The sequence below is a fragment of the Rutilus rutilus genome (genome assembly GCF_951802725.1).
Source record: "Rutilus rutilus genome assembly, chromosome: 21".
In the NCBI taxonomy this organism is placed as follows: domain Eukaryota; kingdom Metazoa; phylum Chordata; class Actinopteri; order Cypriniformes; family Leuciscidae; genus Rutilus; species Rutilus rutilus.
Window position 1 is genome coordinate 18,663,143 of NC_140226.1, and position 288,358 is coordinate 18,951,500.

Genomic DNA, 288,358 nt, shown 5'->3' on the forward strand with positions numbered 1-288,358 from the left:
AATTTATCTGCTCCGAGTCTGTAAACCATCTTGCAAAAATCAGTGAACCATCTGGAAAATGTCTGTACAACATTAGGAGAATGTGTGTGAAGTGTCAGGGTTTGCCTTGTGTATGTCTTACATTCCTAAACCCCTCTCTCTTCCTCACTGCTCAGATGGTCTCTAGCCTTTCAGGGGTTTAATACTAATCTTTAAATAATATTATTTCCTCCCTTCCCCCTCTCATTCTCTCTCTCCTCTAACTCTCCAATCCAAGGCCTCACTTACTTCTTGCATTAATGTGTCCAGTGAAATTCTGTAGGCTGTATGTTGTAAACAATGGCAGTCTATGTGTAAAGATGTTCCTGGTATTCCTGAACAATGAGTATATGTGTGTAAATGTCTACATTTCACTTATTTATAATGTATAAATGTATAGCATGTATAAAGGTTTGCAAAACCACTTATACAGCAAAGAATATTGTTCTTAACTAGTCGTTTTGTCTTGTTTTCCAGTAGAAATATCTAAAAATCCATAAAACAAGATACATTTGCATGTGTAATATAAGAGAATATCTATATCTTAAATTATTTGTTGTTGTTTCAAGCATAAATCTAACACAATTTAAAGAGGTTTAGGTTTCAGAAGAAGAGAAAATAACAATTGAATATTTAACATGTTAAATAGTGTTGAGGATATTTTTACAGGAAACCAAGACAAAACACAGATTTTTTTTTTTTTTTTTTTTTTGCAGTGTAAACAACATGGCAGAAAGCTCTCATGCCAAAGCAGGACTGAATGTATTGTATGTAACGTAATAGCTGATCTAAATGAAGGCTGTGAGTTTTAATATCTTATCTGTCTTGTACAGATTGAGGGGCTCAAATCATTGTGTGTGTACAAGCTACCGCTGAGAGTCATGTTAATGCAAGTGTGTGTGGCCTTGTGGCATAGTGTGTCTTACACAGTCCTCTTGTCATGGGCTTATTAAAGCTGACTCTATTTTCCTCCTCACGCTCTCTCTCTTCTCTCTTCTTTCTCACTTTTCGCTTTATTTCACGCTGTTTTGTTTCGATCGTTAGGTTGTTTTAATTTCGATCTGAATAATTAAATATGATCTTTTTTTTGGTTTTGATTTATTTTCGTGTTGCACTCAATCTAATAAGATGGACGTCCACTAACTGTGATTGCTCCCCTAGTACACCTCTACACAGGAAATAAAGTTTGGGATATCCTGTTTAGAGCTAAGTGGCTGCAGTGTGTCTCTTTTTATGATTGTTTCTGAATACACACACACACTCAAAAGGTGTCATCAGTAATGGTGTTGTGGACACTAATTTGAAATTAGCAACTGTAGTTTGCCAAGATACTCATAATTAAAAGTAGTATTAGAGTACTTTTTTAAAAAGAAAAAGTCATTGGCAACACTACAAAATTAACTACACTGATATTTAAAGCAAGCTAGCTTTGAAATCATAAGATCCATCATCCCACCCTCCCTTCAGAGTGTCTCCAAAGCCAAGGCTCCTTCAAAACACATGAACGCTCACAGCCAGAGCCTGAGTCTGCAAAGCGTCTCGAGAGATGGCGTTAAAATACCTCATGTCTCAAAGAACATAACATTGCAATATTAGTGAATTTAAACAACTTAAAGAGCACTGACTTTGACAGTGTTGCAATAGAAATGCATAAATCCGAGTCTGAGGACGTGAACAGCTCCGAGTAAAACGTCACGGCTTGCCATCTCGTAATTATGGTTACAACACTGCGTGAACGCAGAAAAAGTTCGCTCGGCGACCGGCATCCTGAGGTGGAAATGGAAAATAATTAGCGTAGCTGCTGTTCATAACCCTTAAAGCAGTGCATAGTCATGCTTTTGATCTGACATAAATAGAGTACAAGGTTATGAATGCTTGGCAGAGACGTGTCGTTAATCTAGATTTAAACTTGGAGACTGAGTCTGAGCCCCGAACATTATCAGGAAGGCTATTCCAGAGTTTAGGAGCCAAATGTGAAAACACTCCTGGACTTAGATATCCTAGGTACTACCAAAAGTCCAGAGTTTTGTGACCTTAAAGTGCATTTGTATGGATTGTAGGGTGATAAAAGACCAGTTAAATGCACAGCAGCTGAACAATTTAGGGCCTTATAGGTAAGTAGCAATGCTTTGTAATCGATACGGGACTTAATAGGTAACCAATGTAGGGATGATAGAATTAGGGTTATATGATCATATTTTTTGGACCTGGTAGGACCTCTACCCAGCAAACACATTTGCGTTGTGGCAACGTCTGTGGCACGTTGCATTTCTGCTATAGCAACATCGCTGTCTACGTGCTCGCAACATTGTAACAACGTAGAATTGTAAGACGCGCCAGGGCTGTAGCAACGTTGTTGCGTGACATTCAGCAAATGAGAGACGACGTTCTGGCCATTTTTTTTTTAATGCTAGATATAGATATTCCCCATTTAGCATGTTTTGTGGTTAATTTTTAATTAGTCATATGTTTATATACTTTTATATACACAACCTTAAGCAATGGCCCTGAACGGTGGTTCAATGTCAACATTGTGACAACGCTGTAACAACCTTCACCACACAACGTAGTTATAGCAACCTTTTGGCCATGTTGTTAAAACGTTGTTAGAAGGTTGGGTACGTTGTGCCAACGTTCCGTGTTTGCTGGGTAGCCTACCAGTTCTTAACCATTTCAAACAGTTTCACGAGTTCACACTTACAAATAAGTCAGATAGAATAAATGCGTATTTGGCGTCCTATCCGAGGAGAGGGCTCCGGGCTCGGTATTCGGCCCGAACCCAGAGTACTCCCCCCGTATTCCTGGCTGTGAAAGAACAAGCCAAGAGTGAGGAGTCGGGGTGGTGGAGGGATGCTGAAACTGTCAAGGAAGTTAGGTGAGTTGACAGAGTGAATATATGCTTCCTCTCATGCTGATAGGGTAGACATGGTAATTGTTTGATGAGTTGATTGATTATTTGAACGTGCTCCTCCCGAACTTTGTTAATAAAACATCATATAAAAAAAAGTGTTTATGAAAAACATTTCCTACCCTACCTCAGTATGGTGCTCTCAGTATGTTTCATATTTACCATTGCTCAGCGAAACGTAGTCATTTTAATAGGAATGCGCGCCATCAGGAGTTTAGCGTTTGAGCGAAAAAGTTCCTCGCTCAGATTAAGCTCATGTTCAAGTAACGTTGGTTTGAAAGTAACTTTGATTTGTGTACCTTATGCATCGCTACTGACAATGGACCTTTTACCATGCAATTTTTTATTAATGTGACAGCATCTTTACACTGACAACTATAACTGTCACCACACCTCATGTAAGTAGACTTAACATATTTGTAATTTTTTTGTGTACATTTTTCAAAGGTATTAGGCCCTATACGGCTATTTGTTTCTTTATGAGTAAATCTTTTAAATTTGATTTAAAAAATAACAGTACGCATATAAGGGGACAATACAAATTTATAACCGACAAGATCATGCAACATCAAGAGGGTATTTACCTGGCACAGAAACACATTTTGGGGATGATCAAATTAATCAGAAAATCATTTGATTAGTGAAGTTTTATTTGCAAAAAAACCTGAATGAACCGATTCTCTAAAAGAAAGAGAAAGAGGACGGAGCTATTTGATAATTAATGGAGATCCTTTTGTTAATTAGCTGGATGCTAATAATTATAGAAATACAGTATATACCTTCAATGCACTGACGTTTTTTTAGCGTATACCAAATTAATAAATGACATTTATTCATCCTGGACAGTAGGTGCAGGTGTTTGCATAAGCTGTATTTGCCTGTCTAATAAAATAACAGAGATTTCATAATGCACATCCAGAACTTTTTTCTGTTATTCTCTATTTATTGGGTGACCATGGGCCAGTCCATGAATTTCATCTTAAAAGTTCTTTGTGCTCTTTGTGAACACAAATCACTCCATAACTCAGATTCCATTTGTAGTCCAGGTAATGAGTTCTGGCTAGACTGAACTTGGACTCACCTTCTCTGTTGGAAAATGGCCTTCAGAAAAATTTCATTTGTCAATTCTTTCATGCCACTAATAAAGGAGATATTCACGTTGAACAGAACCTCAGATAAAGAACCAAGAAATGAAAGCTTTAACGTATAAGTTCTGCTGGGAAGACTCAATTGTTAGGTCACTTATTACCTTCTCATCTATCCAATCGCGTTCTAATACTTGTAGTATAAAAGATCGATACTTACACATGTTCGCAGATGCTGACGCTTTCATTCACCTCCATCCTCCCCACCACCACCACCACCAGGATGGTCCCTTCCCATACCTCACAGGGGGTCGGCTGCACCCCTGCCTTCGTCTTCAGGCAGGAAATGCAGATTCCGTACCCTCGGTTTATGAGCTATGCCAAATAACTTTATATCATAATATTTGCTTGCTGGGCTGTTAATAAATGTGTACTTGTTACGGTATTTTGCCTCCTGAGTCTTTCTGGTAGAACTAACTGACCCAGTGTAACTGTAATTGGGCACACAGACTCCTTAAGTTCCATGTGAACTGATAACTGATACTGATACTGATACTTATATGCCTTTTATGGAAGTAGTCTTCTGTACTGTTATCGAGGCTCTTGATGACGTGCTAGCCGAGGTTTGCAGCCTTTCGCTTGAGAAGAACCCCTAGTTGAAACCCACAGCCCCTGAGGCTGTGCCCAGGATTCCCATCAGCTTTAGCCAGTGTGAAATGCACTGCAGTTTAACGTATGTGACAGGACAGATTAAAGACTGCGGAACACAGATTCATCAATCATCCAACAAACATTTGCATCAGCTGTGTTTCTGCTCTAATGCCTCGTGTGTTTCAAAAACCTACAGTCTTTTAGTCATTTAGGCCAAGCGCTGTTGTGTGAGAGGCAGAATATTCAAAATATTCATAAACGCGCACATCCACACAGTCTGCCTAAATGCTTTTCATTAAAGTTTAAAATGGTTTGATGGGAAGCAATTATGTCAGAATCAGACATAATCAGCTGTTTTCAGACCAAACTGCTCTTCATGAGACAGAGCATCTGCTAGCGAGCAGACACATTTTATTATAGTCATTTTTCTCTGTCATTTACTATTATCTTGTTGCTTTGAAAAGCTTTTCTACTATTGTTTGGCATTCGAATGAATCAGCAGAGATGATGTTCAATAATGATGTGCTTGAATGTGTGCATTTCTAAACAGTCATCATTCAGACTGGAGCGACTTAGATCGCATGAAGAGTTTTTAAATGTCACATAAATGGCAGGGCAGTGGTCTCTGAGCCCTGTAGAGAGTGTTATTTTAGAGGGCCTGCCACAGTGACTTGTGCTCAACCATATCACATACAATCTTACAAAACACTCTTTACTCATTCTGAATAGATTAAAGCATTCTTTGAAACACAGCAGTAATGCTTCCTCGTTTTATACTGTGTTGTTGTATATTCTTAAGCAAAAAAAAAAAAACTGCTATGTGTTCTGTGCTAGACTAATTTAGGAGAGAAGTGTTGATAGTGTTTTAAGAAATATTAGACAAGGTTTTCCTCTTTCTACAGTAGACAATTATTTAGCTTGTTGCTTACTGAGACATGTTTACGGAGGCTGTGGAGGCACCTCAAAGGAATTTTAATTGCACATTGAAGTAAATCTACTTATGCTGTAATAAAATAACAAGTTTTTATTTCATTCCAGGGGATATCTCAGCTCTGAGCGTGTCTTAGGCCTTGTCAACACTGATACGGTTTCGGTTGAAAACGCATCCTTTTCTCTCCGTTTTGGCCTTCTGTCTACACTGAGACAGCGTTTTTGTCAACAACTTTGTTGTTGCTTGAACAGGGGGACCTTGCGTGCGCTGCAGGATTTCAATCCACGACGGCGTAGTGTGTTACTAATGGTCCTCTTTGAGACTGTGGTCCCAGCTCTCTTCAGGTCATTGACCAGGTCCTGCCGTGTAGTTCTGGGCTGATCCCTCACCTTCCTCATGATCATTGATGCCCCACGAGGTGAGATCTTGCATGGTGCCCCAGACCGAGGGAGATTGACTGTCATCTTGAACTTCTTCTATTTTCTAATAATTGCGCCAACAGTTGTTGCCTTCTCATCAAGCTGCTTGCCTATTGTCCTGTAGCCCATCCCAGCCTTGTGCAGGTCTACAATTTGTGTGTGTGTGTGTGTGTGTGTGTATGCGGGTGTGTGCATGCATGCATGTTCATGTACATGCATCTCCCTATTTATTCATGATAATTTGATTGTCAGTAGAAGTATTTCATTAATCAGTGCTTCATTGTGTTGCAGGCAACGTGATCAGGGGCGTTTAAGGACAAAGAAGGAGAGAGTTTTTTATACTTTTTTATTGTGGCCTTTAGTAAGTGATCGTTAGTGGTTTTTGCTTATTCTGTTAAGGCCAAACATGTTCAATTGGTTGATGTTTTAATAAAACAATTGGTTTACATTTCCATCCGCAGAATCATCATCATTTTTCATAATTTTTATGCTAAAATATCTCAATAGAGCTGTCTCCAAAATATGCTGATTAGTCATGTTGAATTAAAGGTTTATGAATGTCCAATTAAGACTCCATTACACCCATAACTGTAACTCAAACAAGCAGTATAACCAATACGGTAACTGTTGTCAACCCTGTTACTGATGTGTCAACCCTGTTACTTGTATAATATTCTATTTAAAAAATGAAAATAAAAATGTAATCAACTAATTGTAAATGTTTAGTAAGAGAGGCTAATAATCCACTCAAAATTGAATTGAGGTGTTTTATTTTTGTCTCCATACATTTTTCTTAAAACAGAAGATGCTGGGAGAGTGTAATTTGGAATGAACGTATTCATCCAAAAAAAAAAAAAAACTTTAAATATTCTCAATTCACAAACACTCTTAATGTAAAGGGGGGGTATCTTTCACAGTATGTCAGATTTGTTCTATATATCTATTTAAAACCTTTTCAAAAAGTAATTAATATGTCAGTAACAGGGTTGACCAAACACACACATTTACGTTGGTTATATGAAAAACATTTTTTTAAAATAAGATAGCCTGAGATGGCACGACACATTTTCCTGAGAGGTAAGGATCTACTTCATCCAAAAAGGGGCTTAAAGATTTTCAAAACAGTATTTTGAAAATCAAACATTAAAAGTGGGAAATGGCATGTTTTCGTATAATGACCCAAAGACGTGACTTTTTGAAAGTGCTCTCCAAAGTGGATAAATTTGAAAACTACATTTTCGCGTTGTAGTCTGGACTGTGAAAATGGAGGTATTCTAAACCGATGACGCAGTTTTAGTCATGTGACACATACTGAACCGATAGATACCGATATTGTGCCTGTTATGTGCTATCTGTTGCTAAATATGTTTCTTTGTACACTCTTCATATCACAGTTCTGCAGAGATGACAGAAAATTCACTCGTATTTGCTGTCCTGTGTCAAAACATGAAAGCATTTGCGTTTTAGACCAAATTATATTGGTGACTTATAAGACTGGACGTAGGCCTATCAGTGAATGGTGAGATATTTTTCTAAATAAAATGATCCTGACAGAAGAATGGCATGAAAGCCTTGTTATGTCTGTTCCATCTGTATCATCTCAATGAGCGTTTATGAGGTTTTACCCATGCACAATAAGGTGAATTTGGCGTTTTCGACATTTCAGTCATGGATGTGAAACTTTTGGAAAACGCTTGAAATCGCCAGTGGTGGACTGAGAGCGTTTTGAAACGAAAACGGCGATTTCAAATGTATCCGGCTTAATGTAGACGTATCGGTAACACTTTAGAATACTGTTCCTTCATTAATGAATAACTACACAGGAACAAATGAGTAATGCACTATTAACATTGTAGTAACTACTATTAACTAACAAGAAACTCTGATTAACGAATTAGTAAGTCATAGCGTTCAATCGAATGTGGTAGTTCACTATTAGCTAATCAGTAACTATTTTTCATACCTCACTGAAGACTACTAAGAACTACTATATACAGGTTCATAATTAATATTAATAATGCATAATATATAATAAGGTAATGGTATAACTCATTAGTAATTAATCAAGTGTTACTACATCATGCTAAAGGAACTACTAATTATTTGGATCAGTATTCTAAAGTGAAAAACATGATAACTACCTAATATTGACTGAAGTCATTGTAAGTTTTAAGGTTTTTGTAACGTTTTTGATAGTAATGACTCAAGTGTTAACATCTTTCTAAAGGAACTACTAATTATTTGGATCAGTATTCTAAAGTGAAGATCATAAGAACACACAAGTAATGACTAAAGTGTTACCAAATCCATTGGAAGGAATTACTATTCAAAATCTTACAAAAATCTCAAAAGCTTACAATGACTTCAGTCAATATTAGGTAGTTATCATGTTTTTCACTTTAGATACTGATCCAAATAATTAGTAGTTCCTTTAGAATGATGTAGTAATACTTGAGTCATTACTAGTGGGTTACCATTACCTTTTATTTTAAATTATGCATTATTCATGTTAATTATGAACCTGTAGATAGTAGTTATCTGGGAGGTATGAAAAAAATAGTAGTTATTGATTAGCTAATAATGAACTACTACATTCATCTGAGCACTATTACTTACTAATTTGTTAATCAGAGTTTCTTGTTAGTTAATAGTAGTTACTAGAATGTTAATAATGCGTTACTCGTTTGTTCCTGTGTAATTATTCATTAATGAAGGAACAGTATTCTAAAGTGTTACCGACGTATCCTTAAACTAGTTGAAAATGCAACAGCTTATTATGATGACACTAGTCAGCACTATCCCTAAATATAATTCTTTTTGTAAATGTCTGATTGTCTAATATTTTTCTTGCATTCCACACAAGGGCATCAAGCAATTAGAACTCAATATTTACTTTTTTGGGGGAGTCACCAATCACAATTTCCCTTGTTATAAGGCAAAACAAAAAAAAATTAACATTAAGCAAAAAAAAACATGTTGGAGGAACACATTAAGTTTGATAATAATTTGTGTTTGGGGGAATTTTTCTATAACCATGAGACAATTGTTTTTTTGCTTTTGTTTTTTACCTACAACTTCATTATGGTAAACACTTTGTTTATTTTATTTATTTATTTATTTGTTTGTTTGTTTGTTTTTCAAAATCCACTTCAAAACCATGAGAGAAACTGAAACTCTTACAGTAGTTCTGAGTCATGTCTTTTTAGTTTTGTCATAGTTACAAAAGCTGAACTGAATCTGATTACATACTTATCTCCCAGTTAAGATAAGTCACTCGATTTAGAAATAGATCACATCATCTCACAGCACTGAAGATGTAAGACCGGAGACTTATTTTGTGCTTTCAAAACCAGACACTGAAAAAACAAGAAGGCCAGACACTTTTTCTTTTTTCTGTTAGTGTCACTGTAATATTTTGGGCAGTCGTGGCCTATTGGTTAGAGAGTCAGACTTTTAACCCAAAGTTTGCGGGTTCGATTCTCAATACCGGCAGGAAAATGACTATGGGTTACCATACGTGGCTATCACGTCACAGTCTAATATAGATACTCTGTAGTAGCTCTTCCTCATTATTCAAAGAATGAAAAATGACTAAGAAAATACACATGAATAAGAAATGATTGGAGATATGTTCATTTTTCAGTAATTAGCCCTGCAGATGAAGTGCTAAATTTGATTAGCACATAATTAACAGTAGCCTAGCCACTTGCTTTTCATTTAGGTCGTCCCTCTTCTCAAACCCACTGCTGTTTAACGGACCATTTCAAGAATGAAAACAGGCCATTGCATGGCTGTACATCACACAATGGCCTGCCATTTTTAAACAATGGAGCATTTAGTAGGCTACATCGCGAGCAGCTAATTATTCTGGTTGATGCTTTCCAAGAAGTGTATTAATGTCCTCTTTCTACATGGATACATCTAATACTTCACCTCAATGAAGTGAAGCCAACATTAACATTTATAGAGGATGAGGGGAGGAAAGAGATGGAATAACCAAACTGTGTCATAAATGAGCTTGGAGAATCAGGGAACTATTGTTTACTCATTATTGCGGAGATGCTCTTTAAGCACAAATTATGATCTTGCTTTGTCACTATTCTGTATATAGAACACTAGTGTGCTCTATTCTAAATCATTATTCTATAATATTTTGCTCTGCTATTCTATAAGTTGAATGCTGTTAGGCTTTGCGTTATTCTACATGTAAGAACACGTCTGTGATCTGTCACTATCTGTAAATGGAACACTATTGCGCTCTGTCACTATTCTTCATGTGAAGAACACTATTCCTTTCTGTCACTATTCTGTAAATAGAACACTATTCTCCTGCCACACGTTTTCATTTGAATTGAGCACCAAATGTGAATGTAAATACAAACTGAAAAATAACATGCGACATGGGTGACCTTAGCATGTGCACTTCTCTAAAACCCTACGTTTAATTTTATTTAGTTGAAATAAATCACTCTGATTGATTAATCAAAGCTTATCAAACCTGTTTGTTCTCTGGGTACTCTGTTAAAATGTTATCCTTGCAGATAATACCATAATCAACCAAGAGCTCGGCAAAACAATTCCCTCTGTCATTCTTAGCAGAAATTATTATTATTATGAGGCAAATAATGTGTTTTTTGTTTTTTTATTTACCATGGCCTTATAGCGACCCACAGTGGTGACATTCTGAAATACACAGACGCGCGCGCGCGCACACACACATACAGACACGTTGGGTTTTCATGTTTTATGGAGACATTCCCTCAGGCATAATGATTTTTTTTTATACTGTACAAACTGTATATTCTAACCCTACCCCTAAACCTACCAATCACAGAAAACTTTCTGCATTTTTACATTTTATACCTACTTTCGTATGATTTAATAGGCCTAAGCTCATGGGGACCAAAAAAGATTTAGGTTTACCTGAACCACACACACACACACACACACACACACACAGAGATGTTTTTTTCACTATATTAGTGAAGATATTGCATAGATGTCCATTACATATTTAACTATATAAGTGAGGACATTTTGTCCCTCACAAGTATAATTGAAAAAGTACACACACAAACTGAAACTATAGCCTATTTTTGAGGCAGTTTTTTCCAACCACTGTATTACACATAGGCTACTGGGCCAGGGGTTATTTTTGGCAATAGCCTACGCCCAGCAAGTTAGCAATAGTCCTATAGACCACGCAACGAGTTTAAATTGACACAGACAAATGTAAGTAGTAATAAAATGTAAATAGTAGGCTTAACTGTCATAACTGAGAGAAGCTGCGTTTTGTTTAGGTAAGTGTGCTCGCTTTAAGATGTAGCTTATAGCCTCCTATTGCTATTTTTATTTTTTATTTTTTCTTCCTAAATCAAGTTAAAAAATAAAGTTTATTCACAAATTAGCCCAGTTAACTAAATTAATTTAGAAAGTTTGGCCGATATGTTTGAGAAGTCACTTCGAAAAGAAAATATTTAATTTTTAGCCTACTTGATGGTGCATTCCATTGTTCATCCAGATCTTTTCTTTTTTTTATCCTCATGAATACAATTGAGAATATTCATTAACAATATTGTTAAGCAAGTAGCCTACATTGTGTTCCCTGTGAATCATTAAACTTATGACCTTATCTATTTTTTACGTTGGCCAGATACTTTTATACGAAGCAAGAACATTTTGTTCCCTGGGAATCATTAAACTTATGACCTTATCTATGGGACATTTCACGTTTGTAGTCAGAGGCAGAGGTGAGAAATTATGGCGTTATCTATGGCGTAAATTCTCGCGCATCTACTACGCAATTTCCTAGAGTGGGAGAGAGATTCTTGAGCGCTCCGCTCTCCCATAGCTCGCGTCATTATGTCTGTTATGCTGTGCAAGAAAAGGTGGCTCAGGTAGTTTGAAGGTTTTTGTGTAGACTCTATCTGCCAGGACAGCACGCGCAACTCGCTCACCTCGCTCACAGGTGAAGGAAACACCGGAGTTGTCCCGAAACATTTTCATCCAGTTATCGTGTAAAGGTCATCAGCGAACTTTTCCTATGTTTGAAACAATCGCAGTGAACATGACGAGCTTGAAGGCGTTTAGCGAGCCATTTGGTAAGTAAATCTGCGTGATCTTTACTAAACTGTCTTTGTTCCTGGAGAAAATGTGCTTTATACCTGAGTGGCAAAGTTTTTTCTCGGTCTTTAAGTAGGCTACTTGGTTTCAGTTTTTCTAATTAATGCAGTGTATGAATGAATACTATAAGAACTTAGGTCTTTAGTTGCTTTGTAAACATAAGTAGACTATATATATATATATATATATATATATATATATATATATATATATATATGTATGTTTGTATGTATGTAGCCTATGTATGTATGTATATGTATGTATGCATGCATGTATGTATGTATGTATATATATGTATATATGTATGTATGTATGTGTATGTGTGTATATATTATGTATTTATGTATGTATGTATATATATATATATATGTATGTATGTATGTATATATATATATGTATGTATGTATATATATGTATACATATATATATATATATATATGTGTGTGTGTGTGTGTGTGTGTGTGTGTGTGTGTGTGTGTGTGTGTGTGTGTGTATGTATATATATATATATATGCGTATGTATATGTGTATGTGTGTATATATATATATATATATGTATGTATATGTATGTGTGTATGTATGTATATATATATGTATACGTATATGTATGTATATATATATATGTGTGTGTGTGTGTGTGTGTGTGTATGTATACGTATATATATATATATATATATATATATATATATATATATATATATATGTATATATGTATGTATATGTATATGTATGTATATATATGTATATGTATGTTAGGACGCATCAAGTGCAACTCAGGTTGACTTTATCTTGCTACAGCTGTAGTCTATGGTGTGACTTAAGCTATAGGCTACGAATGCCGTGTTTAATTTGAAGAGTTACTAAAACTTGCTGTTTTGATTTTTAAAGGCTTTTCTTCTTTGTATGTAGAGGTGGTCGGGTTTATACTGCAGGATTTGTTTGTGTTGCTTCTGCTAGTGTATGGGTGGCCATGCAGAAGAAGATCTGTGCAGAGGGTTTTGCCCTGCAGGATTATATTATGATGTGGTTTACATTTTATCTGTTCAAGTGCATCCCGAGCAAGCAGCTACACGCTCTCTGCATTCCCTGGCTGAGCAGAAACACTCATGAATAGATGCAGGCTGCACAGGTTTGGATTCGTCTGTAGTACTGACTGGGGCTAAATGTGGCACCTGTAGATGGATCTGTCCATGAGTTTTAGTTTATCTCTCTACAGCTGTGAAGAATGAAACACACTGGATTGTGAATGAGTAAAACATTTGTAGCTGACATCAAATCATTTTGCATAAGCTTTTTTTTTTCATTAGTGTTGGGTTTTTTTGTTAGTGGGGCAGAAGTGAAAATATCTTTCCAGAGATAACATCAGTTCAAGGTGCTAGGCACTTTCCGGTTTGATGCTTACATCAGAGTTTGTTTCTTGTTTTTTCCCTGCATGTACTTTCAGCAGTCACCATCATTGCATTAAAAGTGCGTTTCACTTCAGACAGCCAACATCCTGTTTCAGCTGATGGGATTTCTTAGAAAATACCCTTTAGATTTCATATTCAAGTTTTCAAGGACCGTTTTTAGGAACCACTTTATTCCTCTGAATTGTGTTTGTCTGTCTTTCGTGTGAAGCAGCGGCAGTGGTCATGAACGCACGTTGTGTGGTACAACTGTGGTTAAGCTGTCTGGTGTAGGCGAGACTGGGGTTATAACCATTCAACATGATCAACCTTTTCCCTCACCGGCCTTAGGAAACAGACAGGCAGATTTTTCTGTCTGATGTCTGAAGTTGTGACTTTACTGTCCCTTAGCATAACTCTGTATAAAGGAAGTTAAAATTTAATATGTTTTATCTTGAAAAAGAGACGAATGATAAAAGTTAAAAAAATGCTTTCTATACTTGTTTTGCAGTAACTTGGACTATTCCAAGTGCCTATTATTGACCCAGTGCTGTCATCACTTCAGGGCTAGCATCATACTGGGGCAGTGTCGAAGGAAGTTACTTTTAAAAGTAATGCACCTTTCACGTCAAAAGTGAAATGAATAAGCCTCAGGCTGAAGGAAATGCAAAAGCACGCCTGTACAGTAGAGGGCGCAGCTCAAACAAACCTTTCATTCTAGATCGCAGAAGAATAGGATGCATGAGAAGAAAATTCAAAACTTAATTCAGCCAGGGGGGCAGCGTTTCATATTATGTTGAAGCTTCCCCGGGCGCCGCCATTGGCTATCAGACCATCACCTGCTGTTAGCATTCCATTGACTCCCATTCATTTTGGCGTCACTTTGACAGCGAATAACTTTACATCTGAGGCGTTTAAAGACTCCATTTGTCCATTATTTATTTCTAAAGAAACACGAAAATGTATAAAAGGCTCCATTACCTTGTATCTTACGTTATGGCCCCGTAGAAGCAGTTTTTGTAAAAATAGGCTAACGATTGCGTCATACCAACGCGACTCTCTGTCGCACAGTAGAGAGATTACCGTATGGACAGGAGGAGAAGCTCGCGCGCAATCGGGGGGACGTGGAGGCAAAATGGCAAAGTACTTAATCAGAATACTTAGCAAAAGTTTCTCCTGCTCCAGTTCATGGACACCTCCTACTCACACTCTCCGTCTCTGCAAGTTTCGGAAGGGAATGATTCAGATTTCGCTTGGCACAGCTACTAGAAGACAGACGGGTTGCTCACGTCACATCTACGTCGTCAAGCTCAGTGTGAGTCTGCGCAGTACGCTCGACCATCAGGAAGTTAGTGCTTCTAATTGACTTCACTTGCCTCCGTTGAATCCAATGGGGTCGCTGTGTCCAGTTTATATACTGTCTATGAATTCAGCAATAAAAACAAAAAAATGAAACCCAAATGTTATTCTAAAGTAAGTTTTGCTGATTATTATGGTTGAATTGGATCGTCAAAGGTCAGCAGCAAATACACTGCTTAATAAAGTGAGATTAAATACATAAAGTATATTTATGTTATTTAACATTTAATTATTGCAGGTTTGCGTAAAATTATGGTTTGCATTTCACTGTTTTTCTTTATTTTAAGGAATACTGAATCTGTTCAAACTGCAAGTCTGAGGCCCTTCTTAATAATTGCTCAATTGCAAGCAATTGTTGCCACGTCACATTATTGGAAATATTTCCATTTTAAACCATGAAAGTGCAAGTTATTAATAAGTCTCAACCCCAGCCAATTATTCACTTTATGAATTATTCACTTTATAGAAAGTGAAACATAAAATCTACTTCAAAATGTTCTGATAACGGTATATAACAGTCTTAATTTATTTTCTTAATATTTCCCTTGTGGCCCTTACGTAGTAAAAAAAAATGAGAAGAGAAGTATTTTGTGTAAAAAAAATATATATATATATATGTGTATGACTATTTTAGCACAAATTATGAGCTTATTGCCGATTTTTTATAATTCTTGACAAAATTAGAATATATAAAAAAAAAATGTTTTTTTTTATTTTTAAGAAAAGTTTTGGGTGGGCCTGTTGAAAAGTGGGTGGGCATAGGCCCGTCAGGCCCACCCATAACGCCGTGCCTGGTGTAAACTAAGTAATCTAACATCTTTTATTATGATGCGCTATGAAATTATTGCAGGGCAAATTAATTGTAATATTAATTTAATAATAAAAGTAGCCTAATAATAATCCTTCAGATCAAGATCATCGCAGCGGGGGCTAAGCCGGGCCTCAAGAAAGGGGAGGGGCTTATCCAGACCAAATGATTAGGGAATTCCTGCATGTCACCAGAGGAAACTGTCATTGCACAGGTTAAAAAAAGAGTAAAAATAGAACGCCTGCATGGATAAATCGTTCACAATAAGATCAATAAAATACTTTTATATAATATGTAGGTTGGATTTTATTTCATGACGACTTTAACTCTTTACTTTGATTCTAGCATTAAAGCTCAACGTTGTTTTGGCGATAACATTGAATGGCATGAAAGCAGAGATCTGTATTTGAATCTGCCACAGGGCAGCGTTGCCACTGAATTGCAAACGCACAGAGGCTTTCACAAACTCACACGCGTCTCTCACACTTCCTTCCTCTCACAGTCACTTAGTAATTTTTACTAGCAATCCTCTCTGTTTCTTGGTTCCGTAATTGTCATACAGCTTCTGAGGAGTGTTTGTGATCTGCTGCTGCTCGACTTTTTGGAATCCGGCAAGTAACTTGTATAGCGAAGGAGCCTTTTTTTGCGTCTTTGAAAATGAGATATTTAACTGATGATTTTGGAACTCAATGTGTGGATTTGTTTCTCTTTAAATAGAAAAGAATCAAATGCTATCGCACTGGTCACATTTTGTTCTTGCATATCCTCAACGTTTGTCTCAACCTGTACCTTTTCTTTTGTGCCAAATATTGATATATATTAGCACAAATTCTGTATATTTATATTCACGAATGGAAAATATGTTGTTGTTCAGTGTGATGTAGTCTGTCTAACATGCAACATTGATGCACCAATGTTGATGTGATGTGGTGTTTGACCTTTGGGATTTTTGCAGGGAGAGTGGCTTCTGAACCGGTGGAGGACACTGACCCCAGCACCTTCATTACAGAGATGGTATGTTTTTATTGTTTTATTTTTCAAAAACAAACCGTTGATTTGTTCGTGTAAAGTAAAGGTCTTACTTAGAAAATTTGGGTGGAATGTTATGGATTGATGACGTTGGGTAAAACCCACTGCACTGACACATCAGTTGAATCATATGTGGTGTTTAGTTTTGGTTTGTTATGACAGACTACATGAGTTGTAAACATTGTCGTCTTTCATATTGTGATCAAATGCCACTGATTATGTAGGTTAGACATGATTTTCATACATGATATCAAAGTAGCATTGGATGGGAGGAGCAGGTTTGAAACCCACACTCTTACCTTGTTGTGTGACGCTCTCAGAGGTTTGTTCTAGCATGTTCTCTGCTCATTTATCCACACATCTGAAAGTTTAATTCCCCTCCCCTTCACTGTACACACCTCCTCTTTTCAAATGTGTCCCAACATGTAGAAAGTGAAACAAAGGTGTATTGTTTACCTCTAAGGTCTTTGCTGATGTTTTTTTTTTTCTTTTCTTTTCTTTTTTCTGTGTTTCAGTCTCTAAGGTCAAATTACCCTGTTCAGGTCACTGATCCACAAGGTATCAGAGGTATTTATTGTTTATTTATATTGTTGCTGCTTCTGTTTATTTCATGTCTGCTCATTGAATCAATTCTGCTGATCTCAGTTATTGAGAATGGTGACCTTTTAATGAGCCTCCACACTTTCCATAGAATCAAATGGAACTTTTAATTGTTAATAAAAGATCAGCAGATTTATTCATAGAAATGTGACTTCTCTACAGATCCTGTAACCCTACAGCTCAGCTCTCTTCCTCCTGGTTATCTGACGTCAGCGGTGGGCCGAATACGACAGGTGAGTCATGTGATCTTTTAGTTGCCTGAGGTCATTTATTTGCATATAGTTGGGTCTGATCACTTTCTATCATTATCTGTGGAAGTCACGTACTAATTTCTGACAACATCTTTATTTATAGATGCAAACTACACATTGTGTGGTGTACTGATTCTCGAGCAGTTGTATGATGTGGGCTGTGTTAGAAATGTGGTTTTTGTGTAAATGCCAAAGGCTACATTTTATTCCACTTCTCGGGGCTGTGCGGTTGTTCCCCCTACTACTTGTTTCATATGTTTCAGTTGAATCTTCTTTAGGGGTGTGGGTTCACTTGTTCTGTACCCCTTATTTTAATGTATTTGTGCTAAGTGTGATCTATTCTTTATCACCCAGCCTGTGGAAAATGACGGTACAGAATTGATTCCATCAGCTTCTGTTTCATCAGGTATGTATCGATGGTAGAATATTAGTTTTATATGCTACAAGTGATCACAACTTATACAGTGTAAAAAATTGGTAAAATTAAGTATTTAAGAAATTATTATTTAAAAGTACAGTATGCACCTTTTTTGTTGTTGTTCAAAATGTACCTAATGAGCAAGTACAACATGAATCTATATTCCAAACCATGTTTTTATCTTATCCTGAATCACTACGGTACACCTAGCATGCCGGCTACCATGTTCTTCCGCAAAATTTACATAGTGTACCTTTTAAAGTCCCCCTTGTGGTGAAAATCAAGCTTTTAATGTTGTTTATATTTCTATGTAATGTTTTAATATGCTTTAAGACCAATCATGTAAGTCAGCACCATTGCTGAGTATTTTCTCCTTAAAACTGCAGTGAAACAAAGACAGTTTGAATTCTGATGTCACAAACTACATTTTAACCAATCACTTTAACATGTGATCATCAACGAGTGGATCTCTGAGCTGGTGTGAGTGAGTGAAGGTGGGGCTAATTTGCATATTCATAGAACCGCATATACTTAATGAGGCAAGCGTGTAGAGTTAAATCAAGTTATTTTAAGGCATGAAGATTTTTTTTTTTCAAGAAAAAGAAACCGTTTAAATATGTAATTTTGGTGATCAAAGATGAGTTTTAAGGGATCAAATTATTGACTACAGGGGGACTTTATAGATTAGCTTTTAATGAGCATTAGATGATGGCAAAGGTAAATCTAAATTGATTCAAGCAAATGAGCATGAACAATTAGCCGATTAATTAATCTCTAAAATCTGCTGATATGGTATTGTTACAATGTATGTTGCTTTCCTGTGTAGTTTGTGTATCACATTCACACTTAAGTTTCAACAATGAATTTAGAATTCTGTAGAAATACTTTACTGAACTGAAATCGTGCATCAAAAATATTTAAAGATTATTTAAGATGATATATATAATGGTAACACTTCTCAATAGATCTCATTTGGTAACACTAGTAAATGCATTGGTTAACATGAACTAACAGTGAGAAATATAAAAAATTGTGTTACTGTATGTAAATATATAGTTGTTCATTATATGTTCATGTTAGTTCACAGTGCATTAATTAATGTTAATAAATTTTAAAAAATACATTAGTAAATGTTGAAATTAGCATTCTCTCATTTTAATAAATGCAGTAGAAATATTGTTCATAGTAGTTCATGTTAACTAATGTAGGTATAAGTATTGTTACTGTTGAATTACAATTTTGGATATATCCCATAATGTCTGCTTTTGTTTCCCCTCTCTCTAGACTTTAGTAAAGAACATAAGTCCTATAAGGAGTGTTTGTGTTCTGCCCCTCCACCCAAAATCAGTGACCTGATGAACGACGAAGACCTTCTGTACACCCTAAGGCTGAAGCTGGATCCAACTCACTGCACTGTCAAAAACTGGAAGAACTTTGCAAGCCGCTGGGGGATGAGCTACGACGAGCTCACGCTTCTAGAGCAGCGCACACACGGCGCCACCTACCAGAGTCCCACTCAAGAGTTCCTCCTGCGCTACAACCAGAAACCTGTCACGGAGCTCACCGAACTTTGCCAGCTTTACCAGCGCATCGATGTGCTACGATTGCTCCAGAGGTGGTTGGAGAACGACTGGCCCTCGCGCTGGCAGAAGGCCCATTAGCTGGGACTTAATAATAACTGGACCTTAATGAATGAAACGTGTTCGTAGAATCTGAAATTCATGGACAGCAGGTCAGAACACACACTACTGAACAGTGGTGGTACAAAGACAGTGTTTACAAGGTTGTACACTGGACTTAGTTTATTTTGAACTTTTTGGCTGATTTCATCTCTCCAAGTTGCACAGATTGGTTCACATCTTTGAAATACAGATATTAGCTATGCGATTGAAGGGTGATCAACAATATAAGCAGTGGCGCCTCAGCACTTAAGGAGGAAATGGAAAGACCACTCAGGTGTGACAACATGTCTGGAAATTATCTGTCAGTCTAGTCATACACTGTTTAATTTATTTTTAATACAAACAGCCATCTGTGTGTTGTGCCACTGTTGGTGGTTTTATGAAGTGTCCATAGTAACATTTGTGATGGTTTCTCACCTTTAGTCTTGCCTGCATTCTCGTAATGGCCTATGAATCAATCACAAATGAGTGGCTGGTCAGGACACAAAAACTGAATCTCCTTCATTTCAGCTGTAGTTCAGCTTCCTATAAGTTCCTATTGCAATAAGGCATTTATATCCCAGGAAAATATGAGGTTAGAGGTAGATCATCATTTTGATTGATGCCAAATCACATATAGATTACAGCTATTTTGCAGTTGATTCAAGTCTGTAAAAAGTAAAACAACATAAAAAAATGTTTAACCTTGGGATTTATTTAATTAAATATAGTCCTAGCTACAGGTATATGGTACAGGATGGTGTGCTTTGATTATTGGCCTTTGTCTGTAAACCATTTCTTGAATTAAATGCAAGACGTAAGAAAAGTTTTACTGACTATTTACGGTACACTAAAATTCGTTCTGCTCGTGTTCTATGAATGAGACTCATTCTGTAGGGAGGGTTTGTGAAGTAGCCAGTTAAAGATTCAAAATTTAGATTTAAGTATCATAAAACATTTTGATATATATTCAAATTCCCATTGCACTGCTTACTAAGCACTTGAATTTAGTATCACGGTTGGTGTGAATGGCACTTAAATTATTTTTCGCCCTATTATTAGGAGTCTTTAAGAAAGATTTAGTATGTCTCTGAGAAAGGAGCAGTAAAATAGCAGTATAACTGCAGAGAACCGTGGATCTGGAAGTTGATGGAACTTCAAACTGTCTGAGCTGTTTTAAATTTGATTATCGAAAATATTTGATAGTTTAAAAAAATGCAGCTGGTTGCGGTTTCAGAACTCATGGTCAAATATCAATCACAATGCAGGTAATAGGGTAGGTTTTGACAACATTACCTCTTCTAAACAAGATTATCTTTGTCCTCTTTAAAAAGTGTTTGGTTTTGTGCTCTGTACTCTACCTAGCTTTTAATTTCCTGTGTATGAATTGTAAAGCCACATCTGTTTGTGTGCATCAGAGGTTCTCTGTAAAAAAAATAAAACATTTATATGCACAGTATCTAAATATTTGTTAAAATTGTTTGTCGATAGGTACAAAATGTTTTTTTCATCAACAATACATTATGAACTATTGGCATAGTTGATGTCAGAAGTGGTGAAAAACTAAACAAATAATTGTAGATGTTTTACTGCTGTACTGCATCCATTTTTTTCAAGTTTATATTTAAGGCATCCCGCATAACAGTGTGACATAATCAGATCTGAAGTAAGCATTAAAATAAATTAGCCATGTGTTGTTCATGATAAACTTTATTAAAGTATTTTAAGAGAATTGTGCCTTTGTAAATATGGTAGGCACATGGTAAATAAAAAAAATGCCACATTCTTTTTCTTTTCTTTTTTTTCAATACTTTGTAAAATTATAAAACTGTAATGGAAAGAGGTGTACACAAAAAAATATATATAAGATAATAATACATGCATACATACTACAAAAACAGTGGCAAAATAGACAAATTATAGATTCAGTGTATTTTTTCTTTCATTTTCTTTTTAATATTTTGAGACGATACAATCGTTAAACATTTAAAGAGATTATTATACAATTATGTATTTAACTGAATATAAAAATAATTACATCTCTGTCAAATTATATAATGCTTCTCCATTAATACTCTTCCCATTTTTAACGTAAACAGTTGGTGTATATATATTTTTTTACATATTATTTTACACATCCATTATCTTTATGCAGTGGATATGGAACCACACTTACAAGGTTTTACTTGAAGTTTAATCTGATGTCAAACCAAGCATGTTGTTCAAGCTGAGGGTCAACTTGGCATCATCTTCCTTGCTAGTAGTATCAACTACTGGATAGTCCTTATCAGCATCAGGCTTTGTGACTTTAAATGTTCCTCTATTCACTTTTGTAGGGCTGCTTGGTTCTGGAGATATGCTGAAATCTAGGCTTGTGGTACGTGCATTAGACAACCTCAGCCTTTCCATGATATCTACAGCGACTGTCTGTTCATTGACCCCAACAGATGGAGATGAAGCTTTCAGATTTGTCTTGATTGATGAGACCGAGTCAGCCTCGTCAGTAATGGTTTTCGCAGGGTCTGTATTTTGGTCAACTGGTCTACCGAGTTCTTTCAAGATATTGTCAATGTTGCTGACTGGCAAGCTGTGAGTCCTGAAGATAGGTATATCTTGGGTGAGTTTTATTTCTGAAGTGGTACCATCTACTTCTTGTGATTTAAAATTTGTATCCTCATTCTTTGATTTGTTCCATTTGAAGGGCCATTTTATCCCACGTTTGGAGCCCTCAGCTTCAGCATTGATGCCTGGAACATCTACATCAACCCCAGCATTTGGTAGACTCAAGTCAACATCAGGACTGCAAACCTCAGGTGCAGATAGATTTAGATCTGGTCCACTTACATCAGCAGCAATGTCAACATCAGGAGATTTGACTTTTGGGCTAGACAGGTTAAACTTTTTTAATGTTGGGAATTTCAGCTTTCCTTTTGGAGCAGTGAAGTCAACGTCTGCTGTGGGAACATCTACATCAACCCCAACATTGGGTAGGCTCATGTCAACATCAGGAGTACCAATCCCAGGTGCAGATAGGTTTAGATCTGGCCCACTTAGGTCAGCAGCAATGTCAACATCGGGGGACTTAACTTTTGGACCAGACAAGGTCAACTTTTTGAATTTTGGGAGCTTCAGTTTTCCTTTGGGATTATTGATGTCAACATCTGCAGAGGGAAGCTTTATATCAGCATCTGGGACTTTGACACCCGTATCAACTGTTGGAGATGAGAGGCTGAGATCAGGAGCTTCTGCATTAAAGTCAATCCCAGGACTCTTCACTTTAGGACCAGAAAGGTCAACTTTTGGTTTCTTAATTGAAATCAGTTTCAGCTTTCCAGATGGAGCATTTAAGTCTGGGGAATTGACATCTACACTGGGAACACTGACTTCAGCTTTTGGTAAAGTTGCATTTACATCAGGCACACTGATCTCAGCTTTGGAAAGATTTAGGTCAGCACCAAGTGTATTTAAGTGTCCTTCAAGTTTGGGAACCGAGAGATCTAGATCTGTGTTAGCATCCAGCTCAGGCCCTTTTACTTTTGGCTCAGACAGATTCAGTTTTGGCAAATTGAAATGTGGCATCTTAAATGTTCCAGATGTGGCATTAATGTCCACGTCTGGGACTTTTAGGTTCGCATCGGGTCCTTCAAGCTCTGCTTTTGGCAAGTTTATGTCTACATGTGGAGTGGGAAGATTTGGTGACTTTAGATTTCCCCCAATGTTCGTAGTTGGAGCTTTTAAGTTGGCTTTTGGCAAACCAAAGTCTAAAGAGGGAGCAGAAATGTCACCTTCAACTTTAGGTGTGGAAAGACTAAGATCAGGTGTTTTAACATCTACATTAGGCCCCTTGAGTTCTGCTGTAGGGATGTTGACATCTACATCAGGTGCATCTAATTTTGGTGTTTTAACCCGAGGTCCAGAAAGACCAAACTTGGGAAACTTCAAGTGAGGTAGCTTGATTTTGCCAGAGGGGGCATCAATGTCTATTTTAGGAGCATTTAAGTCAATGTCCGGGGCTTTGAGATCTACATTTGGACTTTTGATATTAGCATCTGGCAAGTTCAGATCCACATCTGGAGCACTTAATTTGCCCTCCACTTTGGGTGCTGAAAGACTGAGATCTGGAGCTTTCAGGTCTAGGTCCGGTGCTTGGAGATCTGCCTGTGCATTGAGGTCTACATCTGGACCTTTTACTTTTGGCTCAGACAGATTCAGTTTTGGCAAATTGAAATGTGGCATCTTAAATGTTCCAGATGTGGCATTAAAGTCAACATCTGGGACTTTTAGGTTCGCATCAGGTCCTTCAAGCTCTGCTTTTGGCAAGTTTATGTCTACATGTGGAGTGGGAAGATTTGGTGACTTTAGATTTCCCCCAATGTTCACAGTTGGAGCTTTTAAGTTGGCTTTTGGCAAACCAAAGTCTAAAGAGGGAGCAGAAATGTCACCTTCAACTTTAGGTGCGGAAAGACTAAGATCAGGTGTTTTAACATCTACATTAGACCCTTTGAGTTCTGCAGTAGGGATGTTGACATCTACATCAGGTGCATCTAATTTTGGTGTTTTAACCCGAGGTCCAGAAAGACCAAACTTGGGAAACTTCAAGTGAGGTAGCTTGATTTTGCCAGAGGGGGCATCAATGTCTATTTTAGGAGCATTTAAGTCAATGTCCGGGGCTTTGAGATCTACATTTGGACTTTTGATATTAGCATCTGGCAAGTTCAGATCCACATCTGGAGCACTTAATTTGCCCTCCACTTTGGGTGCTGAAAGACTGAGATCTGGAGCTTTCAGGTCTAGGTCCGGTGCTTGGAGATCTGCCTGTGCATTGAGGTCTATATCTGGACCTTTTACTTTTGGTCCAGATAGATTTATTTTAGGCATTTTAAAATGCGGCTTCTTTAGCTTTCCAGATGGAGCTTCAATATCAATATCTGGTGCCTGCACATCAACAGCTGGAGTTTTAATGTCTAGATCCGGTGCAGAAAGGTTGAGGTTTGGTGCTTGGAGATCTCCCTGTGCATTGAGGTCTACATCTGGACCTTTAATTTTTGGCCCAGATAGATTTATTTTAGGCAGTTTAACATCCGGCTTCTTTAGCTTTCCAGATGGAGCTTCAATGTCAATATCTGGTGCCTGCACATCAACAGCTGGAGTTTTAATGTCTAGATCCGGTGCAGATAGGTTGAGGTTTGGTGCTCGGAGATCTCCCTGTGCATTGAGGTCTACATCTGGACCTTTAATTTTTGGCCCAGATAGATTTATTTTAGGCAGTTTAACATCTGGCGTCTTTAGCTTTCCAGATGGAGCTTCAATGTCAATATCTGGTGCCTGCACATCAACAGCTGGAGTTTTAATGTCTAGATCCGGTGCAGATAGGTTGAGGTTTGGTGCTCGGAGATCTCCCTGTGCATTGAGGTCTACATCTGGACCTTTCATTTTTGGTCCAGATAGATTTATTTTAGGCATTTTAAAATGCGGCTTCTTTAGCTTTCCAGATGGAGCTTCAATGTCAATATCTGGTGCCTGCACATCAACAGCTGGAGTTTTAATGTCTAGATCCGGTGCAGAGAGGTTGAGGTTTGGTGCTCGGATATCTCCCTGTGCATTGAGGTCTACATCTGGACCTTTAATTTTTGACCCAGATAGATTTATTTTAGGCATTTTAAAATGCGGCTTCTTTAGCTTTCCAGATGGAGCTTCAATGTCAATATCTGGTGCCTGCACATCAACAGCTGGAGTTTTAATGTCTAGATCCGGTGCAGAGAGGTTGAGGTTTGGTGCCTTGACATCTAGATTCGGTCCTTCCAGTTCAGCTTTTGGCAGATTCATATCTACCCTAGGAGCCGACATGTTCAAGTCTGATGCTTGTATCCCTGCATTTAGATCTGGAGTTTTCAACTTTGATTTATGTAAGTTTAGCTTTGGCATTTTAAAAGTTGAGAACTTGTGCTTTGCAGATGGAGGATGAACATCTATATCAGGTGCTTTTACATTAACATCTGTGTTTGTATCTATCTTTGGTGCTGAGAGACTCAAATCCGGCGTTGATACATTGGCATCTAAGCCAAACTGTGGTGCTTTAACCTTTTGCCCAAATGTGGGTTTCTTAAATGTTGGAAACTTTATTTTGCCAGAGGGAGCACCTATATCGACATCAGGAGTTTGAATATCTAAGTCTGGAGCTTCAAGATTGGCTCTTGGTAGATCAAAGTCCACATTAGGTGCACTAACATCTGCATTTAATTTTGGGGCAGAAAGCGCAAGATTTGGTGTATTTAGATTTGCATCAACACTCGCCTCTGGTACTTTTGTAGTTTTTGCTTTCTTTAATTTGGAAAATTTAAACTTGCCAGAGGGAGGTTCAATATTTACTTTTGGTGTTTCGATGTCAAGGTTTGGACCACTGAGCTCAGTTTTTGCCAAGGTCATGTCTACTTCAGGGGTGTTCATTTCTCCATTAATCTTTGGGGCTGACAGATTTAGCTTAGGGGTTTTTAGGTCAGCATTTATGTCAGGGGTGGTTAAATTCACATCACCATCAACCTTTGGTTTTTTAGCATGTAAACTGAAGTTGGGCATTTTGAACTTCTTCGTTTTGGTCTTCAATTCAGGTTTATCCACATTAACAGAAACACCTGGAGTGTTTAGACTAGGGGTGGAGACACTGACATCAGGTGCTTCTAAAGTGCCATCCAGACCTGCTCCTTCGAGATTTGGTGCAGACATGCCAAAAGTTGGCCTTTTGAACCCTGGGCGGCTGAAGTTTGGTGTGGCATTCTTTAGCTCAATCTGTGGCATTTCTGCATTTACTGTTGGGGTTGAGATGCCACCCTTGAGGCTAGGGGCATTTATCTGTCCATTCAGTCCATTAACATGAACACCTGGTGCTTGAAGTCCTGCCTCACTGTTCAATCGGAGATCACCAAGGGACTAAGAGAGGAAGAAGAGATGAAGAGATGAAGACATGATGAGACCTGTTAGCTTCTATTTTTTTTTTTTTTTTTTTATTCACAAGATTGCTTACCACTCCTGCTTTTAGGTCTTTTGTTGTCTTAAGTTCAAGGTTGTTGTCATAGGGCTCAATGATTTTGATCAGTTTTAGCACATCATCTTCACTAAGGTGGTCCAGATGTATTGTTGCAGAAACAAGCTGATGTCCTGGAAGAAACAAAAAGAGAGGATAAGGTATGTTACAGAATCTATTAAGTTTGCTTGTATGATTGAGGCAACATATCGGATACATGCTCACTTTATGTGAGTTATTTACCTTTCTGCTGGTTAATTGCTGGATTTGTGATTCCTGTGACGACGGCCCCTCCTTTCTCTGTGCCCTCCAGAGTTACACTCTTTGTTTCTCCATTCTGCACATGAACAAGGTTACTTACTACCACATATTGAAGTGTTTTGTTTATAATCTCATATATACACTTAATATTATATGCTTCAGAAAAAAAATATTTTACTCTGCCATGGCAAGGATGTAATCAGAGGTAAAATGAATGTGTGAAATTTAATTAAAGGTGCTGTAAACGATTGTTAGCCACGTTGAAACTTCCAGCAGACTTAACCATTGAATCAGACACGCCCTGTCTTCTGAATGGCGTAACAAATCTGACTACATCTGTCAGGTAATAGGGATAATATTGCACCTTTAAATTGCTATTTTGGAGACAGGGTACTTACCATCATGTCTTAAATCCTTTAAATACAACTGGACATGTCATGAAAATCAGTTTTCAGGAGATCTGTCAAAACAAAAACAACAAGACAATGTAATCATTTGGGAATGGTGTTATGTGAGTGAGCATTCAATTGAAAATATTTTTTAAAACGTACGTTTAAAATTTGCAAGTGAAATGACTGACCTAAAGTCATTCAACCAAGCATTTTATTTTAGTATTTTTAGGAACATACAAAGGAAGTACAGTGACTAATCGGAATTTGAATTTGAGGCTAGTTTCAGACCTCAGAGCAAGAGAACCCCCTGCTGATTCAGACCAAAGCATCTATTACACAATCGTCATGGCATCGTTACTCTATAAATGGGCATAAGTGTGCAGTTACTTCCTTGCTGCCTTTGTAAGCCCTTCCCACACTCCTTTAGACACTTGTTACATCTATATTGCATCATTTTCAGTAGCCTTGCACATTGACTGGGAATGAAGATAATATGAAGCACCACTGTTACAGGTTTTTAAAAGATGAATTGGTTGATAGTTGCATTTTTTTTAGCAATATAAATTCTTTGAATATTTACTAAAAACATTGCGCTTTGAAGAAGGGAAAGAGGAAGTAGCAGTGAAAAGTTAGGAACCACCTCCAGTTTTTCCAAGACAGAGATGTAATCGGCTGTAATGCAGTTCTAGTTGATTCAACAAGTCTAGACCTCACCTCATAGTGAGAATGTGTTTGTTAAAAGGTTGTTTGCAAACCACATTTCTTAAAAACAAGTTATAAAAAAAAGTGTTGCTCCCTTTGCCTTGTAAAGTCAAAGGTCTGCAACCTGGCAGCCAATCACATGGGCTGTGACTTTTTGACATCAAGACATCTTCAATCTCACACTAAGGTTTGAGCTAACATCGTATAGGCTTGCGAGGTCTTTTTTTTTTTTATAAAGAAGAATTGTCATAACCTTACATATGTGCAAAATACATATGTGCTTTTTAAACTGGTATTCTGTCTCTTTAACAGATTTTGTATGTTTTTGTGTGCGTGTGGTTGAATGCTTTAGGAATGGATGGACTGTGGAGAATGAGGAGAACCAGTTTGTTCAGATGAAAGAAAGATGAGGAGATAAATACCAGGGGCCTGATGTAAAATTTTTACATATGCACAAAAAAAGGCATTAGAATGTGCGTACGCAATTTTCTACATACAGTACATATCAAGATATATAAAAAAATAATAATTAACAATGTAATTTGACTGCACAAATGGCATTTATAGTCTGTATCTCATATTTTCCTAATGTCTCGTACGAACATGGTATCACGTTGATGGGAATATGAATATGGAAATTATATGCATCGTACACTGTAAAAAATGTTACTGCTATTTACTTAAAAAAATTATGGTAACAATATTACACATAATATTTTTGAGTAGTTAAAGCTTAATTTCATTCATGGAATCTACCTGAATAAATCATGTAAAACGCCCTAATTTATTTAGTCTATGACACACAATTTTTTAGTGAAAATGTGCTTTTTTATTTGAAGTATTTTTTCTTCTCAAAATTGTGTGAAGTTAAGTGAATGGATGTGACCTGTTTATATTTAACTTTGAGATATATTGTTTTATAAAGAGACCGTATACTGCTAGAACAGCACAGAATCAAACTTGTTACTGCACTATCATTAGCAGAATTATTGCTACATGTATATAACAATATGCTTCAAAATATTAAAAAAATGCAGTTATTCACAACCTAACCATAAGCCCTACTCTTCTGCACAATGGTAACGATCAAAACTTTAACATAATAGAAACTCTTTCAAATGTCAAACATACCTGAACATTAAACATTAACAGATGTTTCCCTTTACTCAAAAACACATGAAATAACACTTAATTTCAAGATTTACTCTCCATTTCCAGCCATGTGCAAAGCATGCTGGGAACAAACAATGGTGTCTCTAAATAAAACCGCATAAATGAGCTAATTCTCTTAAAATAAATAGGTAGCCCCTTTTCCTTAATTTTATGAGGTTTATCAGTTCCTCAGTTCAAGCCTTAAAATTGTGTATGTTTCCTTAAAAAAAATAGGAAAATGCATCTCTTGGTGTTATTAGTGAAATTTTCTCAATATTTTCAATAAAACCCTAACCACAATTTTCTTAATAAAATATACATAATATTTTTAATGATCACCTCAATTTTTTTAATGAAAATTACAAGACTCATGATTCATTTTTTACAAAACTAAGTTTCAAGTTTGGTTTATTTATATAGCACCATTAAAACAGCAGCAGCTGACCAATGCGCTTTACAACATAGATACAAGCAAAAGCAGTAGAAAACTAATTTCACAAATAAAATCAGAGACAATTTTCAAACTAAATAGCAAAAGAAAATCAAAATACTACCTGAAGTCAAACACAAAAATAAGGAACATTAAAAGCAATGGGTATATCAAATAATGAGTTTTGAGCAAAGATTTAAAGGCACGTTCTCCTCTTTGTTTTAATCTGGCTCTGGGAACAGTGAGCAATCTATGACTACCGGAGCGAAGAGCTTGAGAAGGGTTATAGAAGTTCAGATAGATATGAGGGGGCTAAGTTGGTTTGGGACTTAAAAACAAAGACTAAGGTTTTAAACTCCACTCTAAACCGCACAGGCAGCCAATGCAATGATGCTAACACAGGAGTAATGTGAGTGAATTTACGGAGTAAAAGTTTTGCTGACGCATTTTGGACCAACTGGAGACGAGCCAAGGAAGTGTTCATTCCACAATACAGTGAGTTACAGTAGTCTAAACGTGATGATATTAAAACTAGGCATTGTAAGCTCCATATATGGTTAAATGGTTATAGACGGGCTGGAGATGCATGTATACATTTTCCACTGACTGGGTTTTATAAAGGAATTTTGCGCAGGTTCTGGCATACGCGTGGCTTTATAAATCTCAAAACATTTGTGCATATGCACACTTTTAAGATGAAATCTACGCAGTTTTATACTTAAGGCCCCAGCAGGCCTTCTCTTTTGCCTTTTTTTCCCTGAATGTCTGTTTTCCAATTTTATCTGATTTGTCTAAAGCACATTGTTCCGACTGTGATTGGAAGGGCTATATGGTCTTGACAATATAGTAAAGATTTTTAGTGTCAAAATCAGAATGATATAATTACTCAAAATCAGCAACAGGAATCAGCTAATGTGTCACCTTGCTTCTAAAAAAACCTGATGCTAAAAAGTCATCTTTGTTATCATAATATTATAATTATAGCCTGCACGTGATGCATGATGAATCAGTGCTAAACGTTTCAGCTTAGCAAAATAACAATGTTTCTCCTGTTCACATTTTTGTGAATGTTTTCAGTTTCTAAGCTAGTATTAATCGCTAAAACCTCAATAGACTCACATTTATAACAACATTAGCAAAGGCTACAGCAAACACATATTAAAGGAGCTGCTTCAATATCAGAACAGTTTTAATATTTTTTCCATACTTGTGCCTCTACATCTTGCAAGTAAGTGAATTTATCAGTTTCCATTAGAGGCAAAGATGCCTAAACACAAAAACATGACGCAGGATGATAAATTACACTATGATGTTCTCTCTGATTCTGTATGTTTTATATGAGCAGCAATGAACCGAACAGTAGAGAATGAGCCACTTACCCAAAGTCGTTCATGTATCTGTAGCTGCTCGTGTTGACACCTCTACACTCCAGGTGAATATGACTGTCATCCTCTCTGTCGTGGGGTTTCCATCAGATAAATGCCTTTGGAGCTGCCAAACAGGTTCTACAATCAGCATGACAACCGCACACACCGAAACTACAGATACAGAGAGTACGTTTGAAAGTGATGCCTAGGATTGTGAGTTTAGATATAATTTTGTGGCATGATGCACTGAAATGTTCTTGCATGTTTTGAATCAGTTGTGATGTTTTTTGGGGGTGTTCTGCGTCATGGAGGACTTTAGTTCAGACGGACTTGCCAAAGCAACAGTGATTTGATCAGATAGCCAAAAAAATGATAATAATCCAGAAAGGAAAAACCTGCATTTGTTAATGTCATATAATAGAAAATCTCATAATTGAACTGTATATGCTGAGCTAAACTATGTTTTAGTTGAGGATGTGATCAAATATTTAATATTTGTGGGAACCAAATGTCAAATCGTGGGAGCGTCTATGGTAGCTACAGTCAGATCATTAGAAACTTAACATAAACATTGCTTGAGAATAAATGTGTTTTGTCAACAGTGAAATATTGCAAGCAAACTGTTGTGTTTGCAAGGGTTTGGCCTTACAGTCTTGAGCCACACACCCTTCTCCCTTCACGCAGTTCTTTCTAAAATGCATTTGAAAGGTTTCGGGTGGATGTTTTGAAAGTTTCAGTTAAGGGATTGTTTGCCCAGAAATAAAAAATCTTTCTTTCTTTTTTCTGTGTGACATTAAGACCTGATTGACTTTCGTTGACGTTCTTCAAAATATCTTTCTTTGTGAGGGTGAATAAATGATGACAGAATTTTAGAATGAACTATTCCTTGAACATGCCACACCCACAAACCCGGATTGAAAAGTATTTCGGAAGTGATTGTTCACATTTCTCAGCACTACTGAGGCATATTCAGGTAAATTAACCCACAAACGTCCAACAGGAAACTGTTGTCTTGTTGAATAGTACTGAAAGTTTGGAAAAGATGTCTAATGAAACAAACATAATGAAATGTTAATGCAATGCGTTTGTTGTTCTGACATGATTTGTCATTCTGGCATACGATGAAGACTTTATTGTAAGAGTTCTTTTTTGTTTCATTTCATGAACTGTAGTACATCCACATTTCTAAGTGATAAGTAATATGTTTTAGCATGCTTTGAAAAGTATTACTATTAGTCAGTCACCCACCCTGCAACCACAAGCTCTTGACAGCACAAATGGATTCCTTTATCCTAACCACTATTCATAACAGAAAACAGCTTCTAAGTATTACAAGACGAGACTATGTCTATGCAGATATGTAACAGTGTTTAACTACATGGACACTAAACTGTTCAGCAATTGTGAATGTTGAATGAAGTTTTATACATTCACTCTATAAACAGACTTGACTTTATTTCTCTAAAAACAGTGAAGGCCTTCATTGATTGAGCATCTGCCTTTTATTATAATACCTTTAAACATTACTATGGCATTATTTACTATTTTACATATACAGTTTTTAGACTTTTTGACAATGCGGTTATAAAAAAAAGTTTGTTTATGCTTTTTTTAAACTTGTTTTACAGTAAATTTGCAATTTTTACTATTTGTAATACTTTTTTATAACTTAGATTTGCTGTCCCTAATATAAAATCACACCAAACTAGGGTTTCATTTTTTTTTTTTTTTTTTTTTTTATGATAGAAATGAAAAGGGACATGGAAGAACGTCTCTGCTGGAGCGAGTGATAGTATGAAAATCAGAAATGTCATTCCTTTAAAAAAAATCTTACATCATGATCAGAGAGTAGATTATTAGTGTCATTTCCAAACTGATTTAATACAGAAACAAATTCTACGAATAAAGTTCATGGACTTTCTAACAAGTGAGTCAAAGGCTTCCACAATTCAAAAATTCCACACATAGTGAAACATTTGCAGAAGTTTCATTTTTCAAGATTTCAAGAATAGCCAAAAGTGCATCTAACTGAAGATTCACCCATGTATGACCTGTTTTCTCTGTGTACTCAGCAAAGCTCCTATTGACTGCACTGCATGAACAGCCACAGATGTATTACCGAACCTCAAAAGAAGTGTTTGAGAGAGGAAAGCACCTTGTGTGCTTAGCGTAGGCTAATGCATGAAGCTTGACTGTGGCATTGAGGAGCTTGTGCACATGTTGTGGCAAGAGCAGTACTTTCGCCTTAAGGGATGACTTTGGAGTTGAGTCTTTGACTTTTATTTATTCGAGTTACATCCAAGTCTTAGCGTCTGGGCATCAGGTATGAACTTGCCTCTCTCATTGTATCTCTGTAATGAAATACATTCACCAGAAAGCGGGAAACAAAAGCCCTCCTCGAGCTGTAAACGTGTTAAGGCCTCACCATTAATTAAGGAAGAACCTCATAGTGATGGAAGCAAAAACACAATAATGAATGTTTCTTCACGCTTCATACAGGTGTCTGAATCAGTACGGCAATGCCAGCCAATGGCAATTTAGAGGAGCACAAAAAGAGCATTTTACTCAGTATGGTCCTAGTTGAGAGGTGAATGTTTTAGTTTATTTGTTGTGGTACTATGTTGTGCTACGAAATGTGGTAGGGCAACTGTTAGTTTGATTGGTGAAAAACACATTTTTGTCATTGCACATACCACCATCAGCACAGTACTGAATGCTTCAGATACCACTGATCCGGTTGTGACATAGTCGCATTGTTTAAAGAAACATTAAACAAATTAAGATGCCACACAAGCTTTTGTTTATTCTATTTACAAAAAGTTCTGACCCTCAGACCATAATTTAATCTCGTCTTAAATCAAATCAAACTTAATATTTAATATAGATAAAAAAATTTTTAACTAACCTAAAAATAAACACGTTTTTAAATAAACATTACTATTTCTTGAAATATGGTTAATTTTATGTGGTTTATAATTTTATGTGGTTTATAATTTTATGTGGTTTATAATTTTATGTGGTTTAACTGTTTCTTGAAACACGGATAGCACTTTATTTGGTTGCACAGTATGTGTACTTTCAATGTAATTACAGTGAAAGTACTGAGTAATACAAGGTAACATGGGTTACGATTAGATTTAGGAGTAGGTTCAGGACTAGTACCTAGTTATTACCCAGTTATTGTAATTACTACAAGAAGTATATAGTACATGTGAAACAGGACTGTAAAATAATGTGCTTCCCTTTATTTTACAATCCTGTTCCCCATGTACTTATTACAACTGGGTAATAACTAGGAACCTAGACCTAAACCTAACCTTAACCCCCATAGTCACCTATAAAATAAAATCAGGCAATGGCAAAGACAGTCTTCATGCTGAAGGTCCTCTTTCTACATTTTACCTGTTATGAGCTCAACAACATAACAGGCTCTGGTGAGTTTATTTTTTTATTTTTTGTAAATATGGTTATATTTGATGTCACATTAATGAAATGTCAAATAATTGAAAAGAAAATGCTTGGGATTTTTACATAATTTTCCCGATTTTAAGTAGGTTGTTTAGTAGCTACCAATGCCAGAAAAACAAAATGGCTGCTGCATTTAGGCCACTTGCATGATCTGCAAAATATGCTTATTTTGTCAACAAGTAGAAAAGTAGGCTTAAAGGAACACTCCACCGTTTTTTTAAATAGGGCTTATTCACTTTCTTTCCTACATTTAGATAGGTGGGCAAATGCATTTTTGTCTCAGTGCATGCATTGTTTTAGTTTGACAGGGTCGGCTCTAGCTTAGCTTAGCATAATGAATGGAATCCTTTGTTGCCAGCTAGCATGTCCTGAGTAAAAGTGATAAAAAAAAACAAAACAAAAAAAAAACCTAATTACTTCTTGTGGCCTGCGTATTCACAACAAGTACAAATAGTGATGCAGATTAACACTAGGCGATTTCCAGGCAGATATTGACTTATATATTAAGGACTATATTAGGGGGAAGCACAGGCGAAGCACTGCTACTTGGGCGTGATATCTCTGCGCCCAAGTAGCAGTGCTTCGCCTGTGCTTCCCCCTAATATAGTCCCAAGTCAGTATCTGCCTAGGAAATCGCCTAGTAATCTGCATCACTATTTGTACTTGTTGTGAATACGCAGGCCACAAGAAGTAATTAGGTGTTTTTTTTATATCACTTTTACTCAGGACAGGCTAGCTGGCAACAAAGGATTTCATTCATTATGCTAAGCTAAGCTAGAGCCGACCCTGTCAAACTAAAACAATGCATGCACTGAGACAAAAATGCATTTGCCCACCTATCTAAATGTAGGAAAGAAGGTGAATAAGCCCTATTTAAAAAAGCGGTGGAGTGTTCCTTTAAATGTCTCCCAGAAACACAAATTTCATATAATCCTCAAGAGGGATAAAGGTAAACACTTTTAGCTTACCACCCTTTAAATATCCTTCTAGGTTATAGCAAAGAATATAGATTATTTAATATTAGAGTAGTAGCAGAAGTGAATAAAAATAGATCTGGTCTGGGGGAGGGGGAGGTGGAGGAATGCTGGAAGAATTGTCATGGAAGTGACATAAATATTTAAGCAGTTTATTTTAAAGGCCCTATAATTATAGTTACTGTCTAAACCAATTTATGACTCACTGTGAAAATAATACAAAGTCTGTAGGACATCCATATACAAACTGAGGGTCTATACAGTTTAGGGTAATTCAGACATGTCTGACATTCCTGTTGGTTCCGAGTAGTTCCTGTAACATGCATGGCCATTGAGTCAGTGTTGTTGGCACCGTTTAGTCTCCTTGTACACTAGGTGCGGCAGAGATTGAGCGTTGTGAACACACTTCAGCGGAATGCCACCACTCCACATTCTCATGCAGGTATTTGAAACCCAATGCAACTGCACAACTAAGGCCAAAGAGAGCCATGAAAAGATCATCGTTTGAACAGATATCCAGTGATCAGGACGTGCGAATGGTGGAGTGGTAGCAGTGTCTCTTAGGGCTTTAAGGTCACTTGTAGAACTAGAGAGCAAGGCAAAGTTTCTCCAGCTGGACTGTAACTGTGTTTCTTCAACTAAGAGCTCAGTGGACTTCAAAAAGTTTAACTTATTTTAATTGTATTTCAGAGGAGAATTCTGTTGTTTTAGTATGTTTTATTTATTATTTATTTAAGTAATAAAAATGACCATATTGTCATTTCTACTACGGTTCAAATTATGTATTGTGTTTAGCAATAGCAGCATTATAAATGACATTTTAAACATTTTGGAATAAAATGGATGATTTTGTCTCTCTAATAGCTAGCATTTTTATTAATTTCCTAAATGCACACAATGAAATAATATTTTCACAATTTTTTGCACAATTGATACCACACCACAACTGTTGGAAAGACATATACAGACACACCCACACCCACACCCACATATATATAGAACTTTAATTGATTTAAATCTTGACTCAAGATCATTTTAATGTGACCATCATTTAACTAAATTAAAAGGTTAATTTAAAAACATTTTAAAAGTTTCTTATATGCTTGTTCATTGACTGAATGTTTTATGCAGTGAGTTTGCTATCTGTACATTAATGGGTTTCCTCTGAAACTGAATTAATGTTATACTCATTTAAATGCGCATGAAGTATAAGCATGAAAAACAATTCTACACTTATTTCTGATGTGGAAGCTTAGTGTATGAGGCCAGCGCTTGGATGAGGCCAACAAGGATCCGTTAGTATCAGTATTGTGCCACTTAAACTGGTTTGCTCTTTGTTTGAGGAATGTGAGTGCCAGATTATGGATGCAACTATTTGTACTCAAAAGCACCAAGATTCTTCTGATAAGTCTCTAAGACAAGCATTTTTTAATGAGCACATGCATTTTTTTGTGAAACAGACTTGATAATGTGAAGTGTCCTCTAGGCGTGAGGCCTAGCATTGCACTGGAGGCACGTATTCACTTCTGCACAACATTCCTGAATCAGCCTAATAATGTTCAACCCACGCACATTACAAATACACTAAATTATTCATTTAGTTGGAATTCAAGTGAAACTCCAATTCCAAAACCGTAACATATTTCACATTGGACATATACGCATTGCTGCGTATGATTATAAATATTTCCTTTAATTCACAAGTTCACCCTTACATATAATTGGATATAGAAAAGGTATGCAGGTGATGCAGGCCCGAACCCATAGTACCCCACCACTCCTGGTTGGGATAGGAAATATTTAAGAGTGAGGAGTTGTGGGTGGTGGAGGAATGCTGGAAAACTGTCATGTGATAGGTCAGCTATATACATATATATATATATATACTTCCTCTCCTGCTAATTAAGTTGAATATCTGAACATGCTCCTTCCGAACTTTGTAAATAAAAACATAATTAAAGGCTATAAATTATAACAAGTTGGTTATCCAGTGAGATCTTAGGGAGGGGAAAAAAAACAGCCTAAATTTGGCTTGCAATACATAACAAGGGGACATATTTACATATAAATGGTAATTAATTTACATACATTGGAATCCAAATCCCAAATGAGCTGAAAAAAATACTTATTTTGCCAACGCGTTAATTATTTTTTCAGCGCATAGGCCTTCATCAGGGCTAAAAAGTACAATATACACTGTGGAGTATAGTGTACAGTGAAATTGTCATGTTCAAAAAAACAGTTTGAGATGATTTGAGCTTTGTGAGTGTTTATTTGAGTTACTGTTGCTTTTCTATCAGCTTGAACCAGTCTAGCCATTCTCTTCTGGGTGAAAAATGCCTCGTTGATGTTGATTTCAGAGGTCAGAGAACTGGCTCACTGGATATTTTCTCTTTTTTGGACCATTCTCTGTAAACCCTAGAGATGATTGTACGTGAAAATTCCAGGAGATCAGCAGTTTCTGAAATACTTACAACCATGCCATGTTCAAAGTCACTTAAATCACCTTCATTCTCAAGATCAAAATCCACTGAATTAACACATAATCAGAAAGCAAACATGACCACGGTAGAGAATCATGTTTTTTTATTACTTGAAATAAAACAAAATTCAGAATTATAATAAAAATTTTATTTATTTATGATAAAAAAAGCATGAACATACACAGTATGTTTGAAAGACTGGCTGTTACTCTTAAGATAAACAATTATTTGATTGATAAGATGACATCATTCTGCGATGATGAGAATCTCTTTATCTGCTTCAGTAGTTTCCTTCAGTCGTTTCCATCACATTCTCCCTGACTGGTGACATCGGCTCTCCTTTCTTGGATGCGCTTAACTTTGGATTGTCCCTTAAATAAACATGCACAGACATTTAATTACATTCACATCAAAGCATGCAGCCACAGACAACTTAATGTGCTATATTCAGTCTGTTCCTATGTAAAGCTAAAGCTATCATGAAACTTTAAAATAAATCACATAAGTCTTAACTACTTTTCAAATGCCAAAAAGTGGCAGCAATCAGATATTTCTCCAGTTTCTCTTCAGCCCTTAAATTGACCATGTTTATTTCGTATGTTGATTAGCCCCTCCCCCTTCAAGCCTACCTCAGGCCCTTAATATTCATCTCAGGTCTCAGCGTTGCATAATGGGAATATATTTCCTTTCAGAGTGAAAAAACACCACCCTTCTCTAAACTACTACAATGACTCTCACTTTACCCAAACAATCAGTAACACCTCTGTTGTTCACATAGATCTAATGGGAGTGGTGCAGTAACCCAGTTGATGTCTCTTTGTGTTAACATGTTTATCCTGCTGCCTCTGCTGTTCGCAGCTGGTACTAACAGCCATGAATAAACAGTAAAAGATGAATTGGAAAGTGTGAGGGCTTGTCTTCAACCATATTGAAGCATTTAGTTACATAAACACATACTTACAAACAGGCTAACTTACTTCTTGAAGCTGAAGGCCCCCCAGAGGCCGCTGATGGTGGCCTGCAGGCCTGGACTGTTCTCATTGTTGACAGTATTTTTTTTCCCACTCTGTTTCTTCCTCAGACCACTGGGCCTGGCGGGAGCGGAGGTCTCAATTTTACCACTTTTACCCTGCCCACTAGGACGTTTCCGGGACAACCCTGAGACCTAGAACAAAGGTGTAGGAAGTCAGACTGAGGGTGGAGGTGGGGAAAATTGCATCAATGTTTAATTTTTTTCCCCTCCACTCTACTGTATGCAAGGTGTCAGGAAATGGAAATGCAAACTGTGGTTTTGGGTCATGATTAGACGGACGTGCCTTTGTTCTGTTCAGAGCAGGCTTCAGCTTGTCTGTGGGAGAACTGCTAGCGCTGTTGGAGACATCTGAATCGCTATCCTTTTCCTTCAAAGAGAATTAATAAGAAAAGAGATAATCAGATTTTTATCTGTGGAAAACCTCTATGATGTTGTGGGTGGTTGCAAAGGCGTTGCTGATAAACTTTATTATCACGCTATATAAACTATATTATTTACACGCTATGGCTGATAATTGATAAATGGCAGATAATACAATTCTATACTATTATGTCTAAATATATTACAAATAATACACAAACTAAAAATCAATAATTTTAATGATCTGTGAATTCTAAGTGGATTTAGGCATCACAACATTATAATGTACAGAATAAAAATGAATATTCATTATGAGATGTGCTAAAGACACATTTAACAGTGTTATTAAATTTGTTTTTTGAAGATGAACTTTTTAAGTTAGCATCTGATGACAGCAAAGGTAATCTAAATGTAAACGAACAAATGAGCATGCACAATTAAATATCCAATCAACTTAAAGAGATAGAATAAATATATCATACATCCCTAATATTAGAGAAGAGCAAAAGTAAAAAATAAATACAAATAATCATAATAATAATAATAATAATTATTATTATTATAATTATAATTATTCACTATTGAATTGCCCATGACTTTTTATGATTTCACTCATTTCTATGAAGTTTCCAGGCCTGCACAATACTAATTAATACACATTTTAGCAAGCACATTAAAGGGATAGTTCACCTAAAATGAAAAATCTGCAATCATTTACATTTACAATATTTCTTATGTGGAGTATAAAAGACATTTCAAAGAATGCTGGAAACCAAACAGCTTTTCAGCTTTTTGACTTCCATTGTATGGGAAAAACAAACAAAAAAATCCTTCATGTGCCACAGAGGAAAGTCATACACGTTTGAATAAATGATAACATAATTTACATTTGTGGGTAAAATATATCTTTTAAATAATAATAAAAAATAAAAAACAAGGACATTTGCTCACCTTATCAGACTTGTCCTCTGTGACTAGGGAGTCCTCCACACCAGCAGAGATGCTACTGGACTGAGAGAAATATGCACTGTCCTGAGATGGAGGAGACCCAGGAGATTTCTCTGCATCATCTGTGCCCTCTACAGGAGAGGACGAGAGAGAAAGCCTAGATCCTGCACAGGAGAAGCTGCCCTTCTTTCTGTGGAACTGCTGCAGGGTGGACAACCCTGAAGGTGTGGAGGATGACCGGTGTCTGTCTGTGGTGACGGAGGGTGGATGTGAAGCAGATTTACTGAGTTCTCTGGTGCTTCCTGACCAGCTAAAGGCTCCAAGACCCAAACTAGCAGGCCTGGCAGAGTGAGACGGAGATGCAGGTGGGCTGGACAACTCATCTTTGGCCTGATCTCTCTCTGAGTCAGGGTCCTGACACAATGCTGGTGTGTCTTCTCCAGATTGTGAGGCACACATCTCTAGAGACTCCACAGGCTGAGGTGAATCTTGTTTTGGCGAGTCTTCCTGTGCCTCTGTCTCACTGGATTCACCATGACAGAAGAACCTGATGGAGATGTCAATCATATCATTATTGTCAGCAGAGGTTAAACTGGGATTTTGGAGGTGAAGGAACAACCAACAGGTCTCCCAATACATGTAGTACTACATAATTAATGCCATTGTGCCACGTGACAGTCAGGCCCAATTTAACCCTTGATTGTGTGTGTAATGAAAAAATTAAGGTCTAGCAGTAGTTATTTGTGATAGCAACAGTATACATTCCTTTGGTAAGTTTCCCATCATGCTCTTGTACCTGCTGCGCGTGCCCTGCTCTCCAGTGCCCTCTTCTGATCGGTTCCTCCACTGCAACAATGTTGCAAAGCGATTTCGAGGGCGAGACTCTCCAGCAGTGCTGTCACACCCCTTCTCCTTAGAGACACTTGTAGAGACACTTGTGTGGATGGTCAGAGGCTCAGTAGTGGGTGGAATTTCAGGACAGCGTCTCTTTACACCTGCTGAGTACTGCCCTAACAGGTCATCCACAGACAGACTTGTGTCTTTCCGGAGGGAAAAAAAGGACAATTTTACATATAAACATGTCCCGTCTGGTGTCTTATTAAATTAATCAGTCCCATTCTTAAGACTCATATTCATGGCACTGAGGTCTGCTTACCTTCATGGGGTCTTTTCACCTGTGATGCTCTCTGGGGTAATTTTAGACTCTGCACGCTGATGATCCTCTCTTTGCCCCTGGTGGGAGGGGGTCTTTTGGGGAAGGAAGGACTCTGTGGCTGGGAGCTACCTGGTTCATAGTTCTTGCTCCAAATACTCATCTGCAATGAGCCACTTTTGTCACATCTGTCATTCCAAGTACTACTGCGAGCAGCTTTAGAGGGCTGGAAAGGAGGAGAGGTAAACCTCAGGTATTGTGCTACAGTGTTGTTATTGTTAATAAAAACTTTTCCAAATTGTTTGAAAAGTGAAATCAGAAATAAAATATGGAAATAAAAACTACGAAAATTAAAAATGTTACATAACTGAAATAAGTTAAAGTACTAAAATTGCTAAAACTACAACAATAAATGCTAGGTAACACTTTATTTTACAGTGTCTTTGTTACATGTACTTACTGTACTAGAAATAAATACATAATATATATATATATATATATAAAAAAAATTATATTCTAATATATATATATAAAAATATATATATACGCACACACACATATATATATATATGTGTGTGTGTGTGTGCATATATATATATATATATATATATATATATTAGGGCTGTTGGAACGAATTCCGAAATTCGAATATAATTCGAATATTAAAAAAATCAATACTATTCGAATGCTGAAGTTCCTATTCGAATATTGCTTTTTTAATGTATATTTTTACTTTTTTTGCAATCTTGCCTTTCTCGCAGCCTTGGCTTACACGCATGTGAAAATTAAATGCTTTTGTTTCTTGTGATGAATAAAGTTTTTGAATCGTAACACAATTGTGCACGTTATCCACGCTGTATCATCATAACATTAGCCTACTGTAAAAAATCGCCGAGAGCATTGGCATTGGCGATCCATAAGACTGTGTAATGTCGTAAATATTAATAATAGGATGAATCTGAGCATTTAATATTCGAATATTAATCGAATATTAAATAAAATAAGGAATGGAATTCGAATAGTATTATAGAGGAAGATTGACAGCCCTAATATATATATATATATATATATTCACAGTGTTATTTTAGCTTAATATATTTTTATAAAGCTAAAATAACACTGTTTCACTATGAAATGAACCAAAAGTTCAAGCAAAAACACATTTAAGATGACCACGTTACCCGAGTGTGAGGTGCGTCAGGGTTGAAGTCATCAATCCTTTGCATTGTGTTAATGTCTAGATTCCCAAGAGCCATTTCCAGCCCACTCTTATCTCCTACATTACTGTATTTACTTGGTTAAGTTAGAAACAGAGCTTTGTAACACAAACAAAAACATTTGCAAAAGTTTAGAAACAGCTCCAGCATCTGTAATGCAAAAGCGATTAAGTGAAAATGTATATATTTTTTTCAATTCATGACGGCATAAAAGATACGTTCCTGCATAGCTGAGAGAAGCAGGGTCAATGTGATCCGGATAAGGGTTCAAAGGAACCACCTTCCTCTTCAAGGGGTCAAAGACCAGTTGATACAGAAATGTGTTGTCGGCTTTTGTGAAACCCTCAATGTACTCGTTTGGCACAGAGATGTCCATCTTCAGGTACTGGCCCATCTTTTTTATCACCTGCATGACAGATTTAGTTTGTTTAGTTACACTGAATCGCGCTCAAATGCTCTCATAATACTGCATTTGTTTCCATAATTAAAAGGATGTTCAGGTTCTCCACTAAAATTTGTTTTAAGAGCTGGTAAAATAATTAAGTGCATTTGTGTGTGATAGGGATGCATCTATCATGAATTTTTTTATTGCCGATTCCGATTTTTTTTACAAGCAAATTGGCAGATTCCGATGTCGGTTGCCAGTCATAGTCTGAATATGAAATAAGCTTCAAACTATAAGGTGGTTAATTGAGCATAAATTAAGGATGTCCTGAGCTGATCTTAAAGATTGGTATTGGGGCCGATTAAGCATTTTTTTTACAGCTATCCTAAGCCTGATCCTTTATTTTACATCAGCTGTCATGCCGGTGTAATGCAGTAGGTGGCGGTATGCACTTTCAAGTGGGTTTGCCAACCAGAGACCGCCATTACAAGGAAAAGAAGCTCAAATGTGCCTGTGATGCACAAGAACCAATGAGGTCTGTTCTAGCGCGTCACAAACAAACATTCAAGCTTCCGTGTTTAGCATACTCGATGCACACTTTTGTAAGAAATACAATTTATATCAGTCGTCCCATATGCATAACAGTCTGTTTACAATATCTACCATTGTAACATGTTTACATATCCCAATGTCTTTTTACAGTGTGTGGATCTGGATACTCCCCTGAGAAACTTTCTGCACGGCCCTGTATACACTGGATTGATTTTAATAACTTTAAATGTATTTGAAGTGTGCACCAAGCACTAAGAAAATACAAGTATCAGATTGGGCCTCGGTATCGGCAGACACTCAATATTCAATGACTTGGATCAGGGGCACAAAAAACCTGATGGGACATCCCAAGCATGAACGCAGAGTGTCACTTTGAAATCTTGCCAGAGCAAGAGGGACGTGATAAAACATACCGTTTCAGTAATATGATCAGTAGAGCAGAAATACATGTGCACATATGTAACTATTTGTTGTGGCAGCATATAAATGTTTCTAACCTATTTTTTTTCTCTCACCTTCAGAATATCTGGGTTATTTGCCATCCTGAGAAGCTTGCATGCCTTTCCGAGACCGATGCCGTACAAAGACGGCAGATAGTCGCAGCCAGAGAGGATGCACATGTAACGGAACTTCTCCTCTGTGAAGATGTTGCCAAGCGACTTGCAACGGCCCAGGTGACACTGGTCAATCTCCAATCCATTACCCTGTTTATCCATCTTTAAAATCACCTGCAGACAATGCATAACAAATAAAACACTGAAAACTAAATTACGTCACTGTCCCAAATGTCCTCCAGCATGTCAGTCAGCATCCCCCAGTGATTCAAAGGTTTATAATTCAAGTTAATTCTTCTAAAACATACCAAATCTTTTTGTTGTTGTTTTTTGTTTGTTTTAAGTTCTCCTTAAATATTTGTAGATGCTTAAAGTATGGTAACCCTTTAAAATAAGGTTTCATTAGTACACATGTACTATGAAAAATAATTATAAAGCATTTTTATAATCTTAGCTTGTGTTCATTTCATAAATCAAAAGCTGTATTATTTTGTTAACATTAATGGATCTGAGCTCACACAAACTAACAATAAACATTTATTTTTTAATAACTAGCCTAAAGCTCAACAGATACAATAAATCAAACAAAGATAAATAAATACAGTAACAAATGATTTAATATTATTATAAATTAATTTGATTTAATGCACTAACCAAAATTAAATAAATAGGACCTTATTGTAAAGTGTTACCAAAAGTATATATTATATTTACACATATACACACAGTACCTTTTAAATGTTTGGGGTCGTTAAATTTTTTTTATGTTTTGGAAAGAAGTCTCAGGAATACAATAATACAGCAAAATTGTAAAATACAGTAAAACAGCAATATTGTTAAATATTATTACAATTTAAATAACTGTCTTCTATTTTAATATGTTTTAAAATGGAATTTATTCTTGTGATGGCAAAGCAGAATTTACAGTAGCCACTTACTCCAGTCTTCAGTGTCACATGTTATTATCTTAAGGCTGAAATACACTACACAACTTTTATGGCTCGTTTCCACCGAGCGGGACAGTACAGTACGATTTGGGACGGCAAACCCTGATCCGGCTTGCGTTTCCACCGCCAACAGTACCCTTACTTGCTAGGCGTGGTTTATGCAGGAAAGTAGCGATCGACATCATTGTCACAAGACAAAAAACATTGTGTTGCAATGGTATTGTGTTTCAACTGTAAAATAAAAAAATTGTCATTCCCCTTGTAGCATGTGCAAGTGACTATTCTCTATCAACCAGTCAACGTTCTGCAGTGAGTCTAGCTCCACCCTTTAGGTACCGGACTACTGTGCTAGGTACCTCAACGGAAGGGTCCAAAAAAATTGGTACGGTACGGTTCTGTATTTTGGTACGATTCACAACTTCTGACAATCGAAACGGAAATAATTGCGTACCGTGGTCTACTGTACCGTACTGCTAGGTGGAAACGAAAATCTGAACAGTTTTTTCAAACACTAGGCAATGTAGGCATCATACACTTGACGACTTTGTAAATGGTTTCAGAGAAAAACTAGTCATCATACAGAACGACCGAGGATCATACACTACCAGACTTTCAAACTGCACATGGAAACACTCGCCTTGTTGCTAGGAGACGCATGTAAATTAGCAGGAAATGACCATAGTAGTTGAAAAAAACGAGCCAAGCGCATTTGGATTTGGCCTTGGGTGGGTAGACGCGGTCAGTATGGACTCTACAGATTACAACAGAGGTTTGAGGTGAATGGCGCAGTCAGTTGTTTTGTTTATGTTGTTACCATCAATATATGAATCACTGTTTACATTTAATGTAATCATTAATAATCAATAATTCGCAACTATTGACATTCAGGCTAATTTTCCACTTATCCAGGACAAGTGTCAATTTCGAGCCCTGGATAATGAAGAATATGAACATAAAAATGAATGACTCAAGATTTACATCAGAATGTGGTCTGCTAACTATCTCAAGACCAAGCTAACAGTATACATGGTTGGTTTAGCACTAATGCGATTGCCGCCTGTCTCCATTTCTTCTCAAGCTTTGTGACTTCGTGTCTTTGATTTCTATTGGCTAGTCAGTGTATGTGACTGTACTGTAATGTACTGTATTCAGTAATGCGTCATACACATTATGCGTTCTAAAATCGGCTCAAAATATCAAACATGTTTTGATATCCGCCGACTGGATGGAATCATAGTCTGAAGCTAAAAAATTTTTTTTTTTAAATCAAGAATTGATCATACACTACACTATTTTCTATTAATTCTGTCAACTCCAACTGTCCAAAATTTGCAGGCTGGCGCAGACTTTAGGCAACTAATGTCGACTTGTTCAGACAGCAAATCGGGGCAAAAATCTGAGCAAAAGTCGTGTAGTGTGTTCCAGCCTTTAGACAAATGTATCTTGTTGTAAGGACGTTTAGATACTTTGACTGAAAAAAATAAAATAAAAAATAAGACAAATTAGTTTTTGCTATGCAGACTTGCATGACACCAGCCGGTGGTCACTAGTCATTGCAAGTGTATTCTTTATCCTCAATCAAGAGCCTCTGCACTGATACCTTTTTGCAGCCAAAGGCCAGCAGATCTGAGTCCTCTGTGATCACTGCCTGAGCGATATCAGATTTGTTCAGGAAAGCTAACTGGGCGTCTGCTTCATATGGAGCAACAACACAGTCCACCCCACGAGTCCTGGCGGCCTGAAAAACAGCATCAACATCAACAACATCAAAATATGTAAATGGAAAGATGCCAACAAATAGAACAAGAGAGGAAAATCTTCATTGATCAGTTTCTAACATTGTGTTATTAATTACAACATTCACTATTAAAAAATTACTTCAATAAATATGTTATTTGACTGATTCAAAACAAATATTGTTAAAAAATATCAGGTGCAATGGTCTCACCTTAATGACATCATGTGCCATGGATGGGGTGATATTAATACTGCGGGTAAAACATTCTCTGGCTTCTGATAGCTTACCCTCCCGCAGCAGCTGTTTGCCTTTCTGCAGATTTGCCTGTCGACGCCTGTTAGTAAAATATATATTAAGTAATCTTAATTGCCAACTAACTTAATTAACTTTTCGCCCTGAGTTCTTACTCGCGCCGGGACTTCTCCACATCCTGTTTGGAGGGCAAGTTGCGTCCGTCAAACACCAAGATGGGCTTCACACCAAAAGAAAGCAGCATGTCCACAAACTTCATACAGTAGGAAACATACCTGATGGACACACAGAATGTTAAAATGAAAAATGCACATTTTAACCTGCAAAATTATGTTAGGCATCGCCGAACAACTTAATTACTTCTATTGCATGCAAATAATTGAAACAACTCACTGATCTGTAGGTTCCCCTTTAGCAAGTTTCTCTGCACATGAAAAAGCTCCTTTATGCAGCCAGCAGTATGTGTCCACCGCCACTGTCTGTCCCCGATACTTCTTCACACTTATGGGCTCCGAAGCGTCTTTGATGAACTGCAACAGGCCTTGAATTCCCATGTTGTCTGTCTGGAAGGACAGGTGTCTGAAGATGTTGGTTTATCAGAGCCCAGTCTGAGCCACTCTAGAAAAAAAAAAAAAATTCCTTATCATTGATGTAACGTTATACAGATATGGTCTGAAATACATGGTCCACTGTAGAACATAAACATCCTTAAAAGTCAACAGAAAACATTCCCCACCTGTCCAACTGGGACGACGATTGAAAAAAGAGAACCATTTACATACAAAAACTTTTTATACATTTAATATGTTTAATTCATCTGTCCGAAAGAAACTAACCGCCAAATCCCTCCAAAACAAAACACACTAAAAATTCTCGCGAAACTAAACCGATAAAACTCCACGAGGAAGAATCAGGGCGCTGTAGCTAACACCTTATTCATTTATAAATGAAACTATTGAAAGTTTTAGTTTTTAATGTATAATAAACACTTACCGAGAGCTTTTACTCGCGCTTTAGTGTCTGACTGCCGTTCCTGCAGAGCTTCGACTTTAGCGGCAAAGCGTGACATCACTGCACAGGAGCCCTATTGGTCAGCCTAGCACAGACAGCCAATCACAGACCAGAAATGTGGGAGAGGCGGGACAAGGAATTTCACAACATCGGAACTCTCGAAATTGTCGTGTAAATGAATTTATATATTTTATTTGGCAATATTATCAATAGGTCATTAAAATCGTATTCCATTAAAATGATTGCAAAATAAGTCAGCTTGGAATTTGATGAAAAAATGGTATTTTTTTTTTGTTTCTTTTATACTATATTTTATAATGTACTTATATATTATGTGTAAATATTATTATATATTAAAGTATCTAAATGACGTTACAGGGGTTCGATTTTAGCGGTACAAACGTGACATCATTGCACAGGAACCCTATATTTTTATATTTTACTTATATTTTTGCATCGCCAATTTGCTATTACACTCTCACAACTTTATAAGTTAAGTCCATTTAAATACTACAGAAAGATGTGACACGGTCAGGCAGGCATATGTCTCAAGCATAGACTGGTCTCAAGGTGAACTGTGTGTCATATGTAATTCTAATTTTGCAAAAGGGTCACGTGGTGGTGCTGACCGTCTCTGTGCTTTATGTGTTTGTTGTTGGTGTCGGTGCTCATTTCTGGCGCTGGGTGGAGCGCGTGACTCCCCGTTCCGCTCTGCTCCAGGATTTGACGTGTCGCTTGTGTTTTTTCGGAACTTCCTGCTTCCTCCATGACTGTTTTGAGCCAGCAGTAGTCCGAGAGCTGATCGGTAGGAATCGTTAAACGTGGCAATGGTGTGAAGGTGCGCGATCGGCGGCGGTGTGTGATTGTGAGTAAAGCTCGTGCTGTAATCGCTGTCAGCCATGCAGTTCTCTCCCACCAACGGAGATTTTACCTTCGTCTCCTCGACGGACGCTGAAGGTACAGTAGTTAAAGGCCCCAAAGCATCCATACATCTCTGCTCTGATATGTAAATCGGATTCATGTTGAAATGCTGTTGGTTGTATTTGTGTGTTGTGTGTATGATGTACACATACATTAATGCAAAAATCCCCCAGTATGTGTATGATCAAGCTTCTTAATGCATCATGACATGGGTGTTGTTTTGTTGTTCTCAATATGGATGCAATAGTCAGCTTTTTTAACCTAAAACAAACTCTTATCCACCAGAGCTCAGCGGGACCATCGATGCACCAGATATCACACTAAATATGGGCCCTGAGGCCAGCAGGGACACCTATGCCACCACTTTTCTGAGGCAGAGGGGTTATGGATGGTTGCTGGAAGTGGAGGAAGAAGATTCAGAGGACACTAAACCGCTCCTGTGAGTTTTTAGGACTCGATTTCAGATGCTTGCTTGATCTCACAATTGCTTTTAGAGTTGCTGGTTGAATTTGTTGGTTTTCTCTGTTTGTGCAGGGAAGAGTTGGACATTGACTTAAAGGACATCTACTATAAGATCAGGTGTGTGTTGATGCCCATGCCATCACTGGGTTTTAACAGACAGGTGGTGAGGGACAATCCTGACTTCTGGGGCCCGCTGGCCGTCGTCCTGCTGTTCTCCATGATCTCCATCTATGGACAGTTCAGGGTGAGTCAAGGGTGTAGATTTAGTTTGAAAATGTATTTTATTTTTTGCTAAATGTTTGTTTTTGTAGTAGCTTATAACGCATACATGCTAAGAGATGATTACTGCAATTAATTGATTTAGATCATTCCTTTTTTTGCATGGGATTTGCATTCCGTTTAACAGAATTTTCTACTTCAAAGTGCCATGGGACGTCTAACTTCACTTTACATTCTGTTCTATTGAAAGTGCTTATTTCCTATACTCTTAACATAAATCGTTTTCATCTCATCAGGCTCTTAATGAAATATACAGTCTTTTTGGATTTCAGAAAGCCAGGTTTTTCCTAATATCAATCATCTTTAGAACAAAACTTATTTTACACAGAGAAAACTAGCATGGTCTATAATTCATGAAGGTCTTGACTTTAAGCTCTTGATACTACTTTGTACTTATATATATATATATATATATATTGGGGGGTTAACCCTGGTCCCACCCTGTAAACTTTGCTCCTTAGTTGGGACAGTCTTTGTATCTTGACCATGGGTGTGATATGTATGTGTATTCATGATGCTTGTGTACATTCTGCCATCATAAAGCATAAAGCAGTAAATATAATAGTTTACTATGCAAATAACTTTGTACTAAAGTCATTTTCAAGAAGGTATGAAGATCAGAGTGTAATTGTTTTTCACTTCAACATTACTTTGTCACTTACATTATTTAATTAGTCAACAGAAGCAGAAATGCCCCAAATTTGGATTATTATTTTATGTCATATACCCTCTTTTGACCAATCAGGTTGTTTCCTGGATTGTTACAATCTGGATATTTGGATCACTGACGATTTTCCTTCTTGCAAGAGTGCTGGGTGGAGAGGTATTTATAACTTGTAAAGCGTCAGATAGCATATTATTTTTATGAATGGAAAGTTATATCCACTCATGGTTTTAAATGTTTTTTTAATAGGTGTCTTATGGGCAAGTTCTTGGAGTTATTGGCTATTCTTTGCTCCCACTCATTGTAATAGCTCCACTTCTTTTGGTCATTGGGGGCTTTGAAGTCGTCTCTACACTCATAAAGGTGAGAATTAAATGTGTAACAGTATGAAAATAGTTTCTCTTAAATGCAAAAATATGGATGGATGATTTTTTTTGTTTTCTTTTCTTTTCTAGCTTTTTGGAGTATTCTGGGCTGCATACAGTGCTGCCTCTTTACTCGTCGGTGATGAATTCAAAACGAAGAAACCCCTTCTCATATATCCCATCTTCCTTTTGTACATTTACTTCTTGTCTCTGTATACTGGAGTCTGAATTGACCACAGGATTTGATTGGCTCGTTGCTTGGACATTTACAAAGAGCACTGTGGAGAGGTGTGAAGAGATATTCCATGAAGACTGAGAAGGAGTTGGCCGTTTCTCTCTTTTTTATTTTCTTTTACTCTGTTTATAATCCTATATGCTTTGGGGGATTGAGGTGTACAGACATTAGTATATTTAACTGCTTCCATTAATTTTGCACACAATAAAAAGCTGCATCTTTTACTGTGGAAGCCCTGTTTGCAGAGATCCCTCTGCCACTGAAATCTGGAGCCCTGGTTTTACATATTTACAAACCTCAAAAGGAAAATAAAAATGAGAACTTTATATTGTAAAAGACTATGTTAAGCATGATAGTCACATAACAGAATTTATGTGTCACCACACGTAATGGTGAAAACTTGGATTTTGTTGTTGTTGTTGTAGGCTGTCCCAGTACATTCACACTCATCAGTTTTTATTTTTAATTTATGAACTCCACATGGGAAAAGAGAGTATGCAGGCAATTTAGATTGGATTAAATGTGTCTGCTAAGTATGGGTGCCTTGAATTGGTTGTTTTATATGGCTGTGGTGTATATTATTTATGTAAATGTAGCCAAAAAGGAAAGACTTGTAGAACACTCAATTAAAAGCAACTTTCTACCTGGTAATGTGTACACTGCAGACATATGTTACCATATTAGTTTAGCTGAAACAATTGAGTCTGGAAATTGTTATAAAATTCATACACCATGAATCAAATTAAAAATTATTGACACTGTAATTACACTCTTTGTCATGAATCTCCTTAATGTCTGGGAATAATATTACTTAATCGCATGATTTATTGGTTAATTTAATATTCATTAAAATGCTTGGTTATTAGATGTAACAGTAAGTGCTTTAACCAAAAGTGATTATGTATAGTGATTATTTCAAGGACACAAGAGTGTTGTCTTTATAATCTACTGTTAAAAAAACAACAACAGTGCAGCAGTTGGAGCTTTGCTGACCATACTTTCTTGTTCAAACTAAGCTCGCTCTATCTATCTATCTATCTATCTATCTATCTATCTATCTATCTATCTATCTATCTATCTATCTATCTATCTATCTATCTATCTATCTATCTATCTATCTATCTATCTATCTAGTCACAGCGCCCCTTGAGGTTCGGCGGGCGATCACACAGTGACTACGCCAGTTCCGTTTCCCTGCTGAGAGTGTGAGCAGAAGCAGCCGCTGGTTTCCGCTCCGCTGATGGTGAATCGCTGCTCCTGCGGTATCGGGAGGAGGTTTACAGCCCGCAGTGGAAGCGCAGCGGTACTTCGGGTTTCAGCTTTAACGTTTTCTCGTCGAGTCGTGTCCACGGAGGTGCTACTGAAAGAGGAGGGAAGGCAGGAAGGGAAGCTAGTAGGAAGATGGCGGCGGCGGCGGCGGCCTCGCCAGGCTCGCCGGACTGGGTCGTGCTGAGGGACGGCTGCCTGCGCTGCGATGAAGAGGGCCTGCGGAGTCTGTCCTACCACCCGGCCCTTAACGCCATTCTGGCCGTCACCAGCCGGGGCAGCATCAAAGTCATCGACGGCACCTCCGGGGCTATTTTACAGGCCTCCGCACTGCACGGTGAGTTTCGGTTCGTACGGGTTCTGAGTGATTTATCCCGGCCGACCTGGATCTTATCACAACGGAATCCTGGGCTGGTTCTCCTCATAGAGGAGGCTTATGGGAGATCCTTTCCTCGCATAGCTCGTGATGGAGGTGGAGAGTGTCAAAATGTGTGTTTGATCTTTTGATGCTGCAGTGTTGCGGGAATGACTCCTCTGTTTGGATCCCCGATGGAGGACTGTGTCCAAATGTTCTGTACCTTTTGGGGCTTGTTGATGGAAAGGCTTGTGCGATGAAGGACTGTTTGATAATGATCCTTCACTCAAGGGCCTCCTGATGGAGCAGTGTTTTAATATCAACTCCTTACTATTCAGGCCCCCAATGGATGGTCCCTCGCTCTTGATGGGTCTATGTGATAATATAGAGACTTTTATGAGAATAATCGTTCGCTCTTGATGCAGTTGTTGTTCTGTCAGTGATCCCTCAGTCTTTGGGCCTCCTGATGATCCTAACTGTTTAGGGCCTCCTGGATCTCTTGTGCTGGCGGATCACTGTAAACATTGCCACGTTATTCACCAACACACAGTTTATGTACATATCAGTAGTGTTTATTTACATAACACTTATTGTCTTTAATAGTCGAATAAAACTAAATCAAGACATGATCTAAAATCTGATATGATATTGGGGGTAAAGCGGTACTAAAGCTAATCTAAACATTAGCAAATATCAGCTCGTAAAGGTGTGTGTCTTTGTCGAACTTGGTGTTAGTGAAATCCAACCAATGTCTTAATACATGTCAGTGGTTTAATGTGCATATTATCATAGGTTTCGACTGTTCAAGAAAACAATTTATTGATTTTGGCTCTAAATTAGCTGACAGAGGTTTAGCTAATCATGCTAACCGTAGCCTAGCGGTAGCCTAGCCTGCTACGGATCAGTAACACTGCTCATGTTTATGTCAATCCTGACAGGTGACAGCTGACTGTAAAATTGCTTACTACACGGATATTTATACTTATTGATTAGTTTTATAATCGTATGTGTGGTTTGAGAAGGTTCGAGTGCTTTCTGTGCCGGTTTGTAAGCATCATTTTGAATGTGAGATTGACTGCTTGTGTAACGTTAGTTGATATTCGTGTAATATACACTTGTCAGACTAAGTGGTTTTATATATATAGTGTGTGTTAAATGCTAAAATTGCGTAATGATATACATAGATAATTACACTGGAGTTATGTATTGTTGCCCGAAGCATTATTATTCAAATGGGTTAAACAGCCTCTCTTTCAGACTAATTTAGTCTCCCTACAATGTTTATTTAATCAATATAATTTTGTTTGTTTCATTACTCTTATGAAATATCCGGCTCATTAAATGTATAAGATTGCAAGGTGAAATATATATATATATATAAAAAAAAGGACAACTGGAAACTAAATGATGTATACAATGTCTTTGCAGTGACAAGTCTTTGAAGGTCTTCTGTCAAATGTTTGTGTAAATTTATGTGAATGTACCTTTAAGGTGCTTTTCAGATAAAACGTTAGGGTCATATTTAAAGTGTTAAACTAGAAGTTATGAATGTGACATTGTCATTTAGTGTAGGACTAATCTGAAAAAGACAACTCGCCATCAGAGTTTAATTGAATTTATGTTCCCAGAAAGCGATGACAGGAATGAAAGAAGTGGAGATGTGACTCTCATCTTTCTTTAGTGTACTCATATTTCTCGAGTTAAAACACCCATTTATTCTTGGATGTTTATGAAATGCAAAGAATGATCGGTAACATCGTAGGACATTGTGATTCTTTGCTGAAAATCCCCTGTGCGCAAGAACAAGAAGGCTGTATCTTTAGGCAGAAAGTAGGGGCAGACACTAGTGATTTGACTACATTTATAGACTTGTATGGTTGAATATTGCTGATTTGCAGATATCATGCTAAACTAACATGTTTGTTTGGAATTGCAATCAAGTTATTTATTTGGGAGTCTCGGCACAGAGAGTTGCTAGTTCAGAACAGTTGACTCATGCTTGTATATGGATAATATAGATTGGAGAGGTTTTCCCTTTTTTCTCCCCTGAGTGTGTAACAGCCACTTGGGAGCAGATTTAGAGGATGGCTCTTTTTTCCTCTTTCCTCTTGTTAAGAAGTGATGTAAAATCCAATAAAGTAGACTAAATGTTTGTAGAGATTTCTTGTGAATACAGTATTTAGGCTATGTGATAACCCGCCATCAACTCTTTCTACTCATCAGAATTCAGTCATATTTTGCATACAGCGTCCTGTCATTCATGCATGGTAAAGGATGCTGGAAACAGAACATTTTAGAATGTGATGCCAGCGTGACACGCTGATGCCAGTGACATTTCTCACTTTTTCTGTGTCTCAGTTCAGATTAGTCAAAAACGAGGTTGTAGCCCAGAACAAGTTTAGTATTTCCTTATTTGCATTCTGCATCTGCTTCTATTCATTCATATATTTTTTTTCATGAGTATTTCAAATATACCCTACCATTCAAAAGATTTTTTTTCTTAATTTTAAGAAATGTTTCTTGAGCATCAAATTAGCATATTAGAATGATTTCTGAAGGATAATGTGACACTGAAGACTGAAGTAATGATGCTGAAAATTCAACTTTGCATCACTCAAATAAATTAAATTTTAATTTATATTAAAATTAAAAAAATTTAATTACATTGTAATGATATTTCATAATATTGCTGTTTTTGTTGTATTTTTGTTAAATGTATGCAGCCTTGGTTACTACAACTTTCAAAAACATTAGAAAAATCTTTCCAACCCCATACTGTTGAATGTAATGTAGGCTACATTGTAAATGTGGTTGCCTTTTAAAAATGAGGTATGAGACATTGTGCTATATTGTGCAATATACCCTGCAACTCCTTTAGTCACTGCCTTTAGTGTCTTATTCCCTTTATAAAATAGTTTTTTTTAATTAAATAATTAAAATAAAATATAGGATGCATTTTTCATTTAATCACTATTTTATTAAGCCGTGGCATCTTTTGTCAGATATATCATCTGACACGACAATAGCTACGTTTGCAAGGACACCTCTTGAATGAAATCATTCCGTTTGATGAGCCCGGACATAGTGTTTACATGAACGCTAATTAAAGTGATGTGCATGTTCATGTCACAATCTTCAAATCGGATTTGATCTTTGGTCAAGCACAGACTGGACGAATATACAGTGTTTCCTGCTGTTGGCGCGTACTACTAACTAGGGCTGCCACTAACCATTATTTTGGTAATCATCTAGTAATCAGTAAATTATTTGGACAATTAATCGAGTAATCAATTAATAAATATAGACCATTAAAATGACTTATAATTTGTTCAAATAAAGCATCAAAAGCAATTAGTAACCAGGTTTTATTGAACAACACTGTTAAAATACATAATGTAGTACACATAATATAAACATAATCAACTGTATATAACATATTATAACAAATGCTTGCAGAGGGTGTATGTGATTGTTGTTGTTACACATACAGCATGATCAAATCTTTGTTTAACTCTTTTCCCACCATTGACAAAATTTTCCGTCATTTATGAGACAACGCTTCCCCGCCATTGACAGAATTTCTTCCGCGGCTTTCTGTATTTTCAATGTTATATGGTAGGGGGGTCTATTATGCATTTTCTGAAAGAGTAGAAAATCTCTGGATCAAAACACTGACAAAAAAGGAGCAGAAACAAGCGATAAAAGCATTGCTTATGCACATTGTAATCTTTGAGGGGAAAAAAACGTGATTTTCTCAGCTTTATTTTCAAGATGTTGCATTTTTAATGAAACTTTCCCATATTTAGGCTAAGTGTTGATAAAAAAACCGGTGACCGGCCGGTTAGTCTCACGTACTGATTCCAACCCGGTCTGTTTTTTTGCCAGTGGCACATGCGATAACGTCAGCTTCGCGTTCTTGCTCTCTTTTTTCCGACGGCTAAGTTACACACACCCGCCTCATCTCACTCACTCGTCTCATTCGATCTGGTTCAATAGTGCTTGTATTGCACATAACTTGACTAATTTCCACAGGTTTCGTGCTCACACCAAAAGCGCTTTTCCACTGCATGGCTTGGCACGGCACAGCACTGCACGGCATAGCTCGGTTTGCTTTTCCACTGCAGTTTAGTACCGCTTCAAAGTGGTGGAATTATAGACTGACATACCACTTCACAGACGATGAGTGGAGTAGATTTTTATATTGACACAACTATATTCAACAACAACAACAACAGCTCGTTCTGTGAGTCATACCATACATCATTACACCATTTCTCTGTCGAAACTTTCCAGTTTCGGTTCTCAATCTGGTCAAGCTTTGTTTACATGTCCTATCGAATGTATTAGAAAAGGTGTAAACCACCCGTTACAAAAAAGTCACATGTAACCACATCGATCGGAATGAATTGGCCAAATCCGACTGAAACTTCATTCGGATTTGGCCAATTCATTACGATTGATGTGGTTACATGTGACTTTTTTGCCCGACTGTGCTACTTTTCCGATTACACACGGATTATCAGGGTCCATTTAAAAGCAGCTATTGTATTACTTGTTTAATTTTTTGACATGCGTGTTATAATAGGTATAATGTAGCAAAGCATCATGATCTAAAGATTGGCACTGAGCGCTAATGATCATCCTCTCTCCTTCTCTGTGTGTTTTTTTGACAGCGAAACCTGGGGGCCGAGTGAGGTGTCAGTACTTCCCAGCTGTGGATAAGGTGCTGTTTGTGGACGATTACGCTGTCGGCTGCAGGAAAGACTTGAATGGGATTCTTCTTTTGGACACAGCTCTCCAGGCCCCTGTGTCCAAGCCAGAAGATCTGGTGCAGCTGGAGCTGCCCGTTACTGAGGTAAGAAACCCAGCAAATTGACTGATTGTATATAACATATTCTTTACGTTAAATAATGGGATTTGTCTTCATAAATGAGTGAGCTGTTATGCATTGCCTGACCCCTATCAGTAAATAGTGACCATCTTAGTTCAAGCCTAAACAATGAGGCAATCTGCGTTTTTAACTGCATGGAATCAGTTTATTCAGGGTCCAAATTGTGTTTGATACAAAATCAATGGTGCCGATGTTCACCGGGCTATGGTAAAATAATGCCGCAGTTACAAGGTGTGTATCATTTAAACTACTTAGTCAACACTAACAGTAGCTGCTGTTCGGTTTTCATACTGCTGCTCTCCTTCTAGTCACTTCTGAACTTGATGAACTTGACACTTCTGAACTTCTCTTGATTTAAGCTGCAGGTCGATATTGATATATGAACTGTTGTTGTCAAGTAAGCTTCATGCTTTCCCCTTTGCGATGCGAACGTGTACTCCTCTAAACTGTAGCCTACTGGTGCTGTACTGCTCTAGGTGACTGCTACGCCTTTTCCCCCTTAAAATATCACGTTAACAACAACCCTTTAGAAAACGTAATTCCTTTGTGGATCCTCTTGATCAGCTTTCTCCATGTTTCTTTGTCAAATCTCAGTGTCTCAGTCTGCACGTGAGTTAACCACGCCCACTTATTTACGCGGTAACAATATACACCGTCATACCTTCCAGCCCTATCATACGATGTGACTATTGCAGATGCACTATAGCTGATTAACACTTTTGACTGACACATCACTGCTTGACAGCACACAATGTTTAAGTCATAAAATCTTAATATTTTTCATGACTGTCTTTGAAGAACATATAAGTACAGGTCATCTGTCAGTCTTGTGCTAAGGTCAGTGTCAGTATAGCGTATAACACAAGTTTTTGTCCCTCATCCATCACTGCACAACATAAATGAGCATGCACTTCCTTAGTATGTGGTGTACAAAATTGTAGTTGTTTGAGTGCACTTGTTGATTTAGCGATCGCATAACCAGTCTGACAAAGAATGCTATGCAGACAGACTGGTCTATTGTGTCCTTGGACACTTTGAAAACAAAACTCCCAGCACTCACCACTCCCTGGCCACATACGCTAATGTGTGAGAACCAATGGATCTTGTACACTAATGGGCACACTTACCTGAGATGGTCTGAGACTCAAATATAATGTTGTTTTTACAGTTAAAATGAAATGAATTGCTTAAAAATTTCATCCGGGGGTTGTCATTTCAAGAGTATGCACCATATGACGTAGTGGAAACAAGGGTCATGTCAAGCATACTTGATTTGTCCTTTGATTTGTTAAATTGGATACATTTGTGGATGTTGAGGCTTGGTCTTGGCTTTATGGGTGATTTACCATGCGTTTTAAGATCTGGTTTGAGTTCGAAATATCATAAGGCAGTCTTTGACTTTGATATGCTGAAGTATTCTTCCCTACAAATTGCATCATAAATGTTTGTGTTTACCACTTCTGTCCAACATATTTGTTTAGCCTTATACTAGATAATATCACATGTCCACACGTTAGTTCTGTACCATTTAATTAGTATTAGACCACATCAGCATTGTTTGTTGAGATTACCTGCCTGATCAAACGATATAATTAGATAATTAGATAAAGTATTTTTATTGAATATTGTGCAAAATAAAGATAAAAAGATATACACTACTGTCCAAAAGTTTTAAAGAAATTAATACTTTTATTTTCTAAGAATCCATGCATTAAATTGATCAATGCTGCTTTTTGATCAGTGACATTAAAGACAGAATTATAATTTTATAAAATATTTCTATTTCAAATAATTGTTCTTTTAAACTTTGAATCCTGAAAAAAATGTTAATCAGCACAACTGTTTTCAACATTTTTAGTAATACCGGTAAGTAATGTTATTTGAGCACTAAATCAACATATTAGAATGATTTCTGAAGGATCATGTGACACTGAAGACTGGATGCTGAAAATTTGACTTTGCCATCACAGGAATAAATTATATTTTAAAATAAAGAAATGGTAATAATATTTTACAATATTTAAGGTTTTACTATATTTCAATCATATAAATGCAGCCTTAGTGAGCATTAAAGACTTCTTTCAAAAACATAAAAAAAAAAAAAAACCTTGCAGACCCCCAACCTTTAAACAGTATGGTTATCTACATTGTCGTCTGCAGTTGAAAAACCTGCTTAGGTCGGCTATTAATTCATTATAATAAATCCATTGTCTCTGTTTCTTTGAGTGACTGCTTTTTAAAGAGACTAGAAATAAACATGTGGCAGTGACATAAGTATCATTCATCTAATGCTTGAAATCCAGTTTTGATCTATGTGCGTATTTGTCTGATGATATTTTTGCATACACAGAGGCTATTGATGTCAAAACAGACTTCTGCAGGCCGCAAGCTGTTCCTCTAAGCAGCCAGATCTGTTCTGCTAGGTCACATGAGTTAACTTAGGAGTTCCTATAGTCTCAGTCATGTGACTCAAGTTATTGCTGTTCAGAAAGGCCATTCATAAACGTGTACAGTGAAATGTGAGAACTGAAGTGTAAACATGAGTCGTCACCAAAGCACTGAAAGCAAATCTGTTTGTATAGTTTTTTTTTTTTTTTTTATATAAATACCATAATGTTGATTGTGATTAGCTTATTGCTTATGTTATTGGTTTTGGTATTGACATGGTAAAATGGATAAGAGAGAACATCTTATCATACGAGACTGATACATGAGGCCTGCCTTTATGTTCAGTCTTTCTAAGCTCTGGGGCGGTGTTTTACTTCTGCAGTTGTCTAAAATTACATTGCCGTCATGCCATTTTTACGAGTTGTTTTTTTCAACTCGTAAATTTTTCAAGTGTTTCGACACACACACATAACCTTAATAGTTGGAAACTGCTAGGTGGAACCAACAGATACAGTATTGTTTGATATGTCAGCCGTACATCTCTGTGATGTGCTTAATTTTGAGTAATGTAAGCTGTGAACTTCCATCTGAGCTCTCAGTAAAAGATGCACAGCGTATTAAGGCGATTTGTGACAACGTTGCCCAAGTGCTTTGAACTCAGTGGAGTGAAGGATACAGTGATAGCCATGGTGTCAAGATGTGCGTAACATTTACCCATTTGACATTTACTTGACAAGTTACCCATTTAGACTTTGCATAGACTCTAAAAAGTACATTACCATTCAAAAGCTGGGGGTCGGTAAGAATTTTTAAAAATGTTTTTGAAAGAAGTCCTTGGTTCATTTTATTTGATCAAAAATACATTTATTCCTGTAATGGCAAAGCTGAATTCACTCCAGCATCATTACTCCAGTCTTCAGCGTCACATGATCCTTCTGAAATCGTTCTAATATGCTGATTTCCAGCTCAAGACAAATTTCTTAGCTTAAAAAATGTGTGCAGCTTAATATGTGGAAACATGAAGTTCTTTTCAGGTTAATTCTTTGAATTAAACATTCAATAAACAGCATTTATTCAAAATGGAAATCTTTTTATCGTTATAAAAGTCTTAACTGTCACTTTTGATCAATTTAATGAATTCCTGCTGAATAGAAGTCATTTCTCTAAAAAACAATTGGTTCTGTAGCATCTAATGTTTCCTGCAGTAAAAAGCAGCATCATTCCTGTGCTATCGGTCCATTGAGATCAATATCCCTTAATAATTTGAAGGAGTCTAATGGTCATTTGATATCATCATGAGGAAATACAGACACGAGAAGGCCATTCACAGTGCAGTTGCTTTGAGTGTGACGGATTGTCATGTTTTACTCCTTTCCTATGAGTTCTCTGCTCTCCATTTAGATGAATCAAATGACTTGATGGTTATATTCTGTGCCTCTGAGGTTTGAATGGGTGGTAAGCATGAAATGAAATGTTCCTCTTGTTCCCCTGCAGGCCCAGCAGATGTTGTATGCTTGTATGGAGAAGGTGGATGTTTCCAACACAGAGGGCTACGATCTCTTTCTCACCCAGCTTAAAGAAGGCCTGGAGAATACCTCACATGAGACGGCGGCCAATCACAAAGTGGCAAAGGTGAGTCCAACAGGAAGGAGGATGCACCATTCATAAGTCATCTCACTCTTCTAAGTGAGGAGTTGTAAAAAAGTTCAGTGTAGAAGTATAATTAGCCTAATGATTTATCAACCCAGCCTACTATAGGTTGCACAATCACTATTTTGATCTTTCTGTGAGAATCAGTCAAGCCCATTTCTGCCAAATTGTGAAGTCATTTATATCTCATAATTGCCTAATTTATATATTAGAATTGACTTTGTGGTTCACAATATTAACTTTACTTCTCATAGTTATGACTATATATCTAACAATTCCGATCCTATCGCAACAATTGCAACTTTATTCCTCATCATTTACTTTATATAATCTGACAATTGTGACTTTATTTCTCCTAAATATGACTTTATAGCTACAATTGCAAATTTATTTCTCTGAAATGATTCAAAGTCCCCACAGGACTCACATATTTCATAATTTTTATTTTTTTTCTCTCGTAATTTATTATCTCACTATTACAAATTTCTGTCTGACAATTTTTGCTTAATTTCTCGCAATTGTGACTTTAATCCATATTTAAAACTTTATTGCACACTTAATTTTAATTTACATTTTTCTAAAGCAGAAAACATGTTTCCATTTAAAACATATTTTGTCCTATCAAGAATTGTTTTTATTTAATTCATAGCCATATCTGATTTGTCAGTGATGTGATTGTAGGATACATTCTTAAAGTGTTCTTCAATCACAGTGCTGGTCTCTCCTTCTCTTCCTCACACACGTTGTAATATTGCTTGTCTATTCATTATTGCGCAGTGCTGGGATTTGGCTTCATGTTTCAGGCCTGCAGAGCTTCTTGCAATCTACTTTTTCTTAAAGTTGTGTACCCCAGAAAGTTGGATTAAAATCTCCTGACACAGTCTGTGTTGTGACATGTTTGCTGATGTAATGCAGTCTGACTGTGTTGTGTGTTTGTGTGTGTGTTTGTTAATATGCAAGAATAGTTGAGTCATGTAGCATTACAGCATATAGATTATTCATGAGACGCATCCTCACAGTGACTGATCTGTGCAGACACACACACACACACACTGTATTGAACAGCGGTGCTGCAGAGCTTGGTGGTGTAACAGGAGGATGATCAAAGACTCCCGCTGATACACCTGTGCCACTGAAGTTTGACGGAGCTGAGGTCCATCTTAAGACTCTCTCTGTGTTCGTGCATACTGTTCCATGTGCTGCTGTAAGAATGCAAAGAGAAGAGCACAAAGGAACACTCAGTTCACAGAGTAACGCATGATTGGGTGTGACTTTAGTTTGTGTTCGAACTCTCTGCAGCAAAACTTCACTAAAGGCCGCTTTCTTCCTTTTGTTCTCTTCATTTTCAGTTTTAATGTACTCTTTTGGGATTATATATAATAAAACAAATAAACAAATTAAATAATAATAATAAAAAATAATATTAATGTGCCAGCAGTAATAACAATACCATTAAGTGATATCCAACGAAATGAAAAAAATGTCAAAATAACAAATAAACAACAAAATAAAATAAAATACAATTAATCAATTCAATAAAAATAGTTATAAAAATGTGCCAGTAATAATAAAATGATACAAATAAACAACAAATAAAAAATATATAAAGTAACAACAAAATAAAGCATAACAAGAAAACTAATATACTGTTAAATAACTAGGAATGTAACGATACATTGTTATATCGAGATGAACATGCGACGATATGTATCATTGATGTAAACGATATGATTTGTGATACAGAGTTAGTTTTATCCAAGGCTTGGCTTACTATATTTATAAGGTAGGCTATAATTCACCCAAAAATGTAAATTCTGTCATCACGTTCTCACCCGCATGTTGTTTCAAACCTATACGATTTTCGTGCAACTTCCAAACACAAATGAAGATTTTTTTTTTATGAAACCTGAGAGATTTCTGTCCCTCCATTTAAAATATCCATTTAGACATTCCTCTAAAACTTAAAAGATCCAAAAAATGTCATAAAGGCATCATAAAATTAACTATGAAAACAGGTGAGTGGTCTAATCCAAATCCAAGTATTCTGAAGAGACACGATAGCTTAATATGATGAACAGGTTTACAACAACGAGCATACTGTAGTAAACACGGACATTAAAATGCTTGCGTGACACGTGAAAACATGACAGTGAGTAAATGCAGAATACATTTTTAGAACTGTGGAACTGTGATTGATTGCATTGCTGGAACGGCACCCCTCAAAGTGAAAGTGCAAACATTTCAATCACCATATCATATTTAGTTTTAGTAGTATGATTATTCAAAGCGTTTTAGATAGTTTATTCTTATATGTAAAGTGCATTAATAGCGAGAGAGGCGGGACATTAGTGAGCACGGGATAGTCACAGCAACCTCTCTTTATTTTGGCTTAAAATATTGCGATAGTGTCGTGATTTCAGTATCACGATTTGTTTCGAATAATGACGAGTGTATTGTTACACCCCTAAAATAACATACATAAACTTATATTGTTTATAAAAATAAAATGAAATATTTAAAAACAAATAATTGGCCAGTAATAATAAAATAACAGTAACAATAAATGATTAAAAAAAAAAAATTTTTACATCAAAATAAAGCATAAGTTAACTAAAATAAATAGTTTTTATAAAAATAAGATTAAATAAAAACTTTAAATGCAAACCATCTCTTTCTTTCTTTCTTTCTTTCTTTCTTTCTTTCTTTCTTTCTTTCTTTCTTTCTTTCTTTCTTTCTTTCTTTCTTTCTTCTTAATGTGTACAGAGAGCAGCGATTTCTTTAGTCTTTTGTGGACAGTGTCTACAGATCACATCTGTGTAATGAGAAAACAAGATAATCGGTTATCGCACTATCGGCTCCTTTATTTACAATCTGTGTTTATTAGAACACTTTATAAATGCTGATCTAGGTATTTTTACATGAGTCATATTTATCTAAGAGGGACGAAACTGATCCTAGATCAGCATTCTTAAAATAAATTGACCCGTGACAAGTTAATAATGGCGGCATGTTTCTCCCTGCGTCCTCCAAACCATCAGTATATTACTGCAGTCCTATCAGTTTTGCAGTGCACCATGGCATCAGCCTCATGAGCTAAAATGAAAGTAAGTGCAGCATTCCCTCGTGTAGTCATCCAAGCACCCTTTTTTTCCCCTGTAATTTGGCTGACATCCAGATCGCACTGCTGTAACAATGAGCATCAGCTACGGTGATGGATTTCTCACTCACTGTCAAATGACCCCTGTCAGACCTCTACACTGGGTTCTGGAACTTTCCTGGCTCTTGGAAAGTTATTTCACATTTTGTTTGAACATGGGAGGTTTAAATGAGAGTGAAGTTCAAATAAGCCAGGATTTCTATGAACAAGCTTGTTTAGACTTGTTCAGACTTTTCAGATTAGAAATGTTTAGATGCTTTGGCCTGAAATTAGGCAGCCAAGCTTGAAAAATATTTGCAGGTGTTATAGACTCCTAAAAAAGACGTACACCATCTAGTATTTCCATTTTCCATCTTGCATGCCTATCTGCTGTGAATGCTGTTGAAATTGAATGTCTCTCTCCGTCTTTTTTCTCTTCTCTCCAGTGGGCGACCGTGACCTTCCATCTCCCTCATCACGTGCTGAGAGTGGTAACAAGTGCCATCGTGAACGAGCTCAAAAAGCTGAATCAGAATGTGGCGGCCCTATCGGTCGCCTCTTCGGTCATGGACAGACTCTCCTACCTCTTACCGAGTGGAAGGCCAGAGCTAGGTGTTGGACCCGGACGCTCTGTAGACAGGTAACTGCATGAAACAGGGCCATTTCCATTTTTGTGTGTGTGTGTGTGAGATTATTTGTAATGGCATAACAGCATTCTGAATTGTAAATGTTACCTTAAATAGTGCTTGAGAGGTGTGCTATTACTTTTACAAACAATCAGACTTTCCATTATCACTTGATGGGTGATGGGACTTATGTTGATGGATGGACCAAAGCCACATCTATAAACCTGTAAATCGTTGAGATTTGGTGTCTTTCAGCTGGTTGCAATAAGGAAAAACCTCTAAAAACACCCAGAACACCTGAAGTAACCACACTAAAACACATTGAAAACCACCCAGAACACCCCATATTCATGGTTGCAGGTTTAGCCTGGGCAAGCACATCTCATGTTTTCTAAATAAAGTGTAAAAAGCTACTTTTAACTATATTGAATTTGAGGATGTAGACTCAGTTGTAGGTCTGTTTGAGGTTTGTGTGCTCTTCACCAAAGATCTTGTTTCATTTAATATTGTGTGTGTTTGTGTGATATGTATAGGTCTCTGATGTACAGTGAAGCTAACAGGAGAGAGACGTTCACATCCTGGCCTCATTCTGGCTACAGATGGGCTCAGCCTGATCCAATGGCCCAAGCGGGCTTTTATCACCAGGTTTGTGTCATCACCATGGCAATGATTTTTTAAAATTGACTCCCCTTTAAATTTTGCACTAACTTTCTCTTCTCAGGTCCGCTTTGCTTTTTGCGTGGTATGTTTTGTTTTTGGTTTCTTTTTTCGCTGTTTGAATGATTCCTCATAAGCTGGGCTCATAAGACTACAGGAGTTTCAGGTGGAAACTCTAGGTATTTACACCTGAAAAATGTGGAAATGTGGTAACAACAGGACTGCCTTTATAATGTGTTCTTGTATAATGTCTACAGCAAGTCGCCACAACACAGTATCCATTATGTTTACATCCACTTCCCCATGAGGTGCTAAATCTGGCATGATAATCTTAAAAATATCTTGTAGTGTGTGATGTGCCACAATTTTCAAATCTTGTAGTGTGTGCAGGTTTGAGATTTGAAAGAAGAAATTCTGTGAAGATTCTCCTTATGTGTGTAATGCACTCAGATTTCACTATCGGTTAGATTTAAAATCTCCTGTAGTCTGATCCCGGCTTTAATGGCCGCTGACTGATTGTGAAAGCCGGATTGTATCACTATTTGGAAGTGAAATAATTTTGAGCCCAGACTAGGTCAACAAGAATGAAAGGAAACAAATATGAATTATTCAGACAGTAAAAAAAGAATAAATAAATCCGGGACACCACCGTCAATTAATGTTTGAAAAAGCTATTATGAGATCAAAGATCATTTCACGAATGTTTTGATTTCAGTTTTGTTTTGATATCTGGGAATTCCCGATGCTGCTATGGTACCTGATGTATTGTCTCTACTCGTGTCACCATGCATGCCAAGAAGGGTTGAGCTGCGCTGTAACCAAGGAGACCACACTACTCCTCTCACCCATGTTCCCTGTTGTCATGCCAACCGAACAGAGTGAGGGGAGAACAGTGGCTCTGTGTTGTGGATGAAAGGGTGATGCCACAGCAAAGGGACATTCTGTTAGTTCAAGACATAAAAAACGAAACTGGAAAATGTGATGAATTATGAACTGAAGTTACCTTAAAGAACTGTCCTGAGTTAATAAAGGAGTTGGACAAAAAAAGAGAAAGTAAAAAAAAAAAATCAAAGCACTCATTTGCGTCATGTGACACTCGACTATTGCATTTATAGTGTGCAATGATTTGTCGTCTTTATTCACTGCACAACATCGGTTTATTTACCTGTTGTCTTTTGACTGGTCTATTTTTATCTGTTTAGTGAGGTCTCTGAATGTCTCTTTGCACTGTAGATGGCGCTAACAGCTCGCTATTCTTCCTTCTAGCCTGCATCTACAGGTGATGACCGGGCCATGTGCTTCACCTGCAGTGTGTGTTTGGTGTGCTGGGAACCTACAGATGAGCCCTGGTGAGAAGCATCCCACTAAAATCAGCCCACAATGTTACACTCACTCACACAGCAGAAAAAACACTGCTATGAAAATAAATGCACCTTAACGAAGGCCAAGAGCTGCAATCACTCCAATTGCTATTAACCATTCCATCACTACACTTAATGCTTCTTTAGGTCTGAGCATGAGCGCCATTCTCCGAATTGTCCGTTTGTGAAAGGAGAGCACACCCAAAACGTTCCACTATCCGTCACCTTGGCCACCAGCCCTGCTCAGTGTCCCAGTGCAGATGGTTCGGATAAAATCGTGTGTTATGGGTTCGGTAGCTGCCCTCATTTCCTTGCTACGGCAACCAAAAGGGGGAAGATTTGCATCTGGGATGTTTCAAAGCTTATGAAGGTATGTTGATCATCTCTAAAGTGTGTGTGAAAGATGCAATATGCCTGTATCTCAGTGCACTACAATGTTTTTCTCTCCTGTGCAGGTGCATTTAAAGTTTGAGGTGAACCCATATGACCCAGCCATCCTGAGGCAGCTGATCCTGTCTGGCAGCGAGCAGCAGAGTCTCACGGGCACAGAATCACGCAGACCCACGCTCTCCTGGCTAGAGGAGGCCACTTGCTGCTCTGACTTACCCAAACTAGAGGGGGACAGGTGCTAAATCCACATTTACACACTTTTTGCAAATTATTTTAAAACATCATATCCTATTATTGTGTTTATTGAACATTTCCTGTGTTTTTGTATTTAGCGATGACCAGATAGAGGACTCGGACAGCGAAGAGCATTCCAGATCAGAGTCAGTCACAGGTAAAACATTGATTTTCATGAATTAACAACATTTATTCATCACTTGTTTTTTTTATTTCTACGCCCAGTTTTGTCAATAAGCATCCTACTTATTGTTCTTCCTCTGTATGTTTTTGTAGGCCCACTGGGTCAGAAGGAGACGATGGAGGTGAGTTTGGGAGTCACAGCTCTCAGTGTCCTACAGCAGCCTGAGAAGTTGCAGTGGGAGGTGGTGGCCAGTGTGCTGGAGGACACAGTTAAAGACCTGGAGGAGTTGGGAGCCAACCCGCAGCACTCACTGGGCCCCCCTAAACCTGACAAGGCAAAGGATAGGCTGACTGAGCACCACAACATTCCCTTCCCCTGCCTACTGGCCGGCGGACTGCTAAGCTACCGGTCAGCGGCTAGTTCTCCACTAGGTCCCCCTCCATCTCGTCGCTCCATGGATAGCCCAGTAAGGACTGCTGCCCCTGAGGGGCTTGCAACAGACCAGGGTCCCATGGAAATCGAGTCCTGTAATCCCCCCACAGACCTGGGCTCCCCGAAGCTTCCACCAGCCGCCCCTGTGCATAGGACTATGCCTGTACTTCTCCTGTACAGCATCAAGGAAGCAGACGAGAAGTCTTCAGGGAAGGTGTTCACCCAAATGAACAACCTGATGAGCAAAGGACTTCATGAGGAGGGCTTCACCGTCCCGCAGATTATCGAGATGGAGTTTGACTCACATGAGCAGCTGCTGCTGCAGGACCCTCCCATCACATACATCCAGCAGTTTGCGGATGCGGCGGCTGGGCTCGGACCTCTGGATGGGGAAAAGTGGAGCTCGCTGGCTCCACGACCGGGCTCTCTGGTGCAGTGCTTGCGGTTGCCGAAAGCATTAGAAGAAGAGAACCTGTATGTGGACTCCATCACGCCCTGCAGCGATGGCTTACACTTGTTAGTCGGTCTTCAACCATGCTCCGTAGAGTCCCTTAGTGCTATCAATCAGGTGGAGGTGTTAAACACCCTAAACCGTCTGCACTCGGCCCTCTGTGCCCATCGCAAAGGACAGACATTGGCCAATGGGCATGACACCCACTCGGGCATATCTCCTCCACAGACCCCTCTCATCCTGCCCCCTCATGACCAGCAGCAGGCCCATACTTCCAGGCCTCTGGGGGGCAGTGGTGGTGGCGGATACTTAGCACTCTACAAGTTAAATTACTCCACCCGCATCGTGACCCTGGAGGAGGAACCAGTGAAGGTGCAGCAGATTCGTGACCCACGGGATGCCGTCACGTCTCTCCTCCTCTTGCCGCCAGATGTTCTAGATGGCAGAGAGGACGATTCAGAGGAAACGTCTGAGGAGTCGACACCCTCTGGGCTCAAAAATGGCACGGGGACAGTGGCGTCCGCAGTGACAGCTGGCCCAAGTGCAGGATCAGCCGCTGGGAAGGAGAAGAGAGGAGAGGTGGCCGGACTCGGACACCTGGTGGTGACTACACAGGCTGGTTACATCATGATTCTGGACTTGTCCACCCTAGAGGTGTTGGCAAAAGTGGAGCCACCCAAGAAAGAGGGGACAGAGGAGGTGGACCCCTTCGTCTCTGTTACCTACTGCTCAGGCACCGACCGGCTGTGTGCCTGCACAAAAGGTGAGCAAGTGTGCAGTTAGTGACCTTAGGGATGCACCGATACCACTTTTTTCCAGACCAAGTACTTACATTTGGGTACTTGCCGATACCAAGTACCGATGTGTGTACTTAATAATACCATTACAGTTCTTCTAACAATGTTTTATTTTCATCAGATGTTTTTCACTTTCTGACTGTAACAAACTTAATACAACTTGTATAATCAAATAGCTTGTGTTAAAGGAGATATTTCTCACCCTTCCTCTTGACAGTTTAGCAGAGCATAGTTTGCCGTCTGCTCTACTTTTATCATCATCGCTTATCTTAAAATATCTCCAAATGGCTGACATTACTCCTCCGACTATCTGCTCAACTGACGAGAGGTTAGGCTAATGTCACGTTGCCTTAAAGGGGCCGTTCACATATCGCGAGATATGACCTTGGGAAGTCAAGGATTGAGTGCAGTGTGTTTGTGCAGTGTACTGGTTTTATCTTGTTGTTTTGATTGGCTGAATTAAAGACCTCCTGTGGTGAAAATCAAGTTTTTAATGTTTATATGTTTATGTGATTTAAAAAAAAAAAAAAAGTATGTGCTTTAAGACAAACCATGTACAAATTCATCAGTCAACACCAATGCTGAGTAGCCTAGAAATCTAGACGCACCCTAGCGGCAGCAAAATTTTGCAGCCAGGGTAGTCTAGCAACTCTCCGTTGACTTTCGAGCTGGAAAAACCAAACTCTGGTCAGGCCAATCACATCGTGTATAGAGTCGGTGGGCGGGCTTAACATAATGACGACAGAGTTGTGACGGTTCCGCATGAATTCCCTGCTACTTGAAGAAGAGCTGCTGCTGCTGGCGAACAGCAGTCTTTCGAATCGGCTTTGTCTTTTGGACTTGGAGTTAATCTTTTCTTTGAGAAAAGAACAAAGAACGGCACTTAAGTCATTCTTAAAAAAGGAAAATGTGTTTGAAATTTTGCTGACCAGATATGGCAAAAGTTTAATCTATCAACTAGCTCCGCTGGTGGGAAAACGCTCTGGTTGGTTGTAGCGCTATCCTATTGCGTGCAGAGGGAATTTGAAAGACAGCCGTTATTTATATCGCCCCTCGGATTGAGCCGTGCCAATGGTGAGTTGCCAGACCTAACATCTTGATGTAGGTCTGGCTTGCCAGGCTAAATACTGAGTATTTTGTCTTTAAAACTGCTGTATATTAAAGACAGTCTCAAAAACGTGTTTTGGAAAACCCCTGTTTTTGAAGTCACAAGAATGTAATCAATCCCGTCAACGTGGGCGGGCTTTAGCATATCATTAATATCTCAAGAGTCTCACGAAGATTAATATCTTCTCTTGAGTCTCAAGAGAAGCCAGGTGTAGTGTTTACTACAGTAAAGTTTACTGTGTGGATCAGGTGGTCTGAGCTTGTTGTCAGTGAGTGGAGGCGGGGACCAATTTGCAATTTGCATATTCATGTATGCAAAGGGTGTAGAATTGCATTCAATCTATTTTAAGGCATGAAGAAATTATTTACACAGGAAAAAAATTTTTTACGTAATTTTGGTGATCAAAGATGTGTTTTAAGGGATAAAATTATTGACAACAGGGGGACAACATTGAGTACAATAGTACAGAGTCTGTATCTGTTGCTTTGGTCTATTACACGTGTGAATGAGTTAGTGGGAGAATAGGGGAATTCCACCTCTGCCTTTTTTACTTTCTTTTTTATGCTGTCTGTCACTGTATTTATTAATCATTAGTTTTTATCAAGACAAGCATTACTATTCAACATACTTGCAGTTATAAATTTGTACAAGCCCTTAACCCTTAGTATGAACTGTGTACAATTTGTGCTATGCATATGAAGGATCAAATTGTGTGGTTTGTTGAAGAGGTGTGGCTGTACTTTTTGAAGGTATCTGACTTTTCACCTAATGGGCGATAATACGTGAAAAAATCTCAAACATTGAAGGATGTATGGAACAAAGTCATATTACCCAGAATATCATAGAAACTCTTGACTTGGCTTCTTATGGCGCTTTTCCACTACACAGTACCAGCTCGCCTCGACTCGCCTCACCTTTGTTTGGTTTTCAACTGTGTAAAAGTTGTACCTGTACCTGCTTCTAGGTACTTTTTTTCGAATCACCTCCGGCGAGGTTCTGAGCGAGCTGAGGCGATACTAAAATGTGACGTGAAAACACGGCAGACTGCTGATTGGTCAGAGAATCAGCGTAGTGACACGTAGAAGATTACGTCATGGCAGTTTCCTGCGGCGTCGCTATGACGACCAGGTACTATTGTGGAGGTACTATCTACAATGGAAAACGGAGCGAAAAGCGAGTCTAATCGAGTCGAGTTGAGCTGGTACTCGTTATGGAAAAGCGCCATAAGTGACCAGAACATACTAGCGTTGTCATGGCAAGAGCCATTTGCTCCAGAAAATATAAAATTCTTGTTTTTGTAGTTCAGAGGGATATTTTCATTGCAGTATACATGCTATATGTTTAGTAAATGTAAACCCTTTTATTGAAGTGTCAGCACAATAAGTTTTTATTTTTCTTTCTGAAGGTGGAGAGCTTCATTTCCTTCAAATTGGAGGTGTGTGTGATGATATTGATGACGCCGACATTTTTGTCGACGGCCCCCTGTCTAATAGGGCGGAGCAATTACTGGACGGCGCAAAACCCACATCGAATCCTTCGAGTCCAGGTATCACAGGTGAGAGACACATGCAAGGCATTGAACTAAAGTGTTTCTGTAGGGATCAAACAGATGGTTCAATTTACCCCTTCAGCTACCTCACATTAAAGCCTTGAGAAATCCATTGGTCCTGCTTAATTGAATTTTATCTATTTAAAACTGATGATGCACAGTGTGCTTTCTGGGAATTTTTTCACTGTTCTTTGTTCATTTTGTCATCTGATGTAGAGTCTTTCTGTGTAAATCATAGCAGCAGTAAAATGGTGGTTGGCCTTATACCCATGGGAATGAACAGTACAGTAAGCCATGTGTCTGTTTGCAGGAGTTGACCTCCTGGTGGACCAGCCATTGACCGCAGAGACACTTTCTTCTCTGGTGGAACTAACGCATTTTGAAACGCTGACGCCGCGCTTCTCCGCAACAGTGCCCCCTTGCTGGGTGGAGGTGCAGCAGGAACAGCAGCAAAGGCGGCATCCGCAACACCTTCACCAGCAGCACCACGGCGACGCAGCGCAACACACACGCACCTGGAAACTACAGAGCGACAGGTATACATTCACATACAACATTCACCCCCCCCCCCCCCCCCCCCCCCCAACAAAAGAAGAGTTTTAACCATTTAAAATCAACATTTGAATCAGTGAAAACAATTGACAAATGACATTATATATTTTTTATAATATATTTAAGGACCATAATATCAGAAATCTATGCTAATGTTGATAAATATTTTATGTAAAAATAGCTAAATATTGACTCATCAGTAATGTTTTCCCCCCTTTTCACATGTAATGTGTAATATCTCTCTCTCTCTCAGCTCCAGCTGGGATGAGCATGTGTTTGAGCTGGTCCTGCCCAAAGCCTGCATGGTGGGACATGTGGACTTCAAGTTTTTGCTAAACAGCAGTATTACTAACATCCCACAACTCCAGGTCACATTGCTGAAGAACAAAGCACCAGGCCTGGGCAAAGTTAACGGTGAGTCCCAGGACAGAATATCACTCTTTCAGCAGAAATTGAAAGTGATGATGTTGTTTTTATTCCCCAAGTTAATCTCTTGTTATGTAAAACTTTGTACTGCAGAGACGGCAGTGGACAGGCAGATTGTCTTCCCCTTGTCTCATGTCCTGCATTCAAATGGAGAGAAGAATGGACAGCCACTCCTGCACGACTTCTCAGAGGACATTCAGTTCATGGACATCGAGGAGTCACCAGGTAAATGTGCAGAGGAAAAAAAGCCATCTTGACCACCTGAAAATGTTATGTTCATGTCTGTCAGCATTCTTTAAGAAATACATCTCTCTCTGTCTCAGGCTCCAGGCTGTGTCCATTCCTGCAGGAACACAAAGATGATATCTTGTGTGGGCCGGTATGGCTGTCCAGTGGACTAGATCTGTCCGGACACGCAGGGATGCTAAGCCTTACAAGTCCCAAACTCCTCAAAGGTTCGCCTGAGCATCACAAGCCATTTATAGCAACCACTTCCACCTATCCAGCAGTGTGCCAGTAGACTTACAGTAAAACAACAGTGCAGAGCTGCATGCAGTATTTTACTGGCATGAATATGCAACATAAAAAAAAGTGTTTATATGCTCATTAAAACAGATGTCACAGTCTTGGTCACCAATGTAAATATCTCTTGTTGTACTTCAAACAAATGAAATCTTCCTGTAAATGTGTCCTTCTCTTTTTCATTCCACTTTCTAGGCATGGCAGGGGGAAAATATCGTTCATTCCTAGTGCACATTAAGGCAGTGAGTGATAAGGGTCTGGATGAGAGTTTGAGGCCTGTTGTGCGGATGCCCTCAGCCAAACCCCAAAGTAGTAAAGCTCACTCACTCTCGTCCCTGCTGCAGAGGGCTCAAGCCACCAAGGTACAGCAGAAAAACACTTGAATTGTAATTGACTTTTGCGCAATCTTAAGCTGAATTGTGTAAGCCTTTAATCATTCATGCTGTTTTAAAACACTATTTCCTGAAAACAATGACGTCATATATTTGTGTGCTAGTTGATGGGTTGTCTGACTGCTTTATAGACCCCTAGTGGCTGTGTAGCTACATTACTTCATTAAAGAAATGGCACTTTACTTGATCTGCTCTTTTGTAATGGAGTAAGAGTTAAAAGCCATATGGTGACCACCACTACAGTACTCATTTTAATAACATCTCTCTCCTTTTCAGGAAAAAGCCTCTACGTCCAAAGCAGATCCTCAATCTGCCCCTAAAAAGCCTGATAACTTGCGTGGCTGTGACTTGCTCCAGGAAGTGTCTGTCACAATCAGGAGATTTAAGAAAACGTCTGTACCCAAAGAACGGTAAGAGATACTGTACAAGTATACATTATATACTCCACCGTTCAAAAGTTTGGGGTTGGTAAAATTTTTAATGCTTTTTTGGAAAGAAGCCTTTTACACTGCATTCATTTGATCCAACTACAGTAAAAACAGTAATGTTGTGAAATATTATTAAAATTTAAAACTATTATTTTTATTTGAATATATTTTAAAATGTAATTTATTCCTGATGCACAGCTGAATTTTCAGAAGCAATTAATCCAGTCTTCAGTGTCGCATTATCCTAATATGCTGATTTGGTGCTCAATAAACGTTTATTTTATTATCAATGTTGAAAACAGTTGTGCTGCTTAATATTTTTGTGGAGACATCTATTCTTTGATGAATAGAAAATTCAAAAGAACAGCATTTATCATTATAAATATGAATATTTATAAATTATTAACACAGCAACCAGACCATAGTCTAACTGTGTTGTCTATGTCTGCTTATATTTCCTAGAGTGCAACGCTGTGCAATGCTTCAGTTTCCTGAGCTCCATGAAAAGCTGCTAAGAGGTTTGTGTAAGCATGCAGAAGACGGTCAGAGCTCAGAACACTGTCAGAGTCTCATCTTGGACATCCTCTGCTGGCTGGCAGGGGTCTACTCCAACGGACCCTGCAGGTGAGAGACCACCTTGAGCCTGTATTATTAAACTCTGTTTTATCTTGTGTGTCTTTTTAATGAATTTTATAATATTCCTTTAGTTTGAGAGAGGGGAAAGAGGGGCTTCTGACCAAAACCAGGAGACGGCTGACAGATATAATCAGGGCGTGCTTCTTCGAGGCCGGCCGCAGTATAGCTCATAAATGCTCTCGCTTTCTTGCACTTTGTATTAGGTAAGTTTGCAACCTTTCTGTATTTTTCTGATCTTCAGTCTTATCATATAGTCTTGTTGCAGAACTAATGATCTACTGTCCAATATACATTTGTAGATGCAATGATTTTATGTTCATTAAACTTAATGGTTGAGTGTCTGATGTTTCAGTACCGGTAAAGGAGACCCCGGTCAGCAGGGTTTTGGCCAGGCTCTATTTAAAGCTCTTCTGGATAATATGCCTTATCTGCCTGCTGCTGCTACAGGAGGTAATTTTTTAAAAGTAGTAAATGTATAGTGCCTTTTGTAGTGATAAGACCATTTTGTTTAAAAAATGTAAACTTTAATTTATTAGTCTACAGCAGTGTTTCCAACCCTGTTCCTGGAGGCACACCGACACTACACATTTTCCAACTGTTCCTAATCAATCACAACTGAATCAACTCATCAGCTCATTTGCAGAGACTCCAAGACCAGAAATATATGGGGCCGATAAGGGAGACTGTTGCTGCCAAAATGCGCACTGTTGGTGTGCCTCCAGGAGCAGGGTTGGGAAACACTGCTGTGGACTAATAAATTATTAGTCTAATAAATAAATAGACTAATAAATTATTAGTCTAATAAATAAATACCGTTTAAAAGATTGGGATCAGTAACATTTCCTATTATTATCATCGTTAAAAACAGTTGTCCTGCTTAATTTTTGTGGAAACTGATGCATTTTTCCCCCAGTGTTGTTTGATGAATGGAAAGTTAAAAAAAACAGCATTTATTTGATCAATTTAATGCATCATTGCTGAATTAAACTATTAATTTCTTTAATAAACATAAATAAAATAAAAATACTGACCCTAAACAGTATACTTAAGTAATTTATCTTGTTAAAACGCTTATATTGCTGTCTGCCTTTGTCTCTCAGGGTCTGTCTTCTGGTACTTTGTCCTGTTAAATTATGTGAAAGATGAGGACCTGGCCGGCTGCAGTACCGCTTGCGCCTCTCTGCTCACTGCTGTCTCTCGGCAGCTGCAGGACCGATTGACTCCACTTGAGGCGTTGTTGCAGACCAGGTCAGCTGATCTGCTGCATTCTGAACCATACACAAACTGACTTTTGTTTAATGTACTTGAACAAAAAAGCTTTTTATGAGCATGTTAGATGTGATCATTTTAAGGAAATTAAATGGTTTTGTCATGGTTTTTTCTATTCAGATATGGTCTATACGGGTCTCCATTTGACCCAGTACTGTTTGACCTGGAGGTGAGCGGGTCTTCTTGTAAGAATGCCTTCAGCAGCAGCATCGGGGTCCAGTCGGACGAGATCGATCTGTCCGATATTCTCTCAGGTGTGGCAATGCATTCTCCTTCTTTGACACACTTACATTCATCAATAAATATTAAAACAAAAAAGACAAACGTTTAAGGGTTTTTTTCTTCTTTTTTTCTCATCTAATGTCAGGTAATGGGAAGGTAAACAGCAGCGGGGTGGCAGAGGGCAGTTTCACTGCTCTGACCGGCCTGCTGGAGGTCGAACCCCTGCACTTTACTTGCGTCTCCACCAGTGATGGCACCAGGGTGGAGAGGGATGATGCAAGTATGTTCACTGGTACATATCCCACTTTTCTTTTCCTCTCTATCACATCTTGTTTCTTTCACAACCAACCGTGTCATCGTGGACCTCATCTTTAAGGTGCGGTCACATTAGCTGGCAAAAAAAGGTCCATTGTCAATAGTGTAGCATGACGCACAGCTTCTTTCAAGAAACTGAATTTGCATAACCAACTTGAACCTGTTGCGAAATCTGTTTCCCTATACGTTCTTTTGTAGTGAGCACCTTTGGTGTGACGCCCACAGTGACAGGGCTATCTGCTGGGACCGTTGGCGAGGCGTCCACAGCCCTGAGCTCAGCTGCACAGGTGGCCCTGCAGTCACTGTCTCATGCCATGGTGTCTGCTGAACAGCAGCTTCAAGTTCTTCAGGAGAAGCAGCAACAGCTTCTAAAACTCCAACAGCAGGTCATATATGGAGACACTCTTCATTCATTTCAATCTTGATGCCTTGATTGATTCAGTACTTTGTGACTTTATGTAATTGATTGTCTTATGAAATAGAAGGCTAAGCTGGAGGCCAAACTTCACCAGACCACCTCAGCAGCAGCCACCGCAGCATCAGGCGTTGTCAACTCAGTGCCATCCAACCCGTCCGCCCCAGGCTTCTTCATCCACCCTTCTGACGTCATCCCACCCACCCCTAAAACGACCCCGCTGTTCATGACACCTCCTCTCACCCCACCAAATGAGGCAGTGTCTGCGGCCATTAGCGTGGAACTAGCTCAACTCTTCCCGGGATCTGTCATTGATCCTCCACCTGTGAACCTTTCAGCACAGAATAAAAATGCACAGAAAGCCAAAGCAGTAAGTTCTGAAAAACTCCTCTTCCTTATATATTCATATTGTTTAAATGTTATCATTTAGTAATGTTCAGTTCTACTTGTGCACATTATCAGATAGCAATAGTGTAAATTATGCATATGCTATTTCCCTGTAAGGGGCCATGTGTTTGTTAACTTTAATGTCTGTAGTTGAACATGTGGAATGTGTTCAGCTAATGTATATGTGTGTGTTGTCATTGCAGAACCACATAGGAAGTGGCCTGGCATTGGCAATCTCACAGGCCTCTCATTTTCTACAGCCTCCACCACACCAGTCCATAATTATTGAGCGAATGCATTCAGGTACTTTGCATACAGTCCCAGAGGAAGACTTAAAATTATTTAATTATATAAAAAATTTGCTTAATTAAAATGCTAAAAACACAAAAAATCTAAATGTACACTGAGATCATATCTTTTTTCCTTCCTGTTCATAACTATTGGTTTTATTGAAGAACATCAGAAGCTTTGAACATCTCAACACTCCCAGTTTCTTTTAACAAAAAAGTTGTTACAGCAGAAATACCAGAGGAAATATCTTAGCCATTATGGGAGGAAGGGGGGCTTTAGATAATGTGTTGGACAGTGGCCTCCAAAATGTCTGCAACAATTCAAACCGCAGCAGAGACCTGTCAATGTTCCATCTCAAAAGAAGAAAAACAAAAATATGTGAACGAAATGCAAGTTTTGGGTACTTGTGATCCATATTCTGTACAGTACCTGCTGCAGTGTTTCAATCACTAAAAATAGCAGGGCATTCTAAAATGCTTAATGTGAAAAACAATTAATAAAGTGCTGTAATGTACTAAAATGGGATATTAAATGATCAAATTCAGTATACACCTTAATTATGATGCATAAAATCAGAACACTTTTTACTCAATTTAGAACAATTTCTACCCCATAAAATATTTTAGAGCCTGGCATAAATGCTTGTTGTTTTAATGCAAGTTGTCTTATCTTAAAACTTTTGAAGTCATACTGAGGCCCCCTTTAGAATTTTACTGAGGCCTCCTAGTGAGCCTCAGCCTTCTGGTTGATAATCACTGCTCTAGAACACTCTCTTTAGTCCTCATTCTTTTGCTTTTGCTATATGCTTTGGTGCACCAACATCTTTTGATCATGTGATCTGAATTAAAAAATGTCCCTTCTCTGTAGGTGCAAGACGGTTTGTGACTCTAGATTTTGGCCGGCCTGTGTTGCTGACGGATGCGCTGATCCCCACATGCGCTGACTTGGCCTCCCTTTCCATCGATATTTGGACTCTTGGGGAGGAGGTGGATGGGAGGCGACTCGTGGTCGCCACAGATATCAGCACACACTCTCTAATTCTACATGACTTGTTGCCCCCTCCCGTCTGCAGATTCATGAAGGTTTATACAAGTTTATGATAATCAAATGTGTACAGGTCAAATAGTAGTCTGCTTTGTATAAGCTGTAGCACAGAGAAAATAATTTTTAAAAGACAAATCACTGATATTCACTCTATGCCCTTCCCCCAGATCACTGTGATTGGTCGATACGGCAGCACTAATGCCCGGGCTAAAATCCCTCTGGGCTTCTATTATGGACACACCTACATCCTGCCATGGGAAAGTGAACTTAAGCTGATGCATGATCCTCTGAGAGGGGATAGTGAAGCTGCCTGTCAGCCAGATCTGGATCAACATTTGTCAATGATGGTGGCCCTACAGGAAGACATTCAGTGCAGGTTGGTGAGGCTGCAAAGCACAATTAACTATAAGCTGCCATTGGCATTGACTGAAGTACGCTACCATTTAAAAGTTTGGGCTCAGTAAGAAGTTTTTTGTTTTGTTTTGAAAGAAACAATACTTTTATTCTGCATGGACACATTAAATTGACAAAGACATTTGTAATGTTACAAAAGATTTTTATTTCTTTTCTTTAAAGAAAATACTTTCTATTCATTAAATAATCCTGAAAAAATATATCACGGTTCACCAAATACAGTTTTAACACTGAAAATATTTAGAAATGTTTCTTGAGTGCCACAGCATATTATAATTGTTTCTGAAGGATCATGTGACACTGAAGACTAGACAGTGCTGAAAATTCAGCTTTGCCAACACAGGAATAAGCTACATTTTTTTAATATTTTAGTATAGAAAAAAGTTTTAATTATTTTAATTTGTAATAATATTTCACAATATTACAGTTTTGACTGTATATTGATCAAATGCAGCCTTGGTGAGCAGAAGTGGCTTTTTCAAAAAAACATTAAAACATCTTTCCAACCCCAAACTTTTGAATGGTAGTGTATTTATAATTACACTTAAGTGCTAATAATTAAAAGCTTTTGTCAAATAATGAACATTTGCAGTTTTAAGGGCCTGAGTGCACTTTATATTTCACAAATGGTATAGGCGGAATTTATGCTGTATTAAATATGCTAATCTCTCGTGTAGGTATAATCTGGCCTGTCATCGACTTGAGACGCTTCTTCAGAACATCGACCTGCCGCCTCTTAACAGCGCTAATAACGCACAGTACTTCCTGCGCAAGCCCGATAAAGCTGTTGAGGAGGATTCCCGTGTTTTCTCTGCCTACCAAGACTGCATTCAGCTCCAGCTCCAGCTCAATCTGGCCCACCATGCTGTCCAGAGGTTGCGTGTGTCTCTGGGAGCCACCAGGAAACACCTACCCGAGAACTACGACCCCAGAGAGCTGGTCCAGAACTCTTCTACCGAGCAGCTTCGAACCATCATCAGATACCTACTGGACACACTGCTCAGCCTGCTGCACTGCTGTAATGGTGAGGGAGGCAGCCTGTGTCAATACCACCTCACTGTTTTAAAATGACATGAAATCTAAATTGACCTTACTTTGTCAAATTGAACGCTTTTCCCTCTTTCTTGCTCAGGTCACTCAGTGCCCACAGTGTTGCAAAACACATTTCACGCCCAGGCATGTGAGGAGCTCTTTAAGCAGCTGTGTATCAGTGGGACCCCTAAGATCCGTCTGCACGCGGGTCTGCTGTTGGTGCAGCTGTGTGGAGGAGAGAGGTGGTGGGGCCAGTTCCTGTCCAATGTCCTGCAGGAGCTTTACAACTCAGAACAGCTGCTCATCTTCCCCCAGGACAGGTAACACAAAAAACACGCTCTTTCAGATGTTGTATAAAGGCTGGTACACACCAAACTGACTGTCGGGCCAGTTTTGAGTGTTTGAGTTATGCACCGTTGGCTCTAGGGCAGGGCGGTATGACGAATATATTTAGTGACGACATATAAAGTGTCTATTTTTAGAGATTTCATAGATCGTTTAAATTGTGGTATGTAAATATATCCATGTTGCACAGTACTACTTAAAGTTATTGACACTTTAGAGTGATAAAGAAACATGCAGGTATGAGAAAATAAAGGGCAGGATGTGCTTGATGGTAAAAATAGTGAAGAGCAACTAGCCATTAAAGAAGATCTCTGTTCTATCATTGTTCTATTGTGTTTGTTCTATTGTTTGCAGTTTGCTGTTTCAACCCTCTACGATACGAGTAAATAACTCACATATGCCAATACATTTTACGTGAGATAACTAAATAATCTTTAATTAGCCAATTGCTAGTATATTATACAATTACAGTCACCTGTAATTGAGTTAGAGACAAAAAGTTTAGCGCAGATATAATTTCACAAAAAAATGTCAAAATGTTCATCTTGGCGATCCTAGTAAACATAGTCGGTTATGTCTTAAGTGAATGTAAACAGTCGAGAAAGAAAACGCATGTGTAGAGTATCAGTTTATTGGATCTGTGCATTGTGTTTTAAAGTGACAACAGTCTAAAATTCCTGTTGCTGTCTGTTTTTAATGTTAATCAAACAGACTCACTGGGAAATAAGTCACTCAATGCTCTTGCATGAATAACTTTTGTAACTTTAATAAGAATTAGTCTATATTTAATTTATACAGTGAAGACTTGCAGTTATTTTACATTTGATTAATTTATTCAATTTCTGTACTGTTAGATCTACCTGTAAAACCTGAAAAGCACTGTTTATTTGTGCTATTGCTTTGTTCTTATTTTATTACAGACTGTTCATTTGACTTTAATAGTGTTTGAAATTGATATTTGATGTTATATTTATGTAAAAAAAATATATATAATTTGCATTGTTCTTGCATTCCATGTAAAAAATCTGGCAAGTAAAATAAACGTACTAGCCAATGGCGACTCAAGCTTCAATGTACGTAGAGGACTGCTACTTTTTTCTTTATTTTTAATAAGATAATAAAAAACAATAAAAACATCTATATTGTGATCTAATGTGGTAAAATAAGATTCTGGTCATATCGGCCACCTTTAATCGGAACTATTCCTTAATAAACTCAGACCTCTTATGTTAATCCATCTTTTCCTTCCCTCAGGGTATTTATGCTGCTGTCCTGTATTGGCCAAAGATCTTTGAGTAACAGTGGGGTTTTGGAGGGTTTGTTGAACCTTCTGGACACACTGCTATCTCCTCTGCAGCAGACTACTGCAGCACAGTCCCGCAGGACAGAAGGTGCGTGTTTGAGCGTGAGATTTTTATGTAATATGCGCCTGTGTGTTTATGGTAATGTTACAGTTTTGTGTGTGTTTATAGGTGTGTTGGATATCCCCATGATCAGCTGGGTGGTCATGCTGGTCTCTCGACTGCTTGACTATGTGGCCAGTGTGGAAGATGAAGCCACTGCAGCTAAGAAACCTCTGGGGGCAAAAGACAGAGAAAGATCCTTTTCAGGTGAGACTCTTAGGCCTGGGCAAGCGTAAGAACTGAAAATTCAGTGCGTTTTTGTAAACTACTGTTCACCAGTTTGAGGTCAGCCAGATGTTTTTGAAAGAAGTCTCAGAAATCAGAAAATGTATTTTCATTTGTTTTTGAAAGAAGTCTTTTATGCACACCAAGCCGCATTTATTTGATTAAGAATAAAGTTAAAACGTAATATTATGCAATATTGTTACAATTTGAAACACCTTTCTATTTTAACATATTTTAAAATGTTATAAAGCTGAATTTTAAGCATCATTAAGAAATCATTATAATATTCTGATTTGCTGCTCAAGAAACATTTCTTATTATCAATGTTGAAAACAGTTGTTGTTGTGGTGGTTTTTAATTAATAGAAAGCATTTTAAATAGGAATATTACATTATGAATGTCTCTGCAATGGATCAATGGGTCACTGATCCCAAACTTTTGAAATGTAGAGTACATACTGCATACAGATGTTTCTTCATTGGTAATGTGTCTTTGTTTTCCTCTTTCCAATCTCACCAGGGAACCAGTGGAGTTTCATAAATAACAGTCTGCAGTCTCAGAACCCTAGCAGATCCGCCAAAGGCAGCAACAGCAGTTTAGATCGTCTATATTCACGCAAGATCCGCAAACAGCTTGTCCACCACAAACAGGTACATGTGTCTCGCACAAACTTCCTGTGCCATTTATAGGCTACTTTCATACCATAACATGGCAGATGATTATAAAATCTGCACTTGAAGTCTTTTCCTTTTATAGGTATAGTGAGGATGTTAATCAATTCTCCTTTCATTGCAGCAGTTGAATTTATTGAAAGCCAAACAGAAAGCTTTAGTGGAGCAAATCGAGAAAGAGAAAATTCAGAGCAACAAAGGTTCCTCCTACAAGCTGCTGGTGGAACAGGCCAAACTCAAACAAGCCACGTCCAAGGTGAGAATAGATACTTTTGAAAACTAATTTTGTCAAATGTCTCTAAGGGGTGGTTGTTGGACAAATTAGGAGTAGCAACAGAATTCAAAGTACACATTAGCAGTGATAAACATAGCCTTCGAACAGATTGTAAAGTGAACCATGTGGTTCTGTTTCTTTGGCAGCACTTTAAAGATCTGATCCGTTTGAGGCGGACCGCTGAATGGCCACGCTCCACCTTGGACTCCGAGGCGTCAGTGGCAAAAGAGACCCCTGAGGTGGAGCTCCTGCCCTTTACATTATCTCATGAGCGCTGCATCTGCGTCGTCCAGAAGCTCGCTCTTTTCCTCCTCTCCATGGACTTCACCTGTCACGCAGACCTGCTCCTGTTTGTCTGCAAGGTGCAACTTGTTTTAATCCTTACCTTTCTTAATTCAGTTCTCAATTAGCTAATATCCCTGGGGTTTCATAACTTGGACATACATAAAATGTAAGTTTGGTTTGTGCTGTTGAATTTAGATACAGATCTCAAACTTTTGAATGGTAGTGTATTTTGAATGAAGTCTCATATGTTCAACAATGCTGTATTTATTTGATTAAAAAAGATCCAGTAAATCCAGTAATATTGTGAAACATTGATACATTTTAAAAAGTAATGATCAATTACTACAATGATCCTTCTGAAATCAGGTGATGCTAAACAGCATTAATTTGAAATAGAACTCTTTTGTAACATTATAAATGTCTTTACTGCAAGACATGTCCTTGTTGAATAAAATAATTAAACTTTTGAACAGTAGTGTATATTTTGTATACCATGCCTATGTTCTAAATCTCATCCACTGCTTAGGTATTGGCCAGAATAGCAAATGCAACACGACCCACAATCCACCTGTGTGAGGTGGTTACAGAGCAGCAGCTGGAGAGGTTACTACTGTTACTGGTGGGGACGGACTTTAATCGTGGGGACATCTCATGGGGCGGAGCCTGGGCCCAGTACTCTCTCACCTGCATGCTGCAGGACATCCTTGCAGGTTTGTGTTTTAGGTTTTAAAAGATGGTCTCAGCTGCAGAGTTCGAAGTGACCCACGGACAGTCATACGCGTTTTATATGTCACCGTTTTATATTTAGATGTTGTAATCTGTTTTCAGGAGAGCTGTTGTCTCCGGTGTGTGGGGATGGGATGGAGGGGGCGGGGGCTGATGAGGCCGGGGCCGCCTCTTCCTCTGTGGTGGTGGATTCCGATGACTCTCTCCCCCAGCCGACCCCCATCCCACTCGTTGAGACCATCGATGAGCCTCTGGGACCAGATATCATCGCAGGTACACCCGGGACATCCTCTGTGTTCCAAAGTGCGTTGGTAACCCCGCCCGAATAGCACGTCACCTCACACGGACCCTCACCTTTCTTTTATTTCTGATGTTTATTTGTTCTTTTTTCTCTCTTGAATGAGCTGCATGTGTGTTTTTTGTGTTTGCTTTTGTATATAATATGTAATAGTGGTACAATGCAGTGGACAGGGGGTTCGAACAGTGCAGATGATTTTGACTTGGTCTATAGTCATTTAAAACCTACAGTTGTTAGTCATTTTATCATTTATTATGGGTAAGATTTTATGTCAACATCAACATTAATTTAAAATGGGTCAACGATCCACTGTTCGGACGCCCTGTCGGTCTAAGAGGAGTGTGACAGCCTGACAGTGGGCTGTCTGTATAGTTGCTTCTCTTGGTGCGCTGCTCTTGCAATATTAAACGTCTTTTCGTTGCCCAAAGGTGCTCCTCCACTATCATCTTTGGAAAAAGATAAAGACATTGACTTTGACTTGCTACAAGACTTGATGGATGTTGATATTGATCCTTTAGATATTGATTTGGAAAAAGATCCACTCGCCGCCAAGGTTTTTAAGGTATGGACCTTTCTCTTTCTCTCTCTGTTCTGTAGGCATTAGGGGTGTAATTGTTAAAATTTCTCACGGTTCTGTCCTCACTGTTTTAGTTTGGCTTTGCAATTACTTTGTACATTGCTAGCCCAATACCCATATATATTTGATGTCCATCAGATTGCTGATATTTTCTTTTCAGAGTTGCCCAAAATGTCTGTAAAATACAGCACACAGTAAAATTACTGATATTTATATTGAGAAATGTCTGAAAGTACGGCGATTCAGTGACGTGTAAAATTCTTTAATTCTATAATTATTGAAAATAGCCACATTACAATTCACACACTTATTCTTGTCATTAGATGCTATAAATGTTCATACTGAACCGTGGGAAGTGAACTGTACGTTTCACCCCTATACTGCATGTATTATGTAATTGGAGATCAGTAGTTGATGTTTGGTTGTAATATTTAGAGCTGATTTACACAAACTCAATGTATTAACCCCTTTCCAGTAGAGTATCTTTAATTTTTTTTCTCAGAGATGAGTGTCTGAGATTTTTTTTGTTGTTGTTTTTTCTTTTTCTTTCATGTTCTCTCTTGCAGCCGATCAGCAGTACCTGGTACGATTACTGGGGTGCTGACTACGGCTCATACAGTTATAACCCCTACACGGGGGGTGTGGGCATTCCCGTGTCCAAACCTCCTGTGGCCGCCACGGCAGAGAAGCCTGGATCTCAGAACCTCTCAGTGTCTGTGTCTCAAGGTGAGAGGTGTCAAAAATACATTAATGACATAAAACATATAATAAATCTGAGTGCTACAAAACCTTTATTTTTTGTTCCAGCACTGGATGCTCGACTGGAGGTGGGATTAGAACAGCAGGCAGAACTTATGCTGAAAATGATGTCAACATTGGAGGCAGATGCAATATTGCAGGCGCTGACATCCACATCTCCTTCTGGTACAAATACAAAAGGAAACACCAACAGACATTTGTGTCCATTGTGTTCAGGGTCCTACAGTCATGTAAAATCTGGCGATATCATGGAATATTTATTTTATTTTTTGTAGTTATGTCTAGTCCTGGAAAAGTTGTAAATTTATTACATTAATAAAATCTTAGTCTATAGTGAGTATAATTTTTCAAAAGTCAGTTCTAAAACATTTCTTCAGGCAGAAATTGATAATTGTAACCTTTACATAATGATTTCTGATAATTCCAAATCAATTTTAAAGTACATTTCCAAAAGTGTGGGGAACCCTTTTGTTTTTGCTTGTTTTTTTATAAAATTATTTGACTTAATTTAACTAGCATCACCTCTTCATAATCTTTTTTTCCTCTCTTTTTTTAGTGGCCCAGTCTGCAAACGGGACAGATGACTCTCTTCTGCGTGGGGGGTTCCACAGCTCTCCCTCTGCCAGCAGTCTGATGGCACAACCTTCTTCCATCCCCATGTTGAGCACCTGCTTCAACAAGCTCTTCTCTTTACTCCAAGTGCATCATGTTCAGGTACGGGCACAGTCTGTTTTTGTTGCTTGAATTTACCACTGCTCTTTCCCTATTTCCCTAAAATCTAACTTACAGAATCACACCATCTTACTCAAAGACCATATTTATCTCTCTCTCTCTCTCTCTCTAGTTGGAGTCTTTACTGCAGCTGTGGTTGACTTTGAGTTTGAGTTCCTGCTCCGGAGGATCGGAGGAGAGCGGCTCAGACATCTTCCTCTTCAACTCCAGCAGAGTGCCCACAATCCCTCTTAACCAAGGTGTGATATTCACCGACTGATTGAACGCTTTGATCTGAAGATATTCTCATATTTTTTGAGTAGCTTGGATAATTGTTGATTGAAATAAACTGTTGGTTTTATGGGGTATTACTACTAAGGATACAAATTAAAACCCTACCTGTTGTAAGTTTCTAAAACTTTAAAAAGCTTCAATATCACTAGTTACATTTTTATACTCTCAAATAATCCATTAATAAACATGTAAACACCTCAATTGATCCGATTGAGCTCAATCTGAATGAAATTGATTGGATTGAAGGAGGTGGTGTAGACCTGAAAAAATTTGATTTGCAGGAAAAAAATGTGCATGGAAACGCCTGAACTTTACAAATTTTACAAAAAGGAGACTGAATATTTGCGAAAATATCTCTAAAACATATTGCAGCCTTCTTTTATATATGTCATCAAGGGGAAAAAACGTCAGGTGGCGTATCATGGTGGCTTTCTCCGGTTCTGAACTAAAAATGTTTAGAAATTATGAACAAGAAAGAGAAAGAAAATAATCGAGAGCAATGCTAATGAGCTAAAGAAACACAGAAGTGAGTTAGATCACTCACCGTTCCTTATGTAGTTCAATAAGTAGATTTTGTAATGACTATAATTGACTGTAACTCTTGTCTCTCTCAGCCTCCATCAGCAGTTTCCTGTCAGTGCTGGCCTGGTACCCCAACACTTCTCTGAGAACATGGTGTCTTGTCCTGCACAGTCTCACCCTCATGACCAATATGCCTACTAGTGGTGAGTATCTGATTGGCTGAGCCTGTCTTTGTACCTCCTGATGTGTTTCTGGACACACTCAAATGTGTGGGTGTTCCCAGGGGAGACCTGCAATTCTATATGTGGGTTTTCTCTGGGGGAATCCTGCCAGCTCAGCAGATCTGTGTTGTGTTGCCCTGCTGCAGCCTGATTATAAAAGCAAACAGTCTTGTAACCCACTTTCAGATTAACTGCTCTTATAACTTCTGTGTGACATCTGCAGCCTCCAGCAGTGGGATGGGTGTGCAGGAGAGCACAGCCCAGCAGATGGTGTCTGACCCCACACTTGTGCACGTGCTTGTGCGCTTCCTGTCTGGAGGAAACCCTCACGGCACTAGCCAGCACAGCTCACAGGTATTGAGCTTTTAATGAACATGCACACACATGACTGATTTCATAGAAGTATATTTGGCAAGTGCCTCTCAGACTCCTCTTCCTCTCTCTTCCCAGGTCGGCCCCACTGCAACACAAGCCTTGCAGGAGTTTTTAACCAGGTTGCAGGTGCATCTGTCCTCCACATGTCCACAGATGTTCAGCGAATTTCTGCTTAAATTGTTGCACATTCTGTCTACAGAGAGGTAAATGATTGATCCAACATTTATGTAATTGAACTGGTGCTTGTTCAAAATTTGTGATTTTTGTTTTAAATAATTTATTTATTTTTTTATCTTTTTTTATAGGGGTCCATTCCAGTCTGGTCAGGGTCCATTAGATGCACAGGTTAAGCTTTTAGAGTTCACCCTGGAACAAAACTTTGAGGTCGTTTCTGTGACCACCATCTTGGCCGTCATCGAATCAGTCACCTTCCTGGTTCATCACTACATAACTTGTTCAGAAAAGGTGGTCTCACGCAGCGGTTCGGACAGCTCTGTGGGCGCCCGTGCTTGTTTCGGGGGCCTGTTCGCTAATATCATTCGCCCCGGCGATGCCAAGGCTGTGTGTGGTGAGACCACACGAGACCAGCTAATGTTTGACCTCTTGAAGCTGGTCAATGCTTTGGTGATGCTGCCGCTTTCGGGTGATCGGGAGTTCAGTGGGAGGCTGCCCCCAGCGGGCGGAGCCACTGACAGCGTATCAGATGAAGAAAAAGTGTGTGGAAGCAAAGAGTGTGGGGCGGCAGGCACAGCTCAGAACCAGGGACCAGCAGCGGGTGTCGCAGACCTGGTTTTGGCCAATCAGCAGATCATGAGTCAGATCTTGTCAGCTCTGGGACAGTGCAACAGCAGTGCCATGGCCATGATAATTGGTACAGAAGTTTATTTAAAATTAACAAAATAAATATTTTATATTAATAATTCTGCTAAAATTTTTGGGTCAGGAAAATTCTTTAAGAAATGAATTACTTTTATTCAGCAAGGATATATTAAATTGACAAAAAGTGACTGTAAGGACAGTTATGTTACAGAATTTCTATTTCAAATAAATGTTCTTTTCATCCTCATCTATTCGTCAATGAATCCTGAGGAGAAAATATTATCACAGCTGCTTTCAACATTAATAAGAAGAAATGTTTCTTCAGCACTAAATCAGCATATTAGAAGGATATTATACATTAGGATGTTTCAAATATTTGAGTAGTAGTTTATATTGAATATAATGCATTCATTCTTTTGCTAATGTGTTTTCTCTCTCTGTCTAGGTGCTAGTGGGCTTCACCTAACTAAACATGAGAACTTTCATGGTGGGTTGGATGCCATCTCGGTGGGTGATGGCCTCTTCACCATCCTGACTACTCTAAGTAAAAGAGCCACATCCGTCCAGGTCATGCTGCAGCCCATTCTCACCTACATGGCCTGTGGTTATATGGGCCGACAGGTACGACTCGGCACAGAGGAAGTGAGAGACCACAGAGTTTACTCTGTGACGATTTTAAGAGCCAGGACTTTTTCACACATTTTATTATGCAAAATTAACTAAACACCACAAAACATGATCTATGCTTGTATGTTGTAGTCTAAAAAACATTAACACATATTCAAACAACTTTTCAAATTTTGGATTTCAGTATTTAAAAAAAGTAACACTAAAACACTAAAAAACAAAAACACTAAAAAAGCCCTCAATATACTGCCACTGCATTTTGTGAATGCTGAGTGCTTTTGTTATTTTTTTTACAGGGATCTCTATCAACATGTCAGCTCTCTGAGCCTTTACTGTGGTTTATTTTGAGAGTGCTTGACACCAGCGAGGCTTTGAAAGCCTTCCATGACATGGGTATGCCAGCACTAACACTTTCAGAAGAGATCATTTTTGAACTGGTGTGTATGTTCTGACTCTGTGTGCGCACATTTAGGTGGTGTTCAGCTCATCTGTAACAACATGGTCACCAGCACGCGAGCCATCGTGAACACTGCACGCAGTATGGTGTCCACTATCATGAAGTTCCTGGACTCCGGACCTGGAAAAGCAGCAGATGGCAGCCTGAAAGCACGAGTGCTCACCTCAGAACCAGACAACGCAGAAGGACTGCACAACTTCGCCCCTCTTGGTACAGCAAGCACTCTTTATTTTAAGCCATAAGCTCCGCCTTTTCATATAAACGTCAGTTTCTTAAGCATTAAAATGATTTCAGTTCATAGTTTCTGCTGTTCCCTTGCAGGCACCATCAACTCCAGCAGTCCCACAGCACAGCCAGCGGAAGTGCTTCTGCAGGCCACGCCCCCACATCGACGAGCCCGTTCTGCTGCTTGGTCCTACATCTTCCTTCCTGAAGAGGCCTGGTGCGACCTCACCATCCACCTGCCCGCTGCCGTTTTGCTGAAGGAGATTCACATACAGCCGCACCTGGCATCCCTTGCCAGTGAGTGTAGCCGTGTAGCCCTGCCCACGATGCAATATCTTTGGTCCAAAACCCCACTTGACACAGCTGTATATTATATTTGGCCCATATATGAAGCTTTCCATACTATTGAGGACTATTCTAAAGTCTTTTAGGATACTAAATGCTTCTCTTTCTCTCTCTCTGTCCTTCCCAGCATGCCCATCCTCAGTGTCTGTGGAAATCAGCGCAGATGGTGTGAACATGCTTCCCCTGTCAACCCCAGTCATCACTAGCGGTCTCACCTACATTAAGTTCCAGCTGGTAAAGGCAGAGGTGGCGTCTGCTGTGTGTCTGAGGTTGCACCGGCCGCGGGACGCCAGCACTCTGGGCCTCTCGCAGATTAAGCTTCTGGGCCTGACTGCTTTTGGAAACACTTCCTCTGCCACTGTAAACAATCCTTTTCTTCCCTCTGAGGACCAGGTCTCCAAAACCAGGTATTGAAAATATTTTTTTTCACCAAGTAACATCTAAAATAATCTAAACTAAATAAAGTTTAGTAAGTTGTTCGATTTCCTATTTTAAGTCTCCATCTATTGTAATATCCCATTTTCTCTCTCTCTCTCTCTCAGTATTGGCTGGTTACGGTTGCTGCATCATTGTTTGACTCACGTTTCTGATTTGGAGGCCATGATGGCCAGTGCTGCTGCTCCTACGGCAAACCTCCTGCAGACCTGCGCCGCCCTCCTCATGTCCCCGTACTGTGGCATGCACTCGCCCAACATCGAGGCGGTGCTGGTGAAGATCGGCCTCCAGTCCACACGCATAGGCCTCAAACTCATTGACATCTTGCTGCGTAACTGTGCTGCTTCTGGCACTGATTTGGCCAGTAAGACCCGCCCACTCGTTTCCATTAAGATTGTTTCTCCTCAGTGCTTGACTGCTTTATCCCAATTGTAAACACTATCATGCTGATTATGTTTAGGCTAGTTTTGAGTACAGAAAAAAGTATGTTATGTCTTTTATATGATTTGACATCATGATTTAGTTCGGCTTTCCTTTTTATCTGATTGGTGGTTATGTTTTTTATTGTAGATCTGAACAGTCCGCTGCTCTTCGGGAGGTTAAATGGCCTGTCGTCTGACTCAACCATAGATATCCTCTACCAGCTTGGCACTACTCAGGACCCCGGTACCAAAGACAGGTCTGTAATGGAGTTCATTACAGAGTCCAGAGTCATTTCTGCATGTTTATTCTCTATATCAGTGGGTCTGAAAAGCCCTATATATATATATATATATATATATATATATATATATATATATATATATATATATATGGTCTTGAAGAATGGAGTACCATTTTAGAAGTCATGAGATGTTAAAATGTAAATAATAGTGGAAATATAAGATATTTGTTTAATATATATCTTTTTAAAATATATGACTTTTGTAATTGATGTTTTGTCATAATGACAACTTAGTATCTCATTTTGAATGGTTTCATAATTGACCTTTATCTCATGATTTCCATTTAAGTCATGATTTCATTTTCACATTTTATGTCATCATGATTTACTTTTTTGGCAATGGGCATCCATATATACATTCCACATTTCTGTATATTGACTTTTAAAATCTTCTAAAAGCTACTCTGTGTTATACTGTTACATCGGTACATGAGTTCATACACACTTTTTTGTGGTTTCTGAAGTCTTCTGATGGCTATGTTGTGAATGTGTTGTAGGATCCAGGCTCTGCTACAGTGGGTGTATGACTCCTCCCGGGTTGCGGCCCTGAAACAGAGTTCTCCGTCAGGCTACGTGGGTCCGAATGCTGCGCCCTCACGGGAATACGGGTTGCTCATGCCGTCCCCGTCACACCTGCACTGTGTGGCGTCGGTCTTATGGCACAGTTATGAGCTGCCAGTGGACTACGACTTGCCCGGACTGCTCAACAGAGAGCTTTTCGAGTGAGTCCACACAGATAAACACACTTTCTTTTTGCGGTCTCGCAGTGCAAATTGTTCAAGTAAAAGTTTTGGATGAATTTATGATCATGCCTAAGGTGTGTTTTGGCACTCTGCATTGGGAGAGGCTGAGAGTAGATATTCCGCTCTTACTTTCCTGCACTCTTCTATATTTCATCCTCACTTCAGGTATGAATACTTTATGCGTACCAAGTAGAGCAAAGTGAAACAACCTTTGCTGTGTACGGGGAGCAAATACAACTCTGACGGCCTTTAATACAAACAGTTGTGCATTAATAAATCATGAGGTTGTTTTTGAACTATTAATTCAAGAGCTTCTTCTTTTTCTCCATCTCTCGCAGGTTGTTGTACAACTGGTCCATGTCTTTGCCCTCTAACTTGGTTTTAAAGAAGGCTGTGGATAGCTTGCTTTGTTCCATGTGCCACATCCACCCTAGTTACTTCTCTCTGCTCATGTCCTGGATGGGTATTGTGGCGCCCCCTGCTGCCCAGACAAATGCACAGTGCCGTATGGCCATGACGGACGATGGCAAGAAGCAACATGACTTAAACAGTGCCGCCTCCCTCACAGATGACTCCAAACATGCTCGTACACCGGTAATCGTGCCCATCTCCCTCTCAGAGTGCCAGCTTGTGACCCTGGCAGCTGCATCCCAGTCTCCTGGTGCCATCCAGCAGCTGTTGGATTCCGGTCTGCCTTCCTTGCTGGTTCGCAGCTTAGCCGATCTTTGTTGCAACCTGTTGGTCAGCGCGGACCTTCCCTTGCCTGCAGGATTCTCCACACAGGCTGAAAGACGCCCATACGCACACAACCAACCCTCTTCATCCTCAGCAAACAGGCCGCCATTGTCTCCTGAGCTGGCAGCACCCGTATTGCGGTTTTTAACAGAAGTAGGAAACAGTCACACCATGAAGGACTGGCTGGGTGGGCCAGAAGTGAACCCGCTCTGGACAGCACTGTTGTTTCTCCTCTGCCACTCTAGTGCCAGTGGGGTCGCTAATGCCAATGCAAACACCAGCAGCAGCAGTAGCAGTATTTCTGGGCACGGTGCATCAGCCAGCACCTCACACGCCAGCGCCGCACCTCACATCTCAGGGGCGTCATACTCACTGGCGTCAACGAGCCGAAGCAGTGGACTCACCACCCAGCAGAGGACAGCCATTGAGAACGCCACAGTGGCTTTCTTCCTGCAATGCATCTCCTGCCATCCAAACAACCAAAGGCTCATGGCACAGGTGTGTTTAGGATGCTTTTTCGTTTTACATTTTTTATAAACGATGAATAAAAAAAAGGATTTTTTTCACATATTAAATGAATATCTACACACTATAAATTATATCTACTACTACACGTTGAATATATAAAAATGTTTTCTTCCCCAAAATAATTTGTTGTTAATTTAATTAATTTTCAACCCAGAACTAATGCCTCCAAGATTATCTTCAGAAATATATACTTATATAATGTGTATTAAATAATAATGCATTTCACCTGGCTCAACTTTTTCACACTTGCTGTCTGCCATCCTTATATTTGAGCCCTGTTTGTACGAAATAGCCAAAGCTGTTATACTTGGCTACTAGATATTTCTTGCATCATACACTTCATACAATCAACTGAATGCTTTTAGAAAGAGATTAGTGCACATTACATTGAACTGTTTTTTTTTTTCTTTGTTTGTAAAGGTTCTGTGTGAGCTGTTCCAGTCAGCTCCTCAGCGAGGGAACGTTCCGGTCTCAGGGAACATCTCTGGATTTATACGTCGGCTTTTCCTACAACTCATGCTCGAAGACGAGAAAGTTACTGTCTTTCTTCAGTCCCCCTGCCCGGTAGGTATACACACTCACACACAAAAACACACACACAAAATGCCATAACATGTGCTTTGAAAATCCATCTAAGCTGAAACGTTGCTCTTTTGAGCCATTATTTTATTTTATATAGAAGTTGTTTTGCTTGGTTAGTCTGTTAAATGATTTATTACTGTTGCTGTAAAGCTCAGAAAAGCCTCTCCACTTACAAGGAAAATTACCCTGACCTTTACATCATCTCAGAGGGATTTAAACCTCCACTGCTTCTGCTCTGCTGTTCTTTTCAAGGCTTATTGTGCTGTTGCTGTAGGTGACCACTAGGGGGCAGATTTATCCTCAAAACCTTGCCAATCATGCAGAAGTCCACACTCCACACACATTGCCGGATGTTAGGAGTACTTGTACTAAGTTGTTTAGCTGGAGAAAATGGCTAGTCTAGTGGAAAATAAAGAGTAGTTTGTCTGAACAGTACTGGAAGGGGCAAACAAGAGTGTTTGGGAAAATCCTTTTTGCAATTCTGTTTGGTGCCGCTAGTGGTGAAGCAATTATACACTTCACCTTTAACATAATCTAAATGTTGGAGGACATAGCCAGCTCACCCCTTTGATGACACGTAGAGTTATGCCTCTTCTGCAGCTGCCAAACCGGAACGATGCCAAATCGTAAAGACCCAAGATGTCTTTTTTTAGCTGGCGAGTCATTCACTCCGCTAAATTACTGTGGGATCATGTGCGTTTCAGATCAGATTAATCATCAGGCTTTCACAGACAGTCCCGACAGAAGGGCTCTTAAAAGTTAATGTTTACACATTAGATCAAGCCAGTGCTGATGATCCGGGGCGTCCTCTCAAAGGCAGGGACGTCATTTTTCAGACCTTTTTCACCCTTTCAGACGCACCTTCAACTCCATCTCCGAGTGGAATGAAGACGTCTGGAGTCTGGATCACCCATTTGGAAAGGGGAAATCTTCAGAGATGCTTTTGTGGTTCTTTGTTTTAATGTCATGTCATATATTGATTTATTTTTATTTTTATTTGACATTAGCAGGACTTCCAAATGCCATTGCTTTCATATTCCTCGAGTTTGTTTTTCTCCATAGCTGTAGTCTTATAAAAAAAAAAACTTCATAATCAATATACTTAAACACACATTCTTGAAAGATACAGAGTTGTAAGACAAAAGAAAATATGGATTCTTTGTTCACAATGAAGAGAAATAAAGATCACTCTTAAGATCAGCATGCAGATGTGACAGAAATGTAATATTTGTTAGTGATAAGATGAGTCACCATGTCCCTTTTGGAAATTATTCTATAGGTCCATTTTAATGAGAAATTGAATATCTCACCTAAAATATAACACCTATATGAATATAACACCTGAAGATCATCTTTATGCAAATTTCAACAAATATGCTTGTCCATGTACTCATATATGAGTAATATAGTCACACACTATTAACTTGACCTGTTTCATTCTGTTTTTCTTTTTCTCTGCTTCAGCTGTATAAAGGACGCATTAATGCCACTAGTCATGTGATCCAGCACCCCATGTACGGAGCGGGGCACAAGTTCCGCAAACTGCATCTGCCCATCTCAACCACACTGTCTGAAGTATTGGACCGTGTCTCAGGTATGAAGACATTGTAATACAATACCGTTCAAATAAAAAAAATTATCATTGTTTTTACAAAAATATTAACTGTTTTAACATTGATAATGAAAAATGTAGTCACCAAATATAGTTTTTACTGTATCTTTGATCAAATAAATGCAGGCTTGGTGAGCATAAAAGAATTTTGACAAAAAAATTGGAACACTCATTGACCTTATTTGTTTCTTTAATCTTTATTACTGAATATTTAAAGACATTCAGTGTTCAGAAGCATATTCGTTTTGGAAAATATCTTCCAATAATTGTAACATTCCACTGGTATCAGTTTCAAAATGTTGTATTTGTGCCACTCTACAAAAGCGGTCTACAAATCAGACACACACTGTGTACAGTTACATTAATAAATCTTCACACTCTATACACCAGTTAAGCTGAAATACTAGAAATCGCATTTCCAGCAGTCTCATTTTATATGCACTATGCAGCAGTCTCTCAGATCTGTTAGATCCAGCTTTTGCCACATCTTCAGGCTTTCAAGGTCTAATGCACAAAGCATGTAGGGCTGGAACTGCCACATGGCATGGTCATCAGCATGTGTGTGTGTGTGTGTGTGTGTGTGTGTGTGTGTGTGTGTGTGTGTGATGAATGGCTTGTCCCCTGAGACCTTGAGCGTGGCAGATATAGTCTTCGGTTCTTTTGAGACACGCAGTATGTAAGGTGTCCAGTCTTGGAGCCGTTCTCATACTCGCGTCACTTCCACTGATGGAAGACCCTCACAGGAAGCGCAGCATGTTGTTATCGTTATAGATTGGTGTATCTTCTCTGGCATATTACATCTTTACCATCAATAATTCATATTATCAGTTAAGCTGACATGTCATATACATTGATGTATATGTCTCTAAAGGGAAATGTACTGCAGGCCAGTTGAAGAACATGCGCGCACACTCACACACACTATGAAATAACATTTAAAGATCTTGCATTTCTTTACCCTTCAGACACGCCCAGCATCACAGCCAAACTGATCAATGAACAGAAGGAGGATAAAGAGAAGAAAAACCATGAGGAAAAAGAAAAGATGAAGGCTGATAATGGTTTCCAAGACAACTACAGTGTCGTTGTTGCCTCAGGTACTGTTTAACTCTGTCTTCTCAGCCCAATCCTGGCATCCAGCTAACAACCACCTGAAATACCCTAGCAATCACCCAGAACACCCTGTCCACAACCTAAAACACCCTAGAAACCAGCTAACAACTGGAACACCCTAGAGACTGCATTAGGATGTGCTAAAGCTTTAACACACTGTCTAACACACACACACACATTGTTTCTTGGGAGTTTTGTGTAGGCAGGCAGTTAAATTTTTTTGAAATGTTTTTATGGTTGTTCCCTAAAGGTTAACAATATATGCTGTTAACTCAAGCTAGCATTGTAGTTACTGAGATCTTTGATCTATAGTTTACCCATGTTGCATCTCATCTTCATTCTTTCTTTTTATTTTTCAGGTCTCAAGTCTCAGTCAAAGAGGGCCTTGTCCACTCCTCCCCGTCCCCCGTCTCGACGAGGACGTGTCCTCAGTGACAAGCTGGCAGCTTCCTCAGGAGTCGATCCATCTGCCAAAACCATTAGTGTGCCTGTCTTCCACCTCTGTCACAAACTTCTACCGGGTACAAACACACACTCTAGTTCTATCAAGCGCTCACATTCTGTCCGGTCCTCTCACCCACTCTGTACTCTTTTGCGTTCCTCCTCATCTCTCACCTTTCGCTCCTCCATACTGATTAGAATGAGAGTAGAGGTCACCTTAGTGCCTGTCCCAGTCTGCCTGCCACTTCACCTCACTGCATTTATTCAGACATGCAGAGAGTTTGATGAATGTCAATTTCAAAGTTTCATTCTATCCCTCTCATCTCTCGTTGTCTCATCTTATCCTCTGTAAAGAGCCTTCAGCACTTGGTAAGGCATTTAATTTCGAATCCAATAACATCACTAAACAGAAAAAAAAAAAAAAAGAAGTTTTTGAACTCCACTCCCTCGCCTGCTGTTTGGTTGAAAAAAATGACACGCATCTGATTCTAACAAGGTTCTGATTTATCAATTGAGATCAACTTTTTAATAAACTCTGGCTTAAACCTTTTCTCTCCAGGTCAACCATTGCCACCGGAGATGACCTTGGCCCAACTGCTGACACTGCTGTATGAGCGTAAACTTCCTCAGGGATACCGCTCCATTGACCTAACGGTCAAACTGGGGTCAAAGGTCATCTCAGACCCTGGCCTCTCCAAGACCGATTCCTTCAAAAGGCTCCGTACCGAGAAAGGTATACAGAAATCTCACATGCAAAGACATAAGCATAAGAAAGACTTTGTCACGGACAGTGGTGTTGTTGTTGTTGTTAACTAAATCTATATATTAAAAAAATCATTAATTTAAATAAAGCTGATAAATTATAAATATAAAAATTTTAATGGCAAATGCTGAAATAAATTTATATTAAACTAATAAAATTAGTAAAACTAAACATAAATTAAAGCTAAATCGGAAAAAAAAAACTAAAACCAATAAATATAACAAAAACAACAAAATTACTAAAACTTTAAATAAATTCAAATGTAAACTGAAAACATACAAATAAAAGCTAATAAAAAATTTGAAAAAATACTATAATAGTCTATAAACAAGACTATAATGACACTTGTCACAAAATGATAAACTAATGTTTGGTATCAAAACAGATTACTTGATTCAATTAGATTCTGATTCACAAACTTTGATTTGATTTGATCCATATTTATTTAGGTATTTCGGTTACAATCTCCATTTTTCTTGCCCATGAAAGAAATTCACTCTCTACTAATGCTATAACAGTTGAACCTGCTCATAGGAATCAGACTACCCAGACTACTATATGATTTTAATGCACTAAAAAGTACAGGCTCATACGAGTTATTCATTTGAAACTCAATAGAAAGTAATTTCTTGCCATTATTTCGTTATAGTCTGTTTTCCTACCCAAAATTCTTCTGCAGTTTTTAGCTTCCCTCTCCCACATATCCCATTTTCTGCCAGCCCAGGGAAAAAATAGCCTGATTGTCCACGCGTGTCTGTGCTTGCGTGTGCCCACACATTTCCCCCTTAGTGTCCTGCATCGTCAGATGTCAAATGATTTTCTTTGCTCTGTCAATGATGTGTTCATGCTCTCTGAGGGATACAAAAAAATGACAGCTGCCTCCCTACCCGGTAGCCAATACTCTTGATTGGTTCTGCCCTGTTGGAAAGAGCAAATATTCATACACACATACACAGAGTTCCTCCTCAAGCTGATGATGTCAGCTCAGGTGAATCTGCTAACACAGGCAGAGTGCTGGATGTCAGCTGTGACAGGAAATTGTCCCGACAGCATCCTAATCGGGCACGACAAAACGTCAAGCAATGAATCTCTTCTTCTGTGCAATCTAAGGGTAGGTTTACACGGCAGCGATGTACTAAAAATGGAAAAAATTTTCCTTTACAGACGACAAACGCTGTGTTGTGCATGCCAGGACAGTAGTTGGCGAGGTCACTTTGTAAAGAAACACTACACGCCTATAGACTGAACACGTCATCTGACACGCATCCAATTTTCTCCCAACTCTTTGCGTTCATTGAAGTCTTTTTTAACTCATTTAAGATTGTGCTTACGAGGATACACGCCTTGCATATATTGATCAAATATAAATCTAGTTGAAAGTTTGTTGTATGCTGCTACAATCTAGTTGCAACATACAAATCCGATGTAGAGACAGTGCAGCAGTATTTTACTTTCAGAGAGTACAAAAAAAAGCAGTTTGACATTGGAAAGTTGCCACGTTGTGCTTTGTTAGGACACTGTGTCAGGGTGTTATATGGGACTGAACCGTAAGCTCTGAAGGTGGAGATCTAGCACTATTTGTTTGCTTCGCTCCGCTGGCTTTTCCGAGCACACTGTGTTCGTTCGTTTGTTTATTTGTTTGGCTCTGTAAGAAGTCTTGAAGCAGCCCGCGTTTGATGGCACCCGTTGAGTCTGGGATCAGATGTTTGCGGTTTAGTGATGGTGCCTGGGGGACTCACCTCACCCTCCGGCTAATTGGCTATCTTAGTCGAGTCGAATCACTGTTGGCGTACCCAACCCTGCTGCTTTTCATGCACTCTTTCATCTCGCATCCCTCCGTCGAGGCGCTGAAAGGATGCTCACCAGCCCATGGATAATCCTCTCCTCTCTTCCTGGAGTCTGTCCATCTCTCAGTGGAGGAAGTGTGTGGAAGACACTCCAACCACAGGCGGTGTTCTGAACCCTTGCTGCCTGTTACTGTGATGTGCCATCAACCTGTTGCCAATGAGTTTGCTCCTGGACACAGACTCCAGACTTCTGAGACTTTCAGATGTGCTATGAAACTAAGATCAAATATGCCCCATTGACTTCCCTGCAGCAATTATGGAGTAAGCGTATTTCACATTCTGCTCTAAAGTGCAGCTTTTTTGTTTTTGTTTCTCCAGCAAGAGTTTTTGGCTTTGAGTTTTACATTCCTCCTCTTTTTACTTGCACTGATCTCAACATCAAAGACACGAAATCTCTGATGAAAAACCGACTAACTGAAATATCAACAGTTAAAAAAAACAACTTTCACCATCCCCTAGAGCTTAAATCAACGAGTAATCTGTAAATACTTGTTCTTTCTCAGTCTCACACTTTTTCTGTTGCTGGCCTTTTCAAAGGACTGAGCAGACTTATATACTCTCTGGGAAGTTGCATCTCTAAATAAATCCCCTTGGAAAACAGCACCTTTGCAAATACAGCTCAAACAAAAAATGCGAATTTGAAATTGAATACGTTTTACTCTAGTGAATGTAAATATTACATATATGAACATATATTTACATATATGATCTTGGGAACTGTAAAGCTTGTGGTGCGGTGACTGGTTTGTGAGTGAATTATTCTTTTCAGCCAGTTCTTTTCAGTGAATCACTTGAACCAGTTCAGTATCTTAATGATTTATTAGTCAATCGAATTAACTTAATAGTTTTTAAAAATCATCATCCAGTATTCATAAATGATTGGAGAGGTCATGGAAAAGTCATCTGTGTGAGGTGCCTGAAACTAAATTCCAGTTATTTTAACTGTACAAAAACAGTCAGTTATGCTGCTTAATGTAGGTATTGTTATCATATTATTTAAATGTATTTATCATAATCATAAACGCAATGATTTGTTGCACAAATAGTTTTACTGTTTACTTTTTGTTATTCTTCTAGTTATTTACCTATAGCAGTTTATGAATCTGAAGTCTTGCACATTCACAGAAAATATCTTACTACTTTGCACAAAAATATTGATACAATGACCTAAAGTATTGATGCAGTATAGTAAGAGAAAGATCACAATCTATCAATGTATGACCTCTTTTTGTCTCCTTGTTTGTTTTAGACATTTAAATGTCTTAAGTAGAGACATTTATGTCGGCTGTAAACTCCATAAAGCCGTGCGATGCTGTTTCATTACTATTCTGACTGTACATTCCCAAACATTTAACAGCCAACATTTCCTGCAACTTTCTCCTCATTCTCTTGCATTGATCCTCAATCTCAGTAAAGGAAAACCCTGATTTACAGGAATAATCTGATTTATGAGAACAGATATGAGCTCTTGTGCAGTAATGGCCGGTTGGACATCATGGTTTATGATGTGAACAATTTAGGCCACTTTATTTACAGCTAGACGTTTTGAGAGTTTATTGGCGACAGATTGAATGATGCGTTTCCTTTCTGCTCTGTTCCTGTAGATCACTGTGAGATGCTAAGTGGCTGTCCGGACGATGAACCAATGACCCCGGGTGACGAGGGTTTGGATGCTGCGGTAGATGACACACTCCTGGAGACCAGCCCTATCCAGTCCCCCTTGCAGGTGTTCGCGGGTATGGGCGGCTTGGCCCTCATAGCAGAGAGACTTCCCATGCTGTACCCTGACGTCATCCAGCAGGTCAGTATCATATTCTACCATGTTGGTAATTTTTTGTAGTTTCACTCCATTTCTGCTTCATAAGCTTGTCCGGTGACCGTACACTCAGGTTAGTCAGCATTTCTGTTAATTTGTATGCCCGCTGAGCCTGTTCGTCCGGATCGTTCTGTGCAGGTCAGCGCCCCAGTTGTGCCGTCCACCACGCAGGAGAAACCCAAGGACAGCGATCAGTTCGAGTGGGTCACCATAGAGCAATCCGGGGAGCTCGTTTACGAGGCGCCCGAGACCATCGCAGCCGAACCGCCGCCTATCAAATCCTCCGTTCAGACCATGTCGCCAATCCCAGCCCATTCGCTGGCGGCATTCGGCCTGTTTCTGCGGCTGCCGGGATATGCTGAGGTTCTGTTGAAGGAGAGGAAGCACGCACAGTGTCTGCTCAGACTGGTGCTGGGTGTCACGGACGATGGAGAAGGAAGTAAGTACCGCTCAAGTACAGGAAGCACTACTTCGGAAATTTGTTTACAGTTTAGCAATCAATTTTGTTCATATAAAGTGAATCCAAGTTTTTGGGGAATAGATGCCTGTTTCATATTCAGTCTGTGTTCACATATCCATTAGCCCTGTATGTAAGTGTGTGTTTTAGAGAGAGATTATTGATTGAAACAGAGCAGACTGATACTGTATGGAACACTATTTTAGATTCTCTCATCAGCAACCCCTGCTTATCTATGTCCGCCATCAACCATTTAAGTCACTGTCTCAGAGACCTGTCAGACTCAGCCCTCATATTAAACAGGCTATTACTTAGTCTTCCATTCAGAAGTTAAGGGTTGGCAAGATTTTGTAATGTTTTTGAAAGAAGATTCTTAAAGGGATAGTTGAAAAAGAAAAGAAAATTGTCATAATTTACTCAACCTCGTGTTGTTTAAAACCTGTATGAGATTCTTTCTTCTGTTGAAGACAAAAGAAGATATTTTGAAGAATGTTGGTAACCAGACAGTTGACGGTAGTCATTGACTTCCATAGTAGGAAAATAAATACTAAGAACTACTAACTTACTATGGAAGTAAATGGCTACCGTCAACTGTCTGGTTATAGTGGAAGCCAAAACGAGTCTTGTGAGCTGGGTTTGCTAATGCTAACGCTAGCGATGCACCCTTGTGGTTCTCCACGTCACAGTTTATGTTCTGAGATAACACTGCAATCTAGGGGACGGGTTTAAACTGAACACAAAGCCACTGACACGAATCTTGGATGTAAACAAACAAATAAATAAATATCGATACAGTATTTTTGAGAATCTATAGACCTTATGCAGCCCCGCCCCTTTTCAGCGCTGCGCTCATTGTCTTTTGACTTCCGGTCTGTATTTTCACAGCGTTTTGCGTGTTTATTAATGAACGGCTCGTTTAAAAATCTTCCCGGTCGATTTACATTTGTTAAGTCATCTGCTTTAAACATTACAGTCCTCATGATAACTTTCGTTAACTTTACATTAAGTAAATCCACTTAAAAAGCGAATTACTCCTGGACAGAAATGCCATATAAATAAACAGAGCGACCGCAAAACGGAAGTTAAAAGACAATTTTCCAAAGATGGCGGCTCCCTTGTTTCTCTGGTGCATAAGGTCTATACAGTATCACCAAACATAATATAGCGATATTGATGTGTATTGATATTTTCTTACACCCTTATTGAGCACCTCAAATGAGAAATGTTTTTGGTCTGGTGCTTGTGAGTGACATTTAACTGAGTTGCTAAGTAACTATGAAGAGCATTTCAGTATCACTTATGAGTGTCCATTTCACATGTTGCCTTAATTGGAAAAGTGCTGCAACTCATTAGGGTTTAGAATTGAGACACTGTGATCCGTCTTAATGGGATAGTTCACTCAAAAATGAAAATTATGTCATCAATTACTCACCCTCATGTTGTTCCAAACCCGTAAGACATTCGTTCATATTCTGAACACTATATATATATATAGTATATTTACATTTACATTTATTCATTTAGCTGACGCTTTTATCCAAAGCGACTTACAATTGCTATATATGTCAGAGGTCGCACGCCTCTGGAGCAACTAGGGGTCAAGTGTCTTGCTCAGGGACACATTGGTGTCTCACAGTGGATTCGAACCCGGGTCTCTCACACCAAAGGCATGTGTCTTATCCATTGCGCCACACCACCACCATATGAACACAGATGAAGATCTTTTTAATGAAATTGAGAGATTTCTGTCCCTCCATTGATAACTACACAACTACCACTTTGACACTTCAAAAAAGTGTAAAAAAAAATATTTTTTTTAATTTTTTTTTATATATATTCTTTATGAACTTTTTGAAGTGTCAAAGTGGTAGTTGTGTAGTTATCAATGGAGGGACAGAAATCTCTCAATTTCATTAAAAAGATCTTCATCTGTGTTCCGAAGATAAACAAAATTCTTATGCTTTTGGATCTGGGTGAGTAAATAATTGAAGTTTTTATTTTGGGATAATTAACACTTTAAATCCTAACATAACCACCTCAGGCCTTTATAAAAAATGCAATTTGTTTAGAGAGGCTCTCTCATGTCCTCACAAACCATCATCTGATAATCAAACTTCTCTAATGGCCGTTATACATTCATACCCTACAGGCAGATACACGCACTACTTAGCATCTCCCCTACGGGAAGCATTGATTGGGTTACTGCGTGGCTGCTTAATTGATTGGTTTAATTGAGCCTGGATTGGCTGTCCACTGTGTATTTCTGTCAGTCTGGACTGTTGATTGGTGTATTATTGAGTGCTATAGTTTAAAAGACACTTTTTCTCATTCTCTCCATTCATCTTTCTTCCTCAAGGTCACATCCTGCAGTCTCCCTCTGCTAACGTTCTACCCACGTTGCCCTTCCACGTGCTCCGGTCCTTGTTTAGCTCGACTCCCCTCACCACAGATGATGGGCTGCTGTTGAGACGCATGGCTTTGGAGATTGGTGCCATCCACCTCATCTTGGCCTGCCTGTCTGCCCTCAGCCATCATGCTCCCAGAGTGCCCAGTGGCAGTGCCAACTCCAGTGAGGTCAGTGTTAACCCACACATCGTTTATGTGTCATTCAATTCACAAAAATGGTCATTGTTGTGCCAGGGAATTTAAAGGGGTAGTTCACCCAAAATAAAAATTATATAGGACTTCTTTTCCTCCTTGAAAAACAGTCACCACCATTTAAAAGTTATTTTTTTTTTATGTAATGTTGAAAACTGTTGTGCTGCTCAATACTTTTGCAGATTTTTTTTTTTTTTTTTTTTCAAAATTGAAATTTCAAAAGAACTGCATTTATTTGAAATAGAAATCTTTTGTGACATTCTAGTCTGAACTTAACTGTTCCTTCTGATTAATGTCTCCTTTCTGAATAAAAATATTCATTTATGTTAACATCAACCAAATCGCGCTTACCCCAAACCCCTGAACGATAGTATAGTATGTGATCTTTTCCATATGTTTACAAAGATTGGTAACAGGAGCTTTAACATCTTCTTAAACCTTATGAGAGAAATAGCAATATCTGATTTGTGAATTAATCATTCTTTTGAGTTAAGTCTTTTCATTGAATCAGTTCACTGAACAGAGCTGAATAATTCATTCACAGTCTGACTGATCTGTTAAAATAATCTGGACTAAAGTTATAAGTGGACTTCAGAGAAAAATTAAGATTATAAAAAAATATGAAGCACCTTTTTAACTTTATTCATTTAATTTGTGTGTGTGCAGTGGAAGGAAAAGACACTCCAGTAAAGACCTTAATGGAGATGTTTTTGTCTCTCAGACTGAGACGTGTCATTTTATTAATGACTGTGGTAGCCACTCTTTACAGACTGCTGAAGGGCTCTTTATTCAGAGCCCTTGCCTTAATGAGGAGTGTGTGTGTGTGTGTGTGAGGGAACATCCGCTCATTCAGGTGTAGTGTAGTCCCATTAAAAGAGAAGGTATAGAGAGAGGATTCGGACAGCTCTTTTACTCATTACATGATTATGTGGAGTCTCACTGGACTGAAATGAAAGTGTCTTCACAAAGGACAACTGCTGCACAATCATAATGAGAAAATAATGAAAAAAACAACCATCATCATCAGACCCCCAATACCAAAGCAAATGACTCATGAAAATCAATATTCTGCCCTTACAGACCAGTTTTATTAAAATCAATTAAAAAAATTCCAATGTTTATGAAAGCTGCATAAATGATAGTCGGGTCAGGGCGGTGTGTTTGTGTGGATTTACAGTTTGGTGAGGGGTGGGTTCAGGGTTGAGGATTTGAATGGTGGCCAGTGGCCTGTCAGAATCATAATGGGTGTCCTTGGGGCAGAAGAAGTATTGGCAGAGCAAATATTAAACCTGCTCGCTCTCAGACGAAGAAGAGCGATGCAGTCAACATGCATTTATTCTGCTCTCTCTTTCGCTTTCCTATTTGTCCCTCCTTCTATGACTAAAGATCTTTGAACAATGCTCATCCAGGTTCAAGTTCGGCCTGCAACCATTTCCCTATTTTCCTCTGTTCCTGCGATCCAAAATAAAGTACAAACTATGTAATGACAGCTGCTTAGGGAAGTGTTTCATTGTGAGAAATTCCGTTTTTCTTTTTTACCACGCTACTAGCCTATTATTCAGATGATGCACAGCTTCTGACCTCATTGTTTCCTCTCATAATATTGTGACATGCTGTCAGTCTTTAGAGGAAGCAGTACATATCAGCAGGACGTCACATCTGGAACGATCAACATCAAACACCAGAGTGAGAAAGGTGTGTGTGGAAGAGAAAGTCTAGGAAACGCATCATTCTTTCCTTTCTTTCTGTCTCTCTCATTTGGAGGAAATTAGTACTGTTATTCAGCAAGCAGGCGTTAAATTGATCAAAAGTGACAGCAATTATACTGGAATGTTACAAAAGATTTCTATCCATAAAAAGAAAAAAAATTATTCAATAATCCTAAAAAAATATATCAAGGTATCCACAAAAATATTAACCAGCGCAACCGTTTGCTCGATCTGATTAGAAAAGGTTTAAACCACCCCTTACAATCCAAATAAAATGTTAATTGGATTTGTCCAAGTCATTCCGATTGACATGGTTACATGTGACTTTTTTTTTTTTTCGACTGTGCTACTAGTCCAATTACAACCGGATTATTGGGGTTCATGTAAACGCAGCTACTGATAATCTTAAGAAATGTTTCTTGAACATCAAATCAGCATATTACAATGATTTCTGAAGGATCACGCGACACTGAAAACTGGAGTTAGTGTCTGTTGAAAATTTGAATAAATGAAAAGGAATACATTATATTTTAAAATATATAAAATTGAAAACAGTTACATTTTTTAAGTTAGTTAGTTATTTTAAATTCTTGGTGAACATAAGAGACTACCTTCAAAACATTAAAACTTTTAACTCCAATGGTTTTAACTAAATTGTGTGACCGCCCATGCTTACATTGATATGCCAATACGGTATTTAGCCTGCCCTGATGAATGATTGGCAAAGAGGTTAGTTTTTTACATGTAAAAGTCTTAAAATATACAGTAACATTAACTTCCCGTTTAATTTGCACTGTCAGACACTATTCGTTTTAATGTAAAACTCAGTTGTGGCTTTTTTGGTGAATGACACTGAGAGGATCAGAGAAAATTTTGAGTGATTTGCTCGTGTGTGAAACATGCAGTTTAGTTTGTGTTTGTTCTGCAGCCACAGGTCTCCAGCGGGCATGTTGGTGGTACCACAGAGGAACAGCAGCTGTACTGGGCCAAAGGAACAGGCTTTGGGACAGGCTCTACTGCGTCAGGCTGGGATGTTGAGCAGGCTCTAACCAAACAACGTCTAGAGGAGGAGCATGTCACCTGCCTCTTACAGGTGTGTGTGTGGAAATAATGCAAGTGAGATTTAGATTTTACGCCTGTTTGGATGTGTGATGGTACATTCTGTGTCTCTGTCAGGTTTTGGCAAGCTATATCAATCCATCTGGCTGCATGGGATCTGGCGAGACCCTCTCAGGAGAAGTCAGAGGTCACAGCAGCTCACTGCTGCCATCTGTCCTGCAGGAACTGCTCAGCCAGTCCTGTCTTATTCCCGCCATGTCTTCATACTTGCGCAATGACTCAGGTAGGACATGTTGCCACACTTGGGATGTGCTCTGTGCTTTACTGTTTGCAAAGTGAAACTGAACACAGCTTTTAAGGTGGTTGAAGAAGATTTTGTACATGACTAAGTTACATTTGTGTGTGCCTGAGAGAAAGACGTGTTATACGTTCCACCTTATGCCTTGTGTATGGAGACAGCAGGTGGAGCTCCTGTCTCTGCTGAACGATCTCTCTCCCTGCCTTTTTATCAACCATGTGTTGTTGTTTTTTTCTCTCAGAAGTTAAAGGGTACCAAAGTATCATTAAAGTAGTTGACATAACTTTTTTTCTATTCTAAGAATTTTAAAGCCATATGATAGTTTTGTCTTAGGGGGCTTTCACACCTGAGCATTTGTTTCGGAACCTGGTGAGTTTTCATCCTTGGTTCGGTTCGATTGAACACGGCAATCATGCTCGGATCCGCACCAAAACATTTGCTCCATTTCTCGGATCTGATTGCAAACGAACAGTCTGCTTGAGGTGTAAATGCAATCCAACCCAACAAACCAACGATCCAAATGGTATTATAATTCATAATGGGAAGTGTGCTATGTAAACAGCAGTAGTGTTTGATTCTGTGAGTGAGCACACCTCTTCATCATAAAATGTTGTGTAATTGCATTTCTCCGTAGGAGAATGCTGTCCTGATGAAGCTTTGATTCCTGCTTTAGCTGCATTATAACATTTGTATAGTGTATGCGTGTGTCTTGTCACTGTTAACCTCTAGACAGCGCTGGGAGATCCAGAGAGAGCGTTTGAATTTGCTGCAGTATTAATAGGAATGTAGTATATCATTTTAACAGTGGGAATGACGGCTACATTCGTATAGTGTTTGCGTATATCTCGACAGTTACAAATAAAGCCACGATAAGCTCATGGAGCGAACTTGTCAATCTTCTTGATGGATGATGCAGAGAAAACTGACCAATAAGAGGACAGTTGTACTCGCATGTGACTTGCATAAACACATTTTAGTACACTTTGAAAGGTTGCCTTGTGAAAGCAAACGGAACCAAGAAAATGCAACATTGTAACAAATTAAATCCCTGTTTTGGAACAAAACAAAATTCTAAAAGTGTGAAAATGCCCTGAGAAACAGACTAAAATTTATATTTATTCACTCCTTGCCAATGCTTGGCATGATCTTGAGAGAAGCAGCGATATCCAATTCATGACTGAATCATTCATTTAAATTAAATCTTTTCAATTAATCAGTTTTGTGAACTGGATCAACAGTGTGAATGATTCTTTTATAAAGCGAACTGATTAGGTTCTCGAGTTCAACTCACTGACTCAATGATTCGGTTGCGACAGTTTAACAGCCGAATGGAGGGGCGAGAATGTCTGTGCATCACATTTAATATGATGTGTTTATCACATTAAATGCTGGATACACTACATTACTCAAGACTACAAATCGAGGCAAAAATCTGGGCAGTCAACGCTAGTTGTCAGAAGTCACAGCTGGTCTTCAGATTTTAAGTAGTTGGAGTTGACAGATTTCATAGAAAATTGCATAGTGTGTGATGGGCACAGACTGTTTTATATTCAAAGCTGATTTTAGAACGTACATTTTCACTTGTCATGCATCTCTGAGCAATTTGGCGCATGTTTCTGTGAGTTTATCAGTTTTGTAGTGTATGATGTGTAGTGTCAGCAAGTATATGATCTGTTCAGGTTTTCAAAAATGTGTAGTGTACTCCAGCTTGAATACAGAACACAGGTGTATTGACTAGGGATGTGTGAGACTAGTCAATTAAATGAATACCCTGATAATGTAAAATAATGAAAAAAAATTTAATCATTAATTAATTATTACATTAGAATATTTCTGCCTCAATACCATGGTTACAGTTAGTGTTACTACATTAAATCCATGGTGAATGTTGGTGATTTGTGGACTGAAAAGCCTTCTATAATTTCATTCATGACACAATCATGTTTTTCCTGGTTTCCATGTCAGCGCTGTTTGATCTGATATGTGTGGTTTATAACAGAATTCTGCGCTGAATTTGAATGCTTCCAACTAGATCTCGCTGCGTTATTAATTTTCCGGCTAATTCAAATGCTTTCTCACTGGATCTCCCAGTGATGTGAAGTAATGGTGTTGCGTGATCGGCCCGCGAGTAAACCTGTTCTGAGCTTGCACTGCGTTGTCTATTATTGATTCGAGCTGATGAATGCTTTTGTTTCATTTGCCATTACATTTTTTTCATATGTAACAGAAATGGCAACTCTTTTCAGTTGGGCAACCTCTTTTTTGGGGCAAAAAAATGTTGTCGCACCAACAGAAAAAAAGGCCGAAAAATGCGACCATTTGATCGCAGTCTGGAGCCCGGTCTGGAACCGAACAACATAACCTTAACGTGCTGACTTGTGTGGACCAACTTTTATTTGAGGAAATGTATAGGCTATTAGGCCTAGGAACACTTAAGTTTATTATACAATGACCATAATGCAAGGCAAGCACGTCGCATGTATCTGATCTATTTTTTGCCGCATTCAGTATGGGATTTGACTTCATTGATTAGTCTATTTAAAAAGGATCGCATATACAGTCCATCTCCGGGGGTGCAGGGGTTAGACTAGTCGGATGTTAGTCGTTGCGCACATCCCTAGTATTGACCAGCACAGCATTGTTTTGTGTCCTTTTTGAAGCTTCAAAGTTCCAGTCCCATTCATTCAAATGGAAAAGAGTGACCAGTACAATATTTTAAAAAGTTTTATATTCCACAGAGTAAAGAGAGTCATATAGGTTTGGAATGACATGCCAACAGAATTTGAATTTACTAAAATTACTGCTCCAACTGAAGCTCTACAGAATTAGTCATTATGTGACTACAGTATTTGTTTGGGCACACAAAACATTCATTCATTCATTCATTCATTCATTCATTCATTCATTCATTCATTCATTCAGTCAGTCATTCATTCATTCATTCAGTCATTCATTCATTCAGTCATTCAGTCATTCAGTTTTTTTTTTGTTGCAGTTCGCTTGTAGTCCTGTGGTTTAAGAATTTTCAAATCTAGGCAAAATATTGCCGGTAGTTTCTCAATTAATATGAACTCGTAAAGCTGAGTATTCCCTTTGTATTAAGAGTCATGAACAAACACTACTTTGTTGCTTTATAGAACCAGACAGTGGTGTGTGTGTCTGTGTGTGTGCGTGCACTGTGAGTGTTTATTTCTTTCCGGCTTAATTAAATAAGCGCAGATAAAACGATGTGTTGTAATTAGCTCCAGATATCAGCTGGAGGTTTCAACCCTACATTGGCATGGTGTGTGTGACTCAAATCAACAAGAACAACACACACACACACAAACACACACAAACGTTAGCTCTCTAAACACGCACAACCAGCAGGGGGAGCAGCAGTTGGCTATTCTCATGAACAACTGGGCCAATAAAAGATTGCGAGAGAGAAGCACGCACACAAAGAGTGTGTGTGTTTTGTGCCCTGAGATTCTTGTGAGAGTGAAAACAGGAAATGAGTGTCTCAGATCACCCCTGCTGTAATAACATCCCATCCACCTGATGAACGGGAGGGAGAAGAGATGAACTGCTGCTTCCAAAAAGCTTTAAGAAATAGCCAAGGGGCAAATAACAAAGAGTACAATAGTATAGAGCTCTTTCTGTATGTGGACGGCCACAAGCACACAATTTTCATTGAGGATGTAAGGTCTGGTCTGATGCACACAGGTTCCAGCAGTCTGTGCCAAACTCCTTTTCTCTTGCTCCCCATCCGGCACGTTCATTTAATACCTTCTCTCAAAGATTATTAAGCTTTCTTTCCCCAGAGGTATTGTCAAACGCGCGTCTTTTCCCGACTCACATCACTTCATCTGCATATTTTTACATAACCTTCTGCTAATCTGATGGTCACACTGTTGATAAATATAGCAAAATTTGTTTTACTCTGCTTCTCGACTGAAAAATTCAAGAATTATTACATTAAGATTTTGAGAGGGGAATTGGTACACTATTACAATTGGGCAGGGGTGTTCAGAGGTGCGGTTTTGTAATTGTGTGAAATGGACCCTTTTCACTTGGGTTTGGAACTTCAAAGTAAAGAAGAACAGTGTAAACTATTTAAAGGGATAGTTCATCCAAAAATGAAAATGCTGTCATCATTTACTCACCCTCATGTTGTTCCAAACCTGTATGATTTCCTTTCTTCTGCTGAACACAAAAGAAGATATTTTAAAGAAGGTTGGTAATTAAACAGTTGCTGGTCCCCATTGACTTCCATAGTATTTTTTTTTTTTCCTACTATGGAAGTCAATGGGGTCCATCAGTCGTTTGGTTACCGACTTTCTTCAAAATATCTTCTTTTGTGTTCAGCAGTAGAAAGAAAGTCATACAGGTTTGGAACAACATGAGGGTGAGTAAATGAGGACAGCGTTTTCATTTTTGGGTGAACTATCCCTTTAAGAAAACGTATTTTTTATCAACCAGAAGAGAAGGTGCCAGATTTGTTGCTCTTTCTCAACTGTGTGAAAGTGATTGAAGGATATTTTAGGGATGCACGATATACTGTTATCATATCAGTTAGAAACTGATATTAGGGATGTTTTTAATTGATTTTCATTGCTCTATATTGAATACACACTGAACATACTGTTCAGAAGGTTGGGGTCAGTAAGATACATTTTTAAAGAAATTAATACTTTTATTCAGCAAGGATGCATTAAACTGATCAAAGGTGACAGTTAAGACTTTTATAATATTACAAAAGATTTCTGTTTCAAATAAATGCTGTTCTTCTGAACTTTCTATTCATCAAAGAATCCTGGAAAAAAATTATTGTTTCCTCAAAAATATTAAGCAGCACAACTGTTTTCAACATTGATTCACTGTGCAGTATAGACAGATTTTTTTATTTTAACAGGAGATTTCACTCAGTCAGTGAGCTTGCTGCTGCAGTTGAACTGAAATGATATCAGCTTTGATTATAAAGGATGCGCTTTTTCTGATATAACCCGTTCAAAATTGTAAAAAAAAAAAGTGTTATTTTTCACACACTGCAAGAGTCTGGGAAGTGACAACGAAATTAAAATGAGGGATTCAATCTGAAACTTTGATGATTGACAACAGACGCAACAAAATTTTTTTGATATGTCAAAATAGATCTGGGCATTTAGTTTTAAAGTATAAAAAGTGATTTAGTATTTTAAACAATTAATTTTTGTTTTAAATGTATTATTTAATTTGACAAACTAGTATAGAATTTTAAAATCAGAAAAATATTGGGTATTGGCCATAACATGAAAATATCACCCAGAATTTTAATCTTGGTGCATTCCTAGTATGTATCTATTCATTTAGAATGCTAGCTGGCTGATTAAAAAAAACAAGAAAATAATACCACAGTCCTGGTATTATCAGTTTGTGTACAAAAGATCAAGCTTTTGTGTTAATGCAGCTCTGTATGACATGCATTTCCTCTTCAACGTTGTTTATTTCCATTTACTTCATATCCCTGTAATGAAAATAGCTAGCAGGGGACTATCACACTCACCTACACACGGCACCCCTGACAACAAACACATGCTAACATATTATGCTAAGGCTTGTGTAATGTTAGCATGTGTTTGTGTGAAACAGGGCTGACGTGGTGCACTCATTTAGTAGGGTGGGTTTTTGAGGTGCTAGAGTCTTTTCCCTGTGTGTTTTCTCGTTCCTCTCTTCTCCCACCCCCTCAATATGGCTCCCTTTTCACTCCAACACTTTATATTTATCTCCTCACCCATGCTTCGTTTCAAAATCTAGTGCTCTGCCTACAGAGACGTTTTAAGGCATCATTGGTGTGCTTTCAAAGTATTGTAAAAGTATTTTGTGTGTGTGCACGCATGTGTCTGTGTTGATGTGGTGGCCTGTGAAGAGCAGAGATGTGAAAAAAGCATTTGTGATTCATATGTCTTTGACCACTGTGTCACGTGTAACCTCACGTGGGCGGCTTGCTCAGGATGTTGACCCCAGGGCATACACACATCCCCCCTGCATTACGCCTGCAAGCTGTATCTAAACTGAATCATAAGTTCCTTATTCATTTGTGTGTGTCAGGAGGCCATGTCCATCAAAATGATGGAAGTGCTTTATTTATGGTTCGATTAAGCTCTTAGGATTGGCAAATGTGGCTATACTAGGCGCCTATTGCAGGTGTAGAGGGTTTAATTTAATCTGAGAGGGTTTACACAGAGTAAACCATCTACATCAGCTTCCCTCTACAATCAAAGCATGTATATACGCACAGTTAAAATTGAGCTACAGTCTTTATCGCTCTGTCCAAGTTTATATGACATAATGAACACTTGAATGTTTGAAGGATTAAATACACATCACCTCTGTCTTTTGGTGCCGATTATACATGCTGGAGAAAAATCGAGCTACAATCACGTTATCGAAGTCTTGTTATTCTTACTAATCTGGCACAAAAAAAACTCAATAGTTCGGTATTAATCAGATTATGGCTTTTACATTATATTTTTTGAAAAGACCAATTTATTTAGTTCCGATTGAAATTTAACTTTTAAAGTTCATGTAAAGTTTCATGACTTACTGACATAAGAGCTGTTTACACTGATCTGAGAGCTGGTGTTAAGTTTTCACGCTGATCTGAGTGCAGGTAGAGAGGTTTTACGCTGGTCTGAGAGCTGGTTTACACAGAGCCATTGTAATGGGGATTTGTATTTGATGATAAGCCCTGCAGGTACATGCTGATTTACAGCAGAGGCCTTTATTACAGCAGTGCCCTGTGGCTTTGGAATTTATTGAGGGACCTGAGACTAAGCGTAAAGCCCTGCTAACATTTCCACAGGCAGATTTTTCTGAGCACATTTCAGTGTGACACATTGTAGCACACTGAGATAGAGGGCAAACACACGCACACACAGCAACTTAATCATTTTCTCGCAAAAAAAGAAAAAATTAAATCACGTGCTCACATTTTCAGCCGTATTTGAATTGGTTGGGGGAGTGTGTGCAAGTCGGAGGCTGTTTAGAGCGCATTTTGAAGTCTCATTCTCATGCATGAAGCCTCCCATCAGCCATTTCTACCTCTCTCTTTCGCATGTGACATGAAAATTGACCTCTGCGATAGAGGTCTTCACAGTGAACCCGAGACCCGTCGACCCGGGACCCGACCCGGGACCCGTACGGGTTCGGGTCTATATTTTAAATTATCAGCCGGGTCCGGGTCGGGTCCGAATTTATTACTTCGGGTCCCGGGTCTGTTTAACATGTGTAATACCCGTGCGATCGGAGTCATTAGATCAGACTCGGAGAAAACCCGGCCGTTATTAGACACTGCTTGTGTTTTTTTTGTAACTTGCAACTTGTAAAATTAGGACACTCAAAATAAATTGCGTTAAAAAGCATATTTTAGGTTGATCCAGCTAGCGTGCATGTGCAGTCTCAAGCGCGTGTCATGTTTCTATGGCAACCAGCAGAGTTTCAGTGAGGGACCGCCAAACCGCGCTTTAGATTTTACAATATAAATTAACAGTCTTGTTTAATCTTAAAGTTTTAGTGGTCAGATTCAGACTCGATGCAGAGAAGAGAGCACGGAGATGATAGCAAATAAATAACGTCAGCGGCCATGGCACTGAACGAGCAATCGTTATTATAACGTTAGTTCAAAAGGGCAAACAGTCAAAGTTATTATGCGAGTTAACTCGAGTCAGAATGTATGTTACATGTGCAAGTTGCATTTGTCATCCGTCACCGTGACATCAAGTGGACTTTTGAAGCTGAAATAATGAGTGGATTAAGCTTGGACTTGGAATAACTAGAGGAATAACATGAATAACTTTCTTGTCGGAGGATTGTAATGCATGATCACAGCCAGTCAGGTAACGTTAACGTTAGCTGCTACAAGGAAGGGAGAGGAGACTACTACGCTTCCATGGCTCCTTAAATTAGGTAAGACAAAAAGTTGTATTTTTCGCAACAGGTTTATTGACTTGTAATAGCAGTTTAAGGTGGAATATATGACAATCGGGTCCAGTCGGGTCTGTGTCTTCCCGGCGGTTTCGGGTCCAGCTTTCAAATAATAGACGGGTCCAGGTCGGGTCCGGTTAGGCATTTCTCGGATCTGCACGGGTCCGGGTCCAGCTTTTGAAATAATAGACGGGTCCGGGTCGGTTCGGTTTAGCACATTACGGGTCTCTTTCGGGTTCGGGCACGAATTTTTGGACCCGTGAAGACCTCTACTCTGCGATCTCAGAAGGCTTAAAAACACCTCCATCACCACTGGGACAAACAGATGAAAGTAGAGGATTAATACCTAGTAACCATCTCTGCCTCAACCTCCTCCTCTCTCTGTTTTTCTCTCTGTAGCTTTTTCGCAACTGTTTGTTGTTTCACCTGCCTCTCCTTATGGTGCGCTGAGCTCTACTAACACTCAAAAATCCAAATGCATGACTCACACTCATAGACGTGCAAGGGCAGCATATACGTGATTGGTCAACTCGGGTCTTCTCGAAACAGGACCATTTAATATAGCTAAAACATTAAGCATTTTCCCCACACATGCATGTCATTGACAACATCCCGATTCATAGAATATCATTTTATTGATCAGATTCCCTATGGCACAGTACATCTAGTATGTAATCATGTATTGATACAAAAGTGTTTTCCTTTGCACTGAAACAACGTGTCTGACACCGCACTCAAATCAGAGAGAAAACACACACTCATATTTGTCTGTTTATCTTCCCTCAACCAGTCGGAGGATCTGTAGTGAAAAAGTGTCCATATGTCACCAAACAGCCTGTCCCCTTAAGGTCCAGCATTTTGAACCTGCAGATGGGTCTCGAAGTGTCTCATTCTTTCTTTTGTTCTTAATAGAAAAATATTTTATAATTCCAATGTTTCCATTTTATTGCAGAATTCTTTCTATTGGTGGATGAGTTCGGAGGGAGTTGTTCTGTTGCCCTATTACGTTCTTGTGTTTGACCAATAGGGTCTTTCTGCATACCTGTGTCCTTGTAATCGAAAGTAGGCAGTGCTCAATGTAATTCCCATAGCCAGGTAAACGAAAGGTCTCTTGGGCCATGACTGGTCTCGCAAGGGTACGAATCTGTCGTATCGAAGAATTGTTCTCTGTGTGTCCAGAGACCTGTGATAAGCTGATGTCCATTGCATTGATATATATCCGCCCGGGGTCAGAGGTCAAGAATAAGCGTCACTCTCCCCGTCCCGAGCAGCCCAGTGTCATCTTCCATGTTCTTCTCTTTGAGACGTCAACCCTGCTGTCATATCTCTGTTGGACCCCGCCTCTCGCCTCCACCTGCTTCCGACCCGCGTGGATCCTTCTCACAGAGTGGTGTAAATGTAAACAAACACTATGACGAAGAGGTTCAAGAAGGTGCCAATGATCCCCAGCAGGGCCAAGATAGACTCCTCTCGCTCCTCTTTTCCCTCTAGCGCCCGGACCTCCTCTATACTGACGGTGGTCGTTCCCATTCTGACCCCCCCACCTCTGTCTCCAGGGTGCTTATCTGTGGAGAAACAGGAGAGCAATGTGAGAAAAACAATCAACAAGACGTGGAAGCCTCTTTCCGTTCCTCCATGTGGCCCATCCGCACCTTACGTTCTCAGACGGCCACCAGAAGCACCCATCCAGAAGCCAGACCGAACGCCCAGTGGAGCGGCACAGAGGGTGAGATTTCTCTCTCCACTGATTGCCCAGCTGCGAGTGTGGCGTAATGAACACAAAAGAGGATGTCTCCCCCCACCTCTGTGATGGATTTCCCCCTCAGAAAATGATATTTCCCTGCGGAGCTGCTACAACAGGGCGACTCTCGGCAGCTGAGATGATTTACTGTACATTTAAACCGTCTCACTTGCTGTTTGCCTCTGCCACGCACACTAAACGATAGCTCTTTCTCATCCCGTCTTTTCTTAATGGTATAGCATGGTGCCACATTCATTGGAGCACACATAGAAGCGTATACGTCCAGGTTCTTACAACTAGGTACCAGAACATCCACCCCGATAAGCAGCTTGGGGCCAAACATACAGCTCGGCGAAGTGGACAATAAAGCAGTTGGACAGACTGATACAAACGGTGAAGAGAGAGCAAGACAATAAACATAGAAAGTGTAGGAAGAAAACAGAGAGTCTTACCCTATGGCGTGGGAGATCTGGGGGAAGATCCAGCATGCTGTGGGTTCACCACAGGAGAGGCATATCTGGGCTGACGGTAACATGAGGGCCAGCTGGCCAAACATCCGATGTCCCCGAGATAGTAAAGGAGAAAAGAGAAATTGAGAGGTGGAGAGAGAGAGAGAGAGAGGGGGGAGAGAGAGAGAGAAAGAAAGAAAGAAAGAAAGAGAGAGGGTAAAAGAGTAGGTCTACAACAGCATCTCCTTGAGCCGTGTGCGTTACGCAGACAACAATCTCAGTCCCCAACGTCCCTCCCCTTCGCTTTCTCTCTCTCTGTCTCTCTCTTCCTCTTTTTCCCTCTAGCTTTCTCTCGCTCTTTCTGTGTCAGTATTCCAGCCTCATTATGTATCACCAGACCTTCCTTTTGTTCCACGTTCATTCAGTTCTTTTATTTTTCTTCCCAGCGTTGTTTATTTTTTTTATTCTTAGCTTGAACGCCTTACACCTTTCATTCAAGGGGGGCTCGGAGAAATCCACTCCCTGCTCTCCTTTCCCCTCCCTCACCCATGCTCTCTCTCCTTTTACCAAAATATCCCTTAAAAAAATCACTCTCTTCCTCCTCTCCTTTCTCTCCCCTCCTTTCTCTCCCCTCCCTCTCAGTGTCACACGCTCCCGTTCTCTGCTGTCACTCTTGTCTATCTGACCCTTTTAGCATCTGAAAGTGAGGTGTCTCAGCATTTATAATAAACACCGGCCCCCACCTTCTCTCCTTTCCCTCCTCCGCGATTTCTTTCCCTTCTTCTTTTGCGCTCCTCTTTTTCTTTGGGTGTAGAAGCGCTACAGATGCGCGCAAATGCCTCCGGACGCTCATGAGATTGGTGACCTGCAGCTGCGAGCTCCCCACCCTGCCGTTCTCTGTCCGTAGCCGATGGCAGTCGTGTGGTTATAGGTCCCGTCTCGGAGTCTGAGAGCGCCGTGCATTGCATAACCAAGCAGAGTGACTGGTAACCGCGGAAACAGAGCGAACGAGGGAGATCGAGAGGGTGGGCGGCGAGAAGGCTCACACGTCAAATGTCTTTATTGCCAAGAACAATGTAAAGCTACAGAGAGATGAGGAGAAGAGAAGCATCCAAATGGAGAGAAGGTGTGGAATGGTGGCCATTTGGCATATTTGGGATTTGATAAATTACATATGTACATAAAACTGACATGAAGTGTCCTGGTCTTCTGATTATCGATAATCCCTGACTATTTTTCAGGCTTTTTTGATTATTTATCCTGTCCTCTTAAGAAAGAATACTAAGACCATAAAAGCCTGAGTGCATTAACATTTTCTTTTTTGTTTTATTGGCAATAATAGCAGAGACTAGGCAGGAAATGATGAGGAGATTAGGGATGAAAGGATTGGAAATTAGCTTGACTCAAACTTGCAATGGCTGCATGCAAGGCATGATGTTTCAGAACTTACCTGCTTACTCCAGGCTAACGCACACTTTTTTTTTTTAAGAGTAAAGACAGCCATTTCCTCAAACTTTTTTGATTGTAAACACACTTTTCCAAAAATTTTGTGGTATTTTCTAGTAAAAAAAAAAAAATGTTAATCCCTGAAACAAAATAAATTCACTTGAGAAGCAACACTTCACATGAAATTATCAATTGTTTTAAAGCATGCTTCTTCTTTTTTTATCTGTGTATTTTGTCTTGCTCAATTGGCCTTTATCAAAAGACTAAATAAAAAAACTCATTAAGAAGTCATTTTTGTGAGGAAGATTTACGGATATATTTCATTGGACAGTTTAGAAAATGATCACATTGACATTTGAAATGAAACGTATCCCTGAACTTTAGATCACGGGCCCCTCACAGTAAATAAATGTTATTTAAGTGGCCTTTAATGCTGACAGCTTTGAGGATGAAATGTGAAGAAATGGTTTTCTTGTAATCCTCGTCTACAGCAGCCCAACTCAAAACTCAAACGCAAGCTACCGTGAGCACAGTGTGTCCGAACACTGACTCACCCCCTACCCTTGAGGAGTATGATTCTTATTTCCTTACTCAACATCAGTGGAAATAAAGTACAACACAACCTCCCCCCCTCATCCTCCTTGCGTACGTCTGAACATTCCTTCCCCTATACGTTTTACGATTCTCCATCCTGTTCTTTGCCCTTATCTGGTCTCCTGTCCGTTGGTCTGTGTTAATAAACTATCAACCTCATTGTCCACATTAACATTTTAATAGAAGGGGAGAGAGTAGAAGATCTGTATACGCTCCGTCCCTGCCACATCCAGTCTGATAAAATCATATATCAGTGTTATGTGCTACATAAATAAGTTGGTTTACTTCTAGCAAGCCCTCGGACCTCAGCAAAGCCAGATCAATTATTAACTGTTTTAATCTGAAATGATCCTGACCTCTGCGCAGGCGTACAATCACAGGAGGTCAATAAAAGACTATACCTACAGGCACAACTGTACCAGTCTGAGAGGAAGTAGTTGACTGTTGCATTTGCAACCCAATTTACTTCTGTAATGTTTTTTTTTTTGTGAGTGAAAAGGCTATTCAAAGAGGGAAAAGATGTATATTGATTTTAGTCATTGGAAATTGTTTAGGTCTTAAAGTAGGTGTTACATAGCAAAAAGGAGCCAGGTGGTTGGAGGGGTTGCAAGTTTTTTGTAGTTTCTTTCCTTTTTTGGCGTTACATATTTTGAGTCATTCACTATTTTTTTTATAATAAGGTTTTCAATATACTGCTTGAACAAATGTTTTGCATTTTTTTTTTACTTTTTGTGGATTAGCTGTTTCTGCAGTGTTAAAGCAGTATATCTTTGTTTTACTGTAGTTCAATGTCAGTGTTTCATCCTGATGCTTCCTGAGGTACAGATGGCGTGAGTGTGTGTGCATTGACACATTCGTGGTTATAAAATCCTGTAGCCAAAAATGGTAGAATATGAACTTTATTTGCTTCAATCATCTTCACCATAATTGTTTGAGAGCGTGTCTCATGCCAGGACAACACCCCCCAACCCCTCTCTAGCTCTCTCTTTTGTTCTCTCTTTGTAGCTTTCGCTCTCTCTTTGATAATTAGTATAGGCACATTTCAGTCACCATAATGTGCAGAAATTATCGCACAGTCCAATTAAATGAAATTATCATGTGGGTGAATTCCCTCGGTCCCGAGCTCTCAGTGCGGTGCCAGAACATTTCAAACGGATCAAAATGATCCCGGCAGGTTAGAAGCCATGTAGAAAGAGGCAGGATATTTCTTTCAGTCTGCTTTAAGTGGAGTTCTTTGTCAATGAGCCATTGTTTATATTCATTTATTTGTTTGTAATTTTCTCTCTCTGGAGCTGTGGATCATATAATCATCAAGCTGACAGCCAGTGGTGGGCGATTATGGAGCGACCTCATTACTGTATGTGTGTGTGACCATAATATATTGAAAAGATTGTGCTGCCTTGAAGATCTGCTCATGTTCTAATATTGATGATCTATTAATATCTGGTTCTAATCACTTAAGATCAGACTGCCGCCTTTGACCTCTGATGCACTTCTGTAGCATAGAGGTTAACTCAATGTAAAAAATAATGACATTTTTGGATTAAGATTATTGTGATAAAAGGCCTTATTCATTAAAGTTAAGCAATACGAATCTGCGATCATTTGGAATCATTTATAAATTCCTTACATCTTTGTAGTCAATTGAGGTTTTTTTTTTTTTTTTTTATAATATATCTACAGATTTTTTTTTAACTTTTCTTCTTCCAGGGAACACAAAAGGAGTAATTCTGAATAATAAACGTAGTCACATTTTTCCGTGCAATTACAATTCATGTAGATTTGAGCTTTTATGCATCATAAACATTTTAATAATAATTTTAAAAAAAATTAGACTTGACAGCCCCAGTCCTTTTTTACTTTCATTAAATGGAAAAGAGTGGCCAGGAAATTATATATTATATTTATACACTATAATTGGTTATAAAAAACTAACAGTGTTAGTTAAATACATTTTTAAATTTCTAATTTTTAGTGGCAGTCATTAGGATACAGCCCGAGTCTTGGATCTTGAGTGTATTTATATGTAGCTTTTAAAACAGGAGTTGATGGTGTAATACGGACCTTGAGCAAGGTTCTGCAGAGACTCACAGAAATGGACAGTGGTGAATTGGGTCAGCTCTGACAAGCTTTTCAAACCTGCCGCAACATCCTGCAGGATGCACTCCTACTTCCCTCGATCAAACACCAAAAACGGAGAGAGTGAGTGATGGCTTGGAAACCTTTTAATGGATGTGTGTGCACTCATCCGATGCACATTCATGCCTTTACCTATTTTTTTTTTTTCTTCTCTAAATCTCCACCACGATCATCATTAGAGGACAAACTCTGAACAATGCACACAATTCATATCTGACAGTCAAAATCTGCAAGATACATTATTTTTCTCTTGCTGAGTTTTTTTTTTCCCCCAGTGTACTTTTTTTCTCATTAAGATGTTTGTAGTGAAGGGTTGTAATAGCATTCAGCCGGTTTCCTCTGCTGTGATCTATTAATATTAGGGGTGTGCAAAATGGATCGTAATTTTTGTTTTAACGATGTGCAATCTGACATTATCGAGTATGTCCCTCACTTTTAAAAAACACGCTTAGAGTGCATACACTAATTGATGTAGCCTTTCAGGACTAGCTTAGACTGTGCGTGAGCAATTAGACTGCATGCTCTCACTGCTTGATTTACTCTATTAAAATGCAGTAAAAATGTCCCTGTATGAGTATTTGTCTTTTAGGTCATATTTATATCATATGATAAAGTTATTAAATCACACAGAGAGTGCTAATTTCCCCCCAAATATCAGCACGATTGCAAATGTGCTATTAATTTTATACAGCAGTTTAATAAACCAAAAGTTCATATTAAGTGACACAATATGCCTGTTTTGCTCTATTTCGCTTAACAGCGTAGTTCCAAACAAAGCCACAGCAGAACTATTTTGCGTCTCTGAGCAACACACAGCGGGGTTTCGTCATTCGTTTCATTCATCGTCCATTTGAACGAATCGGTTGAATGAATGATTCAGTGACTCACTCAATAAAAGTCAAATGCTTTGTTCCTGAAATGATCAGCTGTTTGAGATCATCTGTTGAATTAATGACTCGATGATTCGCTCATTAACAGTGACTTGCCGCCACCTACTGGCAGTTTTAGTTTCATATTTAAAGTATCTTTTCAATTTTAAAATGGTTTCATACATCAACGTTGTATTTTTTAAAAATCAAAACAGTACATTTGTAACTGTAGGTTATTCATTTGTCATCTCTGAGCTGCATTAAACAGTCTGTGTAAATGCATCTAAATGCAGCTTCTTTGTTTCCTCTGCATTGCAAAGATGGATTTAGTTGATACTGATTTCATTTGATTGGTAACAGCCCTATAGTGTCTTATTCTAATTGGATTTATTGATTAAATGTAATGATTTGACATAATAAATTAAGCATAGGCTACATTTAAATAGTCAGCTGTCCAAGGTACCAGCACAGTAACACACTCAGAAAAATATCGTCTGATTATCGTTAGACAAAATCCCAGTTTTTTGTTGCTGATATCGCACACCCCTAATTAATATATCTAATGCTGCTCTTTTAAACAGGTGCCCTTTATAAAGTCATATTCTCCTCTCTCCAAAGCTCTTTGACAGCATGTGTGTTCCCACACAAAATGGCAAATGTCAGTCAGAGGGCTTGTCAAAATTAATTATGCCCTCCTGCGTGGAGAAAGATAGATACCCCTTTTTACCTAGATTGGTGCACGGGAGCTAAATTGGATAAAGAAATGAGTGGAGGAGTGAAAAGAAGGATGGGAGGACAGAAATGGCATGGTCATTAAAATGAAGCAGTCACAGAAAGTAACTGGACCTCAAGATTATTTTTGCTTTGTTGGCCTTCAGTCGACTTTGCTTTGTGGACTGTTGGATGCTGGTCTTCAAACTGTTTTTTTATTGGTTTATGCTGGTGATTTAAGCACAGTTTCTTACCTTGGGTCAACATCGGAAATATTCTACCATTTAAAAAGTTATGGTCAGTAGGATTTCTTTCTTTTTTCTTCTTTTTTTTTAAAGAAATCAATACATTTATTCAGTTAAAAAAAATTATATTTCAAATTAAATTATTCTTGTGAACTTTCTATTCATCACTGAGTCCTGAAAGAATGGATCATGGTTTCCAGAACAAAATTAACTGACAACTATTTTCAACATTGATGATAATAAAAAATGTTTCTTGAGTGGCAAATCAGCATATTAGGTTGAGTCCTGAAGGATCATGGGACCATGAAGATTTTTTTTTTTTTTTGCCAGTCACATTTTTTATTTTGGCACTTACATCAGTTGCTCAGTTCGCTGTCCAAAATCCTGCCCTCATGAGTAGACAGACACAGTGTCTTTAGAGCACTTGATAAACTGATTCCTCTTCAGATGAGAGAAATGCTCTGAATGATTTAGTGGCTTTAAATGATGCAGAAAGGGAATAATGCACTTTGTTATCCTTCCGTTAGCTGAGGGTTTTATAGCAGCTTTGCAGAGGAGGAAAATTACAGCCCTGTGGTCGTCACCATTAGCTCCATCAAACATCCTTGTGTATAAACAGCCTGTGCTGGCACAGAGTTTCCTCAGATACAAGACTGTTTTCCTGAAAATTACTGCTTTTGTGCAGCGCAGATACCTCCTGTAAGCAACTCGTACATAAACGTCTGGAAGGGTGCCACTTTCTCATGAGGGTGTCGATGTTAATGCCTACAATCAGATTGTCAGGGCACCAAAGTGTCTGCTGGCTGACTCCACGTGTTTAAAGTAACTCTGAGAGTCACCTGTCACCTGTTATCTCTCGGGTCAGCTGGATTAAATCCAGAGACAGCGCGGCATTTTGAATCTGGACTCATTCTGATGATGCTGTTGGATTTGGTGTGGTACTGGGACAAGGAGTGAAGGTTTCTTTAATAGACTATTGTACTCAACCTTAAAAGTATTCATTTAGTAATGTTCACTACTGTTTAAAATTTGGGGTCAGTAAGAATTATTTTTATATTTTTTTACGTTATTGAAAGTCTCTTCACCAAGGCTGTTTATCTAATCCTTCAGAAATCATTCTAATACGCTGATTTGGTGCTTAATAAAATTTCTTATCGATGTTGAAAACCGTGATTTTAATGAAAGATGAATGTATTTGATGAATAGAAAGTTTAAAAACTTGAAAAAGACTTATTTTCTAACATTATAAATGCCTTTACTGTCACTTTTGATCAATTTAATGTGTCCGACTTGCTGCATAATTCTTTAAACCTAATATTGGTTATCAGCCATTTTTTAATTCATCAATATTGAACAATTTTGGATATTTAATTGTTCATGCTAATTTCCTTTAGTTTACATTTAAATGACCTTTTCCATCATCTAACGCTCACTTAAATTTAATCTTTAATCATTTTAATAATAATTGAAACACTAATAATTAAATAACAGTATTAAATGTAATCTTTGGCAGATGTCATAATAAATTATTTTCAATTTTTTCATTCTCATAAAATATTAAAATTGACAAAGTCAGTTGTAGCATTTACTTGTAGTGTTTTATTTTTACTTGCTTAGATAGTAAGATGGCAAATAGTACAGAATCAGCTTTTTATTGGTTATCAGCAACAATCAGTTGATCAGTTTCAGGCAGAAGTTTAATATTGCAGCATCTCTATTCTAGATGCTTGTGCTTTTTAAACCGTCTTTCAGTCTCTGCTCTTTTATTTTCCTCATGTCTTTGGCACATGGATCAGGAGCTGTTCTCTTCAGTGTGTTGAGTCAGTGGTCGGGTGGTGCCATCAGTCCATGTCTTGCGTCTCAGTGTTGTCTGTGTCAGAGAGATGCAGAAGTGTGAAAGGGAGATGCAGTAGCGCTCATCTTGTTTTATTCCTCGTTCTGTTGCATTATTGATGGAGTGCTTCTCTGAGCTCTTGCTGCATGTGTCTTTCTTTCCAGCCGGCCCTCATGTGAAGGATTCTCTCTTGCTTGCTCTCTCACACACACACTCCAGACAGAGGGAGGACTCTTGTGCCCTGAATGATTTGGGAAGCATGATTTTTGTGTCAATCATTAGACTCCAGGCCCAGTTCCGCTCTGTAAAGCGGCATTTATAATCAGACTCCTGTCAACCTGATTTACTTCAACAAAAGTGTGCTAGTGTTACTTCAAACAAAAAAAACATTCACACACACACATATATTTATATATATATATATATATATATATATATATATATATATATAGTGTATATATATCACAGTGGAGTCCTATTATAAGAGGTTATTTTTGTCTCACTCTTTACCTGCATGTCATGAACAGTTAAGCGTTTCTGCACGTTGTAAATAACCAGATTCAATTTTAACTTACCCACTTCTGCACTGCTGCTGGTGTGTCTTGTCCGGCCTGTCCTCGAGATCTTTGTTGTCATGGTGACAAACAGTTTCCACCACATGCTCTGAGAACTGTCACACACACTGCATACCCCTAACACGTTTCTTCATGGTTCCGGTGTGTGTGTATGGGGCCTCGTAAAGGGGCTGTATTATACTGCCCTACAGAAAAGACATTTGTTACAAAAGAAATAATGCTGTTCATTTGAACATTCTGTTCATCAAAGAATCCTGGGGGGGAAAAAACTTGGTTTCCACAAAAATATTTAGCAGCACAACTATTTTCAACATTGATAATAATAAGAAATGTTTCTTGAGCAGCAAATCAGTATATAAGAATAATTTCTGAAGGATCATGTGACACTGAAGACTGGAGTAATGCTTAAAATTCAGCTTTTCCATCAGAGGCATATATTACATATTAATTTAAATATTATTTAAATTGTAATAATATTTCACAATATTACTGTTTTCACTGTATTCCAATATATATCTGATCAGATAAATACAGCCTTGCTGAGTATGATCTCTCTCTCTCTCACTCACTCACTCACTCACTGAGCTTCTGTTTGAGGCTAACATCTTTTATAGACAGTGAGACGTTGGGGGGAGAGGTCATTCACAAAGGTCATAAGGTACAAAATGAAGAATCGATTAAAGCTCGGTGGATCAGTTTGAGTCCAGATGACCTGTGACCTTCCTGGAGTCTCTTCCTGGTGAAGAGGGAATGGATGGATGATATTGAAGTGTTCTTAGAGCTGCTGTGAGGAGTTTGACGTGAGACTATAGTATTATCTATAATAAAATAATCTCTTTTCTCCGCCTTTTCCTTTTTCTGTTTTCTTTCTTGTCCTCCTGTCTCGTCGTCTTTCTACTTTTTCCTCCCTTTGTTTTCTCCTTTCCTCCACTTGCCTCTCATCTTCGGTTTTCTCCTCTCCTCCCCTTTTTATCTTTCCTCTCATCATTTTTCCTGCTTTCTCTTTTCCTCTAATCTCCTCTCCACCTTTCTGAGCTCCATCGTCTTCCTCTTCTCCTGGTCTCTTCTCCTCATCTCTTTTGTACTTGTCTTTTAAGCTTTCTAATTTTTTTCTTGATTTCCCCTTTCCTTTTTTGCCTCTTGTCTCATCTTCTACTTTTCGTCTCTTTCTTTCTTGTGTTCTCTCATCTTATTTCCTCTTTTCTTCTTGCCTCCTCTTAACTCTTTTTGGTCTCCTCTTCTGATTTTTGTTCTCCTCTCTAGCATTCTCATCTTTTTGCCTTTTTCTGGTCTTCTCCTCTACTATTTCCTTTCTTGTCCCCCCTTTTTATTTCTCCTTTCTGGTCACCTTTCCACTTGTCATTACTTATCTCCTCTACTGCTTTCTTCTTCCTTTTCATCTCTTCTACTTTGCTCTGATGTAATCTACTTTCTCTTTGCCTCCATTCTGTTCGCCCCTCCTACTTTCTGGTCCCTTCATGTCTCCTTGCCTGTTCTCTATTCTCTTCTCCTTCTGATGTGCCTGCTGTCTTCCCCTTCTGCATCCCACTGTCCTGTCGTGTCCTCCCTCCTCTCTTCCTCTATCATCTCCACTCTTCTCTGTGCACGGCAATGGAGGGAAGGGGAGCTGACGTATGTGTCCTCTCAGCTCTCACTAACATTGTTTATCATCCACCCAATCCAGCATGGAGCTGAATGTCTGATGAGGTAGAGAGAGGGGCAGAGAGGAGGATTGGTGTGCAGTAAATCAGTTAGTCTGTAAATGAGATGAGAGTGAAGGAGAAACAGTCTGAGCTGAGGAGAGCATGAGGAGAATCTGGAACATAGACTGACATTGAGATAATACAACACGCACACTAAACGCTCTCTAATCTATGTTGTCCTCGTAGTGAGCGCACACTCAAATAAAACCCTTTGAAATAGCTCCTTCGGGTGTTTAAAATTCCTTTCTTCTTAAAGTGCCCCGTTATATTTGAATATTCCCTTTCATGCAGCGTGTAATATAGCTGTTTGTGAATGTAAACGTTCTGCAAAGTTGTAAAGTCGAAAGTGCATGATAAAAAGTTATTGTCTCCCAAAAGAAAGAATCGACTCTGAACCGCCAATACGAGTCGTTTTTTTATTCGAATCTTAGTACTTTACGGTTCTACGTCACTAGAAGATACATTTGCATAATGTCCACCTATGTTGTATGTTGTCCGCCCTCGAACAACTTGACCAGCCCACAACACGTCATTTTACTGACGACTGATTCGCAAATCTCGGGAGAATCTCGCAAATCTTGTTCAACGCGAGATTCATAAAGCGCTTGCTCTTTGTTTAAGAATCATTGAAAAATGTGGTGATGTGCCTATATTATGAGAAAATGAAAGTGTTTTTTGGCCTTTGACGCATGTAAACTTGTTGTAGGAGACCTCCAAAACAAAATTAGTAACCTTTAAAATAGCATAATAGGGGCACTTTAAAAACACACACTAGTCACACAAACATGCACTTCCTTACATTCAACTGCACACTGATAATATGAGCCCGATTATAGTGTTTAGCTTGAAGATCCTCAGTAATCTTTCTCTGTCTCGTTCCCTCTCATCCTTTATTCTCTCACTGTCCTCGTTCTGGCTTTAAGACTCCGCCGTGCCACAAAAGGATTATCGTGCCTTCTCCAAGCAGGAAATACATGCACAAACAGCCCTTGTGCCTCAAACGGGTCCTTATAGCATCTCAGCATGCTCAATAGAAGATTGCTTGTGTTTTATGCTCGTAAAAATGGAACATAAAATATATTTTGTGAATATATTTACTGACAGAATCTTTTTATTTTTGAGGAAACTATCCTTTTAAGCAGGTGCAACACAAGTGTTGTTCTTTGTATATTTATAAAATGCATGGAAGACGACGTTAATATAGCATTTCCTTGTCCTGAATGATTTAGAGGCTATGATGCTCCTAAAAACTTCTACATTAAAAACATCAACCTTGAGAGGCTGAATATGTGTGTATGGGTGGATCGGCCCTTGTTTCCCTCTGTCCTTCTGTCTTTTAAGAGATGTAATCGACTTTGTCTTTTATAAGTGTCCTGCCCTAATACGTAATGTCTCTCTCTCTCTCTCACTGTCTCCTGCAGTTTTGGACATGGCGCGTCACGTACCCCTGTATCGTGCTCTGTTGGAGCTGCTAAGAGCCATCTCCACCTGCACCAGCCTGGTTCCTCTGCTCCTGCCGCTATCAGGAGACGCTGCCGAAGAAGAGGAGGATGAAGAACGCACCGAGTGTCAGACCTCTGTCGGCATGTTACTGGCCAAGATGAAGACCTGCGTAGACACCTACACCAACCGCCTCAGGTGCGCTCTTCCTCTCTCTTAGACAGACAGACACACACACACACACACACACACACACTGGTCAGTCAAACTAAGGGACAGAGGACGGGCTGAGTGACTGCTGATGGATGGATGTTCACCCTGTGACACTCACTGTCTCTGACCTGCATGCAAAAACCTGACTTATATCCACAAGATGTAACCTGATGCTATAGCCACAAGTCAAAACCTTTGTTTCATCAAAAGAATAACACACAGTAACGGCTAGATCAGTCAGTGTTCCTCTGTTGCCCGTGAAAAGCCTCCAATCTCCAGTGACCTTCACACTGACCTGAGCTTCTGCTGTTCCAAACCTGTCCATTTCATATAGTGTGTATGCAAAATAGTGTAGATTAGAATTGTTTTTCCCACTGTTTTCACTCGACCCAACAACACATACACATTATGAATTTGATTTTTAGAAATGTATTGTCAAGGAATAATATTTATATTTTAACATTACATTTAGTTTGTTTTTTGTTTTGTTTTTGTTTTACAAAAACGGTTTTAGGGTTTTAATTTAAAACTTAAAACAAATTTTTAAAAGGATTTTATTTTTAGAATTTTTAGATGTTTTTTTAAATGCATATAAAAATAAAGTAATACGTGCACCCTTGAATGACAGCGCCATCTTAATTACTCTCCTCTGCGTCACTTACTGACAAAGGACATTTATGATTTCATGTCCTCTTTCTCCTTTGTCTCTCTCTCTCTTTCATGTTCTGTCCTCCTGCTTAATGAAAGATGCATGTTGTGAGGGTGTGTGCTTAGCTGCAAGACAGCTGGATGTTGTTTTTAATGGTTTACTTTGGGACAAGTCACGATCTGCTGCCCATTTGATGCATTCAGTGTCTATAGCACCTCTCACGAGCAACGCGTGTTTGTTTCAGGGTTGGGGACATGAGAGGTTGAGAAGCTCTTGAGGACATGCCGTTGTTCTTTTCTCTGCCATTTTTGTGGTCCACTCAACCCAACACTGAATGTGCAATGAAACATTTCACATGTTCACATGCACACAAGCACAAATATAGACCCCTAATTAACAAGTTATAGCGTCTACAGAAACTGAAATGTGACCCATGATGATTCTTTGTCCACCTTAGGTCAAAGAAAGACAAAAGTAAAGGGGTAATGAAGGCTGAGACATCTGACCCAGAGCCAGAAGGCCTGACGCTGCTAGTTCCCGACATCCAGAAGACTGCAGAGATCGTCTATGCTGCCACAACCAACCTACGACAGGCCAACCACGGTGAGAACAATCTACTATTTCCCAAATGCTTCCGTTAGGTGCTATTTATTAAATAATCATGGAATGGTTACATTTTTAATAACTTTGATTGAAATGCTTAACAGATGGGTATTTAATGAATTTCCAGTTTAGAAACATTGACTAATTTTTCACTTATATTATTTTCTCCATTTTAGACACTACAATAAGTCATCAATACACAATTGGAATAATGGAAATTTAGTGACCAATAAAATGTTAAAGGGTTAGTTCACCCAAAAATGAAAATTCTGTCAGTAATTACTCACCCTCATGTTGTTCCAACCCCGTAAGACCTTCGTTCATCTTCGGAACACAAATTAAGATATTTTTGATGAAATCTGAGAGCTGTCTCACTCCTTCATAGGCTACTAGGTAATTGCATTTACCAGCCTAGAAAAGCTCTTAGGGGTTTGGAACGACATGAGGGTGAGTAATTAATGACAGAATTTTCATTTTTGGGTGAACTAACCCTTTAAACGAATCAAAACCATTGTATATTTTAGCTTCTTAAACAAAGTTGCTCTTTGTCTAGATTCCAGCTCCTTGCTCATTCTCAACCAACTTCATGAAGAGCGTCCTGGGGTGGTTTTGCACTCATTTAGTCCAACTCATTAAAATAAAATGCATACGTACAATTTTAAAAAGTTTAAATGGGGTCAGTAAGATTTTTTTTTTTTTTTTTTTAAGAGATTAATACTTTTATTCAGCAAGGATGCATCAATAGTGACAAAGACTTACATTGTTACCAAAAAAAAACAAAGCCTTTTATCAAACAATCCTGAAAAAATATAATCTTTTTTTTTTTTTTTTTTTTTGCAAAAATATAAAGCAGAACAACTGTTCTCAGCATTACGGTTTCACCAAATCAGCATATTTAAATGATTTCTGAAGGATCATGTGACACTGAAGCCTGGAATAATGACTGCTGAAATTTCAGCTTTGCCATCACATTAATTTGTAATTGATTACAGGTTTTTACTGTATTTTCTATTAAATAAATGGAGCCTAAATAAATGAGACTTAAAAATATTTAAATAATCTTACCGACCCCAAACTTTTGAATGGTAGTTTGTTTACAAAAAGATTGATCTTACCCAAGTCTTACCCATGAATTTTACTGCACCATTTGAAGTCAGTTTCCCTCTAAAACCCTTTAAAGAAAAGCTGTTCATGCTCTGTGTCTCTGTAGGGTCTGATTTCTTAGGTGCTCAAGACTTGAATCAGAGCACAAGTGAAAGCAGGAAAGTGCTGGATGTATAGTGGTCAGTCCGGAGAGTGATGGTGTGTATTTCACAGGCTGAAGACACACTCCTTTCTTATCTGAGGGCCCCGGGGGACATGGAGTGACTGTTTGCTCTGACAAAATAAGCCAAAGAGAAACGGCTCTTCAGCACAGAGCCCCACCAGAGGCTCTCGAAAGCCTGATTGCGTTCTCGAAGGACTTTTAAATGGAGAGTCAGCTTTACTGGGCAGTTTCGTTTGTCAGACTAGACTTAATCTATGTCGTGCTAATTCTTTAAGATTTGAACCAACAGCCCTTAGTCATGACCAGGGTGCATTTCCAGACAGGGAGGTTGTATGATCAAGTTTAGTCCCTTTTACGCTGACCTCATAAAAATGGATGTGACCATGACAATTCCTAATCCTGGGGTCTAAAGCTCTTGAGAAGTCACATCTGTTTATTAACATTTCCAAACTGTCTTTCTCAGGTCCTCTAGGGCAAAACTAAGGGAAATTTAGTTTCAAATCTTTGAGTATTTGTTCCTAAGGCAGAAACCCTTGTCATCAGGTGTGCGGGAATTTCCTGCGTCACTGTATCTCCACATATAACTATCACCCTCCCTTGGGTATCTCTTGCTCTCATTCTCTCTGTGATGAGTGAATGAAAGGGGCGTTAAACGTGGTGAGGCGGATCAATGCTGCTGTCACCATCCATAAGGAAAATCTATACGATAAGAGCAGTGAGACATTACTTACCACCCCATTTAACTGCTTAATTAGTAATCCATCTTTTTTTTAAGCGCCAGAGACTGCGCAGTCAGGGTGTCTGATTGGTCGAGAGTGGTTTCTCATAGTTTGGTATCGATATCGCCATCAGTATCGTGCACTGATGTTAGTGGGAGCTATCGATGTCGGTTGGATTTTATGTGGCTCGTATCCAAAGCGCAGCTGTTATCGCCCATGTTAAACGCAATGGTAATTTGATTGGCTGTCACAGTGCATGTGCGTGTGAGGAGGGACATGTCTCTACACCCACTGCGGAATGGGCGGAAATGCCATAAAGCTCCATAAATATATGAAGTTTAATTGTGTTGTTACTCTAACGGCCTCTATCCGCAGGTCTAATATGTCTCACTGGAGTGGTGATGGTCTGCTGGTGTCGTTGTCATTAGTCTGGCGCCCTCTCGATAACAATCTGAATTGAGGGAACAGAAATGCAGCGACTCATTTGTGTAACAACATGACATTTCGTGCTTATTGCCATTTATCAAGATAATAAATTTGCAGTCAAACACGTCCCATTGGGAGTCTTTTAATTATCAAGTAAAAAAAAATATGATCAAAGTGGGCCTTTTTTCTAAGCAGTATATTTTGTTTACTGAAAGTAGTGTTACATACTCATCAGGTTACTTTGCCTGAGGGATGTAGGGATGTAGGGATGTGTTGGTTGTTTAGAGATGAGAGGATGGAAGATGTGACCCACTCGAACACTCCCTCAGGCTACTCTGAAACACACATTCACACACTATTTTTTGATGTGTCTGTTTTCTGTTTCTCAGAGAGGAAGATGGCAGAGAGCTCTAAGAAGGCAGCAACAAGACCCAAACCGCTGTCCATCTTGCGTTCAATGGAGGAGAAATATACAGCAGCAATGAAGAAGCTACAATTTGGTGAGTCTTGAACTACACATCTCTGCTATTGCTCGACACATGTGAGTTTTTACTGGCTGATAAGACTAGAGAGCATGTATAATAGAATTTACTCTTTGAACAAGCATTTTATTAAGCATTTTATTAAACATTTCACACAATGTTTTTCCAAATAATTTAGAATATTTTAGGGGTTGAAGGATATCGATACCATATTGGTTAATGACCTTTTTTTTTTTTTTTTAAGTCATCAGTTTCCTTTATTTTTAAATTTAGATTATCTTTGCCATCATCTATTACTTAAATTATTCTTTAAAACACTAATAATGTAGTTACACTGTTAATAGCAATTGTCAAAATGAATATTTTACATTATTTATGAATCTATTACACGTTATAATGGTTTAATGCTTAAATTCACTTGTAGCATTTAGAAATTGTTTAGAAATTTTGTATTAGCTATTTATTAGTTTTTTTGGTCATAACATGAAAATAAATATCAACTTAGCGGTATCAGCCAAAAGTTTACTTAATTAATTACTAGCTTTTCATTAACACCAAATGGATCACAAACCCTGATTTAAACCTATTTTCCCCTTTTTTTAATATATATATAGATATACATTTGTACCAAATAAATAGTTAGTGGATGGATGGAAATTGCTGTTTTCCCTTCATCTGCTTTTTTCCCTTTAAGTGCACCAAATATTTGAAGGAGCACAATGCATCTGAATTGAAATGGGGAGGATTGTGTTATCTTGCTGGTAGAATGGCTTTTCTTGTTGTCATTTCACATCTGTCTTTGCTCTGATTGATGACAAGAGTTTTGTTCTGCCAAAAATGGTTTAGCCCAACCTCAGACGAATGAGGTAATCTCAACTGACGTGACTGTTAACATGTCTGCACTGGCTCACACAGAACAGACCCTTCAGAATTCACAGTACGCCTGTTTCTGGAGGAAATGTGATGAAACGTGAATCTGATCATATCTTTCAGGCGTATTGCATTGTCATTGTGAATGCTGATAACTAACTGTCCGTGTGTGGTCTCTTTCACAGACACATTTGAAATGGTGTGTGAGGATGAGGACTCTAAGCTGGTGTTTAAGGTGAACTACCATTACCTGTCTCAGGTGAAGAACGCCAGCGATGCCAACAGTGCCGCCCGTGCTCGACGATTAGCACAGGAGGCGGTCACGCTCTCCACCTCCCTCCCTCTCTCCTCCTCCTCCAGTGTGTTTGTCCGCTGCGATGAAGAACGCCTCGACATCATGAAGGTATGGATAGACACCCTCGGCCCATCCACTGACACTCATATATTTAAAAAAAGAGATTGTTGTTGATTCGAAAAACAGTTCGATTTAGGCCACATCAGCATCTTAAATTAGGTTAAAAGCACCAATTGTGGACCAGAATATATCTCATATAGACGGGTAAGATTTATTCCAGAAGCATTCTATGGAGCGAATTATGTGCCATAATTAAACAAACAAATCCAGCTTTTGTGAGAAAATCTGCCTGGACACATTTGTAAGAAAATCGAGCCGAGAGATCTCATAAAAAGCCAAGTGTCACACAATCATAACAGACAGATATGCTTTTGTATGCACTAGATTTGGTATTTGTTCAAAGGTTACATGCAATTTGTAGGATGTTTTGTATTTATTTGTGAAGTATTATCTTGGCTCATTTATTTATATTTGTAAAACACAATACATATTTGTTACTCCAGTGCATTTTCACTCAAACTGACCTTTGTACTTGCACATTGCTTTCTGTTTGTTTGCGAGTCGAGTTTTCCTTTGCAAAGCAGATCGAGTTTGTTTGCGAGTCGAGTTTTCCTTTGCGAAGTAGATCGAGTTTGTTTGCAAAATGCTGGATTTGTTTGTTTAATTATGGCACATAATTCGCTCCATAACATTTATGCAATCAACTACATTATTAGCAACGATGTCAGATTCGTAAACAAATCATGCTTTTATACTGGTTATTTTTGATGATTCTGTCAAACTGATTCACAGAGCATTTGTTGATCACTGAAACTCTGTGGAGGAATTATAACAAATTTTACTCAATATATGCAAAATGCAGATGGATGAGCATGATTAATGGCATCATTTAATAAGTAAACATTCATTGTGCAAAATATTATATATACATAAATGAAAAATAGAGTAAACTTGATTTATAATTCATATAAATTATACATTTCTTTATATACATTTTTATAATTTAAAACAAGTTAATATTCAAATAATGTGCATCGATTAATTGCACAAATAAATGAATAAAATTAAAGAATCGGATATGTCAGTGCTGATTATGAGAGCAGACCAGGACAGACTCAAGCCCTGCTGTTTACTGTGGGTCAACATGAACCTTTCGATCTCTGCTGCATGACAAAACAACTGCAATGAATCCCAGCAGTCACTTGCTTGTCTCGCTGTCCTCTGGTCTCTTACACACACACTTAAGAGTGCACATACTCTTCCTAATGACATTTGAGATGTGTTTTTGACCCTGGCTGCTTTCTAAGTGTGTAAATGTCAATGTGTCTGGCTTGAGCTCGGACAGGACAGGCCAGACCACAAGCGGAGCCCCAGTCAGACTGGCCACTCACTGCTCTGTCTGTTTACACTGACCCCTAACAGCGGGCCAGGCCTCCTCCACACTTCATACAGTCGTAATGGACATTAACAGTAAACTGAGCTTTGTGAGCTGTGTGAGCACAGCTTTGTGTGTGTTTAGTGTTGCGTTTGAATGGTCATGTCAAAACAGTCTTTACGCCTGAGTGCAGCTCTACTGCCTGCAGTGGAGAGAGATTTACTGGATGGCATACAAGTCCTCCGATCTGCCTCTCTCTGACTCACGTCTCTGCCTGTATCTGTTCACACTCTCTCTACAAACATGGTTTAGACACGCACAATCATTCCTGTGCTGTTCAACACAATGCTTTCATGTTAATTTTTGTCACCTTTGAATGATTGGAGGCTTCCCGTTTTAATGGCTGTTTTCCTGCTTTTTCTTTCAGGTGTTGATAACAGGGCCCGCAGACACACCATATGCCAACGGCTGTTTTGAATTTGATGTCTACTTCCCTCAAGATTACCCGAACTCCCCTCCTCTTGTTAATCTGGAGACCACTGGTGGCCACAGCGTCCGCTTCAATCCAAACCTCTACAACGATGGAAAGGTTAGTGTTTTCTTCCCGTTTTCTCAGATTTTTCAGTGGCCAATACCGATACCGATAAATAGACTGTAGGTTGTAAATATAAAAATAATGTTGTTATATTCTTATTTTTACAAGTGTTTTTTTATTTTGTTTTACAGCTCATTGCGATAATGTCAAAAATGTCTGAATATTGACTGAATGGAAATACAAAAATAATGTTATTTGTATTTTATTTTATTGTATTATATTTTTACAAAAAAAAATATTTTAATGCCAATGTCAATAATCAAAGAAATATGGACCTGAATTTATTTGCCTGTTTGATTTATAACTGTCAATCCCTAATAAGCTTCCTCCTCTGACTTGTAATCATTGTTTAGTTTAACCATAATTTTTTTTGTCTTCTCTTCATCTCCACCTCCTGTCATCCCTTCGGTAACAACCAGGTGTGTTTAAGTATCCTGAACACCTGGCACGGGCGTCCCGAGGAGAAATGGAACCCTCAGACATCTAGCTTTCTACAGGTGAGCCAAATCCCGTTCGTTTGTAGTTTCTCTTTCTTAAATAATCAGTTTTTTTTTTAAGCTGTCCTTGACTCTCCTGTTCATGCTCATTAGTAAGGAAGGATTTCACTTCCGATACTGATACCGATACTGCACAAGTGAGGATGATTATTTTCGGTAGTTCTGAAGCAGTGGAATGCCGGAGAGAACAGCTCTCATTTTTACTTTTCTTTGAGAGCATTTAGTCATATCACCTACACATCGACCATTAAGCATTTACAACATTCCCATCCTGGCTTCTCTACAGTAATTATCTGCCCACATCTCAACCCCTCCTCCCTCCCTCCCTCCCTCCCTCCCTTCCTCCCTCCATCATACCTCTCTAAATAATAGGCAGGGGAGCTGTTTCACCCTGTAATATTGATCTGATCAGGCTCTGCTCCTCTCTCTCCTCTCGCTTGTGCTCATGTACTGCTGCCAGCAGTTCATAGAAATGTCTCCATTGATTAGTGCTACAGTTAGTGTCCAGCCGATCAATAAATGGAAATCGGGCACTGGGACAGTAGTGCTTTGGTCACAGAGAGCTGTGTGTTCTTCACCTTTTCACCTGATCTGTGTGTCTTTCCACCTTGGATTTATAACACATGTGTGTGTCTGTCTATTTTAGGTGCTGGTATCAATCCAGTCTCTGATCCTGGTGGCTGAGCCATACTTCAACGAACCAGGTTACGAGCGTTCCCGGGGCACGCCGAGTGGAACGCAGAGTTCCAGAGAGTACGACGGAAACATCCGGCAGGCCACCGTCAAGTGGGCCATGCTAGAACAGATCCGCAACCCTTCACCCTGCTTTAAAGAGGTTAGATATCATTCATCACAAACACTTATCGGCTCATGAAAGGGTGCCCGAGGTTCATGCATGCACATGTAAACATGCGATATTTGGAGAAAATATTTGGGGGGGGAAATTCTATATAATACAATATTTATTATATACATATTAATAATTTGTGTATGTGTGTATATACACGCGCACACACATACATACGTTACATGTGTATGTTATATACAGTACTATTCAAAAGTTTATGGTCTGTTTGTATAAAAAAAATGTTTTAAATAAATGCTCTTCTTTGCTACAGGAATAAATAACATTTTTAAATATATTTAAATCGCAAATTAAAATTTTTAAATTGCAGTCATATTTTGCAAATACTACTTTAAATTACTTTTTTCCTTCATCGATCTACCCTCCATACTCTAATGACAAAGCAAAAAACTGACTTGGGACAACTTTGCAAATTTCTTAAAAATAAAAAACTTAAATAATTACATTGCATGAGAAGTCGTACCCTTTTCTGGGACACTTGGAATTTAGCTCAGGAGCATTCCAATTTCGCTTGTAGATGTTACTACACTTTGAGTGGAGTTAACCTGTGGCAAATTCAATTTCACCTGATTTGGAAAGGCACACACCTCAGTCTCAATAAAAGGTCCAACATCTGAAAATGAAAATCAGAGCAGAAATCTGATTCTGAAAATCAGAGCAAAAACCAAGCCATGAGGTCAAAAGAACTGCATGTAGAGCTCAGAGACAGGATTGTGTCAGGATACACCTTTATTGAAGGTTCACAGAAGCATGTAGCCTCCATAATCCTTAATAGAAGAAGTTTGGAACAACCAGGACTCTTTTTAGAGCTGGCCTCCTGGCCAAATGGAGCGATCGATGTAGATGAGCTTTGGTTAGAGTGGTGACCAAGAAGCTGATGGTCACTCTGGTTGAGCTCATATATGGAGATGGGAGAAATTTTACAGAAGGACAAACATTTCTGCAACACTTTTCTGGGCTTTATGGCAGAGTGGCCAGACTCAAGCCTCCCCTTAGTGAAGACACATGAAAACCCACTTGGAATTTGCACCAAAAAAAAGCACCTAAAGGACTCTCTCAGACTGTGAGAAACAAGATTCTCTGGTCTGATGAACCTCTAGTTCCAAGCATCATGTATGGAGGAAACCAGACACTGCTCTGGTCTGATGAACCTCTAGTTCCAAGCATCATGTATGGAGGAAACCAGACACTGCTCATCATCAGTAAGATGTGGTGGTGGCAGCAGCAGCATGCTGTGTGGGTAGTGTTTTTCAGCAGCAGGGAGGGGGGGGATTCGTCAGGGTAGAAGGAAAGCTCAACATAGCAGTAATGCATCATTCAAAACTGTAAAGGGTTTACTTTTATTTGTGTACACTCACAATAACAACAAAATGTGCTTTTGTTAAATAAAAAAAAATAAAAAAGGATGTGCTTTCTGCCATCTCGGTCTCCCTGAACTCTGTGATAGGCTACTTGCCTCACAGACATGAAACGCATATCTATTTACAGTGTATATATGGTATACATATATAAGGTCCCACAGTAGCCTCCATCATCGGTAAATGGAAGAAGTTTGGAACCACCAGGACTCTTCCTAGAGCTGGCCACCCGGCCAAACTGAGCAATTGGGGGAGAAGGGCCTTAGTCAGGGAGGTGACCAAGCGTTTCTCTTTGGAGAGAGGAGAACCTTCCAGAAGAACAACAATCTCTGCAGCACTCCACAAATATATATATATATATTAGGGGTGGCACGGTACATGAAAAAACATCCGAACCGTTCGGTTCGCTTGTCTCGGTTCGGTGCGCGTGTGCGTCGCGCGGTTTGCACGGTTCGACGCATGCGCAATGTAGCCTCGTGCCCGTGCTAATACAATGCTAAATCATAAATCAGACATATGTAGAATTACATTACAATGTCCAGCAATCGATTTATATAGTACACTGAGTTTACCTAGACATTTAATGAGATCTACTCCACTATATGTTGTTTTTTTCATGTGAATAAATAGGCTACATAGATCGACTGTTCCACGTAGCCTAATGGTCCAGTGGCAGAACTTGCCAAGCGTATCAAAGGTTCTGAGTTCTAATCTGCGCTCGTATATATTTTTTTCTTTATCAAAACCGATTATGTTTATCAGCGGTTGTATATCAAGCAGGGACCGATTTGTATGAATTTTGTTTTATTATTTAATCGGAACGAGTAGCCTTGAGTCTCCTCAATGGATTGAAGCGCGCGTCCGAGTGATGAATGTGCGGCCGCTGCGGTGTGTGCGCGAGCCACGAGAACACTGTATCAGCACCACTGATCGCAACTGCAACGAGCACTTTGATCACTTGATTAAAAAAACACATTTCAGCGCTAAATTGCTTCTTATTTAACAAACGAATGAAACAAATACTTTGCTAGTTAACTGGAAATGTTTTATTTATTTGTATTGGTACACCCGTGCTGCAAGATAATATCAACCCTGGCAAAAAATGGTGGGGACATGTCCCGCCTATGATGACGAGACACGAGGATAAATTGACAAATAACGGTCCAACACAGCCCACGTAGCTCTACAGATGATGGACCTCCAGGGCCACTGAAAGTTTCCTCAGGGTGACTGCTCACTCATATTACTTCAGAATGGGAAATGAGAAGCTGCGTTTTGCAAACACACCCCATTTATGAAATAAATAAATAAATAATTAGATAATTCAGCTATATATCATATGCTGAAGTAAATTTTTGGAGTGTTAAAGATTAAAAGAAAAAACAACAACATGAACCGTACAGAACCGAAAACCGTGACCCTAAAACCGTGATACGAACCGAACCGTGGGTTTTGTGAACCGTGCCACCCCTAATATATATATATATATATATATATATATAGTGGTGGCCAAATTGAATTTGGCCTTTGTGTTTCCTCATATTTAAACTCCTGTGAAACAAGAAGTCATAGCTGGACAATTTCATGTTCCTAGTCACCCTGGTGTGCTAAAAAAGGTAAATATTAATGGGAATCTACTTCAGAGAAATTTTTCTCATAAAAAATTCTAGGGGTGCCAACAATTATGGCCAGCGTGTTTTGGAGAAAAACATTTATTTTATAATGTGATTTCCCCCCACTTTCAATTCTTTTACTTCAATGAAAGGTTAGATTTTTGTGAATTTTTTGAATGAAAGATCAAAAGGATAAACAATGCAGATTTATTTTTTACAGCCATTTTTTATCATATATATATATATATATATATGCCTGAGGTGATTTTTGTCCACTATGTGTCAGCAGCACATTTTGAGTTGTCCTATCTTTTTTTTTTTTTTACTTTTAGATAGATAATGATGTTCTCCACCCTCTCATCTTCTCCCCTCTTTGTTTTGATTTCCTTTTGTCCTTGATATGGCCCCCACCACTAGATAGCAATCATCCATATGCTCAGTGAAAAGAGAGAGAGGAGAAAGGAGCTGCCTGAATCAGAATATAAATGAGTGAAAATACTGAGTTTTTGAAGGAGGGATACGAATCATGAATGTGCTGACCCAAAAGTGTGCACTCATCTAATTATCAAACATAAACTCCATGATCAGACCAAAAGCATGCATTGAACTCTAGAAATATGGGTCATGAGTGTGTATTTTGTGAGTGTTTACTCTCTCAGACTGTCATATAGTTGAAAAATCAGTAGCCAGATCAGACTACGTGAAATCACACCACACACTGGCATTATCCGTCCATGTCATCTTAGGTCTAGTATGGGTATTTCAGCTGGTATTTGTGAGTTTGATGTCATGCCTAACGGCTGCTTCGCCACCTCAGGCAGTTATGTGGCTGGTACATTACCTCTGTATCCCACAGTGGACACTAAACAGGCTGTTGCCATGGCAACCAGAGCATTGTTCGGAGGGATAAAGGGCCGTGGGGCTGTCGTTTGGGCAGAACCGAGCCAGGCTGGGCATCGACTGCTATAACACAGAAGCTCGTATAGGACTCATACTTACTGATGAATTATGTATTGGCCCAGACAGAATATGCATAATTATGTGAAATGGATTTAAATCTCATATTAGTTACTGAATATATAATGAAACTAGGCAAAATGTTTAATAAACAAACATGCATGGAGCTGAGGATGTATTAAGTGTGTAGACTGTTTGAAGACTCCATGGGCCTGAATGTAAGGTATTGAGGGCAGGTTGAATCATGGGAGCTTTAGTGTAGAGCTTTTTGTGTTGAGAAAGGATCTCTCTCATCCCCTCAGACATTTGCTTTCAGCTCTTTTAAGAGAGACCTGTGACGTCATCTACATGGAGATTGAAGTTGGTTTTATCAGACATAAGTTCAGCAGAATCTTAAATAGCCCAAGCACATGGACATTTAAGGCCCCGATATACTCACGCTGAAGTTCTTTTTCGTTCTTCGTTTAGGGGTAAAACGAAGTTTCGAAATATGTGAGCAGCGATATACTGTTATTGAACATCTAACGCCGCCCACACTGCTGAGTCCGTCCTTCGATTTTGCTTGAAGTATATCGGGGCTTGTAGGGTAATTTCCAAAACCTAGTTAATTGCCTACTACTAGGCTTGCTGCGATTGTCAGTGTTACTGGTGTTACACAGTGTTCAGCCACACACCAATTACATCACTTGCCCACCGTGGCATCGCCCCCATCATCGTTCGCCCCCAAATTGCTGCTAATTCGTAAAATGCGCACAGGCATTCATTAACTATTTAAAAGCGAGGTGGAAAAGAGAGAAACTCCAACGGTGTTGTCACGCGTCGGTTAACCGTTGGGTAAATTTCCTCTCCGTCACATCCCTACCTACATGTGCATAGGCAGCATCCTTACAGAAGATAGAACCTCATTAGTGAAACTCCACTCATAGTTGCAGGCACAATGCAGCGCAAGCAATTGTAAAATAGTAAAAAAAAAATATATATTAATTACCAATTTTATAAATACCAATTATACTAAAATACCAATTTTTTGTGTTAAATGAATTTGAAGTATTTAAAATCAGCATTTGCAGGCACAAATATGTAGCATGCAAATTTTGGCTAAAATAATTAATTTTTTAAACACTTGTGTGGAATGAATTTTAATTATTTAAAATCAACATTTCTATTGCTGCTTCTGCCATTGGACTATATGAAACAGTGTTTTGGAGTGTAGTACATCCATACAGATTCACACACATGTGATAAAAAAAATAAAAAAAAATCTGAATATATCGTAGCGATATCTCTCTCACACACACACACACACACACACACACACACACACACACACACACACACACACACACACACAAAGAGCCAGTCATGCATGGTAATAAATAGTGGGCTGCTGACTTCAGAAGAGGGAGAGGAAACACACACACTCGCTCCTGCACAACAACCTTACACCGTAACTACACTCATGTTCATTTTCTTTTAAATGGCATTTCGGTTTCTAACCCTTTTTCATCTCTCTCTCTCTCTCTCTCTCTCTCTCTCTCTCTCTCTCTCTCTCTCTCTCTCTCGCTTTCCAATATCATTACACATGTTCTAGGAACTGAATGAATATGAAACAAACGCAATATTATGGGAGAGGCTGTAACAGTCACATGTCTGGGTGGTTGACCTTTTTGTGTTTGAGAGAAAGATAGATTTATGAAGGATGGATGGATGAAGCGAGACAGCAAAAGAGAGAGAGATATAAGGCCGGTGAGGTTGAGCTCAGAGCCAGGGAGTAATGTGCAGTGGCAGCCGGGGTTTCCATGGCAACACTGGCAAGACCATCGATCACATGCACTCATTCCTGAATCCCTCTCGCCTGCGCTCGGTCTTTTTCCCCCCAGAAGTTTGATCCGAACAGTGTCTCAGCTTTTACAAGCAGGTTAAAGTGCACGTCTTAATCCTGGGAGAGACTGTGTGTGTTAGTGAAGACACAACAGGTGGATTTTGCAGAAGCTGTTTATAAGGCTGTTTTCCCACTAGAGTTTTTGGTGTGGATTCAAGAGTATTCTGCCTTTGTTCAGTTGGTGTGTAACCTGATTTTTTTAATGAATCTTATTTATAGTTAAAAATCAAATGGCATCAAGGTTTTTCAGACATGGATGGTATTTTGCTTATTGTATAGTTTTTAATACTCATTACTCATATGAAGATTTATATTATGTTTTGAGAATCACACAAAGCATAAATTTTTGTTAAAACATTACGTCTTTATTCTCAAAAAAATTACACATTTATTTCCATAATATTACAACTTTGTTCAGAAAACATTAAAAATGTGTTCTCAAAACATTGATTTTATTCTAAGAAGATTAGAAATGTATTATCAAAACATTACCTTTATTCTTGTAACAATGTAACTTTATTCTCAAAACATTGATTTGATACTAGAATCATAAAAAAAAAATCCAAATCATTGCAAATTTATTTTGATAATGTTATGACTTTATTCAGAGTTTTTCTCAAAACATTGACTTTTTTTTGCAAACCATGACTTTATTCTCATAACATTAAAAATGTTTTTCTCAAAACAGTACAAAGTTGTTCTCGTAGCATTATGACTTTATTCCCATAACCATTACAACTTTATTCTTTAAACATTATACATTTATTCTCAAAACATAATTTGTTCAAAATTGTTCACGTAGAATTCCGGCTTTCTCAAAACATTTAAGACTTTTTTCTTGTAACATTACGACTTTATTCTTGAAACATTTATATATTTATTCTCAAAACATTACAAATTTATTCTCATAACATTGACTTTCTCAAACATCTTTTTTTCCTCATAACATAACTTTTTTTTCTTGTACCATTACAATTTTAATCTCATAGCCCCACAACTGTATTCTTGCAATTTTGACTTTATTCTCAAAAAGTTGCATTAATATTGTAATGTTATGACTGAAATGAGACAAAATGAAAAGTTCATGAATTGTTTAGATCCTAATTCTGTTTAATACTTTAAAGAGCCACTATCATAACACATGGTGCGTTCAAGTCATCTTGTAAAGATCGTATTTTCAAGTTGAACGCACATGAACGCCACTACAATATCGTAAATACGAGTGAGGAGGTCGGGATTTTCTTTAATCCCCGATCTTTACGAGTTGGGCGCGTGTAAGTGAGAAACATGGCGGAAAATCAATACTTAAAGGTATTTAGCAGTGATATTGTCAGGCTTTTCTATTTACAGCGGAGTAAGCTAATTGCCTGCACAGACTATGATGGCATTATAATATAACAATGTAATAGCTTATGTAATGATAAAGTTTGCAGTGGCTTCATAAATGAACTAAAAACATAAAAAAGCCTATGCTTTTAAAAAAATCAAAGCACACCTGATGCACATAAATTTGTTCTTCATTTTCTAGAACTAGAGTTTAAGAACCTTACTGTATTTTTGTGAGATTAATTAAGAGAAAGTACACCACCATCTTACTCCGGTGAAAGTGACTTGAACGCACCTGCCGTCGTAAACACGACTTCCCACCCCGTAAGTACAAATTTCCCAGGAGGACTTGAACGCACCAAAAGGTGGTACAATGGAAATCCTTTTCAGGTGGTACAAAGTTTGTTGTTGCTGTTTTAATCAACCTAAGAACCACTCCCGGTGTCTGGGGAAACGACTCTGATTCTGTTAAATCAGGGTGTTGTGACTGACATTAACAACTCCTCACGCTCACGTCTGCAGTTTAATACACCGTCACTCTGTATGACGTGTTTAGAAAACAAAGTGAGATGGAGAGGAGGAATATCTAGGAGACGCAGAATGAACGAGTGAGTCAGCTCTCGCCTTTGGACAGATTCGGAGGAAGTGTGTGTCTGTGTGAGCACGGAGTTCTTCTCTTTCCTGCCTATGGTCTTTGTTACCGAAAAGGTCACTTAGTTTGTTCGTATTAACATGCGCGGACAGGCAGTGACTGCTGGTTATCTGTGTGGTGCGCTCGTCATCTGGTCTTTATGAATCCGATAGGTCACTGGAGGCTCAATCTGAAGATCAGCAGATGGTTTTCTAGTGCTACTAAAAATTGAATATATGAGGTTTGCGTTTGATTTATGGGCTCTATGGGAACTGATATACAATTCTTTTTTCCAAGAACACTGATAATGTGTTTTTTAACACTAACCGTGTGCGTGTATGCGTGCAGGTGATCCATCGACACTTCTATATGAAGCGAGCGGAGATCATGGCGCAGTGCGAGGGCTGGATCTGTGATATTCAGCAGTACAGCAGCGATAAGAGAGTCGGCCGAACCATGTCTCATCACGCAGCTGCGCTAAAGGTACAACACTGTCATATCAATGTAAATTGTGTCATTTGTTGTCTTTTGGAAACTGATTCCATGTGTTTTTTTGCAGAGGCACACAGCTCAGCTCAGAGAGGAGTTGTTGAAACTTCCCTGTCCTGAAGGCCTGGAGCCGGATGGGGAGGAGTTTTCCGAGAAAAGCGCCTCGCTCATGGTGAAAGAGCTGCCCGGTCAGGACGCAGAGAAGCAGACGGACAGCCCAGACGCCCACTGTAGCGACGGCCAGCTATGATCCCCCTCTCCCCCTGAAGCCCCGCCCACCGCCTTTGACTATCCATTGATATTGAAAAAAGACTGGATGGCTTTGGTGATTTAAGCCATCTTTTTGTCAATATTTGTATGTAAGAATCTAATTATGTAATAGCATAAAAAGAGAGGACAGACAAAACCAAGAAAATACGAGGAAATGAATCCGCTAACACCCACCGACACAAGACGAACCGCTGAAATCTATGCTGCGCCCTGAAGAAAACAAAAGATGAGAAAAGATCTTTTTATTTACTTGTAAAAGAGTATACAATTTTTTTTGTGCTTTTTCTCTTTTTTTCCCAAATTGTTAAATAACCACTGATTGATATGTTATTAAACTTGTTTATGTAAACAAAATGAAAGATGAAATCACAGTATATATAAGGGAACTGCCTTTAGTGGAGAATGTTTACCAAATGTTTTGTTAATTTTTTTTTTCTTTATTTTGGACTGTTAGTGCAAGGACAGTTTGTACGTGAGAATATACTGGTCATTCTTTAAGCAAACTATTTAAAAGAAAAATGTAACACGCTCCCATACCCACTCTTCAGTTCCCACAATCCTCTGGTGACCCTCTGACAGTGCTTTTGGTTTCTACAGACTTGTGTACACTTCAATAATAAAGCCTGAATCGGACGTTCCTGGATGCTCGTTCAGGCTGATCAATAGCACGTTTTATTTTTGCCCTCTCTCTGCTTTTAAGTGCAAGTTTAATAAATGCAACCTGTTTTACTTTGCTTGGATATACTAATTAATGTGGTTCTGTAGATTGTGGTGAGTGTTTGAGCATGTGTAAGCAGAATTCACTTTTATTTTCTCACTTTCTCTTAGTTATAATGGAGGCTGAGCAATGATCAGTTTTAAAATCACTGTCAGCTTACAAGAGTAGAAGTTTTTAAAAATGTACTAGACAACAAGACTAATTAAACATCTGAAGTATGCAAACAGTGCATGTGCACATTCTATGAATATGGAGGCCTTGACCTTCTTGACTATATCCAACAGTTAGAATCAGAGTATTCCATAATTGTATTAAATTGATATTCAAAGTATTGTAGTGAAATTCCCTTTGTCATTTTAAATGCAAAAAAAATTCTGCACTCATACCAGTTACCACAAGATTAACACAAGACATTTATAATGTTACAAAAGATTTCTATTTCAAATAAATCCTGTTCTTTTGAACTTTCTCTACATCAGAGAATCCTGAAAAAAGTGGATCACAGTGTCCACAAAAATACTAAGCAGCACAACTATTTTCAACATTGATAATATATGAAATGTTTCTTGAGCACCAAATCAGCATATTAGAATTATTTCTGAAGGATCATGTGACTAGATTGGCACACACATGAAGTAGCATCATTTGGGCCCTTTCAATTTAATTTTGTCTAAATTTGTATTTACTGTTTACTTTTATAATTGCATTTATTGTTTTTATTGTATTTACCTTTTGTACTTTTTATCTACTTTTAAGGCCCATTCTCACACCACAGCTATAATGATAACGGCACAGAGAAACCATATCGTTGGAATCACTTTGAGAACGTTCTCTGTTACTAACGTAACCTCAGTTCCCTGAGATAACGGGAACGAGTACTGATTTTGATTAGATTATAAAATAACGCAGTGAAACTGCACGAGAACTGTCCTCACTCTTCAGCACATAGCCGTGTCTTGGTTTGAGGATGACCTTACAGTCGTTAGGCCAAAACTCAAGGTAAGAAGCACTCACAGAGAGCGCTTGTCAGACACCCACTTGCTTGACCGAAGGTAAGGCTTGTAGGAGAGCGGTCTTTAGGGAAAGGGGTCATAATTCGGCCAGCTGGAGTGGCTTGAAGGGAGGGCCCTGAGGACCATAGACAGGTCCCATGTAGGAACCGTGAGGGGGCGGGGCAGGTTTAGCCTCCTAGACCCCTTCAGAAAAGAATAAAATAATGTACCCAGGTTGGGTTTTGCCCATAAGAGGAGGCGTCTCACCAGTTTGTACAGAGGCCTTGATCTGAGTCCACCTTGGTGGTTTATGTTGGACACCACTGCCATGTTGTCTAAGACATGATGCCCTTTCAGATCTGGCTGGAATGTTCTGAGGGCCAGAAAGACTGCCAGCATTTCCAGGCAGTTGATATGAAGCCTTTTTTCCACACTCGACCAGGAGCCAGAAGTCGGCCTGCCCTCGCATAGAGCTCCCCAACCCGTGTTTGAAAGCATCTGTCGAGACCACCTTCCTTCTGGAGACCCTTCCCAGATCCACACCCGATTGGAACCAACGAGGGTCCTTCCAAGGGGTCAGGGCCACGATGTAGCCGTGATCAACCCTGATGCGGAGGCGTCTGCCAAGCTTGGGCTGGAACTCAAGGATTCAGTGCTGTACAGTACTGTAGGGGCTGCATGTGAAGCAGGCTCTGCTGAAACACTGGTGACGTGGAGGCCATGAGGCCCTGCATCCTCTAAAATTTCCTAAGGGGGGTTGAGAACCCAACCTTGAAAGATGCTGTGAGCTGTTGAATCGTCAAGGCTCGTTCTTGCATGAGCTTGGCCCCCATTTGGCCTGAATCGTGAACTGCTCCCAGAAACGAGATTCCCTGGCTGGAAAACAGTGAGCTCTTAGCTGTATTGATCCTGGGTCCTCTGGTGACCACACTCTTGAATCAGGGAGGCCTGCGAGCGAATTGCAGCGAGTAACCTTGTTCTACTGTTTTCAACACCCAACTTGACACTCCGGGAATGGCTTCTCAAACCTTGGCCTGGGTGGCCAGGGGTTGATGTCGTTCGAGTGGCAGCTCGCTGTAAATTTGTAATGTGTTTAGAAAAACTTAACTCAGAATAAAGTCATAACATTAGCAAAATAAATTTGCAATGATTTGGATTTTTTTTTATGATTCTAGTATCAAATCATGTTTTGAGAATAAAGCATTAGCATTAGCAACAATGCCACTGGAAATTTGCTCTGAATTTGCTTTTAAAGCAACAGACAAGCACGTGCTTAGAATGAGCAGAATGATATCGTCCACTGGTGTGGACGCTAATATATTTATCGTTGTTGGTGTGAACGTGCCTTTACACAGACTTTTTTTGACGTTTAATGCTAGAAAAATACAAATCACACAAATCAGGCTTTAAACAGTAGTCAACATTTGAAGTGGATCAAAACCTTTCATCAAAGTTAAACAAGTTATACAACTCTAATACATCTCCCGAGTTGCCTTGAGGTGATAAAATCTCTCCATCTCCTGCGTCGTTCCCCCTATGTCCATAGGGCTGCCCGTCATAAGTTTGTTTACTCTCACGAAACGTTGTCTGTCCCAGCTGTTTGGTGCCATGCCTCTCAGTGGCGACGTCATCGATGCAAACCATGCCCATCACATGCAAATCTGCGATCCTTGGTCTGTGTGGACAACACTGTCACCCCTGACAATGCACTAACCAGGACATCATTCATGCTGCTTATCATTCGTTCATTAAATAACAAAGCCCTCCTTATCCATGACCTCATCTTGGAAAAATCTCTGGATTTTTTATGCCTTACTGAGACATGGCAGAACCAGCAAGAGTTCACAACTCTCAACCATGCCACACAGGTAATGGCTATATCCAGAAGCCTCGCAGCCTTGGCCGTGGTGGCGGACTTGCTGTTATCCATTATGGCATCCTATTCTTGGTCCCTGTGCCTCTCACAAAGCAGTGCACCAAACGGGCCATCACGTTCAGGAACTCAAACGGGTGTGTACTTCCACGCTATCTGACTCCCTAGCGGCCCACCTCGCCACCCACCACCCCTACCAAACAGTTGATGGCATGGTGGAACACTACAAACGTGCCCTCTCTCTCAGCCTGGACTTTGTAGCTCCTCTCACCACGCGTTATGTGTCTTTCTCTCGTCCTGCCCCCTGGTTCACCCCTGAGCTCCGCAGGATGAAGACCATAGGACGTAGGCTTGAGACAATACAGAAGATCCGGCCTCACTGTCCATCGTGAAGCATTTACAGAACACGTCACAAACTACAAAGAAGCCCTTTCTCAGGCAAAAACAAGGTATTACTCCACACTCATCAGTAACCAACAAAAACACCCCAAATTGCTCTTCTCCACCATCTACCGTCTTCTTCACCCTCCTGATGCCGCTAAATCCTCAGATGCAGCTGACCTCTGCTCCAGGTTCCTGGATTTTTTCCAGCAGAATGTGGACACCATCCACCAGCAGCTCCAGTCTCCTGGGCTCTCCCCCTGCCCCACACTGCCCCAACAGGACTCTTACCACTCAGCTGCCCGCTCACCTCAGTGCTGCCTATCTGCCTTCTCTCCGACCAAGTAACAAAACTGGTCATCTCAGCCAAGACTTCAACCAGCAGTCTTGACCCAATGCCCACCACCAAGGTCTTCCCATCCTCTGCCACTTAATGGAAAACATTATAAATGCATCTCTTGCCTCTGGTGTGGTACCATCCAGCTTTAAAATGGCTGCAGTCATCCCCACTCTCAAAAAGCCAGGCTCAGACCCAGACGACCCCAACAGCTATCGTCCAATCTCCAACCTCCCTTTTCTCAGCAAAATCCTGGAAATAGCAGTGGCTGCCCAGCTTCAATATCACATGTCCCACCATGAGCTCTTCAAACCCCTCCAATCTGGTTTCAGAACCCACCATAGCACTGAGACCGCCATTATCAAAATCACTAATGACCTCCTGCTTGCTGCTGACAATGGCCTCATCACCATCCTCATGCTCCTTGACCTTTCTGCAGCTTTTGATACAGTTTCCCATACCATCCTTCTCCACCGCCTCTCTGAGCTCATCAGCCTCAGTGGCTCAGCACTCTCCTGGTTCCAGTCCTCACAGACTGAAAACAATTCATCACCCTAAATGGCTCTAACTCTGATCCAGCACCCGCCACCATGGCATTCCCCAGGGCTCTGTGCTTGGTCCTCTGTTCACCATTTACATACTACCCCTAGGTCATATTATCCGTAAACATGGACTCAACTTCCACTGCTACGCCGATGATTCAACTTAATATCAGCACAAACTCCTCCTCCCAGTCCTAATCAAACTCAACAGTAATAAGACAGAACTCATGGTGGTGGCCACTGCACCACTGCTCAGGAAAGTTGGAGACCTGGCCCTGGTTGTGGATGGCTGCTACATTTCCCCATCTCCTGAGGTACGCAACCTGGGCGTCATCCTGGACTCCACTCTCTCCTTCCGGTCCCACATCAACAACATCACCAAGTCTGCCTTCTACCACCTCAGAAACATCTCATGACTCCGGCCTTCACTCACACATTCAGTAACTGAGACACTCATCCATGCCTTCATCACCTCCCATCTGGATTACTGCAATGGTGTCCTGTCTGGACTGCCCACCAAGGCCCTTAGCAGACTCCAGTATGTCCATGAACTCTGCTGCCAGATTTCTAACCCACACAAAGCCCTGGCAGCATATCACTCTCAACCTCCAACAGCTCCACTGGTTGCCAGTCAAGTCACGCATCACCTACAAGATCCTCCTGCTCACTTACAAATCTCTCCATGGACTCTCACCAAAATACCTCACAGATCTCCTCCACCCCTACACTCAGTCACGTTCCCTGCGGTCCTCTGACAAGGACCTGCTGGACAACCCCCGCACCAGGTTGCAGACTTTTGGGGACAGGGCTTTCTCTGCCAGTACTCCCACACTCTGAGACAGTCTACCACTCCACGTCCACTCTGCCCCATCTCTGCCCATGTTCAATATGCACCTCAAAACATTTCCTTTGACCCCTAATCCCTCCCCCTATTTGTCAAACGACCTTGGGTACCATGAAAGGCGCTATATAAGTCCAAGTTATTATTATTATTATGAATTTTGAACAATACCCGTTCTTGTTTTAGGACAGCTTTTATGGACTTTTTTGATCCAGTTCAAGTATTGACTACTATGTTTCGAACCAATTTAAATGAATTGGTGGGTTTTAGGCCCTGTTTTGTACCTTATTTAAGGAAGGAGACATGTGTGAATAAAGAGGATATGTCAGGACTATTAGTTCTGAAATTCATCCATAATTTCTTTTCCTACGCTCTAAAAGAATGAAAAAAGATTTATTGCTCAGTCTGGCATCACATTTATATCTTGAGATAATCTGAAATGGAATCATCTTCAATTTTTCATAAAATCTATGTAGTGTGGATCTCTCTCAAGCCTTAGCAAGAAAACAAGAAAACAGAGATGCATGATGAGATGCATTCTGTTGGTCTAAATCTCAGCATTTTAGAAGAGATATTGATCAGCCTCTGAGTGTTTCTCGTCTTCAGATTGGCAGATATGTAGGAATCCCACTGAGAAACAAGAAGGAATGAAGGTGTGCGAGCGTAGTGGCCCATCCATTATTGATCGAGTGTATTTAAACCCAGAGTGTGATTGTGATCCTGAGAGCTGAACAGTCATGGCTTGACATGAGCTTGTATTCACACACGTTTACATGCTCCGAGCTGTTTGATGGATCCTCCCCAGTTGGCTGTAATTGCAAGGTCATGATGTTTTTCTGGGAGCCGTACGTGAGCAGAGGGGCTGTATCTGTCCTCTCTCTTCTGATTTATCATGAGGACGTGGAATCCACAACCACATTTCAGCATTTTCCTGCATCCTGCATTGAAGATTTGATTGTCAATTGTAGATAAAACAGAGCTGTTGTTCTCAAGGCTAGTATCCATCTTTGAAACTAGCACAATGTTTAGTGTGCATGTTCACAGGTAATATAACGGCTCTGTGACATTTACTCTAATTAGGCTTGTCCTTTAAGTGTGTGTGTGTGTGTGTGTGTGTGTGTGTGTGCTCTGCCTGTTGACTGTTTGTGTGTGTGTGTGCTCCCATGTGTTACACTCCCATGTGTTACGGGCTGATAGTGTTAGTGTTTATTTGTGTCATTGTCATGTCATGTAAGAAAGGATTTACAGCGAGTGTTAGCTGCATTTGAAGATGGATGCATGTAGCTGCTCAGAACCACAGGTCAAAGAAAAGTGATTCATCTTTCCATTTTATTTTAATTATTTCTCATTTTAGCTCAGTGTCATCCTACCATCTCTGTATCTTTTCTTTAATGAATGACATGACATGATTAGACTGTAGCAAAGTCAATAATGAACGCATTTACATGTAAGATATCTTACAACCAAGTATTGTTAAAACTGTAAAACTGTGTTATTTTGGTGGGTGATGGGCCTCTTAGCAAAACCAGATCGGCATTACTAGATATTTGCCTATTACTGAGTTCTCTTACGAGAGGTTCTCTCGTATTGCGTAAGTTGCTTACGCTACAGGTAAAGTCATCTTTTCTCGAGATATTGAAGCCAAAAATTATCCTTAATTTTGTATTTATTGTCAACGCGTTGCAGCAGCTAGCAGACCTAGAGCGGGCTTACTAGCGCGCTCATTGGCTGCCCTGCGGCAACTGCAGCAGCCTATCGCTGAGCCCTGCGTGATGTCACGCCCAATGACCCTCACGCGTCAAAGCCCGCCAGAATGGGTGTGGCTTAGCGTATATAAGGAAGGGCTCAGGGGCTGCTTACCTGATTTTCATCTCTTCAGCGAAGCTCTCCGCATCGCTGGATCTTCTGAGAGAAGCCAACGCCGTTGACTCAAGTGACAAAGCACGCCCAGGACAGCGCCTGAAGAAGCCGGACGATTCTCGCCGCCTTCAGCCATCTGTGCCTGCTACGCTATCCGGCGTCACATCCTTTTACTGCCTGTCTTTTACTCTCTCTAAAAGAGCGCGAGGCATTTTACGTCAAAATGCCTCGTATTTCCTGTGGCTCTTGCAGAGCCCCGTTCAGCGACGGAGACCGCCATGTGATCTGCGCTCTCTGCCTATGCCGAGACCACGCTGTCTTTGGACGGCTGCGTCCACTGCGACGATATGACAATATCAACCCTGCAGGCTCGACTAGCCATTTCCAACATGGACCTCGCTTCCGCCTCTCTCGTTCGGGTCGTGCCGAAAAGCGCCGCCCGCAGAGACCACTGGATTGTGATCCTGTTCGTCATTGCACGCCGGGGGAATCCCCGCGTGAGCTCGCGGCCAGCTGTTCATGAATGCACGCCGGTGGAATCCCCGCGTGCATTGTGAGCTCGCGGCCAGCTTTCTTACGTTCAGAAAGCGAACCCACCCCTCGCGCCCTCCCGTTCATATGGCGGGGCTCGAGCATTATGAGCGTTTTAAACTTATGAGCCCACGCCGGTGTCTACCCCGCGTGACTCGCATGACGCTCTCTTATATGCTCACACTAACTGAAAGCTTATGTCATTTCCCCCTGTGGCTCAGTGGCGAAATCTAAGGCTTTCGCACCAGAGGCCCGTGTTCAATTCCCGGCTCTGGCGGCAGATAAATTATGTGTTCTCCTTTGAGCTCGCGGCCAGCTTTCTTACGTATAGAAAGCGAGCCCGCCCCTCGCGCCCTCCCGGTCAAATGGCAGGGCTCGAGTATTTTGAGCGTTTTTAAACATATGAGCCCACGCCGGTGCTCTCCGCGTGGCTCACATGACGCTCTCTTATCTGCTCAAGCCAATTGAAAGCTTACGTCATTTCTCCCCTGTGGCGAAATCTGGGCTTTCGCGCCAGAGACCCGTGTTCGATCCCGGCTCTGGCGGCAGATATAAATTATACTACTTAATAAATCTTCCTAGCACCCCTAGGAAGGCGCCGATGGCTAAGTCCCGCTGCGGCCGGACCATCATCGAAATCGGCACGACTCGCTCTCTCAGTCCCCTCAGCAGAGGCGATTCGAAGAGTGTATTCAGCAGCCAACGAGCCGGTCTCTTAACTCGCTCGCCTGCACACAAACGCCGTTCTCATGGCTACCCACATAAATCTCAAAAGAGCATTATGTCTGGTCATATTCCGGCTCAGGCCGAAGGTGTTCTGAATGTAGGAAATGTGCCCACTACCCAGTGCCCACCCCTACACGTAAACACTACCCTCTCTGTGTGTCACACTCATCCAAGGTCGAAAACAATAAAGCTGGCTCATGCCGCTCGACCGCTAAGTGTAGAAAGAGTGCCCACTACCCAGTGTTCACCCCTACACATAGGCATCACCCACGCAGTGTCTCACACCACCCCGGTGTCTATGTCAGTCAAACCGGCTCATGCCATTCATGTTTTAAGTGTAGGAAATGTGCCCACCGTACAGTGCTCACCCCTGCCTATGAACACAACAGAATCTGTGTTACACACACACACATAATGCCCCAGGGTATGAACCCAGCTCACGCTGGCGGTGTTTCAGGTGTAAATCACGTAAACGGCTCACACCGATGGTGTTTTAAGTGTAGAAAATGTGCCCGCTTCCCAGTGTTCACCCCTACACATAAGCACGGTTCCCCCGGTGTCATTCACTCATGCAGAGCCCACTCTCATGAAGCTGGCGTATGCCGCTCGAGTGTTAAATGTAGGAAATGTGCCCACAGAACAGTGCCCACACCTACTCACTGCCCGCTCTGTTACACCCTTGTCCCAGGGAACAAAAAATATAAAAAGCCGATACACACCGGCTATGTCATAAGACCTGTGGCTGCTCGCGAGCACTCACGCTTACTGACAAACACACCACGCCCAGCGCTGCACACGCGCCACAGGCTTTTTCACATGAAGCGTTCCCCATCCAAGCTGACCGGGACGTTACATGCAAACTGGCCAGCCGCCGTTCTCAGCACACCGCTGTATACAAGCACCGAGAGCGCGCTCACAGCGCCAATGCCTCAGACTCAGGTTCACGAGCCCACACTGTGCGGCGATCGGGACCAAGAGACCATTCTACCCCTAGCCATGCATGCAGAGGCATGGGAGGCTATTCCGGGAGTGTCAGAATGGGTGCTAAATACAGTGAAGCAAGGCTATTCGCTGCAATTCGCTCATCGCCCCCCCGCGCTTCCGAGCCCGGACCGAAACGAAAGTGAATCTAGAAGTAGCACACCTACTTCGCGCAGAAATAGCAAATCTGCTATGCAAAGGGGCTGTAGAACCAGTACCACCTTCTCAGAGCGAGTCAGGCGCTATTTCCTCGTTCCAAAGAAGGATGGGGCTCTCAGACCCATTTTAGATTTGAGACACCTGAACAAAGCCCTCATGAGGCGACCGTTCAAAATGATTACAACCAGACAAATCCAAACGCAAATTCGCCCGAGGGACTGGTTTATATCTCTCGATCTGAAAGACACATATTTTCAGATTCAGATAATACCCCGTCACAGGCCATTCTTGAGATTCGCCTTCGACGGTCAGGTATATCAATACACCGTCCTTCCGTTTGGCCTGTCCCTAGCACCCCGTACATTTACGAAGTGCATGGACGCGGCTCTCGCTCCCCTCAGAAGTCAGGGCATGCGAATATTGAATTATTTGGACGATTGGCTGATTCTAGCGCAGTCGGAGATAGAATTGATATCTCACAGAACGCGGCTTCTCAGCCACCTGGAAAATGTGAGTCTCACGGCCAACTGGACCAAGAGCTCATTACTGCCCAGCCAGACGACCTCTTTTCTGGGGATAGATCTGGACTCTGTGTCTATGATGGCCCGCCTGTCGACGCAGCGCGCGCGCGCCGCGTTCGACACCTAGCTGCTTCATTCCGGGCGGGCAGCCTTGTTCCCCTGAAAATTTTTCCGAGAATGGTAGGCGGCATGGCTTCATGCGGTGCTTCAGCTGGGTTTGCTACGTATGCGCCCGCTACAGCGCTGGCTGAGTGCACGAGTACCACACCGAGCTTGGGCTCAGTGTCCCCAAGGTGCTCGGCACTCCTTTCAGAGCGCAGGTTATTACGTTGTCGGCCCTGCCGGGGTCCGGTAGCGAAGTCGATGTTAACCTCCTGCCCTGTCAGAGCGCTGAGGATTTACATCACACGCTCCGCCGCCTTTAGGCGCTCGGAGCAGTTATTAGTTTCGTTCGGTGGACGCACTAAGGGTCTCGCCACCTCGAAACAGAGTCTGTCCAGGTGGATTGTTGACGCTATCACGGCAGCATATGCGTCTAAAGACCTGCAGTGCCCTTTTGGCGTTAGGGCTCATTCCACTAGATGCATGGCCTCTTCGTGGTCTTGGTCCAGTGGGATTTCTATTCATGACATTTGTACGGAGGCAGGCTGGGCCAGCCCCTCTACATTTGTTAGGTTCTACAACCTAGAAGTTCCCGCCCTGCAGGCTAGACTTCTGTCAGTCTAAGTTGCGAGTATGTTCTGCTCAGGTTCGATCACGCGCAGGCTGCTAGGCTGAACTACACTGTGAGGATTGTTATCCACGTGTCAGTATGGACCGGCTGTGCCGCTCTGTATTCTTTGCCACATGATACTGTGTGCTTATGTACATGTACTGGCCCACTCAGGTTGGCCGTCTTATTCCCACTGATCTGTGTCCCCCGGGTGTCTCCTTGGGACTATATGTGGTTGATGCTGGCGTGCACGGCGTTGACAAGGGGTTCCCGTAGCGTAAGCAACTTACGCAATACGAGAGAACCTCTCGTAAGAGAACGTACTCTGTTACTAACGTAACCTCGGTTCTCTCTAGAAGAGGGAACGAGTATTGTGTAACCGTCCGTGCCCGCCTCGAGCTGGTATCGCTTCAGTCGATGAAAACCAGGTAAGCAGCCCCTGAGCCCTTCCTTATATACGCTAAGCCACACCCATTCTGGCAGGCTTTGACGCGTGAGGGCGCGACGTCACGCAGGGCTCAGCGATAGGCTGCTGCAGTTGCCGCAGGGCAGCCAATGAGCGTGCTAGTAAGCCCGCTCTAGGTCTGCTAGCTGCTGCAACGCGTTGACAATAAATACAAAATTAAGGATATCTCGAGAAAAGATGACTTTACCCGTAGCGTAAGCAACTTACGCAATACTCGTTCCCTCTTCTAGAGAGAACCGAGGTTACGTTAGTAACCGAGAACGATTTCGCTCAGAATAAAACTACTTTAATACACAGGTTGGGCAAATGTCTGTTTACATTTTGATATCAAACTCAAACGCTAGGAAAAGGTATTGTGCTCAATATGTCCTCAGATGCTTGGAGCAAGAAGATTTTAATTTAGTGCTGGGATGTTGTTGGTTGCCATGGGGTTTCTATGTTGTTCAGAGTGGTTGCTTGGGCTTTGCTATGGTGTTGCTATGGGTTTTTTAAAGGGGGCACATTATGCCCCTTTTTACAAGATGAAATATAAGTCTCAGGTGTCCCCAGAATGTGTCTGTGAAGTTTCATCTCAAAATATCCCACAGATCATTTATTAGGCTACACCATGTTGTAAATGCTCATTTTTGGAGTAGTATCTGCCTGCAATCCCAAAGGCTGCATTTTCAGGACAGCAGTTTTAGAACCCTAGGTTTTTAGTGACAACGCCACCAACCGAATTAGAAGACCAATGGCCGCATGTTTTTCTCGAAGATGTACAACAATCAAGAGTGTGAGTATCAAATGTGAATCCATTTTTATTTGTTTAACATTAAAAAACAATTGTGATGCATTTAATTGAAAAGTTAACGTAGCCGTAGTGATCTAGAGATGCTAAATAGTCTTGAATGCACTACATAGCCATCATTAGCATCTAATGCTGTAAAACAAATTGTTAGCATATTCGTTTAACGAAACTTTAGCAGGACTAGCAAGCTTTTGTTGACTTAGTGACTATCAGCACAATAAACTATAGCATGTTCATTTTGAAAGCTTGTTAATTATTCATTGTTTGTCCATTTTAAGTAAATTACAATAATCTAAATATAAAATTTAAAGTTAGACAGTTGAACATGTTCAACTAAATGTTCCTTACTTCATTCACTTCTCTCTCTTTCTCTCTCCGCCTTTCTCTTAAGAATCAGTGAAGACATCGTCATTGAAGATCTTTCTATGTGGTTCATGTCATGTCATGAACAAATTTGTTTTTGTGTGTGTTCAAATGTTATTATATTTTATTTTATAAAATATACACAATCTTAAATCTACCCCCAGAGTCATCCTTGTGTCTTCCCTCTGTACTTTAAAATATGTGGTTGATCTAGTGACTGAAAAGGCTATAATATGATTCCTTGTTTATTTTACTTGATAAGTTATTATATTATGCTAATTAGTCACAATCATTTTTCAACATTCAGTTCTTAGCAACCAGGATTAATTGCAAGAAAATAGTATTGGGTGAAATAAACCTTTAAAATCCTTTAAAACGTGGAAATACTGCATTGGTTGCAAAATGCGGTCCTGGGACTGTGGTTCTCTGATTCGGTAGGTGGTACTGTCACAAAAAAAAAAAAACTAGGGTCCTAGAAAGGCGCTCCTGAAAATGCAGCCTCCAGGATTGCAGACTGATAATATTGGATTTTTGAGTGGAAGGAAAAACGCTGGCTTTGCAATGGCATTTCTAAGACTTTGCTATGCGTTTTCTAGGGAGTTGGGAAATCTAGGATGGTCTGGTTTGTTGCTAGGGTGTTGCTATGAGGTTTCTAGGGTGTTCTGGGTGGTGCTATGGGATATCTAGGGATATATAACTATTGGAAATCTAGAATGGTCTGGTTAGTTAATAAGGCATAGCTATGGAGTTTTTAGGTTATTCTGAGGGCTTTGCTATGGCATTTCTTAGACATGGTTATGGGTTTTCCATGGTGTTCTGGGTGTTTTCTAGGGTGTTGCTATGGAATATATAGGATTTGTCTGGTTTGTTGGTAGCATGTTGCTTTAGTGTTTCTGGGGTGTTCTGGTTGGTTGCCAGAGTGTTGCTATAGTTCCTTATTGGATAATGATTCTGGTCGTTATATATGGCTTGGGTCCCTCCTTTAGTGTGTTCAACATTTTATTGTCCATCAGGCAAAAAGTCCAATTGGTTATAAAATTATCAGCACAGCTCAATAAGCTGCACTGGTTTGGGGTATTATTAATAAAGAGTTACATACCAAAGTTTACATAAGGGGTTGCCTCTAATCCCTAACCAAAAGTAGCCTATGTGCAACAGTGATGCTTGCCTCAGCAAACACCATTAAAAAGAAGAGAAAGTAAAATAAAAACTTCAGATCTGAGAGGAAGTGTTGCAGAAATAAGTTTTTTATTATCTTTTATGAGGGTTCAATAAACAATCGTTTCTGTATTTTTTAAGACTCCACGGATGTTGTCTTTCAGTTTTTTTCTACCGAGAGATCTTCTCTCTGCCTTTATCTTTCAGTCCGTTGGAAGCTATTTCATCCGTGTTCTCCCTCCTTTCCTTCCCGGGGTGGTGTGTTTGTGTTGAAGTACGGCTCTTTGTGCTCTGCAGGTGTTGCCTCTGTTGTGTTGGACTGGTGACACGCTTCCCTTTGTTCCCAAACAAGCCGCAACAGTCATATCCGCAGATCCAAGACCTTGAAAAATGGCCTCAATCATTTGAGGACCGGTGTGCAGTTGACAGTTCGGTAAATTAGACTCCAGTGGCCACTGAGATAAATCACTATGAGGGACTAAAGACGTCCTTTTGCGTACTTTTTCACTATTCCAGCAGCTACTTGGAGGTCTGAGCCCATCGATCGCTCGCGTAGAAATTCACACAGTGCTTAAGATTTAAATAATGCAGATTGGGAGGGAAAGGGGAGATGTAGGCAAAAAGAAAGAGAGAGTTACCCATGTGTGCTGTGCTTTCATGAGGCTGTTGAATCATTTCAGTGTGGTTTTCTCTTGTGTTTAATATGAGGCTTAGTCACTGACAGTATCCAGGAGCTGTAAACAACACAAAACTCTCCCCAAGTTAATATGAAGGAGCTGAAGTATATGTGGTCCTAACTGCTGACTGACCTTTATTATGAGTGATATTAGACGATGCTGATGTTTCTACCTAAGTTGTCCCTCGGTGTAAACATGGTGTAGTTCAATTCATTTACTTTTACTGGTCCCTTTTTGGAGAACCAAGACATTTTTGAGTGCAGCAAGTACAGTGCTGAGACAGAATAGTGGCCATTAGTAACCTACTCTAGAAAAAAAAAAAAAAAAAAATGTACACTGTAAAAATAATAATTGCTGCCTTAAATTTTTAAGTAGTCAGCTTGTATGTTTGTCATTGCAACTTAAATTACATTAAACTGACTTAAAAATGTGTTGAAAAATCTTAAAAACATATGTTGTCAAATTATTGATCATATCATTTTTTACAAAGTAAATATATGGCAATATATGACAATACTATAAAATGCTATTGTGAAATGCTGGGGGTGAAATGCTATTTCATGCATACTGAGTTTTTTACACTGTTAAAGAGTTGGATTCACATGCTAAACATGGACAAAGTTTCAAAAATTAAGTTGTACGTTTGATGGAGTATTTCTGTGGCAAAAATACTCCTTCCGGTTTGTCACAAGTTTCGGAAAGTTTTTTCGAGTATGGGCATGTGTGACGTCAGATGGGGCGGCCCTTCTCCTGGAAGGGCGCGCGCGCACCCGTAGACCAGAGCGAGAGAGCGAAAGCAGTACGCCCATCAAAGCGCTGTGCTCGCTGCAGTCACAGGACTTTGTTTGTTCCCTGCATTTCGACGATGATTGTTTTATAAACAAGGCCCAGTTTGACACCGGATTCAGCAGTCCCAACGATAAAGGTTCACGGTCGTGCGTTGCGGTTCGCAGGCGGTGAGTAAAACTGCTTCAAATGTCTGTGTGTTGTTAGCTATCGGCGCGTAAGCACCGCCCACACGGCACGCCTCCAGTCGCTCGTTTTTTTCCGGAAAGACTCGGTACAGCCTATCTTTCTTTTATAAATATAATAAAACTAAAGACTTTTTGGAGATATGAAGGATGCAATACTACTCTATAGGTACTCAAGCTTAACATGAGATTAACTGAAACTGAGTGTTTCACCCCCCCTTTAACTAAATTTGTATTTATTTTTTTTATTTTTTTTATTTTAACTAAATAACATAAAGTGCACCATTTTAACGATCTAAGCACATGGTCTAAAGCGCACGGCGCAAGTGCACTTAGGGCGTGTCAGAATCCACTTTTGCTAGTTTAAATACTGGGAAAATGGTCGGCGCACATGGTCTAAAAGGATTATCAGAGAATGTCTAATAAGCAAGCGGGAAGGAAGTCGACCGGAAGTTGAAGCCGGCCGCGTGCCACCATCTTCACCTGCTGTTAGCATTCCATTGACTCCCATTCATTTTGGCGTCACTTTGACAGCGAATAACTTTACATCTGAGGCGTTTGAAGACTCCATTTGTCCATTATTTATTTCTAAAGAAACACGACAATGTATAAAATGCTCCATTACCTTGTATCTTACGTTTCTGTCCCTTAGAAGCAGTTTTTGTCAGGGGGGAAGGAAGTCGACCGGAAGTTGAAGTCGGCCGCGTGCCGCCATCTTGTAGCAGAACTTCACCTGCAGTTAGCATCCCATTGACTCCCATTCATTTTGGCGTCACTTTGACAGCGAATAACTTTACATCTGAGGCGTTTAAAGACTCCATTTGTCCATTATTTATTTCTAAAGAAACACGACAATGTATAAAATGCTCCATTACCTTGTAGCTTATGTTATGGCCCCGTAGAAGCAGTTTTTGTAAAAGTAGGCTAACAATTGCGTCATAACCACGCGACTCTCTGTCGCACAGTAGAGAGATTACCGTATGGACGGGAGGAGAAGCTCGCGGGCAATCGGGGGGACGTGGAGGCAAAATGACAATATAATTAATTAGAATACCTAGCAAAAGTTGCTCCTGCTCCTAGCTCATGGACAGCTCCTACTCACACTCTCCGTCTCTGCAAGATTCGGAAGGGAATGATTCAGATTTCTCTTGGCACAGCTACTAGAAGACAGACGGGTTGCTCACGTGGTCCGTGTAACGCTTTGCTCGGTTTGAGTCTGCGCGTCAGGAAAGGAAGTGCTAAGAAATCGCTAAAAATGGGCTTCACTTGTCTCAATTGAGTTCCAATGGGGTCGCTGTGTCCATTTCTTTTACTGTCTATGGTTTTTGTAAAAGTAGGCTAACGATTGCGTCATAACTACGCGACTCTCTGTCGCACAGTATAGAGATTACCGTATGGACAGGAGGAGAAGCTCGCGGGCAATCGGGGGGACGTGGAGGCAAAATGACAAAATAATTAATCAGAATACCTAGCAAAAGTTTCTCCTGCTCCAAGTTCATGGACAGCTCCTACTCACAGGTCTCTGCAAGTTTCGGAAGGGAATGATTCAGATTTCTCATGCCACAGCCACTAGAAGACAGACGGTTGCTCACGTCACATCTACGTCGTCAAGCTCAATTTGAGTCTGCGCGTCAGGAACGGAAGTCCTAAAAAAATCGCTAAAAATAGGCTTCACCAGAGAATGTCTAATAGGAAGAGAATAGGGGTTATGCGGAACGCCCAACGTTCGAACCGGAAAACGGGTATAAACATTTCCGGTTTGCATTACCGTACGCATCTGCAGCGGTAGGTTATCTCTGAGGTAACTTATTTTGCGCTTTTTTTAGAATACAATTCTTATTTCTGTTTTAATAAAAATGTCACGAATGCTTAAGTATCAGAAAATAAAATTTTATAAAAAAAATAAAATGCAGTCTTCATTTGATTGTTTTAATCGTCTGCAAGCAAATATAAAAGGTTAAACTACTATGATAGCATACAAGTCTAAACTAACTTACTGATAGTTAGCTAACTCTACATCGGGTGCCATTAGCAAAAGCTACATATACTAACTTACATACCTTCATAATCATGAATAAATGAGGAGGCGTAAAAACTTAAATCCTTTATCTACCGAAGTACTCGGGGCTCTGGACGTCCGTTTGGCAATACGATGTACATCTGGAATGGATAGAATGGGTAGCTCCTGTAAACACCGGCTATAAAAGGTCGCCATTCCTACGCTGTGTTTACCTCAGTAGCTGACGACCGGAAGTAGTTATACCCGTTTTGTAGAACCCGGAAGTATGTTCCGCATAACCCCTATTGGCACTCTCTGCTTACTTCCGGTTTCTGGACTGGTTGCAGTAACACGTCTCTGTCCATGCGGGGGCGCTCGCAGGCGAGTGCAGAATGAATGGAGGTCTATGGCGAAAAACCCTCAAAATCCACTTTTCTCAGGATATAATTTTTTGTCTAGTAATTTGAATGTTGTATTCGAAAGGAGATGCAAAGAAATTACACATTGCTGGGTGTTAGATTTTTTAGAGTCACTTATTTGTTTTAAAAAGTCTTTTAAAATGTCAATAGCAGAATGCTAGCGTGTTATGGGCAACAACAACTCAACCTGTAAGAAATCGAAAAGAAATAAGTACTCGTTCATTCAACTTTCGATCTATAACCCATGTTGAACTTGCAAAACTTACAATAAAATCTGAGATTTCTCAACGGGAATCGGGTGAAAGAGACACATTTAGCCGTCTAGCCCCATAGACTCCCATTCAGTCTGCACTCGCCCGCGATCACCTCCAGTGGAATTCTAATGGATCTGCAACCAAGATCGATACAATGGGGCTAATAGGAAGTGCCAAGGCTCTCCGTAGACGGGCTCTGGCTTCACTTGTCTCAATAGGGGTTATGCGGAACGCCCAACGTTCGAACCGGAAAACAGGTATAAACATTTCCGGTTTGCATTACCGTACGCATCTGCAGCGGTAGATGATCTCTGAGGTAACTTATTTTGTGCTTTTTTTAGAATACAATTCTTATTTCTGTTTTAATTAAAATGTCACGAATGCTTAAGTCTCAGAAAAAATTTTTTTATAAAAAAAATAAAATGCAGTCTTCATTTGATTGTTTTAATCGTCTGCAAGCAAATATAAAAGGTTAAACTACTATGATAGCATACAAGTCTAAACTAACTTACTGATAGTTAGCTAACTCTACATCGGGTGCCATTAGCAAAAGCTACATATACTAACTTACATACCTTCATAATCATGAATAAATGAGGAGGCGTAAAAACTTAAATCCTTTATCTAACGGAGTACTCGGGGCTCTGGAAGTCCGTTTGGCAATACGATGTACATCTGAAATGGATAGAATGGGTAGCTCCTGTAAACACCGGCTATAAAAGGTCGCAATTCCTACGCTGTGTTTACCTCAGTAGCTGACGACCAGAAGTAGTTATACCCGTTTTGTAGAACCCGGAAGTATGTTGCGCATAACCCCTATTGAGTTCCAATGAGATGGCTCTGTCCACTTCTTATACTGTCTATGCTAATAAGGCGAGAAGTTTCACTCTCAGTACACTTCCGGCTTCTGAAATGGTTGCAGTTCCACTTTGATTCCATATGAGGGCGCTCACAGGACGAGTGCAAAATGAATGGAGGTCTATGGCAGTATACCCCTCAAAATCCACTTTTCTCAGGATATAATTTTTTGTCTAGTAATTTGAATATTGTATTTGAAAGGAGATGCAAAGAAATTGCACATTGCTGGGTGTTAGATTTTTTAGAGTCACTTATTTGCTTTAAAAAGTCTTTTAAAGTGTCAATGACGTCATACACATCGTACGACCAGAGATACTGCTTTACGGCAATCCTTCAGTCACTTTGGTGCTTTCGCACCCTGCACTTTCTTTTCTCTCCAGGCATCGACAACACAGCTGACACAGGTAAATACACGTGCTAGACGAGTTTTTGTTTTGTTTGTTTCTGGTCCCGCTTCGGATGCCACGATGCCATCAAGCGGTATCTCTGGTCATAATCAGTCCTTCACTGACCAATCAGCGTTCATTAGCAGAATGCTAGCGTGTTATGGCCAACAACAACTCAACCTGTAAGAAATCGAAAGGACATAAGTACTCATTCATTCAACTTTCGACCTATAACCCATGTTGAACTTGCAAAACCTACTATCGAATATGAGATTTCTCAATGGCAATCGGGTGAAAGAGACACATTTAGCCGTCTAGCCCAGGGGTGTCCAAACTCAGTCCTGGAGGGCCACTGTCCTGCAGAGTTTAGCTCCAACCCCAATTAAACACACCTGAACCAGATAATCAAGGTCAGATTATCTGGTTCAGGTGTGTTTAATTGGGGTTGGAGCTAAACTCTGCAGGACAGTGGCCCTCCAGGACTGAGTTTGGACACCCCTGGGCTAGCCTCATAGACTCCCATTCATTCTGCACTCATGGCGATCGCCCCCCAGTGGAACTCTGTTGGAACTACAACCAAAATTCGGTACAATAGGACTTAATAGGGAGTGGGCAGGCTCTCCGTAGACGGGCTCTGGGATTATCCTTATTCTCTTAATGAGTAATGGGTGTGTTTTGGGCGTAACGTGCAATAAACCAATCAGAGCCTAATCTCCCATTCCCTTTAAAAGCCAGTTGTGCTCGCGCCATGGCGGATTTGCTATTTACATGACGGAATTTGCAAGCTGAAAAACTGACGCTTCTCTGCATGATAGGGCCTATAATGTAACATAATGTTAATATACATAATTTACAACAAAAAGATCACTCGTAATTTTTTTGTTACAAAACTTTTAACAATATTTTTCTTTTGAAGTATTTTGTTGAATATAATATAAATGTAAGGTTGAAGTACGTTTTGTTACATAATTTACATTGTAAATTGTATTTTGTACAATTAGAGAGCGAGAGAGTATTCAGTACTCAGTAATGAGTTCTTCAGCAAATGCAAAAGCAAAAAACTAAATGCATAAAAAGAAGCTGCCCACATATAAAGAAACCCATAGTTCACATTGCATTCTTGTTCTGATCCAACAGCCAGACATTTCTCTATACTAATGAGTATTACAATACAGCCATATCTCGCCTCTGTAATTACCTTTCCTTACTGCTCGAGAGAGAGGAAGAGCGATTGAAAACAGCTATAGAATGTAATTAAGTGGAACTGACAAATTGAAGTGCACCATGTTAGAATCCGCATAAAAAAATAGCTTAAACCAAAACAAGAAACAAGCAGAAAGTCATTTAAGTATAAAAAATGTCCTGCACAATATGTGATCACAAATGCACAAATGTCATGTTTGATGTAATGGGTCACCGTTTCCATCGTGGTCATTTTACGTTTAATACATCATTATGCATTTGAGTGTGTGAATGTATTTTCAACCTGTGGGGGGGTCTATCCTTATATCTGACACACACTCACAAACATACGTTACACACTGCCAAACCTTCCGGACTCCAGCAGTCCTCAGCCACTCATATAATCAAGACGAATCATCTGCTTGATTTTTATAAAGAGAATGACCTTCTACTAACGCCAGAAGCATCAGAGGCATGAGAGAGACAGAACAGGAGGGCTCCAGTCCAGAAGTCAACAGTCCCCTCAGGTTCCCTTATGCTAGCAGTCAGTCATTTGGTGCAGATATAGATGTAGACCCGGCCCTTTTTTTGTTCTGTCTTCCGGTTTGTGTTTCCACATTATGAAGGTCGGGTGACAAATCGGGTCCTCCCTCGAAACTTGGTCTCTGTCAACTATGTAAGTAAATTATTATACTAATTAAATATGAACGATATTAATTTAAAATATGTATAGGTTATATAGTGGTGCATAACACAAACTGAACATTTATTTCACTTGATAAACTGTTAATTAATAATTAATAAATAATAATATAATAATAATCTATTACATAAATAAATGAAAATAATGACATTCTTTTTATAACTGGAATATTTGGACATTTAACATGTAGCTACATTAAAGATGATTGTAAATACATGTAGGGCAAGTGCAAACGTGCATATTAACTAAGCTATCATGCTAATCGGTATCTGTATGCTATGCTAGTACATAAGCTAACAAATACAGACATTAATGGTCATTATAGTTCAAACAGCATTTATCATTTTGTAGGAATTGTAATCATGTGCTAAAGAGAGTGTCAATTAAAATTAATTTGAGCCAATGGGATTGCTTGGGGTCCTAATAGAGACCTGGGCTGCATGCATCCAAAATCATACTCTGAGTAAAGTTAGGGCCCAAGGCTACTTATTTTGAAAAAGTAATAACTATAAGACTGCTAAAAAAGCATGTTCTATATAGTTCAAGTGTATGATAGCTGTCATTATCATGTAACCTAGCTAGCCTCAATTATCGCTTCACTGACATTCACAAATCCTCTCCCGTGACCTCGTGGGATAGTAAAGTGTCCATCGAATGCACACTTCAGAATCTCGCTGGAAGTAGGTCATCCGGTTATTTTTTGCGTATTCTTTTATTCGGACATAGGCTACTTCTTTCATACGTTTTTCACCTATTGGTAAGGAAGTCTGCGATTTCGTATATGCAGCCCCGGTTTGGAGGAGGAGCTGATTTGTCACCACGGTGTTTTCACAGGATTGTAAATGCAACGCATTTTTTTGTTCATTTACATGTATTAATTTTTAGCATTTAGTAATTTATTTGTAATAAACACTATAAGTGGTTAATTAAAAAGTGTTATTTAAAACATACGCGCAGAGTGTGACGTCATATCGCGACCGTTGCCGTGTATGTAGAATAGAAAGAATGTGTCCGCCATGTAGGCTCTATAACAGTGTAAACAGCTCAATATCCCTTTTATTTAAAGGCTTAATTTATGTCTCGTAGACCGGTCCGTAATTACTGTATATAGTAAGAAAAATACAGGACAACCGCAAAAGTTCAAACTCAAAATTCTAAAGATGGCTGCGCGCTTGTTTCTCTGTCTGTCAGGAAGCTTTTATATTCACATCACAGCTCTGTGTCTGCTTAAATTAATCAAATGCTTTATTGGTAAAAAGGACAAATATAATTAACATGAGAAGAATGATAAGAGGAAAAGGGCTCGCTGACTGAATAAAAGTTTCTCCAAACAAAAAGAAAAGAATCTCTGGCTCTGTCTCGCTCTTTCAGCATGCAGTTTAGCATATTCTTTCATCTTTTTTTCATTCCAAGTTCCATGGTTAGCAGCACAAATACAAACTAAAAAGTTTTCAACTTTTATCATTTTAAGCTCTCTTATACAAAAGAGAGCTGTAACTGTAATAACAAAAAAGTGGGAATTTACACTGGGAATTTGACTACAAAAGTTGTACTTATATTATTATTCTAAAATTAAATAGTATCTATCCTAATAATATAAAAACAGTGGGGTTGAATTTGATAAAACAATGAATAAATTAATAAAAATAAATTATGCAAGGCCAGAGGTGAAAGGTCATAACATGATACATTTGAATAAAAGTTAATATTTCCTTTTTTTGTGTTTGTTTTTAGACCGTCTGGACATTATCGTATTATTTACCGGAGAGCGGATACAAGTAAAAAAAAATGAACAGAAAACAATAGAATGGTTAATTAGCCTACAATTCGAATTTGCATACAAATCAGATATTATTTCAATCGTGTGATAGATTTAAAGTAACCTAACACTGATTAACGTTGCGTTCATTTGAGCGCCTGGTCAAATTTCGACGCTCCCTTGGCGGCGCTTCCTTATTAAGTATCCCATAATGCACCACGTTGCTGTCATGGCTGCTCACTGATGACACTTACAGCACATGGGCAGAAATCAAACACATCAGAGTGAGCACACGAACCCTTCGCAATCGCATCTTACATTCACACAGAGCAGGTCTCGAGCGACGTGACGCGTGTTTTAGTTCTCTTCTGAGGGTTGACGAGGAGGATGATGATGCTGCAGCTGGAGGCGGCGGTTCTGGGCGGACTGAGTCCAGGTCCGGACTGGAAACAGATCGGCTTCAGCACCGCAGGTAAGAGACAGCGGCAGAGATCTTACATGATGTGCTTTTGAGATGACGATATTGGCTGATGTTGATGGTTTCGTCCAGCTATGGATAATACGGGTTTGGATCTGTTCGGTTATTGTTGTGGATGTTTTGCGTGCTAGTTGATCAGTGTTTGCTGGACGCAGCAGTAATTCTCACGTGGTTTAAATGTGCCGCATGTGTGTTGAAATCTCAGCGCCGCGCCGACGCACAGGACTGAGTCCAGACAGACTGTGAACCGAGCGGCATTTGACAGCGTTCTGACAGCATAACTTCTGTATCAGTGTATTGACTGATTGGAGGATTTGTGAGGGCATCTTTAGCGCATCTGACAGCCGGACATATGAGGATAGATGCCCGTGTATTCTATTGATGTCGAGGTGAGCATGTGCATGAGAGAAAATGAGCTGTTTTTTAGCTCACAGTTTTAGAACAAAGCCGCATGTACACACTCCTATGTGCCCGTGTTAATTTAAGTGGGCGTCCACTCAGCAGGACGTGTTAATAAAGAGGGGCGCAACACATTTGAGTTAATTTTTTTATTTTTTAATTAGCGGAACTTATTGAACTCATATAGTTAAAATTATTGTCATGAAAGAATGTTGTTTAAATTATTGTTCCGTTAACTGTTCCCCCGAACCTATTGATGCGGACGGAACGGAACACCATACTAAATACACGGGCAGTGTTTCTTGCTTTACGACTCAGCGGCACCGCACCACCACTACAGATTCTACAGCGCGAAACATACAGCATGTAGTGCGATATTCGAACGCATGACTTTAATGAGCAGTACTTTTATCGAATCTAATCCGTGCAGCGAATGTAGTTCCATTTCGAACAGATGACTCCGAGTTGGTTCTGAATGACGAATCTAATCCGATTCCTGAATAAAAGAGTCTTAAGAGTCGATTCTATTAGTGAATTAAGCAAATATAGTTGTTGTTCCGGACAAATGACTCTTTTAGCCGGTTCTTTTTAGTGAATCAAAATACAGCGTTGCTAATGTAGTCCGGTTCCCGAGCAAGATATAATTAAGGGTCGATTCTTTTAGTCATTCAAGCAAAGAGGGCGTCTCATTCCGCTCGTGAATCAGTATATCTGGTCAATGATTACATGTAAATGTAATGTAAACAACTTAGGCATTAATTATTAAACAAACAAGCAGGTGATGGCACCCATTGACTTCCATAGTTTTTTTCCCCTCCCTATACTATGGAAGTCAAAGGGTGCCATCAGCTGTCTGTTTACCAACATTCTTTAAAGTATCTACTTTTGTGTTCAACAGAAGAAAGAAACTCGTAACGTTACAGTTTTGGAAGAATGTGAAAAAATGTCATTTTTGGGTGAACTATCCCATTCAGAAATGTGGTGTAATTTCTAGTAAGGGAGCATAGTGAGCATTGATGCTTCCTAGTTTTTTTGCGGTGCATTGTGGGATATTTTTAGAGAGCAAACAGTCTAGTGCACTGGAAGGATTTCGCGATTGAGGCCCTGTCCCAGATGGTACCCTAAGCACTCGCGGTCTTCCTACGAGTCCACACTTTTTTTTTGACGTAACGCCGCTTTGACTGTCGGGAAGAAATCTGCTGCGGAGCTCGCTTCAGTGCGGGCTCGGCAAAAGTGTGCGTTCGCGAGCACCCTTCTGAAACCTAAAATGACAAATGGGATACCCTACTGTCTCTTGGACTAAATGGACACGTGCACGCGGCAGCCATATTAAGTCCACAAGACCGAAAGTGCAATTTAAGGCCACGAGACCGCGAGTCCATATGAAGTGTGCCATTTGGGATCCAGCCGAAGCGTGCCATTTGGGACAGGGCCTGAGACAGCCCTTATAATGGCCGACTCTCTGATCAGTGCCCTGACTTCTGAACTAGGGAGCTAATTGAGATGCACCCAGTTAGGTGATGTTAGGTTCCTGAACAAATTTTGCCAGTTCTTTTTAATGAATCAAAATGCAGCGGAGCCAAAATAGGGTGTTTCTTACACGGAAGGCTGCACCCTAGTGAGGCTGGGTCTTTCCTAGTCCAGTCCTCCGGAGTCTTGTGGGCTAGAGTCATCCTCCGCATTAAACAATGAGAAGTCTTGACAGTGCACACATGGCTACATCATAAATGTTTCTGCCCCCATGTTTTATAAAAAAAATCTTTTATTTAAACTGACCTTCTATTAATGCAGTACAGGTAATTACAACCATCTGTGGTCTCCCAGTGGATTACATTATGCACAGTTTAACATTATGTGATTCATTTACAAAAGAAAAGAAAACATCATGCCTTTATCTCCAAATTTTTTTTGTCTTGCATTACATAGTGAAATTGGACAAGTTCAGTGCCACTTCAATTTCCGGTGAATCATTTTGGAATTGGAATGTGTGCAAAGGATTGCGGGTAAATGGAGGATGCGAAGGACACACTTCAAAATAAGCCAAATGAAGGATGCGAAACGAATGCTGCCTTCAAACGATCCTTCAAATTGAAACGTCCTTCGACAGAGCTTGATGATATGGCAGCCGAGATATGCAGCCTTCCGATTGAGAAGCACCTGTCCTGTATTTGGATTGCTGAAGAAAATAGGCATAAGAGACGATTCTTTTGGTAAATCAAACAAATACAGTGAAGTTCATTTCCTGAACAAATGACTCAAAATACAGCGCGGCCAATGTAGTCCAATTCCCAAATTATTGACTCTTACGAACTGGTTCCACAAAAGTAGACCACAAACATAGACATGAGTGCATGCGCAAGTGTAGTATGATTCCTGAACGAATGACTCGAGTGAACCGGTAACACAACGGTTCTGGATTTATCTCAATTGCTTATTACTGAACTGCAAGTTATTCATCATGCCTGACTCGGAAGTTAACCAAGATCTGTTACTATGTCAATTGCGGTCTAATGTTGATGTTGCTGGTTATATTAGTATTTCAAGTATAGGCTACTGCTTTGATTATACAAGTCGTCTTTAAAATGCAACACTGATGGTGTGGTCTGGATGTGAAGCATTGGCCATAGTGTACTTAAAAAAATAAAAAACCCAGGCAGAGGGAATGCAAGAACGCCCACAATTAGTCTATATTATGATTTCATTACTACTTTTATTGCTTGCCTCTCATTTCATACATTATCTATCGCCCCCATCTCTCTGTCAGTTTAATGTGCTGAAGTGGTGTGACAAATAGCTGTGTACAGTGTATTATGTATATTGTAACTGTTAGTAATTTGTATACATCCTACATTGCATTCTCTCTCTCTCTCTCTCTCTCTCTCTCTCTCTCTCTCTCTCTCTCTCTCTCTCTCTCTCTCTCTCTCTCTCTCTCTCTCTCTCTCTCTCTCTCTCTCTCTCTCTCTCTCTCTCTCTCTCTCTCTCTCTCGAACATCAACCTCAGGAGTGATTAATGTGTAACTCATAGGATAGTGTCTGAAATGTCAATCTGATCTTCAGTAAAGCTATATCAGTCTGTCCTCATTCAGTCACATTTATTCACTCCAGTTTCTCCTCAGAAGAGATCAACGACTGAGTGAAGTGGCTCAAAGCGAAGTATTCTTCTAGAAATAGTGCAGCTTTCTTCATCGTATCAGAGGTGACACCATTTTGTATCTGCAAAGGGAAGCGAAGTAATCCAAGATCTAAACTGAATTCAAGGCACTTTATACTATAATCAAATAAGGATCCATTTAATTCAGAGTCGCTCTCCATATATAATGTCCTCATGGGTTTATTATAACTGCCTGAGGATAAAACAAAAATAAGTATTTGCTTTTGACTCTTTGTGGCATATTTGCAGCATCGTTCACCAGAAAAAAAGTGCTTTAAAGGAACTGCATGTTTGGTATAAATAAACAGTTTTTCTGATTGAGAGCTTTTTCAGGCCGGTTCTTTGTGTACAATGAACTATTTAATTTCACGGTTCACACATTTCTTGCAGGTGTACTTCTGCTGCTCTCCTTTTTGTTTGAGTTTCCTTTTTTCCTCTTATGCAAGTGGCTGAAACTGAATTTGAGTTTGATCTTGAGGAGTTTGGAAGTGAACTTAAGTTGTATTTGTGTAGTAGACCTGGACATATAAAGGGATGGTTCACCCAAAAATGAAAACAATGTCATTAATTACTCACCCTCATGTCATTCCAAACCTGTAAGACTTTCGTTCATCTTCGGAACATGAATGTGTGTTACGCAGCACGTTTGATCTTCCACAACAACCAGTGAGGTTTATTGTCGTGTGTTACGCAGCACTTTTGAGCTTCCGCAAGAGGTTTGTTCTTGCGCGTCAAGCAAGTTCGGTTGAGCTTCTGTTTATGTTCGCTGATCAATGTTTATATGTCAATAAAAGCCTAAATTCAATATGTTAATCATATAAAGCAACCAAGTCTCTTCAGAAAATTCTTCATTTGTGTTCCAAAGATGAACGAAAGTCTTACGGGTTTAGAACGAGGATGAGTAATTAAAGACAGAATTTTCATTTTGGGTGAACTAACTAAAATCATTTGTTTACACATTTGTGAGTAGATATCTTTGTTAGTCGCATTACATCTTGATGTACTACTTGATGTACTCGGATGTTGGTAGGTTTATATATATATATCGCAGCCACCGCACTAGCCATTAGTTTTAATCGAAGGAGACGTAGGCCCTTATACTTGGGAGCGGCCACAAATGAGGTGTTTCTGGGTGTTTCTACCTCCTATCTGCTTTGAGGTTTTGATAAATTGTGGCATTTCTTTGTTGTTTAGAATCCAGTATTCATGTAATTCTTTTGTCTTTGAGTTTAATAAAGAACACTGTCTCGTCTTCTGTCCAAACATACCGCACCTTCTCTATGAATGATTGACTTTTACGTACGCCGGGTAACCTGTAAATGCAAAAAAACTTTCCATTGCAGTTTTGTGAAATCTTCCTTTTTCGAATTGCCTGAAAAACCACCTCATGCTAGCGTAAACTTTTTTGCCATTTATATAAATGGGAGTTTTTGCTAAATGGATGTTGGTTTTCATTGGGCATATTTTCAATTCACAATTTCAGTTTGCGCAATTTGAAGGGTAATGAAAACGCAGCTAAGAAAAGTCGGTAAAAATAGACCCAATATAATGTTTTAATATGAATTTTCCCGTATAGCCTATACAATATGAATATGATGTTTTACTTGTAGTTTGAATTACCCATTGATTGTGGTGTTTTTTAGGGTTAAAGAAAATTGCATTTCCTTTAAAAGAAAGTAAACTTAATGTTGTCCTGGCAGGATATTACCAGTATCTTTTAATTTTTTCCTATTTTACAGTAAAATTACATAATGTTAAACCATTTACAGTTTTTCACTGTATAGAATATCATAAGGTAACTTACAAATGAAACGATTTTTTACTGTTTTTTTTTTTTACTTAATTTTTACTTCTCTTCTGTTAAAATATAATAATAATAATAATAATAATAATAATAATAATATTATATTATTTTAATAATAAACATTTCAGGTTAAAATGTTGTTTAATAATGTCTAAAATAAATAAAAACTTAAGAGCGCAAGGTACTGTCAAAATTAATACCATAACCAATAACAAAAATATGGACAATCATTAAAAATGAGGACCCTTTGTGACATCCCACGTTCTCACAATTGTATTTTCATGATCGACCACTTTTTCCCTGCAGTCAAGAAGCCTGTATCAAAGATTTTAATTCTCTTCATACACATACACCTAATGTTCATAGTTGAGATCTTATTAAAGAGCTCGAGAACAGAATATTCTGCATTTGTTTCAGTTTTTAAATATGACAGTGAGGTGAGAATCATGTTTCTCTCTCTCTGTTAGGCACTGGCACTTCAGAAATGAGTGCTAAAAGTGATTTTCAGGAACAAACCATAAACGCATTGGTGTGTCTGAGCGTATATCTTCAGCTACTCTCCCCTTGTGTGTGTTCAGATGGAGGTTCGTTGCTGCAGTTGGTGTGTGAGGGAGATTTCGAGGCTGTGCTTTTCAGCTCTGCGGTGCAGGGGCTGCTGGGAGGTGCTCCTGAAGAGGGTGACTGTATTGAGGCCTATCTGGAGAGACAGGTGCTGTCTTACCTGAGCAATGCCACTGAAGACCAGAGGAGTGACAGGTGAGGATTTAGGACATATGATGGCTTTCTTTCAAATGAACTGTACTTGCAGAAAGATCATGGCATTTTTAAATGTGCTGTTCTGCACTATTGAACTCCATGAATTTCACCATAATGAGAAATATTCATTTACATTCTTTTTGTACTTCTAAATGCTGCAGGCACATGCATGTTCTGTGTAACACATTTAAGTGAGTTAATTAAATTCATTAGAATCTAAATGCAAATGAGGACAAATTTAATTAGTGAAACTGTAATTCTATTCGTTTAAATTACACTACTGGCTAAAGATGTCCTCAATTAGATACACTTATTGTGCTTTTTTTTTTATTGCAGCAGATTTACTTAAATAGCGCTATTTAAATGAGTTCTGTTGTATGGACTGAAATGTCTTATTTATTGTGATTTAATGGTTTTATTTGTACTGTTTCCTATAATTGGCTATGAATTATGTAGCACTGTGATTGTAAATACATCACCACTTATTTAGCACCACTGAGATTGTAAATACAACATTTCTGATTTATTGATAGGCGAATTGTTATAAATTCCTTTCTTAGATTTCTCTCTCTCTCTCTCTCTCTCTCTCTCTCTCTCTCTCTCTCTCTCTCTCTCTCTCTCTCTCTCTCTCTCTCTCTCTCTCTCTATATATATATATATATATATATATATATATATATATATATATATATATATATAGATATAGATATAGATATAGATATATATAGATAGATATATAATAATAAAAAAAATAAAAAAAATTCTGCCATCCTTTGGCTTCCCTAAATTATGATCACGCTATCATTCTTTTAACTACTAACAAATTATTCAAGCGCAATAAGATGCAAAAAAAAGAACTAAAATCTGTACTGGTGCACGTTTAAATTTTTTCCAAAATATTTTTTTTCCATTTGAATTTTTCTGGATTTGTTTTTTTTTCTTTGAATGTTTAATTTGTGTTTTTTTTTTTGTACTCCCATTTTAGAGGTTAAATTACATTTTTGTCTTTTATTAAAACATTAATGTATTTCTGTCATAATTTCATCAGGTTAAAGCGAACTTATTTTGACTGGTTGCTGTGAAGACCTTTGAGTTTCTGTGTGTTTATAAAATGACGATCGTTTTTCTCGATAGTTTGTTAAAATGCTGATGAAGTGACTCTCAGAGCAGCTCTGGAGATGAAATTCATGCAGTCATGTACTCGTATAGTGAGTGAGGCAGCAGAGGATGAAAACTGCGAGCATCACACGTGCTTCTGTGTGTGTGTGGGAAATGTCATTCACACAGATACACTAGTCTATATCGTGATTTGAGTTAAGTGTACTGACCTACTTTTGATTTATTCATCCAAGAATTTACAAATTACGTGAAATTCCGCGTTATACAGTAAATTCCGTTTTTATGATTGGATTCCGTTATTCCGTCTGTGTATTTCGCATCACGGAAATCATAGGGCCCTAGTGAAGTGAACAAACACCTGAAATGCGAACACTGAATGCCATTTCAGAGTTCTCTTTCACGCTTAAACAGACAGTAACACAGATCTGTAAAAATTGCTGTTTTGTTGAATATCTACGTATGCAGTCTTAAATGAGTTAAAGTGTTTAATGAACGTAAAACAGTTGTGAGAAAATAGAAAGTGTATCCGATCTGCATCATATGCTTCAGGTCTTAAAGTGACAGTAGCCTAATAAACGTGCTGACAAAGAGAAAATCACTCACTGCTCTTGACAGTATAACTTTTGTAGCTTGAAAAAATGATTAATCTATATTTAATTTATGCAGTGAAGACTGTGCAGTGTTTGATTATTCAATTTCTGTATATTTACCTGTTAGACCTACCTGAAAAGGTTACATGGGTCAAAAACAATTAAAAAACAAATTGGTGCATTTTAGCAGGGCAGGGAAAAGTCTGAATCGGCCAGACTGGGCCAGCAGAAGAAAAAAAAAAACGTACCGTTGAGCCCTGATTTATTAAAGGCACAGCTACATGTCACATTTATGACTATGAATGGGTTTATGTGAAGATTGTTTGATGTACACTTAAATTAAATGTTGTGATAGCTTTCAATTATACTGCAATGTTGAATGCCTTTAATTAATGGTTCAATTTGAGAAGAAAATCCTTTATTTTGCGAAAAGCACAACACTTTGTTTTTATTGTGAGTGTACCCAAAAAAATTTGAATGATGTATAACACTTATGTATGATCAAAATGATTGGAGTATTTTGAGTCTCTTTTGCACTGATTAACTGACTTTTTGGGACTTAAGCTTATTCACCGTATCCCCCAGAGTTAGATAAGTCCATACATACCATTTTCATCTCCGTGCGTGCAGTAACTCTGTCTGACGCACCTACCACTAGCCTAGCTTAGCACAAAGACTGGAGGTAAATGGCTCCAGCTAGCATACTGCTTAGAGCCCTGCACAGGGCAAAACATCCAGCCCTAACCGAGACCTGGCCCGTGGTGTTCAAGCCCTAATCCGGCCCCAGCCCGAAAACGTCTGCAATTTTTCGCAACTATCTGATGCACGCTGTCTCTGCTAGACGCACACACATACACACTTTTACTAGGTAAAATTTTATTATAGGCCTCAAACATAACTACCACCACCGACAATTATGCCCACAAATATTAATACAGACTGTCCATTACAGAGAAGCATAAGCATGCAGTAGCTAACGCCAACTAGCTAACGTTAAATAATAATAAAAATATAATAAAGAAAAAAAAATCCGTTGAACTGAGTAGGCTCATTCACTGTTTATTCGCGAGCGTTGTGAAGAAAAATAGCATCCACTGTTGAAGGCTTCAGGCTCATTGTTTGTTGTGGTAATCAAATCAAAACTTTCAAAATGCAGCTTTTCCTGAAGTATTGGGAACTTTTAGTAACTCCCCACGCTCCAACTTCTCCCTGATGCTCTCCATGGTCAACTGTCACCTAATGCATTGCACGCGCGTCGCGTTACTCGCGTAATCGCATATTGCGTTGCATATTTATAATATTATCAATATAACAATATTTCATACAGTAGCCTGCGCTCTGCACGTATATTATGGGCACGATGAAAGGAGCTAAATGAGCCCGAGTCCGACCAACGCCCGATCTGTAAAAAAATTTAAAAGACCCGACTGCTCCCAATAAGTGACAACATTTTCCTATTTACATGTTGTGATTTGTTTAGTCACAGCGTGTACACATAACAAGGTCACATGAGACACAGACATCATCTAACCTGTAAGACTGAAAATACTGGTTGGGGCCTGGTCTAATGAGACAAAGGGCACTGCTGGCTAATTAACATTCGACCTCCCCCATACAACCTCACTTCCTCTCACAACAACTAAGAACTCACACAAGAACATGGTTTAATTTGAATGTTTATCATTGACTTATGTTTTTGGTGTCATTTGAAATGTCTCAAAGTGAGTGGTACAGATATCTCATATCCAGATAGATAAAATAAAAGGAAATAAGGTTTATAGAAGTTTAGAGTGAACTGGTTCAGAGCCATTTGAGGGTGGTCTCCCCCATCCCCCATGTCACCTGCATTTGAGGGTGGTTGTCCCCATCCCCTATGTCACCTGGTCAAACAGGATAAAAGAAGGTGTTTGCGCTCTCTCTGGCGCTCTTCTTTGCTGGACACGAATGGAATAGGTGTTTTCTCTCTCTTTCTCTCTCTCTGTCTCTCTCTCTCTCTCTCTGTCTCTCTCTTTCCCCTTCTCTCTCTCTCTATCTCAGGTAGGCTACAAGCTGGGTAAGATTATTTGGTGTAACCAATGTATAACAATATTCTAGATATTTGAATTGATTGTGGAATTGATCTCTGATATCTGAAATATTAAATTGTTACGTGATTATTCTAACTGATTTTGACATTGTTCATTTAATGGTTAAAATGAATAGTCATACATTCGCCCACTTTTAGTGAGGCACAGATGTTATTAAAACCTTTCATTTATGGAGTCAGATGAAGTAACGAGTAAATACATATGATCAATGTATTACAAATTTAACCAACCAATACTTTGCATGAGTGAGGACAGAACATGTGATACCTTCCCCGTGTATTGGCGAACCGGCAATTGGACCAATATATCGGGCCTTACAAACCGTACACATACTGGGAACTATATTCTCATAAGGCGAAGCACTGCTACTTGGGCGGAGTGATTTGCTCGCAGCACCTGAGAAGCCCCGTGGTGAGGAGCAGAGAGTTCGCTCAGAGTTAGAGTAAATCACTCCGCAGCAGTAGCAGTGCTTCGCCTTCTGAGAATATAGTTCCCAGTATGTGTACGGTTAGAAGATGGTTGTCTCATGTGACCTTGTTATTCGTACACGCTGTGACTATACAAATCGCAACATGTAAATAGGAAAATGTTGGCGTTATTTTGTCACTTATTGGGAGCAGTATGCTAGCTGGAGCCGTTTACCTCCAGTCTTTGTGCTAAGCTAGGCTAGCGGCGGGTGCGTCAGACAGAGTTACAGCACGCACAGAGATGAAAAAGGTATGGACTTATCTAACTCTGGGGGATACGGTGAATAAGCTAAAGTCCCAAAAAGTCTGCGTGTTCCTTTAAAGCATGAAACACAAAATTAGAATGCTCACATTAGATTTAAGGAAGCTGACTACATGACAAGTTAGCGTAGATGTGTTGTGTACTGCTATGTAAGGAGTTTTAGCGGTCGGTGGCTTCAGCTGAGTGGAGCGTTTTATTGTGTAGAGAATGAATAAAACCATACAGAAGGGTTCAAACACTGTGCCCTTCCTTTTAGCCATGAATTATTAATTTTCGATAAGCCCACTTTAACATCCTTTCTCTCCAGAGAAAGAACGAGTTGAGGAAGGGAAGGTTGCGGTGCGCTCCTCAGCCGTGCTTCTCTTCTTATCTCTCCTCTGCTCGATCACGCTCCTCTTGCTTTCTTTTTCTTTTTATACAGCCTCTCTCATTGTGGCTTCTGTAAGAGAGGCAGAAAGTGGTTGTAAATGAGCAGAATGCCTTGAATAATGAGTGATGCTTTCTGTTGAGAGATTAGATGCTGGTAGATTGATGTTTGTGTGCTGTTGATTGCAGGAGAGATGTGGTTTTTTTTTTTTTTGTCCTCATCTTCTCTTTCTGTTGTGTTGTGTGCATTCTCATTTATTTTTCATGTAATATTTTAAAGGCACCAAAATACACAATGAGATTGACTCAACCGTTTTCTTTCTCTCCTGTGAGAATAGCGTGTTGTAGATCGCAGCGAAACATGAATGTGTGAATTTGGGTTGCATGTAAATGTCCTTTCTCAATGGCATCTGGGGAGACTCTACTGTACAGGAGAATTACTATCTCAGGTCTTTGATTTCAGTGGGTGGCACATTGCTGGCACCTGATTCATCCGTTCAGGTCTATATATTTACATCAACTGTGTGTGTAAATGTTATCAAAAATAAACAACAAACGTTAACCTGATGGATGTTTTGGTGGGGTCAACCTGTGTATTTCAGCTCATTAAATCCAGTGGCTGTAATAAGATTAGCTGTTAAAATGCGTTTTTTTTTTTTTTTTTTTTACCTGATCTCTTGTCTGTTGTAGAGAAACTGCTCTGTTGGCGTTGGCAGTGGGGTGTCTGAAACTTTTCGCTCAGAGTAATTGGACCGGGCCGCCAGTTGAGCTTCACATCTCTGATTTTCTGCCTGAGGCCTTGCTCCAGAACTTCTCAGAGGTGCAGTACCATTATGCACCTGTACATCCCATCCATCCTTCCATCCTTCCATCCATCCTTCCATCCAGTCATCCGCACACTCATCTGCCCATCCGTACGCCCATCCATCCGCAAATCCATCCATCCGCACGCCCTTACATCCATCCATCCGCATCCATCCGCACATCCATCCACACATCCATCCGCACATCCATCCATCCACACATTTTTAATGAGGAAAAAAAACCCACTAAATGCTCATGTGAAATTATGCAATGTGTGTGATGGATGGAATAGAAGAAGATGGCGGCACTGGGCAGGTCAGTGCTCTGGATAATGAGTGTGTAGAGGGCTACAGGGTTGCTAATGAAACCTCTCAGGGCTTCTAATTATACAGAGGTGAAGAGATTCTTCTCCCTAATGCCCTACGGAGGCCTTGTAGATCCCTGGAGAGGCTCTGTTTGTGTGTGTAACGCTTTCTAAAGCTGCTGATTTATCAGCCTTGTCCTAGAGAAATTAGACTGAGAATAGCGCACATGGAGAGAGATGGGAGGACTGAAGGCACTTACCACAAGTAGGGCCTGAATATCAAACCAATGAAATGCGTAAATAGAAAAAAAGTAGGGACTAAAGCTCTTTCAAGTCATTTGTTCTATTTTTTTTTTACCTTTTTTTTTATACAATGAATATAAGAATTTTGCATGCATTTTTGCGAACCTGTTTCAATCATTTGGTATGGTGAATGCAGTTTAAACCACATATTTTGGGTTATTTTCTAGTGATAAATATATAAATTTAATTTAATTTAATGTAACATTTTAAAATAAGAAACCTACAGAATTGGTAACAGGGTTGAAAATTAAAATCACTGTCACTGTTTTTGATAAACTTATTTCCTATAAATTTTAAAAATAAATATTTTCTGTTACATTAAATATGTTTATCAAAAACTATAAACCAGCTTTTTGTCTAAAACTAGGCATTTTTATGTAATAGTTGAGGAGATTAAAAGGAAATTTACTGTTCAATTTCATGATTAATAATTTTAAATAGTACATTTATTGTTTAACAACATACCATGGTGGTTACAGTTTTCATTATTATTGTAAAACCATGATAAATTAATATTAGATGTCCCTAAAAGTGTGAGAACATTTATTTTCTGTAATCTTGTTTAATTTCTCTCTCTATCTCTACTTTTCCTCTATCACACACATACAAACACACACAGCCTGCGGCCCTGAACATGGCCGTGTTGTCCAGTCTTCAGCTGGATGGAGAGTCTGTCTACAGTCTTGTGTCCAATCCCCTCTTGCTGCTGCTGACCAGAGTCATATTCGTCAACTGTGGCGCCAAACTGGAGACCCTTCAGGTGAGATACAATCACTTTTACACCACTGCAGTAGAATTCACCATGATTGGGAACACAAGATGACACACCAATACAGTGCAACTGCAACACCAGGACACTATAACTTGACAATTTCTTGTGGGAAACTAATGTTAGTGACAAGGGTGTTCTGTAGTTTAAATTCACTTGAACAGTTACGGTAATAAGGAGCCATCTCTTTTTAATTTTACTCTCATATGTTTGCAGTCATTACTCTATGCTCATTTGTGCATTACTGAGAGAGACGATGAAGAATTATGAGGCTGTTAAAAATAAGAGTTAAATTATGACCGTGGTTTCCTTTTTGGCTCTCAAAAAGTGTGTGTGTGTCAAGGTCTCACCCATAAATTTCACAGCAGTGGAGCATTAGGATGGATGTGTGTCTCCTGATGTTTGTTAGTCCTATACTGATCCATATTTATGCTACATGATTCTCCAATAGCAGGCTAAGTGTTTGTTTGGATCATTGTTCATAAATACCTGCATTCCCATTGAAAAACATCTACTATCTATCTAGCTAAAGGTGCAGTGTGGAATTTCTTCAGGTGGAATTGAAAAAGTTTCCCAAAAGACTTCACCATAATTTAAAATCACCCTATTGGTTGAATCAGATGTCATTATACCGATTTTCAGCAGCCATTACTCCAGGTTTCAGAAATCATTCTAATATGCTGATTTGCTGCTCAAGAAACTCTTCTTCATCGTCTTCGTCTTCTTCTTGAAAACAATTGTGCTGCTTAATATTTTTGTGGAAACCGTGATGCGTCTGTCAAGCTCAAAAAAGTCATAAATCATTCATTCTGGTTAAGCCCTACAAGTTTTTTTTTTTAGTTTTTTTTTATTGTGAGGGACAGACCACAAATTTAAATGTTAAAGGGGTGGTTGATTTATAATTTAACTTTTTTATCTTTAGTTAGTGTGTAATGTTGCTCTTTGCGCATAAACAACATCTGCAAAGTTATGAAGCTCAAAGTTCAAAGCAAAGGAAGATATTTGCTTTTAAAGAAATCTTTTTTTATTAAGGACTACAACAAACGGCTGGTAGGGACTGCACAACATTCCTCCGGGGTTAGTGGCATTGTGGCAACTAAAGATTCAGTTCTCTTCTAAAGCTACAGCTAGAAAAGTAACATTCCAGCTACCTTTGCATTGACAGGTGCAGTATGGGCATTAATAGTGCTAATTGTAAAGTTATATGGCCCACTTCCACAGGAGCGGAAAAAGCACTTCCACACGGAATGTCATCACCAGTATTGATGCTATAGTTCTTGACTTGAAGCGTCCGCGTTTCAGGTTGTCAGTCAGGATTATTATTTATGTGTGCACAAATACACAATTTGTGTGTGTGTGTGTGATATGTGACTCTCAGGATTCTCCCTTTCTCAAAGCAGTAAATTACAGCCTTAAAATCCTGCAGTCTTTTATTAAATTGTAAATATTAAACAAAGCTTATTTTCCCAGCAGTGTACAGTCTTTTAAAGTATTTTAACTGCCTGTGATGAAGACATTACACATGCCGTACTGTCTTTTTTTTCCCCTTTCTTTCTGTGAATATTTATGTGGTAAGATGGGCGTAACTAATGCATTTATATATTTATTATTTCCCTGTCTCGTGCAACTACAAGCACAGGGATGAAAATGTTTCTGTTGCGATTAGTTGAAAGAGAGGCGCAGTATGTCTCACACCCCCCACTGCCTCATGTTCCAGAACGGTGTTTCATTAGTGCGAGAACAAACTAACACACACACTTTGATTCTGGTAATTTATAGGGCAGATACACCAGCATACAGATTTAATGTTTGTGTTGTGTGCAAATATGTAAATAAATGTTTTATTCTGAACATTACTGCTGTCTTGTTTGCACACTCCGTATGACGCCAGGTTCTCCTGTTTTGTTTCTTTTTAGAGACATTGCAGATAACACTTGACTATGTGAATCCATTCACCCTTGACTGTGTAACTGAGTGAAAGTGGACCACATTTACTCCCCTATCGAAACTAATAAATGTTGCTTGTCTAGAGCTGATGGACTAAAAGTATTGTGTGTTAAGAAATTACGTTTTACCAGTTTCACCTTAATATATCAAACTGACTGATTGTAATTTGTGTTGTTTTGCCTATTTGAGATTTCTCCTCCTACTTCCTCCTCTTTCTCCTCCTCTTTCTCACCTCCTCTTTCTCCACCTCCTCTTTCTCCTCCTCCTCTTCCTTTTGCTCCTTGTCCTCCTACTCTTTATTCTCCTCCTGCTCCTTGTCCTTCCCCTCCTTCTTTCTCCTCCTCTTGCTCTTTCTCATCCTCCTCCTCCTCCTTTTCTTTCTCCTTCTCCTCCTCCTGCTCCTCCATACAATATATAATTAATTAATGTGTATATACACTACTGTTCAATTTTTTATGAAAGAAACTAATTTTAACGTTTTTGAAAGGATGCATTAAATTGATCAAAAGTGACAGTAAAGACATTTATAATGTTACGTGAGATTTGTTTGAAATGAATGTTACTTTTGAACTTTCTATTCATCGAATTCACCGTTTCCACAAAAATATTAAATGTTACTCAAATATTAAATGCTCAAACACCGTAGTTGTAGCTGAAAGAGGAAGAGTTTGGTTTGTGTTGTCGACACGTCGAAAAATACGCTGTTTTCAGGGCTTTGAATCCACTTTGCATACGTTTTAAAAGGATGAGAATACACAGCACTTTAACAAACTATTTTCAGACTCTTTGTGAAATGAGGTGATGTGTACAGTATAGGTTTATTATTAGAAAATTACCTTGGATGCATGTAAACCTTTTGTATGAGAACTCCAAACCAAACTTGGGAACCTTTAAAATAGCATAATAGGGGTGCTTTTCAACATTGATAATAAGAAATGTTTCTTGAACAGCAAATTAACTTAATACAGTTGAATGATTTCTGAAGCATCATGTGACACTGAAGACTGGAGTAATGACTGTTGAAAATTCAGCTTTGCATCACAGGTAAATTTAAAATAAAAAAAATTCATTCAAATAGAAAGTGTAAAAAAAAATTGTAAGACTGCACAATGTTTCTGTTTTACTTTATTTTTGATCAAAAAAATGCAGCCTTGGTGAGCATACGAGACTTCTTTCAAAAACATTAAGTCCTACCAACCATACAATTTTGAAAGGTAGTATAAATGTAAGTTGTCACATCTCTCTGTTTGCGTGTGTGTAAATAGCTGCTGCCCTGGTGGACCCTGCGATATGTCACTCTACATCAGCAGATTCTAGAGGAGAGATCCCCACTGCTCTTCAACCTGGCGCTCAGCTGCATCGAGAAAGGCAAGAAAACACACCCACCGTTGTGTAGTCCTTTTACCTGTTATAACAACTACATTTGGATTTACTGAAGTGAATAGAGTGCAGCAGTAGAATTCTACAAGTAAAAACTCCCATTCCTCCAAAGAGAAGTTTTAGAGATAATGTAGCTTTGAAGACAGACCAATCATGAACTTCAAAATTGATTTTGTAAAAGCCACAAGGCAGTGATTTAAAATTCACAGTGAAGACCTACAGTGCTAATGATCCTAAAGTGAGATCCAGCAATTAAAGAATTCGCTGTTGCTGTGTAACAAGCGTACATAATCTTGTGCCCACATAAAAAATAAATTAAAAAAAATAGTTTTTGCATCAAGCCAAATGTTGTGATTAATCTCATGTTTGTTTTGGTTTGAGGATTTTTTAAATTTTATTTTGAAATGCCTGTAGAGAAAATGTACAGTATGTGTATTCAATTCCTCTTGAACCCAGGCTGCTGAAAAAGTACACACTGTTGCGCTATATGCCAACGTTTGCAAGCTTATTTCTTTTTATAGAAATCATTATTTTAAACATCTTGGACTGATATTGACATAAACAGTGTAATGAAGTAATTACGAAAAAGCATTTAAGGGAATTAAAAAAAATCAGGGGTTTTAATACACCTTTTAATACAATGCTTTTTAAACAATTCGGTTTAGTAGCTTAGCTTGGCAATCAATCATCATCATCAATTTTTTGTTTACGCTTGTGGCAGTAGTTTTTCTTTTTGGGCCTGATATCTCTTGGAATGTAATGTTTGAACTTAATTCAGATTAGGGTGTGGGCTTTTTTTAGTGGAAACAAATCCTTGGGGAAACTGGAATCCTGAGTGTCTAAAAGGATTTCAGATCCCAGTGCTGCCTCAGATTTCTTCACAGCTCAGATCCTGATGTCACTTCAGCTGCTGAAGGCACATGTCAGCGACGTGAGACACTCTTTAGTGGAGAGATGACACAGCTGTCAGTTCTTATTAAGTGGGTCATCTTTAGAGAAGCTGATGTCAACTAGGGGGCGACGTGGAGATTCAGGCTGTGTGTTTTTTGCAGTAGTGTGTGTGTGTGTGTTCATAGCTCTGTGGTGACAGTGATGCCGTCACTATGATGATGTCAGCACTTCATGTTTGTGTGTGAAATAGAGACGCAGTGACATGCCAAAGGTGGAGTAATGAGTTTTCCCAAAGTTTGTGATCGGAGCGTTTTCGTGGGCAGTGTTGGGTCGGGTTTTGCTTTCTGCAGGCTAGGCTTAGTCCTCCACAATGATGTGAAAAGTGATCATACATTATAGGACCCTCCCAACGGTCCCCATGGAAACCACTTAAAATGACCACCAAAATTAATCATTTGACCCTATAACCTTAACATAATACAAAACACATCAAAGAAATGTGTTGTGCCAATTTTGGGATATTTCAGTGTGCCTTTTGAAAATGCTATTAAATGTGCATTTCCCTTTGGGCTCATATATTGCTTCTGTTCATTTGTTGATCGTTTCAGAAGGATTTGGGTTTTTAGGTAGAGGATTTCACACTCAGGATTATGTCATCTCTGATATAACTTGACACCCTTGTGTCAGACAGACCTCTTTCAACACAGTCAGATTTAATAATCTCTCTATATGAATGTCTATTTATTTACACTATCGTTCAAAAAGTTTGGGGTCAGTATGATATATTTTTTTTGTGGGTTTTTGAAAAACATTTATTCAGCAAGGATGTGTTGTGTTCAAAAAGTGATGACAAGTAAATGTTGTTCTTTTGAAGTTTATTAAAGAATCAAGAAATAATCAGTTTCCTCAAAAATATTAAGCAGCACAACTGTTTTCAACACTGATAAAATGAAAATGAAAATAAATGTTCCCTGAGCACCAAATCAGCATATTAGAATGATTTCTGAAGGATCATGTGACACTGAAGACTGTGTAGTGGGTGCTGAAAATTCAGCTTTGCTATCACAGCAATAAATTACATTTAATATAAGTAATTGGTGTGTAATATGATATTATTAGTGTAATTAATGGGTGTGTAATATGATATTCTTTAAAGTACTATGTAATTGCCATAATTTGCCAAAATATATGGAAATAAGCGGAGCAATTCCAAGAGGGTCCTCGCACCATCAGTGCTCGAACCCTAATTATTCTATATCATAGCATGATATAAGTACAAAAGTCTCAAAATCTGGGAAGAGGGACAAATCAAATGCTAAGACATAAAAAGAGCATAAAGCATAATAAAATAATAATAAAGCATTTTCACCAGTGGTCTCGGTCTTTTGGACTCCTCTGTCTCAAAGATTTGACTGGCAGTCATTCCATTGCTCCGATAATGAAAATGTCTCTCTTCAGCTTTGGAAAAAGATTCTGTGACAAATCTTTGACTCTGATAAGCTGCTCAGTTTATATTTATGCATTTAAGAATTAAAGTGCTATGAATTACAAATGTTTTAAACATGTTGATGAAATCATACATGAGGTAACTATTTCCTTTTACTTTGTGTGAACTGAAGCATTCATTATAGTCATGAAATGGTTTCTGAGGGGGAAAAGGGGAGTCAAAGATTGCATTGCTTTTAGTGGCAGGATATAGACCCGTTCCTCTGAAGAGTTTTGGTTGTTAATGTGGATTCACTAGGGAATCGTGGACTAAATAATGAGCTCTGCAGCAAAGCAGCATCTTAATTGGGTTCCTGTGCCTTCGGAATGAGTTTCCTGCGCTGCCTTTTAATCAGACACGCATCAGCTATGCCCCAATATAGATAATCAGCGTAGATGTTCAGATGCAATATTTACAAGAGGATACAGGCGATAATTCTGTCTTGTGTTGGTGAGTGGATCTGCTTCAAGAGACCTCAACATCATGCCTGTCTCTAGTGGCACACTAGGCTTTTATTTGCAGAATGATGTTATATTTGTGAAGCTCTCAAAGCTGAAATAACACCTCGCTGTTGTGCGTTGTCAGTTTCAGTATTGACTGCCAAAAGCATTCACTGTCCTTCACAGAGAATTGTGGGGAAATTAGGGGATCGCCATGGATTCACGTCAGCCGACTCGTTGACTGATTGACCTCAGAGGCATTTCAGAGCGTTTTAAACTGAAATAACATAGTTAAATATCAGAGCATGGACATCCCTTATATAAGTTTAGAAGCTAGTCCATTTTTATTGCTTTGTTTGTTATGAGAACCCATATTTTAGAGGAAAATAAAAATCTCAAGTCTGCCAAATTGAACCTGGCATATAGACAGACTATACAGTTTGCTCTCCTTATTTGACTGATAGCGATCAGCTTTTTTGCATACCAAGATGTTCCTGAAGATATTGATTCGCTACATTTTGATGCCTGAACACAGCTGTCGACTTTTTGTCCTTTTTGAGAGACTAGTTGTGACAATTATCACAAACCAGCTCCTTTTGTGTTCCACAGAAGGCGAGTAGATGTCTTAAATTTTTAGGTGAATTATCCCTTCAGTAGTACTTCACAGCAGTATTGTTCAAAATCAGAAATCAAGTTTTTAATGTTGTTTATGTGGTGTTTTTAATGTTTTAAGACAAACCATGTGCAAATTCAACACCATTGCTGAGTATTTTCTCCTTAAAACTGCTGTGAAAAAAAGAGTCTCAAAATCGGCTGTGTTTCTTACGTCACAAAGTATCTTGTAACCAATCATGTTAATGTGCCGATGGCTTTAGCATATCATCATAACTGTGCTGCGAAGCAGTGGAGTCTCAAGAAAAGCCAGGTTCCCCGGCTCTCATTTTTGGTTACTTTTGTGAGTCTTGTGAGTCTTGTAATAGAACACTTTGGAACACGCTAGTCGTTGTCCATCTCTTATGTTATGTGTCCCTTGACTCCTAGACATTTATATTAGGGACCGTAACACCAGTATATTTTTCTGTTGATATGAAAAATTGGGTACATTTATCAATATAGTGGGTGAATTGTATATATTATGATGAACTATATGCCTTTCTCCACTGAAGTTGTGAGTTGTTCAAAGCGTTTCGCCCTATTCGGACGGGATTAGTTTTCCAGGGGGTCGTTAGAAAAATTGACTTTCACAGACATACTTTTGCAATTTTAATCCTGTCCGAATCTGCCAAGTCTTTGTTTTTCTCACACAACCTCTGTAAAAAATCCAGGGCAAATTACCTACTGGTTTTCAGGCAAACTCAACGGTCATCTCAAAAATCTAATCCTGTCCGAATGCTAAAGTCTGTGATTGCTAATATTGTATTATCCTACTGCTTCTCATGTGTTTTTGCTACCGTCTGCGCACTAATTGAGCTACCATCTGCGCAAAAATCTTCAGCATGCTTTAGTTTCGATATGGATGGTATCTGACGAAAAAATAACACATACAATTAATACATTAAGCTAAATCGTGGAAACTGTCAAGACTTCCCATTTAAATATCAGTGTCAGGTAAGAGTAAGATACTTACTTATTTATTATAAACAGCCACTGCTAAAAACTTGTGAAGTTTACTTAAATGTTTTAAAATCATCTCAACAAATAATAGAGTAAAAGACATATACGTGACGCACGCAAAGCACATGACCATCTGTAACGGCCACGTCTAGAGAAAACGCTAGTTACGTATGTAACTGTGGTTCTGTGAATTCCGGATGACCGCCAGAGGCAGTGCAAAGCACTAGTGGATAATCGCTGCGCCAGCTAGATAGATCGAGAAGAATATAACAACAAAGTCACGTCATGACGCAGACCGAGACGCGAGGATATAACCCACAGCGACTCGGTGCCCAGCCTCAGAATGCTTTCTCGCGCATTCCGAGTGACGAGGGACTCTGGCGGTCATCCGGAATTCACAGAACCACAGTTACATACGTAACTAGCGTTCTGTTTCATTCCTACTGACCGCCAGAGGCAGTGCAAAGCACTAGTGGATGACGCATATCAACACAGTCATGAGGAATGCCACCCACCTGCCAATATCAGGATTGCTCCAGAAGGACTGCAGAGCTCACATCATGGGAAGCAGCCACGTTAACCTTGTAGAACCGCGCAAAGGTACATGGAGAAGACCAGGTAGCAGCTTCGCAGACATCCGCCAAGGAAACTCCCCGTAAAGTGGCCCAAGACGAAGACACGGCCCTAGTGGAGTGACAAGTAACACCCACTGGTAAGGGTTGATGAGATCTATTATACGCCAACTTTATCGTCTCAACAATCCAGCGTGATAGTCTCTGTTTGGACAAAGATGCACCCTTGCGTACCTCACCATAACAAACAAATAACTGATCTGTCTGTCTGAAAGAAGCGGTAGACTTAACATAGCACTTTAAAGCTCGTACAGGACACAGAAGATGAGACCTCCCCCCATCTGTATCTGAGTGATTGAAAGGCGGCTGAAAAGCAGCCAGATGAATAGACTGATTCACAAATTGTGGTAACAAAACCTTAGGGAGAAAGGCTGGATTAGGCCGAAGAATGACCCCAGAATCCTCTGGTAACCAGCGTAAACACAACTCACTCACTGACAAGGCATGAAGTTCACCAACACGTCTAGTGGAAGCAACGGCCAACAAAAAAGACACTTTTAAGGACAACCACTTAATATCTGCAACATCTAATGGCTCAAATGGTGGTGTACAAAGGGACTCTAGAACAAGCGGTAAGTCCCACACAGGAAAAGGAGTAGAACGAACAGGCTTTAAACGCCTCGCTCCCTTCAGAAAACTACAAACAAGGTTATGAGACCCAAGGGAAGCACCAGCAACCGGGTCATGATAAGCAGATATGGCAGCAACATAAACTTTTAAAGTGGAGGCCGCCCTGTTGTCATCAAATAGATGCTGCAAGAAACTCAAAACTGTCGGCACAGTACAGTGAACTGGGTCAATTCCTTGATCTCCGCACCAAGAAGAAAATATCCTCCAACGAGCAGCATAAAGCTGTCGTGTCGAAGGAGCCCTAGCGTTGCCGATAGTGTTCACTACTGCCGGTTCACAATCCATTAACTGTGATCTGGACCCAAGGGCCAAACCCAGAGCTGAAGACGAGTTGGATCTGGGTGCCAAACACGGCCGTGCATCTGAGAAAGAAGGTCCCGTCTGGTGGGAAGCTGCCATGGTTCGCCTTGTAACAGACTCAGAAGGAGAGGAAACCATGGCCTGGATGGCCATCGAGGTGCCACTAAAAGCACCCTGTGCTTGTATAGGAATACACGATGTAATGTTTCCCACAGAAGTGGAAATGGAGGGAACGCATACAACAGGCAACTCGGCCACTCGTGGGCTAATGCATCCTGTCCCAATGGGCTGGACGTTTCGGCTCTCGCGAACCACCAGCGGCAATGAGTGGTCATTTCCGATGCAAACAGGTCGACCTCTGCCTTGCCAAACCGTTGCCAAATCATCTGTACTACATCCGGGTGAAGTCTCCATTCCCCCGGGAGCAGCAGATCCCTGGACAGAGCATCCGCCACTTGATTGTCCAATCCCGGGAGATGAACTGCCCTTATTGAGGCCAGCCGGCCCTGAGACCATGTGAGGATCTTGCGAGTTAGCAGTAAAGATGCAAGAGACCTGGTGCCGCCCTGATGATTCAAATGAAATACCGTCGACGTGTTGTCGGACCGGACAAGCACATGACGACCCATCAGGTTTGGTAAGAAGTGTTGTAGAGCTAAGTACACTGCCTTCAACTCCAGGACGTTGATGTGTTCTAAGGGGGCGCTGACGTGGTCTCCCCTGCTGGTGACGGTAAAAAGGGTGGCGTCCCTGGGCCTCCTCAGCCCCTCTCTGCCGCTGTGGAGCCTGAAGCTGAGAAACGTTCTGCTGTCGCACTCGATGCTCCGAGCTCGGATAGCGTGGGTGAGCCGGAGTCAGAGGCATTCTAAAAGGTGGTGTTCGTGGAACCTGAGTCAGTTGTCGTGTGGCTTCTGACAACTTCATTCTCTTTTCCAATACCTCAGAAACATTGGGGCCAAAAAGATGTCCTGGTACAATTGGCAGTTCTCTCAGTGTCTTCTTACAATCTTCAGGTAACCTTGCCTGAGCAAGCCATACCTGACGCCGAGCTGTTAGAAGGGTCGCTGAAAGTGTCCCAAGTTCCCGAGTCACATGACCCATAGTCAACAGAGCAGTCTGTAAGAACTGAGATGCAGAAGCGTCAACGCTCGCTGACTCTGTGTTATTGCAGGCAAGAAGCAGCTGGCAGATAGTATTCTCAGCTCGAGTTATATAGGCTACCGACTCATATGCTTTCTTCAAGAAAGTGTCAGTACGTCCACATTGCGCACTCGGGCAGCGTACATTGCCTCTTAGAGCCTCATCTGGTGATACCACCAAAGCTGCAACCGGCTGTTCAATTTCAGGCGCCCGTCCTACCCCAATGGAGTCAGCCTCAGCCATTGCTGCAAGAGTGCGGGCTGTCTTTGACCTCCTCCTAGGCACATTGGGACTGGTAAGTGCACTGGAGAATTCTGTCACAAAATCCTTACACGGTGGCATTGCGAACACATTACTATCAGCAGCTTGTCTGAAGAACACATTGGTTTGAATGGGTTGGACAGGTGATTTGTCAAGACCCAAACGAGCCACCGCCATCTGCAGAACCGATAACACATCGTCTGGAGCAGATGGGCCTGCACCTGATGAATGTACAGACCCACCGCTTGAACCACCTGTAGCATATAGGTTAGAAAAAACATCGTTTGGGAGGGTGGGTTGTATGGCAGGTTCCACCGATTCTTCATCGAGAAAATGAGAATTAGACGCGCTCATGGAGAGAGCGTCAAAATCTATATCGTGGGGGTTGGAAATCACTCTCATCCACTGGTGTGTTCTCAGTATGTGGGGCCGACACTGGGGGTTGTAGAGACTGAAGAAGACGTTTCATCTCAATCATTTCTGAAGAGAGAGAAGCTACAGTCTTCGATAACAAGTGTTCTGAACTGTCTTTGTGTGGTACAGATTTCTTCTTGCTAGGCGGAGCGCCAGCAGCTGCTGATGCGCGACGCTTTTGAGCGCGTCGCGGCTGTTGTGCGAGGGTAAAAGGCGAGTTAATGTCTAACTCAGCAAGGCGAAGCTGTCTCTCTGACATCGGTAGCATACTACAATGCAAACACGGATCAGTCAAGGCCTCCTTCAGATGTTGAGCGCCTAAACATGATGGGCATCGATCGTGTCCGTCGTCGGGAAGAAGCGTATTCGGACACAATTTGCAACTTGAAACGGAGATGAGAGAGCTATGATCCATGACTCCGTAAATAACACGTCCTCGGTTAGCACCGTAGGCACTTAAAACTGTAATAGCACCCACTGAGCAGTTCGAAAAAATCTTCGGATAGAACCGAAAATTCTATAACATGAAACGCTCTCACAAGAAACGTAAAAGTCAAATCTGCCTTCGGATAGAACCGCGAGGCATTCAATGACTAGCACTATGGCGAGTAACTTATGCGATGATAATATAAATATATATTATATAAAACACATATAATGTTAGGTTTGCGGTGAACGCAACCTAAGCGCGGTCGAAACCAGCCACCGGATAGTACCGTGAAGCACAGAGTTTCGCCGACGCAACCACAAATAATCGTATGCACTCACCTAATTAAGAAAAATAATCCAAGATAGTGTAGAACGCGCTGTCACAGCTTGGGAGGGCGAATCCTCGCAACTCAGGTAAGCTGCACGGGACAGCGTGAAAACAAACGACCTATCAAAGCGAGAAAGCGAAAGAGGCTGGGCACCGAGTCGCTGTGGGTTATATCCTCGCGTCTCGGTCTGCGTCATGACGTGACTTTGTTGTTATATTCTTCTCGATCTATCTAGCTGGCGCAGCGATTATCCACTAGTGCTTTGCACTGCCTCTGGCGGTCAGTAGGAATGAAACAGAACACCCTCTCACTTCTGCAATAAACATGGAGATGTTAGTCCCGTCCGAATCAGTACATGAAATCACAGACGTCAAGTTATAAGAATTGTAACTCAAACGTCGTTTAGAAAACTTGTCCCATCCGAATAGAGCTTAAAGATACTGATTTTTAGAAGGCAGCCGTCGGACTCTGAGATGGTGAGCGGGAACATGGCATGTGTAACATTAGCAAAACGTTATTAGCTGTTTGATAATATGATTAGCATTTTGCTTGACTACGTTTATTATCATTATGTGTCTGTTGTAGAGAGTGATACATAAAACGCATTACCATTCTGATACATCGACTTGTAGACGACCCTGTATGAGTGAGTGGAGGCGGGGCTCATTTGCATATTCATGTTAAATGATGACCGAGCGATTCCTTTAATTTTTGACTGGTTCTGCTTAGTCGACTTCAGATTTATATTTGTGGAGCATTTTAGGAGAAACCAGCATAGTACATTTTGAGGTGTGGGAAACTCTGTATTCTGTAGTTACTCTGTAACTGCTTTGTTGATCAGTGTTTTGCCCTTAATGCATCCACACACACATACATATATATACCTACACAGATTCTTTCAGCCTCTGGGCATCAATTTGCTGCAGCAATGGCTACATCTAAACAATCAACACATCTGCCTCTCAAACCCTCTGGACTGTTAAATTCATTGCTCAAACAGCTATACTATATATTGCTTTGTCCTTAATCTATAGCTGGCTGAGCTGTGTGGAAGGTAATGTCTGAAATATCTGGTTTGCAATTGCTTTCAAACTTTAACCAGCAAGGTCATCTTATGGACTGGGCCAATGGGACTAGACTAGAGCCCCTGTACTTCTTGCTACCAGGGGCTTCACGCATAGAAAACCTAGATATAAATGACCTGGTAAAATTGAAATGTTTGTGCCAGAATGCATGTGATTTTTGTTGTTGCCACATGTGAAATAAACAAGGTGATATGTGTTCATGACCCCTCCTCAGCATCACTACCTAATTGCAGCTAGTCGTGGTTTGTTGTCTGTTTTTCAATGTACATTTATGCAACCTTATATCTTGCAAGTGCAAGTTTATGTCGTATTTGCTATCTAATTTCATTAGTACATCACTCACTGAGGACCTTGCATGAACATAATCCGTCCTTGCTGACCAGATGGCATTATGGAGCTCCTAATGGCAGGAATTGATACTCCCACAAACAGAATCTGTTACTGAAAGATCTGTTGCAGCTGAAAGGCCAAACAAGCTTGAAATGAAACATGGCATTTATATTCCATCTAGAATGTCTTCTTAAATGTAGAAGAAATGTAGGTTCTCAAAGCGAGTACGATGTCTGAATCCCCACCCCACCAATTTATTCAAACTTCAAATTGTTCAAATGTATTGTCTTGTGGGAAAACAGACTGTTTTAACCAGTGTAAATAAGTACAAAATGATGTTCTTCACAGTTCATTCTGAATAAAAGTACACGGTCTGATAGTGCGTTTATTATCCTAGCAGTCATTATCTACTCATGCACCCACAGGATATTGAGTACTTTTGTATTTCAAAAAGTTAAAATGATCAGAAAAGAGAAAAAGATTTCTCAGAACAATAAGGTTATATTTCACTTCAGAGCTCAGGCTTAACCACTAGATGAGATTTCAATAAGGGTTTATGTTTCGAGCAAATTTGTCTGAGCAGTTTATTTATTTATCACTGACTTTGAAGTCAATGAGGCATTTTATTAGTTGGTAAATGATAAAGGTGAATAATTTTTAATCAGCGTTTTACATTCAGTGAGTTACATGGGTGACTGGATATTGGAGCAGGTCTTTCATCATTTTGGTTAGTAAATGTCAAGCTTGCACTGGGATTTCACTGGTCTACTGAAGATTTAAACGCAGGTTTGTAGGTGACCGCTTTCAGGAGGGTGTCTGTGGGGAACTGATTTGGTGGTGTTTTTTAATATTCAGTAGCAAAAGTTTAGAAGTGTTCAGTAGGGCTGTCAATCAACTAAAAATTGAGTTGCATGATGTGTTTTTATTTAATTTAGCCATGGACATCTTCGTTATAGAGTCTGCATATTTACATATTTATAAAATAACCAATATGCAGACATATTTAAAAAAAAGTCTAATGTATTCAGAGCGAACACATTATTTTAATAATAATAGTTCAATTATTACTTAATTAATTGTACTTGTTTGTTTAATGTTAAGTACAATGAATTGCACATTATTTGTATTTTATTAATTTAATTTTTTATTAATTGCTGTAAAGCAACAAAAAATAGTAATAATAATAATAATAAATAAAATAATAATAAATAATAATAATAATAGTTTTATTTTATTTATAATTTATTATATATTTATGTAATCAGTTGAATTTATTTAACAATATTTAAAAAAGAATTCAGAGTGAAACTCAATCCTCTTATCATATCTGTACCCAATTAGTCATTGCTTTTGCTTTCTAGAATAAAACCTCAAATACCACAGGCAGAGATGCTTATTCTTTAATGACAGGCTTTCATAACGTTTGACGACATTTGAAGATGTGACATTGAAAAGTAGGCTGCATGTATGATTAATTCAAAATCAGGATTTCAGCTATTTTAGTCAGTATACTCGAGGCTCACTGTGATATTTTTATGACTGCCTTTCTTGCTGCTTATTTTTTTGTTAACACGAGGTAATCGCTGTTGGTGTGTCATCTCTTTGTGTGAGCAGAACAAAGAGAAGCGCTCATTTCTTACCCTTCACAGATACATGTGCGTGACTTGCCCGTGAATGATGTGGAGCTCTGTTAGTATATGAGAGGAAAGGTGCTGCTTTTCCATGCTAAATGAGTGGATTTTAAAACACTCAGATCTTCACACAGATCACGCTGAAGGTCACAGTAAGTGTTCAAGCTGAGCTTTATGAAGGGTTTAGCGTTCACAATTTCATACATGCAGTATTGCTGAAAGTGCATATACAGCTGTGGACTGTTGGCTCAATTATCACTACTTTATTCATTCATTTAGTTAGATTTCCTTTATCGTTTTTTACTCCCTTCTATTTTTCTTACTTTCTCCTTTCTTCCTTTATTTATTCTTCATTTCTGCTTCATTTCTTCCTTTGTTTTCATTCTTCATCCTTTTTCTTCCTTTCCTCTTTTCTTCATTCGTTCTTGATTCATTCTTCCTTCCATCCTTCTTTATTTGTACTTTCCTCCTGCCTCTTTTCTTCCTTCATTCTCTCTTCCCATGTCTTTCTTCCTCCTTTTCTTTATTCTTCCTTCATTCCTATTTTCTTCTTTCCTCCTTCCTATTTTTGTCCTTTCTCTTTTATTCCTTTCTCCCTGATTTGTTTTTCATCCCTCCATCATTTCTACTTTCTCCTTCCTTAATTCCACATTCTTCCATTCATCTTTCTTCCTCTTCCTTCCTTACTACAGTACCTCATTTGTACTTCCTCCTTCCTTTTTCCCCTTCCCTTCTGTTTTTTTTTCTATTTCCTTTCTTTTTTCATTCCTTTTCTTACTTCCTTCCCTCCTTTCCCTTTTTTCCCTTTTTCCCTTTTTCCCTTCCCTTATATGTGGCAATTTAATAAATGTTGAATGTGAAAAAGTGTAGACGGTGCCTCTCATGACCTGGTCCTTCCTCTGTTTCCGTAGTGTGTAAATGTGAGGAGCTGTTCACCAACAACACATACAGGAGCCTGGCCATTCAGTTTCACCTGGAGTGCAGTTATACCTGCCTGACCTACTACGAGTATCGCAGGGCCAAAGAACACTTGCACTCAGCCCGCGATCTGTCAGGACTTGATGTTAACATGACAGGTAGGCAATATAACTAGAAGAAAAATGATGATTCTGTGCAGGTGATTTGAAGGATGGATATACGGCAATGCGTGACGGAAGTAATTGGAAGATGGAATGAATGAACGAATGGACGGAAAATATGGATTACCTAGCACTGCGAATGAGGAAAGAATTGATGCAATGCATGAATGATTAAATAAATGTTTGTCTCCCTCAGGTGCCCTAGGGAAGAGAACTCGTTTTCAGGAGAACTTCCTTGCTCAACTCATCTTAGATGTCAAACGGAAGGACAACTCGCCTGTTTTTAATTCTGATAGTCTCTCCCTCACACCAACACCCAAAGAACTCTTACCAAAGGTACATGGGAGTGTCTAAAAGTAGCTATTGTTATGAATTATGTCATGACAGTGGTGGTTAATTGACAAATCTACAGGCCATAAACTATTTAGTTTGATTTAATTTAATTTTTGTATTATTATAATTTGTATTATTATTATACATTTTTTATAATTTATAATCAGCTCAGGTCATTGTCACCAGAGCATCATATGCATGATGGGTATATGTAATTTGAGTTTTCTTTATTTGACAATTCATGTCATTTGAATTACTTGCATCACTGTACATGAGTGACGGTCAGAATATTATTAAAATTCGACTTTTTATGTTGGCGTTTCTACTAATATTCCACTAAAATTTGGTGAATAACTTCTATTAACTTTCAAAAGTCAATTTCCACTCTCCTTTGGCTCTCGTCTTGTGCTCATTTTGGCCCCATGGTATGTAAATACCTGTCACGGTCCTTTTGGGGGCAAGAATTGTGCATTACTTTTCCCATCCATCAGGGGGCGACGTTTATTTTACTTCTGACAGCAGACATGACATTGAGCTGCAGTGAAGGTCGTGAAAAATATATTTTATGCAGATTTCCATCTGTCCCATTCTTTCCCGTCTTCCTCTCGCTGTCTCTCTCCTCTCGCCCTGAGGCAGTGCTTTACTTTTATTGCACATTTTTGGAAGGCAGTTGAGTTTTATCTAGTGTTTGGCTGATCTGTGCAGTGGCAGTGTGGTGTCTGGTATTATCTGCTTTGGCTGCAAATATGACAAATTGGGGACAGACAAAGATTTTACGGAAAATTCCCGGACCTTATCTCTGTTTCCCCTTAGCTGGCCTCGTTTTAAAAGTCTAGTAAATCATTTTTTCCAGGATTGCTTGAGTTTTTGGATTAAATGCGATAAGATCAGTATTGCTTACAAACTCTGAGCTGATAGCACTCCACTAGGTCTTTGTTATCGTTTGTCGTGATGGCTTTTCAGGTAGAGTATACTTGCGTGAGTGGTCTTCGTTTCATTGGAATAGAATGTAAATGTCAACGAATTAGATTTTAAATGGGCTAAAGCAGAGGACCATGTTAATTTGCATATGCCCCGCCCCAGCTAATAAGTATCAATGCTGCCTATGATTGATTTTTTTGATGCATGAGCTAACATCATTTGCTCATTCGAGGTAATATTTCAGGAAATAACCCTTCTAAAGGGATTATAAAGAGCTAAATGTTTGCTTAATGATTACAATGTAAAATTTGACAGGAGAATAGGCTTTATAAATGCTGTTCATAATACAATATTAAATATGTCATGTTGCCTCTCCTTTTTCGCTCATCTAAAAGTGTGATCTGGGTTTGTCATACCTCTAGCTTTTTTAGGGTCTGTTTAGGATCTGCTCTGATTCTCATCATGTGTTTATAGGATCTTCAGCTGGGTGATGATACAGTCCTGAACCAGATTAACCTGGCAGAGCCGTCTGAACATGAACTCCCAGACCTCAGCGCTGAGGAACAGGCCCTTATATTGGCCACATGGTGAGTGTCTGTCGATTTGAATCGGTCCTGTTTGAATTGTGACTGTGGTAGCAGGATGGGCACTCTGAAGTGACAACAGCGATCGATCATGAAACGCAATAATCGTTTGTGTATTTAAAAAAAAAAAAAATGCACTAATGACTATACACAGATACACAAAAGTGACCTCATTTCTGGATGTACCTTGCGGTCCAGTTCACCAAACTGCAATTTGTATCAATCTTGTTCATGGGGACTTTCACTCTTGTGCTTCATCAGCGCTCAATATTTAGACGTTCCTCCTTTTAAGAGATGGTAGACTGTCCTCAACACAGTGATAAAAGGTTTCAGACTCTTCAGTTTTTTTTATAACATTTATTATAAATAAATTTGTGTTAAATTATGCCTTTTTATGTTTTCAACTTTCTTTAGTGTGTAATGTTGCTGTTTGAACATGAAAAAGGGCTGTGAAGTTACAAAGCATAAAGTCTGCTCAAAAGGGAGTTATTCTCTATATCATTACGCACTTTTTCTGAACTCCATTGCAAAACGCCTCAATTAGTCTTGAGTTTTCTTCCGGGAATGTACACGCCACAATATTCATCATTTAAATAATTTCCGCTTAATTGATATGCAAAAAAGGGGCAAGGCCTGCTTGAATTGTGTTAGTACAGGGTTCGTACAAGGTGCTTAAAGTGCTTGAAGTACTTGAATTTGACTTTTTGACATTTAAGTCCTGGAAAACCCTTGAAAACAGCCATATTTATGAAGAGGTACTTAAAAAGTGCTTTACTTACTTAAAATACAATATATTTTTTCGAAAAAACTAAAAAATACAATATTTTCACGCAAAATTAACACTGCAGCCTGTCTGATAATACGAAGTACGGCAACATTATAATATGAAATATTATTTATTGAAAAATAATAGCCATTATAAACTTATAAACCGATATAAGGTATCCAAAATGCAACTTACAACGTATTTAACCCCTTAAACCCTAAGCGTCCCGCCGGCGGGACGCCCCCCCCATGAAAAAAATTCATAATCAAATTACTAAGCAACCACTGAATGATATAATACAAAATAGGTATCATTTTAAAGCTTAGAATCTCAGCTTTTCAATGCACCTATACATTTTATTCAACTCCTAAAAGGTGCTGAGTTATTCCTTTAGAACGGATTATACCGCCGGAGGGCGCCACCTAGCTATGGAAAAAATTAATTGTCATATTTTTCAAAACTACTGCATTGATCAACACAAAATAGGCATCATTTGAAAGCTTAGAGTCTAAACTTTACAATGAATGTAGCCATTATGATTATCTCCAAAGTAGTGCTGAGTTATTTGCTGATAAAATGATTTTTTTTTTATACATAATTTATGAGGAAGAGGAAATTATTATGTACTGATATGTGTCAAAAACATCATACTGCTCAGATAGTCATGTGTCATATGTCATTTGAAAGGTCTCAATGAGTAGAATACAACAAGCATAATTGTTTCAGGCTTTTACTAAACTTGAGCAAGGTTTTTGTAAAATAAGCCCCTCAAGAGACCCATGGGTAAACCATATATGGATGCTGAATTTTAGACACATTTCCGCTTGTAACTTCATGAAACATGCTCCGATTGTGGAAAATGACACACCATTATTTACAGCAGATGCTTACAATTAAAATGAGTCCAAACTCAACGTAATCCATCACTCAGAACTAAAGATACTCCTCATGGAGTTCTAATACACAAAAAATACACAAACGCACGTAGCCAAGCGAGGTAGCTTAGACTTGGCCTTTTTACTCGTATCTTCATGAAACATACATCGATCATGAAAAATGACACATCGTTATTTACAGCAGGAGCTCACGATTAAGAAGAGCCCAAACTTATCAATCATATCTAAAGATATTCTTCATGGCGTTCTAACACAGAAAATACCAAAGACGCACCTAGCCAAATATATACTCATGAAGCACTCGCGTTTGGTTTTCACTTATAACTTCATGAAGCATGCACATATCGTAGAAAAATGCACATCATTATTTTCAGCAGACTCTCTCGATTAAAAAGAGCCCAAACTCAGCATAATCCATCACTCATATCTAAAGTTATTCCTCGTGGAGTTGTAACACATGAAGCCACAAATGCGCACATAGATCTTTATTATAGATGTAGCACTTATGTCGCGTTCTAACTCATAACTCAATGAAGCATGCATCAATTGTGGAAAATGGCACATCATTATTTACAGCAGATTGTTAAGATTAAAAAGAGCCCAAACACACCATAATCCATCACTCAGATCTAAAGATATTCCTTATGGCGTTCTGACACAAAAAAATACCAGAGGCGCACCTATGAAGTAGCAATAGCAGTGATGCTATGTTGTTTTGATGTGACGTTTCAGCTCATAACTCAATAAAACATGCATGGATTGTAAAAAATCGAACATCTTTATTGACAGCAGATTCTCACGATTACAAAGAGCCCAAACACAACATAATCCATTGCTTTGATCACGAGATATTCCTCACGAAGTGATGCATACTTGGCTAAAAAACAAGTCTCTCATCCTTCTGGGGAGCAAAGTGTTTTCCAATTTTCCCGGAACCGTCCGCGCTCGTTTTCAAATGTGGAATAACAAAAAATATGTATCATCTTAAAGCTTAGAATCTCAGCTTTTTAAAGAATCCAACCACTTCAATCAACTCTGAACAAGTGCTGTCTAGTCTCTCTAAACCGGAGTGTACCGACCGCGTGCGCCACCCATGGCGCCACCTAGCTGCGAAAATATTCATTATCATATTTTTCAAAAATATTGCCTTGATTCAAACAAAATTGGTGTCATTTGAAACCTTAGAGTGTGAACTTTACAGTGAATGTAGCCAATTTGAAAAACTCCTAAGTATTGCTGAGTTATTTGCTGATAAATATAAAAAAGAAATCATAATCTATAAAATACTTTTTTGTACTATGTACTGCAATGTGTCAAAAACATCATACATCTCATGAAACATTAAAAAAATCATTGAAAATGGCACTTCATTTTTTACAGCATATTAATACAATTAAAATGAGCCCAAAATTAACTTTATCTATTGCTTTTATGATAAGATATTCTTCATGGTGAAACACTATCAAAAATGCCCATGAGGGGGCGTCAAGGTCTCAACAAAAAGGCTATCTTTTTTTTTTCTTGCTTTAACTTTTGATTACTTTATCCAATCACCACAAAATTTTATCCAGATGCAGCTCATATGTAGAGGGACTTCCCCAAAAAAGAATTTTCCTCCTACCTTATTTCCTTCCTGAGTTATACCATGTCAAACAAGAAAGATATGCATTATCATTATAAAAAATATATATATTTTTTGTCTTTTATCAGCAGTTTCTCGGCAGCAGAATGTCCAAATGTAATGTAATTTATATTTTCAAAAAATTTGAAAAGTGTTCTTTCAAACGATACCTACCTTTTGACTCTCCTTGCTATAGTTTTGAAGTTATGAGTCTGTAGTTTTGTGTATGTCACTCAGAAAACTCATTTTTTTTATTGTTTTTCAAATGTGCGAGGACTAAACAAAAAGGCTACCTTTGTTCCAAATGCTGTAACGTTTGAGTACTTTATGCGATCACCACAAAATTTGATTCAGATGCAGCTCACATTTAGGGGTACTTCCCCAAAAAAGAATTAATCTGCTACCATATTTCCTTCCCAAGTTATTGCATGTCAAACAAGAGAGATATGCAAAATCATAATAAAAATTATGTTTTTTTTTTTGTATTTATCAGCAGTTTCTCGGCAGGAGAATATCCAAATGTAATGTAATTTATATTTTCAAAAAATTTGAAAAGAGTTCTATCAAACGATACCTACCTTTTGACTCTCCTTGTTATAGTTTTGAAGTTATGAGTCTTTACTTTTTTGTGTGTCACTCAGACAAAACAACTCCAAAAATGGCCTCAGGGTTTAAGGGGTTAATATATATAATTAAATACGTTGTAAGTTGTATTTTGGATACCTTATATCGGTAATTTGAGTTTCTTGATAAGTGAGATCTTGGATTGTAGTCCTTGAAAACCAAAAAAAGTAGTGCTTGAAAAGTCCTTTTACAGTATCTGTACGAACCCTGTTAGTAGTATGTTAAAAACTCGCTGTTATGGTGAGGGGCATGGCATTTCTAAAACCCTTTCAATGCGGTTTACCAATAATAACACATTGGTCCAGCTGACCAATCAGAGGACATTGCGCTTTTCAGATGGAGGGGATTCATAGAGACAGAAACTAAAAAGAGCATTACTGACAGACTAGGAAGAGAGGTGCTGCAAAAATATTGAAAGAACATTCAAGCATGACAACCTGTTTTAGTAGACTCCAAAAACAAAATCAAAACTTAAAAGAAAAGGGCATATAGGTCTCCTTTAAAAAAAAAAAAAGTTTACTATTTTACTGTTAACTTTTTTTTATCTGAATTTTTTTAAATTTTTTTTTATCACCATTCCTTCAGTTTTACAAAAATGTATTAATTTTATTGAATACACATATGAATATGTGAGTAGCAAGGTTGTCGCTGTGAAGGTAAAAGTTTCACTTTTATGGAAGTTTTAAGTCTTGCAGAGGAAATACACATACTGCCACTGTCAACAGTTAAATGAATCACACATACCAGAAGTACATAGAAGTATGTGTATGTTTCTTGGTTTCTGACACTTTATTATAGACCGTTTTAAGAGTCTACCTTGTGCATGTGATATTGAACATACTTCTGAAAGTCAGGTTGTCAAAGCCAAAGCCAAAACGCTTTACGAGTATGGCTTAAACAGGTCCTCTGGCTGAAATGTGCTTAAATTCATAGACAAAAATCTTCTGTCTCCTCATCCTTGAGATAAGTTTTATAAGCTGTAGTGTTTTAGTTCCAGTCGACATTTAATCATGTCCGGGATGTGTAAATTATTGTTATTTAGGCATGCTTTATCTTGTTAACTTTGAAGTGCTGCATCAGGCCTCTGTTTTGCAGAATATTGTATGTTTTTTAATTTTCTTTGTGGTCAAGTGCGCATTGAAGAGTGGTCATCCACCTCCATCTTAGCCCCGGGAGGAGGTGCGGGGTTCTCCTACACTGCTCTCTAATTAGTGTTGTACCAGCCTGTGCATCCTGTTCATTGTAGAAAGGTCGTCATCTTGCCCGACTGGCTGCTAGGAGACAAATTGCAGGCGTGGAATAATTAGCAGGGCGTAATTATGCAGGCCAGAGACCTTAATTGGGCTGCATGATGGTTGAAGGTGAATTATGGGCCGTCAGTGGTGCAGTCAAGCAAAACCGCACGTACGGTTTAACGGTGTTCTCTTGGAATGCGAACAGCCTGCTGTACATTTATTATCCTCTGTTAACGTAAAGAACTGTGATGCAAATGAGATGGTTGCAGCTTGAGGAAAGTAGCTGAAGTTACCTAGTATATTGTGCTACGTTATAATAATGGGGTTAAATAATTGAACTGCTGAGTTATGTTTGAGATGTGCAACCTCATATTTTATACTTTTGACTTTTGTGACAACTTTGTTTTAATTCCTCTAATGAAATACATGGAGTGTATTTCCCCAAAATTAAATGGGAACTATGCACCCAAAAATGAAAATTATCCCATGATTTACTCACCCTCAAGCTGTCCTAGGTGTATATGACTTTCTTCTTTTAGACGAACATATAAACGTATAGATATGTTGAACATATAGATGACACGTTAAAAAAAATATCATTGCTCTTCCGAGCTTTATAATGGTAGTGAATGGCAGTCCTGATTTTGAAGTAAAAAAAAGTGCATCCATTCATCATAAAAGTAATCCATATGACTCCAGGGGGTTAATAAAGGCCTTCTGAAGCAAAGCGATGGGGTGGTTTTTGTAAGAAAAAAATCCATATTTAAAACTTTCTAAACTAAAATAACTAGGCCTAGCTTCCGACAGACGGCCTTTGCAAGTCGATTTACGCCAAAAGAGTAACCCCTGACGCAATGTATGACTTAGGATGTAGGAGTAGTGTAAGCTTTGACGCCTCTCGCGGTTCAAACAAATAGGACTGGGCAACAAACTCAAGCTCCTCTTCTTATATTGAAATCCTCAGATCTTTTTTTTTTTTTAAATCCTCATTTTAGACTTCTAAGTCGTGACCGGTGTTTTGTTTTGCTCTATCCTCTGCGCTTCCGCGTTCATAAATACGTCATTCGTCAGGTCCATTGAATAAGGAAATATACATTAAATATGTATATTTTTCTTACACGAATGCATCACTTTGCTTCAGAAGGCCTTTATTAACCCACCGGAGCCGTGTGGAGTACCTTTATGATGGATGGATGCACTTTTTTGGGCTTCAAAATTTCAACGCCCATTCACTGCCATTATAAAGCTTGGAAGAGCCAGGACATTTTTATTAACTCTGATTGTATTGGATTGAAAGAAGAAAGACATATACACCTACAGTAGGATGGCTTGAGGGTGAGTAAAGTGACTATCCCTTTAAGCATGTTCCCCATAATTTCTCTTTACATTTGATCTCCTTATTGTAATACAAGCACAAAAAAAGCAATGGGTGTGTATGTTCAAGAAAAAATAGTTCAAATGTAGCACAGCACATACTGCAGTACCATTATATACAGTCATTTTACAATTTTACTGTACTAATCTATACATTTTAAGGTTATTTTTTTTTTTTGCACTCCTGACCAAACAAATGCTTTTATTAGACTACTAATATTACTGGAGTCTAATATAAATGAGATGGTCTTACATAGACTGTACTTGGTTTTCATTAATTTCTTATTGTAAAACTTTTTTTTTTAAATGAACAAATTACTAAGAGTAAAGATAAATTAGATTTTTTTTTTTTTTTATTACATTTTTTTTGTCTTTTGATTGTGGATTCATGAGATCTGCTAAAATCAGCAGCAATGTTAATATGGTAACATATTTTTGTTGAGGTTATGGCAAGATATGATTATCCAGCAAGTACCTCACAACTAGAAAGGCACTCTCTGGTCGTACAGTAATATTCATGCAGTGAAATCCACATTTCTCGAATAAAGGATAAGACATGCAAGCTCTCTGTTTTGCATTGCCATCATTATGAGGGACTTTTTTTTTTTATTGTGTCCTTGACCTGTGAACTAAAAGAAACTTAGGCTTATTTTATATGCAGATTTTTTTAATGATTGTGTTTTTTTGCTTTGCAGCATAGACTTTCAGAAGAATAATCCTGTTCACAAGCTAAATGATGAGGAGCTCCTGGCTTTCACGACGGTAAGACGCACTGTTTTCTTTCTTTCTCTCACAGCCATGGTACAGTTGACATCTCAGACACATGTCAGTACACGCAGTTGTATTTTCAGTCTGACAGACGGAGTGTATGTGAACAGGTTTTTCTCATTTGGTCACAGTTTAGCATCTACAATGTGTCTGTTACACTAACAAATGCAAATGGATGAAATGGTCTTATGGTTGCTTCTGTTAATCTGCTCAGAACAGTTAAAAAAGAAACGAGGGGCCGTGCTCTGGTAAAATCTTCCACGCACAGTTCTGCTCATAAGGTTACATAACCCTTGCAAAATCTCTTTTTTTCAATTTAGAACTACACAGACTTTTTGACCAAATATTAACATTTAAATTTACATAATTTTTTTGGGTAAGTTCACAAAAATAAATGGATTTACACTTGCATTTTAAAGATACATTTACATTCGGTTTAAATTTTTTACATACTCTTTCTAAGCTTAATCTTGTAAATGTGTTGTATGTGGCATTTTTGATATTGCATTAAAAAAAAGCAAATACATTTTCCTGTCCTAGTCCGGTTGAAATAAAGGGTGAGGATGAGGAAAGGATTTCCAAAATGCATAATTTGCCTAGGAGTAATTCACACAAACTGTGTGAACGTGTTTTTTGCTTTGAAAATCGTGCGACGCGACTTGGCGACAAATTTGCAACTTGGATGGAAACAGCTAATGACAGTTTGTGACCTTTTGCAATAGGGGTGTATGAGTATTTGGTTTGCTGCCTGCTGGTCTTAAAAATCATCTAAGTTCTGTAAATTCTTCAATTTTCCGCTTTTGTTTTTCTCCACCTTTGTAAAGTTTGATCAATCTGGACATTTATGGGCTCATACACAACAAAGCCCAAAAGTCCTTAATTCATGAGGAGACAACACACAATAAGAAGAACCAAGAGTATTAAATGCAGTATAGTTTGTGTTAATTTAAGCTATTATTTTGTAGAACATATTAAAATATATGCCACTCTTTCTATGCAAAATAAAACCATTTACATATATATATTTTTGAACGCTAATCTTAATCTACAGGGGTATGTAAACGTCGGAGCTCAGCTGTTCAAGTCTCTTTCTAACATCTGTGTGCTGTTGAGGATTTGACTTCCAGACGTTGTCAGAAAGAGGGAGATTTATTATTTTGACGTCTTTATATTTTCAAGAGTAGCAGTTTTTGACAGCCTGGGTGAGAATGATGGACAGATTGAAAACTGCCCATTTCCTTTCAGCTCATTCACTCAAAACTCGCGTTACAGGAAAGTGAAAAGCCATTGGTCTGGTCAGGTATGAGGAGAGCAAAACTCACTGAGCTAATGAAGACACTTCTCTGCCGGCAGGCCATATTGTCTTCCCGATAATCTTTAAGCCGCTTCCTGGTAATTTAATTAGTTCAATGTTTCAACCACAGCCACACACTAACAATTTGGGAAGGTACCCCGAGAGTCACTACTTTTAATCTGTTGCGAGCTTCCCACCATTAAGATGTGAAAACAACAATGTGGCTATTCTTTTTAGCAAACACGCTCAACTGAAGCATCACATACTACATGTTCTGCTTAATCGTTATGTACCGGTAAATGAAATAATGCCCTACGGCAGAGACGCGTCTGTAAAAGCAGCCAAGTGCTCAATGCGAAACTGTCTACATCTGCTGTGAACATCATTTTTAACCATCAGCAAATTAGCATACAAAGAGTTTTTAAATCGGCAACCTGTGCCCACCAACAGCCTCAATTATTTATAGTCTGTTATTCCTGAGGACAGTTGTGTGTGTGATTTATATCCATTTACAAATGTCTCTGACAGCAAAATCAACCACTTTAGAATCACGCGTGTCTTGCGCTATTGTGGGGGTGCCATGTTAAAGTGGTTGAGCGCAGATGAAGATAACACGATGATATACTTTTACTATAGGGGTGAGTGAGGTAAGCTACTACAGTATGTTTTACTTAAGTTGACCACTAGGCATGGAGTAGTAAGAGGAGGTAAAACTAATGTTCTTAGTTATTTAAGCATGTCTGCAGTTAGCTGTAGAGTTTTAGAAACATGTCTTGTCAGGAAAAAAAAAAGTGGGCAATTTGTGCCATTCCAAGGGGTGAGTTCAGTCAGTGTAGAAAATGTGAACAATTATATTTCAAGTAAAAAATATTAACAGAAATGAGAGAAATGGTTTACTAATGCCTGTTCCTTGTCCCGTCATATTTGCTGAGCATTTTCTCATTTCTTTAACTAGCCAGGAAAATGGCAAATTTTTAGACTTTTTGAATGTAGTGATTTTTATTTTATTTTTATTTTTGTCTATTTACTTTGTAGTAGTATATCCTAGCCTGGCTAACGTCAGACCAAGTCTCATTTGAGACTTGGTCTGGGAACCACGTGTTCATTTTCTCATATTTGAGGCGTGGTTTACGAATGTCCAGAGCCGTTTATTGGGCGCTATGAATGTCTATCAAATGCGCCTGTACGTAGCTCGTAACCAATCGCTTCAATTATACCAGATGACGTATGTAGAGTGACAGAAATTCAACGAGGAAAAAGACGATGGGTCAAAGATTTATTTGTGCACGATGGCGTTTAGCGAATATTACCGTTTGTGCAAGATGAACATGAGGGTAGAAGGTAACGTCGAGTCTGATGCCATGTTGGATTCATAGATATAAACAAACTGCTTCGGTGTCATCATCGTCTTGCTGCTCCCTCCCCGTTCTGTGATTGGTTCCCTTTTTCAGGGGAAAATCTGGTCCATGGTGTCCAGACTGCCTAGCAGCGTGAATAAAATCGCGCTGCGAGCAAGGCAGTATGGGGAAACCCAGGCTAAGTATATCCTGTATTTTGAAAGCAAAGCGTACTCTGCCAATGCTTATATATTTTCTTACATAAATATATTTGTATATATTTGATATGCTTTTATATATGCGTTTCAGCATTTATAGAAATATTGATATTAAAAAATAAATCAAACATACAAAAGGAATCAATGTTGGCTGATTTTATTTATTTTACTATATTTTTCTATTATTATTATTATTATTATTATTATTATTATTATTGTTTTGTTTTTTGTATATTCATCTATTATATAAGATGATGTGTGCCCTTGTATGCTACGGTACTGAATGATTAACAAATTCATGTACTGAGATTTACTTTGTTTGCTGAGGTACATAAAAAAGACCAATGTATTTTTGTTGTATATGTTTAGATTGTCATTACATTGCCATGATACACGATCTATAAACCATTGTATTGTCTTTCTGTCTTCTCCTGCTGTATTTACACACAAATAATCTGAATCTGCGCTTGTATAACAGTCTAATGCTGTTTATTTAACCGTTATTTTAACATTTTCAAGGGTGATGTTTCAGCTTGTCCTCCTCCTACATTGTTTTCTTCTTTTCTAATTTATACTTGGGTTACTGCCCTACCCGTCTTCCCAGACTCCGAATCTATTTGCATTCATTAGAAGTTGCCTTTCTCTGGCTCTCGGAGGACCTCGGCTGCTCCGCCTCGCTGTTTAAAGCTTGATATCTTCATTTGTACGAGCAATGAAGTGAGTCCTCCGATCTTATGCGTTCGGCTGTGTGCACTTCTCTCTTAAACTCTCCCACGTTTTGGAATGAGGTCAGTTCTTTTCAAGTGTTTTTGTGATATGGCCAATTGCAATTTTCCCCAAAGTATTAAGTGACTTTCCTAGACAACTTTAACCTTGAGAGGACATGTTTCAATACTTGACAAATACACAAACCTGTTCTCATGGCCGCTGAGATGTTGGTGGTCTCTCCTTGAAGTTAAACCCTCCTAATCAACACCTTTTAAGATCACAGGGTGTTCAGGAACCCAATTAGGTGTGGTACTGTGAAATATGGGTCTCCATCTTTGGAAGGTTTGACTGTCTGACAGCTTTAGCAAACAATTCTAAGCCAATTCGAATGTGTCAACACCCACCCCAAAGACGTCACCGTAAGTCATCAGATATGCCAATCTCAGGTTTGCTTAAAGGTACGAGGCTCTGACCGACAGGGCGAAGCAGTGTGATGGATTGGAAATGAGAAGGAAAAAGGGAACAAGAAGGAAAAATGTGTCTCCAGAGTCTGACACAGAGGTTTGCATCATATTCGGCAAAAGCTGTTAGAGTCAGGTCCCTCTGGAAAAATAATCTACACTTTGAGCAAAGAGTTCAAACAGCAGTTTCCTGTGCCTGATGGAGCTCTGCTTTCTGCATGAACTCTAGAGTCCATATTTTAAGCAGCTTGGAAACCAAATTAATGGGGTAGAATAGGTCTATGAGTCAGTTTGGGATGAGGACATCCTCTGCTTCTGGACATAATTCAATAAAAATCACTGTAGTTGATGAATTTGTACTCATAAACACTAGAATGAGATGAAATGATGATTATTTGGGTGGTTTTTCAGTACGGTTGGGAAAATTGAATCATTTCAACACCGTAGGCAATACAAAAGGAAACTCTAAGAGAAAATTATTCAGAATTTGTCCACAATTTCAGTCAGTGTCAGCTGGTTTGAATCTATTTTCCAAAGCCTCTTTTTTTTCTTTTTTTTCTCTCTGTAGTTGTCTAATTGGGTGATTTTTAGTTTTAATAGAATAAAAGAAGCAGTCTTCTGATTAGGTTATGGTTCATTTTAAAGGTTAAAAGTAAGCTTTTCAGAGCTGTAATAACCATGTTCATCAGTTGTCTGGTGTGTGCCAAGCTCTTTTCTGTACTGTTTTATTAAACTCCCTGAATGTCATTTCTAAATGTTGCGATGAGCTTCGTTTTTAAATTCTTAAGCTATACAGCATTTCCTTTTTAACCTGCCTTATAATACTGGCGCTATCCAAGAATAACCAGCGAGATGGAGCGTAACGAGGGGTGGGGACTATCATTTATATGTCAAGATTATTTATTTTCTTCATCCTCAAAATTAAGTCTTTTCAGGGAAGCCAGAGAAGGGGACGTATTCGTGGCTGAGTTAGCACTTCTTTAGGAACAGCAGGGAATACTTTCATAGCCCAGCCGTTTAACACTGCAAACACTCTTTCCCCTCATTTAATCATTTTGTGAAGGGTGGGAGGATGATAAAAATGTGTGCTGTTAGAAAAAATACATTGATGTACACACCCTCAAAGGATGAGGGTTTGTTATGTGTGTGTATATGAGAGCTCATTGTCATAACTCATTGCAGAAATGTCCCTTCACCAATGGCTGACTTTTGGTGGTGAGATCCTCTGGGTTTAATGATGAAGAGTCATTGATTGACCTCAAATACTGTTGCGCATACAGCTGATAATGATTGTATTGAATGAAACGTTCTCATCATTCACACGTGAAGTGATAAATCATTTAGGACTTATTGCACATTACTAGGATCTTTTGGGCATCAATAGGCATTTGCTGCATCGTACACATCCCATATCCCATACACCAATGTTTTTATGCTTCAAGAAATCAATCCGATGCCATGTTTGGCTGCTTTCCTAGATGCATATTAAGCCCGGTGCTGGATTACACTGTTAATTGGCAAATCTGATTTGAAAAACCCTTTTTAGTTGACAGTATGTCCAGGGAAACTAGCTCTTTAAATTAGTTTGTTGAGATCAATAAAGCTTTTTTTTTTTTTTTAATTTCTGCCATTTTCATCATTTTTAAAAGGAGTTTGCTCCAGACTGCTGTCTTATTTCTCTTCTTGATCCTTCCCCTAAACCGCTGGTCTTGGCCGTGGGAAGAGTAACATCATTCGCATCAAAATCCCCCCTCGTAAGTGCCAAACCCGCTTCAGTTTCAAAGAGCTCCTCATCTGAGATGAATCATAGAGGTTTTGAGGCTGTTCTGGTCTGATCTCTTTGGTTTGTGATGTCATGGGTGGTAGCATCTCTACTAGTTGCTGTCAAAACCTAGCGCAGCAGTTCGTAAACCCACCTGGGGAGTTTGTACTTCCTCTATCTGTCAGCACTTTCCCGCTCTTTTGGCCACCAGACCACATGAGGTCACCTCCAGGGTGTGGCATTTTAGCTTGTGTAAGCGGTTTAGTTTCCGATGATCATTGAACCCCCATCAGGGATCTCAATCCCTCTTACACTAGGTCAACGTAGTGATGGCATTATGTATGTAATGTGAGCTTGTGTTTGTTTGGTTGGATTGGGTCGTTTCCTCGCTGTGTTACCCATGGGGCCGATACTTGTGGTGTTCTCACCGATGATCTCTGGCCAAGGGCAGTGCACTGTTGGCTGGACTGTGTGCCTAAATCCAGTGCAGCCGAGTGTGAACGCATTGGCTCTTCTAGGGCAGTGTGTCCTGTCAGATCTAAGGTGAACACCTGCTGTTTAACTCATAAATCTTTTGTTCACAGAGATGGGCGTATCCATAGGGCAATGCCAGGTCTGTCAGTCAACAGTGGCTAATTTGAGCCTGGACATGGGATGGGCATGTTGCTTGCTGTTCATGATGTCATTTTGTGTGGGTGGTTCTTAAACTTTGGGCACTTTTATGTCCCAAGGGCTGATTTTTATTAAAAGCAACAGATTCAACCACATTAACTTTTTACCATGCCTTCATCCAGTTTTGACTACTATTCAAATTACTTTTATGTATAGATTTTGTTTTAGTCTTGTCCTAGACCTAGAATGCCAGTATTAACCTGAAATCTGTCACAAAAATATGAATTATAGTCATTTAAATGTGTGATCATGAATTCTATAAATTAATTTGTCATTCCAACTACACAGAATTGTAATAAATTCTGTTCTCAAGTTAGTGTACTTGTTTGCCAAGGACACAGTAATGTCATAGAAAAGCTTGAGATGAAATATTACACGGAATGTGAAGAAAACTGACTGAGAAATCTGTTTTTGAGATGTGGTGGAAAAAATTACACTGTGGTGGGAAATAAAAAAACTAAAAAGACTAAAGAACTCTCCTATGGTGTACACTACCATTCAAACAAATTCTGTGAAATACTTTTAAGGATACATTAAATTGATCAAAAGTAAAAACATTTATAATGTTACAAAATATTTCTATTTAAAATAAATGCTGTTCTGTAACTTTCTATTTATCAACAAATCCTGAAAACTATATCATGGTTTCTACAAAAAATGTTTTCAGCATTGATGATAATTGAACATTGAAAACATTGACATGTTTCTTGAGCACCACATCAGCCTATTATAATGATTTCTAAAGGATCATGTGACACTATAGACTAGAGTAATGGCTGCTGAAATTTTGTTTTAGGAATGTTTATTTCCTGAAAGTTTACAGGGTTAAAAGTGACAATAGTTGTATGTATTGTCAGTTTTAGTGGGCTGTATATTTGTGTAACACTCTAAATGCAGTTAGTGTGGTTTGAATGAGAAGATTCCTTACAGTCAGGACAAGAAGAGTTGGATTCATATAAAAAATAAAAAACACATTGTTTTCCCTTCCGTGTCTGTGCAGTGAGTTTATTTATGAGAAAACAGTGTGAGGTTTAATTTCCCCTCCATTCTCTTTGGTGACACATTCATGTTACATGTAACCACAGCCCACATTTTCTGGTCATTTTCCCTAAACTACAGTCCATGTGATCTGGGCTTGTCCTTGTGTCTTCCTGAAGGTCAAAAGACCAGCTATGACGATACAGGCAGAGGACAAACAAGCCCTTTCCTTCCACTTTAGAGATTTACTTTATCTTCATGACTGATTGATTGCACCCGATGCTCAGTTTGATTCAACACCTGTGTTCTCACAGCCACTGTTTTTCTCTCAGACATCACAAGAGATGTAACAGTCAGTTCATTGAGGGCGTTTGCCAACAACCTTTCTATCTTCTGCTGATCTGCAATCTGCTGTTGCTGGTCTCCACTGGCTGGTTGTGTGTGCAGGCATCTTTCCAGTCTACATGTGGATCCAGGAGTCTGCAGGCTGGTTAGATGGTTGTCACGTGCCCAGCAAACATCACAGTTCTTTATGGTCCACTTTTTATCTTTAAGAATTTGCTACACACATTGAATGTCTTCAACATACTGAATAATTTAGTGATGTATTGCATGAAGTGAAGTACATGTACATTTATGCGTTTGGCAAGTGATATTATCCAAAGCGAGTCGTGACTCGTATTTACGATTTACAAGCGACTTGTATTTCATTCAGGGTATACATTTGATCAGTTTGTGCATTGTTGCCATGCTCTACTGTTTGTGCTACAGGAATGCAGGTATTTTTAGTTCATGCTTTGTTTTTGTACAGTGCTTTTTCTTTTAGGGGTGGGTGGTATGACAAATGTTTCAGGTTTTTTTTTCTTTTTTATTCCAGTAGCAATACACATCACTATATATTACTGCAAATTCAACCAAAAAAAGTTTTGATAATCTGCTCCCTTCCTTTTACATTTACAATAGATTCAAATACAAATGCACCTTGTGACATTGAAGAACTATCAAAGATGCCTTTGTTACAAGTCATATGCTAAAATTTCATTTTATTGTACAGTCTCAGCACTGATCTGACATTGATTTGTTTGTTAATGAATCCCAGAGAAATGACTTTCGTTGCTCGGATCTTGTGGGGTGTGTCATCTGTAATATGTCACCTGAAAAGCAATTTCAAATACTTGTAATGCTGGATCCATCCAGAAGATCATAAATGTCAAAAAAAAAAATAATTTTACAAAGTGCAGAGCATCTGTCTGGTCCCTCATAAATTTACAACACCCTTACCAGCAAAGAAATGAATGAACAGGTTGTCGTTTTTGGGGGGATGTTTGCTTGTGGGTTAAATTGTAATTTGAGGACATGGTGTTTGAGAGCATTACTGCTGACATAGTGTTAAAATATATCATATAATATGATATACGATAATAAATATTTTTTATAATATAATAAATATATATTTTAAATATAATAAAAAGTAAATGATAGAAAGTTTTGTTACCAGACAGATTTAACACCACTACGTTACCTGCCATTTTCAGTTTCTGTTTATAGGGTGATAAAATATTATTTGGACCAAAGGTCTGTCTCTCATTTTGTTGATCATTTGGGATCTTCATGTGGCTCTTCATTCACTGAAGGGTTTATGTGTCTGAAGCACCTGCCGTAATCGAAATGATATCATGGCGGCGCAGACGTGCACTGGCTCAAGTAGTCTTATTGGCTTCAGGATGGTTTCCAGGAAGGACTGGCTAGTTCAGGCTGAACTTGAGCTCTCAAATCTGTTTGGAAAGTGGAACCGTTCTGATTGAAAGCAGGTCGGCCGCTGGGGTTAATTTATAGCCGCGGCGTTTATGTGACTGTCTCACCATAAATCTTTTAGTTCCACAAGAGCCTAATGACTTTACCAGAGTCCTTGCTTTTCATGTATATCTCTAAATAAATACATGTTGAATTAGGTCTTTGCACAACTTTATTACAAGATTAAGTCATCGTCTGTTAAGAAAATAATTATTTTTGTTCAGTTTGAACTCTTACGGTTGAGTTTTCCATTAGGAGCTACAGGACTTCTCTCCAAATAAGATAAAGCACAGAAGGAAGAAAAGGAATGTACCTTTTTTCATCCAATAGAGAAAGACGTCGTCCCTCCCGTTTACCTGAGCTGTCCTGTCGCTTTTGAAGACTTTTATATTGTTCATTGCTCACCAGTCAACATGTTATAAAAGGGTTAGGATTTCTTTCTTTCTTAATGGGAATTTTTCTCCTACGTCTAGTCTGATCAGCAACAAATTCTCTCGCTCTCTCTCTCTCTCTCAAGGCAAGACCTCTTTTCCAACACTGTTCTGTCGCTCAGGGGTACATTTTCGGACTAAAGACATGTCTCACCACCCTATTGCCAACACTGAGCTTGTGTACATATAGATCACGGTGTGTCTGGGACTTCAGTCTTTCTGAATTAGCTTTTGTTCACTGCTAGGGACCCTTGCCATATCCAAACACCTCGAGGTGCTTGAATCATAGCAAAGATGGCGCACCTTCAAAGCCGATTATTCATGCTTTCATTGCCAGCTTAAGGACATTGGATTGGACCGTAACCTCACAGGTTGTCTGCTGTCCACCTTTAGTTTTCGTCATGGGTCTTTATTGTCAACATTGTTCACCAGAACAAATTTAAAAACTGAGAATTTTATGGTAGATTATCCAGCCACTGACAGAAGCGTGCTTTGACTGTTTAGTAAACTGCATTTAGTTAATAAAGGAGCACATGTCTTACAAATGAGCTAAAGCCATTGTGACATGACAGATTCATTCAGACGCAAGAGGACTTCAGGTTAACTTCCTTTAAAAGCTTAAAAATCTTGACAGTTGTATCAGTCAGAAGTCCTTAGCCTTTTGAATGAATCATGCTGTGATCAGATGTATTCAGATGTGTTCGGAGGTCAGCACTCAAGTGGTCTCAGTGCCAGTCAAAATTCAGAATTGAAGAATTGGCTCATATTGTTTGAGTATTAATTTGAATCAAATTGGCTGCAACACACAGGAATTTGAATTGGAAATAATAGTAATGTTATTTTCTTGATTACAGTTACAAAAATTAAACGGGTAATTTAATTCTTGAAAAGTAGTTCCTAGTTTCGTGACATCATCGCGTACAATAGAAGTCCCATTTCATTGGCTAGGCGCCAACCAATAAAATGGCTCCTTTGAACACCCCCGCTCCCACCCCCCTTTCTCTCTCGCCGCCACTGAGTTTCAAGTGCACAAGTTAGTTTTGCACCTAATATATTGCACCTAATTTTTGAAATTGCAGTGACCGATTTGAGAAGCTGCAAGTGCCTAATTGAGGTTGTACTGTGAATGTGAATGTAAGATTAAATGCAAATATATATTACGAGTTTGTGTCTGTCATTGTATTTCTGTGAATGGTATTTTACACATTTGTGACTACTTGTCTGCAGCTTCAAATTCAGAATACAGGTTTGTGACTATTGTCTGCGAGTGCAAATTTCAACATTCAACTTCAGATTTTTATTTTAGAGGTTTTCACATTGGAGCTGTGAGTGTAAATGTTCACAAGTACGAATATGTATTGTACAAGTTCTCAAATTCACATCTACGTGCTCTCGAGTTATGCTACTCTTTTACCTTCATAATAAACCTTCAATCAAGACCTTTTTGAACATGAAACTTCAGACAAGGGTCTGTCAAACCATCATTTGAAGTTTGTCCTGACATACCTTAATTTTCTATTTAAATTATACTTAATGTAGTTACTGTTTACACGTTTCTTTGAATATTACTTTATTTTAATTCTACAAGTCAACTTAATTCTACAAATCTTTTGTGTGTGTGTGTGTGCCTCAATTCAAATTCAGAAATTGGACTTTTAAATGTTACAGGCGAGATTGTGTGCTAAATTGTGGGTTAATTCATAGTAGGAAAAACTACTGTGGAAGTCAATGGCTACAGTCAACTGTCTGGTAACCAACATTCTTTAAAATATCTGTTGTTTTCAACAGAAGAAAGAAACTCATCGTGTTGTGACATTACTGTCAGATTCAATGTAGTTGGTAATACATCATCTTTTATTGTCAAACTGTCTCGTATAAAAACGGATCCACAGTAAAATGAAGCGATCAAACGGACAGTGTCTTACTAATGCGATCTGACTGGAACTTTGTTAAAAATGAAAAGTTAATCTATGCTTTCTTAATGTTAGAATCACAAGAATGGCAATGCAAAGATTACTGGAGTAATCCTGTGTTTGCGTCTTTCTCGTATTTACTATTTTGTGACATGCATGAATTATTGGGCGGGGCTAAAGAGGCAATGGTGTATGATCTTCCGCTGAGGCAGTCTTTTATCGCTTTATGAAGTAATAATGTGCCAAAATCCGATACTAGTCTCCTGGCTTTAATAAAAGCTGTTTTTGGACTAACAATAAAGTTTTGAGTTCTGAAACTTACAGGATATTTTTATAGTACAATGACATCTAATATGTCAAAAGATCAAGGAAAATGTGGCTTCTTAATTCATGACGCCTTTAACTTTGTCATCATTAGTGGCCATGGGTTTGCTGAATATCTTTAAACTGAGGAGCTATAACCCTGCTCTGATACATTACCTATGTTTGAACCTTATTTTTTTGACTCGAGTGGGTTTGAGTGGGTTAGAGTGTGTGTGCTCTTCTCGGCAGAAAGTTGACATTCTCAAATTTGCCTCAATCATGTGTGTTTAGCCAGCAGTCCCCCACAGGTAAAACTGCTAGTGAAGAGGTATTGCATCAGAAGTATGTAGCCACAGATAATAAACTGAATTTTTTCTTTCAACAGTTTAACACAAAATCCGTTACTCGTGAAGTCATGGTGACGCATCACAGCTGTATTATATTTGGCTGTCATTGACAGGTTTAAATGATATAATGCAAAAATGAATCTCTTTGCAGTCTGCGCATGGCATCATACTTGGGCCACCTGCTTCAGAATGAAATGGCACTTGAACTTTGAAGATAAAGATGTGGTCGAAATGAGCTCATGTCTGACACTGTTATTCAGGGAAACTTGATGATTTTTGTACTGAATTTATAGCCTCTTTTTTAGGTTTCTTCCTATATACCTAACAGATTAAATTAATATCCATGTAAATACTTTGCAGCAGCCGTATCGTGTTACAGTAGCGGCTCTGCTAATGGTAACTCTCTTTTTTTCATAATAGACGTTGTGCAGATACACATTAGTGATCTGACAGTGAAGGGCTATTTACAGAGGCTCACAGAGAAGCTTTGGCAATTTAGAGTTGGTTCAAGATGAAATGGTAGGATATTGTTTTCAACAGATGATAGTCCTCACTTGCGTCATCTGTTTGGTAAGCCACCTTTCGTCTAAGTGCTTCCTGAACAGTGACGCTGATGCAGGATTTTGTGGTGACCGTTTCATTCTGATGGACTAAGAAATATTGGCCCAGTGGCAACCAGTTACTTGTACTTGGATATTATTTGTATGATTTTTGAGTTTTCAAATCTATCCTTTATCAGCTTACTTTAAGAAATGAATCTACTCCCAGAGGTTTGTTTATTAAAACTTAAATGATTTGTAAAATTATTTATACAGTGTCTAAAACTAAATGGTTATTTATTTTTACTTAAGATATTGTTGCTCTATTTAGGTGAAATTAAGAATGCCAGTGTTTTTTTTTTTGTTGTTTTTTCATAAATAAATCCATACCTAAACAAAATGATAACTTTGGCTCTGCTTCCAAGCAAACCATGTCGTCATGGTCAACTATAAGTCACAACTGTCAAGATTATAATCAGGAGTTCAACACATTTACCAAGTTGTATAATCATTGTACTTTTGTACCCCAAGAGAATTCAGTGTTGACGTAAATTGTCACAGAAAATGATCTAATATTCCCTCTATTGCTCAATTCAATGACATCTTAGACTCAGAGTCTCCTGCTCTCCTGCCTTGCCTTCCACCATATGTAGAATGCAGTCCCAAGTGATTTAGAACTTAATGTTTTATATTGCTAGTGGTTTTGTTGTAATTAACCAGTAAAAAGTAAAGACTGATTTTCAGGGAGTTTCACAGTAGCGTTTTAGACTCAGTCATGCCTTTATCTTCTACAGAAAGAACCTTAAGTCTTTTATTCCCAGAAATGAGGACATTTTGCTCTTTCTTTGTGTAATTAAAGTAATAAAGGTAAAGACTCGGACCGCTGAACATCTCATTTAGGCGCCTCTTAAATTTCCCTCTCCCTTCATCTCTCATGGTGTCTCTCTCTTGGAAAGACCTCTGAAGAGCTGTGCTGCTACTGCTCACATCTACTGTTCTGTCTCTCATCTTTGGACGGGTTGCTCTAAAGGCAGCCTGCTGAGCTTTAGCTCATTTATTATTCCAGCTGTGCTTTTATTAGTGATGTCAAGCTTCTCAGTGTCGCTCAAAGTCTTTTCATAATCTTATACATTAGTATCCAGAAGACTGGCTATTCTATATTTTTAGCTTTTTAAAGTCCTCTTGAAATCAAAATTGACCCTATTTACTAATCTTTAATCAAAATCTGAAACCTTGCTTCCGCTCTGGAATGGCGCTCCTTCCCTGATGACGTCAGTTTGGCGACTTGGGTTTAATATCCTTAACCACTCCCCTCCAACCGTCAGTCTGCTATGAGCGAGGGATGGAGAGGATGTGCGCTAAAAAAAAGCCCCGCCCTTTATTCAATATTCCCTTTCATTTGGAAATACGTCACAAGTTTGTCAGATTGACTCGTTTGGTTGGTTTGAAAATGGTTTTATGGTTTCCTTCACTTGAAGTTGGAAAACTAGACCACTTACATCCACTAATTTGTATTTTCATATATCAAGAGTTGAAGCTCAGGTATATAAAGTCATGAAAAATCAAAAGGACTGTTGACTGATCGTTACGCTACTTCTACGCTATTAAATTAAACTGAAGTGTGTTGGGAATGTGAACCTATGACATTGAATGTGATCACAACAGTCAAAAACGCTATGGTTAAAAAAGACAATTAGAAAGGGCTACATTGTTTATACAGTTTTTCCTGTATGTTTAGACTTTAAGTTGTAAAACTATGAATGTAAAACTAAATGTGTCTTGCAGCACAGTGTGAAGTCAGTATGTTAATGATGATTTGGGACAAATATAATCTGATTTAATGGGAAAACTGTTAGTGGCGCAGCAGGATTTTGAATCGTAGCTGAGCGATGTTGACAGACTCATAGAAAATGTTTGAATTTTAAACGTAGCGCAAGGCAGCACTGTGCTTCTCGTTCGGGGTGCGACACCCCCCCCCCCCCCCCCCCCCCCCCCCTTTATAGGGGCTTCATGACTTCATAATTGAACTTCTGAATGATCTTCTCTTTGGTGACGCATGTCAGATCTCTCCTGTCATTTCATCTACATAAACCATTCCCCCTTCTTATTGCAAGCTTGCATTCAGATCTGCCTTATCCAATCAACAGTCGATTTATACAACCAAGTCCCTGTCCTACATTCTTTCCTTTTTCTTTAATCAGATTCACTCCGATATACATCACAATATGAAATAAAATGTTGCTACTCCCATTTCATTGCGACTTTAAAGCTAAGGAAACTGGAGTCCAATATAGTTATTTTCTGCAAAAACGAACCATTCTCTGTCTCAGTCTTGGGCTGGTCTGGTGATTAAAAATGCTTCCCCTCCCATTTCCGAGCCCTGATACTGTTACCATAGCAACACAGGTTTTTCAGAGCAGCAGAAGCGTGTGGAGTGGAACAGAGGTGCAATTCTGGAAGGAGTGGGAGGGGTCACCAGCTTGAAAAGTTGTTTCTTGGTGGTTTCTTCTTCCCGAGGGAAGGAAGCTGCTTTGTGATAGTCATCTTGTCAACTTGGCGTTGCAGTGAACAACGAGAACTCTTTGGGTGGGAATGTTTTGTGCAACCCCCAAAAGTACACAGAGGCACAATTTGTATAATATATATTACAGAATACCATTTTATTATCTTTTCATCAGCTGAGAACAGTGCTTTTCTCTCTTGTGTGTGTATTCTCAGTTTAATGTCAACCCCTGTATGGCATATCCTCCTGTGCTAAGAACAGTCTCTACTTCCTCTACTTTGTGAGGCTTTGTCCTAGTATCACACACAAAATCAGGCCTGTTGAAATGATATCCATTTTCAAACTAAATGGAGACAGCTGACTTATCTCTGGAAGTCCACTGCCTTTTCAACACACCAGCATTTGGGGGCTTTTCCTCTCTCCCTGACTTGTTCATCTGTTTTTATGCTTGTTTTGTAGGTGTTTCTGGAATTTTAATACGATTTTGTGCATGCCAATGTAGTTATAGTCGAAATGAATTTGGGTTTTGTCTTAGATTCTGCCTGACCTCAGGCGACGCTGCTCGTTCCTCGACCCCCTCGGGGATCTTCTGTTATCAGGTTCAGATCTCAGATATGCACCCTGGGTTATGCTCCTCTGAAAGATAGATAGATCGCACACACTTCGAGAGAACTCAGGAAGTTTTGCTGAGGAAAAAGACAAAATAATCCACACATTATCAGCTTGAGTTTCCAAAAGATGGACTGCCAAAATGCTTATGTCACTAACAATTTCTGCCCCTCCATCTGATACTTACAGCCCATTGGGAGACAGCCAAAGTGTCTCTGTTATTCATTATGTTCATCAGCGCTTCAGAGACATAGCCAGGTTTATTTTATTGAGGGATCGTCCAAAAATGAGATCTTTCTGGCTCTGTACCAAACCTTAGTGAGGGTCTTGATATCTAGTGTCTAGAATATATCTTCTAATTTATCATTCTATTCTAACTGTGCATGTTGAGAATCTCAGTTGTCACTTTTTTTTTCATTGATTCATTGACTGAACACTTCATATTGTTGCTTATTTTGTTCAAGAACCGTTAATCTGTTTTCTATCAATTTTTAACGCTGAATGACATTTCTTCCATTTTGGGATTTTTCTCCCCTCCCCCCTCCCCCATACTGAGCTAGATGCAGTGCACTGAGGCTGCCTTATCTGTTATGATACATGCCATAGCTCAAGTGTCTTATGAGGCAGCATAACTTTTTTGCCTACTGTTCGGAACAACCTTCGCATTGTGAGCTTGCCAAATATGCCTAAAAATGCTGTCTGGGTAGGCAGCTCAACTGGGCACTGTAGTCTTCCTGGAGCCCTTGTGTCTGTAGACAGAGTTAGGGTGAGGCCTGTTACAGTAAGGGTGAGTTTAAATATAGACGTTTCCACACAGATAAATACAGACCCCCCCACAGTACAGTACGCTTAACACACAGTGAGAAAATGGCCCACAGGAGACTGGTATGTTTCTTAAAGAAACATTACCCCCCAGCGGGGCCCACAACCATTTTTTCTCCTCCTAAAAATAAATCAGCCACCTTTTGTGCAAGTTTTGAAAGACAAAAGCAATGTTCGCAGCACATATAAATGTCAGATGACTTACGGTAGTTTCTGCATCATTTTCTAACAATATGATTCAAAATAAAGTCAGTACTCATGATGTCAGTACTTCACTGCTTTTTCTGCATTTCCAATCACGTCATTTCATCTCAAATGTTTACCCCCCCCCCCCCCCCCCCCCCATTTTTTCTTTTTGAAGATAAATATTTGAAACAGACTTTTGTCTAAATAAAAAAAAAATAATGTTTTTGTAAAATAGTAAAAATTTGTAATGCCTGTAAAACAGGGAGGATGAGGGTGAGCAGCGTTTCACAGCATATCTGATCTTTGAAGTTAAGAAAGGAAGATGGGAGTGCTTTGATGTAAATGTCAGGTTTAAGAGCAGGAGTTTGATGAGTCAGGCTTGAAGTCCTCATAAATCACACTGAGCCCTCCAGTGCTTTTTTCCCTTTCCTTTCTTCCCCTGTGTAGGTCAGAGGACCGAAGTTGTGTTACCCTTTCCTGTAATAAATGCTTTAAGGGGAGGAGGCCAGACATAGTGCTTGAAATCACAAGACTCATGTGTGTGTGTACACACACAGCCACATTCATTCTTGGGAACTGACCTTTTGTTCGTTTACTACATATACTCCATTACTCATACTCTCTCTTGCTGTCCGGGAAGACCAGAATCAACCCTCTCTCTCTCTTTCTATCTCTCCCCAATTGGCTACAAAAACGGAGCTGATCCTCACTGGGTAAAAATGCTCAAGGGTCTGACAGCAGTTGACTATCTGACTTTGGTTCAGTATCTCTTATTGAGTTCCTGTACTCCGGATAGACTCACCAATGTCTTTCTCTTATCATTGGCGCCGTGATCTCATGATCTGATCTCTGCTTCTGCCACTAATTCTTCTGCGCATCACACAGCCTCCAAATCATTTGTCCTTGGATTCCAACATGCAAATTTTCTTGTTTTTAAGCATTTGTATCATCCAAATAGTGAATATTTCTGGCACTTCATGTGCTCCAGGTACCAGTATCAAGTGAACTCTTAAGTTGCAGTGACTGCTTATTTAAACTAATATTTAATTTAATATTATAAAGAATTGAAAGCACATATATTTTGACACGATATGACTTGGGTGAGCAATGCTTAGCCAGAATTTTTATATTCATGCGTCCCTAGTACTAGTTAGTCAACAAATAACATGGCCAACTTTAACTTTTTTTTAAACATCAAGATTTTAGTTTAATATGTAAATGTTTGCTCAGTAGTATAAATAGCCTTAGCATTTAAAGCCTTTTCCCCAGTGCAGATGTATATTTCCTGATTTCTTGACTGCCTTGTGCTGTTTTAAATAGTGCATCTGAGACGCCTCATATATTTTAATTCAGCATTGACGTGTCGGTCTTGCTCCAGTTAAGACAGGATGCTTTTCCAGTAACGTGTGTCGGAAAGTATTTCCATCGGAGTCCTCTGCCCCTCGCTTACCTGCCGCTCTGCTGATGTGATACAGGCCAGTGAACGCTCGTGTCTCTGTATGCAGAGGGTGGTATGTGTTTGTTGGATTGTGTGCCATAGATTCCTTTTTTATTTGTGTGGTATGCGTCTTGGTTTGTGATGTAGTTGCATATTCATGAAAGTGGGACATGAAAAATCTGTATGTCACCATGAGTGATATTTTCATCTCTTTCTCTCTCTCTCTTCCTCAGTGTTTGCTGTCTCAGCCAAAGTTCTGGGCGGTGGAAGTGACATCACTGTGCCTGAGGACTAAGCTGGAGAGAGGGAGCTCACGGAGAGTTGAACGTGCCATGATGCAAACTCAGGTAGAATGTTGTTCAGATTGCACATCCATTTACAATATTATCATAAATAATGGTTCAAATGCAATCAGGATCACAGTCTATGTGCTACATGTTTCTTAAGCACCAAATCAGCATATTAGAATAATTTCTGAAGGATCATTTTACACTGAAGACTGGAGTAATTCACCATCACAGGAATACATTTATTTTTGATCAAATAGCATAGACATCTTTTAAAAATATTTAAAAAACTCAACAAACGCAGACTTCTAGTGACTCTGTTGTCATTGTTTTAGTCTGAGGCACTAAGGAGTGTACAGTTCTTGTCTTTTAATATGAGCTGTTGGGTAGTGATTACTTCATTCAATTTGTTGATTTACTGTTTTCAATGTAATGCTTCCAAAATTTTATAGCACCCGGAGAAACGAGATCCCAGATTTCCTCCTGTTGTTTTTGCTGCATTTGTGTATGTGTGCAAGAGAAATGGACAGATAAGCCCGAGGGAGAAGAATGCTTAAGCTTCCCTTTGGCTGCTTCCCGTTTCCTCTGTCATTTATCATGACAGTTTGTCTCCATGTTTTACTGAGGAAAAGCCAGAACAGTAAAACCAGGAAAGTGCTGATATGTTTGGTGTGTATTCTTGTTCATTTGTGTGTGGATTTTAGGAAGGATTGGAGAATGGAATTTGTCGCTTTATTGAAATTTGCTGAAACAAGTCAGCCTGGTTCTTCCTGTCCTCCCTGATCAAATTAAATTTTCTGGCTTCCAGTGACATTCTGGGGAGCAGAAAGACCTTTCACAGAAACCAGTTAGTTTGTCCATTATGCCAGATTCATTTTTAATTAGTGATGTTTGTTCATTGTAGAACTGTGAAAAATTCTAGCCTCTGCGTTGGCCAATCTCACCACACAGAGACATCTGCTGTATGACTGTTTTGAATCATCTTTTCTGTTCTGAGGGGGGTTTACTGCTAAAGTTATGGTTTAAGTTTATAGTGTCATCAGTCCTTTTCAATGGAAGAGCTCCTTAAATTGTCATAAATGCAAAATATAACCAAGATTTTTTATGTTGGCATAAAAGGAAGTGCTCTTGAATGGTTTAAATCTTATCCTTCTAATAGAAGTTTTAAAGTTAACATGGGTGAACATTCATCTGAGGCAGCTTCTCTGTCATGTGGTGTTCCTCAGGGTTCCATCTTAGCTCCTATTCTTTATATATGCTCCCGTTGGGTTCTATTTTTAGGAAGCATGGTCTGTCGTTCCATTGCTATGCAGATGATACTCAAAATCTATCTGCCATTAAAACAGACTTTGAATGGTCTGGAGGCACTTATGACCTGTTTGTCTGATGTGAAGGCCTGGTTGCTTTTAAATTTTCTTAATTTTAATGAGAGTAAAACTGAAATAATAGTGTTTGGTCCTTCAGATTCTGTTAGTACTCCAAAAATAAATTTTGGTGAGTTATCCTCGTCTGTGAAGCCTTGGGTTAAAAATCTAGGGGTTGTCTTTGATGATGGGCTGAAATTTGACAAACACATAAATACAGTGATCAAATCCTACTGCTTTCAGCTTTGACTACTAGCAGGGTTCGAAATGAGGGGGGTCTGGGGGGGTCCCGGACCCTCCATAAGTCATTAGGGACCCCCCCATAAGAATTTATTTTTGGATTTTGGGGGGTCCCTGACAAATATATTTTAACATTAAAAATGATTGTGAAAATTATAGGTCTTTAGTGACGTTTTATATTTATAACAGTAATTAATTTATTTCCTAGCGCGAGGCAGCAATCAGGGCAGCTATGAGCCGAGTGAGTTCCTATACAGCGTCACAGATTGTTGTTGTGGTGCTCCCGCAGATACGTAGCCTACTGTAGCTGAACGCGGCAAAACGAAACCTCACAAAGAGTGAAATCCTGAATGAAAATCCTGTAAGCGCTTTGTTTATATCTCCATAATTGATTATAGTAAAATATTAGGAGTTCGAGTTCCTATATCAAAAGTTGCATTAACTAGATACCCAGTGTAATGATTAGAAGAGTACGTTTGTCAACGTTTCTTGCTAGCTGTATGTGTATGAAGCCAAATGATCTGCCAGCTAACAGCAGACCTAGCAGCTAGACTAGTTATTCAAAGCTAGCTTAACAACCTACTTGTCCAGTCAGTGATTACGAAAGATAACCAGGACTTAATTCAAGTCTGTGACTTGATTTAAAGTGAATGTGATTTGAGCATGAATGAGTATATACATGAGAGCTTGGTAAGCTATCTAGGAAGCTAATATTATTTTTCTTAATTTAGAATCCTGCATCATGGAGAGGAAAAACAACTTGTAACTTTGTTGCTGCAGAGTTAGAGGTTACCTGTTAGATTATAGGCACTTCTCCAGACACCACTACAATACTGGGCCTAGCCCAAACTATGAAAAACATCCCAAGACCATTATCCCGCCTTCAACATGGTCCACATAATTTTGCCTACAGTATATAGTGTAGCAAGGTAGTCTTCAGAATTATTAATAATTTAATAATTCAATTTTAGGGGACCCCCCCAAGAGTCCTAAGTCATTTCGAACCCTGACTACTAGTAAAAGTAAAACCTATAAAACCTAAGAAAAAAAAAATCGGAAAATGAATTCATGCTTTTATTACTTCTAGATTTGGATTACTGTAACTCACTTTATTTTGGGATTAGCCAGTCAACTTTATCCCGGTTTCAGATAGTTCAAAATGCAGGTGCAAGACTTTTAACCAGTACTAAAAAAAAAACGGGACCACATTACGCCGGTATTATATTGTCTGCACTGATTGCCCGTGCGTTATCGAGTGAATTTTTTAATTCTTCTTTTGGTGTTTGAATCCATTAAACGGTCTGGCCCCTCCTTACCTCTTGGATTTATTAACTGAATATCGTCCAGTTCTGTCTCTCCGGTCGTCCAACCAGAGATTGTTATGCATTCCGAAGTTGAAGCTGAGATGCAGGGGTGACCGTGCCTTTTCAGTAGCTGCTCCCAGACTGTGGAATGCTCTGCCTGTCTGTATTCGCTCTGCATCATTACTGTCTGTTTTTAAATCTAAGCTAAACATTTTTTGTGAATTGGCATATAATCAATGAGGAAGTTGTATTGCATTGTTTTTATTTTTATTTTATTTTATTATATTTTTTTATTATATTGTATTGTCTTATGTCTTCATTGTTCAGCACATTGGACAACCTAGGTTGTGATTAATGGTGCTATATAAATAAAATTGACATTGACAATTTTCTACAGTAATTTAAATCTAGTCTTGTGAGATTTATTATCATTATCCATCTACTTATCCATTTTATTATTTATAATCATGTTATTTTTTTATTCATCAATTAATTATTTAATTATTATTATTAGGACTAAGTGCTGTTTACAAATATCAAATAAAGTGTTGCAAGGCTTAAAAGGGTGGTTCACCCAAAATTGAAAATTCTTTCTTCATTTACTCATTTTCAAGTTGATCCAAACCTGTATGAATTTCTTTCTTCTGCTGAACACAAAAAGAAGATATTTTTCAGAATAAGGGTAACCAAACAGTTGATGGGCCCCATTGGGAAAAAAAATGGTGGGGGAAACTAAATACTATGGAAGTCAATGGGGTCTATCAACTGTTTGGTTACCAACATTCTTCAAAATATCTTCTTTTGTGTTCCTTTTGCTGTGGCTGATGGCATCCCTCTTTTTGATCTCAAGTGAAATCCATGGATGTGACCATGAGCGCTGCAGGTGATCATCAGTTAAGAGCTGAGAATTGAAGGGTCCGATCAGACACTCTCTGTATGAACATCTGACAGATAGATGGAAGGTCATCAGCGGGCAGAGTTTGGTGTGACACATTGCCCTCTACTATTTTGATTGCTTTCTTTTTTCCTTTAAGTTTTAAGTGTTTGCCCAGTGGAGCTGCTCTCTGACATCCCAAAACTCAATGTGACAGATCATTGGGGGAGTCTTGACATTAGGAGGCCACCCTGAGGGGGGCAAGTTTGAGTCCGACAGGAGATCACGGCAAGTCGCACAAACACCTGTCCATCACAGAGTTAGAGAAACATGAAGCGCTTAGCAAATCCCACTCCTGACACCAGTGAGTTCAGTCACCCTGAGAAGGATCCCAGCTGAGCAAGGCCCCCGGAGCGACGGCGAGAGAGTGACAGCACACTCTCCGAGAGGACGAAACACTTTAACAAAGTTCAACAGATGAGAGAGAGAGAGAGAGGGAGGATGTAGAAAGTAAGTCAGGTAGCGCATTGTAGAGGTACAAATCCACATATACAATTTGCACACCCCTCTTTTCTCAAAAGTTTGAATGCCCTTTTTAAGTCAATCTTTGAGATGTTGAGCTCTTTTGTGAGTGATTTAAATATTGAAAATATCATGAATCAGTACTGCCCTGACATAACGGATGTTGACAAACAAAACAAAAAATGACTGACTTGGTACAAATTTACCTCCTCAAAAGTTGTTTTTCATATTGTGTGTTGCCTTAAACATCAGTGACTGTTTGCAGTCCTTTTGTTTTGATTCGGATAAAACTGTAAATGTCATACAGGCAATATGGCCGTCCTTATAGACCTTATGCGCCAGAGAAACAAGGGCGCCGCCATCTTTAGAATATTGTCTTTGAACTTCCGTTTTTGCGGTCGCTCTGTATATTTCTATGGCATTGCTGTCCAGGAGTAATTCGCTTTTGAAGTGGATTTACTAAATGTAAAGTTAACGAAAGTTATGAGGATTGTAATGTTTTAAGCAGATGTCTTAACAAATGTCAGGAGACCGGGAAGATTTTAAAACGAGCCGTTCATTCATAAATTCGCAAGATCGTAGTGAAAATACAGACCAGAAGTCAAAAGACGAGCGCAGCGCTGAAAAGGGGGCGGGGCTACATAAGGTCTATAAGGATTGGTATTGCTGGAGTCAAAGAATAGAAACAAGGCTCATGACTTTAGGCCAACTAACTGGAAAATAATAAGCAGTGTAATCTTTTTACCTGGTCGTCAAACTTAACAGCTCCATGACTGTGATGTCTATAATTTGTCTAAGTGTTGCTGAAATAAAATCAGACATCCAAAATACAATTTTAGATGTAATTCTTAATAGTTGTGGAAATCAAAAATCTTGCTCTTGATCATTGTCAAGATCTCATGAGCTAATTAAAGATTTTTTTTTTTGAGAAATTGTTTTCTAATATTGTACAGTCAAGACTGTCCATCTGGTTTAAGTACTTGGTTCAATCAACTCAAGATGAAGTGAGAAAGCAGAGTTCAAGGCCCGGTTGCATAAAAGCCCTTGAGTTAAGAAAACCCTTAGTTATAAGGTTAAGTGAAACATGGATTGCAAGAAAATACGTAAGGGTCCACTTAAGAAACCTTAAGGCTGTCATTAAGTATTTCCCTTAATTACTTGTTCCCTTAAGTTCTGTTATGCGTTGCAACAAAGTCCTTAGTAACCATTTAGCCCTAAAAAAGAAAAAGGGATAAAAACGGGTCCCTATGATGTTAATTGATGAGAGAGTGCATTTTTAGCGATCAGAATAAGCCAGTTAAAAAGTATGACGTGAGACCGTGTGTATTGTCAAAAAAAAAATTTGGCTTGGGTGTTTTTCCTCTCTTTTAAAAGAATCGTTTTTTTTGTCCTTTGTCCAATTAGGACTAGGCGTTGAGGACACCGAACGAGCCATTCTGTACTTTCGTGCTTAATGTCAAGACTGCAAAATCGAATCAAATCACCAAACAGACAAAGTGGCGTTGATGCAGGAGTACAATACAATAACGAGTTGGATAAATATAATGCTATTTAATGGAAAACTGTGCAAATTGCACGGAAGGATTTTGAGTGTCCTCAGGTGTCGTAGCTAGAGTCATAGAAACAGTGTGCTCGAATTTTAGGACGCTCTGTGTCGTCCGTCAGACTGCCTTTAATAATCTCCACAAGATTATTACAAAAATTGTAGTTTCAGCTGTATAGTTTAGTAAATATAAAATTTGTTTAAAAGTCAATGGTCCATTATGTTCTGTTTATTGTGGGAGATTACATAACTATAGCAACTGCTGCTTCATTGCCATATTTTGCCAGAAACTATCGTAAAATGCTTCGTATAAACACTTAGTAAGGGAGACAGTTAAGACGTTTGTTGCAATGCTCTTAAAGAAATCTCTTGCATCAGGGATTTTATTCCCCCTCTGATGGTGGCGCTACAGAGTTTAACTACCAAAACTCTTAATTGATAAAGGGAGTCCTTTGGCCACCCCAAGTATTTGGAATATTTGGGTATTTGGATTTGTTTTTAATGAACTGAATCATCTTCTTGACTGCAGACTCAGACCTCCATTAATGGCAGAAGTTCTGATTGGATGAATTCCAGGCACATACTGAACATTTTTACAGTCATTCATAAATGCTCATCAGCTTCACATTTGATGTAATCAATTCAGAAAGATTTTTGTTTTGTCTTCAATATTATTCCCCTTCTATTCTGAACAGTCGTGACATTTTCATGAATATCGCACTGACTCTTATCTCCACCTCCTTGCTGCTGTTCAAGTTTCACAGCGGTACTTGACAAACTTCATTTCCTCTGCCTCCTCTGGCCTTTCTTCTGAGATCAAGAATGTAAAGTGTGTATTCAGAAATGGCAGAAAGGCACTTCGCCTATGTGCTCGGCATTTTTCTCACAGTTTAGAGTTGCCGGTATCTAGGCCACTGAGTGGGCTAAAACTTCAGAAAAGTTTTTATTCCCTTTGTGTATTCTGAATGGCAGAGTCTCTGGTGCATTGTTGGATTAGAGGCGCTCTTTGTGACCACACAATTTGCCTGTTTGGGGCTTAACACCACGCGCTATCGACTGCTGCCCTCTTATTTTTCGTTTAGGACTCCGATCAGGCCCAGGCTGAAGTAGATTTCTCTGAACGTAAAATTCAATTTCAGTGCTTAATCAATAATATCCCTGAAATAGAAGTTGGCAGCTTGGTTCTTGGTATGGATTTAGGCATCTCACGGCAACGCTGAAAGAAAAAAAGACTCATACACATGACGTACGGTATTTTTGGAGCAGAAAAAAAGTTTTTTTTTGAAGTAATTCAGCAGAGAGACGTTTAAAAAACACACAAAAAAACAACAGATGCACACTGCAGTAAATGTATGACATTAATTTTATATGAATATGATGCAACCATACACAAACAATGCATATATAATACATTACATATAGTGTACACTAACATCATATAGCCTAGATGGTCTCAGTGCTATACAGACATGGACTGAAAGCCTTTTGGATTCTAAAGCTTTTGGTTTTTAAAGAGTACTACTAGCCTAGTACTACACTAATACTAAGAGCTAAAGCAGCCATTGTTCTGCTTTAATGCGAGACTACAGTTAAAGGCCCCCTGAGTTCTTTGTAGCTTTTAGTATGAATATGTTAGCCTAAAGGTTATGAATAAGCTGGTGTGTTCAAAAACAACAGCAAAATTCCCATTTAGGAGATATAAGCATTCAAAACGTAGTCTCTCACTTCCGCTAAAATGGATCACATATTTTTATGACATCACCGCGGACTTCAGCTTCTCATCACATCTTCTGTCCAATCAAATGTTCTATAGAATCTAAAGCTATAAATACCACCTGGCCAAAGGGACTGTTGACACGGAGCAATATGGGTTGGACGTGTGTTCGGTTGCTCAAACGATCAAGTTTTAATTCCGTTTTCCAACTGTACGTTGGTTAAGAATGAAATGTCTGAAATGTATTCACACCTCTACTATTGAATCCAACGTATCATCAGCGTTCGGATTCACTTCCATGGTGCTGTCAAGTACGACTTGCAGACTGAGAGGTAAACGAAACGCTTTTGGCTATTTGAAAAGGGTGAGGAGCCATTCAGTATGTCCCGCCTTAGCTTCCTGTTTCAGTGGAAATTGTCAACGCATCATACAAAGCTGCGCATTCCAAGGCACTTCATTGGGCCTTTAAATTGCAATGAATGGATTTTGACTCCATGAGGACTTATCCTCCTTATAAGTATGCTGAGTCATGAAGCATGCTCAGTGATGTCATTTCCTTCTGTCGCTGTATTTGGCTCTTGGAGTTCCTCCATGGAAAGGTTTATGTGTAATTCAAAATAAACTGCCAAATTGTCAACTAGGGGAATTTACTTTGCCCCATTTTGTCAAAAAGCACACAGCCTCCACAGCTGTATCCCTCAGCCCTCCTGATCGGAAGATTAGCATTTATATATTTCAGCCATTTTTCATCCCTGGAAATGCTAAATAAGTAATTAGTTATCTGCTACCCGCAGACAAGCTTTGCCATCCTCCATTGAAACTGATTGTATCTACTCAGTCGGAAGTTTTATTTCCAGATGAGTTTCTTCCAAAGTGAACCCCAACTAGAACTGGAAAATTACATCTATATTGGATTTTTTTTTTTTTTTATCAGTTTACGAAATGCATTTTATGGAATATGTAATGTTTCCTTACTTCTGCTTGATTCCAGAATGTTCTGGAACTGAAATATTGCAGACTTCAGTTCCAAAGTAAGTTATTTACAGCATTTTGGGTGGACATATTTAAGTTGGTACAGTTATAATTCCATAATGTGTTTAGGCCTTCTCCTATTAGTGCCAGTTGCAGTCCATATGTTCATAATAATTGACAGCTGGGGGTGTCAATTAAATATTTGTGGGGTAATGCGATAGACATTGTTCTGTGCATTTATTTTCACAGGCAAGGATGGCCATCAGCTTCCATGAATGTGCATTTGTGGACTAGTGTGTATGTTGTACACAACTGCATTGTGTTATTGTGTTTTGTCTTGTTGCTTTTTGAAATATTGACACTTGTTTGTGAACCGAATGAGTGTTGATCTTCTCACTAGAGACTCAAACAGCAGGCCTGCACATGCTTTAACTGAGTTTAAGCACCAGTCAAACCCTGTAGCAATCCTCAGTGGAGAGTAGAGAGGCGTCTTTAAAATGAATAAAAATGCTATCATTTTGGCATGTGCTGGCACATCTATTTATTGCTCTCACTCTTGGAATTTCTGATTTGGGTTTGAGTTGTTTTTTTATGCTTCTAGATCACTTTTTTCCATCTTGTTAATGATTGGAAAATACATTTAGGTCTGTGTGATGAGCAATAAATTAAAGCAAAATGTGAAGGGTTGACTCACTGGAATAGGTTTTAAGTTGATTGCACCACACTGCATTTTAATTGCTTGGGGTTGTTTTTATCACTGTCAGATATCAAACCAAACACTAAGCACATTAGAAATACTCATTATATTGATGCCTTTGTGTTCCAGGGAGGTCTGTAATTCATGGAGATTTGTGTTAGTGATCAGTGTTAGCATTCCTGTTCATCTTAATGGTACCCTCCAAAAGTATATGATTTGAGATTTTGGCTCATAGGTGCTCAATTCTATTTACTACCTTGTTTTGCTTGTAGCAAACTCTAAGGAAAATCTGCATTATTGTTAGAATAACACCGTGCCCTAAACAGACGTGCCGCTATAAAAGTCATCTTTTCCATGTAATCAGAGTTTTTGTCCTAACCGGCTGTGACGATTCGATTTTAGAAATGGTTTCTATTTCCGCGACGTCGTGGCTGGAACAACAAAGTATGATATGATAATATAAGGTACTGCTTATGTGCTTTATTTAATGTTAAAAGCATCTAATGTGAGTTTGAATATCATTTTGTGTCTTATAGCAGTACTGAAAGCAACAATGGACGTTTTTGTATGTATGTATTTTTGATAATCAGTATGTATTTTTGATAATGTTAAAATTGTGTAATATTCATGAATTGGATTATGTATTATCCATTTCGTTGCGAGTGCCAGAGAGAGCAGACCACGCGCTCTTCTGACTGGCCGATATTTTTGATTGACTTTATCGCATCTCTCGTGTGGCCAGACAAACTATGTGTCGCTGGAATCGTATCGCATCTCGTCTGGTTAGGACATGGTGTAATCGCTATGGCAAAGAAGAAAATGTTAATTCGTGGAAGTAGCAATGCTTGAAAATTGAGAATATATGTCCCCTAAATGTCACTTTGTTCTGTTTCAGACCTTGGTGGATTTCTTTAGTGAGAAGAAGTGTCCCATCACTGAGAGGCTAAAGATGTTCTACACTTGCCGGGCGCCTCCTCTCTGGGATCTACAGGTGAACTGAATTCCTGTTTGTTTAATTGAGGCTTCTGGTTTCTCAAAATGATTGTTTTAGAATCACTCATAATGTTTTACATTAACATGTATTCATTTAGAAGACGCTTATATCCAAAGCGACTTACAAATGAGAACAATAGAAGCCGTTAAACTAACAATAGGACAACAATATGCGAGTGCTATGACCCTTCCCAGTTTAATCTAACGCAGTACATGTTCTTTATTATTATTTAGAATAGAATAGAATAGAATAGAATAGAATAGAATAGAAAGTATTAAAGTGGGGACTTTCCATAAACTTTTTTTTTTTTTTTCAGTGACACTAATTTATGATTATTAACTAACCCGAAGCAGTTGACGTTTTTAGATGATTAAAGATGGTTTGTTTTTAAGATGATTTTTTTTTTTTTTTACTTTTATCTTTCACAAAATGTTTTTTTTTAATACATTTACTCTCCAAAGTTGGTCAATAAAGCAAACAGACAATAAATACAGACCAAGAAAGAAGTTCTTGTGATGTACATGCACAACATTTATAATCAATCTCTTAAAGTACTCATTCTCTCCAGTGCTGGAATAGGAAGAAATCCTTCCTTAGGTCTGGAGAGCTTAGTGCTAATGAACGAACAAACAAAACTGTGTAGTTGATCATGACCTGTGAATACATGAAAGAGAATTTTGGGTTGGGTTTAACTGGGACCCATTTGAACCTTGATTGAGTTTATTTTCCCCACATTTTCTCATCTTAATTATTTCTGAATTTATTCCCATGTAGGGAATAATTCACATATTATAAAGCCAGATTACCTGAGTTAATTTGAAATGGAAATGATTGACTCATTTGTTGGTGCCCAAATTGATTTGCTTGCATATTTTCTCTCATTACTAGACTCACAAGTGCATTGAGCTAATCACCTCAAATGAGAATGGGCAGCCGTTATTTATCTACTTCTCAAAAACCCATTTCGGTAAACACAACAGCTGGGTTATACAGCCAGTGTCGTGTCAATAAGAGCTTTGGCAGATAGAATATGAAATTAATTTCTCGTACACTGTGAGGGCATACAGGGATACGGGACGATGAGTTCATTTTGACAGCGTTTGTCAGGTAATAGAGCAACCTGGAACTATCCCTTCCAGTCTGATTGGGCAATAATGGAACTAATGAAAACAAAAAATGTTTCCTGAAGTGAGAGATTGTTAAACAAGTGAATAAATCATTAAAAAAAAATAAAAAAAAATGTTTGGTGTATTGTAACAGGCAAGCATGGATGAAGGGTTTTGAAAGAAAAGGAATGAAATGACTGAATGGAGAAAGAGAGTGAGTGAGTGGGTGGAGGGAGGGATGGATGGATGAAAAGAAGGGAGGGTTGATGTGATCAGTCCTGTGGATGACATTGCTCGCGCTCTGTGTAATAACAGTGAACAGCAATAAAGCTGGAATTGAAGTCACTTCTATTGCTGGCAGGGGAATAGAACGCAGCAAAACCGCAAGCTAGAGAGAGACGAGAGCAGCATGCAGCCAGAGAAAAGTGTGTGTGTGTCGGGGTTAAGAGATGGCAGAGCGTTGTTTTTGTTTGTTTTTTTGAAAAGAACAGATTTCTGAAATTGTCGGATTTGCTTTCAGACTGGATCATGTTGGCATGTAAATGAATCAGGACAGATGAAGTGAATGAGAAAATGAAAACAGAAAAGTTGCACAAATGGGGCTCTGACAATACTGTACCACTACAGATTAAACTAGCAATTAACAAATTAAAATAAGTAACATTAGGCACATAAATAAGAAACAAACTTGAGGAAAAATAAGATTAGAAGTGTTGATACAGAGCACAGCTCTTTCTGTGTGTCTGTGTGTGTGTTTGTGTTTCTCTTCCTCCAGATTAGTTAGTATCATCACGTTTTGTCTCCTGGCTGATAGATCACATGATCACCGGCAGTCTCACCGGTGTATATATCTAGATTTATAGTTACCCATAGTGGCTGTGGGACGTGATATGCCACTGGAGGTGGGGAGGTGGGGTGGGGGGGGGGGATTGTCACAGGACAGAAAGGTGAAGGAGAAATTGAGCAGGAATTAAACATTTCCTGCAGTGGAACTGATTGCAGCTACGTGTCTGATGTCTTGCTGATACCAGATGTCGAGGGTCAGTTCAGTGCATGTTTGCTGTCCACAAATATAGAAGTTTTATACATCATAATCATCAGTACTGTGTATGATCTCCAGTGGGATCGGTGCACACCTCAGTATGTTTGTTAACAGAAATACATGGACGTGCAGTGGACACCTACGACTCTTGATCCATCTGTTCTCAAATGACCAGGGCTGCGTTTCCCAAAAGCATTGCAAGCCTAAGTTGATCATAGAAACCTTTGGTGGCAGTGGTTCTATGATCAATCTTGCTTTTGGGAAATGCAGCCCTGAATGACAAAAGGAGTTGAAAGAGTGTAAACACATTTGACCTGTAGCATTCCTCAGAGACAGACGAGGGTCATTAATAGTACAGATGTGTATATAGCTGCCTGTGAAGCGTGACATCGTGGAGATAGATGGATGGTTGTCTGCGGAATGCATCCTTTTAGAAAGAGGGTGAGAAAAAAAGACAGAATGTGAGAGAAAAGATGGTGAGAGAGAGAGAGCGTACTGTATCCTTTTATTTTAGATTATCATATAAAATAAAATTTAGCATATAAAAATGATATATATGTGTGTGTGTGTGTGAGAGAGAGAGTATAAATAAATTATGTACGTGGATGTAGGTCGAGATTTAGTTCCCATTCAGTCTATGTAAAAATGTTTAAAAACAAACAATTTTAAAGTGCTGCTTTGGTCATTTCAAATAGCTCACAAAGTGAACTAGGACTGCCTTGGAAAAAAAAAGCCCCTGGTGATTTCTGTATATAATATATGAATATATATTTTTGTGTGCCTCCCACATGCTGTGTGTATTTACAGGCAGGTGGGCCGTATGTTGACTGATCTTGGCTTACTGTTTGTGTGTATTTAGAGGCAGTTGGCAAGTCTGTTGACTGATTTGGGCCTGACAAGTTCTGCGCTGCTGATCTATGAACAACTGGAACTCTGGGAGGATGCAGTTGTCTGCCTGGAGAGGATGGGACAGCACGGCAAGGTACGCTACTCGCACGAAACCAATCAGTTCAAATGAATAGTCCTGCCCCAAACTTATGCCATGGGCTGAGCCAATGTTGCCGTGTCAGACCGATCGTGACGATCGTTCGAATGAACAGATCAGTGTTTTGATTGTCCCATTTGACAGTGTTTACTCTTCAGGGAAATCAGTCTACAAGTGAATTACTTACAGTTGTCTCTACATATTAAAATGAGATAAGAGAAAGTGACTTCTGTTAAAGGTCTTGAAGAGCAATTGATTGCAAATTTTTCCCCTCACATCCATCTCTTCTTTTTTTCCTCTTTGTCTCCCCATCTATATGAGCTCCATGCTCTAACAACACGTCTGTCTGTGTGTGTGTGTGTGTGTGTGTGTGTGTGTGTGTGTGTGTGTGTGTGTGTGTGTGTCAGTGCAGTTTTCTGGGAGCTATTTCAGAGTTTTATTAAGTTACAGTCCACTTTGTGTACCAATCAGATTATAGGGTACCTCTGAGGTCAATAAAACCAACCAATCACCCCCAATCTGAGTTGTAATAATATAAAAATGTACTCCACTCTACTGTAGTACCTGAGGTACTGACTCACTCTACTTTTCCCTGCACTCATGTTAAAGTTTAAAGTCATAAACTGCAGGTATGCCTATAAAAGAATGTATAGGATAGAATACAGAGACAGGCGTAAGGGAGTGACACTTCATATGAGAGGAAAGAAATTGGTGAAAAATGAGAGAGAAAGTGAGATAAGAAAAAGGTGTCTACACAAAACAGCAAGGCTGGAATAAGGAGAATATTTTTTCTCTGTTAGTTTTTCTGATGGATTAACCCATGAGATACTGTGTTCGTTTAATGAGTGAACATCTTCAGAGCATGAGGGACTTTGGGATATGTACTGATGTTTATTTGATTTGAGTTAATTCTATTGTCCCATTAGAGCTTGCATGTGTAGTTGCAAATTACTGTTGGAATTTACCGTTTGGTGTCCTATTACATTTTACATTACATTACATGCATTACAAGAGCCAAAAATCCAATTATTTAGAATTATTTAGCATTATTTTCAATTGTTGTAGTTTTCTCAACAAAAAAAACAGAACGTCCTTTTAGTTTAGATTGTTACAAAATAGTATACAAAAAAATTCCGCCCCTTCCTCTTTAGGCAATTATTGTCCATCTGAGTCTAAACTGCATTGAATACCTGAAGCTCTAGATGTTTTCCCCATTTCAGCACAAAGGGATAATAATTTAGCAGTTTTAGGATTTATTTAATTGTAGTAAACTTTTGAATTAACTGATTTTAACTAATAAAATAAAAAAATTTTTTCAGTTTTCTGTCATTTGTTTTTAGATATACATCCAAAATACTGCAAAAAATGTAGATCATTAAGATCTCATATGAAATTAATAGAAAATAAATGAGGTTATGCAATATTTAGTTTGACCTCCTGAAGTTGATGAAAGTTTTCTGAAGGTTAAGCACCTACTTTCATGACTTTGTTTTTGATATCTTCTCCTCCTCCTCCTCCTCCTTCAACTCCTTCTCCTATTTATAGAAAGCACCTAGAAACGTGTGGCATTCTAAGTTAAGAAAACCGTTTTCATTATAAATAAAGGGTTTTTAAGGGGGGTTTCTTGTAGTTGGCCCCAGACTATTACCAGAATTTACCATGGTAAACATGGTATCGGCACCAGAATGTTTCAGTTTCCCTTCTGAAAGTGAATCTGGCCACCTGCCTTGGATTAGCATCCATTTGTGTTGTTGGCAGTCATGAGATCCAGCCGCCTGCAGCCTCACCGTGCCTGACTGGGCTACACAAACTTTGTTGTTTGTGGCCAATGGGAAATGTGCAGTTAATAATGGCCCCAAGGAGCATTCAAGTGCTGTCAAAACCATGGGGCTCTCTTTCTCTTCTGTATTTCTCTCTCTTAGCTCGTCTTATCAGTGTTCTTCTAGTAAAACGGAAATATGAGACTTTTTGTACCCAAGTAAATAGCTTATTCATCCTCTGTCTGGGCCTTCAGGTTTTACTTTTTTTTTTTCTAACTATTGTGTCGTATAGGAAGAGAGATTGTTCCCACTTCTCAAATTATTTGCCCACGAAAATAAATAAGCACCTAAATAGAAGTGCTGGCCAAGCAATGTGAATTTTATTGCCGCCCACCCCCTCTCTCCCACTACGGCTTCAGTTCTAAGCGTTTGCAAAAAGCCCTTTATCCTTCCATCCCCATGAGCACTAGCAGGGGTGGAAGGGCAGGAGCCGATGAGAGATGCACTGTGTAATATAGCGCAACGTCCAGCGTATTTCAGAGTGAAGCCACATTCACAGTGACTGTATAAGGGCATGTGTCTAGATCTGGAGAATTTAGGTTTAGAGAAGTTGGTCAGTCCTATCACGTCAAGTTCTCATGTTTATATGGCTTTGTGGCCATAGCCTAGTGGTTCTCGCACTCTCAATACATGAAGGTACTTTTTTCTTATGTTGGAGACAAAGGTTTAAGACTGCCTCAGTCTGTTCTTCAAAATAGTAGTCTGTCGTCTTTCTTGTTTGAAATTTTATTAGGGATCTTTTTTGGCCTTTGTCTACTGAATTATGATTATTGTTAATGCTTATTGCTAGAAAATAACAAACACTTGTCAAAACTATAAACTGCATATATAGTTTTTTATGTTTAATTTGGTTGATTTTTGGATACTAGCAATGTCTTCAAGTGTTTTGTTTTTTGTTTTTTTTAGGAACTGTTTTAGTAATGTGCTTAATAATATAAAAAGAAAACAGCAACATACTTGTCATCAGTTGAATCCTTACACACTATATGGCCAAAAGTATATGGACACCCAAACTCCACACCCAATTACAAAACCATTGGCGTTAATTGGGACTGAGTCCTTTGTAACAGCTTACACTCTTGTTAAGATTTTGCACAAAATTGATTATTTATTAGACACAATTATCGGTAACACTTTACAATAAGGTCCCATTGCTTAACTTAAGTTATACTACTGGGCAGTTGAATGCTTTGAATCTGATTGGTTGACGAATGTTCTAAGGTGTGCAATTATTTTCAGGGAAAACGCACAGCTAAAATAGTTTGTTATTTCAAAGGTCCTTACAGACTATAACAGCAAAAGAACCAAAACCCACAATGACACTGATTCTATAGTACTAAATATAGTAAACAATATAATAAAAATGCCAAATGACTTCAACTTTTTGCACATACTCTCTTTCTCCCAGTCTCTCTCCCACTCAAACACACGCACACACACACACTCGCACAGAAACGTGTTGTCAGCTGCCCTGATGATTTTATCAGTAAAATAATGTAACTTGTATAATAATAACTTACAAACTACTTGAATTTCTCACTAGCTAGGTAATAACGGCCCTGTTCTTGGAGCAACATAAAGATAACTGGATATAAGAGGGCATGTAAACTACTTTGTTGAAGCATACCAAAGTCTTACCATTAACATTGTAAACTCTGTCTCCTCTCTCTCTCTCTCTCTCTCTCTCTCTCTCTCTCTCTCAGCATTATTAACTCCATTAGTCTGCTCTCAGTGGCTGAAGCCTCCATTATTAGCTCTAAAATTACATTTTAGAATTAACAACGAAGGCTTGGGATTAGTCCTACATGCACGAGCGTTTTAAGAACAAAAACCTGACAAATGTCTTGATACATCATCCTAACAATGTTTTGAGGTGTGGTAACCATAGTATAAGCGGAATAATTGGCTTTGAATTGTTGAAAAATAATGCACTAGAATGTGCATTATTTGCAGTGCACTAGTTTGTGTCGTGGCCGCATAACTAATTTAGTTAACTAATGTTAACAAATGGTCTAGCTTCATGCAGGACAGTCCAGTTCTTCCACATCAGATTGAGTAAATCATTTCTTGCATGTCTTGCTGGAATAGAAAAGACCCTCCCTAAATTGATGGCACAAAGTTTCAGCACACAATTCCTAAAATGTCTTTATATTGGATGGCATTTTAACTGGAATTAAGGGGCCTTGTCAAACCCAATAATTAGAAAAAGTTATCCACATACTTTTGGCCATGTACGTTTTCCAATTTGAGGATTAAATTAGTCAAAGTTGCTTTAATCTGTTGGAACTTTCTCTCTCAGGCGGAGGAGATTTTGAGACGTGAGCTGGAGAAAAAGGAGACACCGTCGCTTTACTGCCTGTTAGGTGATGTGCTGAAGGATCCGCAGTATTACGACCGTGCATGGGAGCTTTCCAAACACCGCAGCGCACGTGCCCAACGGTCCAAAGCTCTGCATCACCTGCGCCACAAAGAATTCCAGCAGTGCGTGGAATGTTTTGAACGTTCACTGCGAATCAACACAATGCAGGTATGATGTACACTTGTGTGTAACTTTATAGTACTTAACCATGCATCCTTCTTTCCTGTAAACTTGAAGATGTTAACCACCCATACCCCTTTTCCACTAAAAAGATGCAAGTGTTCAGCAGGGCAATCTGCAAACTTTTGTCAGAATTGGCCAGCATTTCTATAGACAGTTATGCTGTCATTTGGTTCTCAAGTCAGTGTTCCAACATAAACCTTTACAAGTTTTTAAAACAAATGTACATTCAAAGTCATTTGACTGTCTATTTACAGTCATTTGATGCAACCATCAAAAGTTATAATGAAGAAAATTCTTAGCAATAAATAATAATATTATAATAATAATTATAATAATAATAATAGTAATTGTAAATAATAAATGAAGATTCTTAAGAACTGTGAAAATATTTAACAATCATATGCATTTATTTAGTATTTTTGTGGCACTTTCAACATAATGGTCAGCACTTATTCAAATAACTAATACAGTTCATAAAATAATTTGCAGATATGGAAATTGATTGCCATTTTAGACAAACGGGCACAATAAAGTGGCTGGAGCCACTTGTGCAGCGCAACATACTTTATATAGAAACAAGATTGTAGTTGTAATGGGAGCAATCTATTTATCATGTGGACATTGTGGTCACACAGCTTTAGGGATCATTTATAAAGAACATGGTGTTTAAAAATGTGAGATGCAGGGCAGTGGAATGAAAAGAGAAAGGTCTAGAGAGCTTATTTAGAATTCTGTGCCATGCGTAAGACTCTGCAGAACATGAGCACAGCAGTCAAACACATCCATCCAGCATGTTAACACAGAAAAACAATGGAAAAGCAGTGCAGTGGAATGCAAAAACGTGTTCTGTGTGAACGTGACCCCATGTTGACCACACATGCACATGATCACAAGGATGGATGTATAGAGAAGATTGGCAGAGTGCTGATGGAGAACCTGAGAAACACTGGGGTAGATAAAAAGCTAGACAGCAGCATGTGGATGAGTGCTATCAGGTTCATCCACCACAGAGGCAAAAAAAGTGCACAGCTCCCTCTTTTTTTTCTTTTTTTTTCTTACTCATTCTTCATTCCTCCCTTCATCCATAATGCAGAAGCACAGGCAGCAATAAGACAGAGTAATCTTCCTGAGGGACTCATTGATGACCCCAGCGTGATCTTTAACACTGGCTCGCAGCGCTGCCTCAGGGCCTCTCGGAGCTAATACTGCCTTCAGGCCTTGAGATGGAAGTTAGGACAGAAGAGTGCCTCAGAGATGCAAAGATTCCAGAAGAAACTGAAGGTTTAAAACACAAGAAAGAGACCTATTCCTAGAGGTTCATGGGCTCAAAGAACATCATTAATTTTTAGGACAGAGTATCGCTTTTAAAAGACGAGCGAAGCACTTGGAGTCTCATCAAGTTTCTCTCCATCTTTTATCTCTACAGTTGGGTGTGTGGTTCTCCCTGGGCTGTGCGTATTTTGCACTGGAAGGCTACGAAGGGGCCGCCAAAGCTTTTCAGAGATGCGTCGGACTGGAACCAGATGTAAGTCACACGGTCCTTGAAAGGAGATCAGTGTCTTATGACCATAATGAAAAGGGCTTGTGCTTAGTTATTCAGTACTTGTGCTGTCGAATCTGATTTATGTGTTTCGTAATCAATAGATTGTGTCCACGAATGCCTCCCCGTTTTTGTGCTTTCAGGCTTCTACTCACTTTTATGCATCTATAAAGCTCCATAAAACCAAGAACCCTATTACCCTTAGCACAGGAGCCTCTTACGCTCCTAATGGTGTACTTAAAATTCAAATGTAGTCAAAAGGCAGGCTTAATACTCCATCCAGGAAACGAGTAAACAAGCTGTTAGGAAATATTCTCTAGATGTCTACTTTCTTATGTATTTGTTTTATTTTGATAAATGATTTTCACCCGTGGACCTGACTCTGATCGTTACTCTCCTACATTTTAGAATTCAGAAGCATGGAACAACCTCTCCACGGCCTACATCAAACTGAGAATGAAGTGAGTATGAGTGTCAGCACTGAAAAAAAGGTCTACATCAAAAAAGCAGTGTTTTTCTAGCGTTTTATTCCAAATATTTTATTTATTGCATGTTTGCAATAAATGCGCTAATAAGCAGCCAGTTAAGCTTTCTGTCAATATTTGGATGAGCTGTGATTCCAAAGGCATAATATAATAATAATAATAATAATAATAATAATAATAATATCATAATAATAATATCATAATATATGTTAGTATTTTGTCAGAATACATGGCATCTTTTGAATACTTAGCCATCAGTTATTTTAATGCAACCATTATTGTTTTTTTGCTGACCATTTAAAATAAAGAGATAATGATTTAAAAAAAATATATATATATTGTACAGTAAGGATGCATTATATTAATCAATAGTGACAGTAAAGACATTTTAATATGAAACATTTCGATCACACTTTAGGGTCCAATTCTCATTATTAACTAACTATTAACTATGATTTTTGCCTCAAACTCCTAATTACTGCTTATTAATAGTTAGTAAGGTAAGTTTAAGTTTTACGTAATGTTGTGCAGAATAAGGCATTAATATGTGCTTTATAAGTACTAATAAACATCCAATGTCCTAGTAATATGCATGTTAATAGTGAGAATTGGACCCTAAACTAGTGTTACCAATATTTCTTTTTTTCTTTTTCTTTTTTTTTAAATACTTTTTAAACTTTATATTCATCAACTAGATTTTTCTTTTCTTTCAAGATTCTTTTTCACAAAAAATATTAAGCACAAAAAAAAAGAAGAAAAAAAAAGAAACGTTTCCTGAGCAGCAAATCAGCATAATAGAATGATTTCTGAAGGATCATGTGACACTGAAGTAACACTGAATGGCTGCTAAAATTCAGCTTGTCCGTCACAGGAATAAATTACATTTTAAAATAAATGAAAAGTTATAATTGATCAGTTATTAGCTAAATAATAGCTCCCACTGCTCCCACACACTTATCTCTCACAGAAATCGCCACCATGTACAAACTGTAGATAAGCCCTTATTCAGGTTCTGGTTGATCTGATTTATGCTGTGTTTCTGTGTTTCCTTCATCCTGCGTCCGCTGGGGACCCTCAGAGGCCTCCTTGCTTTTCAATTACTGCAGGAATGACTTTGGCAGCTGTAATTGCAAAGATAAATCTCCTCCGGGCTCTTGCTGTGTCTACCCCAGGAGCCAGCGCTTCACCACGACCACCAACCCGCCAATATTTAGCAGATTTGGGAAGCTAAATGCCAGTTAGGATATTTGTTGCATGACATGATTGGAGGTTTTTGCTGATTTCCTGCGAGGAACGAAGGTGTTTCCTGGAACACCACTGTAACGGCGTGCACCTGAGGGATTCTGGGAATGATTTCTTTCCTCGTCCAATTAGCCCTGTGCACTCATCCCTGAGATGAGTCTTTGGAATCTTCTATTAAAACCTGATTAACGCTCCTAGGGACCATCTAGAACAGTGAAGTGTGTGTGTGTGGGAGAGATTGTGCACACACCTGCATGTGTTCAAAGGAAACCTGGCTTTAGATGTTATAATGAAACCCGTGTCTACCCTTGTGTCATAGGCTTTTGTTGACAGCGCTTGCAAAAACATGAGCTCTCTTTCAAAACCTAGTGATCTGTGTTGCTGTCCACAGCCTATACAGGCAGTGTGTTAACTGAAACCTCATACTGTAAGTGATTGATTTGGAATGCTCTGTTACACACACAACTCTTCTCATAAAGCGCAACTGGAGACTCACAGCTGATTCCAGTGGAGTTTGATTTTAGCATGTTGCAAAGCTAATGATCCAGTACTCTAAGCATAGAAATAAACTGTGTATGTGAATGTACCATATGTCTGTCTGTCTGTCTGTCTGTCTATCTATCGTTCTATCCATCTCTTTCTTTCTGTCTGTCTGATACTCTTTCTTTCTGTCTGTCTCTTTCTGTGTGTCCGTCACTCTTTCTGTCTGTCGCTTTTTCTTGTCTGTCTTTCGCTCTTTCTGTCTGTCTGACGCTCTTTGTCTGTCTGTCTCTCTCTCTCTTTCTCTTTCTGTCTGTCGCTCTTTGTCTGTCTGTCGCTCTTTCTGTCTCTTTCGCTCTTTCTGTCTGTCTGACGCTCTTTGTCTGTCTGTCTGTCTCTCTCTCTCTTTCTCTGTTGCTCTTTGTCTGTCTTTCGCTCTTTGTCTGTCTGACGCTCTTTGTCTGTCTCTCTCTTTCTGTCTGTCTGTCGATCTTTTTGTCTGTCTGTCGCTCTTTCTGTCTGTCTGACACTCTTTGTCTGTCTTTCGCTCTTTCTGTCTGTCTGTCGCTCTTTCTGTCTGTCTTTCGCTCTTTCTGTCTGTCTGACGCTCTTTGTCTGCCTCTCTCTTTCTGTCTGTCTGTCGCTCTTTTTGTCTGTCTTTCACTCTTTCTGTCTGTCTGACGCTCTTTGTCTGTCTGTCTCTCTCTCTTTTTGTCTGTCTGTCGTTCTTTGTCTGTCTGTCTCTCTCTCTTTTTGTCTGTCTGTCGCTCTGTCTGTCTCTGTCACTCTTTGTCTGTCTGTCGCTCTTTCTGTCTGTCTGTCGCTCTTTTTGTCTCTGTCGCTCTTTCTGTCTGTCTTTCGCTCTTTCTGTCTGTCTGTCGCTCTTTCTGTCTGTCTGTCGCTCTTTCTGTCTGTCTGTCGCTCTTTTTGTCTCTGTCGCTCTTTCTGTCTGTCTTTCGCTCTTTCTGTCTGTCTGACGCTCTTTGTCTGTCTCTCTCTTTCTGTCTGTCTGTCGCTCTTTTTGTCTGTCTTTCACTCTTTCTGTCTGTCTGACGCTCTTTGTCTGTCTGTCTGTCTCTCTCTTTTTGTCTGTCTGTCGCTCTTTTTGTCTGTCTGTCGCTCTTTCTTTTGCTCATTTCTTTCTTTCTTGTTTGCTTAATTTTCTTCCTTTTTGGCTTTTGCACATTTCACTATCTTTTTCACTCTTTCCTTTACTCTTTTTAGATCTATCCCTCTTTCTTTCACTCATTTAATTTTTTTGTACTTTTTCGCTATTTTGCTTGCTTTGTCACTTTCGCTCTTTATTTTTGCACTCTCCCTCTATCTTTCGATATTTTGCCTTTTTGTGTTGCTTATCATTTCTTGTGCTCTTTCTTTTGCTCTTTTTCTTCTGCTCTTTCTTTCTCTTTCTAGTTTTTTCACACTCTTTTGTTCAATTGCATAAACTATCGTTTCAATATCTTTGACAATACTTAGGATTTTGTGTTGTCATTGTAAAGGTTTTAAAATGTTAGATCAACTCGACCACACATCCTGAATGATTGTTTTCATGCTCACCCTAAAGCATTCCGTGTTTGCCATATCAGTGTAGGGTATGTGTTGAATAGATTCCAGAGTTTGACGTTACAGAGTTTGTCATTTTGCTGACTACCTGTAACTTTTGGAGCAGCCTTTGTACCTAAAATGCTCTCTATGCAGGCAGCTCTCTAGGTTTTTGGAAGAGAACAATTATACTTTGCCACATGGGTAGTTTGCCAAAAAACAAAGAACTCTTTTTAGAGGGGAAAACACAAAACTTGGTTCTGCCATACACCGTTTAATCCATCCATGAGCAACTTCTGCTAATAGTAGTTCTGCTAAACACACTGATGTTTTTGTTTTGTGTGTGTGTTCCAGGGAGAAGGCGTTCCGCACCCTTCAGGAAGCGCTCAAGTGTAATTATGAGCGATGGCAGATCTGGGAGAATTTCATTGCCGTGTGTATAGACCTGGGCGAGTTCAGTGAGGCTATCAGAGCCTACCATCGGCTCATGGACCTCAAGGACAAATACAAGGACGTGGAGGTGAGTCAACGTCACGCTTTTTCTCAGGTTAACCCAAAACTCTAGGGCTGCCCCGAACAAATATTTTAAAACATAAATGAAGCTCTTATCCCACGCATAAAGCTTGCCACAGCAACACCAGCAAAAGTAATGATTATGAATGTGTTGTGGGAAAACGGCAAGGAGAATGTCTGAACATTTTAAAAAAATTATGCAAAGAGGAAGTTGATGCTGACTAGTCATCTCCACAGTAAAATGGAAGCTTATATGGAGAGAAATGCACGTTAAGTTAAATGTGATGCAGTAAATGCTGTACTAATATAGCTTCCACACTTGGATACGTGCCTAATAATAGCGTACATTTATCTAGGTTAACATTAAAGAGAGCAGCCATGTAAAGGGTTTCAAAACATGTTTCAAATGATAAGCCATTTCTGAGTTCGATTAAACCTTTGAATTTCCTGGCCAACATAATTACCACATGGCCCATCCTTGTTAATGGCCTATCCGTTATGGACTGCGTGACTTCACTTCCTGTGGTGTTTTCTTTTTTTTCTGTGACCAATTAAAATTTGGTCAGCCAAACCTAATGTTTGGTTGACTGTTAGGGAGCAACCCTACAAAACTATTTATTTTTGCATACATCTAACAACAACATAAACGTGAACTTTTTTTTTGGCTTGTGTAACCAGTGTAAAGCAGATGAAGTCTGCTGTCATCATGTTTTCGACCACAGTAACAGCTGCCCGACTGCATGCGTAGAAGAAACGGTCATGTGAGAGGCCGTCTGTGTGTGTAAGTGAGAGTGACTGAGAGTTTTGATGAGTGAATGTTTGTGTGAGAGAAGAGAGAGATGATTTCAGCCTAATCTGCCGATATAGCACACACAAAGTAATTCTTACCCCAGATGGGCTCCTGTCTGCACACATTCATCCAAACAGCTCTGTTTTAACACACGCCCCTGTATGTCCCTCTGCATCCGTGGCCCCATCACACCTCTCCTCCGTCAGCTGTGAATCTAATAGCGCCGCTGTCATAACACGCATGTCTTAAAGCTCTACGCCATTAGACACGTTTGCACTACGGCTGGTTGATGTACCAGCTGCTACATCCTATTAAATGCGTCGTTTGTTTTATCATTTTGTAGTCAAATTGCCCGGTAGTTGTTTATCTCATTCACTTTACGGCGGCTCTGGGGGTCACCATGTGGTAGTAAATTATCTTTTATTTTCACAGAAATTATGGCCTCACCTTAAAAAAGAAGCTGTTTCATGCATCTCTAATTTTTAAACTCCCACCCTTCTACTTTGTGAACGATGCAAAATATCTGAAAACTCTAGCAGTGTATGAGCGACTAGCAAATCAGTCCTAGAATACACAAATCTTTTTCAAGGAAATATTGTCTTAATTCGGAGCAATTATGTTGAAAAGAGATATCCAATGGAAACCGATATATCTATCTATGTAACTAATCTATATAAAAAAATATATATTTTAATTGTGGATATTTATTTTCAGTATATAAACATTTTAAAAGTAGTATTTTATATATATATATATATATATATATATATATATATATATATATATATATATAAAAAATATAAAAAAAAAAAAAAAATCTTACTGGCCCTAAATATTTTAACTGTAGTATATATATATATCAGAAACATCTGTTTTCACTCTAAAAACATGTTTTTATTATAAATTTTTATTAATTGCAGTGTGACTTGATTTCTCGTCATTGGAACCAATTCTAACAATTGTCTTTATACCCTAAACTGTGACTATATCTTGCAGTATGTATTCATTTCTTATTTTAAAACAATGAACCGATATCACACACTTTCCCAGATGATTGATTACCTTAAAGGGATAGTTTGGCCAAAAATGATATTAAACCCATTATTTACTCACCCTCAAGCCGTTCGAGATGCATATGTCAACACATTTTCAGTTATTTTAGAAAATGTCTTAGATCTTTCAGTGGTTATAATGTCAAGTTATGGGGTCCACCTCCTTCAAGTCCCAAAAATGTGCATGCATTTTTGCATGCACAACAAAAAAAAAGTTTTCCTGAAATGTTATGTTTAAATATGCAAACGAAGCAATTAAATATGTATCAAATATCTAATTATGTTAATTAAAAGTATAATTAAATGTGCACTAATCTGACTAGATTAACCCAGGTTAATTTTTTTTTTTTTTTTTTTTTTGACATATTAGAGTTAAGTTTTTAGAGAGGGGATTTTGGATTTCTCTTTTTATCACTCCATAAATCTGAAAATACTATCAAGAGCCAGAGAAAAATAAATTTTCACAATTTTTTTAGGAATAAAATGTTGTATACAATCAAGTACATTATATGAACAAACCACTTGGTAAAACATCTTTAGAATATGGATAGGAATAATAGTATGTAAAAAATATCTTTTAAAGATATGCATTGTAATTGAAATCTACATACGCAAATAGATAGTGTAATAAAAGCAATACTTAATGTAAACCTGTATTTTGGATGTTTCCACTAGTTTAATAAAACACACTTTATGAAAAGCAAAACAGCCCAAAATCTAAAAATTGACCGATACATGAAAACAGTGTTTTTGCCTGTACCAACACTTCCAACATCTAAACATTTGTTTGCTATTTTGAGAATCAGCTTTTTATGGATGTCTGTTTCCACCTCAGAGTAAATAAATATATACAATGGATACTTGTGAAATAAAGTTAGAACAACTGTGTGTTGAAACGTTTTGATTTCTTTCTAAATACGGTTTAAATTGGTAGACTCTAGGCATATACATTTCCTCTCCTTACGTTGTCGCATCTAATTTCGTTTTCCGTTTTTCCCTCCATTTTCAATTCTTCTGATTATTCGTTTACGTCTGGTGAGCAGCTAGTAGCTCATCAATTAAAAGTTGTGATGTGAAAGCACAGAAGTTGAAAAGGTCACCGCTAGCGTTCGCCTCCAGCCCCTGTGAGAGTTTCAGATGGTAATTGGGATCTCAGCGCTTGGCTGGACTCAAAATCATCACTCACTTCTCTCTACTGTTCATTTTACTCCGTTCATCATCTTTCTCTTCATACAGAAACATACAGAAATCCTTCAGATGCGTGTTATTGGGAAATTAGATGAGAACATCTGTTAATAAGGGGAAATGCTGTGCGTGTGTGCAAACATCTCAGTCTACAGTCATAAGACTCGTCTCTCTGTCATTGATCCCACCCATTAATTCACATTCCACAGAGACGGAGAAAAGAGCGACCCATCCTCCCTCATCCTGAGCTAAAAAAAGGATTCAGATGGATCAAGTATCCTCTCTCTCTCTCTCTCTCTCTCTCTCTCAGTACCATTCTTCATTCCTTCGTTGCTCCCTGGAGAATATTGCCTCTCTCCGTAATTTCATGCTGTAAGGGGATCGTGCAGAAATTGCACCTAGACACCCATTCAATTTCCCCTTTAACGTATCACTTCCCCATCTATAGTCTTATCCAGTAAGCCCATTTAAGCTAGTCATTTCAGCGGACAGTCACAGGTACCATACTGATCCTACTGATTTATTTTGTTACATTTTATTTGTTTGCATAGATTCATTTTAAGATGGCTTGAATAGTGGGTGCAAAATGAAACTGTGTAACTGTCGGAACTGTCTCTTATGGCAAGGCAAGTTTATTTATATAGCACATTTCATACACAATGGCAATTCAAAGTGCTTAACATAGATAAGAATTATAAGAATAATTAAAACAGTTTAGAAAAATAGAATAAAATACAGTACAGTACAAACAGTCGGACGAACAGCGGCACAGTGCTCATTCAGTAAATGCATAGCTAAACAGATGTGTTTTGAGTCTGGATTTGAATGTGACTACTGTAGGAGCACATCTGATCTCTTCTGGAAGCTGGTTCCAGCTGCGGCTGGCATAATAGCTAAAAGCTGACTCGCCATGTTTAGAGTGAACCCTTGGTATTTCTAGCTGATATGATCCTAATGATCTGAGTGATCTGTTGGGTTTATATTCAGTGAGCATATCTGCAATGTATTGAGGTCCTAGGCCATTGAATGATTTATATACCAGTAATAATACTTTAAAATCAATCCTAAATCTAACTGGGAGCCAGTGTAAAGACCTGAGGACTGGTGTGATATGTTCATATTTTCTGGTTCTGCTCAGAATCCTAGCGGCAGCATTCTGTATGATCTGCAACTGTCTTATGGTCTTTTTGGGAAAGCCAGTGAGGAGTCCATTACAATAATCCACCCTGCTGGTGATGAAAGCATGCACAAGTTTCTCTAAGTCTTGTCTGGAAACAAAGCATCTAATTCTTGCAATATTTTTCAGATGATAGTATGCTGATTTAGTTATTGCTTTGACATGACTACTGAAACTAAGGTCTGACTCTAGTGTCACACCAAGATTCCTGACTTGATTTTTAGTTGTTTGACCCCTAGAGTGAAGGTATGCGTTCACCTTGAGAACATCTTTGTTTCCAAACGCAATGATTTCAGTTTTGTCTTTGTTTAACTAAAGAAAGTTTTGGCACATCCAACTGTTGACTTCATCAATGCATTGGCACAGGGAGTCAATGGGGCTGTAATTGTTAGGCGATAGGGCTAAGTAGATCTGTGTGTCGTCTGCATAGCTGTGGGAAGCAATTTGGTTCTTTTTCATTATTTGGCTCATTGGGAGCATGTACAGGTTGAACAGTTATGTTCACCAAGGTTGCATTTATTTGATAAAAATACAGTAAAAACAACAACATTTTAAAATATTATTACAATTTAAAATAGTAGTATGTTTTAAAATGTAATTTATTCCTGTGATGTCAAAACTGAATTTTCAGTGTCACATGATCCTTCAGAAATCATCCTAATATTCTTATTTGGTGCTCAAGAAACATTAATAAAACACATTATTATTAATGTTGAAAACAATTGTGCTGCTTAGTATTTGTGTGTGTGTGTGTGTGTGTGTATAATCATAGATTATTTCTCAAAAGATAATTAACTTTTCATTCATTTTTTCTATAAACTCAAAAAAAAATGTATCAATATTGCCCATAAAAGTAAATTCTTCATTATATAAGGCTGTTTTTCCATAATGTAATGTTCAGATGATGGCCGATGAACAAATAGTTTAGGTAGAACAGTTCTTATGAGAGTCTCTGGGGTGAAAAATGAGATTTCAGAGGAAATTTCTGAGGAGACTTCACAGATATTACACCACTGACTTGAGTGACAAAGATCTCAGCACATCTGCTGAGCAGCCTGAACGGGTCCAGAGGTGAATGAAAGAATCAGGAGAGTTGGTGTTGTGAAGATGAAAAAGTGATAGCTGTAAAGAGAGGTGGATGAAGGATGAACTTTTTTACTTCAGGAATGTACACTATATATTTTCATGCTTTCGCGAACAGTCATGAGGACATGTGTCCACATAAAACACACTGATCTCTGTGGAGGCCGTTTGCTCTGATGAAGTTGCTCTCTATCAGTCTGTTTGCAGTTAAAGTGTGAAAATGTAGGCCCTGTCCACACTAATACGTTTTCATTTGAAAACACATCTTTTTCTCTCCGTTTTGGCTTTCTGTCCACACTGAGACTGTGTTTTTAGCAACGAAAACGAAGCTTTTTAAAAACGCTCTCCAAAGTGGATACATTTGAAGACGCCGTTTTCGCGTTCTAGTGTGTACTGTGAAAACGGAGGTATTTAAAACCGATGACTTGAGTTTAGTCGTGACCGTTACCGATACATTATTGTGCCTGTTATGTGCTATTCACTTTCACACAGTTGCTAAAATGTTACTTTGCATACTCTTAATATCACAGTCCAGCAAAGATGACAGAAAATTCACTTGCATTTGCTGTCCTGCGGCAAAACATGAGAGCAGTTGCATTTTAGACCAAACATATAATGGTGAGTGAGGGAGTTGGATCAGTGAATGGTGAGATTTTTCTAAATAAAATTATCCTGCCAAAAGAATTGCATGATAACTTGATTGTCTTTTTCTGTCTGTATCATCTCGATGAACTTTTATGAGGGTTTACGCATACGTTGTAAGGTGAATTCAGTGTTCTCCAACGTTTCAGTGTGGATGAGAAACTTTTTGAAAACGCTAGTGTGAACGGCGAGCGTTTTGAAACGAAAGCTCCGTTTTCAAATCTATCTGGATTAATGTAGACGTAGCTTTAGTCTTGGGTGAGTGTATTTACACACACATCGCTGCATGTCTTTCGCATTCTCTGTCTTTTCAAGAGCCGTCCTTGTCTCTGCTACACACAAGCACACACACATGTGAACATGTAAAAGTAATTGGGGTCAGTTTTCCATGTTTCATCTTGTAAATAACAAAGGCTACTGATGAAGTGAACTGAAGTGCCCTGGAATGCTTGGAATGTGACGACATTAGTCATTTTTGGTGGAACTGTCAATCGTAACACACCATCATATTTGTATTACTTTTATGGTCTTAGCAATCACTTTACGATCAAGCTTACCAATCACACTAATAGCAGTCATCAGGTCTGTAAATTATATGCTTAGTTATCTAAAACTTTGCTCACCATCCTAATAAAAAAAAAAATTGGTACATAATAAATATATATATATAATTTATTTTATTTTATTTTTTTACAGAAGTTCATACTTTTATTCAGCAAGGATGTATTAAATTGATCAAAAAGCAGTGAAGAATCCATCACAAGAATAAATTACATTTTAATATATTTTAAAATAGAAATTCTCTACTTATTTAAAATTGTGATAATATTTCACAAAACTGCTCTTTTTACTATACTAATGTTCAAATAAATGCAGCATTGGTGGCAAAAACTTTTTTTTAAATTACCAACCCTAAACTATTGAACAGTAGTGTGTATAAATCATATTCCACTCTTTAGGGAAAAAAATTATTATTTTTTGTAGTCATTTTTATGATTTGTACTACTTAATAGAACTAGGCAAAACAGTGTATAAGCAAAGACATCCCTGTCCTTCTCACACACACAAAGTTAATGACCACACATTCTGGTTCTGCTTTAGTAATTATAGTGCAGTTTGGAGCTTGTTAGTTATATAGCATACAGACACACAAACACATGTGGAACTTTGTGTGAAGGCTGTGATTTAATAGTACTTATACATACACACACACACACACACACACACAGTGAGGAATGTGGAGCCCAGCATTCAGGTCAAGTATTCTGGTAGTTTAGTGAAGTTTAAGGGTGTGGTGTGCTTAGTTTAGATTTTGGAGTTTAAGGAGAAAGCCTTCTCTGTCTCTGTGGCACGCACACATTTACTCGCTCTTAACAGATTCCCCCAAGGGAATCAGACACTTCTGACTAGTCACACCTCACTGAAGCCTTCATAGACCCTAGTGTTGACATCCGTCTCAGGTGATCTGAATTAGACGGCGCTAAATGCAAGTGTAAACAGAGTCCAAACACATTTGATGAAATATATTTAACCACATTGTTTGATTACATTTTGAAATAAAAAAATAAATAAAAATATTACTATATACATACTATCGAGTATAAACAGCAATTTCACAGCTTTTGAGATGAACACCCGAGATTGATGTTAATACCAGGTGTAAACAGTGCCATAGTTTCTCAGACTGTGGAATCGTGTTTGCTATTTTTATTTACAAAAATGCTGTCTCTATTCAATTACTCACTCTGTGAATGTGTGAGAGGGAGATTTATAAATGCACCTCTTCAGACAGATGGGATGAACTCTTTGGCTTTTTTCTGGTTTCCCTGGCATATGTACAGACTCTGGAGAATCTGCATTTGTTTGTGTGGGAGAACAGTGAGAACAGCGTCTCTAATCTCCCAGCTCTGTTGGTGGCATGTAGAGAGAGGGAGTGTGTGTGTGTAGGAGAGGCAGAAAGTTTGGATTCTTATTGGCTGTGGTGGTTTTTATCATTCATCAGTAGGAAAAAATCATTCTGAAAGTGATTTTAATGACATCGTTCTCTGTACCGTTCTCATTATAGTTGTGGTGTGGACTCTTCTGTTCTTTTAGATTTTAGAATGATTTTTAGAACTGTATCATTAGCGTTATAGTTATCGTCCTTGGTGTGAACGGGCCTTTAGTGTGTAAATGTTTAGAAGAGTTAAAAAACGGTGATGCTCAGTCGAGGAACATCTAAGGCGGCAGTGTCAAGTTTAGGGATTGCTGTTTTGACGTCATAGCAAAGGTTAAGTCGGGCTGGGATCAGGCGCAGCACGTCAACCCTAGATTAGTTTTCAGATTGGTTATTCACGATTGGCTTTTGAGTTTAAACAGCAGTCAGTTTCACCCTACTGAAAGGTTTCTCCTTTGGCGTTTTGTATATTTATCTTTATCTTTTTTCTTTTCATCAGGTTCTGGAAATCTTGGTGCGTGCAGTAGTGGACGACCTGACAGATCACCGTGGCGAACAGGCCTCCAATCTTAAAGCAAAACTGCAGGAACTCTTTGGTCGAGTCTCCGCCCGCTACAGCACAGACGCCCAAATATGGAAACAGTACGCTCGACTCTGCGGCGATGGTCATAGCATCAATGTAGAAGACAATGAAAAGGTCCATTTACATTTTTTATTTCAAGAAGTGCCTAACTTAAGCAAAGAGCACCTGTGATTTTCTGCAATATATCAAAGTTTTTCCAGGAAATATTGCTCCCAAAACTTTTTTTCTCTCTAAATATATTCAAAGTTTAATACAGTTTTTGTCAGTTCCTGCAGAGTTAGAGCACTCATGGTTCAATCCCCAGGATTCAGTGGTAAAATATATACCCTGAATGCTCTGTAAGTCACTTTGGATAAAATGCATAAAGGGGAGTTGCACCATTGCAATTTTTAAACTCTGTTTTACATGGAAGAGAGCTTTTATTGGTTGTTGCTTTATTGCTTTACATCTGGTTTAGTCTAATTGTTGTCTAACTGCCTTTTGATGTTTTTAGGCACTACAGTTTCTGAGTAAAGCCCATCGGTGTGAGACACAGACAGCTGGCTGGGAGAAAGACATGGGCAGCTTCAGATCTGTGGTGAAAGGTGCCAGAGATATGGCTAATGGTGAGACTTAACACACACACACAGTCTTGCTTTGCCTTTCTCTTTTACAAGGCCATTTTAGAGAGACGCACGGAATCGTGGTCCTGCACTCATTCAGAGAGTCACTCTATCATGGCTAATGTGGCAGCGCATGAATGTCTGAAAGGGCTGATGGATTGAGAACACGGAACAGGAGCAAGAACGACAAACAAGGCTTTTACCCCTCTGACCTCCACCAGAGACAGACTTCTGTTTGTGTGTGTGGGCACGTGCGCCTGTGTGTGTTTTCCAGATGGGTTTGCTTTTGTCTGTGCGTGTCTCATTAAGAGGGATGTTGAGGGTTTGGTCGGGGATTGTGTGTTGAATTAAACATTAATTGAGACAGAGCACAGGTTTTGGTTTGAATAGCAATTCTAACTGTCTGATTTTCTTTGTTTAAAAATCAAACTGTCGCATAATTTTATTCTCAGCCGGCATTGAACATGGACAGGCTATTCTAAGCAATCGTGATCATCTTTTTAGAGTCTTTTATTCCATCAGCATGCTATCCTTGAGTGTGCAGGCTATTTGTTGTCGATCTTAATGATTTATCAAGCGGCTCAGCAAATGTAGCAGAACCCTTTGCACACCTCCATCCCTTCCCATTTACTCTAGCCTGCTTTCTGTGTGTGTGTTTGGGGAGGATCGATCGATATAAGGGTAGGGGAAGTGTGTGTGCATACGCAAGAGACCATTCTTCACTGGTTCGTGTGTTACCTTGTGCATTTGTGTAGGTCTGTTTTTATTCATGTATGTTGGGGTGTGTGTGGTTAGTGAGCTCTGCACTTATTAATCACAACACTTCTCCTGCTGATGCTGCTTCACATAGCAACATGAAGAGGGGATGGGAGAAGTGAGAGAGATAGCAAGAAAGGAAGGAATTTAGGATGGATGGCTTTAAATGAAAGAATTTAGAAAGCAAGAATAAGAATTAAGAATTAAAAAATGTATAGAAGGCGATAGCCACAATGATTTTAGAAAGAATTTTATAAATCTGGAAAGGTTTTAGAAAGAGAAAGAATTTAGAAAGAATTAAGAGAGATTTAAAAAAAAAAAAAAAAATAGAGAAAGAAAGGAATGAGTTTAGAAGATGGAATTTAGAAAGAAAGATAGAATTTAGAAAAAGGAAGTGAATTTAGAAAGAAAGAGAGGGTAAATTTGGAATGAAAGAAGGAAAGAAAGAAAGAGAATTTGGAAAGGAAAGAAAGAGGGAGAATTTGGAAATAAAGGAGTTAAGAAAGAAAGAGGATTTAGAAAGAAAGAATTTAGGAAAAAAACAAAAGAAAAACAAAGAAAAAGAATTTAGAAAAAATAAAGGGAGAGAATTAAGAGAAAGAAAGAAAGAAAGAAAGAAAGAAAGAAAGAAAGAAAGAAAGAAAGAAAGAAAGAAAGAAAGAAAGAAAGAAAGAGAGAAAGAAAGAAAGAAAGAGAGAAAGAAAGAAAGAGGGGAAGGAATTGGGGAAAGAAAAGCAAGGGGAAAAGGGGGAAAAGCAGGATGGAAAGAATTTAGAAATGAAGCAAAGAATAAATGAAGGAAAGAATGAATGATGGAATGAAAGACAAAGAAAGACGGGTATGCAGAGGTGAGATACTGAGAATCTGCTGTTTCCCTCCATCTGTGTGGGGAAGATAAACAGAGCAGGTAAATAGCACACTAATGCATGCTGGGAATGCACAACAGCACACGCAATACATGTTTTACTGACAGAGTTCTGTTATCCATGTTTGATCTGCTAGACTAGAGACGCTGCTAATGAGGTTCATTGTGAAGAACAGGAGTGTGTGTGTGTTAAATGACTATTTTAATGCATTTAGATGCTGCACTAATAGCTGTAGTGATTAAACATGATCCGCTCAGAGGTTGGGATTCATCACTTAATGTGAACAATACAGAAAATAATGACCAGCTCTTTCTATTAGGCCACAGACCTTGATTTTGCAGGTGACCTTTGACAGCCCGACACACTCCCTCTCTCCCCTCATGCAGATGCTCTCTGAAGCGCCGTGACACTCTCTCTCTCTCTCTCTCTCTCTCTCTCTCTCTCTCTCTCTCTCAGTGTCCATCAGCTGCAGCAGGTCTAAGCACAATCCTCAAGAGGCTCTACAGTTGCTGACTTCAGCTCGACTCAGTTTGAAGAGCCTGGTCTCCAAAGCCAAAGTGAGTTTTACACACACACACACTCACAGCTCTTATGGTTTAAGAGCTTTGCTGAAGTCTTTTAAAACTATCAATAAAAACAAGCCTCTTTATTTGTTTTGTGAAAGTTGCCATTTTTTGGCTTTTCTTATTTAATGCAAATTACACATGAAAGTTAACATAAACCCATTTCATTTTCATATTGCGACAACCAAACAGGATATTTAACAAGAAAATGTAGAATAAGAATTAATTGTAGACAATGCCATTGAAAAGTTTGGGGTCAGTAGGATTATTTATTTATTTATTTATTTGTTTGGGAAGGAAGTTAATACTTGTATTCAACTAAGAAATGTTTCTTAAGCACCGAAGCAGCATATTAGGATGATTTCTGAAGGATCATGTGACACTGAAGAATGGAGTAATGATGCTGAAAATTCAGCTTTGCATCACAGGAATAAATTACATATAAAATAGAAAATCACAATGTATTTTAGTCAAATCAATGTAGACTTCGTTCAAAAACATTTTTTTTAAATGTATTAGAGCTGCACGATCCAAGATAAATTGAGAATCACCTTTTTTAAATCGAGATCACGATTCTCCCATGATTCTGAACAGACAACTAAATTAAATAACATGTAGCCTAATTTATTAGAAATTCTAACAAAATGTGAATTGCTGCTGTCTATATAAAAGGTTAATTAATTTGAAGGTTTTTTTATTTTTTTTATTTTTTTTTATCAGTTTGAATGAATGATTCAATGACTCGCTCATAAATACTTGTTTCATTACTGGATGAATCAGCATTTCTGAACAAATCTCTTGAATGAATGATTCAATGACAAATAAATCTTGTTGCCACCTAGTGGCATAATGATGTAATGATAATATCGTTATTTGAAGCTCTAAGTTACTTTCTCTTTCTACTTTCTATTTTGATCGCTTCATTTGAATATTAGTACATAATATTCACACATAAATAATGATACTGTATGGTTGTAAACACAGATCTTAATGTTCTGGTGTGATTTTGTCAAAGGTTTAATAGACAGGCAAATCGTCATTTCGGAATGAGATTGTGTGGATGTTTGCAAAAAGAAATTAATGATTCATCATGCAGCTCTAGTACGTATATAATAAATTGGAAATTGGATTTTAAAAAGTGGGCTATATATGACAGGTGGGCTTCATGTCAGCTCAAATGAAAAGTCAGAATGAACGATGTTTTGATGAAATATTACAGACTTTTTTCTTATATGAAATAACTTTGTAATGATGAATCATTCACAATAAGACCAAGAACATGTATTATGGAAGTGAATTTAAAGTAAATTTTGTTTTCATGTTATCTATATGTATTGCAGTAAGTTATTTTTATCAGCTGCCATAATTTACAGGTCTCACATTTGTTTTGTTTTCTCTTCACAGCAAATGTACACTGATGTTGTCACAGGCGAGCTCCATGATGACATCAGAGGTGATGTCACAGAGCTCGAGCAGCTGGTCACAGAGCTACAGGACCTGAGTGGCCAGCTACGCAGCCAATGAGAAGCCACATCACTGCTGGCCCTCCTTTTCTTCTGATTAGTTTAAACAGTGCATTTTTAATAACATATTTTAGACAAATAAAACTTCTCATCTGGAGATCCTGGAGGCCTCAGGACTTCGGTCACTTGTTCGATCAACAGAGGAAACCTAATTGAAAGACTAAGTGACTGAGTTAAAGATGTTTGTCATCATGACCTGGTCCAGGGTCAGCTGTCTTTGCCCTAATCAGAGCTCCTGTGATTACACAATGTGTGATTTTAAGGTCCTCGAGGCTGTCACTTGTAAACAAACTTCCTTTGTACAACGTTGCCTTATTCCAATTAAATAAATAGTACACATCTTTCTTACATATTTAATCTTTGTGCTTGTTTTTTTGAGCATGTGTACAGTCGGTTAATATAGAAGGATTTGCACAACTGACATCTTGGTCTCACAACATCATATATTGTGTCAGTGTTGTTGCTCATTCAAGTTTGAGTCTAGGTCAATACCTAAATACAGTAGATTGAATCTGAGTCAAGACAAAAATCTAAACGACTGCATAAGATGTAAACTCTGACAATGTTTGCTGTAACTTATTTAAGAATGCTATTATTTTTTCCCACATTAAACTTATCCCTGGGTTAATATATTTAAGACAACTTTTAACCCTGGGCTAACCAGAATTTTGCATTTGTTCATTTAAAATGATAGTTATGACTGTGGGTTTGAAAAGCCCATTTTTGATTTAAGAATATCTATACAGGTGCATTACCATTCAAAAGTTTAGGGTTTGTACGTTTTTCTTTTCTTTTCTTCTTTTTTTTTTAAAGCTCACCAAGGCTGCATTATCTGAGCAACATAACTGTGAATTATTACAATTTTAAATATTTATAATTTTCTATTTTAATATATGTGTTTAATTATTTTATTTCTGTGATGGCAAAGCTGAATTGTTAGCATCATTACTCAAGTCTTCAGTGTCACATGATCCTTCAGAAATCAGTCTAATATGCTGATTTGCTGCTCATGAAATGTTTCTTATAATCAATGTTGTGAACAGTTGTGCTGTTTAATATTTTTGTGGAAACTGATACATTCTAGATTCTTTGATGAATAGAAAGTTAACAAGAGCATCATTAGAAAAGATATCTTTACTGTCTGACCACAAACTTTTGATCGATGACAAACGTGTATGAAATTAGGTCATTGTCGAGAGTTCGCCGAGCCTTTCTGCCGTAAGATTACTCATATATTGAATGTTGATTTACCGGCTTTCAAAAAATATCTGTATTCCAATGAAAATGTAGAGATCTAACCATCTGATTTCTCACTCACATCTTGACCTTCCTGTCTGACGAATCTCTGCGCCTGTCCTGAAATGACATCATGTCAGTCATTTTTCTGCATGGTATTAGAGAAATATCTGCAAGTAATTAGCTTTCATTGTATTTGACCGTTAAGAGAAACAAGGAAATTGGCAGTGTTCGGTTATTCGTCATATTCGGCTATTTATGTACGAATGATGTAAGAATATTGCCTGGTAAATTGCCTCAGAGAACCCTACAGGAAGGCTAAAACATGAAGCTGAGTTAAAGCAAACATCCTGTGTCTGTTCTGGGAACAACCTAGTGAACTTCCAGAGATTACGCAATGTGAACACACTGTAGCAGAGCTGTTCGATCACAATGCCACATGTGTAGCGTATGCTACTGCATCATCCCAAAACTGCTCGTCTGTTCTTCAAGAACGTTCTGAATGGAACGCTGCAGTCAATTTTTAGGTCAACCCGGAAGATAGCATCACCCTTGTTTCCTCAACAAAACCCCAATAGGATTTTTCCATTTCCTTTTGGATTGTTGCAGAAAATAAGCCCTGTGACCAACAAAGTGTATGATTAACGTTACTTTTTTTTTTTTTTTTTTTTTATCTTCATGATAATCTTCACAAATGAACAACTTTTATGAATCAGCAGAAGTAAATGCTAAACATAGAAAACTACGCTTTCTTATATAATTTACCCACATTCAAGTGTTGGTTTAAAAAAAAGAATGCTAGAATAACCGTAACGAAAATGAACCATGGTTTTACTACAATTAAAACCACTAATATCTGCATGTTCAGATATGTAGATACATTTTTGAGAAAATGATCAAAAATGCTGGCGGTGGCTTGCAAAAAACGAGGAAAGAATTTAGTTCCGGACATCCTCTGTAGTCCCATTTAGACACTTGTTAGCAGTTACTTTGTTAGCATAGCATACACAAGGGGGTTTTACTGATGTATTTAACCCTCTGGTCTGTTTGCGTGTCATAAATTACCGAAACGTTTTTTATTTCAATAAAATGATTCTGCAATATTTTTATTAACTTAACTTAATTTTTTATTTTTATTTTTGAATTTGTATGGTATTTTATGGTACTAAATTATATTAATGCAACAGTTCTCCATTTATTAGGGACTTTAAGCAACAGCTGCTGATGGAACGGCAACGGCAGCCGGAAGAAGGCTAAGCGTTAACTGCCGTCGCTAAAGAGCGCAAAAATCACTAAGCAACAGTAAAGAGGACGGCGTAGGGGTAATTTAACCATCAGACAAAATACAAAAAAAGGAAGTGATTTTAAAAAGCAAGAGAAGGGTTGCTTTTGGCATTTAATGATATACAGAAACGATTACAATGCCACATAACCTAAACCATAACATTTACTTTCTTAATCTGTCACGTAGTAACGACTACGGCAAATCAGCTGTTCTCCCGTAGTAAACGGTTACAGTAGAACGTCGCGAGGTAGCAGCTAATGTCGCGCGTGCGCAAGAACGACAGAATGCCGTTGCCGACCGTTCCACCAGAGGCTGTTGCTTAAAGTCCCTATTCACTTTTTGAGCATGGACCTGAAAATTACATTTCCAACTTTAACGGTCATAAATCTTGAATGCTTTGGAGCATAGACTTTTGTATAGTTTGTATTGCATAGTTTGTCTCTTTTTAAAGACTAGCCTACACTTAAAAAAAACAAGTGTAAATATTTTTTAGGACCATTTAACCGTTTCCGAATCATGTCCATGATTTTTGTGTGTGTGTGTGTGTGTGTGTGTGTTCACATGTGCCAAAACCTTTTCCAAGTTTTGTTCCATTCCAATGAAGTAAACAAATTCTAAAAAAAAACTAACCGAACAAATGACCGAACAGCACCAGAGGGTTAATGTCGTAGAATAAAAACATGAAAACATATTGAACTTGTGTTAACCACAGACAGTATTTCAGGCATTTAATGAAAAACCTATTTTAAAAAAACATTGACTTCGGGATGATGGAACCGGAAAGTGCTAAAATGCTAGCTCGCTCGGTTTTGGCCTACAAAAATACCTCATCTAGGCAGTACTCTATGCTTTTGGAAGCTAGCAAGATGTGCCTAAAATAAATATCAAGCTCTCCTAACTTTTTCTAAAGGATGCAGTTGTCTAAATGGCAAATATTGTAGCTCAGGTAGCATCTAAAACCAAAACATTGTTTGAAACCCCCATATTACAGTAGAGAGTTGCTGACAGAAGACATCTGCTTCCCTCCCACCAGGGCTGCCCTGCTTGGCTCTGACAACAATCACAAAGCACATTTTTAGCTACATAAACTGTTAATTCCCCAGCACAGCTCTCCTTCCTCCCACAGGGCTGTTGTGATATCACTGATACAGTGTGAAGTTCCTGTCCTCCCTTTGTGGGCCGCATGTGTGGTTGCCATATCGTTTAATTGTGTCCCTGCCGTGTCATGCCCAAATTAGCAATTTAAGAATCCAATGGCCCTGCATTATGTCCTCTGTCAGTTTATATAGTCGTAAGAGTTGATCGTGTTTGACACAATTGATCTGTACTGTACAGATGAGGCAGCAGAGAATTGGATATTCCCAAGAGGTGAGTTCAGAAATTAAGGATTTGAAAACAGCCTTAAAGGAGTTGTTCAACCAAAAATGATAATGCAGAGAAATTATAATTACTTATATGTTGTTCCAAACCTGTATGGATTTCTTCTGTAAAAACAAAAGGAGATATTTTGAATAATATCTCAGTGTTTTTTGTCCATACAATGACATTCATTTTGTGATCCACAGAAGAAAGAAAATCATACAAGTTTAAAACAGTAGGTGAGTAAATAGACAGAGTTTTTTTTATGGGTAGAGCGTACTGTCGAAGTATTCATCCATGCTAACTGACTGAGGTGAGGTGTCCATTTATAAATGATTTATGATTTTCACCTTCTGGATGATAAATCAGTGATGGTAGATTTAAGGATACAACAAGTGGTATAGAGAGCAGAATATGATAGAGAGTTGGGGATGGCTTCTTTTGATTTTCCCAGTACAAACCACCATGACAGCTGAAAAGCAGCAAGTTAAAAAACCCTCAGAAAACTCTGCATAGAAATGTAAATGCCTCTGCATTACTGATTCTGAGTACCACAGTAACTGTTCACAGCCTGGATAATTCAAGCAGGTTTTTTTTTTTTTTTTTTTTTTTTTTTTTTGATATTGCAAATCAGGCCCATGAATATATCACTTCTGAACTGTTCTAAATTTATTTGAAAAATGTATTGAAGAATTTGTGTAAAATTTTAGTTTAAAAATGTAAATTTACGACCCTAGAATTAAAAATATATATTTTTTTATTTTATTTCTTATTTTTTTAAAGAGTTTTAGTGTAGCCGTTTTAAGTGTTTTTAAATACCCAATTTGAATGTCACTTAAATTACATTCATTTGTCACTGCGCATAACTTATATGGCCACACTGAGTGCATTATTAGTGTTACAGTTACTCCTGCTCGCTTGCTCCTATTGTACATTTAATAAATAGTGAACCATTTCATAGTGCCCATGCATCTCAGTTTTTTATATACAATGCAGCATGCCAAACTATTCAAAACCTCAATAGTTATTCACGCTCAAAAATCAAAAAGATAATTTACTGTTTTTTATTTTTATTTTTTATCAGTCACATGGGGGAAAAGACGTTTCACAAACATTTCGGCTCTCAGGCCTTCTTCAGCGTTGTCTGTGTATTGAGTGCGATTCACCATTGACGTTTTGATGCAAGTTATATGGATTCGCAGACCAAAATAAGATAACTGGATATAAGAGGGCATGTAAACTACTTTGTTGAAGCATACCAAAGTCTTGCCATTAACATTGTACACTCTCTCTCTCTCTCTCTCTCTCTCTCTCTCTCTCTCTCTCTCTCTCTCTCTCTCTCTCTCTCTCTCCTCTTCTCTTTTAGTTATGATGGTCATTATTTTTAAACTATAAATAGCTGTGACCCAAGAATAGCTTTACGACAGCACTGTCTCTCTCTGTTCCTTAACTGAATCCCCTTTTCGACTCTAGCCATCAGACCTGGCAGGAACTGTCTTTTTATTCAATTAAAGATCATCAGTTGATGAAAATATAGCTCTGTAATCTTCACAGAAGAGAGTGTTTGTGCATGTACATCATAAAAATGGACTGCGTGACAGAACAACTTCTACCAAGACATTCGATTCTCCTCAAGGATGATCTCATGCAATCAATAAATCAGTCTGAGATCTCCTTCCAAATACTGCAAAGCTTATGAGGAATGGTATTCCTTGTCTGTCTATCTGTCTCTGGCTGTCTCACCCACGCACATCCTAAAGTGGGCTGAGCTCGGTCTAGGCCTAAAATGGTCTTGATCTAAGGATGTTTCTGAGTCACCTTTCAGTAATGCAGTAAAGACGTTCTGGTAATCCAGATAACAAGCGTCTGTAGGAGGACAGCGACTTTCAGCTAAGTTTAGGGAATTGTGAGCGTGTGAAAGAATGGAGGTATGTTCGTCTATTTATGTGTCGAAACAGGAGGGTGTGTAGATGCTGAATGTATTAATAGGATCCGTTTTTTGACGTGTAGGGAGGCTATAGGGTCCCCCGTTCATGGGCAGAAGGCTCTCAAAGTCAGATTTAGAGCTGGTAAGCAGTCAGGCATGCTGTAGGGAGAAAGTAATTTGGATTACATAACTGCACAGAACAACACAAACTGCTTTGATTCAGTGTTTCTGACTGTTATAAGTGCCACTTATTAAGTAAATCAGCAGGATAAATGAATGGTTCTGATGGATTGAAAACATTTCCTCCAAACCATCTAGGACCAGCTTAAGCTGGTTAATAATTAAGAATATATTTGCTTATATATTTTTGTACAGTTAGGATTGCAATATAGATACCCTACAGCTTAACCAGAAGATGGTCTTGGCTGATTTAAGCTGGTCTCCCAGCCTGGCCAAGCTGGTGTTCAGCTCGGTTAGCTGGGCAGTCAAATGATGTCCCAAACTGGCCCAATACCTCTCTAAATCCAGCCAACAGACCAGGCTATTTTTATTTTGCAGCTAATGTGTGTTCAAACAAATCCTATGGTATTTTTCTCAAGTTTTAGAAATAAGCTTTCATGGCAGGGTATGTGGTGTGCCTTTTATCCTCAAAAACCACAATAATAGGCTAGGCTATTTGTAAAATAATAGTCTGATTATTGCCAATAATCAGTGTATGGAATTAGATTAAGATTCTTACATTAGACAAACCTGTTTAAACTTGTTTACATGCTAGGGTACTGCAGTGCCATGTGTTTTTTACTGCCATTTTACATTTACATTTATTCATTTAGCTGACGCTTTTATCCAAAGCGACTTACAATTGCTATATATGTCAGAGGTCGCACGCCTCTGGAGCAACTAGGGGTTAAGTGTCTTGCTCAGGGACACATTGGTGTCTCACAGTGGATTCGAACCCGGGTCTCTCACACCAAAGGCATGTGTCTTATCCATTGCGCCACACCACCACCCACAAATATTTTGTTGATATTCACCCACAAAGTTTTTTTTTTTTTTTGTCATTTTCAAATTTGAAATATTAAAATATTTATAGCATAGCCTACCTAAAAAAAAAAAAATCACGATTCCATTACAGTGTTTCTGACAATCAATACCTCTTTGTCAAGTAAACCATATAAAAAAAGTGCCAGGATATAAAATCTGAGCCAAATAATCTGAAATGTTACACTTTACATTAGGTCTCAGTCAATGTTATTAATATTTTAAATGAGGCTCCCTCATAGTTTCTTCTCTTCCACACATGCGTATTTTGGTCAGAATAGAAAAAAATGTGGTTAAAACAGATACTGTGATTATGGTTACTCTATTTATGTGCATAATTGTTCTGTTTACATGAGCTTCTGCTTAATCGCAGCACTATAGGGTGCATGTCACAGCCAGTGTTTGATTCTAATGGCATTTTTTGTTTACTTATGTATAATGTTCAGTCCCCATTTGATGTCCAATGTTCTGGAATAACTTATTTTTCATAAAGAGATGTGTGGAACTGATGCCTGCACTCTATATGACAGACTTGGCTTATGATGGATGCACTTCTCTGACATTTTTACAAACAACCCCCATCTTCAAATTCATAAGTCTCTAGAGTTCTTCAGTTTTTTCCCCTTTGGTTTAAGGGTTCAGCCCCACATGTGTGTTCCAATAAGAGCTCCATCCCTGACGTCATGTCTGCAGGAGATTGGCTATATGGAGCCCGAGCACAAACTCCTACCCTTGCACACACGCGCGCTCAAACTTTTCTAAGAGTTTTCAAACTTCTGCTCGAGCTCAAATCGCGCGCACGCGAACTCTCTCGCCTCCTTGACTCCCGATTTCCCCGATTTCCGTTTCGTGCTTTGAAACTTTCTTTCACTTGAAGCATTTTCCCACTCTTTTAAGTTATGTGTATTGCGAATAGATGACAGCGCGCGAGGGTTTACAACTGCTTCACACGCGACTGAGTATGGTTGAACTTCTATAGTTTTTTTCTTTTGTAGGCTATCTTTCTTTCTATAGTGTGTATATAGTAGGCTACATAGTGTTTCTTTCAAACTTCCCCACCACTTTCACTTCTACTGGATATGGCTGTGCTCATGTGGGACATCATTGTTTCTCTAGCGTTATTTATTTCTCCGGCTTTGATTTCGGCGGATCAAAGCGGCTTCAGGAAACTGTACGTTCTGCAGCCGGGACCGAGCGGTACGGACGGGGTTCACTTGAGCTCCATTTCATCGCTCTCGGGAGCGTCGGGACAGCCACACTCCTACAATGTGGAGCTCAAAGCCAGTTTCGGCGGCCAGGTCCGAACCCGAAGAATGGGTCACCAACCGAACCCGAGCATTCCTATCCGCCAGGACGCGCAGCCTGGCCGACACACAACCAGCCATCATATGAAAGTGTCAGGGTAAGAGCAAAGCTCATTATATTAAAGTACATAACACTTTACAATGAATGTCGATCAATATACTGTTTTATTAGAATGATAATTATGATGTACGAAACGATACCGATTACAACAGTAAAAACAATAGGCATTATGAATATTCATAATGAATATTGAGATATTGTAGGCCTATTTTGATTATTAAGCTATCGAATATTGTAGTGTTATTTAAAAAGTCTAAATGGTCACAAAGTTGATTATCCAAACAATTAACAAAAGTTACTTTACTCGTGAAATACTGAGAGCTTTTCTTTAGAGACCCACCAAACGGTTCTGATAATGATTAAGTTGAAAACTGAATATTGGTTTAAAAAAAAGAAAATATTAGTCAGACTGATACCTGTCAGTATTTTACAGTTTGTTAATTAGAAGTAAATTTAAGAAGAATAAGAAGAAAAAGTTAAATGAAAACAACATTCTAAAAACTATAAGTGATGTGTCCATTGTAATGAGAAACTTGAATTGTTAATAAGAATGTGTTTTGAAGTTCCATTAGAGTTTTGAGTCCTGATTTTGATCGCTAGTGATGTGTTAACAACCAGATGTCATTAAGCATCAATAAATTCAACAAGTCTACAGTGATCATAACATTCTAAAAAGCACAGTAACATCTATTGTTTCAGGAAACCACAAGAGCCAGTTTAATTGTAGGCTACCGGCTCCCCTAGCAGTGAACCTGATGCCCCTTAAAAACTTTCAGCAGACCATTCACAAAGATTTTTCCACATTCCCTACAATCACAAAGAGTATTGAGTGTATTGAGTGTTCATATTTTCTGGGCTTTGGATCAGTTTCTCTTACTTTGCTAAGTGCAGTATGAAATAGCACAGTGGGAATAATAGGACTGATTATGTTGGAGCCTCAACCAGCTTTGGCCCCGGGCCCTCACATCACTTCAGTGAGAGCAGACTTGCATCAGAAACCGCTCTGGGTGGGCGAGGAGATTGACCGGGGGGTTGAGGGGGGGGGGGGGGGGGGGGGGGGGTTACAGTAAGGTTAGTATGTTCATTCGGTTTGTGTGTGAGTGTGACTGACTGTTGATGTCATTGCAGAGTGAACGTCTGTGGGGGGCAGTGCTGTGTTGGTTGGAGCAAGACCCCAGGATCTCAGCGCTGCACTAAACGTGAGTTAAGATAATTCTTTTGTATCATGCATGTGCTTGGGTTCTCTCAGGTCTTTCTTCTGCACCACACCATACTTGAACTTCACCTTAAAAACTTGCTTGGACAAGTGAATCCCTTTAATCACCCTGGAAGTCAAGTTCAGAATGGTGTATTTGCTTTAGTTTTGCTACAGATGGCGGGTCTCGCATGAAACGAGTTTAAAAAAAATAAAAGAGTTCGCCAGTCTGATTAGGAAGGGTTTAGACTTTTAACACAAAAGTTGCAGGTTCCATTGTATTTAGGGATCATCTAGGCGTTACCAATCCTGGACATCATCAGTTGCTGATCACATACTGAGGGTTCGGATTTACACTTATGCCCATTTGGCTCCAAACCCACGCTATGTGCTTTTGAGCAAGACATTCAATTGTCTTGCTCCATAGTCTCACTGCAATGCATTGTCCAGAAACCCCCTCTGGATACAGTGCTAAACATAAGAAAGAAGAATTAAGTTCAAATATTAAACTAATGGTTTAGAGCTCTATATGTCAGAAATGTCTTAAAGGGATGGTTGAAAATGTTGTCATCACGGAAGAATTAAAGTCATACAGGTTTGGGTCAAAAAAAGGGGGTCATGTCATTCCAAACATGTGTGACTTTAATTCTTCTGTGGAATACACATATAAAGATACTTTAAATGTTTTTTTTTGTCGATGCAATGAAAGTCAGTGGGATCAAGAATTTGTTTTGGACCCCACTGACTCTTATTGAATGGACAAAAACTTTTCAAAATATATTTTTGTGTGTTTCACAGAAGAGTTAAAGTCATACAGGTATGGAACAACAAGAGGGTACAGTAAATTACAGATTTTTCACTTTTGCCTGAACTATCTCTTTAATGCCAGGAGCAGTTGCTGTGGTTAAAAAGTGACATATGCTGAGACATTTTATGGTGTCCTTCATAAACAACCAGACAGACAGCTGCAGTGCCCACCTGTGAGTGGAGTCAAAACGCTCTCCGTCAGATCTTAAGTGGAGGGATGGGGGGTGGTTGAAAAGAGGGTGTGTACTGTTATCATAGGTGTAGATTTTGAGTGGTTGGTGGCAGGTGTGATAGCGTATATCAGCAAACACTCAGTTTATCACAACATGATCAAGTTACAAGCGAATAGTAACATTAATCTGCAAGTTGCTGCACACAAAATCCACATGTGAAGTAAAACTATGGGGTTTGTAAAGTAAGGAAATGCAAGACATGACAAAGCATTTTGAATAATCTATCAGCGTTTTAAAATTTAGTAAATGACAGAAATGTTTCAGTTAACGCAATAGACAGAAGGTACACAGGCACAAAACTTGAAATATAATAATAGAAAACAAAGATAGAAGTACACAGTGGTAGCCTAGAAATCTAGACGCACCCTAGCGGCAGCAACATTTATTTTGCAGCCAGTGTAGTCTAGCAACTCTCTGTTGACTTTCGAGCTGGAAAAACCAAACCAAACCAAAAGTCGGTGGGCGGGCTTAACATAATGACGACAGAGTTGTGACGGTTCTGTGTGAATTCCCTGCTACTTGAAAACAAAGAATGGCTGCTGCTGGCGAACAGCGGTCTTTCGAATCGGCTTTGGCCGCGACTCTGGAGGACTTGGAGTTAAGCTTTTCTTTGAGAAAAGAACAAAGAGCGGCACTTAAGTCATTCTTAAAAAAGATATGTTCGTAGTTTTGCTGACCAGATACGGCAAAAGTTTAATCTACTAGCTCCGCTGGTGGGAAAACGCTCTGGTTGGTTGTTGCGCTATCCTATTGCGTGCAGAGGGAATTTGAAAGACAACCGTTTATCCCGCCCCTCGGATTGAGCCGTGCCAATGGTGAGTTGCCAGACCTAACATCTTGATGTAGGTCTGGCTTGCCAGGCTAACACAGTGGCGCAAAAGATAAGGAATTTTGAGGCTACGGAGAGAGTATGATAACCCAGTGGAAGGGCTGGATCAGTTTATCCTTAGCCTGTGTGTTTCTGCCAGCAGGTTATATAAGAACCGGCCACTGTATGTGTGGAAGTACGTGGAGGCCACCGGGGAAAAGCAGGAGTTGCACCTCCACCCGCTGTCTGAGTCTTGCCTCCAACACACATTCCTTTTACCCACCTTTTACACATATCCTAGACGATCAATATTGTGTCTACATCCCCTGTCTCCAGTGACATTCCTCCTTCCTTCTCTTTGTTTTTTAGGAATGATAAACTGACGTTTTTGTTTGTATGGTCTATGGCACCTCCAAGATTGTGTCTTGGATGTCTGCTGCATTTTGACAAATTGTTTTGTCTTGGAGCCTTGCATCGAACATCAGGTGTACATTTAACCAGTGTACAGTGATTATGCAGACAATTTCATCCCCGTGATCTTTCTCATACATTAAAGTCAGTCTTGGTTCTATATTTGATGGATATACTTTTGTTTCTCATGGGCTTGTCTGCAAACTACTAAGGCATAGAGAATATGGGTTTTTGCAGATAATTTGTAATTTTTCAGTGGCAGATACTTTATCCTATCACAGCTTAATATGTTGAGACTACTACACGTCAACCATTCAATCAGGTTGATTTCTTTAAAAAATGCAAACATTAGGACACTAAGACTAGGACATTAAGACTTGCTTTATTAGTTTGAGCCTGACACTGCAACATTGGTTTAACTAATGACGTGAGTTTTTTCTTTTCTTCAAATCAGTATTTTTTAACTAATTGGTGAAAATGATAAGTACATAAGTGATAATGGGCCCTAATTTACACCCGGTGCAATGCAGCGCCAAGCGCAACGCAAGTGTTTTTTGCTAGTTTCAGTCCGATGCAATTGCCATTTTCACGTCCTGTGACACGTTGTTTAAATAGCAAATGCATTTGCGCCCATTTGGGCACACATGCTGGTCTGAAAACGAGGTGTGTTCTGGCGCATTGTTGGCACGTTGCTATTTTGAGGCAATATAAATAGACTGCGCCATTGACCAAATAAAAACCTGGTCTAAAGTCAATGGCACAAATATTTTTTTTTTGTTATTTAAAGAGCGCGTTAGTAATGTGTGCCTATATGCGGGTCCACAACGAGCGTACACTCTGCTTATTAAATACACAGGGACGCACAGCAACACACAAACATGCCAAATATTTAAAATAAAAGGATTACAATGTAAAAGATTATTATTGTGTACATAAAGATATGGTGGAATCCGGCTTGTCCCGTAGATGGTCTGCTTGCGCACTTTTACCTCGCGAGACGGCTTCGGTCTTTCCACTATCAAATTCCGTCATGTAAATAGAGAATCTGCCATGGCGCGAGCGCAACTGGCATTTAAAGGGAATGGGAGAAGATGGGACTCTGATTGGTTTAACGCACGTAAATCCCAAAACACACCCATTACTCATTAAGAGAATAGAGACAACAGACCAAGCGCTGGGCGCGCCAACCATTTTTCCCGTCGTTAAACTAGCAAAAGTGGATTCGGACACGCCCTAAGTGAACTTGCGCCCTGCGCTTTAGACCATGCGCTTAGATCGTAAAATAGGGCCCAATAAGTGATTCTGTAATTTGTTTCACAACTGAACAAATCATTGTTTTTTAAGGAATTGGTTGAGTGAATTATTCAGTGACTCATTCATAAAGACAGTCACTTGTCGCCACCTACTGGTTGAACAATATAAGCTGCACTAGAGTCACTAAAAATCCAGAGCACAGTAAAGTCTGTCTGAACGGAAGGTATCATAAATATGTAAGTTTGTAATTAATATTATATATTAGTAATATAATTATAATAGTAATAATTATTGTATGTATATATATCATATATATACTGTATATTATAGAGAGAGAAAGAGGGAGAAAAAGAGAACCCCCTGTTTACAGAAAGAGGCCCCGTTTACACGGGCAGAGGAATCACTTTGCAGGCCATCTGGAGCGAACCCAGAGCACATTCCTGCTTCAGCCATCCCTTTTATTTTCAATGGAGGCGTCTATAGTTTGATGTCAGCCTCACAGTGAGTGGCCTGAGAGCCCTTAAATTTGAGCTGAAATGTAACAGAACGTTTTTAATGGAGGACCTTGCAGGAAAATTGAGTGTGGAGAAGGGACACCTCAGAGAACGTCTCTATGACTGTTTTTCTGCTGACTAAGGAAATCTTGGGTTTATATTTTTTATTTTGTTATACCAGTATAGTGTCACTAAACCATTTGTTTTTATGTTTCGCCAACCTCTTGTGAAAGGTTATTCTCATAAACATACAGAATCCAGTATTTCTGCCAAATCGCTGGTGTCAACCCATAAACGTGTCTTATGATAGGGTCACCATTATGTGCGCTTTCTAGTAAATTAAGAATAAAATATGACCTTTTTCGTTCATCTGACAGCAGCATTAGATGTTGTAATTCATGGTGACTGGGACATCGCAGTGAGAATTAATCATGGGTCTACCATTTTTCATTGCTCATATATTTTTCTATAATAGGGGGAAAATGAAAAAGTCCAGGTTGTAGTCAGTACCTCCCCTTGCCTCTATATCTTCCTTTCCATTTGTGTTTTAGAATTACTATGTCTCCGCTCTCCACCTCTCCTGTCTCAAAAGATAGACCTGATCATAAATTTTCCTGCTAAATGTTTAATGGCGTTTGATTTTTCAGGTTTTAACGCTCACCTCACTCAGAAAGTGCTAACAAAGAGAATTGTCTGAATAGAAGCAGCTTTTGTTTTTCCTGGCTGGTTCTTCCGAGCTGCATGGAACTTCGTAGGTGAAGTGTTTAACCCGGAGCTTTCAGTCTTTCAGGTTTTGTCGCTGACATCGAGTCCTATTATTGTACAGTGCAAAGGGGCACTGGGATATTGGCCATCTTATTTTACCACCAGGATATTGCACTCCAGTTCTTTATCTCTAACGGAACAGGAAGTGTTAATCCTGGTTAATTTTTGGCCCATCATGTCCTATAAATAAATGAAAATGTAGACCAGGGGCCAACTTACATGCACTGCTAAATATTTGAGGATTGCACCATTAAACTTAGATGAAACATAACCCTACATATAAACTAAATATTTACGGAAGACTTCAACCAGGAATAATAGTTGGAATAAACTAGCAGACCGATTGGATTGCATCAATGAGCTCATGTTTTAACTGACAGATAAATGATGTTGACATTTACACTCGTTTATATTTTTAGAGAGGGAATTTTGTGAATAAATGAGTTCTTAGCAGCTCTCCAGCATGAAACCAATCTTAAAGGTGAACTTTCCAGTGTGCCTTACCCTGTCATTTGTGCATGCCAGGGTTTTAACCACTGATCTATATAGAATTACATTATATAGAATGACATCTGGTTATATTACAAAAAATAAAAATAAAAAAATAAAAATGGATTGCCCTTTTAGATACAGTTCCTGAATATTTATTTATGTTTAATTATTTTTACTAATCATTTTATGATTTTTTGTGAAATTTCAACCGGGAATTGTTATTTGTTTCATTTACATTTATTTTGTTATTTTTTAACACTATTTCTTAGTAAGAATTTGAAGGCAGCTCCAATAGATCAAAAATAGTAAATGTCTTACTATGCTTATTCAGTATCTGTTCAACTGCACATCTTTTTAGGGAGAGCTTACAAACTACTAGCTAAGTCTTGCCTTAAGAACAAATGGTGCAACGAAGTACAGACTTAGTAGTAGTGACTAAGCCCTTAGTGAACTTTATGTCCCAATTCAAATAAGACCAGCTGGTGCAGCCATACGCTGGAGATCAGTACTGAACTGAGATCAGTACATCACTGATCCATTTTTTGAAGCTCCTTTTCATCTCACTGGGGGGTTTTTTAGTACACAAATTAATTGTTGGTAAATTACCTTTTCCAGAGAGTTACAGACTTCTGAGAAGCAGAATTGAGCGTGACTGTGAAAAACCAGCAAACATGTTTGAAAGCTGTTTGAACAGAGGTCATGAAGTGAGCCTAGGTTCAGTCCACAGAATGACTGCCACCTTGTTGTTCTCTCTTCCCTGAGGAGTTTTCGTGCTGGCATTCGCCATGTGATATGCATTCAGTAGCTTCTCAGACTTTCCTTGAGTTCTTTTATTGGATTGAGATCATCAGGAAACATTCAGAGCATTTTTGTTTTTCTCAGACAGGCCTGGGTTTGGGGGAGTTGATGGGTGATTTAATTTGTCTGCACAATGGAAGACTGTCTAGCGATGAAGAGCTTGCGGATGGTGAAAAAAACAGTAATGTAAATTTAGGCCCAGCATAAGATTTTTGAATCGATGACAGCTTCAATTTAATGCTACTACATAATTTAACATCTAATTTATAGTTTGTTTTACAAGTTTTACAACATGTAAAATGCAATGAATGCTCATGTCTTCCCTCTGAGCCTGGATTTCTCATATTGCTCATCTGAAGTGTTTGAGTGTTTTTCCTGAGCTCAGGCATGTGTGCACAGCTCACCGCTGAAAGACTGCTCAGTCTATTTTGTCCCTCAACTGAACAGGGCCCAAAACGTTCACGTCCCTCGCCAGATAAAACACAACATGAAAATATTTCACCTGGGCTCCACAGCACGGCAGAGAGACAGATACGTTTTTCCTGGCTGTCCGTGCTGAAAAAGTGTCCTAGATCTGCAGGAACAGGTGACTAGGTTGAGGAACCTGCTGTGATGGGCCTGAACTAGAGAAGAGCTCAATTCTGTTGGTTCTCCGAATTCACTAGTTGCACCCCTCTTGCATGTGGTAATTCAGTACAGACACCTGTGCCTTATTTATTAACCACCCGCAGTGCAATGTAACCAACACAAATAGTTGTTTTTATGTAAATTAGGCTTCTTGTATTATAGTTTGTAAGAAAGCGGACCAGAATTAGTCATCAAATATGTCACCAGCAATTTTAGTCTTCAAATTGACTGGGCTTGATAAGGTTTAGCAATTAGGTTTGATTTAGGGTCATGTTTAGTGGTTTTATAATTTTTTTCAGTGTTCCACATTTAAAGAATAATCAGTGTACATTCATTAACTTTCAATAACTCAGTGGTCCAGAGTCATTTCCTCTTATGCTGTGGTTAGCACATGCTCAAGTGTTTTTTATGTTTTTGATCTCTTTCTTAAAACAGCCTAAGCCACCATTACAAGTTTGAAAAGTACATGAAAAAGTGATATAGAACTGTAATGTGGTCAAAAAACCTGAAAGTCCTTCATAGCTGTGCAACTTAACACCTTGGAAGTAGCATTGTTCAACCAATCAGAATCAAGCATGCAACATAATTCTAGTATAATTAAAGGGATAGTTCATAAATAAATTCCCACAAGAACTACAAAAGAACTATCCATTTAAGGTTAATAAAAATGCTTGTTTTTCCAGTTTAAATAAAGCATGTCTCGTTAGAGAGAAGTTTGCTGTATCTGTATCTCCAAGACAACTTGTGAAATGCCTCTCCTGTCTGCTCACACTGCAGGCTTCCAGTCCTCAGACAGTAGCCTAGCATGCTAACCCACATGTTACTTTCTTGTTCAAGAAAATCCAAGTTGTACCTTTCAGATTCAACACGTCTGAAGACGTTAGATCTGTTGGAGAGCTCTGCAACAGATCCTCTTGAATGAGCTCTTAGATGTGTTACACGTATTAAGCTTAGCGGAGAAATGGCCCGACTGCAGTCGCTCTGTGCCTGCTGTGAAATACTAGCAGACTGAAATGGGCTTATCGACCATTCTGTCTGGTCGCATTCATGCTGTGCGTGAGCTCCTACACCGCTGATCACGTTGAGGGTACAATGCAACACATTTAACACCGATTTCAATATTGACTTGAGGGATAAAACTAATAAGAAGCTGGACATGTTGGAATTACCCATCACTGCTCCCCATAGCCTGGCCATCTGAGTCAGCAACATCGCCCTTTTATTTCTCTCTCATGCTCTCTTTATCAGTCTGCCTTTCTGAGGCCTAACTTTATCTCTCTCTCTTTTTTTTTTATTTTTTTTGGTGCTGTTCAGTTTAGTCAGCAGGAAGATTTAACCTCCACATTGTACAGTAGCCCATAGCATTACTCATGAAGGTTGGTGAGATGCTCTTACCAAACTTGTGATGTACTGACTGCACTCTGTACAAGTTGCTTTCTAAATGTATATGGAATGACAGGACGCTTTGTGTGTTATCTAGATGAACTCAATGTGTCACTGACCAATATTTGATTCCCAATGGCTGATGCCAATAGCTAGTGACCTGGGTGGCCAAAATAATGCAGTAAACGTTTAACATAAAACATTATTGTTTTTTGAGATTTTTTATTTTTATTTTTTATTTGAAAGAAATCTCTTGTGCTCACCAAAGCTGCATTTTTTTATTAAAAATAAATTAAAAACATAATATTGTGAAATATTATAACAGTTAAAATAACGGTTTTCTATTTGAATAAATTAACTTTTTCAATTTTTTATTTTATTTTATTTTATTCCTTTGATTGCAAAGCAGCAATTATCCAGTCCTCAGTATCATACCAACCTTCAGAAATCATTTTAATATGCTGATTTCTCAAGAAAAAATTCTTATTATTATCCATGTTGAAAACAGCTGTGCTGCTTAATATTTTTGTGGAATATTTTTTTTTCAGATGTCCCACGTTTTTGCCTGGCAACGGTAACGGCACTTGACCTTGGCCTTGTGGGAAGATCTGCTGAGGAATGGGGCGCTGGGGAATTACATTTTTACCGTTGGGTTATCCATTCGTATGACCTCCTTTTGGAAGTCTGTGATATATTGTTTTCAGGATTCTTTGATTTATGGAAAGTTTGAAAGAACAGCATTTATTTGAAATAGAAATCTTTCATAGCATCATAATGTAACATGTATGTTAGGGGCTGTTTACACAACATCGTTTTCAACTAAAAACGGAAGACTTTTATGCCGTTCATTTACACAACAACAGCATTTTGGTGGCCTGAAAACGCAAACTTTTGAAAACAGGTTTCAAAGTGCAATCATCACAAGTGGTTATAAGAATTACACAAATCAACACACACAATATAACATTTTGTTATCATGAAAAATTAAAGGTTCCTTACAACAGACTCAAAGTCTGTTGATATGATATGTTTTCGAAGCCTTTGTGTTCAAAGGATTTGACATTTTCTTAAAGGAAGTAAAAAGGGACTTTATATCAGAGGAGAACATTATAAAATTAGGATTTACAGTGAATGGTTCTGGTTTTGTGAAGATGAAATTTACCCAGGAGACAAAGTAATACTTTAGTAAAAGAATGTGCGCAGGCACGTAGTCTTTCTTTACAAATTGACATCGCCAACTACTTGTCTGGCATGCATAATACAGCGTTATTAGTGGGAAATTCATGTGAACGCCGGGGATAATTTAGATAATGTTGTCATCCGTTTTAGCACATAGCACAATTCAATTAAGAGTTTAATATTAATATGCAATATTTACATGCAATTCACTACAAATACTTGAAAACCAATTGTACATTATCCATTGACTAGGCTCATTTTATGTTACACAGAAGAATGAAAGTCAAATGAGGATGAGAATTTTAATTTGCACTGTACTGTTCCTTTAACTTATAGAGCGCTTAACCTGTATGTAAATGTGTATGTTGGGGTGAGTTCTTTAAAATAATGATTTTCTGTGTACAATTGTATCCACACGTGTTCGGTTTATATATATTTGGGAGAGGAGGTGTACAAGGGCATGATATGAACAAGAACAGTGTTCTTGTGTGTACTCCGTTTCTGAGGGCCGTCTCACTTTGTAACCCAGAGCCCCAAAGGGCCAATGAAGTACAGGGGAAAATGAGGAAAAACCTAGTGAGGGTGGAAAAGAAAACAGAAATCCCCTGCTGTGGGTCATGTCAACTGAAATGAAAAACTCCTCAAACCAGGGAGAGTGGTTTTCATGATGTCATATTTGATGTAATCACTCTCACCTCTGTCACAAAGCGTGTTTATAATAATTTGTGGTCATTAATGCTCAATTTTAGCCAGCTTGTGTGTGTTTTTGTACAGTATGTGCTAGGCTATACTATAGTTTGTCTTCAAAAGTGAGCTAAATTTAATAAAAGCATTTGTAGATGTCATCAATTAGAAAAAAAAGATTTATAAATTATATTGTACTATTGTTTATATAGTTTATATCTTCAATAAATGTAAAGCCAGGACCAATAGGACTGGAGCAGGTATATATGAGGATGATAAGATGACTGTAGCATTTTGTGTAGAGAAGCTGCTTTTCACTGCATGTCATAGAAGCTGTCGATGAGGTCATCCTTTCTAATGTCTTCCTTGAGCACTCGGCACTGATCCATTTCCTATTTAGGAATCTCCACAGCACTTAATCACTTAATGTGACTAACTGTATATTGACTGATGAGCAGCAAGCTGTGAATGTGTGTGTGTGTCTTTGTGTATGTAAAAGTGTCTGTGTTCATTGGCCACAGATTTGTGGTTGAATGACAGCTTTGTTCCTTCTCCCCAATGATGTAATTACAGACCACAAGTCAACACCCAGTTATCCACTCATTTTCCCTCTCTCTTGCTCTTTCTCTGTCAGTCTATCTTTTGCTCTTTCTTTCTCTCATGATATGTGCAGATAACAGATAACTGGCCTTTACATTTACATCTGCCTACATTTTATTTCTCACCACATAAAAAGTGTACACTGTATTAATTATGCTGAAATTAATATAGAATTCCACTTTTAAAGGTATATTCCATCATGTTAAGCATGGCATGCTGTTGATTACCACATACGTTTTTTTTAATTTTTTTATTATCTAAATAGATAAACTATACCACATCCGTTTGTAAAAATGAACAAAACCGATACAGAAATGGATTTATAATGGAAGTCTGTTGTCTGCTTGCCCCATAGACTCTTCCTTTTCTATAAACTTGGTTTCTTACGAAGATTTTGGGCAAGCCACTTTGCAAACATGCTTGTGGACATCTTGAATGCTAATTGCACTATATATGGAATTCATTTGGATTATATGACATTTCATAATGTGTTACATATTAAATGATTGAAATACATTTTCATTGAATGAATTCTCTTCTCTTTGTTACAGCTAACTGTACGCCCCCATGCAAAAATGGAGGGATGTGCTTGCGGCCCCACATGTGTGTGTGTAAGCCAGGCTCTAAAGGCAAGTCCTGTGAACAGACCACTCTCCCTCCATCCTCTCATCCAACCGGACCACTTAACGGACACACCAACGGTGGACTTCCAAACGGAGGTCATACGAATGGATACCCCAACGGTCATAATGTAATTCCCCAGCGCCCCATTCCTCAGCAGATCTTCCCACAAGGCCAAGGTCAAGTGCCGTTACCGTTGCCAGGCAAAAACGTGGGACATCTGACTCTGTCCAAGAAGCCATCACCTAATGGACCCATTCCTTATCAACCACAGTGAGTATGACGGCTTGATTTAGAGATTTAAAGCCTCCTGCTATTGTAAGACTGTCATGGTTCATGATGAATTTTCAGTCATGATTGTTGTCTGGCTTTGTGCTTTATGGGAATTTGGATATTTTGGTCAACAAATGCATCTCAAACAGGCCAAAACATTCTAATTGTAGAATAGCTTTTTGACTTTCAGCATGAAGCCTGGTCCACTTTGTAAATGATTTCATCCTAGAACAGCCACTTCGTCAGGAAAACTAATCTTACTGATGTGCAAAAAGTCCAACCACAGTTTTTTGTGAACTGGACATTAATTGTATAATCAATATTATTATTATTTTATATAAATATTATTATAGAACCAATATTGGTACTGGTTATTAAGTGTCCAATAACTGATATAGAGTACATGGCTTTCATTTATTGTTCTGTTTCAAATTTTTGACGCAATCAAAAAGAAAGTAATATTGCATTGAATAGTCAAATAATGTTGAATCCACAGTGGTGTAATGGCATTGTTGGGTGCTATTAATAAGACTTACTATATGGCAGAATTTATAGGCAAACCTGAAATTTGAAAAACGATTATGCAACCTAAATGTGTGAATATCGGTAATGTATACACTATTGATAAACTAGTTTAGCATAGTACAGCACACAGCAAATGTGTGTGAGTAAGTTATTTTGGACTTTTTAGATTCCTCAGGCTCTTTATCATTTTATTATTTTGGAATGAACTCCATAGCTCAATATTAATTCCAGACATCAGACCTGCAGATGTTAACGGTCTCTGCCTATTTCATGCCCCCTACTACTCAGCCTCTCAGCCTGGGTCTGTTTTACAGAAATACCTACTGTTCTTAATTCTGACTCAATGAAATCTTTTTACATGGCTTACACTTGGGCTCTCTCCAAATCATGACTCCTGAAGTCCTGATGTCAGCCTAGTTTTCTCCTTTAAAATTTTTTTTTTTATGAGAATCCTTAACCGTGACTGAAAAAAGCCCCCTCTTTTGTGACCTGTGTTTTTTGAGTAGGGTTTTTGGGGGTTGATTTGACTACACGGCTTTAGACAGCTGTAAAGTTCATTATCATATTGGACATGAGTACAGCTTTCTTTCTTCCTTCCTATCAGAGCGAATCAGACTGACTGCAGACGCTGAGTCAAAATCTCAAAATGTGGGGGAAAGCCACAGAATTTGCCCCCATGTTGGTTCCAGGAAAAGCTGTAATACTGCAGCAGGGCAGGATATTGATGAATTCTCCTTAAAATATTAATGAAAGCAGTTTATGTGCTGGGACTGACGTGCACGTTCAGTCAGAGTTTGGACGTTTCTGCTTGGTAATTGCTACCAGACCTGTCCTCGAAAGCTTCTGCGGGTTTCCACTGGGGTTTATTGTGTGCATGGAGGAGGTAAGCCTCTCTCCAGAACTCCTCTTCCTCTCAGCTGCAGACAAACATCTTGCTCAACATTTGAGAGGAATTTCCTGCACTTTAGATATTTAGATTATTTTGAATATTATCAGTATATGTAATCAGTATTTAATTATATTTTTAATATAATATTTAGATTACAAAAGGCAAGACTCTGAGTGTTGCTTGGGTTGTCAGGATACCAGAATTTACATAACATTTTGTGTTTGTTAATATCTTGTCAAGACAGATGTTTTGAGCAAGAAATACACAAAGGCTTTATGGCAACCAACAGTCACCAGTCAGGCATCTCTTGGGTGACTGCAATTTTTTCTGTTGAACACACAATGCAGTCTCCAGGATTTCACGATTTTTTTGTGAGATTTTTGCGATCAAAATTACTGATTTTGTGGTGGTAATTTCCAGAAATTTGTGAAAAAATGTGCAATTTTTATATTTTATAATTTTTTTAATAAATTTTTTTTATATCACATTTACCATAAAAGTATTATGTCAGATGCACAATAGTCTAATCAAATTCTCATCAAATTGGCTTTTAAAACAACCTATGGGCAATTTTTCTACCTGACCTATGTAAATATTAACAGCAGGTGTAGTAATGTATACTGTAGAACTGTGTGTAAATCCTGAGCTGCAGAAGGCATTAAGGCAACCAGTTACTTATAGTGCGGCGTTTTGCATGGCGTCCCCACTGCGTATAGCTACGCAATACGAAGTGACCGTTCGAAAGGGAACTACTCAGTTACTATCGTAACCTCAGTTCCCTGAGAGTAGGGAACGAGTATTGTGTAGCCGGCCGCACTATTGTAACCTGGCAAGTTGTCGCTTCAGTCGTTAAACCTGCTAAAATTGCGTTTTTCGGGGACTAATATATTTTACTGTCTATATGACTAATATAGGCTAAGGCCGCGCCCCCTTGGAGGGCTCTGACGTGTAATGGCGTGATGCTAGCTCATTGGCGCCCGCGCCATTGGATGTGCAGTTGCCACAGCACAGCCAATGAGTGAGCCAGACACTCACTGTGCTAGCTGTGCAGCTGCAAAATGCATTTTACATTATAGGCTTCAGTAAATCGAGGATAAGGAGTTTCCCCTTTTCCCGCAACATCTGTATCCACGTAAAAATGCATTGAAACTTTAATTAAACTAGAGATATTTCAATTGGGTGATTATAATTTTATGTTTTGTGAGGTCTTTTTCATTTTTGTGATTATTTTGCGGTTATCATAGACAGTATATGGGAATTATGCAGGATCGCAAAAAAATGCGACATTTTGTTGATTTTGCGTTGTATTCAGCGATCGCGGAATCGCGAAAAACTGGAGGGACTGACAGTGGTGTACAGTGATGGCATTGTAGGGTGACATTTTTAACGAATTATACCAGATATTTAATGGTTAACCTGATAATTGAGAACCGATTATGTTCTAAAAAAGTGTGAATATTGGTAAAGAGTATTGATAAGCCAGTAATCAGTCTATGTGTAACATAGCTTTATTTTATTTTATTTATTGTTTTATTATTTTATTATATTTTTAGCATCATACCAAAGTATCAAAATCCTGCCTTTCCATCTCGTCAGTTTTGAAAACTGGTGAGTTACTGTCGCCATGTTGGTTCTCTTCGACTGCGTCTCAGTGTTGCCAGGGTAACTCATGGAAGCAAATATTTATATATGCATAATTTTACACACAGAAACATTTAACATCATGTGGTGTTTTTAATGTCACATTTAACATCACTGTTATTTTGTCAAAATATGACAGTTATTAGC

The 288,358-nt window shown here is 38.9% G+C and overlaps 8 protein-coding genes across 22 annotated transcripts in view; 5 read left to right on the forward strand and 3 right to left on the reverse strand.

The window, feature by feature from the left end:
• The first annotated feature begins 11,822 nt into the window (after positions 1-11,822).
• edaradd (EDAR-associated death domain) lies at positions 11,823-21,105 on the forward strand. 3 transcript variants are annotated; one of them, XM_084393224.1, is made up of 6 exons: positions 11,823-12,113; positions 16,643-16,701; positions 17,232-17,283; positions 17,479-17,549; positions 17,922-17,973; positions 19,270-21,105. In XM_084393224.1, exons 1-6 carry the CDS (start codon positions 12,056-12,058, stop codon positions 19,644-19,646), a joined length of 669 nt encoding a protein of 222 aa, XP_084249350.1. In that variant the 5' UTR covers positions 11,823-12,055; the 3' UTR covers positions 19,647-21,105. The 3 variants fall into 3 exon arrangements, with proteins under 3 accessions (XP_084249350.1, XP_084249351.1, XP_084249352.1); XM_084393225.1 differs by having other exon boundaries at positions 11,860-12,113; positions 17,232-17,274; XM_084393226.1 differs by lacking the exon at positions 11,823-12,113 and adding an exon at positions 16,186-16,298.
• Positions 21,106-21,351: 246 nt separating this feature from the next.
• On the reverse strand, positions 21,352-31,057 carry LOC311280785 (uncharacterized protein). Its single transcript, XM_084393223.1, has 5 exons — positions 30,984-31,057; positions 27,327-27,388; positions 26,911-27,004; positions 26,668-26,801; positions 21,352-26,573 (listed from the first exon to the last, which is right to left on the reverse strand). Exons 2-5 carry the CDS (start codon positions 27,330-27,332, stop codon positions 21,840-21,842), a joined length of 4,968 nt encoding a protein of 1,655 aa, XP_084249349.1. The 5' UTR covers positions 27,333-27,388; positions 30,984-31,057; the 3' UTR covers positions 21,352-21,839.
• A 6,927-nt stretch (positions 31,058-37,984) lies between these two features.
• On the reverse strand, positions 37,985-48,145 carry exo1 (exonuclease 1). Of its 2 annotated transcripts, none has more exons than XM_084393763.1 (14): positions 48,029-48,145; positions 47,429-47,653; positions 47,191-47,310; positions 46,994-47,117; positions 46,646-46,783; positions 44,060-44,272; positions 42,826-43,013; positions 42,572-42,674; positions 41,394-41,553; positions 41,034-41,277; positions 40,241-40,784; positions 39,213-39,296; positions 38,874-39,061; positions 37,985-38,267 (listed from the first exon to the last, which is right to left on the reverse strand). In XM_084393763.1, exons 2-14 carry the CDS (start codon positions 47,587-47,589, stop codon positions 38,177-38,179), a joined length of 2,358 nt encoding a protein of 785 aa, XP_084249889.1. In that variant the 5' UTR covers positions 47,590-47,653; positions 48,029-48,145; the 3' UTR covers positions 37,985-38,176. The 2 variants fall into 2 exon arrangements, with proteins under 2 accessions (XP_084249889.1, XP_084249888.1); XM_084393762.1 differs by having other exon boundaries at positions 41,394-41,616.
• Positions 48,146-48,653: 508 nt separating this feature from the next.
• On the forward strand, positions 48,654-51,803 carry yipf4 (Yip1 domain family, member 4). The gene is made up of 6 exons (XM_084393764.1): positions 48,654-49,003; positions 49,253-49,406; positions 49,502-49,673; positions 50,454-50,531; positions 50,622-50,735; positions 50,828-51,803. Exons 1-6 carry the CDS (start codon positions 48,946-48,948, stop codon positions 50,963-50,965), a joined length of 714 nt encoding a protein of 237 aa, XP_084249890.1. The 5' UTR covers positions 48,654-48,945; the 3' UTR covers positions 50,966-51,803.
• A 348-nt stretch (positions 51,804-52,151) lies between these two features.
• Positions 52,152-148,217, forward strand: birc6 (baculoviral IAP repeat containing 6). 10 transcript variants are annotated; one of them, XM_084393482.1, is made up of 74 exons: positions 52,152-52,575; positions 57,267-57,448; positions 61,367-61,504; positions 65,105-65,298; positions 65,818-65,929; positions 67,208-67,290; positions 67,450-67,672; positions 67,758-67,927; positions 68,025-68,083; positions 68,203-69,696; positions 72,244-72,393; positions 72,698-72,923; positions 73,193-73,353; positions 73,459-73,590; positions 73,689-73,820; positions 74,083-74,249; positions 74,556-74,689; positions 75,170-75,331; positions 75,415-75,546; positions 75,696-75,793; positions 76,444-76,591; positions 76,733-76,866; positions 76,980-77,126; positions 77,348-77,535; positions 77,632-77,934; positions 78,155-78,254; positions 79,110-79,324; positions 79,454-79,662; positions 80,378-80,724; positions 80,833-81,052; positions 82,332-82,468; positions 82,550-82,687; positions 83,225-83,355; positions 83,501-83,632; positions 83,797-84,012; positions 84,462-84,645; positions 84,764-84,964; positions 85,388-85,521; positions 86,103-86,262; positions 86,344-86,460; positions 86,852-87,009; positions 87,140-87,266; positions 87,915-88,025; positions 88,267-88,397; positions 88,470-88,621; positions 88,724-89,289; positions 89,683-89,858; positions 90,161-90,257; positions 90,337-90,531; positions 90,643-90,843; positions 91,019-91,298; positions 91,434-91,690; positions 91,897-92,005; positions 92,548-92,772; positions 93,132-94,026; positions 94,477-94,620; positions 96,103-96,232; positions 97,216-97,347; positions 97,723-97,884; positions 98,364-98,537; positions 102,019-102,215; positions 102,369-102,669; positions 105,044-105,261; positions 107,923-108,087; positions 108,171-108,336; positions 130,023-130,239; positions 131,361-131,506; positions 134,308-134,418; positions 135,456-135,673; positions 137,428-137,589; positions 138,015-138,092; positions 138,739-138,927; positions 147,073-147,207; positions 147,284-148,217. In XM_084393482.1, exons 1-74 carry the CDS (start codon positions 52,374-52,376, stop codon positions 147,461-147,463), a joined length of 14,817 nt encoding a protein of 4,938 aa, XP_084249608.1. In that variant the 5' UTR covers positions 52,152-52,373; the 3' UTR covers positions 147,464-148,217. The 10 variants fall into 10 exon arrangements, with proteins under 10 accessions (XP_084249608.1, XP_084249613.1, XP_084249614.1 ...); XM_084393487.1 differs by having other exon boundaries at positions 88,494-88,621; XM_084393488.1 differs by having other exon boundaries at positions 84,764-84,934.
• On the reverse strand, positions 117,842-120,043 carry LOC311280943 (uncharacterized protein). The gene is made up of 3 exons (XM_084393492.1): positions 119,229-120,043; positions 118,489-118,580; positions 117,842-117,860 (listed from the first exon to the last, which is right to left on the reverse strand). Exons 1-3 carry the CDS (start codon positions 119,451-119,453, stop codon positions 117,857-117,859), a joined length of 321 nt encoding a protein of 106 aa, XP_084249618.1. The 5' UTR covers positions 119,454-120,043; the 3' UTR covers positions 117,842-117,856.
• A 22,596-nt stretch (positions 148,218-170,813) lies between the features above and the next one.
• ttc27 (tetratricopeptide repeat domain 27) lies at positions 170,814-264,669 on the forward strand. The gene is made up of 20 exons (XM_084393765.1): positions 170,814-171,111; positions 177,050-177,227; positions 182,809-182,938; positions 184,149-184,289; positions 187,511-187,613; positions 200,149-200,313; positions 200,513-200,652; positions 202,045-202,157; positions 209,366-209,432; positions 227,987-228,100; positions 238,166-238,261; positions 241,272-241,394; positions 245,517-245,744; positions 247,186-247,284; positions 247,708-247,760; positions 251,403-251,568; positions 259,926-260,123; positions 260,503-260,614; positions 262,690-262,790; positions 264,201-264,669. The coding sequence occupies exons 1-20, from the start codon at positions 171,027-171,029 to the stop codon at positions 264,318-264,320; spliced, it is 2,532 nt and encodes an 843-aa protein (XP_084249891.1). The 5' UTR covers positions 170,814-171,026; the 3' UTR covers positions 264,321-264,669.
• Positions 264,670-271,906: 7,237 nt separating this feature from the next.
• Positions 271,907-288,358, forward strand: part of ltbp1 (latent transforming growth factor beta binding protein 1) — an 83,466-nt gene continuing 67,014 nt past the window's right edge. For all 3 annotated transcript variants that reach the window (XM_084394302.1, XM_084394303.1, XM_084394304.1), the window contains exons 1-3: positions 271,907-272,569; positions 273,661-273,731; positions 284,814-285,156. In XM_084394302.1, coding sequence (XP_084250428.1) covers positions 272,247-272,569; positions 273,661-273,731; positions 284,814-285,156 — 737 coding nt within the window. In that variant the 5' untranslated portion in view covers positions 271,907-272,246. The remainder of the gene's footprint in view (positions 272,570-273,660; positions 273,732-284,813; positions 285,157-288,358) is intronic.

Coding starts and splice junctions, on each gene's coding strand:
- yipf4 (XM_084393764.1), top strand. CDS start 48,946: ATGCAGTTCTCTCCCACCAACGGAGATTTTACCTTCGTCTCCTCGACG. Junction 50,532..50,621: donor CAAGAGTGCTGGGTGGAGAG/GTATTTATAACT, acceptor TTTTTTTAATAG/GTGTCTTATGGGCAAGTTCT. Junction 50,736..50,827: donor TCGTCTCTACACTCATAAAG/GTGAGAATTAAA, acceptor TTTCTTTTCTAG/CTTTTTGGAGTATTCTGGGC.
- LOC311280943 (XM_084393492.1), bottom strand. CDS start 119,453: ATGCAATGCACGGCGCTCTCAGACTCCGAGACGGGACCTATAACCACA. Junction 118,581..119,228: donor GAGGAGGGAAAGGAGAGAAG/GTGGGGGCCGGT, acceptor ATGTTTGGCCAG/CTGGCCCTCATGTTACCGTC.
- edaradd (XM_084393224.1), top strand. CDS start 12,056: ATGTTTGAAACAATCGCAGTGAACATGACGAGCTTGAAGGCGTTTAGC. Junction 16,702..17,231: donor GCACCTTCATTACAGAGATG/GTATGTTTTTAT, acceptor TCTGTGTTTCAG/TCTCTAAGGTCAAATTACCC. Junction 17,284..17,478: donor TGATCCACAAGGTATCAGAG/GTATTTATTGTT, acceptor ACTTCTCTACAG/ATCCTGTAACCCTACAGCTC.
- exo1 (XM_084393762.1), bottom strand. CDS start 47,589: ATGGGAATTCAAGGCCTGTTGCAGTTCATCAAAGACGCTTCGGAGCCC. Junction 41,278..41,393: donor GGTGAAAAGACCCCATGAAG/GTAAGCAGACCT, acceptor CCCTCCGGAAAG/ACACAAGTCTGTCTGTGGAT. Junction 38,268..38,873: donor GGGGCCTTCAGCTTCAAGAA/GTAAGTTAGCCT, acceptor TGTTTATTTAAG/GGACAATCCAAAGTTAAGCG.
- LOC311280785 (XM_084393223.1), bottom strand. Junction 26,802..26,910: donor AGCAATTAACCAGCAGAAAG/GTAAATAACTCA, acceptor TGTTTCTTCCAG/GACATCAGCTTGTTTCTGCA. Junction 26,574..26,667: donor AAGACCTAAAAGCAGGAGTG/GTAAGCAATCTT, acceptor TTCCTCTCTTAG/TCCCTTGGTGATCTCCGATT.
- birc6 (XM_084393480.1), top strand. CDS start 52,374: ATGGCGGCGGCGGCGGCGGCCTCGCCAGGCTCGCCGGACTGGGTCGTG. Junction 74,690..75,169: donor ACGTCTGTACCCAAAGAACG/GTAAGAGATACT, acceptor TATATTTCCTAG/AGTGCAACGCTGTGCAATGC. Junction 92,773..93,131: donor CTCAACAGAGAGCTTTTCGA/GTGAGTCCACAC, acceptor CATCTCTCGCAG/GTTGTTGTACAACTGGTCCA.
- ttc27 (XM_084393765.1), top strand. CDS start 171,027: ATGATGATGCTGCAGCTGGAGGCGGCGGTTCTGGGCGGACTGAGTCCA. Junction 202,158..209,365: donor GCCCTTATATTGGCCACATG/GTGAGTGTCTGT, acceptor TTTGCTTTGCAG/CATAGACTTTCAGAAGAATA. Junction 260,615..262,689: donor TGCCAGAGATATGGCTAATG/GTGAGACTTAAC, acceptor TCTCTCTCTCAG/TGTCCATCAGCTGCAGCAGG.